At 39.8% G+C, this 288,358-nt stretch overlaps 4 protein-coding genes across 9 annotated transcripts; 2 read left to right on the forward strand and 2 right to left on the reverse strand.

Annotated features, from left to right (window-relative positions):
• The first annotated feature begins 63,217 nt into the window (after positions 1-63,217).
• ZNF366 (zinc finger protein 366) lies at positions 63,218-99,093 on the forward strand. Its single transcript, XM_069001113.1, is given in 6 exon segments — positions 63,218-63,426; positions 63,428-63,476; positions 81,859-83,187; positions 85,235-85,426; positions 91,086-91,260; positions 93,194-99,093. Coding segments are annotated over 6 exon segments (2,490 nt in total). The 3' UTR covers positions 93,730-99,093.
• A 14,927-nt stretch (positions 99,094-114,020) lies between these two features.
• PTCD2 (pentatricopeptide repeat domain 2) lies at positions 114,021-142,622 on the reverse strand. Of its 5 annotated transcripts, none has more exons than XM_069000928.1 (11): positions 142,439-142,622; positions 139,944-140,036; positions 137,570-137,699; positions 136,669-136,786; positions 135,205-135,283; positions 133,987-134,078; positions 131,206-131,319; positions 129,713-129,787; positions 128,835-128,948; positions 118,118-118,237; positions 114,021-117,735 (listed from the first exon to the last, which is right to left on the reverse strand). In XM_069000928.1, the coding sequence occupies exons 1-10, from the start codon at positions 142,620-142,622 to the stop codon at positions 118,163-118,165; spliced, it is 1,074 nt and encodes a 357-aa protein (XP_068857029.1). In that variant the 3' UTR covers positions 114,021-117,735; positions 118,118-118,162. The 5 variants fall into 5 exon arrangements, with proteins under 5 accessions (XP_068857029.1, XP_068857028.1, XP_068857030.1 ...); XM_069000929.1 differs by having other exon boundaries at positions 114,025-114,512; XM_069000927.1 differs by having other exon boundaries at positions 114,021-118,237.
• MRPS27 (mitochondrial ribosomal protein S27) lies at positions 142,603-187,661 on the forward strand. 2 transcript variants are annotated; one of them, XM_069000923.1, is made up of 11 exons: positions 142,603-142,684; positions 144,538-144,618; positions 151,563-151,633; positions 153,541-153,599; positions 175,636-175,750; positions 176,257-176,335; positions 177,601-177,716; positions 179,157-179,259; positions 181,422-181,564; positions 183,067-183,222; positions 187,257-187,661. In XM_069000923.1, exons 1-11 carry the CDS (start codon positions 142,621-142,623, stop codon positions 187,494-187,496), a joined length of 1,227 nt encoding a protein of 408 aa, XP_068857024.1. In that variant the 5' UTR covers positions 142,603-142,620; the 3' UTR covers positions 187,497-187,661. The 2 variants fall into 2 exon arrangements, with proteins under 2 accessions (XP_068857024.1, XP_068857025.1); XM_069000924.1 differs by having other exon boundaries at positions 142,605-142,684; positions 144,541-144,618.
• Positions 187,662-194,222: 6,561 nt separating this feature from the next.
• On the reverse strand, positions 194,223-268,791 carry MAP1B (microtubule associated protein 1B). The gene is made up of 7 exons (XM_069001475.1): positions 268,571-268,791; positions 263,853-263,954; positions 221,002-221,084; positions 217,245-217,385; positions 203,842-210,397; positions 201,478-201,716; positions 194,223-200,781 (listed from the first exon to the last, which is right to left on the reverse strand). Exons 1-7 carry the CDS (start codon positions 268,746-268,748, stop codon positions 200,626-200,628), a joined length of 7,455 nt encoding a protein of 2,484 aa, XP_068857576.1. The 5' UTR covers positions 268,749-268,791; the 3' UTR covers positions 194,223-200,625.
• Between the last annotated feature and the right edge of the window lie 19,567 nt (positions 268,792-288,358).

The following is a 288,358-nucleotide window of genomic DNA, read 5'->3' on the forward strand; positions in this document are numbered from 1 at the left end:
ACAGAGAAGCCAGTGTGACCACACTGCTATTGTACATCACCATCTCCAACTGCAGAAATGCTTTTTTGGTGGCATAATTAAAATGACCCAGGCCTAGTGTGTCCGTCTGCTGGCTAGAGATCAGTAGATGGAAGAATGAAAGATAAGACCTACCTTTGCCTGACTTGAACCAGATTTAAGGTAAATGCAGATTACTAACTTTCTGCCAAGTTTCTGAAGATTTCTTTGTTTCCATAAAATGAAAGATTAGAAGCAAGTAATGCATTTTCGTTGAAGTGCACTTTCAGACCTGATGCACCAGTCTGCTGTACTTAAACAAGGCAAATAAAACGGTATTCTATGTATCCATTTTACTCTAGTGATAGGTTGCAGCAGAGTATGTGTGCATGCTTTCCATGCACACTTGACATCATCTGTGAAAGACATCTTCCATACAACGGAAGGTCCTTCCCTGGTGGTCCTTTTCAGGTGCTGATTATATTCTTTCAACAAAACATGAAAGAAACAGGTTATTGAAAAATGAGCATTGTCTCCATGTTCACATACAGGCATTGAAGTCTTTAGAGATGGTGAGGTATCTGGGTATTAGATGCAGCCTAGTCATGATAGCACATAGCAAGGCAGAGCTAATTTATCTGTTTTCTCAATGCAATAATTTTGACTGAAAAAGCCAAAGGGCTGTGCTAAACAATTCCTAAATTTATTTGAAACCAGCCTAATCATGTCTACCTTGTGCTGATGATGCATTATACAGATATACATTTAAATTTTTTTTAATTTGATGCTGCAGTTCTGTCTGTGTGACTGCAGGTTATTTTTTAGGAGCAGACAGTTATTTTCACTATCATTTGTTATCATTTGTTGGATTTTAAGCACCTGATTTTTCTTGACAGGATCAAGCATGGAGATTCATCATCTGAAAGCATAGAGATTCATCATCTGAAAACTGCAAGGGGAGTTTTGTTAGTAATAAATGAAGCTGTGCAGTTCCCGTGAAAATTTGCCCTCCAGCTTACAAAGAATGACTTAAATGAATATTTGGATTGTTGTACAGAGGAATCGGAAACAACCTGAGGTGCTGTACAGATGCTGATAGTGTGTCCTGCAATTTTTCCAGGTTTTGTCTTCCATTTATACATAAGCATAAGTTAAGACTGAATAAAACCTAGAAATTAATGTAAAGATGTTTCGGTATTTGCATGAGTTTGCAATTTGGAAAGTGGCAGGCAAAAGAGGTGTTACTGTCCAATGCGTATCAGTACCAATTTATATAGCCATGGACCATGTTTAAATGCTAATATTACTGTTTTGTTGATCATCACAACTAGGAAAACAACCAAAAATTGTGGGTCTCCCAAATTTATTCTTACTTAATGTTGGAAAATTTGTCATAGTAGCAGTCACTGTGTTCCCTAGACAAGAAATAACAAAGATTAAGAAACCTAACAAAACAAAAAAAAAAAAAAAAAAAAAAAAAGAGAGAGAAATCTGACAGATAACCACTGCCATAAATAAGATTAACAAGGTGCAAATGTGAGTATTTGCATTGTTACACTGTTTTTAAGGCAATAAGAAGAAAAAAGGTGGAAGGAAGGAAGGAAGGAATTCGGAAGGAAGGAATTCGGAAGGAAGGAATTCGGAAGGAAGGAAGGAAGGAAGGAATTCGGAAGGAAGGAAGGAATTCGGAAGGAATTCGGAAGGAATTCGGAAGGAAGGAAGGAAGGAATTCGGAAGGAAGGAATTCGGAAGGAAGGAAGGAAGGAAGGAAGGAAGGAAGGAAGGAAGGAAGGAAGGAAGGAAGGAAGGAAGGAAGGAATTCGGAAGGAAGGAAGGAATTCGGAAGGAATTCGGAAGGAAGGAAGGAAGGAAGGAAGGAAGGAAGGAAGGAAGGAAGGAAGGAAGGAAGGAAGGAAGGAAGGAAGGAAGGAAGGAAGGAAGGAAGGAAGGAAGGAAGGAAGATTTAAGTAGTAAATGAAAAATATATATTCATGTACAGTTAATTATTATAGTAAAATAAAGCATGATTTGTTCAACAATATGCAGTTTACATGTTTTGGAAGCATTATATATGAAAACAAAGTAAGATGGTAACCTCAGCAAAGACCTGGTCAGCACCTGTGAGAAATACATGATTAACCAGTGTTCCTGGTCAGACAGAAATAACACAGATTGCTTAATTTCATAGGCATGATTAATTAATTTAATGGACAAAATTTTTAATAGATTTTCAGTGTGCAAAGTTGCACACTTAACTATTCCCTGGTTTGCGAGAGTCTGAAAATATCACTACTGTTTTGCCTATCCAAAGAGTATTTCATTTTGTGAAATTCATGAACTATCTGTATATGGGGACTCACTGTTAAGAGAAATTTCATAGCAATTTTTTGTGTTTGTGTAATTGTTTGTAAGAATTTGATCCACATTTTTTTTTTAGCTAAAAATATTTTTTCAACTACATTCTGGCAAGATGGTGTTTAGTGTTAGCTGTTGAGATCTATTTCAACTTAGTTTCTATTTTGTATCACTACAAAGGAATAAGCTGCTTTCCTAAAAGTTAATTTGTTACTCCTTGATTTACATTTTTGTGAATTTTTAGAATCTAATCCCGAAAGGAGTTTGATTTCAACAGACTTCAACAACAAGACTATTAATCTTCAGTGGTTTTATTTGTTTGTTAGGGTAGGATCAAATTTTAGGGTAGGATTTTCTCATGTTTTCAGTTCATGCTTGTGATGATTCAAGTGTTACATTCAGAATTAAGTTGCATGATAACTACTAATTCAAAAATATTTAAATTACCGATTTTTGCAATTCCATGTCAACTTAATGTAAAACTGTATAGGAAATGGAGATCTTCCACGAGATTTTGAGACGTTGGTTATTTCAATGTTCATTTCTGTAATTATTCAAGATAATGTCTGTGCTAACAACAGGAAATAAAAATTATTATGCCTTACTTAAGCTTAGTTGAGGATGCCCCTGCTCATTGCAGGAGGGTTGGACAAGATGACTTTTAAACATCCCTTCCAATGCAAACCATTCCACGATTCTGTGATTCTATGAAAGCACCACTTTCCAAATGATGAGGTATGGAGTGTACCTGGTGAAACTATTTTGGCCTGGAGAAGCAGCCTGGGTGTTGTTGCATTGTGCTCCTGCGACAAGTGTGCTGGGGAGCCAGGGCAGATCTGTCTGTATTGTTGATGCAGGATCCTGCCTGCTTGCCTGGCTGGTGAGCCTGGTGGGGTGAGAGTTCTCTTAGCACCAGCAGTACAGCTGACAGGGAAAAGGAGAGGTGGTGACAGGAATGGGATGCTGAATGAGCACTCTGTGGAATACCACTAATTTTTTGAAGAGAGTCTTTGGCTAAAAAGATTTTGGGAAAGAGTGGCCTAGAAATTGCAGAGATTATTGGTTTGTGTGATTACTGGAAGTCCCCCACACAGAGAGTGTGCTGTCTTTGGGGTATTTTCAAGGTTCTGGATGCAAGAGATACCCCAGGACACACATATATTTGCCCCTAAATGTTCTGATAAAAATACATGCTTGCAGTATTTTTCTCAAGTAACAGAATAATTTTATTTCTTTCTCAGAATTCTGCTCAATGAATCTGCAAGAAAAATAGCCTAACTATTAAATTCCATCTCTAGACAGGTCAGCTATATTTGTGCCAGGTTTGACATAGCTGTCATTTGTGTATCCTCTTATGCATTATGCTGTATTAAGAAGAAATACAGTTACTGAACCATTATGATACATGATCCCAAGTACTCAGCCATGATGACGCATTCCAGCATGTCATATTTGTAACTAACTTAGTACTGAAAGCCAAAATGATGACATTGTGAATATGACTTTCAAGAAGTATAAGAACTATATTATCAAACATCTGAGTATTACAAACTTAGGTTGCTTTTTTTCTTCTGTTTAAATTTTTAAGGTTTTTTTGTTATGCTTACAAATATAAAAAAGAAATTACATGTGTTTCAAAATTGCAACTTAAAATATATTGCAGCATTCAAGTCATGGTTGGGTCTCGATAGTCAGGAAAGTTGTATAGTAAATATAAAATTATGACATAGTTCCTAATTAATTCTGGTTTCATCAAAGGCATTGGCAGCATTGCCACATTTTATGTGGTACTAGGATTTCACTCAGTGCCCAATGTAGACCAATGGGGCAAAGAATTGAATTTCTCAAGGGCATCAAGTTTTTAAACATGGGAATATCCACCAAGATATAATCATGAGGTCAAATATTTAATAAAATGCTTATGTTTAACTCAGAAAAATAATTCCAAAAGAACTCTTTGTTATCATAGTATTGCTGTGGCAACCACCTTCAATAAGTCTAATAGCATCTCTTTAGCAAGACACAATCACTGCAATTTAAAAAGCATCACTTTCTTTTCTCCCCAGTAAAAAAAAAGGAATTCAAATCTGATTTTAAAAAAAGGCAGAATTGTGAACATATTAGGCATGAGAGAAAAAATTCTTCCCTCTCCCTAAGCTCCCAAAAGAAAGAATAAGTAACTTAATGACTTGACTTTACTTTGAATATTGGAAATTTGTCAAAGAACAAGCGTCCCTGGAAAGCACTCCTGTAAAAGCTATAAAAATTCTCGCTAAGAAACATGTTTGGAGATAGATTTACTGACATTTTCCTTGCAAAATAGCCTTTTATAAAATATCAAAGATGAGCCTGAAAAAAAAAAATCATAGTTCCTAACAGACCCTAACAGAAGTAAGTTAATTTACAGTACATGAGGCATTAAGTCTGGTTGAATGGCAGCAGAGCTCTTGATTTGGCATGTATTTTATCATGATCTCCAGAGGCATTTTGACTGCTGTCCAGAATCATTCCAGAGATTACTGAAGGCATTTATTGTGCAATCTTCCTTGAATTCACTTGTGAAGTTTGAAAGCAATGATAATTTCACTATTTGTGAGCAAATTGTGCCTGGTCGTATTGCAGATATAAAAGGAGGGGTGGAGGTTACACGATGGCCTTTTACTCCCTTTGCATACCTTTGGGCATGTAATATGGCTGGTTTTCGCCTTCTTGTCCCAGATAAAGGAGTGAGGAGGACACAGCAGCTGTGGTCCTCTCCCACATACCCTTCTAGTGCCTCTGAGAGCCTGGACTTTGGAAAGGATACTTCCAGAAAGACACATAAAGGCTCTCAAAGTGGCATTTCATTCTGCACCAGGCTCACTTCCCTTGGAGATGTGGGAGCTGAGGAAAGGAATGTGCCCCATCAGGGATGAAAGTCATCTGTCTGTATCTTTCAATCTTCTTAGCACTGTTATTAGATAATGTTTTCATTTACAAAAAGAAAGCCTATATGCCTAATCTATTTGTATGCAATGTCTGTGGCTCTCTTTCACTGGCCTACAGTAAAAGGCTCTCATGATCTTCATCCAGTGCTATTTTCTAATTTTGGCTGTTGAAAGGAAGAACAACCATAATGGGCAACATTTTACAATTGTGGAATTTTTGTTTCTGTTAAAAAATCAATATAAACATAAAAATTTTAGACATTACATTTCTAGTTTGAAATCTTTCTAGGCTGTTAAAAGCTATTTTTGTTCTCCAAGTTACTAACAAGGTAGTTTTCAGTCCCAAGCAGCTCTCCATTCTTTAAGAAAATTCTTTAAGTGTCTTAAGAAATTCTTTAAGTGTCTCATTCTTTGTCATATTCAGATTGTGAATTTAGTTTATACGTAGATCCTCTTGTCATAAGGGGAGCTTTTAATAATTTTGCAGACCTTAGACTCTGTCAGCTTCCTGGCATTACTGCAAACTCTTTCCTACAGACTTTAACTGACTTCTGTCAGCCCTCTAATTTTCTTGTGGCCTTTCTTCCTTTTTTTGCACAGTTTAACATTACATTTTTAAATGCCACATCTTTGTTTTTGCTGGCTTATATTGTTCCATATATGTCTGTGACCACTTATCATGACCACATGGATCATCAGTAGTTTCAGGTTGGAAATCATTTCCCTAGACAGCAGCTTGCAGCAGAGCTCAACAGCCAGTGTGCTTACTCCATAGAAAATACTGCAAATTAGTGAACCTATTTGCTCCTCTGCACAGGGAGGGTAAGCATCCTTTCTGCCTGTCATCTTTAAATAGAATTTATGTTAATCAAATATAAATATATTCTCTTCCCTAGCAATTAAAAATGAAATCATTACTGACGTTTCTTCTCACAAGACTTGTACTACTGCCCAGTTGGAGAACAGTTTCTTATTTTTCTCTTTAAAACCTATGCTAATTATTTTCTTCATATATATAATTCTTCAACACTGATTTCCCATGTTTGTAACTTTGTGTTGCATCCTTCTTGAGAAATAATGAAAAACCCCCTCAAAATACCAATTAGAAAAAAAAAATGTTATGAACCAGAAAATGTGTTTAGTTACAATAAGTCAATTTAACATGTTTCTTTCATTCTTTTGGTATGCTTAATTTTGGAATGGTGAGGTAAATAATTTGCTGTTAAGAGAAGAAGCATATGGCTATGGCAGTTCTAGGTGAGAAAAACCACATTTCTGAATACATAACAGCATGTGATTCCATATAAACTTCAGAAATGGCTTTATTTTCCTTTGGAGGTATTTTTCAAATTCTAATGTATTTCATACATAGAATAGTTGATGTTGGAAGGCAGTTTTGGAAGTCATCTGGTCCAGCTTCTGTTCTCAAGCTGGGTCATCTAGACCTGCTTCCCTGGGACCATGTCCAGATGGCTTTTGACGATCTCCAAGGATGGAGATTCTGCTAATTCTCTGGGCAACCTGTGGCAGTGCTCAGTCATTCTCACAGTAAAAAGAGTTCCTTATATTCACAAGGAATCTTCTCTGGTTCTGCCTCTGGTCCTGTCACTGGGCACCACTGGAAGGAGCCTGGACACCTGTTCTGTGTACCCTTCCTTCATGATCACACTGATGATACTTCCCTTGAACAATCTCTTCTCCCCTCATCATTTTCACATTCCTTCTCTGGCTCTCTGCAGTATGATCACATCCCCCCTGCAATGCACTATTCAGAACTGGAAACAGCACTCCAGATGCAGCCTCACCAGTGCTGAGGGAAGCAGAAAGATCACCTCCCCTGACCTGCTGGTAATACTTATAATACCGCCCAGGATATCATTAGCCTTCCTTATTGCAAGGTCTTTACATAAGAAATAATGTTCTTGTATTGCTTTGTTTGTTTGTTTGTTTTTAAGAGACTTGGAGAAAACTACCTTCTTTTTTTTTTTTGGCATTTAAGACATTCCTTTTGTTATTCCTGTGCTTTTCTCAGGGACAATGTAGTGATAGTAATTTTTCTAAAATCAACCATAACCTGCATTTACTTCACTGTTTAACCTGTAGTACATAATTAGATGTAGTTTCCAAGTAATACCCCACGTCTAGTGCATCAGTTTTATAGTTCAACAGTTATAACAGTTAATAATTTCAGCACAGTTAATAATTTCCCAGAACAAAATCCATAAATGAATTATTATTGACATGCAGAATTTAGTGTTGCTTTGAAGTTCATACAGTGCTTTGGAAACTTGTGCCATGGTAAAACTGACTTTATCAGATCTCAGACTTGCACTTTATAACCACAAAACTGAGAATGCTTCATTCATATTTGTCATCAGGTTTCAGCCACTGTCTTTTCTTGTTCCAGTGTTTTCCATTATTTAACAATTACAATACAACATCTGGCAGATGCTATTTGTGTTTATGTTTTTTGTTCTTTGCCTCTACCACTGAGAGCAGTAAGAGTCTTAGCACTTGTATGCCATTTGTCCTTCAATGAAGGCAGCTGATATACATTCTTCCCCCACTTAGATAAAGAGCAGTTTAATGAGATTTATGTGCTGTTTCTGGTAAGAGGCCAGTGGCTGATTAGTGAACTAGCAGTATACTGACCCCTTCCTTTAACCTGCTTTATATTCACTGCATGTTGACGTACCAGTGTAAAGTTTAGAGCCAAATATTTAATGATGTGCCAATGAGTCCACGCCCAAATTTTCACTCACAAGTACTTTTATGCATGCATCAGGCTTCCTGAATGTTATTGGATATCCTCAGTTCATCATTGAAACAGAATATGTAAACAAAAATGCTAGCTGTTTGGAGATTTCTTAAACCATTTCTTTAAGTACTTAAGCATGACTTGAAAAAAAATATAGTGCATTTTGATTATTCTTCACATGAGTAATCATACATGTGCTGCTATTTTTTCATATTTGCAAGATAAAATTTCAGAGGAATACCAGAATCTTTTTAATGTCATTAAACTGATATTTTGACTTGGCTTGCATTAAGTAATGGGTAAAAAAGGGTTACAGTGGAATACATCTAAAAAAATTCTGCTCTAAATCAAGCTATGCTGGAATGTAACAGTAGCTGCCTTCGTGTCAATGCTATTTGCTGATGCAGCTCAGTGCAGTTGAATCACCACAAGGGAGACATTTCAAGAGCTTGGAATTCAAGCATCTCTTGGATGAAATCCATATAAGAGCAGACATGAGCTGAGTAATAAATCCTGTAGTCATGTATGCTGGTGCCATGAAATGGTATCAGTAATCCTACCCACAGTAGCAATTAAAATGTCATAGCAGTAGTCTACCAATAGTTTTCCTTTTAATAAAAATTCTAATCATGAAAATAATGAAGTAAGAGAAGATAGAAATTGTTATATAACAATGGTGTTCTATTTCCACTTATTAATATATCACAATGGTGAAATATATGACTGCCTTTCTCCCTGTAAAAACTGAAATATAAATATATGGCAGTGAAGTCCAGGCCATTAAGCTTTTTATGCACAGAGGCAAGCATGAAAGATTCTGCATGTATCCACTGATGTGCTGGGATTCTCAAATTCCATAGTAGTGTCTAACAGCTGGTAGGATACACTGCAGATTGAAGTCTCTTAACTTACTAAAATCTAAATAAGACTTTCAAGCTTAAACAGCTAGAAAATTGCAGCCTGATTTTTACAAGGCTATAAGCCAAAAAACTTCGGTTTTCAGGCCTGGTCATAATGGACAAATAATTCAGAATTTCATGACTGCTGTTAACAGGCTATTACAGGAGCAAATCCTGAATCACCTGTGACCGCCTTGGTCTCTCCCAGGACTTCTGAGGTTGCTCTGACAGCTGTTGACAAAGTACTTCCTTAAGATAACATCTGAGGATGTCAAAATTATTTTGCCAAAAACATCGGTAGCATGCAAATTAAAACAAATAATAAAGACAATCTTCAGTGGTAGATATGCAAATAGTAATTAAGACTGCATTACAAATAATGAAATCCAAAATCACACATAGGTATATTACAACTAGAAAGTAGTTTTTAAACATGTCCAGAAGAGCTTTTTAACGATCTGTGTATGTGTTTCTCTATTAACCTTGCTAACCCACAGACTTTGGGCCTAATTATTTGGGCAGGAGAAATACAATTCCTTTCACATGGACTATTTAATGATTAAGAACAGAAAGATATTATTTTCATATATTTTCATGTCATTCAGCTGTCTCTTATGAGTGGTTTCATTGATTTCATATTTGCTTTATTGTAAATTTGAGTGAACTAAATTTGACCTTCATATCTAAGTCAGTATTTTCATGTACTTCCCTTATTGGGCTGAGGTCCCACAGTGCACAGGCAGAAGAGCACTAACCGTCTCTGTGCTTACATTTTCCGGTACATATCCTATTTAAAGAAGTGATGTAGCAATACCTTCGTAACATGGATTGTTTCCTAGTGAAGAGTGCAAGAAAGCTTTATACTTAATTTTGAAGGTATGTTTTGATTTATTTTCCAATCCCTTATTTAAAAGGTAACTTTTGTTACACGATAGGTGCAGAACGGGTTTCAATGTCTCTGTATATATGTTAAGATATGTGCACAATGCAGAACTCTGTCTTCACCACAATTTCATCAAGTAATTTCTTCCCAAGAAATGCAGAGGGATCAGTGAGTTTTGCCCTCAGCTGCTGGTGAGAAGGGTTATTTTATGCGCCAGTCTTCTTGGATAATCCCTGGAATGGTCTTGCTTCCTCTGGTGAGAGCATGAGATCTTATGGAACGGGCATTTTGGTTCACAAGAAGAATTCCAAAGGAGTTCTTTCCCTTCACATTTTTGATCCATTACACTGAATTTCACATAGCTAGGGAAATGCCTGAGCCTTTTTCTGCACTGTATTCCAAGGAGAATCAGATCTCCAACCTGCCAAGAAAAAATGAAGTTGGCTTTGTTAAAAGTGTTGGCAGAATGTTGTAGGAGGGAAAAATGGTCAAGGTAAAGACATATTTGAAATTCACTTGGGAATGGGAAGGGTAGCAACAGCAAAACCCCTGTACTGAGACTACTCAGTAAAGACAGTGCAGGACTTTTAAAAATTTGAACTTTCTTTTTGTGCTTCACTGAATTATTGATCAAATCCACCCTAAAATACATCATGACTTAAATACATCTAGGCCAACCATTGTTATCTTGACTTAATAATAGTTTTTGTAAAATCTGATTAATTTTCAATTTGTAACACACCTACATTTCACAAGGGTAATCATGTAATCCAGATAATCTGGAGATAATCTGTTGATGACCCTAACCCAGACTGCACTGTGTTATACTCTGTGCTCCTGTCCATTCATGAAGCTATATTTAACAATGTAATTAAGAGAACAGTCTTTACTATAAATAAAAAGGCACAGCTCCAGATCAAATTTAAAAAATACATTTATACTGATAATAAATTAATGAAATAAAGGCTGAAAGTAGCCTATCAGGAAATCCAGATGACAGGAACATAATGGCACTGATGCCTTTTATTTATAGCAGACCACCTTGTCACATTTTATCAGTTAAAAATTTAATTATTTATGTATCTTTTTCTTACTGACTGGTTCTTCTAATTTTTGAGTCAGTAAAGAGAATGTTTGGCCATGGGATAAGAAATAGCTTCATTTTCTGAAGACTGACTTGTTTTAGCACATACAAACACATTGACCTAATTGCTTGGGTACCTTTTAGCCCCTAATAATAGAACAAATGACATTTATGTTCTAAAAGTAACTTTTAGACTGTACTCAGAGACATTGTCATGGATATGAAAATGTAAAGAAAGAGAAGAACCACCATTTCTTTAATGTAAGAATTTTGCATTACTTTATGACTAAAGAAATTACAGTTAAATAGATAATAAATAATTTATCTTTCTAAGTACTCTGCTGTTTCCTTGCAAGTTAATATCTGGGTTGTCTTATGAAATCTGACAAATTTATTCTGTGGTTTGTTTCTTGGGTCAATAGTTCTACTATTTTTTCAATAAATCTGAGATACTAAAAATGATGTTTGGATTTGCAAATGCCTAAATATATTTTGGAAATCAATATAACAAAAATACCATAAAAATCCAGGACACAGTTCACCTGAATATTGGCATAATTTTGTGACACAGAATAGCATATAATTCCAGTTATTAATTTGAGGGTATAAAATTGCTGCTGATAACATCATGAAGCGTTTGCTGAAATGCTAAATGCTTTTATGAGCAATTTTTTCCTAATTTATAGCTATCTGGTAATTAATGTGGCAACCAAAGCAAGCTTGTATAATAAAATGACCCAGTAATTATTAAAATTATAATATAGTATCTTCTGCAGGAATTTCTCTGGAGCATAAGAATGAAAAAGCAGTTTTAGACAAATCGACAAATTGATTTTTTTTTTCCAGTTACTTTGCTTAAAAGTTTACATTGCCTCTGTGCTAAAGGATTATTTGAGGCTTTGGAGAAATCAAAAATGGACTGATGAGGTTTTGAATGATACCAGAGAGAAATTTTTAAAGTTATGGACCATTCAGCTGTGGAAAGGTCCATCTGAAAGGAAATGGTTGGGAATAAGTTAGACAGACTGGGAAGCAGACATACATAATTACATTGAGTCAATAGAACAGAAAGATATATATTTGTGTTACTGGGAGAATGAGACACCAAGGACTGACTAAGGCTACAGGTAATCTCCTAGATAATTATTTCAGGTTCTTTTCCTTTTCCTCATACACATCTATTCCCTATCTACCTCCTACGTTTTATACCCTATTTTCTCTCTCTCCTTCAGAACTTCAAGAGGTGAGTTCTGAGGCAGCCTGTATGCAGCATAATGCTGGGGAAACCATCTTCCAAAAGGGTTTCCAAAATATCCCAAAAAATCACAAATAAGAGTACTGAAGAACACAAAAAGGTCTGGTTTGTGAAAGAAAAGGAGGTGCTGATTCAAATGGTGGGTATTTAGGAGGCTGGCTTCCAACAGTAAAGATCTCTGTTTGCAACAACCAGAATAGCAAATCCAAATTTTATTTCCTTGCATCTGACACACCCTTGCTGGCAAAATTATTTCTCTGGGAATGTCAACAATGACACATCAGTGGTGTATCAGGTTGCCAGTAGTGTGAATTCTTACTTCCTCTTCATGTACACAGTTGCATTACATAAAATGCCTAGAAGAGGAGGACTTTTTCTTTTCAGCATTCACTCCATTCTCAGCACTAAATTGCTTTAGTTAGACTCTATTAATAAGTCATAGGACTTCTTTGGGTTTATTAGTCTTCTGTTTGACAGAGCAACTTGACTATTTACAAGACACATAACTTTTATCTATTCCAATTAAGAAAGAAGGAATCAACCTAACCCTGGCTCTAAGCTGTTTAAATAATTAGTCAGGCAAGTCTGCCTCATGCTGGGTGAATGTGATTTTGATCCCTGAAATTGTTCTGACACAGACTTGCACTGCGCTTTTAAAGGGAGATTGGTGTACTCAGTGAAGACAAAATTCATAAGGCTCTGGTCTCTTAAACCCACTGTAACAAAATGCTACAAGAAGTATATTCATTGTAGTTCACTGTATTTCACTGTATTTGCAGCTTTAAGAATTCACTGCTTAATGGACAAGGATTTGTACAATTAAGTAAGGCAGAACAGAAAGCAGGCAAAATGAAAGGATCTATCATTTAACATGCAAGGTTGCCTTCAAAAACTTCTTGGAAGCTAATTTTGTTCTAGAGACCCTGCAAAAACTGCACTCATAGCCAAGTGAAAGCCTGCTTGCTCACTTGGTGCCAGAATTACCACCCTTATCTACCTTCCTTTCTTGCTCTGTTAGTCTCTTTCCCACCAAAAACGTGTTAAAGAGTTGAAAAGCCAGTGAAGGGTAGTAGCTGCTGCAGCAACAAGGGATCTCTTTCTACTGTCATTTTAGGATTTTGATCTTTGATGGTGATGAAAGGCATCTCAACTTCCACTGTATCTTGGTGAGTATGGAGGTATATTATAAAACATATTTGTTCAGACAATTCCACAGCCTGTCAAAAATCACATTTAATTTCTCATTGTGTCTGATGCCCCAGCAGTCGACTCCTTTGGCTACAGTGAGCTGGAAGTTTATGTAAGTAAAAGGAACAAATTAAAGCACTCACTACAGACAGCATTTTCAGCATTTAATTTTCAACATGGAAAACACAACACTATTACCTTCTTGCTATTGCAGGGAAATATTTATTTTTATATGGGCAGACATGGCCAGTGACAAGTGACCTGCTCAGTAGGATAAGAGATCTCCAGAAACTAATAGCTAAAGAAGTGGAGAAATTTGTACCTTTCCACGAATTTGTTCAGGAGCTGTGGTCAGAGGTAAGGCTGAAGGTCAGGCTACAAAGCTGGGGGGCAAAACAGGCTCCAGGATGAAAGAAAAGACAGCAGCGAAGTCAGGAAGACATAAGGAGATACTAAGGCTAGTGAAATAGAAGGGTGATGAAAAGATCAGCAATACCCAAATAACACACACTATGTGGGAGAAGAACATGCACCTCATAGCCAGCATTTTCTTCCTCTTCAGCCAGGTCTGGGTTTTCAGATCTTGTTCATCACAGATAGCAGGGGCAGCTACCCTGTCAGTTGTCCAGTCAGATGTATTAATATGCAATTAAATTTAAAAAAAAAAATGCAGAGCTAGTACTCAAGATTGTTACGGAAAAGTGAAGCTTTGTCTAAAACATAAAAAGTATGTGAGAATTTTTGGGATTGGGACACTGAAGAATCTTTCCTACCATAAAACCCCAAATCAAACCTGAAACACACAGAAGCAAACAAAACCCCACCAAACCCTAAGCCACAGGAAAGAAAAAAGAGCTTAGAAAGTTTATTTTATACTGGCTTGCCTTTGGTGAGCAGAGAGGCTTCTCTTGAGTAAACACGCTCTCTTCTCCTCTGAAATTACCAGCTGGGAGGTGGGAAACTCCATGATGCCACAGAAACTGACCCTACACAGGTATTTCCTCTGCTGAGATAGAAAAGCTTACTTGTACTTTACTGTGAGAATGAGTCCTGACATAGCCATGTTTGTCTTAGCTCTTTTTTTTCTAAGAAGGAACGGGCTATGTGTACCTTAGAGTTAGGCCTGCCACTACAGTTGTCATTGATTATGTATGTTGGAATGTATAGACTGCAAGATGTTTGTACTGTACTCTTTTATGTTGTTTTCTTAAAGAAAGTTACTTTTTAGTAACTTATTTCCTCTTAAGTCCTTGAAAAATATGCGTGCTTTGGGAATAACAAAGCCCCACTAATTTAAGCATCTCATTAAAAATTATTAAACATCAAATACCAGCCTGAAGGAAGTCTATACTTAGTTTTTAGGGTAAGTGTGTAACTCCTGAATGCGCTTCAGTTTTGTTTGTTTGTTTAAGCCATTGCTTAAGTTGGCCATACTCTGCAGAATTTCTATGAATGTATCACGTATTTTGCTCAATAGAGTTCCCAGATTTCCCAAAGAAATAAAGTGTAGTCATCTGTAAACCTCATCGTCAGATGTGGTGATGCGATACCTTTATTGTATTTTTATACAAGTTTTCTGTACCCCAGTGGTTCATCCCTACCTTCCCCACTACTATTCCCAGTTGGTTTTCCCCAGACCCAAGCCACTCCCCCGGTGCTCCCTACATGGTTGTTCTCCTCCCCTTGTTCTGGCTCTCTCCCTATCAATCACCCAAACCACTCCTGTTGTTCCCGAAGGTTCAGTGTCCATCCCCTGAAACCTCCCGGTTTATCCTTATATGGTCCTCGTCAATCCCCCGAGACCCTACCCCTCTAGATACCTCTCCCTTTGGAAATCCCCTAAACCTCGATGCCCCATTGGGGCATGTGATCCCTTTCCCTCCTCCCCTTGAGGCTATTGGCCCAAGGAAATGTCTATCCTCGTCCATATCCCTCCCTTAGAGATTTCTATTGGTCCCCAGTTAAGACATCCCCATTGTAACACCGCCCTTTATAAGAGGTTCCCTGGAGCTTCTCGAGGTTTGTCCCCTGTGAGTTGCTTCCAGTAAGCTTGGATTATCCTGTGTGGCAAGCCTCCTTGCTACTTTTTATCCTCTCCCTCGTCTGGACTGCTGACAGCCACTGTGCCTGGAGCTTCAGCTCCCCTGGGCAGGGCTGAACTCCTGAGGAGCAGCTTTAAAGCCAAGAGCCTCCAGCTGCTCCCCACTCCTGTCGCACACCACAGGGGCTGGCCTGGGCAGTGGCCAGTGGCGGTCATTGCGACAGTCCATGAGTTTAGCACTTTCTGAAGTACAAATACATAATATTACATGAATATTCACAGCTACAATCAAGCCATGGTACATCACTTGTGGCATTAGCACCAAACAGAAGGGACTTCCCACTGGAAAGCTGGTGCAAGTAGGCTTAGGCAGACTGTTCATCTATCCATTCATTTGCTGTCATGTGTGTCATGCAAAACTGACACAACAACTTGTTAACAGGCATAATATCACTGCAACATGTCACTACAACCGTAACTACAGAAGCACATATGTACACCAGATTGAAGGAAATACAGAAGGTAGACATTTTAGGAACAAAACACTTGGCCAACACAGTTTATCCTAAACTCTCGTGTTTAAATATCAAATAATATTTATAAAGTATCAAATAATAATTTATCATCAACTCACTTATGTCTTTAAATATCAAACATTTTTACAAAAGTTTCTTTTAATGCTACTGAAGGGAAACTGACAGAGAGATAGATTTAGGTAGCACTCTTCAAAGTAGCACAAATCTGTGTCACCAGAGACAGAAACAGAAGGTTTGTACTACCTGAATGTGGAAAAGTGAGGGGACAAAAGCCTTGCCAGTCTCACTCCCAGCAAAGCTAAATAATGTTGGAGAAGAGATTTAATTTGTATTTTCAAATATTTCTTCCCACACTTTCAATCTCTAGCTATGAATTAATTAAGAAAAACAGAATAGTAAAATGCTGTTAAGATAGCATTACAAAAAGAAAAGCATTTAATATCTATGCATCTGGTTTCTGTGACAGCGGGACTGGTACCAAATTTATGTTTCTGTGAAATGTGAAAAAAATACTTCACATGTTAAAACCATCAGTTCCAAATGTCACAGTGCTGTGAGATATTGTCTTGGTTTTGGCCAGGCCAGAGTTAATTTTTTCCATATTAGCTTGATGGGGTGGAGCCTGGAGCTGTCTGGGCATGTCTAGGTTGTTATTCTATACCATGGACGCACCGTGGAGGATGGAACTGGGGTACTCTCACTTCCAAGAAGGAGGGGTGTGTCAACTGCAGTTGGAAAGAAAAGTGGGGGGGGGAGGGTTCATCCACCGCTTTGCGCATTGTCTTGGGGTTGTGCCACACTGGATCAGGGTGAACATAGTTTGAATGTAAATCACCCTCTCTTTGTACACTTTTTTTGGTTAGTATTGTTGCTGTTCCAGTTCATTTTCTTATCTCATTGTTTTTTCCAGTAAAATGTTCTTATCTCAACCCTTAATCTCTGCCTTTTATCCATTTCGATGAGGGATGGAAGGGTGGGGAAGGGCAGCTGTAGTGCTGTTTCTAAACCAGGATAGATGTATTGAACTTCTGTATTGAACAACATGAAGGGGTGTAACAATGAATACTTGAGAACCTGTTCTGCAGCCCATTGCCTGGCTTTGATCATCTCTGATAGCCACAGGTCAATGGGACTCAATGGGATGCATCGGGGTCCTGGGGAAACTGGCTGATATTGTTGCCAAGCCACTCTCCATTGTATTTGAAAAGTCCTAGTGGTCAGATGAAGTCTCTGATGACTAGAAAAAGAGAAACAGCTTTCCCATATTTAAAAAGGTAGGAAAGGAAGATCCAGGGAACTACAGACTGGTGAGCCTCTCCCTCCGTGCCTGGGAAGATCATGGAGCAGATCCTTCTAGAAAATATAAGGCACATAAAAGGAGGACATGATCTGAGGCAGCCAGCATGATTTCACTTGGCCAGTCTGGTGGTCTTCTATGAGGGGATGGCTGCAACATTTGATGAGGGAAGACTGACCAATGTGATCTACCTACACTTCTGAAAGGCCTCCAACGCAGTCCCACCAGACATCCTTATCTCCAAATTGGAGAGACATGGATTTGGTGGATGTACTATTCAGTGAATAAGGAATCTGCTGGATGGACACAGAGAGTTGTGGTCAATGGCTCTATGTCCGGGTGGAGGCCAGTGAGGGGTGGTGTTTCTCAGGGCTCTGTCTGGGGACTGATGCTCTTCAGTATCTTCATCAACGACATCAACAGTGACATCAAGTGCACCCTCAGCAGTTTTGCAGATGACAAGAAGCTGAGACAATGAAAAGACAGGAACCTATCCAGAGGGACCTGGACAAGCTTGAGAAGTGCGCCCATGGGAATCTCATGAAGTTCAGTAAGTCCAAGCACAAAGTGCAGCCCCTGGGTCAGGGCAGTCCCAGATACGAATACAGACCGGGAGAAGAACTCATTGGGAGCAGAGCAGCCCTTAGGAGAAAGACTTGGGGGTTCTTGGGGATGAAAAGCTGGACATGACCCAGCAGTGTGTGCTCATGGCCTAGAGAGCCAGTCGTGTCCTGGGCTGCATCCAAAGCAGCGTGGGCAGCCAGGCAAAAGAGGGGATTCTGCCCCTCTGCTCTGCCCTCATGATACCATACCTGGAGTGCTGCATCTGGGTGTGGGGTCCTCAGCAGAAGAAAGACATGGACCTGTTGGAGTAGGTCCAGAAGATGGTGAGAAAGATGATCCAAAGGATGGAACACATCTCTTATGAAGACAGACTGAGAAACTCAGGGTTGTTCAGCCTAGAGAAGAGAGGTCTTTGGGGAGACCTCATTGTAGTCTTTCAGTACCTTCAGGGGGCTTATAAAAACAAGGGAGAGGGACTTTTTATATGAGCGGATAGTGGCAGGACAAGGGGTAGTGGTTTGAAACTGAAATACGGCATATGGCATGTTTAGATTAGATGTTCGGAAGAAATTATTTACTCAGAAGGTGATGAAACACTGAAAAAGGTTGCCCAGAGAAGGCATGGATGCCCCCTCCTGGAAGTGTTCAAGGCCAGGTTGGACAGGGCTTTGAGCAGCCTGATCTAGTTAATGGCATCCCTGCCCATGGTGGGGAGGTGGAACTAGATGACCTTTTATGTCCCTTCCAACTCAAACAATTCTATGGTGCTATTCTGCTTGATCCTGGCCTTCTTCTGCCTGCCTTTTATGCCCTGTTGTTTACACAAAGAGTAGTTTCAAAAGTTGAATTTCAATACCCTAAACTGTCAGAACTCTGTTTTCCTCCTTAATTTCTTTTTTTTTCCCTTCCCTTTCTGCAGGTAAAAATGTGTTGTAACAAACTTTTCTTTCTGTAGAATTTACTGTATTCCTTTTTACCAAAATTAACTTTTGGTTATTCTCTTGGTTCTGGCTTTTAAGCAAATAAAATGCATTGTTCTGTGTTTAGATGACTAAAATAATGTTTCAGTTATTTATTGGTAATAGACACAGCAAGTCAGCCCAACAAACTTCCTTTTAACAAGAAAAGCTTTCTCCTTCTGAATGAATAATGCATATTGGAGGAATAACACCACTCTTGCATTTTATGCGTAGGCTGATAATGTCCTATCTTTCAGCAAATGCATTAGGCAAACAAGAACACTTTGGGGAAACAGCCATCTCCCAGAATAGAACATTGTGTTCTTGCTGTAGCAGAAAGGAAGTTACATCGTTATCAACTTTATGGTTTAAAAACTTTGGGTGACTTGTCTTTGCAGTCATAACTGGAGTTGTGCAGCAGGAGGATTTACATATTAATGGTCCTCCTTACTGTCAGCAGCAGCAACTGGCTCCAAAGGGCTCACACCATCCATCCCCAGCAGGTGGGAAAGCAGGGTGATGCTTGATACTGATGAAACAATGAAATAAAATTGCAGGGAGGTGCAGAATGTGTCGCAAATACATAATCATGCCAGCATTTGGTTTATTTTACTGATAGTAATCTTCCCAGCATGTCCTTAGAAACTGTGATAACATTCTCTGGAAAGAGACAAGTTATGCCCCCTTTCACTGAAGAGATTTTCTATGATTTGCAGTCTTTGAATGCACAGAGGTCCTCAGACTCTTTAAAGGCTTAGATGAGGGAGTCGGCACTACCGCAACCAGCTCAGCATAACCTATTTCCCAGAAAAACCTTCTTAGACTGGCATTAAAACAATGGATTTTATGTGTATTGATAAAGAAGTAACAGAAAAAACCCATCCATTAGCCTAACCCTATAAACTCTCTAGGGCAGGGAGTTTCATGACAAGAATTCCTTTATATATTCATAGGATATAAAAGTCTGTGGTTTTATGCAACATATATAAATGCAACATGCATGCTGCATTGAACACATAAATTTTTAGACTTTACTGTTCTGAAATACATATTCATTCTATTATTATTATTATTATTATTATTATTATTATTATTATTATTATGCTTTTAAAATTACTTCTGTATTAAACTCCCCCCTACAAACAACACAAAAACAAACAACAAACCAAACCCCAGTGTGTCTGTCTGAACTATTTAGGAAATAAATGCAGACAAGTTAGAATGTTCTGACACTCCCTTAGAAAATGTCACCATTTTTCTTTTCACTTTCTTCATCTTAACCATGTGGGTGGGGAAGACAGCTGATTACTGTGTCTGTGAGATCATAAATAAACTGGGTCTCTGAAAAAGATCTAAATAGAAAGAAGGCAAGAAGGCAGTATGAACAGAGACAGAAAATCAGAAAACTGGAGAAGGAAATAAGCTGATGCTCCATGGCCATATTTGACAGCTCTGTATTGAGTGTGGGGAAAATCGAATGCAACACAAGAAGGGGCTGAATAGAAGGTTAAATGTTCAAATGTAGTTTGGAAAATACCTCAATGCATTAGAAAGTTAATCCAAAGCTGTTTTATCTGTGGGATGGTATGTTCTATATGTGATGTATGTGGTATAAACAGAACAGGAATAATTTGGTCATTTAGAACAATTTTCCCACAGGAATATAATGAGAAGTATACCTATGCAGAAAACACCAGGTGTTATTAGTGCCCCCTAGAAATCTGCATCATGGGTTGTGGTTCAGTCATGTCCTGTGAATTTTGCTTACACCTTTGCAAAGGTACAGTGTCCCTTCCTCCCCTGGGACAGAGACTTCTGTCTGCAACCATTTGCTCAGTGCCCTGGTCTGGACCACCATAGTCTAGTGACCTACTGGAGTTGTGCTGGGGTCTTGAACTGAACTGCAGCATTGTCTAGTGATGTTTTCTTGGCTCACTGCCCAGACTGAGGGTTTGTTAAATATTTTATGAGTATTTAAAGGAGACTCTTTAAAAGGAAAACACCCTAGGCACTCTGACTATGATTTATGGCTTTTGAAACTCAGAAATCAGAATGAGGAAGAGATTGAGAACATTCCAAAGCTACTTCTTCCTTCTCATTTCTCACTTCATCTATCAGGAAAGTAAACTGACCCTCTGTTGCCATGACTTGATTATTTTCTCTGTGTCACCGATGAACATGATTTTCATCCTGACTCTGGACACAGTAAGGCATCTGACCAGCACATAAAAGCTTCCTGAATACCATGCTTACTCCTGAAACACACAGAGAGAAAAGATAGTGCAGCTGCTAGTCTTGTCGATTTGTACTGCTGCAATGCCTAGAGTCTCAACCAAAGCATCTCTGCATATGCGCAGCTGCAAACTGGACATGAAAACCTCTGTGCACTGGTCTTGGTGCCCCAATCCCATAGTTTTACAGAATTTCTTCAGCTGAAGTCATTTTGTTATGATTTATTTCATGGAAGTACCCATGAGGATCAAAACAGAAATACAGAATTCTCCATATATAAGCTATTAATGTGTACAAGAAGAACCACTGCAGGCCCCCAGTATTTTGAATGGATTAGAATTTTTTAGTATTGTACATGTCTTCTGCAAAAAGAAGAATCATACAAGAATGTATGAGTGTGCCTTCATGCCAGGTCTCACCAGAAATGTTGCATTTTTGTATCTCAAGCCTTCCTGACAAAACTACAAACTGAGTCTGTCAGTGTAAATGCTGAGGTTTTCTAACTGCAATTTTGCTTATTAACTGTTTCGTTAATGTCACTTTCAAAATCTGATTTCCTGCAGTTAAGTCAACAGCAGGTCAATTTATAGCATATTAATGCGGAATTATTTAATCTAAAATATGTAACACAGGTTTATTTTATGCAGAGAAATTAAGTTTTGTGCACCAAATCCTCTGCTAAAGGGCTATTTGGAAGGGCTAAGAAAGTCCTGACACTCTACTTACGGTTAAGCAACAAAACAGCTGCCCTCTCTATCACAGCTCATATATTTTCGTTTTGTGGCTGCTCTTACAAACCATGAAATTTATGGTGGTAGTGCTTTATGTGGAGATATAGGGAATTGTTTAGGAGACAATTTTTGAGAGCAGAGAAACATATGAAACACCTTGTAATAGTAGAATACATGTTCAATTTCTGTTGAAGCAGACCAACTATATAATTACAAAATGAAACCTTGATTTGAAACCTTCCATATGATAGATGGCAGATACACATGAAAGTTATGTATAGTACTATAACAGGAATCATTGAGAGAAAAATCTTTAAGGATTGAGAGAAAGCCAGTCTGAGAACTGGGACTTATTTTGCATTCTGGGCAGAAGGACAAATTTCACTGTATGTCTGTCAAAACTGGTACAAGAAGCAGCTGAATAAAGTGACTCAAGAAACATACATGGTAACACTCTCTTAAGATGAAATTTTCAAACACTCTTTGGCAATATTCTTCTACAAAATTCTTGTCTTGTAATGAACAGAGTTCTTAGATAGTCAAGGTGTTAATGGATAATTTTCTGTATCACTGCATTAATGAATTCTTTAATATCCACACAGTCAAGGCATATTGAAACTGGCTACAAAATGTCCACTTAATAGAAGAAATCCCTAAAGCTGCAAAATACCACTGAGAGCAAAGCCCCGAACTGTACTCCTATTAGTCATCCTCAGTAGTTACTCCTTGGCTACTTAGTCTGAGTAATATGTGAGTAAGAGGAATGAACACTTTGTCTTGTTGATCCCAAACCTTTTAACAAGTGCACAGCAGTGCAATGGTTGTAGAGACATGGCTTTTTTGGCAACTGTTCAACAGCTCCAGCACTGTAATCAGGTTGCAGCCTTGGCATTTACAGGGGCCTATGCTGCACTGATCACCAAGCCTTGCCAACAGTAGCAAATCATGAGAACATGCAACCTAGTAGAGCTTTGACGTTGGAAATGTCCCACATTTCATTCAGAGGTGAAAGGTATAGCTATGACCAATTCTTCATTTTAATCTTTGCCTCAGTAGGTAGTTTGTGCTCTGAAAGACTCCTGTATCAAAGTGCTGTAGAGGAGGAACCTACTCTTAGTTGTATATTAAAAATTTAATGGAAGGCTATCTGTGATCAGGACTAACTTGAAATAGATTGTGCTCATCATATTTCAGCTATAGGCTCGTAGCTTGGTATGCTGATCCAGGAGTCAGAGACTACAGCATTCCTATTGAAGCAGCTGGCTTTCTGCCCACTTGAAAGTGTGGCTTCAATAGCCAGTTGCTTGTAGTGTAAGTGATGAGTCGTTTGTCTGGTAGCACTGGCAGTGAAGAATCATTACAACTAGCAGTAAATTAATTAAAACAGCAATTTTTCTCAGTTAATTCTATCACTAGCATAGACAACAGCCATGTTCACTTTTTGTAAGTATAGGGAATTTTGGCCTGTGTAAATTTGCCTTAATATCTTGCTCAGCCAGCCTACTTTTAATTCCCTGTGCCAGGTGTTTCCCATATTCCTAGCTGTACATTTAGGATCTCTGAATTTTTGAGGCCAATAGAATTTTCACTGCATCTCTCAGACCTGGAAATTTATGTATCAATTATATTAACTTTTGGTCTGAGCTTATGGGGCAGTGAGTGACATCTGCTCAGGGTACTTGCAACTCATGGAGTTCAATGGATCATCTAGGTGAGCTTCTCAAAGAAAGCTTGTGGTGTTGTAGTCCAGAAGTATAGAAATAGTACCTTTTTTTATACTTGAACTGTGTGTGCTCATAGCCACCCATGTAAGGCACACCTTGCAGTGCAATTTTCATGCAGGATAACCCCTGCAGAATGAAACCAACTGGAGCAGTATTTTGGTGGGAAGCAATGCTCTATAACGTTGTGTAGAAGTGTAGAAATATAGAAAAATGCCTCTCATTTGGGTAGTGTTCTGGTTGTAGGCCAGAATCCTGGCTAGATATCAGTTTACACAATTTCCCAGGGGCTCTGCAGACAGAAGCACCTGTCAACATGGCCATGGTGTTAAGAAGCAGGCAGACTTGTGCCCTGAATTACTTGAAATTGTGACTGAAGCAAATGTACCTTGGTAGGTAGCACAGAGATTGGTATGTGCAGTGGATCATGTGTAGCAAGAAAGATCTTTCTGTCCTGATGTCTGCAGCCAGGTAAGGTATTACTGACAGCGAAGGAGTATTGTGTCAAGCTGTTAGGTGCAGTGATGATAACTCTTGGTTTTGCCTAGTAATATTAGAGAGGGATGTGAGAGAGGTCTCATGTCACAGACAACATATGGGACAATTTCTTCAATTATTCCTTCCTCTTCTTTCTGAAAATGTAGTCTGGCTTTGTCTGTGAAAATGCATTTCTTTTTGAGGAAGTCTGGCATTCTTAGCTTTCTAAGCTCTCACCCAAATCACAAAACCAAAAACTGAAGTTGTCTTCAACATTTTGTGAAACATGCTTTTTTTCAAAGAGAAAACCCATGCAAAGAAGTAATCCAAACACAAACTGCTTGAATCCTGATTTGCAGATAACATGTTAAACCTGATTAATGTAATGACTACACATATGTGGATGCCTTCACTTAAGCTTATTTTTCAAACTATCATGGCTGCTAACTGTTGTGAAAGATTATGGTACATTTTCAGTGCCTCTGAAAAACAGGACAAATAGTTTGTCAGGTTACTAAATTACACATCTCGATTTTGTTTTTAAACAGCCTGCTATTTAAAGTGTTGAACATCTCTTTTACAGTACTTTTCACCAACTACTCAAGACCTTGAAGATGTTACCTGAGGATGACTGAGAGTTTGCTATCATTATCTCAAGTTAGAGATCCAGGAAGAGCAGGAAGACCCAGGCACAGAAGAATTATGACTGTCTTATTTTTTCCTCATTCCATCAGTTAAACTTATTTGGTTCCTTTTTATTGAGTCTGCTACTTAATCTCATTACCTCGTTTAGCCTTCCAAATGTCCTGTTAAGAGGCAACAAGCACTGTAAAACACAATTCCTCTTCATTATTAATTCAGAAAATGAAATTCAGAAGGTCCAGAAATCTGTTCAGGTTTTCAATTTTATCTTTATCACTACATTTACTAAGATCAATAGGAGAAATAACATTGATATAGAAGCTGCATTTCATAAAAATTTTAACCTGGTATAATGACCTCCCTTCCATTTGCCATTGTTGCTCTAAGTGATATGTTACTTTGTGAAATCCTCTAGTTCCTCCTACTGAACATTTTGTAAAACAAAATAGGTAAAGTTATATCCACAGACATTAGATGAAATAACTTGCTTATAGTCCCATTGAAATCCATCACCTGAGGAATGAACTTGGCCAGCTTGTTCACTTTTTCCTGTCACTTGCCATATAGAGGTCCAAATTTCATTTGATAAATCATGGCATCATAAGTCAACCTGTTTTGGAAAGGACCTTAGAGGTTCATTTGGCTGAACCTTTCACAGTACCTGAGCAGTCTTGCAAGGATCCAAAATTTGACATAAGGTTAAATTCAAGTGGTATACTTCAGCTCATCTGCAAAACATGCCGGAGAGAGTGACATTCAGTTCTTGAAAATGCACTTGCATTTACGAAAATAGTAAAATGGGTTTGTCTGTTAGTGTTATTACATCAAAGCCAAGAGATTTCAACTAGTTTGGGATTCCACAGAGTACAGCATCCTGCAGCTATGCAGCAAGCTCTGTCAAGGGCTTGAAACTTATATTACTATCTAAACAGAAAAGAAATAGGACAAGGAAAACACAATGACTTTCAAAACACCTTGTTGCAGGTCTGTGAGTGAGAAACCCATTACTCCAATTTGTTTTCTATGACTTCATCTCCCACATGATCTGTCTTGGGGTGACTTCGTGATGTGTATCCCATATCTGCCCTATGCCCAGAAATTAATTCTTGTGCCTTTCTGTGCTTTTAAACTGAGCCTGAGAGGAGGAAGGAAAAACTGAGCAAAACTTTTTCAAAGCAGTTTGCAGCTTGTTGAAGGTCACACAGAGATAGAGACTCTTTTTTTTCCCAGCCAGCTTTCAGCCAGTTTTTCAGTTTCTTTTTTTCTCCGGAGAGAGACTGAGAGTTGAACTTTTTTCCTCCCCTGGAATTTCGGATTTTTTTTCCTTTTTCTGCTGGACTGCTTCAACATCAGAGCACATTGGGAGGACTTTCCACTGGGCACAGAGGGCCTGGCCCTGGGCCAAGCCCCAGCTCTGAGGAGACCAAAGGGAGAACTCTAACACTTTTTCCCAGGTTTTTTTTCTCCACAGCGAGAGATTTTATTATTTAGCATTATTTTCCTTTTCCCATGTGTTTGTTAAATAAATAGTTTTTATCTCCTTCACTTTCCTTCAAGAAAAATTTATTTTTCCTGAACCTGGTGGGGGAGGGGTGGTTGTGCCTTCTCAGAGGATATTTCTAAATTTGATCAAACCAGAACAGTTCTCATCAATATAAGCAGATGAAGCTAACATCTTGTCACATAAAACTTCTTCTATGTGTACATTACATGTGGGTGTGTCTGTTCGTGCATGTGAAGGTACGCAGACACATACCTACGTATTTCCATAGAGATGTTTTTTTAAGTTTTTTTGTTTAGGTGAGTTGTTTTGCCCATAAGCTTTGACTTTCATGAGAAACACAAATATATTGACTATCTCCTTTCACAATAAACTGTGAGGTCTTTTTTCCTTTCTATTTCTTGTTCATTTACTGCTTCAGTAACTTCGCTTGTCTTTTTGTTGTCTGTAAAATAGTAAAGGTAAAAACAATCTAAACAGCAGAACTTTAAGGACAAGCTTGGTGCCACCTCACAGCTGCATGATTTTTGTCTTAGTGTGATCTCTGTTTTTTCCAACCATGTTACACAGGCTCAAACCACTATACTGCAATTATTTGCACAAACAGAGATTACATCACTGTCCTTGCCAAGATACACAGGCATGTGAATACATAAACTATCTCAGTACTTCTGAGAATTGTAAGGAAATCAGGTATCTGTTTGTATGTTTGGACAATATATACCTTAAAACTCCAATTATGAGATATCAATACATAATTTCTGTAATACATAAAATACAATACATAATTTGACAATTTGTTTATGCAGTTACTTACTATAGGGGAACAATGCTAAGTGTTTTAAAAGCTGTAACTGGGACAGTCAGTATAGAAACTTCACATCTGTCCTGATGCAAGAACTTATGTAATCGTCAATTCTTGGTGTTTGAACCATCATTGGAGATCTGTTTGATGTGTGATAACAGGAAAACTATTTTCAGTTTTTGTAAGGATAATGACATTCTTGATCCCCTTCCATCTTCTCTCTCTCATCTCAGCTTGTTACCCTGCCCCTTATCATTCACCTGAGCTTGAGCAAAGGTGGATTTGTACATACAGGTTTTGAAGGGCCCACATAGATATTAATGAGCTGAAAGTGCACAGACTCCTTCAGCTACAGACCATGTTTGTTCAACCATTCAATACAATGCTCTATTAAGTGTTTAAGTATTTACTTAATTTCCAATTACTGTATCATGAGGGACTCTTTAAGGTTGTCTTTTCTATTAGCACATCCCCAAGGTGAGACCAAGGGCCTGTGTTTTTAGAGGTCTTACTCTGCTCCAAATAACTTTGACAACTTCTTTCCTTTTCCAAAGAGATGTTTGGAAGCAGGATTCCTGCAGATGTGGTCCACCACAACAATCTCGAGAAAAATCTCAGATTTTTCTGCTCTGAGCTGTGTAACCCTGTCCCTGCACCAGAGACTTGCCACCTGCAGTACCATCAGCAGGGATGTGAGTTTGTGTGGCTCACTGGCACTGATGACAACCAGCAATCTACCGGGCTGTGAGAGACTCATTGCAGGAGGACTCACAGCTACTGTGGTCCTCCTGCAGAACAAGTCCAGGTCTGCCAAAACCTGTGGGAGGAGATGCCAAGCCACCTCTCAGCAAACTCATGCTCGGGAAACCCTGATTGTTTGCACATGCACATACTCAGGTATGCATTTGGAGCATTTTTCTTGCGAATTCTTTCTGTTGCTGTGGCTCTCCACCAAATGAAGCTCCGCAGCTTTGAGGTATGAGTGTTCAGATGGAAGTGCTGGCAGTAAAGTAGCCAACATCTGCCAGAATTGCTTGTAGAATTTTGTATGTAATTGGTAAATTGAAGTCATGTACAAAGCAAGCTTCTCTTTTGTTTCAACATGACTTTAAATTTTGAGAAATTTTTATGTAATCAATTACCATAAAGTACAGCTCCCAGCACAAAACATAGGAATGACCACGAAACTCTGCAGTACCCTGTGCTGCTGAGCTACACTGTTTTGCATTTCTTTTCCATCTATTTGAAGACAAGAATGCCCACAGCAATTTTTTTTCATTTTGGTGATGGAAATAACATAGTAATGCAGTCCAGTATCTCTTCTGATGGCAAACTACTGGCATGCAGGAGCTGTGAGAAAAATTGGGTTTGACACTTCACCATATCCACCTGTACCCCAATGGTGATGATGTTTATTTCAGCTTGGGATGACTGTGGCACAGAAGCAGGTGCACAGCTTAGTGCCCAACCACTCTTGTCTCAGAGCCTTACCAGCACGACAGGTTACACAGCAGATCCTAGTATGAATGAAACAATGCCGTGGCCCTGTGCACAACAAAAGTAGGCAGAATGGGAACATAACTATGCCACCTAATTCAAGGCCAGAGCATTTTCAAATCCCCGTAGGTGGCTGGGATTCGAAGTTCCCCACCTCACTTGGTGGATCATCCACTGGCAATGCTTTCAGATCAACAGAACACCATTGTGCAGAACCCTGCCCATCTCCTCTTGGTCATCCTCACCGTGGAAAGGTGCAGCGTAGCTCCTGTGTTGGCTTGCACAGCTGTAAGGCTCAGTCTGGTGCCTGGCTAGGGAAAACAGTCCAGCTGGAGTGTAGTTGAGCAGCTTCTGTGCTCCATCTCCTCCTGTGGTCACGTTTATACTTCACCAAGAAGCTTCACCTTCATGTGGATTAACTTGTTCTGCCAAAAGGGACTAGAAATCACAGTGTCTTCTCAAGACTAGCAAGCTTTCTGGACAAGTTCTCTGTATGAAGCACACAAGGTGGACAGTGGAGATCTAGCTAACCTCAATGGATAGAAACTAGCGTGAGTAACCAGAGGAAGTATTTTCTCTGAAGATTAGTATTTAGTGGATTGGCCAGACAGTGCAATTTGTTAAGGGACTTCACAGTCTAAAAATTCATTAATAAAATGATTTATTGGAAATTTAGGTTTGGATGCACTTTATAGCATTCTTATGACAAGACAATTTATATTTAAGCCAAAACTCTGAAAAAAAATTCAAAAAAATACCTTCTAGGACTCAAAACTGTCCTAAATTTTGCTGTGTGATAGACTATTGAGGGCCATTCTCTTAGCCAGTTTTTCTGGAATATCACTGCTTACTGACAATGACTTTGCTCTTGTAAACCACTTCTGAACTTGAATAGTGTAACTATCTTTTAAAGAAATTAATCACTACTTTCTAGGAAATTGCTTTGTTATTTTTGCAACCATTATTTTTCACTAAATGATCAGATTACTTCAAAATATTGCAGTGTTCTACTGCCCATATAAATACAAAACCAAATTTTCCCTCCTCTAGTCGAAATGCTTTTTTTAAATTCCCAACGGAATAATAATTTATCAGTTTTTAAATCCTCAGTTTTAATAAAATGCCTTTCTAATGGGATCTAATGGATCTAGTGTAATATCAGAAATATTCCTCTGTGTGTGATATCCAGATGAAATAGTTGTTGATCTGACACATATTTGCATGAATTCGGGATTTTTGAAAATATCTGTATGATTAAACAGCCTTCCATTAGATCAGATTAGATTATGAAGATTCGTTCCTCAGAGGTAGTCACGTTTTGTGAAATGCAGAGGACATGACCATTCAGTGCCTCCAGGAGGTGGAATGAATAAAGAAGCTGATGCTACTCTTTCTATGTCAAAAACTATGCTAAACAATGACATTCATTCACTTACCATGTAGCCAATAATGTGATATTACTTTAAATGCTGACAAAATATGCTTTCATATAATAATAATTAACAACTATTTTTTAAAAATTGAATACAAATAGCTTATTCTACATTTCTACAAATTCTACAAACACAATTAGAGATTCACAGGGACTAAAATAAAAAAAGTCCTAGAATTATCAAAATAACACAAAATCCATTTCAAAGAAACACTCTAAGAACACATAGTTGTTATAATATTATTTTTATATATAATTATAGACTATAAAAGACATACTAATTATTCCATGCTCATAAAAATGAGGCTTTCGGGAAGGGGCATATAACTTAACATTTCTCTGTGTCAGAATTGGGTATTGGGGATTTCTTTTTCTCTTTCAAGATGAAAAAAGAATGCAACAGAGTATAACAAGAAAATATTTGAAAAATAATATCCATGAAGTTGTATCACCAGTGCATAAGCTGTACACAGATCCTTCTGTGCATGACAGAATGCTCTTTTTCCGCACAAAAAATGATGACTCTAAAAACATCACATTTTCTAGCAACTGACCCCATCCCTTGACGCTGGGAAAACCCCCTGTGTTTTGGAAAACTGCTTAAGATGTAATAATGATTTATTCTTAGAAATCTGATTGTGTGCTTCAAGAAGCTTAGAAAAAAAATCTAGCAGTGATGCATTGTCAGCAGGAATGTGGAAGGGCTTTTTTGTTCCTCGGGAGGTTAAAGCCATTCTTCCCTCCCTATTAAAAAAAAAAAAAAAAAAAAAAGTGGAAAGTAAACCAGAAATTGAGCCAACCCTCCAAACTTTCTAGTCACTGCTGCACAGTCACGCACGTGCTGAGCAAGCATGAGCACAGCTGTTAACAGCTCTGCTGTGTAAGAGAGAGAAAAAATTATCTGTACATTAGTTTACACAGTTACTGACATTTGGCCAGGCCACGCAGCTCTCAGCTGAAGAGAAGCACAAAACCCGTATGCTGCTGGCACGCTCAGTCCGAGAGGCTGAGACGCCCCGATTGGCGTCCCGGTGCCTCAGGAGCGAGCGGGCGGGGAGCTGAGACCCGAGTGAGCCGCGGGCGTCTCAGCGCCGCCCCTCCCAGCGCCCAGCAGCACCCTGAGCTTTCTCTCTCCAGCGCGGTGCTGACGAGGGAGGGACGTCGGAGGTCGGGGAAGCCGCAGCAGAGCTGCCTACAGAAGGGACCTGGGGCCCTGAGAAAGGAGCCGGGGACCCAGGAGACGCCCTCAGCTGCATCCCAGGGGCTGGCACGGGTCCCGGCAGGATCCACATGGGAATCACTTACCTCACTGCCTGCAAGCAGGGGTGCTGCTCACACAGAGTCCATGGGGACTTGGGTGTGTTTTAATGCTGCCCAAACCTGATCAGTGTTGCCCCTTAAAGAAAGGGGCCTCCAGCAACTCGAACTTCGAATGATTTTACTATTTATTTCTGATGCCTTGTCTGAGATACCCTAATTTTGAAGTAGCATAAAATGGAGATTTATAATTTCACTGGGTGCAGTTTCAGGATCCCTCAAAATTTTCCAGAGACTACTGAGAGAGTATATTGAGAGAGTATATTGGCTGCAGAGTTGACATCCTTAACTCTTTTTTTTTTTTTTGGGAACTGTAGAATTAGCCCACAGGTCCCCAGGGTCCAGAACCATAGATTCTAAGTGTTGCTAGAAAACAGCAGCAAATCTATTTCTGCAAATTATTACATCTTCTCAGTCATTTTAATTCGTGTCTGTATGTTAGAAAAAGTGTGAAAAAAAACTTGATTATATCTAGATCTAAGAAGTTTCAGCTACTTGCTATAACATCATGGCTCAGTTATTTAATTCCTGGACACTGTTCAGAGAGAGGTAAAATCAACATCCACTTGGTGGAATTTATTTGCTTTTCTGTTCATCCCTTCATTGTTTTTCCAGTCCATCTAGATTTCTACAGGAAAACAGTATTTGTTTTCTTTTGGAAGTTGACAGAAAGTACAACATGTTACCCATAAAATAAGTGGAGGCCTTATGTGTTGCTGTTTTCCTGAGCTTCATGATAGTTAGCTCTGAGTAAGTTGGACCTATATGCTGTTTGCATGTGCATACCACCCACCTCTCCCTCCCTCTTCAAATAAACTAAACATAGAAATAGTAATGAAAAATATCTTAACAAAAATGGTCCACTTTTAATTTTTCTTTCCCCTCAGATTTGTTTCTGATCCTGTAGGCTTTGATCTAACTTGCAGGAAAAGGAATGTATAGATCAAAGCAAAATCTGCAATGACATTCTAATAATGTGTCAACGGGTCACATTGGACATACAAGCAAGAGAATTGAATTTTAATATGATTTTAAAACTTGTTGATCTGAATATGCAAAAAAAATACGCTTACATAAACATGTTTTTGCTCAATTCCAAGCCACTTTGAGCTAATTTATAGTTACTCTGGAGACCGTGGTGCAGTAGATCAGATTCAGTTTAAATGACATCATGGTGATCAAGTGATGACAGTGATTAATATCTAAATTAACGTAGACAAAAACTGTAGCTGAGACGCCAAGTATGTTAAACCCTTGAAAAGAAACAATCTAAAAACCTGTCTGGAATGTGGTGATTTCACCCACCCCTGGGTCAAAGCCTACAAGCAGTTACAGATGTAGAAATCTGTTCATAGCTCCATGACAAAGCACTCCTCCGACCACAGACAAGTTCAGACTTGTCATGAGGGAGTGCAGAACTAATTTAACCAAATGGAGGTGCACCAAGGGTGCAAAAAGGTCCTTGGTGGAGTATATTCCAGCTAGCAAAGCTGTGTTCACTCACAGACAGGTTTTGCTGATCTCACTCTCGCTCTTTAAGACCCTGTCTAAAATGGACCCTCACTATATTTGATGGATAAAGTAGAAGTGTCACACTGAAATCAGTCCTATGGACTAACTAGTTTTCCAGTGGTTGGGTCTGGGAGAAGGCACACTGCAGAGCACAGCCTGGGAGAGAAATCAGATGAAGTGATGCAGTCTGTTTAAAACTCTCTGATAAAAACATTTGACAAAGAAATACGAAGGTAGATCTCAGGGCAATTAACTTACGTTCTTTGTAATTGACATAAATTCACAAAATCCTTGTTAATGGTGTTTTAAATTTCATTTAGTGTATTTTGCAGCATTAAGTAATAAACATCCTACTTCAGTGCTCAATAAAGAAATCAATAAGAATATTGGATGTGAAAATGACAGAAGAATCTGAAATAGTTTGATGATTGTGCTTGTCATTCCTGATGTCTGTCTTACTGTATGTCTGTTGAAGAAAAAAATGATATCAGTATTCTGAGATTATTGAAAATATGAGAAATGGCTGAGAATATACAGTATATGCAAGCATTACATTTGTCATTCTAGTTCAGAACTCAGAGGTAAAAACCTCCATCATCTGGACACAGATTACCAGGGCAGGAGCTTTGTGGCTTTGATTCCACTGTTATTCTGTGAGACTTATTCTAAGTGCGCTAAGAATGAAAAAGTGAGATTTATATAGTTCTTGTTTCCTCTGTTCAGAGAAAGAGCTAGAGGCTACCCGTGGTAGTGACTCACTCCGACACTGTATCTTGCCATATCCTCAGTGCAGGGTGGACTGTGTGTTAGAGCTGTCTTACACTCTGCAAAGAAATAAAAAGCAAAATGTGGGAAATTGTTCTGCAAAATATAATCTGTACTGACTTCCAGGGACTCCTCAACAGCATCATGTTGAGGTAGGGCTGAACAGAGATGAGCACTGTGCTTTCTACCAGGGCCCTGACTGTGTCCCCCCAGCAGTGGCCAAAAACCACTCCACCAAAATGAGGCAGATGTTGACGGGTCTCCTTCGACACCTCATAGTTTCAGAGTTCGGCTTAGATGTCCTTTTACATCAGTGCTCAAAAGGTCAGTACAAGATCTGGTAAAGAAAAACAAAGAAAATAAGTTTTACTGTCAAAAAAAGACAATAATCACTAAGCAAGCCAAGGACCTTAACTGTCCAAAAGTGTCAAACAGTGAAGATTTGATCTGGAAGATATATAGCGTACATTCTACTATTTCCCTCATGGAGACAGCAATCCTGAGACTTATGGTTTTGTATCTCCACTGCAAGTATGAAATACCTATCTGTTATTTGCCTGTGGTATGCATACTGAGAAGAGATTAATTCCCACAACTGTCAACACATTTCAAAGTTTAGTGCTTATACTTGCAGTACTAAGAGTGTAATGATAATTGATGGAATATAAGGAATGTGAAGCCTTTTTGCTTCTTTGAGATTAATGGCACAAAGATAAGCTGAATGACAGGTCAAGATGGTTGAAGCTGTTCAAGAGGAATGAAAGGTCCAGCTCCTCACAAAGAGTGCTCTGGCTCACATATGTTCTGGTTTGGCCAAATTTGGAAATATATCCTCTGAGAGAAGGCACAACCACCCCTCCCCCACCAGGTTTGGGAAAAATAAATTTTCCTTGAAGGAAAGTGAAGGAGATAAAAGTATTTATTTACCAAACACACAGGAAAAAGAAAATAATGCTAAATAATAAAATCTCTCGCTGTGGGAAAAAAAAACCTGGGAAAGTGTTAGAGTCCTCCCTTTGGTCTCCTCGGAGCTGGGGCTTGGGCCAGGGCCAGGCCCTCTGTGCCCGGTGGAAAGTCCTCCCATTGTGCTCTGATGTTGAAGCAGTCCAGTAGAAAAGGGAGAAAATCCGAAATTCCAGGGAAGGAAAAGCAAAGTTCAACTCTCAGTCTCTCTCTGGAGAAAAAAAGAAACTGAAACAACTGGCCAAAAGCTGACTGGAAAGCAGCAAGCCCGGGTGCTTCCTCACTCCCCTGCTGCAGCTGGGGAAAAAAGTCCCTATCTCTGTGTGACCTTGAATGAGCTGCAAACTGCTTTGAGAAAGTTTTGCTCAGTTTGAAGGCATAGAAAGGCACAAGAATTAATTTCTGGGCATAGGGCAGCGATATGGGATACACATCACAAAATCACCCCAAGACAATGTTTGCACTTGGAACTGTAGAGTGCTGCTTTAGCTTAATTTTCTTATATCTTTTAAATCTGTAGCCCTTGCTTTTCCACTTAAAAAAAGCAAGAACAATGTAAACATTCTGCTTTTTAAGTTATATGCCCCTGATGAAGCAAGTATATAATTGTTTAGCTTTTAAAATTGTTATTTCAAATCTTAGTTATGGAATTTCACTGAAATAAACAAGGACCGTTCAACAGATAAGCAGTCTTTTCTTCTTGCTGTAAAATCATTTAATCAAATTCCCTACATCAAAAGTATTTCAGTAGCAGCCCTTGATTTTAGGAACACAAGATTAAGCTTTTGCTGTTAGAATGTGCAAGTGCAACTCAGCTAAACAAGGTGGAGCTGTGCGGTCTGTGTCAGAAGTGGGTTTGACCCCAAGGCTTCATTATTTAAATTGTGAACTCCTGATGTGAGGAACTATCTTTCTGTTTGTTTGAGAGATCCTTCATCTTCTTTATAAATAATAAATAAAATCACAACTTGAAGCCTCAGGGATGAGGAATACTGACTGTGCTAGAGGGGGGCTTTGTACAAATACAGAAAACCCTCACTTCAGCTGCCTTACAGGGACTTAGAAATTAAAAAATAGTTGAAGTATTTATTATGTATATTGGTCTTTAAATAAAGCTTTGAACAGTGTGTATTTAGATCTCTGGAGGTACTTCATCAAGGGTGCCCCAGACAATTCATTGATGGGTGGTCCTGGAGATCTGAATGTATTTCTCATGTTTCAGGTAAATACAACAAAGGAAATAAAGTATGGGAAGAATCTTTATGGCCCCTTTTTCAGATGTGCTTGGGAGAGGATTTACTGTGAAGGGTGTGGGACGATGGGTGTCTCACTGCTACCTTCTGGCAATGTGTCTCACCATGATGTGATGGCAATGAAACCATCACCTCTCGAAGTACTGTGACCATCCTGGTACTTTCCCACCAGAGACAGCTGACCCACACAAAAACCCACCTCACAAAGACAAATCAAACAGCCCAAAATTTGCTTTGACTCATCAATACCAAACAGCTAAGCAGTGCAGCTCTTAAGAACTGAGTACCATTGGTCACATTTGCAAGTAATTGGTGGGATTTTTACTCTAAACTTAAATAAAATAGAATGAGGAAAATAATAGTCTTAATCAGGAAATGATGTTTTAGATTCTTGAACCAGAACAGACACATTTGGTGAATAACCTAGCCAAAAAGTCTTTGTACCATTTGTAGTTCCAATTCCAAGACATTAGCAGTCTAGGCAAACATCACTCTCTTGGAGCAACCTGAGAATATGGCTAAACATGAGCTTCACCGTGATGAATACAAGCAGATCACACAGCAATGACTTTACAGAACTGAACTTGTTTGAATACCCATTAAATAAATGTATAAATGTTGTTACACAATCAAATTATTGTTGGGAATTTGCAAGAGCCCCCCTGCTGCAGAAATTATCAGAAGATGATAATCAGAGTATCTCTTTTTCAGCACAGACCAACAAAATGCTAAGAATTACATACAGGGAGGGCAAATCCCTCAGGGCCAGATGTAATTCTAACTTATTCCCAAAGAAAATATTAAGAAGAAATGTGTTTCCTATAAGGACCTCTGGAATAATGTATAGAGTTAATTGCTTTGAGACAGATAGAAAAGTAGATGAATTTGCAACTGAGAAGACAAGGACTACTAGGGGATTTCAGGTCTTTCCATGAGTTTTTTTAACCTTTGAAATTACATGTTAATTTAGAAAATATGTTAATTATCCTATTTCAGTTTATCTAACCTCAGGAAAGTTGTGAAAGCCACCGAGATTTTGTGTCAGTATACTTCTACTGCCAGAAGTGTTACTTTGGGCTCTCTGTACATTAATGTATTGCAGAGCTGTGTTAAGAGAGACACAGGACTTCCTTTCGGGTTATCTAATCTGATACTGTTTTTCTGCATGAGTGTTCTATAGATTCAACTTTGAAGGCCCAGGGAAAAAAAGAGTTCTGTCTTTTAGGGATATAAATGTCAGTAAAGACTGGATAAATCAGAAAAATAAATATGTACTCGAATGTATGATGATGAATGAAATATATTCTTCATTACTATTGGAAAGAAATTGTCAGTGAGTGATCAGTAATGATGATGATGGTGATTTTTACCACAGAACTGACTCAATTGTGTATTGTCATGCAGATGATAACTCTAACTGCTTCTTTTCTAATAATGCAAAAATAGTTATTGTAGGTCCAAGTGAAGAAAGCGACAGCTGACAAAAATCCCCTAACTTGCTCATAAAATGTACTTCATTACTCATCATCTGATCAAATCATCTGCCTTCTAAGTGCTTGTAATATTTGTTGAGAAAAAGTAGCATTTTCCACCACCCTGTAGGACAGAAAAGGTTTTAAAAAAACCCTTCTATTAAAAAAAGATGCTTCAATAGAACAAACATTTTTTTCTTCATAGAGATCATTTCAGAGAAGAATGGAATGTACATTACTGTGAGTGGAATAAGAATTGTATGCTTCCCAAAAAATTAAGGACCATCCAGAATACATTATTAGTAAAAGATCAACAAGACCAAGCAATTTAATCACAGAATTTAGTTCTTTTGCTGAAATGTCCAAGAACAGATTTTTCTCAAACTTGTTTAGCCAATTTCAGTTTGTGCTGTTTACTTCAAGGATTACACAGAACTAAGTTCAATCTTATCCATTTTACTCAGTTGCTGTGAAACAGTGAAATTATAGCAGTAACATTGTTTCTGTTCCCAGATGTGAGAGCATTCCTAATACCAATTATAAAATTCAATTTTTGGTTAAGCATGCAAAAAAAAGCAATCTTACTTATGAACTATAATGGGAATAGCTCATATAAAGAGAACTCCCTACATGTAAAAACCGGTAGGCTTTATTTTTGAGTTGAAATCAACAGATAACAGATTTTTTTGTTTCAGAGAGGAGGAAGCATGTGTGTGAATTATTTGGTTTTTTGTCTAGAGGGGTGGAAGCAAATTAATTCTGTAGAAGTCACAACAGCATTTTGGAACACCATCTGGCCAAAAAAAGAATTTATGTTATTTGCTTGACAAGTATGTACTTCCACAGGTATTGGTATTTCAAATAATCACCTACAAAAATGAGCTCTATATTTAAGTATTTTTAAGCTGAACTAGTAGCTTTTACTCTCCCATGCTATTTGTTGAAAATTCTCTCCACTTCCATTTGGTCAAAGAATATAAAAATTTAAAAAAAAAACCCAAGCCACCAACCCAAGCCTTTCATGTCTTCAAGACTGTGCTGTTCCTTCAAAAAGGCAGAGTGAAACAACACAGTTTATTCAATTCCCCAGGGTGTAGTACTTGTAGTTGATTTGGTACTTGAATTGCCAGGCAATAGGGAGTTCACGGAGTGTTTCCTGACTTATGAATATCACTGCACTCCAAGCTCAAAGGAAGTTGTTTAAAACCAAAATATGTAGGCACTGAAGTCTTTGTGTCCATGATACTCAGAAGGAGAAATCTGGGAGTGAGAAGCTGACACAGAAAGTTGGTTACAGTAATAATAAGAGATCATACTGTGGTTTTGTGGTCTGATGCAGGCAGAATGTTTTCTGTGAACTCCACAACTTCCCTCAATTTTCCCTGTATGTGAAATGGGAACAATGTCTCACTGCTTCAAAAGAGAATGGAAGAACTAGCAGGGTGTTTATAAAGCACTGTGTAGAAGAAACACAGACAGCCAATAGAAAGCCGAGTTAAATATCTGTACTGAATATGAAATAGAAATCTTTAGGAAGAAGTCCAGGAAAAAACATCTGGCAAAGGAGAAATGGAAGGCCTGACAGAAGGAACAGAAAAGCAGGGTTATTGGTTTGTTTTTCCCGTTGTAGATCAAACCAACATGTCAGATGCAATGCAATCTGTTGTTCATACAGGAAAAACTGGGGGAAGAAAGACTGGGGACATCCAACCTAAAGAAGTGTTGTAAAAATTAGCTGTGCTGTGCCAAGAAGTAGATAGGGTGTGGGGATGGAAGCACGGGGGTACATGGGAGGATCTGGCGTTGAGCTCCACTGGTGTCCCAGGGCAGGGATACTGTGAGAGAGGATCCAGGCTGGGCTGCTATGCTCGTGGGTGGTTGGAAATAGCTTTTTGAGTCTCTACAGGGAAGTGAAAAAACATGGCAAAATGTCTAACATCCCTCAGCTCAACTTCATAATATAGTGGTGCATCAGTGAAATGAGCTTACAGAGATTGTAGAGACTTGATTTTTTCATATTGTCTTCTCCCTGGGCTCCCTGCTGTTCTTACTTCAATTTCAGCTTCCTTCTTTCCCTTGTCTTACATTTCTTAATTTCTCCTGTACTGTCTTAATCTTCTTCTGTCCTATTCCTCTTTTTCTCTTTTCTCCAGTCACTTGTTTATTTCTTCTTTGCATTCCACAGTGTAACTATGCACTGATTTTCCCAAAGCCTAGCTGTGTGTTGTTTCTTCAGTAAATAGTAGCAGTGACAGCTGTTCAGTCTTGGTGCTCTTCTCCAGTTCTCTTGTCTAGAGGTAATGTTGCTGTTTAGAGAGCCAAAACCAAACTGATGACCCAAAACTTACAGCTACATACAAACAGATACTTCATTAAGAAAAAATTGACAATTAATGTAAGGCAAAATAAACAAATTAATATTGTCAGACAGTGAATTACAAGGCAGAAGATCCTGCCTGATGAGCCAAAGACTTAGTAACTTAGCTGTAAGAAAGATGTAGTCTTTTGTAGATGTCATAGTCAAGAGGACAGGTGATGAGACTGATCTGAGGCAGAGCAGGAGAACCCCTAGGAGATGTAAAGAGCAACAAAACATAAAGCAGTGTCCAAGTCCTGGCCATAAAGTTAATTTTCATCATGGTGGCTAGTATGGGGTCATGTTTTGGACTTGAGCTGAAACAGTGTTGAAAACACAGGGATATTTTGGTTGAGCAGCACTTGCACATCATCAGTGCTTTTCCTGCTCCTCACACCACCCTGTCAGTGAGAAGGCTGGAGGTGTACAAGGAGTTGGGAGGTAACACAGCCCAGACAGCTGAGCCCAACTCACCACAGGGATTTCCCATATCATATAACATCATATTCAGCAAATTAAGCTGGGGGAAGAGGGATGAAGGATGGCACATTTGGAGTAATGTTGTTTCCCAAATCACCATTGTGTATGCTTAAGCCCTGCTTTCCTGGTAATGGGTGAACAATTGCCTGCCCAGTGAAAGTGGTGATTGAGTTCCTTGTTTTGTTTTGCTTGTGTGTGTGGCTTTTGGTTACCTATTAAAGTGTCTTGACTTCTACCCATGAGTTTTCTCAATTCTGTTCTTCTGATTCTCTCCCTAGTCCCACTGGTGAGAGAGTGATTGGGCAGATGAGTGGGTTTTAATTGCCAGCTGGGTTTAAATGGTGATAACCAGAACAAGCAGAAAAGGGCTTGTGTGGAAGATCCATCATGGAGTTCTCTAGGATCATTGTGAGTGATAAGATCTGAGAGTTGATCTTGTCATACTGAATGGGAGACAGAGAGGCCTAAAGAAGGCCTGTGAGAAGGAAGATGGGTAACTGTGTTAGAGAGGGAGGAGCCAGCAGTGACATGGCTGAAATGATTTAGCTAGGCGGGTAACCCATTTCAAGCTTTTTTCTTCTTATTGTAGTTTAAGCAACTTTAAAAAACAAGCTTGGATTCGCATCACAATGTTATTTCAAAAGCAATGGCTAAAGTTAGCACTAAGACTTGTGCAACTCAGAATCACAGAATCAAAAAATCACAGAATATCCTGAACTGGATCATCATATATCCTTAGAGGGATCATCAAGTCCAGCTCCTGGCCCTGCATAGCAACATCCCCAAGAGTCCCACCATGTGCCTTAGAGTGTTGTCTAGATGCATCTTGAACTCTGTCAGGCTAGTGCTGTGACCACTTCCCTGGGAAGTCTGTTCCAGTGACCAACCACCCTCTGGTGGAAAAAGAGCCTTTTTCTAACATCTGACCTAAACATCCCCTGACACAACTTCAGGCCACTCCCTCGGGTCCTGCTACAGAGCAGAGATCAGTGTTTGCCCCTCCTCTTTCCCTCACAAGGAAGTTGTAACTGCGATGAGGTCTCCCCTCAGTCTCCTCTGCTTCAGGCTGAACAGACCAAGTGCCCTCAGCTGTTCCTCACACGGCTTCCCCTCAAGGCCCTTCACCATCCTCATGGCCCTCCTTTGGACACTCTCCAACAGGTTTATATCCTTGTATTGTGGCACCCAAAGCTGCCCCCAGCACTGGAGGTGAGGCAGCCGCAGTGCAGAGCAGAGCAGGACAATCCCCTCCCTTGCCCGGCTGGCGACACTGGGCCTGATGCCCCCCAGGGCACAGGTGGCCCTCCTGGCTGCCAGGGCACTGCCAAGTCACAGCTTGTCATCAACCAAGACCACCCTAGGTCCCTTTCTGTGGCACTGCGTTTGAGCATCTCATTTCCCAGTCTGTCTGTACATCCAGGGCTGCCCCAACCCCGGTGCAGAATCTCGTTCACCTTCATACCGTTGGTGATTGCCCAGCCCTTCAATTTGTCTAGTTCTTTCTGCAGGGCCTCTCTGCCTTTGAGAGAGTCACCAGCTCCTCCCTGTTTTTATTGTCTGCAAACTTGCCTAGTATCTCTTCCAGTCCTGCCTCCAAGTCATTAATGAAGATGTTGAAGAGCACTGGCCTTAAGGAGGAGCCCTGTGGAACCCCACCAGTGACAGGTCACCAGCCTGATGCCACCCCATTCACTGTAACCCTTTGTGCTCAGCCCATCAGCCAGTTGCTCACCCATCACATGATGTGTTTATCCAGCTGTGTGCTGGACATTTTGTCCAGAAGGATCCTGTGAGAGACAGTATTGAAACCTTTACTGAAATCCAAAAGGATTACATCAACTGGCTTCACTTGATTAGCTAGGTGGGTTGCCTTGATGTAAAAGGAAATCAGGTTTGTTAAGCAGGGCTTTCATTTCATGAACCTGTTCTGGCTATGACCAATGACTGCACTGTCCTTTAGGTGTTTTTCTATACCTCCCAGAATAACCTTGTCCATAACTTTATCAGGCGCTGAAGTGAGACTGTAACAGGCCTGTAATTTCTTTCTCCTTCTTTCCCTTCTTGAAAACTGGGACAATGTTTGCCAGCTTCCAGTCAGCTGGGACTTCTCTGAATTCCCAAGAATGTTTAAAAATCACTGAGAGAGGAACTGACATCAGCAGTTCTTTGAGGATCCTTGGATGAATCCCATCATGCCCCGTACATTTATACAGCTGGATACAGCTGGAGCAGCAGATCCTGCACAATTTCAGAGAGTTGATCATTCTTGCAGTCATGGTCCTCCAGCTCAGGGCACTGAGAACCCCTTGATTCATCCTCTGTTGAAGAGGCAAAGAATGCATAAACACCTCTGCTGTGTCCCTGTCCCTGTCCCTGTTTGTCATGTGACTGTCTTCATCCTGCTTTTGTATTTGCACTGCCTATTGTCATAAATGTATTTTAAAAAACTCTTTTTGCTGTCCCCCTCAATTGTGGCCAGTTTCAACTCCACTTGACCTTTGGCCGCACAATTTTTCTCCCCACAGTGGTGAGCAGCATCTCTGTATTCCTCCCACATCACCTGACCTTGCTTCCACTGGGCATACACCTTCCATTTTTGCTTTATTTCCAAGAGAAGATCCCTGTCCAGCCAAGCTGGCCTGCCTTGCCTGCTTGACTTCCAACATTTAGGGATTGCATGCTCCTTTGCTCTTAGGAGGTTTAAAAGGTGACCAGCACTGATGGACCCAGCACCTGCAAAAGCATTTTCCCAGGGTACCTTATTCAGTAATTCCCTGAGCAGCCTGAAGTCTGCTCTCCTCATGTCCAGAGCTGAGGTTTTGCTGGCACTTTTTGTCCTGTCAACAGAGATTTTAAACTCAATCCCTTTGTGCTCTCTTTGGCCAACACGGCCGCCAATCTCCAATTTGCTCACAAGACTCTTTATGTTGGCAAGCGGTAGATCAAGAAGGACAGCTTTCCAAGTCTGGTCTCTTAGGACCTGTTCCATAGAGTTGTCAACCATGTTTTTTGGGAACCTTCTGGCCCAGGTTTTACCAGCTGTGTGATGCTCCCAATTAATTTCTGACAAGTTGAATTCCCCCGTAAGGACAAGGGCAGTTGACTTGGAACCATCCCTGAGTTCCTCAAAGAATAAATCATCAGCAACCTCGTCCTGACTGGGTGGTCTATAGCAGACTCCCATGATGACATTTGCATTGTTTGTTTGCCCCTTGATTCTTTCCCAGAGGCTCTCAACTGTGCCATTGCTGACTGTGAGCTCCATACAACCTAACCCTTCTGTATACTGCCATCCCTCTGCCCCTCTGCCTCTCCTGCCCTGCCTACCCTTCCTGAGGAGCCTAGAGTCATCCATCAGAGCACTCCAGACACTCATCCCACCAGGTTTCATTTATGGCAATGATGTCAAATCTCTGGGACTGGGCCAAAGTTTTGAGCTTTGAGCTCCTCTTGCTTGTTCCCGATTCTCTGTGCATTAGGGTAGAAACATTTCAAGTACGGTACATTGTAGCCAATGCCTGGTGAAATATATTAAGACCAAGTTTTGGCACACCATCCCATCACTCATCAGTGGTTTTGCCACTTTCCCTCTTACAAGCTAGTTTAAAGCTCTGTCAAAAAGCCCAACTAGCTCCTGTGCTACAGCTATTTTTCCTGTCTGAGAGAGGTGTGTCCCATCTGGGACCAGGTGTTGAGTAAATCACCCCATGGTCAACAAACGCAAACTTTCCCCTGACACCAACCTTGGAGCCATACATTGACTTCATGGATTCGCCTATTCCTAGCAATATTATTTGTTGTTACTGGAAAAATTGAAGAAATCACTTGTGCTCCTGATAGCTCTACCAATTGTCCCAGGGCCCAGAAGTCTCTTTTCTTTGCCTGCAGACTTCTCTTTATAATTTTGTCACTTCCAGTTTGAAGAATCAATAGCAGATGGTAATAAGAGGGCCTTACTAGGCTGGAGAGGTCTCCAGGATGTCCCTTACCTGAGCCCCTGGGAGACAGCAGACTTCCCTGTGAGTTGAGAGTCTGCATGTTGGGCCCTCCGTTCCCTGTAGAAGGGAGCCCCTTACTAAAACTACCTTTCTTTTCTTGTTAACAGAGGAGATCGTGACGTGTGATAACAGTTGGTGTTATTTTAGAAGGCTCCACTATTCCAGATGGACCTTCACTCATCTCATCAGCTGTCTGGCCTTCAAGTTCCAGAGCCTCATACCTGTTGTGGGAGGTACAAATCCTCTTTGTCAAATTCTGGGAAGGAGGAGGAACCTTCTTCCTGGTATTTACCATGACCTGCCTCCATCCTTCATCTTTAACTGACCCGTGGCTAACAGTGCTTTGACTAATTCCCCTGCAGGGTTCTGAGTCCACCTGCTTCTCCACTACAATGGAGGGTCAAGACTCCTGAGAATCCTGAGACTGTAGCCTCTCTGAAAATAACTGGTCAATCTCTTGCTCCTTCACTTGAATACTATGTAGCCTGTTCACTTCTTCCTGTAGCTCCTTAACCTGGTGACACAGTTCCTCAACCAAAGCACACTTTCTGCCCCAGCCTCACAGAGGGGCATCAGGCACTCCCAGAAGCCTGTGACCTGGAGAGCTGTGTCTACCTTCAGCAGGTCTGGCTGGCTGGAGGCCTCTGACATGGCTGGTTCAGTGACCCTCACAGCTACATGGGATTGAGCTCCCGAACATGTCAATACCATATTTGAGGAAGCTTAATCTAGCATGCTAAAAAGACTGGAGTAGAAAGGATCTCTTTGCGCTTCCATACCAACTACTGGGTCTGTTTCCTGACTCTACTGGCTGCTCTCACATTGTCAGAGAGCTGTCCTTCCTGCTTGCCCTGCTGCAGGAACTGCTGTACAAACTGCCCTGCCGTGCCCTCACTACCCTGCCATGCCCCCACTGCTGTGCCATGCCCCTGTTTGTTGCCCAAGGGCTTCAGAGTTGTGATGAGGCTTGGGGGCTGCTGGATGGGTTCCTGAACTTGGGATCCCCTCTATGCAGCACAGTCTCACTCTCTGGTCTTTCTTTCAGTCACTGCTGCTTCAAAATGAAGACATAATTGTAAAAGTTTCAATGTAGACTTGCAGTTGGACACAAATTTTCCCTATGTACAAAGAGGACAAAGAAGACATGCAAAGTCTCCAACTTCATCTGAAGCTAATAATCCAGATAATACAGAGGGAAAATAGTTTTAGGCAACTTCTCTAGAAAAGGTCCTCACAAGATAATGTATCTGTTTCTGGACCACTTGTCTCCAAAACTTTTTCCAAGAATGTGGCAAGCCCTTTTCCAGTGTTCTCAGGGACAAAGAATCTAAAGTATCTGATTCCAAATGCCATCTCAGTGTAAAGTTCCTGCTAAGAACCCAGTCTAAGTGTACTCACCTATTCCATTCAGTTCAAGGTCATGTCCCCATCATATCAATCAATCAATCTTGTTACATTTTTCAGTAGTTGGTATCATTAAACTGATAGATTAAAAGGCATCAGGTCAGCCTGAGCACACACGCACAGTGAGCTTCAGAATTCCTGTCATCTCATCTTCTAAATTATAATAGCTTTAGTGAAGTTGTTATTCCAATTCTGTCAAATCTGGATAACTTTTCAAAGTGGTGATGTTATTTAATCTAAATGGGATCATTTCCATTCTTGATATTTCCATCATATAATTTAATGTCAAGCATGCAGGAGTTTAGCAGTACCTCCTCATCAAACACCCAAAACAAGAACGGTTGGCAATCAGTGAAATATATGAAAATCGGTTAAGATGTTCTTATACGAAGAGCCTACTTGGACTGAAGATACGGAGTGCTGCTTTTTAAGTGGAAATCATACTGATATGAAACACTGGACTCAAAGTTAAAGCCTGTAGTAGCTTTGTGGTGTGAGATTTTAAGTCTCATTAACATTAATTGTATGTATGGTTCAAAGAGATGATATACACCGGAATATTTAAATTAATGTAGCTGAAATACGGACCTCACTGCAGGCAGGTGAAAATATTAAGGATCTTATTTAGCAACTACTTTCTCATCTAGTTAACTACCCCATCACAGTGCATTTACCTACATGCAGGAGGGTTGACTGAGAAACAAAATGAGACAAAAACACAGAAGCAAAAGGAGCATGGAAAATTTCCCCTCTCTTGGTTACAAAGCAGTAAATTCAGGAAAAGTGATGACTTACATGGACTTATGCTAAATATGCTCCAGTTAACAGAAGGATGCGTGATCTGAGGTGCTCTCAGCAAAATAACGTTTTTTTGGTCCTTTTGATCACTCATATTTTGATCTGAGAGGGAAAGCATTCATTTTCCTCTACACTCATCTTGTTTTTGTAGTTCTGTGCAAAGATTTCTTTGACCAAAGCATTCTTTAATATCCAGGTGAGAAAGGGGAACTTTATGGTGTCCTGCCTGATAACAATTATGGCTAGTACAACCACTGCTGGGACCTGGAACAGGAACAGCAGTAGCCTCTGATTCCTCAGAGGTTTTCTTCTGCCACTGCTTATCTCATGTTGTGACCTCATGGGAAACATGGCTGCCTTGGAGTTTAACGAGTGCCTGAGCAACTTTCCCTCTTTTTTCATTTTTTGAGTCCCTCCATGGAGTTATGTCTCCATCACTTTTATATCCAGGTACCTGCTGGGCTCAGAGCCAGGTCTGACACCATCTCAGAAGCTTTACCACAATGCCCTCAGACCCCTAAGGTCTGCGTATGTCCTGTTTTCAGGCTGTACACTATACACAGGCATAGGTAATGCATGCCAATGAAGTTCTACATTGTGAAATGTACAGGCTCAGGACTATATAACTTCTGATCTTGTTTAATGGAAAGCATTACACTGAACTTGACCTTCTGACTGAATGCAATGCTGCTCTAATAACATGTCTATCTCATTTGTATTGCTCAAGGAAATCCTGTTCTCTGTGAGATTACGTTTTATCTGTGCCATCCATCTCTAGCAGAAAGACATACAGAAGCTCTGCTTAGGCTGCAAATTCTTTTTTATTATTATTAATGCTGTACATAACCACTTCATCTTTGCAGTCATTATTTTCAGAATTCATCTGTTCATTTTTCTGGAACTTGAGAAAAATGCAGTTTTTATGTCTTATTTAATGAACTGTGGTTCACACCATAATGGAATAGCAAATGACTGTCAGATCACAGATAATATGCCATCTGTGATGTTATACTGAGTTGCTGGGCCAAATATTCTGGTGTAAGTCAGCGCAGCTTAATTTATATGAGCAGAGCCTTTCAATCAAACTTAAAATAAAAAATTTCATGCTCTCAAATTATCTTTTCCTTCTTCTAATTGCAGGATCAAAGTGCAGATTTCAGGAGTTGTATTGCAACTTCTGGGAGTGTGAAAGCACTGCAGCAGGAAAGCAAGCAAGCAAACAAATCAAACCAAACTTTATTTTTTTGTGTTTTGTCTGCCTCTAAACATTAAACCATTCAATCTGTAGTGGAATTTTTATCTTCAGTCCTCAAACTTTAGTGCATGAACAGAGTCCTTTCATTTTTCAGTGTGCTGAAGATTCTCAGGGACAGGGAGATTGCTGTTGGCAGCAGATTGTTGAGACAACTCACAGACCTCACATCACCTCCAGTGATGGAGATATAACTTACCCAGATTCTCACTAGACATGTGATGACAGAAACAAAATTTTGGTAAATGTTACAGGCACATCCAGTCATTGGACAAGAGAGAACATGGCTTTGCAGTGCCAGCATGTGATGTTATATGACTTGTTTCTGTTATAACATTTTCACCCTGCACTGGAACTGCGAAGTCACAACTATTGCCCTTATCAGGCCCTGACCAGGGTAAGCGTAATGTGAATGCTGGGTCTGGGCTGCCTGTGACTTGGTGAGGCAACAAACTCACAGCAACTCATCACGTGGGCAAGGGCACAGGCAAGTAAGAGAGCAGCACAGGTGTGTTCAAAACCTTCCCAAATTCTACACTTTATAGCAAACTGATAAAGATTAAAAACCCCCAGTAATTCTATGGGCGGGGGGGGGGGGGGGGGGAAGCTGATTTAGGACCTTTTGGAAAGACACAGCAATAATTTCAGTAGTTACAGATACACCCACAGTCTGTTTAACACTCGGCAGCAATAGAAGCTCTGGACTGAGAAGGTGAGAACTGAAAGCCTGCCATTTTTATCCTCTGGGAAAAAAAACTATCTCTTTTACCTTGCAGTGCATCAGCACAAACAGGTCTGCCCACATCCAAGCACTCAGAAACATATTGCCAGGACTCAATCATTGTTTGAAAAACAGGCAGCTTTGGGAAAGAAAGGATGGGAAAATTTTTCCACAATGTTTGGGAATGCTTGGCATGCAGAAAACCCCTGCTGGCTTCCTGCCATTCTGCCTGGGAGCCAGAGCTCAGAGCTGCAGATTCCAAACGTATTAATTTTGCTGCTGCTTTGAGTGTTTTGCATCATCCTTGCCCAAACCAAGAGAAAGACAGGATGGACCTTTTACTGCTCCCTTTGAAGCCCACAGCAGGTTTTCTTTCAATGGCAAAGTGTCAGAACCTGTGCTTGACCAAACAATTTTTTGTTTCTGCAGCAGACTGTGTTTCCCTAAAAGTTCTTATCTGAGCCAGAGGTCCCAGCCATAACCCCATGACTCTGTAGGAGTTGGCCTTGGAGCTGGCACTCTTTGTAGATGATGCTCCTTCATTTACCATCACCTAGCACAGTGAGCCCTGGATGTCCTACTGGGGGCAATGCCCCCCCAAGGTCTGTGGGGCTGTACCTACTCCTAAGGTCATATTTCGGCCCTTCTTGATTTTCACTTTCACACTTGCACTCACACTGGGGCACCAGCACTATCTGTACTAGAATCTTGTCAGGTCAGGGCAGGAGGGATCATCAGGGTAGGTTGGTTATCTTCCTTTATGACCCCTTGCTTCTGGTCCTGCAGCAAAGTTTTTCCTTGCGGGGAAAGTCATAAATGATGTCCGTGGTGACAATTCCCCGCTCTGACTCTGATGCCACAGGGTGTTTGAGGGATGTGACCCTTGAGCTGAATGCTGTAAGGAAGCAAAAGATTCTCACACTGCATGCACCCAGAATGAATTTTGTCCTCAGACAGAAAGGACACTGGTTATGTTAACTGGAAAAATAAACTCCACCCTTGAACACCATGCGCACCCTGGCTGTAACCACAAACTGGTTCACATCTGTGTGCAAGGCACGTGCATGCTCCTGTGGTCCCTCCCCATTTGTGCCAGGAGGGATCAAGGAAAAAGCTGTAAAGAAGAAAGCCTTTACAACGTTCCCCACCAACTTTTCAAAGTAACAGTTTGGACCTGATTCCTGTCTCACCGCCATAAGCAAGTAAGATGGGAACACTGGGAAATGGTAACACTCCATTTTTAAGCTCAAAAGCATTAAGAGGAGTACGGCACTGAAATTAAAAATAATATGTGATTTCTGCCCCCAGGAGATGCATACTTTCCTACCAGAGAGATCAGATTTGAACAGGCTCAAAGAAACATTTACATTACAGCAAAGTGTGCTGCTTCTTACAAGACTGTAAGAAACAGCATACTGTGAAAGGGATCTGTAGGTCAGAGCTGAAGTGGCATCGATTATTCTGGTGATAACAATACTCAAGCAAATAAACCACAGGGCTTTGAGAGTACATCTGAGTTACAAGATAGGCATTACTGCTTAAAGCATTTAGATGAGATGAGAAATGAGCATGCTGGAGCTATTCCACATCTGAACAAGATGCAAAGTAGTGGAGTTTGCAAGACGCTTGTGTGCACAGTGCTAACAAACACAATCAGGAAGCAGGAGGCTCAATTACGTGTTTTCACAATACATGTCATACATATTGCTCTCTATCATGATGTGATAACTGTTTATATCCATAGATTCACACACTGTAAAACAAACAGCAAAGGACTGCATTGCAAAGCGGTTTGTCACTGCTGATTCTCTAAGTTTTCAGTGACCTCTGTTTTGACCATATTGTTGGTGTTTGTCCTTCTAAAAAGCATGTGGCAATAATGCAAGCATCAGAACAGGAAGAAAGAAACATCGCTAAAGCAGAAGTTTAGCTGTGTCAATCCTTGCTCAAAGCAGAGCATCTGCATTAGGCATCTGCAGCCTGGACATTGAAGCACTGCACCTTTCCCCTTCCTCCCTTAACATCATGCAACTCGCAGTGTTACTGAGTGGCCTTGCACTCTTCTGCAGCCTAAGGTCCCTTGTTGTGTCTCTGATTGTTTAAAGCAAATAGAATATATGTAGAGTTTCTCTGAGCCTATTCCTATAATTAAAAAATACCAGGTCACAAGTCAATTTTATTTTGCCTTTTATCCAAATTTCACTCAACTTCACAGACAATTGTTAAACCTCACAAACCTCATACAAGAAAATGTGTCTGTGCATTTTGTCAAGATGAAAACACAAGAACACAGAGGTTAAATGACCAAATGAAAAACATACCCGACAATTAGTGGCAGCACCAAGAGTTAAACAAAAATAAAGTCCTTTCTCAGCAGCCATCTGGTACCAGCCATGGTACTATAGAGTCTTCATTGTCCTTAAATGCAGTGCATAGAAGCGTGTAACTGCTTCCAGTGGTGCTCTACCATTAATATTTTTCCATGCAGATGGAAATACAATTTTTCAATGTTGATTATTCCCTGTCTGTAACAACTGTCTCTAAAATCCTTAAGTGATTGTCCAGTGTTTTGTGCTTTGAAAGCACATCTTCGACAAATTTTTCCTTTTGATCAGGAATAATTTAGGTTTTTTTTTTTCAAGTAAGATATTGGGATAACCAGAAAAGATCTTCTCTTCTTTAGGGAAGTCTAGTAAGGGCAATAATTTTCTTAAATTACTGCCATGCAAGTTGAACACTAGGGGTCATATTTAGATAACCACTGACATACTGCAGAGCACATCCAGGAGAAAGACAACCACTCACTCACCAATGACCCATGAATGTTAAACAGTTTGCAGAGGAACAGCAATTATTTTCGTGGTATACATTGCTGGTTTGCTATGAAGTGCTAGGTTGACTCCTATATTTCTGTGTTTTTGACAGGAGCTGGGAAACAAAATAGGAAGGCTTACAACATGCTCACAGCAACAGACAAGCTCTATCTTTTTCTTGATGGGGACTGCCCCCATCCAGTTATTTCAGTCTTGTCATTTTGTATTTTCAGAACCACAATAGTTACAGTTTAGGAAAAGGGGGGAACAAAATTTCTATTGTTGAAACAAAGTGCTCTGGAGAAACCTGAAAAGTTCATTTAGGAGTCAGAATCAGAGGCAGTAGTTTTCATCAGTTCTACTAAGCTTTTGTACACTTACACATTTCCTGTTAACTTTCACCACCTATAATCCCCACAGAGAATAGAACTGCCTCCAAGCAAAGTACCTTGACCTTAGGTTTCCACCATTCCTACAGTAGTAGGTAGAGACAGCAAGGAGATACACGCATTCATGGAAGTGAAGCTCTACCAGTGTTGAGACACAGAGGTGTTCCTCTCCATCAAGCAAGAAACGTGAGGAGTGGCCTGGTGGGTGTCTTTGCATTCCCACTGTCCCCAGCTGTGCTATGGGTCCCTGATGGCTTCAGAAGGCTTGTGTGCTCACGCTGTTACGGGTTGTCATAATGCTGGGTAGACTTCAGCTTGCAGCATGGCCCTGCTGCAGTTCCATGCAATGAAATGCAGATGTAGAGTTCAAGAGTTAGCTCAGGCATGACACCTTTCTGCCCACATAGCTTGCTTGCTTCCTGTGTTATAATTTCCACTACATAGTTGTCCAGTCACCTTAAAAGTCCTAAATACTGGACTTTCCAGCTTTTCCTTTAGAAGACTATTCCATAACTTGAAATGTCTTGCTGTCACAGAGATTTTCCTTACATCCATCCTAAAATTTCCTTCTCTTAATTTCATCTCACTATTTCTAATTAAACACCCAGGTAAAAAATTCCTTCCCTCAACTAGAGCTAGATTATGGCTGATTTTTCAAGCACATGCAAGCTGAAGAAGAACCAGAGAAACTGGATTTCCCTTTGCCTATGAGGTAAATGCAAAAATAGCATCAAGATAGTCTCTAAAGGATATTCTTCCAAATTTGAAGATGAGGGTGTTAATATATACAGTTAGTTTGAACTCAGATGCTGAGGAAAGTGTCAAACAGAACTGAAAATAAATAAGCAGTTCAAGACAAATAGAAGGTCTAAAGGTTCTTTAAAAGCCTTTACCACTCTTTCATATTAAACACATTGTGTCACAAATATATCTTTCAATCTCATCTTCAAAAATGTATTGCCACACTTAAAAATCCCCACTGTTTTGTGGATCTTCTTGTTAAACTCCCTGACCAGTGCAACAACTTTCTGAAGTGGTTAGCAACTTATTCCAAACTCTTACTGCTGATAACTTAGTAGTAACAGATTATTGGTTGAAGCAAGGATTTGTGCTCAGGCAAGGTGGTAAGAAATCCTGGATTCATAACTTTGACTAAAGCTCATCAGCACTTGGCGCAATAAGAGAATGCTCCGTGTTGGCTTTGTTAAATTGATTTACCTCTATTGTGTTAACATTCAATTTTCCTGTAGTTTCAAATTGAAAGGGCTGTTTTTTAATACCCTTTGGTTTGTTTGTATGTATCACAGACACTGAGCCTTGCCACTGAACCTCAACACTGTGTGAAAAAACTGATGAGATACTTCAACCTCTAAATAGGAAATCAAAAAATTCTGTTCATATAGAAATTTAGCAGTATAGACACTTCTTGTTAAAATATGAAGTTCACAAAATTTGCTCATTAGAAACCCATATTATTCCATTTATCTCAGGTTTGATTGCAGAAAAATCAGAACAGTGTCAGCTGAGACTCAAAAGGACTAAACTAACATTTCACAATCAAAACCCTACCGAATTAAAAAGAACCTTTAAAAAATGCTCCAATTGCAAACATTCCAAACAGCCTTGTTTTCTTTAAGATCTCTGGGGAGAGATCATCCTTAAAAAACTGATTGATTTTTAAAAGCACACCAAATACCAACTGTTGAGTCTTAGGTCTATTAACCAGGATACCAAAAAATTACGTTATTTTTGTTATTTTTTTGCTGCTTGGGACAGAGAAGCTCCACAAATCTAATTGCTGAAACATGATTTTTCCTATGTCATGCATGGCTGGATTTGTGGATTTGTTTCCAACCCTAAAGCATGCCAAAGAGTGTTGGGTAACTGTCCCCCCCCAGTTCATCTTGACAGGGTAGATTTTATCTGGGGACAGTCAGTAACATGATGCTGACCCTGATTTCAGGGTGGATGAGGAGAACACACGTCTGGATCATGGCCACTAGGGATGGGCACTCCTGTGGATTTCAGGTGGAAAGCCTGCTCTCTGCTCTGCCAATTGGAAAGGGCCTTGTCTGGAGAAAAGCCAAGCAGGCAGTCAAATGGAAAAAAATCTGTTTTCTTAGATGCCCACAGACAGTTTGTGTGCAAAACAGGTGTAGTAATAGCATAATTATATATTAGTATAATTTTTCTTCCTTGGGTATGATGTGACAAGGGAAGCATGTAAAGCTGAGGCTGGTAGCTGAAACAGTCTTCTTGTGAGTTATCACAAAGCTTAACTGGTAGTATTTTCATGCTGGTAGGTTTTAAACAATTTCTTGCAATCTATCATTGTGACCTATTTCAAATCACAAGGAGTTCCCTATTAATTCTGGAAAATGTCATTTCAAAAAGGGGAAAGTTTTACAGACTGTTGGAAGCTCTGTGTTTAGCTACATCTCACAACTTTAAACAGTAGGATCCTCACCCCATATATACATACATATGTATACATACATAGAAAATTATTTTATTGAGCATTTATGTTTACTTTATCATAATCTATTCCTATAATCAGGTAAAAACTATAAGAGGATAAATATTAAAGTAGAGAGTTTCTATTCAACAGCAATAGAGCACTATTTTTATCAAATGACTTTTGGACAAAATAAACACCTGATGTACAAAAGTAAGGCAGACAGGGCAATTCATCTAAGGCAGGTCAGAGGCTGGAAGAATTAGCACAGGACTCTAATATAGATCACCTCTACTTGATATGCTTTTGAATTCCAATAGGAAACCACATAAACAAAACCTGTACACTTAAATATTGAAGTTAGCATTTCAAATCACAAGTTGGACACCTTTTAAAAGCTAGTGAGAAGACTTATCTTGGGAACAGATTATGCAAAACACTGAAGCATGGACATTTGCTGTGACAATGAAGAGAGTGACTCATCTTTGGAGTACTAGCTTCGCTATTTGACTCCTCAAATCACAGTTTCCCTGCTTGGGAATAGAAGAGGCCCATGCAAGGCACGAGGCTGAACATCCTCACTTCTTCTTTTTAATGAGGATCGGTGAATTCAGCACCTTGCAAGAACTGGATTATGTTTGAGGAACTAAGTGCTGTGTCTTGTAATTTGCTGCAAAGCTGAGAAAATGTTCCCTCAGTAAATTTGTGGTTGGAGAATTATTTTCACCCTGAAAGTCAAATTTTCGATACTGTAAGAACCAGGATTATATGCTGCAACCTACTTATCTGGGGTTTTATCCAAAACACATAAACAAAATCAACTGATTCATTAGGGAATACCCCACAAGTACATCTGCTGTAGCAAAAAAGGATTTAAAACTAGGAAGTCTATTTCTATGGGCTGTCCCAAGACACACAGCAGCAAACCAGCAAGACAGCTCAAGAACGGGAGAACTAAAGACCACTTGACTCTAGCCTTCCCTAAGGGAAACAGAGGGTGGGAGTCCCTGGCTGTCCCAGGAGCTGTCTTTGCTGCAGATGCGGAGTTGTTGATCCAAGAGCTCTGTGGAACTCCCAGGTGGCCTTGGGATGAGGGGCTAAAACATCACCCCTGCACTTTCTTCCTCATAAACCTTTCAGAAGGTGGTTGATTCATGAATCTGTGGGTTCATGACATGACATTTTGGTGGCAGAACCTGCTCAAGATGTTGGAGCCCCGATTTCGCCACCCTATATGCATCCTGTGTGGCAGTGCTGCAGTTTCTAAGAGACCTGGCAAACAGAGACTATTCCTTTACTTTGGGATGGATGAATCATTGTTCCAGGTGTGACTTTTAACCACGAAGTCTCTGCACCTCAGCACTTTCTGCCCAAAGCATTGCAGGTCTGTCTTAACTTTTCATTTCCTCTGTCACCAGTAGCTCATTCCTGCCCCACTGCAGCCCATATGGAAGAAAAATGACTGCTAGCACTGGGGAGCCTGCTAGGGAAGTCACAGCCATACAGCAGGTTCTCTCATGCTCTTCCTTGTATTCCAAGGGGTCCCAGGGCATAGAGACATTTTAGGCCCAGATGGAGAGGGAAGTGAGACAGCCATGAGAAAAGTGAGGGTTTTTGTAGATTCATTTTCTCCTTTGAGCTGTGATCATCTCCTAGGATGCTTCATAGGACAAGTAGAGCTTATCTAAGGCAACATAAGCTCCCTAGAGATGTGTTCACGCTGTCAAATTTTAGACATCTAATGTACGTGCTCTGACTAGTTTTCTGAACAGCCCTGTCTCTCTCTCCGTTAACTCTGGGAGCTCAGACATCCAGGGTCTCCCCAAGTTCTTCTGCACTGTCTCCTGCAGTTACAAGTCCAAAGTGGTCCAAAATATTGAGACCATACATTTGCAGAAGCTCCACTCTCTTGAACTCCAGAAGCAGGAGCTGCTAGCTGGTGCAGGAAGAAAAACTCTCCCAGCATTTCTTCTCCTGATGGACCACCCCTGCTGGAGGTGGCATCTGGGGCATGAGGTGGTCTCCCTGTCAGCAAGAACTGCTGTGTGTTTGCACCCACAAGTTCCTTGTGGTACTCATCTGAAGAGACCCCTTTGACATGAACAACCATGCTTGAGCATCCTCTGTCTTCCAAGGGAATGGCAAAGGGACCCATGAGGCTAGGATTGTTATATCAAAGATACATAGGATGCAATAAAAAGCCTACAAAATGAACATTTTTTGTCTTTTCCAAGAACAGCTGATACTTTTATGAAGTGTGTATCTCCCACTTTATTCCTGAATAGGTTGTGATCTGTCTTTTAATTGCAAAGTGCTTCAAATCTTACATTCAGTGACATTGTGTTGATGTGAGAATGCGATGCACCAGAGACTGAAGACTGTTTTCTTAGTAGGTTATAGAAGCAAATTGTTATTGATAACACACAGCTGATCTCTGTGTGATTATCTCTCCACGTATCTGGTTCAGTAACAGCTGTTGCCAAGGAAGATAAAAAGGGGATCTATATTTCAAGCAGACATGGGAGAATTAGAAGAAAAGGAAGGAAAAAATCTTCATAATCTATGAGTTGTTTTTTTTTTTTATCATTGCATTAAAGAAGTTTTAGGACAAAGACAGCTTCTTCAGAAATATTCGGGAACCCTGCAACACTGTTGCGTGAGTGGTAACTTCCCAGAAGGGTTATTCTGTCAGTATACTTACACAGAATGATCACCAGCAGAGTTGTATCAGAGTATGCTTATGGTGTATGAGTCAAAGTGAGCAGCTCTGAATAACCAAAAGTGAGTGTAGAGCTGAAGAAATTCTAGTGACAAGAATTCTAGTGTAGTCAGAGTTTTTTACTGTGTTTTTTTCCCCTGTGCTTTAAACCATAACTAAATGCTTTTCTGCAAAACAATAGCAGGCTCAGCAAAAGTGTTTTGTTAAAATAAAGAGTAAGGTCTGAAAACAAAACCCATTTTAACTTTTGGAAGAAGAGAGGAAATCTAACAAACCTAAGAGGTCTGCTTTTCTTTTCTCCTAATTATTCTTGTTTACATATCTTAACACTCACTTTTTATTTATTGATAACAGCTTTGCAGTACTGTAAGCTCATGTGTCAATCCATATGCCCTGTCACTTACAGTCAATCAGTTTACATTGTGACTACTGGCTGTAGTTTTTAATATATGTATGGGGCCTAACACAATTATCTCCAGTTATGGGGAAGTCTTACAGCAGTCAATAGGAGCATCAAATGAATGAGGACTTCAGGAGTGTTTGCTCTGCCTAATATTCTGAGGAAAAAAACAAACCTCAAGAGAGTCCAACCCCAAACCCAAAATAAGGAAATACAAGAAAATCCAACCCCAAACCCAAAATAAGGAAACAAACAACCCCAAACTCTAACTAGAAGTTCCTTCCTTCTGTCCTTCCTTCCTTATTCCTTTCTTCCTCTTGAATTCCTTCCGATGCCTACCTTCCTTCCAAATTCCTTCCTTCTGAATTTCTTTCAAATTCCTACCTTCTTTTGGCTCTCTCATTCTCTCTCTCCTTCTCTCACCCTCCCACACTCATGCTTACAAAAAAGCTGTAGGGACACAATCTATCAGCATTCACACTGGTATGGCGTACATTATTTCCCAAGAGTTTTTTTGTCTCTACAGTCTAGCAGCTATAAATCAGTGGTGCACCACTAGGTAGCACTTCATTCTTTTCCTCTCAGAAAGGACCTTTGTACAGTGCCCACAGGATGTCAGCTGTAGCACAATCACTGGATACTTTGAAAAAGTATCAGAAACTAAAGCTCAAAAAGCAGTACTGCCATTCATTTCATATAAGACAGAGTCTACATTAGCTTAGTGACTAAAATATTTAAAATTAAAATGACAGCAGCTGGAGACCGATTGAAAAAAGAGATAAATTCATACTCTTTTCAAATTGATTTTGAGATAGAATATCAGGCTTCCAGAACAAGTAGTTATATTATCGGACGTAACAAGGTAAGAAGCATCACTATACAGGGAAGAATATGCAGACAAGCCTTTTCTTCATATTTTGTGAAACCTTACACATTTTACAACATTAGATGCCCAGCCTTCACCCATAAACATATTTCAGGTGCTACAGTATGTTAATTGGACATCAGAGTCCATGAGCGTACTTAATTGAGCAACATAACCAAGAAAGACAGGAACAAATGCTGGATTTATTTTCCGGTCTAAGTAGAGGTAAAACTGCAGGTAAAACTGCTGTCAAATGGCCGGTTTGAGAAACCACCAGAAGACTTGGTGGATACTTTGTCAACTTTCCACATGTTACAGATCTTCAAAGTGACACCAAATTCAAACATACTGACCAAAGCCAAGTTCATGTCCACCTCTGACCTGAATAAGGCTCACAATCCTGCTCTCATAACTTCATGCATGTTAAAAGATGAAAACACATCCTCTTAATCAGACCATCATATTTTAAAATAGCTTTTGATCATATTGTTTTAGTAAAGGTAGTTGTGATGATTGCATACAGAGTACAGGAAAAGCATGTCTTTAAAAGACTGCAGCCAATGTCATTTACCAGAAATGAGCTTGGCCCAGGATAAGTTGTAAAGGCCACTTGAAATTATAATAAGGTGTTTATTGTCAGGAACACTACTCTCTTTGATACAAATTGCCACATTTCTCTCCCCAAAACAATTGACGTATGTGGTTGGTCCAAAAGTTTTAGTCTGCAAATGTTAATTGTTCTTTAAAGTGGTGATTAGGCATTACCGGTCTCAAAAGTAAGAAATACATTGATAAAACAGTAGTAAATTTGGCTGTACAAACATGTACTCATGAGAATACTCTGGTCATACTATAATCATTAAAGACAGGCAGTAGAGTAAAACCTTTGGAATATCTCCTATCATTTTAATATTTTATAAGCTGAGAAACTAAATGAAACACATATCAGAGTATGCAGGCTTATTGTGTCACAATATAATAAATTGCAAAACATAACCTCATATTGGTAACTAGAGCTATGTCCTCCACATGCTGCAGCACAGGAGTTCTCTAGACTCAGCCTGTACCTGTCTCTGGTCCCATTAGCCTTCTGCCAGCTTGTTCCTGAGCAATCTATGTTAAATATGCAACGCAGAAAAAAGATCAGGAAAGCACAGAAGAGAGCGATTTATGCAAAACTGTTAGGTCTTTCAGGTTTTTTGTCTCTGAATGTGAACTGTATCATTTTTACTCAGCTAAAATGCCACAGGTATGCTGTAGACCAGGAGGAAGTTATTAATCTTTTTTTTTTACAGGCAGTTTTCACATATATATGATTACTGTCCTAAAGCAATGAAGAAAACCAGTAAATGTTTCTGGATTTTGCCTCTGGTTTCATTTTGTCAGGATGAAATGGGATACTATTGCTGGTGCAATTACCTCTGTGTTGTCTCCTATTGTGCTGGATAGAGGTTGAGCCTGTTTATTCCATTCTTATTTTGAACATATAGGAAAGTATGCCTGCTTTCATTGGAAGGAGACTGTGAAACACAATTTATTCCTCAATGAAGCAAAAAAGAAAAAAAAAAGTAAGGGCCTTAATTTAATATATCCTAATCTAATTAAAGCTCTAGTCTAAGCATGTATTAGAGGAATTTTCTTGGTCTTCAGAACTTACCTTGACTATGAACACAATAATGGCTTTTTCATGACCTCTCCATACAGAACATTATGTACTGAACCCAGGAACTACTTACGCTTAATGTTGTTCCTCTAACTGCATTGAGGCAGACACTGAATCTCTCTGAATTTGTATCAGTGCTTTCATTTTGGTAATAGTAGGGTGAGAAAAGGTAAAAAAAGAAACAACAGAAAACCAGGCAAACACTTCTTCCAGAAATGTTCTGAAAAACACATCAACTTGTCCCTTCAAACTTGGGTAAATGTCATAGTATCATGCCTTGTTACTTGGTTTGCACGACTCTAGATACCAAAGAGTTTGTACGTGCTTTTTTTTTTTTCCTCCATGATCATTAATTGCACATTGACCTGACATGCAAGACATGCATTGCAAAAGACAAGGTATTTTTCTGGCATGAAAATCACAGTTTTAGTGCCTCTTTCTCATTGGGTTGTGATTTTCTGGCAGCATTTGGGGAGAAATCAGCAAAAGTAAGAACAGGTCAAGTACTTCAGTGGCTGCATCCTGGGAAGCAAGATTACTCTACCTGGGCTTGGCTGGGGCAACTAAGTCCTGACCTCTTGGGTGGTAGAAAGGCTGCTGACAATGGAACCTGAGGTAGGATTAAGTGAAGGAAGACCTCTCATCTCCTGCTGTCCTTGCTGAAGTAGGGCCTCTCACAGTCCCCTTTAATCAGGATAGCAAAGTCTTATAACCTATTGAAGGCATTTCATAGATATTTGTGTCCAGCTCCTTAGCTTTGCAGTCCTCAAGGAAAGGGAAGAAGAAGTATAAGACTGTGACAATTAAGTCCTTCACAGAGGACTACGCAGACTATCACATACCCTCAGAGACTTACTTAAGAATGATCCTAACTTAATCAGCATAGGTTTTCAAATATGCTTCTGTATTGGGTTCCCAGTGGAGAGAAACAAAACCCTGCATAATGGCAGCCTACAGGGTCTCATTAGCCTGTTGTGCCTGGCAAATAAATAAATTAAACTGTCTGGAATGGCCTGGAAGTTGCTACTATCTTCAAGATCATGAAAAAGAATTTTGAAACAAAATTAATGGTTTTGTGCTATTAGGCTGGCCCTGCAGGACAACACATTACTTCGGTGGCCTTCCATACCTCTTTCCTTCCCTTGTGCTCAGTATGCACAGGAGATGTATTTGATTAGGACCTCCATTCCCAAGGGAGAATTAAGGACTTCATTTGCAGTATATAATCTAAGTGCATTCTATTCTTTTGCTTTTAAAATTCACCCTCCTGTTATGGTTTTGCCCATTGCATAAAATCCTGGAGATGTTGTAAGGCCAGAGATCACTCACAGCACCTGCACCACTCTGTCAAATACTGATGTCCCTTATCAAAGATTTCAGTTTCTAAATATTAAGATAGAAGCCTTTCCAACAAAATAATTGCTAGATATCTTCAGGAAATAGCACCAGGAATTGCACAAAGAAACACAGGTGCTGAAGAGCTACTTTCTATGTTGGTTTAAAGCCTATCTATTCTTATTATTGTACAATAAATGAAATAGTAATCTTTATGGGATAACATACCAACTTGTCCTTCCATTAAAACTGGATTTACAGCAGTAATACAGTTATTTCAGCAGCATTGATCTAGATATTGCTTCCAGAGCAACGTCTGGATGCAGAGGGTGTAGGAGAAGGCCTCTTGAAAAGGCTTTTTAAAAAGTCTTTCACAGAAATCAACCTGAATTGCTTGTTGAGAAGCAGCTCCAAATTCACTCCTGCATTACCAGACAAACTAAAAACATAGCTCCCGTGACAGTGTGAAGGTGTTTACTGGCAAGTATGTTAGAATGAAAAAAATTAATGGGGAAAGAAAGGGAGCATCTAATCACTATAAATGACCTTCAGATGATAGATAAAGTTAGGGGAAAAGATACAAGCAAACAAAAACACAGTGGAGCACAATGGGCTAAACTTATCCCAAGTAAAACTCCGCCAGCTGGCCAGTATCTGGTTGTCAAAATACGTTTGATGGGGAAAGAAAGAAAGAAACGAATAAAGTATAAAATCTGTTCTAGAACATAGTACATTGGTTTTGTTTGGATAAATCAGTATGCCTTCTATGCTGCCATTCTTTGAAATTAATTATTCGTTATTGCACTGCTAGTATCAAGCTAGGATCCTTGCCACTTTTCTGACCCCTTTCATCCCCCTTTTTTTCCCCCACAGTGTTCTATAAATAGCCAATGTGCTATTTTCCTGTGATCAGAGTAAAGAGGGGTTTTAGGCATTTTTTTTACCTATATCACCATGGAAACAAGATCTGTGTATACATCTATGATTAGTCTTTCTCTAGAGTAAAAGCCTTCATTATCTATGCAAGCTTACAGCTAATTGTTCTGCGTAAGATATGGGTGTCTTATTCCTACCCACTACTTAGGAAATTCATTTCATGTAGTTGCACATAACAAGCTGTAAAGAAGGTTTTATGAAGCCATTAATGCAAATATAATACTTGAGGAATTCCTTTTGGATTGGATATATTTATTTTTCCAAACATTTTGTTTGAGAGAAAACGAGATTGCTATCTGCTGTTTCCTTATTTTTTTTGCAGGAAAGCAAAGGGTTGTTGACTTCCTCTCCCCTCCCTTCCTTCCTTCTTTCTGAAGGTACTGTACTCATCTGAAAAAAAAAAGAGAACGAAATGACTGTTCCTGTTCTCCTTCTTAAGTAATTTGAAACATTGTCCCTGCTAGTTTTCTAAGTTTACTGCAATCTCTGCACGGGGGGGAGGGAGACAGCGGGAGAGAGAGACAGATATTACAAACATGAGAGCAGGTAGAGTTTAGGGCAAGACTCCTTCCAGCTTCAACAACTGGTAAGTTAAGTAAAATGCTTTTATGGTTAACTCTTTAGAACTGCAATATATATATATATCTGCTTTTGTATTAAGAAAAGGTGTTAATCAGATACACATTTAACAGATACAAGAATAATAACTGTATGCATTAACAATAAGTCTATTTACGCTAGAGATACCTACAGTCTGGTTTTTAAATACTGGTGCTATTACCATATGGTTTAACCTATGCAGATAGGAAAGTATTTTCCAACAAGGATGATAATAGTCATAACCTGCTGTGAATTTTGCATTTGTAAGTTCTGCTACCAGAATCTTCTTACAGGCTTCACTAACTTTATCCCAACAGTTTCAGCAAGATTCAGTGGGCCATTTGTAAAATATAGAGAGGAGCTGTCATAGAGAAATCAATGTAATTCATTTATCATCTGCCAGTACTGAAGTCTGCTCCAACATGCCAACCTGTGCTATACTGGGAGAAGAATTACTGGGGCTGTTTTTGTTCCCTTCAAACTGCATTGTGTTTAGGATTACACGTTTATCTCTGCTCATCTGTGTATATGATTAGTCTAGGAACAGTGACATTTAAGAGGTGGTAAGATGGTTCCTGGCTCTCGCTTGAAATAAAACAAAACAAAAGAAAAAGTTCATGTTGCGTAGTACATAACAACACTGAGGCTGATCATCCACACCAGTAGTAGGATGGACTCAATTTTGTATCTCTTGTTTGCATTTTTGTAGACATCAATAATGTTTTTCACATGGTTCATAAATGCATCAGAATGATCAGAATTGCCATGTAAAATGAGTGATTGAATGCAAGCGTGTGTTTCAAATATTGCATGAGAAAAATCCCCCCTGCACACTTTTATAGAAGCAGAATGCAGAAGTGGGGCACATATAGGACAGGTGTTCATTTCTTTGCAGAAGGAGAATTTGTTCATCTTATGATTCAGTATTTCTTCAAGCTGCTGCTCTCTGAAGTGCAGGGTCCTCTGCAGGATGCCCAGAGCCCAGAGAGAGAGGCTACAAGTGGTGAGCAGATATTGCAGAGGGCTGGCAGACAGGTCCAGCTGCCCTGCTCCAGCTCCTGTTCCCGCCAGGGTACCTGGGCTGCGCTTCCGCCCTGGGACAGCCTTCTGCTCCCACCCCTCACTGAAACAACTAGTGGAAAGGACTTTTTGCCTCCCTCTATCCGTGTCTTTCTGCAAGTTTTCCCCTAAGAAGGCATGATCTACCACAAATTCAGCCCAGTTTCTGGGTAAGTTGTAAATTCCTTTTGCTTTGGGAGCAGCCAGAGGGGGTTCTGCCAAAGGAGATGGAATAACTTGTTTCTTGAACTCCTTAGCTTAATGTTGCCACTCAGTCTAGTTTGCTACCAGTCAATAGTTTATTTGGTTATACTCAACCCACAAACAATTTGTTATCTGCTAATAACAAATGTATGCCACTTCTTGCCATGAAAACCATTTGCCACATTTTCCACTCGGGATATCTGGGTTTATTTTTATGTGACTAAATACTGATTCAAATTAAAGAGATGATTTGGACAGCTATTTTGACAGTTACATGTCAAACACCTGGAATACCAGTTTTTACATCAAGTGAGATGTATAGGAGTCTTCCAAACACACACAAAAAATTACACAAGCTCTGTGTTTGTAGTGGTATTTTGTTCAAACTGCAGGGTATTAGTCTGGATTGCACTCACTTGTAAGTTTTGGTCTAGTTAGCTCAGAAGTTTAGTTTATCATGTAGGTAAGAGCAAGCTGCAGCCTTTAGGTACAGATTTTGTTTCTGAACATGATGAACATTTGTGTATTCTTGATTTAGATCATGTAAACAATAAATTCTTTCTCTGAGACACTGTCTGAAATAAATAAATAAGAACAAGTTTGTTCAAATCCTGGTAGGTGAAAAAAAGCAGTATATACTGTTTTCAAACCCAGTTCCCAATAATGAGCACAGAGAAAAAGGTTTTTTAAAGGAACGCTTAGTAATTTGACAGTTAAAAACAGACCTTTAAGTTTGAACTTCATTCGTAGATTTTACCTATTAGGTTTACTTTCCTTCAAAAAATACATCTTTGCAATCTTTTGGAGTTTATTTGTTTTCGCCTCTATAATTTATTGTCAGAACTATTGTAAGATGATTTAGTACAACAGGGGCCTGTAACAGAACTAATATCTTTCTTGAGGTGTCAGGATGATGATTTTTGTTTTGCTGACATGTTATTCCTACATCACTGAGATATTTACAAGCAGAGAAAGCTATAGTCTGATTTTTGATTGGGTACAGATTTACTACTGCAGTTCACAGCACAAATTAAATGTTTGTGAAATGAATTTTCAGTTATTCATCCCAATATTTGTGAGAGACTGGACTGTTAATAGTTAATAACTCAAATCTTAAAATGATAAAAATTGTTCACACAACAAACCAAGAATAAAAAGAGACAGGTTGTGTTTATTTTGCTTGAAGTCTTACTGCTTCTACTGCTTATAGCCATAGTTATGTATATAACATAAATAAGTAAATGGTCAGTCAGTGTATATATTTCCTCAGAGAATTATTTAAAGCCATTATTTCCATTTGATTTGTTCTCAATTATAATGAAATAAAATATAGAAGAATATTGCCTTTGTTTGGAAATAGAAAAACAAAGCTATACCAGTAATGGCAGAGAAGTTACAGAAAGAATTTGTAGCCCATGGAAATCCCAAGTTAACAGATCTGGTTCAAAAAGCATACAAATTAAGAGAAGTTATTCTGTAAATGTCAATTACCTTTTTATATTTAGGACCAGCCTCTTTAATGGTGTAAACTATTGACACTTTTCAGATACAGAATAGTAGCACTGAGTTACACTCCTACTAACATTTTGGAATGTCTAAAGTATATTTTTGACCAGGAGGGAATTTGAATATTTGAATCTCAAGGAGGTTTTTTTCACTTGTTTTTCAGTCTTACAAACAAGCTTATCAACCAGAGCCTGTTTTAGGACTATCTGGGTGCAGAGCAGTGGTAGTCTGAAAGACATGATGTGCATTTCATGGATAAATGTAGTGTCATGTCTTTAAGTGCTGTTCCTAGTAGTGCCAGAGAGATATACATGATTTAGAGTAGGATACACATGAGGGGATGCGAATCATGGAAGCAACCCAAGACAAGCCCCATATACCGAGACAGAAGAGTATGGATCTCAGACAGCACTTATGTTGTTTCCAGTCTTTGAAACTGCAGAATGGTGCAGAAAGATTTCTGAGTGGACTGCTCCACTCTTCTGTATGTGTCAGCAGAATGGCACCATAGTAATCAAAAGCAGTAAAGGCTGCAGAAGGTAATAGGGTTTTCCTGTGGCTGTGGTTAAAAGACACAAATCAACAGTGTGTAAGGCAACATCTTACTTACTAGATGATAAAAAATGATCCATAGTTTCTGAGCATCAATGCATGTTCTTCAGTAGCAACTGATCCAATCAAACTACTCCTTCAAACAGACCCTGTAAGTGCTGTGAGACTGCTACAGATTGTTGTCAAATTATTCATTTGATGGTCTACTTTTATAACCCAACCAATTTTTTAAAATAAACCACCTATTAAAACCAAATAGTTACTTTCTTCTTAAGTGCAGTAGTTTTCCATGACCTAGTTTACGATCTCAGAAGACCACAGAAAAGGAAGGAATGTCATCTTGGAGGTGAAAGAATTACAGAGACACAAATAATGCAATGCCTTTAAAAAGAAAGAAACAAATCTGGTATTGGGGGTGGGGAAAGAGACAAAAGTTTAGTTGGGATTATTCTTTTTTTCTGAAAATCTGATAGTCTGAAATTGGGACTGCAGCTTTCCATTGCTGTAAAAATGCAGTGGCACTTTATAAATGATATTGAGATTTTTATCCAATGAAGAGGCCTAAGTTAATCCTCAGCAGTTACTTAAAACACACATAGAGTTGCATGCTGGATGTGTATTTTTTGTTTATATCTATCTGGCAGGGACTACTCCTTCTTGCTTGACTTCTAAAATACTAATGATCCAGTGAAAAATATTACTTAATGTTTGGTTAATTCCTTCCAAACTTTAAAACTTTTTGACTTGCTTCTGTAAAGCAAATGATTTTATACATGTTACTCTGCTCTTGATAAGCAAAACACAGCATTTTCTTTCTCAACCAACAATTCTTAATGTACTGTAGAAACTTGTAATGTCACTGGTAGTAATTAAGCTAAGTAATGGTGTAGTAAAAGAAAATATTTTTGTGCTCTGGGGGTTATGGGAAGAAATTATGTGAATAATTGCCTTTTTTAAACTTTCATTTCTTATTTCCTGCTTTTTATGTTGGAAAAAACCCATTATTAATTATTTAAATGTAGGGTGAAAAATACCACCCTGTTTTTAATTTCTCTTCCCTTCCTCCCTCTTCTACCATGACAGCTAAGACACTAACACATTTTCCTTCTACTTTGCGGATATGCAGGAATTAATTTGATTTAAAGGAAAAATCTTAGGGTAAAAATCATGTTTCCTGAAAACCTATTTTTCCCTTGTGAATCTTCAAAAAAGCAAACCTGGAAACATGCAATTTTTCATCTGCATATGCTCATTAGAAGTACTAGAATTCAGAGAACACTGAAAAATACAAAGTTGAAGATTGGTTAGTTGCTAAAAGCTACAAGGTAAAGTGAGTTTCCTACACTGATAACATCTTTTGCTAAGAGCTAGAGCAGGTACAACCAATTTGAAATTGAAACCAAGGCTATGAGAAACAGCACACATTTTCAGCTGTTTTTCTTGGATGATGCTGTAGTAGAAGGGATACTAGTGCACAACGAGTAGGCATCACCCACACAGTCCTCTGATGAAGGCCTGACGAAGAATAGACACCACCTAATTTCCCTACATGGAAGAATCTTAAAGCTTGGTCTTCCCACAATGGAGGACCAGATGTGGTGGGTCTGGGAGAGAAGCATGTGGCTTCGCCCCTTCTTGTTCTGACAGCAGCCACTCTGATAAGCTGCAAGTGTGTTGCCTGGGAAGGACAAGATCTCTTCAAGTCTTCTTTTCATTAAATTGCTGCTATTCCTGGCTCCGAAAGAGCCACTTCAGTCTTCCCTGTTCAGGGTTGCAATGTAACTATTAGACTCTTTTTGCAGTGATGAAAGACTTTCTGTTTCATGGTGGGCTCTAAGCTGGACCTGCCACTAAAGACTTTGGAAAGAGTATGTGCTCTTACCAGCATGCAGTACACTGGATTTAAACCAAACTTGTACTTTAAAGTTGTCCAGGATGGATGTATCAGAAAGTAGCGACTATTTCAGGTTTAGTTGTTTCTCTGAGTTGCTTTTTAAGCCATGTAGTATTTCAGCTTGGTGCTTCAGCTCCAGGTAAAAATTATTAGAGAGCATTATTTGAAAATGGAGTGTCTATCATACAATACTTCCAGTTAGCATAATATTTTTCTACTAGTCTGCTTTTTCTTAAATTTATTTAGAGTATGTGTGTAATGAAAACAATATCAGGAGGTGGAAAGGGAATGATGACCTGTTTTTAGAGCATCTGTCAGCTTCTAAGGAACAGCAGAAGTTGTTTGAACCATCTGGTAGGCACCGGCCCACACTGGGTCAGTTCCTTAGTGCAGATTTCTGAAGCTCTGAAGATCACCCTGTATTTGTCCAAAACCATTGTCCTGTGATAGGAATTCCAGAAAACTGTAGAGGACTTCCTGGAAGAACAAGCTGACAACAATTTGTTCATAGATTCACCAGAAATTAAACCCATCCATTTGTAAATGTGCAGGAAAATATTTTTTCTATAGAACCACAGCAAGGAATCGCACCAGCATGAATGCTATATCCAACAGTTTTCCTGCATAATGCTGCTCTCACAATATGAAGTCATCAAGATTTCCAGAAGAATTTTGTATGTCTGTAGGCAGCATTTTGTTGGGATGTCACAGAAAGAGTCACATACATCAGAGAAATGGTGCTCAGCAACTCCTCTTTCTTCTGCCAGAAAAATGGAAATACCAATCTTTCATTCCAAACACATTAACTGATTTTTTCACATCCCACAGAAAGTGAATCCCACCTAAACTCCAGCCACAGGTAAAGAAAGCAGTTGAATGGCTATCACTGGATTCTGCAGGAAAATGATCAGGACTCAGGAGTTACCCTAATTACTTGCTGTAAGGATTTTGATTTAGTTTGTTTCCTGCTAAAAAACAATGATCAGGCTCCCACTGGAAGGCACTGAATGTGGTTAGGACAGTAAGTCATGACAGAATTCACTGGGTAATGTTCCCATGCTCAGACCAGACCCTTACCTGCTATTCTTTATAAAAGACAGCAATAATTCCTCTTAAATTTTCCAGGTTTTTGTATGTGATACTTGTTTTTTTCCCAGGGAAAAGTCCTGGATAGAATGATCGGGGGTAGGGTTATGGAGGTGTGGGCAGGGATTGATAAGATAGTTATATTAATATATATGGTGATTTCTCACAAAACTTCTTTTTATAATGCTGGTTGGCCATTCATACAGTCATGCTGTAGAGTCACAGTGGTTTGATGGTTTTTTTTGGTTTCCTTTTCTTTGTGATGAAAATCTGAACTGAGTTAGTATCCAGAACAAGCCTTTGTCATCACTTATGGTGAAGGATTAGTACTAGAGTGGTTTGGGAAATGTTCAGAACTTCAGGTTTTGAGCTATGTTGATTTTCTTCTCACTATTTTTCTTTTTTCTTTCTTTTATTTTCTTCCCCCCCCCAAAAAAAAAAAAAATTGCTTACTTATTTGTGATTCTAGTCTCTGTTCTGGTATCTCCTGGTGATACTCAGCTAAGTTTGAGCTGTCTTTCCCACTCCATATGTTAGTTTATTGAATTCAGTAAAACTAGCATGTTAAATCTGTTTCAGTTTAAAATGATTAACCTCAAGTATTTTCCCCCATATTTACCGTAGGAATTTCTTTTCCAATTGATGAAAATTACAGAAGCAAGATAAAATTTGTTTCGAATTTCAGATTTTCTGTAGTTTTGGCAAGAAACTTGTGCTTATTTTTAAGACTTTCTAGAAGTTAACAAAATAATTAAGAGCAATACGCAGAATGTGTTTTGGGCATGAGACAGGGAAAGTATTTTGTTCAGCCAAGGACAAGATTCAAGTCTGGCACCACAAGTGAAGGGAAAAGGCAGTGAGCAAAGTGTCTTAAATTATTTCTTGCAGGTACTTCATATGATCAGATGAAAATACCATTCTGTGCTGGAACTGAGGAAGTAAACACATTTCTCTTCAAACTAAATAAACTGATTTTTAAAAAATGAACTGTCATTGAGTGAAATTGTGAGATGTATGTGCAAGTGATAATTTTTCTGGACAATAAATGCATATTCAGCACAGTTTCAATGCTTTAACAGAGGTTTTATGCTCAGGCAGTTTGGAAGGCAGAACTCCCTAATCAAATTGCAGATAAATCAAATGAAGTTCCTTCCAACGCCTCAGCAATTTGCCTTAAGAGCCTTTTAAAACTCTGTCTTATTGATATGATTCTTAATTTTCTTTCTTGTTGGGTCTCAACAAAATAAACACAGTGGTGTCCTAAGAATAGCATTGATAGGTCTAATTCCTTTACTGTTTTCTCTTGTACTTAGGTTCAGAGGGAAATATCTAAGTCACTACTAAGCCAGCTTAATTACAAGTGAGTAATGGAAGCTAATAAGGATTAATCAGTCTTTACAGCCAAGCAGCTTTTCCAGCAAGAAATCTTCAACTGAAATAAATTTTATTCATCTTTCCTAAACAAATAGGAAAGAATTATCTGGTAATTACTTTTAATAACTGGACACCAAGAGAAGTGTTTGGTAGCAGATATATTTTTATAAACACACACACACATATTTATATATACACTTCTGTCACTCTGTGGGTGAAATCCTCTTCTTTCAGTTCTTATAGGATATAATATGTCTTACTGAAACACACTTTATGAAATACCTACCACTTTAGCAACCTTCAGTTTCACTATGAGTTTTGAATGTGTGAAACAAGGAAATGAGCACAAAAGAAATACAAAAAGCAATGGTCCTTCTGAGGACTAATAATCCTCTTCCATGTTTAAGAAAAACTAGCCTTTCATTAAAACTTAATCTGTTTTGGAAACTTTTTATGAAATTTCTTCCATACAAACCTCTTCTCACTTGGCCCTTCTCCAATCATGTGTACACATTTTATCTGGTCCTCTTTTTTGAGGTACATGTGATGCCCAGAAGGTGCTGGTGGAGGGAGCCAGTGGACTGGCTTGAAGAACCAAGTTGAAGGTGGCCCTTAGCTACCCTTTAAGATAACAAAGACATGGGAGGAGAACAAACCATCTCTCTGGCCTCCGTATAGGTGATAAGGACACTGGGATTACAGTAGGAAGGAAAGCTCAGTGTATTTCCTTTTTAAAGGTCATGAATGCCAGTGAAAGGCTTGCTTTCAAAATAACAGCTCAAGCCGGACAGCATGAGGGTTATGGAAGGGCATGCTTTTTTGATCATTCTAATTTTGGATGTTCTGCATACTCTTTTTTTTCCTTAAAATAACAGCTCAAACACTCTCCATTCTGCTTATAGTGTTTAATGATTGTGCATTGTAGGTGGAAAGATTATACCCAATCTCCTCAAGGACTCCACACTCTATCAAACATCGGTATTTTACTACAAAATCCTTCCTAATATTTATATTATTCATTTGTTCTTCTGTTCACCCTGTCTTTTATAATATCTGTATGGAGAGAAAAAAAAAATTCCTAAAGCTTCATGCACGCTATATAATTTTCCAGAGGAAAAACTATTTAACACATAGGATTCCTACAGTGCCAAAAATATATTATTTTAATTTGCTGTGGCAGATATGGGATAGACAGGAAACAGGGATGGAGTGATAGGACTTCTATAAACAGTGTTTAAAGTGACTCCACATGCTTTATAAAGGCAGGGACATATCCATGGTTCCAGTCTATGACATGAGATCTCCTTATCTGCTTAAGAAAAGGAAGAAATTTGTCTAATTGTCATCACCTCACTGCAGTCTAATCCCAAATCTTGTTCTCAGCTACACCCCAGATATTCCATAATTATTGCAGTACAAAAAAGGTGATGTCAGGGAGAGAATTAAGTCGTCTGCTTAGGATGAGAGTTGTTTAATTGAGTAACTGATAGAGCTGGCCAATCCATCATTAATTCCAATGCCTAGTGAGGGCAGGATCAAATTGCATTTCTACCCTGTCTGCTGGCACCAATTTCACTTTGCATATTTGAAAGTCTTCTACTACATGTGCTGCAAATTCCACTGTTATGGCCAACCTGATCTTGTCAGCCCTGAGCTTTGGGCAGGGTCTGAAAACTCAGGATACCTATACCCAAATGCTCTTGGGAACCCAGTCCTGTAAGTTCTCATGTAGCTGAATATACACTGACAACATCAAATTTGGGGCAAAATACAACAGGCACAAGATGGTAGGCTGATTCATTTCCCTCTCAAGGAGTTTGGACTCACACCTCTAACCTCTTAGGGGAGTGCCCTAGCTGAAGCCTGTGCTGGTGACTCTGGTCTCCTTTGTCTGGAGCTGGACCTTTAGACAAACAGAAGTGCAAGTGCCAAGGGGCAGGGAGCAGAGAGAAGTCAGATGTGATTGTTAGGGGCTGCAGACTCCAACCCTCTAGAATCTGGATTCCTCCCAGGTGTAACTTCAGGTTACTATCTGTTTGGAGGAAGTTTTTTAAGATGCCTGAAGATCAGGCTGGAAAGTTGATATAATATGCCTTCCTGTTTCTTGTACTCTTCACAAGACCAGTGTCTTGGGTTAGCTACACTGCTAGCCTGAGCTGACATGCCTGGTTTTACATCCTCCTGTGCCTCACCAGAGGCTCTGTTTCCTCTAAGCTATGTTTAACAGGTTTTTGTGGAGGAACAGAGAAAGGCAAGAGGTTGGGCCAGAGCCACCCTGCTGTGGGCAGAGATGGGGCAGGGCTGCACTCTGGACCCAGAGGTCTGCTAGCAAACAGCTGTTCCCCTCTCCCCTTCCTTCCCACTCCAAAGCAGCCTTGAGTTCCATGTTTGTACCAGCAATTCAGGCAGATGGAGATACTCAGCTGAGAACATAGTGTCTTGGCCCCCTTACACACTTTTAGACCAGGTAATTTGCTGTGCCTTGTAGGCTCCCGTTATATGTAGCTGCGGTTTGGGGTGACTGTGTAAACAGCTAACTCTGAATTTAGAGTCTGTGGATGTAACATTTGTTTCATTATGCAGGTTTTCTCTGTGTTGCTGATCATTTTAGCAAACAGAATAGAGAAGTAGAGAGGGAGTGAACAACAGATGGAGCACAGAAGTGAAGAGGGAAGAACATATAAGAGAAGAACTAACAAAACTCATAAAGAGGAAGAAAAAACAGAAAAAAAGGAGAAAGGAGGATAAGAAAAAGAAAAATAAAGAGCCAAACCAGCAGCCTAAACTATACTCAAAAACTACTTTGTACATACCCTGAAATGACTAGAGGTCCACAGGGCTCAAGTACTGCTAGGGGCATTGCCAGTAAGGCCCTAGGGTAGGTGATCTGTGGGCAACCCAGCCATACTGCTCCGTCACCCTCACCAGAGAGGAGAGTGGAGAGAATGACAGCAAAGGTGTCCCTAGAGCAAGGACAGAGTACACATGAAAGTAACAAAGGGATAGCAAACCATTTTCCTAAGCTGACAACATAGCACTCATACTGGAGAGAAGAAATATATCTGCAACTGCCTCCCTACAGTACCCGCCAACTTCTTTAACTTTGGTTTAAGTCTAATCAATGCAAACATAGAAAAGCAAATTATGCCATAAACCACCATTTAAACACTTCTGATGCCACAAACAGTGCACAGCTTTGGCGGTCTGCATGGTGGGACTGCTCCAGACATTCAGCAGAGGAAATCTGAAAACCTAGTTTAATACTTTCAGTAATTATCAAAATAAAAATGTCTGTAAGTTATGGAAACATGAATGTGCATCATTTTGATACTATTTTAAGGCATTTTCTCTATTATAATGAATACCAAAGCAACTATACTCTTTGAAAGTGCTCATAGTGTCTTGCTTTCTAAAAATGAATACAAACAATGAAACAAATACAAGCTACACACAAATACAAGATTATTTCAAAAGACTAGTCTATAGTCAGTGCAGGCAAATGGGTATGTTAAAATTTTGTATTTCCCAGCTAACATACAACAAAATTATGCAAGTTAAAATGTTAAAATTTGTGAAAAGCAAAGACAATGCAGGGACACTATTTCTACTGCAGAGTTTTCTGTGAGAAGTCCCATTTCTTTGTATTGGTGCCACCTCCCAGACAATACTAATGCAGCTATGCTGGATAGGAAGCCCTTAGACCAGAAGGAATATCTAAAGTAACCGAACGTCAAACATGAAGCTGGGATGATGCCAAAATAGCAAATGAAGGGGGAAGAAAAATTTAATAAATAAGATATCCTTGAAAGTTCATTGCTTGTTGCATCTATTTACTCTGTCATGTCAAGCTGTCAGATTTTTTTAATCAACTAACTTTCTTTGATTTTCATTAAGCTTGTCTGCAAAGGTTGCCGCCTGCTGACATACTTTCTGAAGATGTAAGTATTTTTTTCAGTTGGTTGTGGAATAGATGGGTTCCTATCTCATTGGAAAACAGAATGTATAACAAATAATAAGGCAAACTGTACTTTCAGACTTCATTGGAAGTCTTCCCACAAGCCTTAGTGAGCTCTGATTATGTCCTATGAAAAATTATCGAGGTTATCACTTTTCTTTTACCACGCATTTACTGTGAAAAAACCCCCACATTTCTTGATGGAAAGAAGAAGTTTTTTCCTGAAGCCTACTACCAGCAGATGATGGTAATTTCCCAGGGAGAAGTGAAAAGACAGTGAGCTTCTTAGTACTATCATACTAATGTAGGAAGAAAAAACCTGATCTGGCTCACTTCTCATTTTCAGTCATTCCAGGTCATGTTCATGAACAATTGTTTATTTATTACCAGTTCCGGTTCTATTAGTGATGGTAATCCAAAATGGGAAGAGAAATATTTAGGGCAATATCTTTATCTTGATAGTGTTCTCCATTTAAGCAGACATATGCCTCAACAAAAGCATGGGGCAAGAAGCCTTATCTCCATAGACAGTAAGTTGATGGTTGAATCATGGACTTCATTTGTACACTGGGTCTACATGCATGTGAGAGTGAGGAAACAAGTGTTTGTAGAAGTGGTATTGAAAAAGGTTTTGCTAAACTCAATGACTATTATTCCCAGATCAGGCCTGTTTTTCTAAAAGCTTCCATTATATTTGTGTTGCCTCATCAGCATCTGCACTCACTGATTTTGGATACTTTCTGTAAATCCATATTTAGTTTTACAAGGTAGTCCAAATTTCACTAGGTAGTCCAAATTTTTCTCTTTTCCCAGCTCCAAACTGTGACAAAAGTTGTCTCTTCATTTAAAATGCAAATAATCTTTTAGGTTAGCTTTGGATATTGTAGCCTAGAGACATGACGGCTGATTTGGGTGTCTTAACATATACTTAGTTTATATTTAATATGCACACAGTGTATATACTCAGATTGAATTTATTAACATACACTCCGTATGTGTTAATGGACCCCCTTTTTCAAAACGTTCTGCTTGAAATGTGGATGTTTATTCCTGGAGAACATGGATGGAAAACACATCTTGCCCAGACTTCTCTAAAGAATAGGATAGTAGGTTTGACACTGATTTTAGAGGAAGTCTGATGTGAGCTTGGATGTGATTTTTTACCTTCTGCCTAGAAAGATTCATGCTGCCACTGAAGGAAAACAGCAGGGAAAATTGTAAGGAGGGATCAGATATGTACTACCTGAAAATACTTGGTTACCAGTAGCGGATATATTCACCTTTGTACAGGTGTTCTTGTCATTTTCAAAGTTTGACAAATAGCTTAAAATAGTGTAGATTCAGTTTGGTGCGCTTCACTATATAAATGAAATGAATTCATTATAATAAAATCCCTTGGTCAGATCCTGAGACAGATGCAAGTTTTGCATAAATAGCAAATGAGAGAAAACTGTGTAAATAATTTGCTGCTTAGTTCAACAGCTGTATAACCGAATACATTTAAAACCAAAACATATTTGGAAGAGCAGACCGAGAGTTCATTAAACCTATTAAGAAAATGATAATTATCCCCATAATAACTGTTGACAAGAATCAGTGATTGAAAAAACCCAGCTGCTTGTTCAATAAAGCTGAAGCTCACCAACTGCTCAAGTTTAGCTCAAGAAATGTAATAGTGTTAAATTCATCACTAATCCTTACCACATCCAACAGAAACAGCTGTTAGTTTTCATTCTTTGTTTGTAGATGGCCATATTTCAGGGCCTCAAAAGGAAAACAGAATTGCACTCTTACAGGGCATGGTTTCTACAGTCCTATGTGTTCAATTAAACATGGAATTTCTCTTCCAGAGAAGAGAAGCTGTTTGGCCAATTTGGCCCCCTTTAGACTTCCTCCACTTTTATCTGTTTAATCTTCTTCTGAAAGAGCAAACATTAGTGCAAACCTCCTAATAAAGTAACCCATTTCCCTTTGTCATATCACTTTCACTCATCTTAGCCTTATTTCTGGCTTTGTGATTGTGTTGCCCAGGAGAAAAATCAGAACCGTAGTAGTCAGTGTTTAAATTTGAGAAACTTCATAACCTCATGTTTTTATGGCTGGACATATTATTAATCTGTAGACAGAAAGATTAATCCAGGAAGCAGAATCTTGATTCTACTGAATTCTTAAGAAAATTTGCTTTGACTCCAGTACCAGGTATTAACTGGAGACTGTAACAACGTATTTGCTTGTAGAGCAAATAGCATCATTTACATACTTTCTTGAATTGTTTGTCTTAGAAATGAGTGGACATGAGAAGGTAAATGGAAATTCATATTCTGCATTAAGCTCTCTTCCTCTTTCATGGAAGTTAGCAAGATTATTAGCCGCAGCATAGATATTCTATTTTGGAAATTCCTCAACAACTGTCTCAAATCACTGTAAAATTTCTTTTCTTGTTTTGAAAGGGCAATAAGAGCTAATTTTTGGTTTTATTTTTCAAAATATTGTATTTCCATGTGCATAAAGAAATAAAATTTGGGGATGCTTGTCCCTTCTACAGATACTGACTTTTTAATAAGTTCTGGAGTGCTCAGTTTAGGAGGGGGTGCTATGTTTAAGGGCCAATACAGCATGGAAATCTCCATCTCAGTGAGTTTCCAGACCAATTTTTCAAAACGAAGTAGCTGATATATTACTGATAAAAGCTAGAATTTGCAATGACCATCCAATGTTTAGAATCACACTACATAGCACTACATTTTAAATAATAAATTCTGCAGAAAGAGAAAACTTTTAAAGTACTTATACAAGAAACACAAAGGGTTCTTAAGTGATAATTTGAATACAAAAATATTTAAATAAAAAAATATATTAAAATAATGCAAAAAAATTTAACTTCAAACTTCCTTCCCGCCTTATTTGTTGCTGAGTATTAAAATGACATCTGCTATTCCAAAGCCAGGTAGAAAGAGTGTACTATGGACCTGTACTAAAACTTTAAAGTTCTCTGCTGAAGTTATTTAAGGAACAAGGGACTGTTCCCTAACTATATTTTGTATTTTCAACAAGAGACAAATCTGTTTTCTCTTCTATGGTTTCCTCAGAACTCATGTTTTTGTGGAATTGGGTTCTGGACATAGTTAAGATCATGCCTCCATTCAATTTAGCAAGGCTTTGCTACCAGAATGGAAGAAGAAATAATTAATGTATATATTATAGGAATTTAAGGGGGAGAAAAACCAACAAGGTGATCCGTATTTAGACTTCCCCTTTTCTTTTAAGTCCTCTATGTGTTGGATTATACAGCACATCTCTGATTGTGCTGGTCACTGACTATAAACACTTTTAAACACTTTCCCTTGTAGGATTGGTCCTGTGATGCCTGTAGCTGTGGCCAGTGGAATAAGCCCATATGCTCACTGAAAGCAGTCAAAGGTTAGTAGCACAAGGAAATAGTTTCTTTCTTATTTCAAGGAGTTCTTAATCTCTGTGTTCCATAAAGAGTGAAACTTTGCACAAAACTCTGTGTGAAAGAAGGGAGTAACTGGAAGCCAAGAAAAGAGAGAGCAGTTAGACACAACTCGTAATTTCTACGTATTTTTGGCATCATTTCAATAATCCAACAAGAGCAGTAAATAACATAGCTGGGTCCTCAATTGCTATGGGCTTTCTAAAGAATTTTATACACTTATTGTTGGGAAAAAATGAGATACAAAGTTGAAAGATGTTTGAGGCACATACTTTATAGGGAAAATTTTGATCTAAAGGCATTATGTTCAAATTGTGTGAGTTCACTCTGCTAAAAAGGATTTTTTAAAGCAGATTTTTTTCTTTGGGAAAGAAGTTGAGAAGTTTTCAGTATTCTTGGGATTCTCTTCCCCTTCTCCCTTTTTAATAAGTCAAACCTTTCTACCCGAAGAGTTTTCAAGATCTAACTGTTGTTATTTTCACCAGAGAGCTAGGGTGACAAGGAAACAGTAGGATGAATACCATATATATATATATATATATATATATATATATATATGTATGTGTATATATGCATACCTACAGACATAGTGTGCAATTTAGGGCACCACATTATATAAATGATATAAATCTCTTACAGGGTATCCAAGGGAGGGCAATGGAGGGCCGTGAGGGGAAGCCGTATGAGGAGCAGCTGAGTTAATTTGTCCTATTCAGCTTGCAGAAGAGGAGACTGAGGGGAAATCTCATTGCAGTCTACAACTCCCTCATGAGGGGAACAGGCAGGGCAGGTACCAATCTCTTCACTCTGGTGACCAGTGGCAGGAATTGATGAAACAGCCTGAAGCAGAGTGAGGGGAGGTTTGGTTTGAATATCAAGAAAAGGTGTTTCACTCAGATGGTGGTTGGGCACTGGAACAGGCTCCCCAGGGAAGTGGTCACAGCACTAGCCTTACAGTGTTCAAGGAGCATTTGGACAATGCTCTCAGGCACATGGTGTGATGCTTGAGGGTGTCCTGTGCAAGGCCAGGAGTTGGACTTAGATGATCCTTGTGGATCCCTCCCGTCCAAATCAGGATGTTCCATAATTACATGAATTAATATTGTGTATATATATGTACACTACTTCCAGTCAGTGCACCATCAACTGAAAGTAATATTGTGGCGTAATTTTTAGATACTTGTCCAAGTTGTAAGCAATTATTTTATCTTTTACCTCTATCCAATGTGATTTTTGAGTAATAAGTTTAGATAGCATTCAGTTTTTCCTTCAGTTAGTCCTTCTTCGTGCATTGTTTGATCCCATTGTCTAAGCTTTCTGTCTTAGAGTTTAGTCACTGAGCCTTTAGCTTCACATTTTTATCTCAAAGATAATTATTCGGTCTACACTATTAGAAAGAAGCAATCTCTTTGCAGGAAGTTTTTAAAGATGTGTTCTCTTGTCCATGGCCTAACTAGGTCACAGAGATGTGCTTTTATCTATCTTTAGAAGAAGGTTTATCCAGCATGTAGCTTCCTGAAATAGAAATAGGAGTGTATTTAGTGCTCCACTCACCTTCATGCTCTCCACCCAGCATTTCCAAGAATGATGGTATAAATAGCATCAACATGTCACAGGTGATAGAGGGAAAATGTGTCTAGTTTTCCAACCTAAACTTTGCCTGGTTGGCTAGATACATGCACACAAACACACACATTTATATAAGTGCGTCCCTCAGGAGGGCCACAAGGATGTCACAAGCTTATGCAGAGAGAAAACTGGAATGGCCAAAGCCCAACTGGAGCTTAATCCAGCTACTGCCACAAAAAATAACACAAGAAGCATCTATATGTACACTCACATCAAAAAGCAGGCCAAGGAGAATCTTCATTCTTTGTTGGATGTGGGGTGAAACTTAGCATTGAACAGTGAAGAAAAGGCTGGGGTACTTTGAGCCTTCTTTGCTTCAGTCTGACATAGTCAGACCAGTTGTTCTCAGACTGCCCAGGCCTCTGAGCTGGGAGACAGGGAACAAAATGAAGCCCCCATAATCCAAGGGGAAATGGTCATCAACATGGTACAATGCTTAGACATGCACAAGTCTGTGGGACTTATGGGATCTGCCCAAGGGTACCAAGGGAGCTGGTGAAAGTGCTTGCCAAGCTACTTTCCATCATTTACCATCACCCCAGGTTGTTTGAGGAGGTCCCAGCTGACTGGAGGTTGGCAAATATGATTCCCACCTACAAGAAGGCTTGGAAGGAGGGTTGTAGAGCAGCTCATCCTGAGTGCTATCACACAGCACATACAGAACAACCAAGGGATCAGGCTTAGCCAACATGGGTTCATGAAAGGCAAGTCCTACTTCACCAACAGGAACTCCTTCTATGACTTGCTCAGTGGAAGAGGGAAAAGCTGTGTATTCTGTGTTCTTGGACTTCAGCAAAGCTTCTGACGCCATTTCTCACAGCATTCTCCTGGAGAAACAGACAGCTCATGGCTTCATGGGTGCACTGTTTAGCATGTAAAAAATGTCAGGATGCCCTGGCCCAGAGGCTGGTCGTGGATGGAGTTATATCCAGCTGGCAGACAGTCACCAGTGCTGTTCCCCTGGGCTAAGTACTGGGACCAGTTCTGTTTAATATCTTCACTGATCTGAATGTGGGGATCAAGAGTAGCCCTGCTAAGTTTGTGGACGACTCCAAGTGGGGTGGGGGTGTTGATCTGCTGGAGGGATGGAAGGCTCTGCAGAGGGATCTGAACTGGCTGGATCCTGGGCTGAGGGCAGTGGTGTGAGGTTCAACAAGGCCCAGTGCCAGGTCCTGCCCTTGGGTCACAACAACCCCAGGCAGCGCCACAGGCTGGGGCAGAGTGGCTGCAAAGCTGCCCACAGGAAAAGGACCTGGGGGTGCTGGTGACAGCAGCTGAACATGAGCCAGGGTGTGCCCAGGTGGCCAAGAAGGCCAATGGCATCCTGGCCTGTACCAGGCAGCAACAGTGTGGCCAGCAGGACCACGGCAGGGATTGTCCCCCTGTACTTGGCACTGGTGAGGCCACACCTCAAATCCTGTGTTCAGTTTTGGGCCCCTCACTCCAAGAAGGACATTGAGGTTCTGGAGCATGTCCAGAGAAGGGCAGTGGAGCTGGGGAAGGGTCTTTACTCTGTAAAGAGTGGTTGAGGGAGTTGGAAATTTTTAGCCTGGAGAAAAGGAGACTAAGGGGAATATTATCCCTCTCTACAACTGCCTGAAAGAAGGTTGTAGCCAGGTGGGTATTTGCCTCTTCTCCCAGGTAACCAGTGGCAGGGCAAGAGAAAATGGCTTCAAGCTGTTCCAGGGAAAAAACCTCTTACAGAAAAGGTGGTCAAGGACTGAACCAGGCTGCTCACAGAAGTGACTGAGTTACCATCCTTGGAGGTATTTAAAAGATGTGTAGATGTGGTGCTTACAGACATGTTTTTGTGGTGGACTTGACAGTTAATGGCTGGACTTGATGATCTTAAAAGTCTTTTCTGACATGAATGTTTTCTGATTCCATGACTCTAGAAGGACAAGGGAAAAGATAGCAGCCTTATTTAAGATGAACCAAAATTTAAAATCAATATTTTAGATGAACTACAAATTCAGATGAAGCTCCCCATATGATCAGTGGAACACAAAATTTTGTTAGGCGAAAATTATTAATCTGCTTTATCACATAGTATCATCAGATATGCTCAGAGCATTTTTAGGTGTCAGTTACTCTGGAGTCCCAAGGGTTCTGTTGACATCAGCTCTATATTTAGTTTTATAGTGGTGATTTTGCCTACCTGTTTAGAAACAAACAAACAAACAAATCGTAGATAAAGCCTACTAAACTGAATTTAATTTGGAGAGTTGTCAAATGTCTTTCCTCCCCCAGATCTGCCAGGCAAATATCTCTGGGATTAAAACAAAGAAAATAAATTTATCTCCGCCTTCTTATTACAATACAAAGTGAGAGTAGCCAGGAAACATGGCGCAAAACCTGATGGTACACAGTGTCCTTAGATCACTTGGCCATTGTTTTCTCTCACAGCAGCACATGTTAATGATACAAAGAAGTTTAACATTTTTTGGCTTTGGCTTTTCATGTCACAACCATAATAAATGTGCATATTATTGTTTGTATTGCCATATCCTTTAGATGCACCGCCAATTTCCAGAGCCTGTGCATGTGCAGCCAAGGACAGAATTTTGCCCACAAACAGACTGACTGAATTAAATTAAGCAGAAACATTGCCATACAGATTCAGCTGTGAAGTAATGTGTCACAGTACAGAATGTTTATGTTGTAAAAATGTTGTGTGGGCCAAATCTGCTGCATGAAGACCAAGGCTTTTTTGCCTCTCACTTAACAATTTAATTCTCCTTTAAAAGGCCTTTGTCTTATATAGACTTAAGATGTCCTTAATTGTATTTAGTTAAAAAACCCAACAACCTTCAAAACAATAAAATAGTCAATAGAATGTTAAATCCAGAAGAACAGGAAGAAATAAAGACATTTGGGGTTTCTTTTGCTTATTTTAAGGAATTTGGGTCACGGAGAAAAAAATCGAATATGATGAAGAACGAAGAAACAAGTTTTAATGTGGACAATACCCGAGCCTCTCCCTTCTCCCGCTGCCTGCAGCCACTCAGCCCTGTTACAAAGCCACACAGAGCAACTCCATTTGATGAAGAATTCAGAACACACCTCTCACATTTCTGCTATGGTCCTCCTCCTCTTGAAAACATGGAAACATTCCAGGGGTCCTTGGAAGGAGGGTCTCGTAAACGCAAGAGCATGCCAACAAAAATGCCTCCTCCCATCACGCTTGAGGATTCCTCATCACCACCAGACAGACCTGAAGATCACAGTGACATAGGCTCTTCCAGTCTCCCTTTGGTGTTCCAACAGCCAGCTCAGCCCAAGTACAGTTCCCAGATGATTGACCTCTGCAACTTTGGTTTTCAATTCTACAGAACTCTGGAGCATTTTGGAGCCAAGCCCATTAAGAAAGAACCAGTGAAGCCTAACATGGCATGGCCCAATAGCCCAGCATTCATGCAGGCTCCTTACCCTTATTATCCTAAAGTCCACCCTGGCTTAATGTTTCCTTTCATTGTGCCACCAAACTTTCATTTCAGGAACCCTTTTCAAATGAAAAGACCTCCAGAACCACCCTTCAGGAGGGCTGAAGTAAGAGAAAATGGTGAAAACAAACAGAAAGTGGAAAGAGTAGATGTCAATCTTCAGATAGATGACAGCTACTATGTTGATGTGGGGGGTGAACAGAAACGCTGGCAGTGTCCCATGTGTGAGAAGTCCTATACATCCAAGTACAATTTGGTGACCCATATCTTGGGGCACAGTGGCATTAAGCCACATGCTTGCACCCGGTGTGGCAAGCTTTTCAAGCAGCTGAGCCACTTGCACACACATATGTTGACACATCAGGGCACTCGGCCACATAAGTGTCAGGTATGCCACAAGGCTTTCACCCAAACTAGTCACCTTAAGAGACACATGATGCAACACAGTGACATCAAACCTTACAACTGCAGGATCTGTGGCAGAGGTTTTGCCTACCCCAGTGAGCTGAAAGCACATGAGTCTAAGCACGAGAGTGGACGAGAGAACATTTGTGTGGAATGTGGTCTGGACTTTCCAACTCTGGCCCAACTGAAGAGACACCTAACCACCCACCGTGGCCCTATACAGTACAATTGCACCGAATGTGATAAGACCTTCCAGTACCCAAGTCAGCTGCAAAACCACATGATGAAGCACAAAGACATCCGCCCTTACATCTGCACTGAATGCGGCATGGAGTTTGTGCAGCCCCACCACCTGAAGCAACACTCCCTGACTCACAAGGTAAGCTTTGCATCTGAAGGTAGCACGAGGATTACAAGCTACTAAACACAAATATACCCACCTCGTCAGAAACATGGCCTCTTGCCACCTGCAGAGGCTTACGCAGAAACCTCAGCATTGCTGGCAGTAGTATAAGCCAGATGTCTTTGTCAGTCTTAAAAATGAACACACACAGCCCAACTTTGTTACAAGCAGGAGTTCAATTAAACCACCTGTATTACTTCTCCAAACTGGATTCACATCTCTCTGTTTCTTGGGGATTTTTTCAGAATGACCTTCTGTAAAATAACATAATTTTGCAGAGCTGTATAACCACCCCTCAACCCCAAAATTTAAATTTTTTTTTTTACTGAAAATCAGTTCTCCTACTTTGTTTCCTTAATTAGGTAGTAGATGAGTTTTTAGTGGACCACAGGAAAAAAAAAAGTTATTACTCATCAGGTTTTGAAGAATCATTATAATGAGACATTTAAAAACCGAAAAACCCTAAGAAAAATTCCCCTTTGTGTGTATGTTGTCCAGAATGCCAATTAATAGAAATGGACAAGCAGGATCATAATCACAGCCAATTCATATCAAGTGGAAGTCTTGCCACTGCTGAGAGCAGTAACAGCAGAGTCAGCTCAGGCTAGAAGCAAGCTCTGGAACATTTCCAAAAAAGATTGCTTTCAAAAATAGGAAAAATATAATTGTTCTATTCAAGAATCTCTGAAATTGACTGTCCACTTCTACAAAAACAATAAGACAATAATAACACCTTCCACTTTAATAAAAATTTTCTTCCAGGTTTGCATATTTTTCCTTTAACATTTGAATTTTGGCTTTTACATGAAAAGCATTAAAAATACAGAAAGCTAGAGCACTTGAGTCTTATAGGCACATATTCTTTGAAAACCCGACAACCTCTACTTCCACATTTACTTTTTCTTTTCTGCTTCAAGATTATAATTTCTCTTCTTCCTGGAGATTCCCTGGTCTTTGAATTTACCATGCAAGATTCCACTAATTGAAGACTTGGTAGTTTTTTTTGTCACAGGAAACAAAATGCCCCTGAGCCCTTAGAGAGCTTCTGCTTGTTTGTCCACAGCTGCAGGTGGATTCAGCTGTGAATATAGTTCACAGTACTTAGCTGACTAAAGGCATCGTCATATCAGATGAGCAGACACTTGAAGCTGCTGTTGACATTCAGTTTTAGCTTTGTAATTAACTGTGAAAACTTCCACTGACAGTCATTTCACATGTTTTTAAAGAAGGCCTGTGAAGGAGTAATTGCTCTCACCTAGTAAACCCTTATTACCTTCTGCAAGTTAAACTCTTAGGCTGTTTAGTAGCAAATTCTTTGGTTTTCATAGTATCTAAATCACTCTTTGAGAAGCTGGTGGACCACACAGGTGTGAGTAAGAATATTGAATTATGCAGTAGTAAATTGAGTGGTTAACAAAAAAGGTGATAAAAATGTTCTATAAATCTCATATAAAATGAGATCATTCCATTGGGGTTACTAAAAATCCACTAAGAATAAACAGATTTTTATCTCTTCAATAAATGCAAGATGTATAATCTTATTTGGTGGTATTGTTTGACTACTCTCCATTACTTCAGATTATTTTCTCTAGCTTTCTTCAAAATAGGGCTGTGTCTTTTTCATAATCCAGTAATATTCAATTATTAAAGGCAAGCACTACTTTAGTCTTTAACTGGTGGGCTTTTATTTTGGTCAATACGTGTATATGTTTGATCAATACTTTACTTAAGCAGCAGAGCAGGACAGGGAAGCTCTGACATTGTGTCACGTTGATTTGTAAACAAACTTCATTATTTCATTAAGCTTACATTTTGTTTTACTTCTCTGCTTCTCAGAAGCTTGTAAGAGTTTGTCAGGAAAAAATACACAGGTATCTATTACTTGAAAATATATTAAAAGTGAAATAATTTATTATCAGCTTTGCCAATACAGAATGAATAATTCATACATTGCTGTACTGAAGATTAAATTATCTAGAAAATTTTCCATTTACAGGAAATTTCCATTTACATTTTCTTTCAGGGTGTGAAAGAGCACAAATGTGGAATTTGTGGTCGGGAATTTACCCTGCTGGCCAACATGAAGCGACATGTCTTGATCCACACCAATATCAGAGCCTATCAATGCCATTTGTGCTTCAAGAGCTTTGTGCAAAAGCAGACTCTCAAGGCCCACATGATTGTTCACTCTGATGTCAAACCCTTCAAATGCAAGGTAAGTGCACTTGGTGGCAAAGGCATTAACCTACAGTATATTTCTCCAATATTAGCATTTTATTATATGGTAGAATTAGAAAAACAAAACATGCTAACACATACTGCAGTTGCACTTAAACTAGCATAAACCAGTCTGGTTTTCTTTTTTTTTATCCAGGTTCTGCTTATGTAGCACAAAATAATGGAGGTAAATACCTGTGGTTTACTCCCTTTCCCTTCAATATCAGTAACTTTCATCCTCACATAGTTTTGGGGTTTTTTTGCCTTGTGAGAATTTAACTGCCACAGATGTTTGAGGACAACAAACATATCTGACATTGGCTTTGTACAACCACCCAAAAGAAGTCTAAGTGCTTAATAGCTTGAAACACTTACAAAAAGCATTAATCAAGTCATGCACCCTGCAGAGGATCATGGAAAAGCAGCAGCCACAACTTCCCACAGTGATGCTATGCAACAGTTCAAGAAAGCAGTCAGCAAAATACAACTACAGGAGGGATTTGAAAGGGCCAAGTGTAATTACCAGACTGAAATTCAGGGCAGGACAGCAGTATGCTAACAAAACAGCCTCTGAGACCATCTGGCCTTTCTACAATCCTGTGCAAATTCCAGTTTGCTCCTTCCCCCCAGCACTGGAGGCTGACATACCCTTTCCAGCCTCTCTTCTCCTCCCTCCCCGTAAAACATTAATGCTTTCTTGACCCTGTTCAACTCTAATATATTCCTTATGAATTATTCATGTCTATATTCTTACTCAGTACTGGATGCTACATAAGTTCTTTTGCTGCTGATCTGGTTCATTACTGTAGTCATACCTTGTGAAGTCAAAGGTCATAGATTTTTTCCCCACTTTAATTTGCTCTAAGAGGGCTCTAAATACAGAGTGGAGCATAACCCAGCTTGTGCATAAGTAACTGAAGACTGATTTGGAAGCAATTTCTAGAACTCCTTCATCCTACATCTTTATGGTATTGAATATTTTCTTTAAAGGAATATTTCATGAAGAAGCAGAGATGGATGAAAAATTTTAAAGGAATTATTGTCTCTTGAAAAAATGTAGAACTTCAAAATGTCATAGGAATATATGATATTCAGTGCTAGTTTTAGTAAGAAAATGTCAAAATGAATCTTTCTGACTTCATAATTTTTCTGTTAAGTTCAAAAAATTTTCCTTTGTAAAACTAGCAGCAAATTATACCGACTTCAGTATTTTTATTTTAATTTATGTCCTATTAAAATATTATTTTGTATAGTAGGGCTTCCATTATTCTATGTTGATAAAAGAATTTCTTTTACTGAAATTCTTAGGCTGTAACATGTCAGGTCTGCTGGAGATTTTCATTCTTTGAGAACATCTGCAAACCTCCTTCTTGCTTCTATTTGGTTGAAGTCCTCATCTGACTCCTCAAAGTTCAGAAAAGAAACTCAGTTTTTGGATCAGATTTTGTGGGTGCAGTATGTGGATACACATGACTTTTTAGGTACGTGCAGATAAACTGGAAGGTTGTGTTCAGCTCAGTGTTTGATGATGACAGATTATTGAAACTTGGAGAGGGCAGTAGTTGGAACTGGGAAATGGAGTATCACCAGTATGTTTTTTCCAGCCAGTAACAAAAGCTCTACAGGAACACCTGTTTTTCTTATTTTTTTACTTTTCTGTCCCCACCCAGTGTCCCTAGGAGGAAAGAAACAAGTAAGCACAGCGAATCTGTTTCTCGTATGGCTGAAGCAGTGTGAACCAACATCAGGGCCCCTGACAGAGAAGATTGCAACAATAAGCAAAGGCAGAATCAGGAATTTCTCTTTTGTATTAGGAATATCTTAACATTACCTCTCTGACAGAGCCCTCAAAAGACTTTTGAAAGCAAATATTTCTGGCAGGTACTCGGAGGGTTAAGGCAATGACCAGATAGCAGCCTTTTGGCACCAAGCTCCTCCTCAGCAGAAGGAAGGATATAGCTTTATGAACAGCCTGCTTAACAATGGCTCACATGTCCCCGGGGAACTGCCTGCAAATAGATTTCATCTTGCTTTCTCTTGTACTTTTCAAAGCTTCCTGTTTTCTCACGGTCCTTTTGGACAGTTTACAGTCATTCTCCCTCTCCTTCTTTCTTTGAGGAAAGGAACACCCTTCTTATGAAGAAAAAAAAAAAAAGAAGAAGAATGCAAGGGAAAGAGAGCACAGCAGTAGCCTTTATACTTCACCACATGCAATGGTTTTCTTTACCTTTTTCTCACAGCAAAGGAAAACATGAGTTTTCCTATGTGTCTAATCACAACTAAGCACAGACTCTCAGAAGTGAGGGAGTAGCAAATAGTTGTCCCTTCTGTTTCCTCATCCAGCTGCAGCCTGGATCTCTGTTTAACTTTCCTCTGAAGAGTGAACTTGTCTGTAGAATTTAAAGGCCTGAGCCCATGTTGCCTTGTTTATTTCTGTTTAAGAAAAAAAAGACTAAAGAGTTATGAAGGTTTTACACCAATTGGTGCAACAGTACTAATTCTGATCTGTAGAGAAAGTTCCCATGGAATTTACTGTTGTTTTTAGTGCTGAAGTAATCAATGTTTCAGACCTCCAATAAAGGATTCAACAGATTTTTCTTCAGCCCAGACAAACACACATTGCAGCAGATGTTTTGAACTCCACCTTTTTCCCCATCTAAAAATGTGTGTCTTAAACAGGAGCCCAAAACAAAGAAAATGTGAGAGAGAAGTACTTTGAGAAGAAACAAAACAGGCTGACAAATCTAGAAGGATGATACTTCACGTGCTGGCTTAGGAGGAGAAAATCTAGGGTTGAACTAACAGACTTTTCTAGCAAACTATACTGAAGTCCGTTTCATCAGCCAGTGCAACAAAGTCTCCTCAGCAGACTTGCAGCTGACGTATTTCTCTTCAAGATGTTATTTTTGTTTTGTCTCAAGTAGACAGCCTAACAGAAAGTCCACAAGTAAACCATGTTGTTCCCGATATCCCAAGTTCATCTCCCTGAGTACTATGGTGCACTGTAGAGAGTTCTGCTGGAGCTCCCCCCCATGCAGCTGCCTCAGGGTCATCTTTCATACTCTGCTTAATCAGTGCTCACAAGCCTGTCATGTCGCAGAGAAAGAAAATCTTGTACCATCTTCTAGTTTGATCTGCAGACTCAGGCTCTTCAATGAGCATTACCTGTGTACTCCAGCTATATTTGAGTTGCAGTCTTCCAGCATATGAGTGAGAAACCTACTTCCTTTTACCTCTGGATCATAGATGTTCATCTGGAAGCTGTCTTCTGCCTTTTTAAAAGGACCAGTAAACCAGAAATTATGCCACAGAGACCCATCATTCCAAAAAACAATTTTCCTATCTGCATTACTTTAATTTTCCTGCCCCACCTCTGCACTCTAGCACCATTTCCTCATATCCCCAGAGAAGATTTCAGGACATGAACACATTACACATCTCTAAGATGTGCCTGACTTTGGGACATGGAAAACCTGTCAACTTCATTGAGAAACACAGAACTCTGATGCTAAAAAACTATCCTTTACCACGTCCCTGTCTTTTTAGTATGAAGAAAGAGAAACAAATATTGTCTTGATAGAAAGAAACCACATGCTCCTCCTAGGTCAGTTTCAATACTCAAGACCTTATGCAGATACGGTTTTGCATGCAGTACTCTAGCCACTCATCTATTCAACGTGATTTTCCTTGGTTACCAGTTCAGACAGAGAAGACCTGCTATAGGAAAGCAAGTCCTGGTGACAGCATAAGTCAGCCACAATACAAGCAGATAACCAGAAGCCTTCAGCAAAGAGGTGTTAGAGAGATATTGTTGTTGACATTTTTGTAGGAAGAGTAATACTGATATATTTACAGGTTGTTCCAGCAGCTGTCAAGGTACAATCAGCTGCTGTTATTCCTTGCAAATTTTCTGTGCCCATCAGTACTCTTCTCCTCTGTTTCCTTCCAGCATTTTCTGAGTTGTTTTTTGGTTCCAGCATTTCTCTGAGTATAAACAATCCTGCATGTTATCTTTGTTTGAATGTGAAGAAGCCAGTATTCTTTCCTCAGTGGATGGATGACCCTTGGAAACAGATACCTTACTTTTGAAAATTAATTTTCAGTGGCTATTCTTTTTTTTCCCACCAATTGTCTTGTCTAACACTTTGCTGATAAATTTATTTGCTAGAATTTTTATTTTAGCAAAATCACAAACAGAAAATCACAAAAGGGTACATAACCAGCTGAAGCAAATAATTTTTTTAAAAGCAAGTGAATGTTTTCAGAGTCTTTCTTTTTGCTTTTTGATTCAGCTCTAGCTTTTATTTTAAAACAGTATACCTGCTAATTTTTGTATTAATGAACTGATTCATTAATTAACATTCATTGATTAACTCAAGAGAGGGTTTAAACCACAACACATACAGTACTGTTTCTCCAAGGATCCTTTTATTATCTACATTTCATCCAGATATTCCAGGTGATGACTTTCTGAATTTTAATCTACAAGTTCTGAATCAGATCTTCTGTAATACCCAATAAATAAAACCAGAATTCAGATTATACAAAAATTCTGGTGGATTCTTAGTAATTTCTATTTAGTAATTGTCTGACCGATGGTTGCTCTGCTAGATAGAGGTTTCAGTTACTCAGTAATGGTGATTCTGGCTCATATAGTAATAAAGAAAACCTTAAGAAATTAAAATCTTATGGTAAAACAAGTCAGGGGAAAAAAAAAAAAGAAGTAGAGAGCAAAGAGAGAAGTTTGCAGAGGATGGAAATAGCCACTTGAATGTGAATAAAATTATAAATCCTGATAAGGAAAGCCCAGAAGACAAGTAAGACTAGATGCCTGTAATAGTGATGTCAAACTCTCATGTCTTAAGAATGCATAAGAGTCCAGACTACAAAAGGGCCCATCTAAATAAACAACAACAATGAATAAAACCCACCCTTATTGTTCCATCAAAGGGAAAATTGAATGATCAATGGCTTGAGCTGGCAGAAACATGCTTCAGGGAAAGCTGAGTCATTCTTGCAGGCTCAGTAGTGTTTAAATTGCAGCTTACTCACCAGAGACACCAAAACACACCAGTTGATAAACAGAAGATAAAGCAATCAGGGAAAAAAAGGGTGAGCAAGAAACACAGAAAAACAAGGAACTGCTTTTTCTAACTTTTAGCAAAATGTGCAGCCATTTAATTTCCATTTAAAGAGAAGTAATATTCTGCTTGACTGTTTCACAGAAACCCTTAATTGGTTTTATTTTGTAATTCCATCTCTGCCTGACATTGCCCTTGATTAAAGGCTAGATGTATAAACAAATGGAATGGTTCACCAGGGCAGAAATTTGTGCTTTGAATCTCATTCAGATTAAGAGCCTTGCAGATTACTCCCTTAAGTCTTTCCCCTCCTGACAACAACATGGACTGCTTTTGGGGAATCCTTGACTATGTGTCCTGGTCACCAATATTAAAAAATGTCAGCAGTTCAGAACACCTTAGATAGTCAACCATATGTTTTTGTCTGGAGGACTTTTGCATGGAACTTTGAAAAATATATTGCAGCCAAAACTGTCAGGGTTTAAGTTGAGAATTGTAGGTTCTATTTCCTTTAAAAATGTTGTCCTTGAAAACACTGCTTCAAACTAATAATTTTCATTTTTACCATTTTTACAGCTGTGTGGAAAGGAGTTTAACAGAATGCACAATTTAATGGGACACATGCACTTGCACTCAGATAGTAAGCCATTTAAGTGCCTCTACTGTCCCAGCAAATTCACCTTGAAGGGGAACCTAACCAGGCACATGAAAGTCAAACATGGGGTCATGGAAAGAGGATTTCACTCTCAAGGTAATAATTTTCAGCAAGATTATTCTCTGTGGGATCTGAATATGCATATCAGTAAACACAAATGGGCTTTGTACTACAGATCCACCAACTCGTGCCATAGATCCAATGTTATTGCAAGAGGTAAAATCCCATAAGCCTAGGAAGTTGCTATTAGCTATATTACTATAATGTTACAGAGATCCCCAATAAATCCTAAATTAATCCTAAATTCACAGAAACAGAGAATCTAAAACACTTATGGTTCTTTCTTGCTGCTTATTGGATTCCAGTCTGGAATGGGAATGGAATCCTCAGACCCCTCAGAGGGTCTACATCTAGGAGCCTTGGTCATTCTGTGCTGTATTGACATAGCTGGGGTCAGATAAAGGCCATAGGCTCAAGATCTCATTTACAAAGAAGCACGTGTACAGGAGGAGATATTCCTCCCCCATCTCAAAGTAAAAGGATTTTTGACTACCGGGGGTATCCTGCAAAACGTTTCCTGTCTGCCACCTACCACATATACTTCCTGAAGTCATCTTCATGTGTGTAAACATGTCAATGCTATCTAAAGAAGTGGGGCAATTAAGGATAATCTTTTTGAGGGTTTGGGTATCCAAGATATGTTTTTCAAGATTTTGCAGATAAATAATTCTTTAATGGGAAAGATTTCTTGTTGTCCCTCATATTCAAGCTTTAGGGCAGCCTAGCAGATGTGTAAAACGCTTACTCTAATGACATTCGGTGTAAAATTTATGAAGATCTTAATGGCTAATGAAATAAGTGTTTTTTCTGTAAATCTCCTACAGCACCATGCTAGTTAGACAATTATTTGTAACTGGAGATTGCCTAAGAGCTTTTCATTGCGCAGAGATTCTGCAGCCTTTGAGGCTTATCAGATACAAGAAAATTTGTGAGGCCTGACACCTGTTTATGAACTCTTTTAACAAATACAGCTTGTTGCAAAGTTACATCTGCTGTCTAGTGAGACTGCATAGATCCTTCAGAAACTGGATTCAATTACTGAGGAGAAAATAGAAACCAAAGAAAGCAAAAGCGAGTAAAATATTGACTTTCATAGCTGTTTGCTATTGGGTGAAATCCTCACCCTGTATTTTCACTAGTCTTTACTGAAGCTGGACTCTGCCTGCAGTATCTGAATTCTTTTCAATATATCCTGATGATGTTTGGAGCATATCTGAGTCCACAGATGCCTCTTGGATAGTCTGTATTTCCAGCAAAAGGGAAGACATTGACAAATACTAAGACAAACCAGATCCAGGACTAGATGCAGATTTATACTACACTGTTCAAAATCATCATTTGTTTGTAATGATTTCCTCAAGCTGAAGCACTGTCCAGTGCACAGAGCTTTTCAGTTGATTGGTTTCTCAGTGCATGAAAAAGGAAAAATTAAGGAGAGTCATAGACTGCTGAGACTGTTGTCTTTTCATTTTTAAAGTATTAACTTTGAACCACAGTGTCCATAGAACAAACACATTAACATGTTTTTAGTGTCTTCCACTCTGAAAAATAAGATACAAAACCTGGGACTTATATTATGGACTGTGATGCTTTAGATCCGAGTTTTCTTTTAAAAAAAGAATAGGAAGGAGGAAGTGAGTAGGTTGATTGGCAAAATTCACTTTACAAAAGGCCAGACCACTTCACTTTATTCCCAGCTGCATCATCCAGAGTCTGTCATGAAAAAAACAATGCTTTGTGTGTCCTAACCTGGCTGTGAAGTGTATACAATAGCACTTCTTTTTGCAGCATCTCAAAGGAGATGCCATGAGACATAAACAGTGAAGTACTTGGAGATAGCTGGTTGGAAGACAAAGGTAAAGTATGAAATTCAAAGCCACCTCAGATTTTGTTTTTTAGCCATGTATCAAGTAGCAAAATTTCCTATATATAAATTTTTCCTTTTCTCCTCCCCTCAAACCACTACAAGGTTTTGGAAGAGGAAGGATTGCTCTGTCCCAGACAAATGTCTTGAGAAGCTTGGAACAAGAAGAGCCATTTGATCTTTCCCAGAAAAGCCAAGGGAAGGGAATCTCATTTCATTCTGATGGTGAGAGTGCCAAGGGAAGCTCATGCCAGGAAGAAGAGGAAGACAACTGCTATGAGGCAGAGCGGTACAGCCCTGCTACATACCATCATGATGACAACAAGCTGTACATGGCTCAAGATCTCTCTGGCAAACCTGAGTGCATGATGAAGGACTTCAGAGAGTCCTACTGCAATGAGAAGGAAGAAGTCTTAAGTGAGGGAGGACTGGGGAAGAGAATAGGAAATTCAGACAAAGAGGAGAGATGTGGAGAGGGAGAGCTTGCAAACAACAAAGAACACCTCAGCTTTAGATCCTTTGAAAAGGCCAGACTTGGTCACTCTCTCTCTGATTACTTGTATTTCAAGCACAGGAACAAGAGTTTGAAAGAATTGCTGGAAAGAAAAATGGAAAAACAAACAATGCTTATAGGCATTTAAAACGGACATTTTAAAAAAGCTGGAAAATGGTAACCAGATAGATTTTAACATGAACTGTAAGCTACCAAAGCCTGGAAATCTGTAGTAGTATTTAGAAATAAATAAGCCAAATTATTAAAAATAATTTAGGGTAAAACATATACATTACAAGAATAAAGCAGCTCGAGGTCACCAAGAAATGCAATAGATATTGAATAATAACACTTTTATATTTATCCATTTGATGTATAACAGCCAATGGGTTGGGTACAGAAGTTTACTTCCTATTATATGGGGATAGATACATGCAATTTTCTACTTAGCAGAAAGCAACATACTTTAGCATCTGATTTATTATCTGACTAAATATATATGAACACTTCTAACCATATGCCTCAAAAATATCTGAAAATACTAAGTATTTCACATTATAAGCCAGAGTACTATTAAACACAGCATGCATGAAAATGCCGTCAATATTCAGAACTAACACAGTCCAAATCCTTTGGTTTACTGAAGTGACTCTTACTTCAACTGCTTACAAAGAGAAACGGGAAACAAATTAATAAGAAATACTATTTCTTGGGAGGCAGTAAAGGACAGCTCAGTAATGCTTTGAAAGGACTGGAATTTTTTACAAAATCTAGTCCTCTGGCACAAGAAACATTTGTGCTTTGCTGTGTGTCAGCCAGTATGGGAGTATTCAGAAATTTTTGAAGTGAAATAGCATAGATTGTGTAGACATTTTGCTCTAGTGCCTGCTTAGACCAACACATTTAATGGGCAGCATCAGCATGCAGCATTCGCAATCTTGCCGTAGTTACACGTAGCACAGTATGAGTCATTTCACTGAAAAAATTATGCAGTTTTGCCATTTATCTCTTCAGTTTATCATGACCAGTAAGAATAATTTTGAACTGCACAGATCTGATCAATTTTTGTTTCAGAAGGTAAAAATAACCCTTCTAAAACAAGCAGTACCTCAGAGAGGAAAACTTTCCTCTTATTGGAGTCAGAAATTTTCTCGTATTACACACATCTTGAGCAGTAAGCTGCAGGCCTTTCAGATGAATTTCACTCATGATGTTTTTACGGAGTCAAACCCAGCTTTTCATCTTCTGATTCCGATACAATTATAGGTTTATAACAAACATGGAAAAAGCATTTTCCACTAAACTTTTCATTAATTGCATGAATAGTTTGAACAGCATATTAGGTCCTGTATCTTCAAGAAAGGCAAAAAAGCAGCCCTTCACCTATTTCTTACATGGAAATAAAAATTTACTTAGTCATAAAATTTGTCCTAAGTCCTTCGGACATCCCAGTTCAAAAGGTTGAAATCCATATATATGGTACATCTCTTCCAAATATTACTCCCTTCTTCACTTACCTGCCAAGTTCTTGATTTGAAATACATTCCAGTTATGCTCTCTCTATATAGCAAGTTAAAATTAAATATATCTTATGGTTTGCTAAGACAAGTCATGTAGCTGCAGCTCTCTGCACCTATAAGAAAACACGTCTTTCAAACTAATGATCCTCATGGCTACAAGTTAATCAGGGCAAAGTCCTTATTCCTCATATAAAACTGGATTTGTGCAGTTCGGCTGCAGATGGTGCTTTCCTTTCTCAAGGCTGAAACATGTCAGAACACATGCAGAAATTCATGCAGAGAAATCTGTTGATAAAAGAAACAGTAACATCCAGGTGATTCTTCTAAATTAACTCTATGCCAGATGTGCATATTTTTTAAAATAGAAAGGTTATGGCAGATTGAACAGAAAGGCAGGTCACTTTAAACCTAGAATTTAAAATTCTTTGAAAGTGACGTGTATTTTAGAGGTACATAGTCATGTTTCTTCAGGGATGAAGAGATGTATCATAAACATTCCTCTTCCTTGCTTTAGCTGTAAGACGATGCCTATTGGAAAAGGAGCCATCTTTCTTTCAAGGAAGATGTTGTGGTCATGTAGGAAAATTAGAAAATTTTTAGAATAATGAGTGTCACTGTAGTCTTTCTTAGACTATAGGGGAAATGATCAGGTAGAAATTCAGCATGGTCTAGTAGATAGTCCCTCAGAAATGGGAGCAACTCCTTCAGTTAACTTGGCTCTAGCTTGTCTCTGCCAGACAAAAGCTCCCATTTGAGTATGTATACAGCCAAGAGCTGGGAGTCCCCAACTCTTAGAATTGTCTCCCTCTTGGTGGTGTAGTTTCCAGATGTGCATGGTTCCAGATCAGTCCACTCCACCTTTCCAGCCATATTAGTTCTCACGATAAGAAGAACAGCCAAGAAATCAGGAATCTATTCACAATTTCTGGAAAGGTGATCATGCAGATGGGTTGAATTTAGCAAGCCCTTCACTCCTGTGGTGAGCAAAGCAGGAAGGTACACAGCCCTTCCATTGCCTGTTCATTGGAGAGTGCTATGGGACAGCTAGACAGCCCTTATCAAGAAAGAAACAAAGTATTACATATCAATTGCTGTCCAGACAAATGGAGCAAAGGAGACACTTTCAGCAGAGTTCAGCTCCCGGCCACTAATATCAAAGAATGTATTCTACCTGGGCTTCAGCAAAGCCTTTGATACTGTCTCCCATGGCATTCTCCTGGAAAAGCCGGCAGCTCCTGGCTTGGGCAGATGAACTCTTCACTTGGGTAAAAACCTGGCCATATGGCTGAGCCCAGAGTGGTGGTTAAAGGAGTTAACTGCAGTTGGCAGATGTTCACCAGTGGTGTCCCCCAGAGGTCAGTAATGGGCCCAGCCCTGATTAATATCTTTATTAATCCTCTAGATGAGGGGATGGAGAGCTGCTTCAGTCACTTTGCCACTGACACAATGCTGGGAGTGAGTGTTGATCTGCTGGGGGGAAGGAAGGCTTTGCGGAGGGGTCTGGATTGACCGCCTGAGGGCAGTGGTCAGGTTCAGCAAGGTCCAGTGCTGGGCAACAACTATCCCAGGCAGCGCCACAGGCTGGGGCAGAGTGGCTGCAAAGCTGCCCACAGGAAAAGGACCTGGGGGTGCTGGTGGCAGTGGCTGAACATGAGCCAGGGTGTACCCAGGTGGCCAAGAAGGCCAATGGCATCCTGGCCTGTACCAGGCAGCAACAGTGTGGCCAGCAGGACCAGGGCAGGGATTGTCCCCTGTACTTGGCACTGGTGAGGCCACACCTCAAATCCTGTGTTCAGTTCTGGGCCCCTCACTGCAAGAAAGACATTGAGGTTCTGGAGCATGTCCAGCAAAGGGCAACAAGCCAGACACCATCCCTGGAGGTGTTCAAGAAATGACTGGATGTGGCACTTTAGTGCCATGGTCTATTTGACCAGATGGTGATTGGTCAAAGGTTGGACTTGATGATTTTAGAGGTCTTTTCTTACCTAAATGCTTCTGTGATGACATCATTCTGCAACTGCAAAAATTATGTCTACTGGAACCATGCAGTCCAGAGTTTCCTTACAGACCTTGTAAGAGAATGTGTCAGATGTGTCCCTAGGAAAGGAAATAACTGCAGATAGTTCTGGGTTGTCTAAATGGTTAATCCAAACTCCTTCAACCACATTCACTGCATTCAGTTTACTCACTTCTACAGTTGCAGTTCTCACTGGAGCAGAAGCACCTGACAACCACATACAGACAGATGGAAAGAAATCTCAGAATGGCAATACTATTTGCAAATAATTCATAATGTGAACTGCATTTTTCTAGAAAGCAGAATATTTCTTCACAATGAGACTTTGAGATTCTGCCCAGTCACAAAGTCACACTAAGCTAATTCACAAACACCCAAGTCTAATTCATGATAGAATTCTAAAAAACTCATCTAAAACTGTAAATTATCAATAAGAGAAATTGTGAACAAAATTATTACTGAGGTAAGGAGACAGTGCCAAGTGACTCAAGCAAAGTGGTTAGGAGATGATAGTCCTCCCTACCGTTGAACATAATGCAAATGGGTCTAAGACACTTGTTGCAAAATGGCTTCAAGGGACAACTTAAAAGTGAAATAACAGCCTTCATTGTGAAGCACCTTGCTTTTCAAACATAAGTTATTTTCACACTATTTACATTGGCACCGCTTTGGGAACAGACAGTAACAGCTTTTGCTTTTTAATAGCTTTGAAAATGCTTTATAGAAATTTGCTCTCATAATGAAGCTATTTCCCATTTGTAATTTTCAAGAGATTAGCTTCCTTATTTTGCCTTGTGTAGAGGCTCAGAAGTCCAGTGGAGACATTGCCTGTGTCCTGGACATTGGGGGATATATTTTCTTCTTTTTCTCATTCCTAATGTGAGTTTGTCTACCTTCTTCTAGCTATGTTGTGGAAAAAAAGTATTTATCTTACTCTTACTCTCTGTTATTTGGGTTTTCAGTTTATGGGGACACATGAAACTAAAGCCCAGTCTCCACCACCTCTATATAAAATCACATCTATACCAATTTCCTGCATTGTTATATGCAGTCTTGTTTCATTGTTTTGGAGAGCATTACAGCAAGTAAGAGTGGCTACAAACTTGTACAGCTGAGACGGCTGAGATGCTTCCAGAAGTCCTGCTGAGAAAAGGTAAATTTGCCCTACTATAATGTATCTGGGCAACTGAAGGCGTGTTGTTAAGTTAGAGGCTTTTCTGATGTTAAGGATAGCAGGGAGAGTTCTGCAAGACACTTTGGAGTACAGAGTAGGTGGAGGAAAAGCCAAAAGCTGGGCTAATAAAGTTTAAGAGGTGAAGATAGACAACGTATTTACAGGGAAAGCGAAGTCGTATGTGACCTTGGAACAAGGTGTTTTCAGTCTGGCCACAAGGACTCGGCCATCTCCTTGTGAAACTGAGCTTTCCTGGCTGCCAGACAGCCTTCAGTTTGTGAGGGCAAAGATAGGTGCTCTGTATTCAGAAGCTCAAATGGTAAAATACTTCATGATAATATCATAATTAAAGTCTATCCTGTGCTGTTTCCTGTAAAACAAGTTACTGCACCCACCTTTTCACAACTCTGTGTTTGTCTACTACCTATTCTTTGACTTCTCTCTTTATATGGTGCTGCTGGACTCTGCTGTTTTGAGTGTACAGTTAAGAAGTAATATAAGTACTGTATTTATTATTCCTAGAAATTTTAATAATTATTAACACTTTTGAAAATGTCATGTCTGCTTAGCTGAACAAGATGTAATAGAGCTAACATTTTGTACTCCTAACAGATTTTGCAAATAATATGTTGCATATTTATTTCATGTAGAACATCGAGTTCCTATTTAAAGCCACAGCTCGTGAAGTGAACCAACTATATGTGAATCTTTAGTTTCTGGCTTTCTGTCTCAATAGTAAAAGCATGTATGATGTATTGTATTAATTTAAGCAAATAAATATGTACTGGAGAAGCTGCCGTACTTTGTATTGAAATGGATCTGGAGTTCTTGCTGTTCTAGGTATTTTATATGGCAAGTGAATGGGTCTGGTCTGACAATGTCATTCATCACTGAGCACCACTGAAGAGTGGTTTCTTGTAAAGGGAAGGCTAAATCACTGATGAAGGACTAGTTAGAGGACAAGAGCAGAAGAGCTGCCAGGTCCTCTAAGGCAGAGAGATCACTTTATTATTACAGACTACACAGAGGACGTAAAAATGCTCTGGAGTGATTATGGTATTTGTCAGCGTGGCTTCAGACAAGCTAAAAGAGAAAGATCCTTTTCTTAGAGATTTTTCAAAGAACTGCATCATGTAAAAACAGAGGAAAAAGCAACCAGATGTATTGTAAGATTGAAGTTAAGAAAATAGAAATACCATTATTGCTTAAGGAATAAGCAGAAGACTGAAATCAGACCTAATGTTACCTTTTCTAGAGGAAAGAATCACTTTTAAGTACTAATTAACCTCTTGAATTTGTTTGCTTTAATGAGATCCTGATTGAATTGGCATCATCAGACTTCAGAGAGAACATTTCAAAGTGGTTTTGAGCATACAGAAAGCAACTGGAATATTTGCTATAACGTAACTCAAGTAATAACAAAATAGATGTTCTGTTTCTAATTCTCAGAGGTATATGCCTTAAAAAGTGGAAGAAGGCTTATGCAAACACTAGAAATACATGCTGGAGGCTAAAAATACCCCAGAACTAAATCTTTATTTTCCTCCCTATTTTCTTTTGTCGTCCCTCATGCTTTGATTGTAGGATTATAAGCTACCTTTACAGAAGGAGGATGAGGATGTGTTGGAGATTGACCTAGCTCATTCCCGTGTGACTCAGTATCAGTGAATGTTGAAGTTTCTCCTTTGTCAGTCACAAAAATCTGATTTAGAAAAATATGTTTGGTATTTTTCACAAACTTCCTCTTCAACTTAGCTCAGTTCAAAACTGAGCTATGTTTGCTTATGCTTTCATTTACATTTTCAAACTAGCTGAAATTAAGTACAAGATAAAGAGAGCCTCTCAGATGTTCCTGGGGGGCATTTCTGTGACTATAGTGACATGTTGAAAGGCCCAGAGTATCTAAAGGTATGGAGACAGACAAATTAATACACAGCCTCTTACCAAAGTTATCCCATTAATACACTCTTAGGCTCATGTAGTGTCATACAGCTAAATATATTTGCCCACTGGTTCATAAAGTGAAAATCTGATCTAAAAACGCACGCAGGATGCCAGTAATTTCAGCATTTACAGATTATGAAACACACTGCTAATGCTGCTTCTATATATGATAATGTGTGATATGATGGGGTATGCTCTATGATGGATCATATAGCATAAATTTCCCTAATTATCACCTGTAATGAAAGTACAGCTGAACAGAGGACAGACACATTATGAATAAGTCTTCTGATGTCCTATCATTCTGATTACACTCTCTGAAAAAATACTTTACATCTATCCCATCACAGAAATTATTTAATCTGGAGGAAGCCAGACTTTCCCTTTACTGAATTATTTCCTGTACTGAATTATTTCTTGTAGTGGGAACATTTTATTCAAAAGACCTCTGTCAATTTACATCAGTAGACAATGTTAGCCTGTGGTTTCGGAGTTGGGATTTTCTGATTGTACTGTGTTTTTTCAGTACTTCAATACCCTTACACTGCTGAATGGAAAATCGTTGAAGAATAAATGATGTTCAAGACACTAATTAGCCAACTATAAAATGGGTTGCAGTAAAATGAAAATGATGGAGTTGTGTGAAAACTCGAAAGGCATTTCTACCTTGTGGGGAGCTATTGTGAAATTAGTGGAGATAGGAACTGTCTAAAAATATCACATAAATGTCTCTAAAGGAAACACAGTTATGTACGTGGCAGATATAAACTCAGAATAATATTTATTGATACAGAGTGATATGTTGCAAAGGAATTCTGCAAATTGCTTTATTCTTTACAGAATTTCTACTTCAAATTATAGGACCTTTCAAGAAACACTAAATCATGATATTTTCTATTTGTTTCAAAGGCCAAGATGAGTTTTTAAAATCAGTTTATAAAGCCAGCCAGCAACATAAATATGATGATAACTGACAAGAGTGGTGAAGTCTTACTGTGAAATTGAAACAGTATTGTGCTTAGTACAATCTATCCTGAAAGCATGTGAGAGAAGCATCAAGATCAGACAGGTCCAAAATTATATAGGTCTGATAAACATACTTACAGACACTGCCTGGAAGCTTAGAAAGAAATACAATCTTAGGTGGAAAAAATTAGAAGTCATTCCCTAACAAGAGTTTTTATTAAAGCTACTACATAGCAAGTTCTAAAAGGATTGCATGAGGCAGACCTCACATGAACAGTCAAGGCTAGACACCAGCAAAACTAATTCCATGGAAATATTTCCTACAGAAATGTCTGGGGTTGCTCACGACCACAGTGGCTCATACATGTATGTTACCAGCTCTCTGTGGGAGAAACCACCCCCAGCCAGCTGGCAGAATGGATCATGAGGGAGAGTTGCACAAATGTCACCCATTACACAGCAGCTAGTTCATTTTAAATATATTATCCCCTGGTTAAGCAAACCTGCCTAATTTCACTCTGAAGGGTATGAGGCATGCTTCTGCAGTCTGTCCAACCCACTCTTTCGTAACATGCAGCTGTGAGACAGAAATGTTTTAAATAGTTGCACCCATTTCACTAATGAACATCTGATGAGGACACGCACTAGCATTCCTGATTTCAGCAGTGACATCAGCAGTCTTCCTACCTGACTTGTACTAGCAGATCCAATACCTGTACAGCATGAAACCACCCCACTACTTGTACCTGTTGGATAACGTAGGGCCTTTGAATTTCCGTTGTGCTAGTAGTCTCATTGTTAGGAGTCTAACCACATCACAGATATCTTAACCTATTTCCTCAGTTTCTTGCAACCCCATACTAACAGATTTATTTTATTCTAGGGCTTTAATTGTGTATTTTTAGGCTTTCATGTAGAGCCAATATTTGTGTAGATCCTATTATGCGTATAGAGGAGAGTGAGTGATTAATTGCATGTGTTTTTGACAGACATTGGCCAAATAGCAAAATATATTTTCTTATTCTTCTGCTCTTCTTTTTTTTATTTTGTATTTAAAAATAAAAAGTTTCTTCTCTTTTCATTTTACTTGTTCTTATTAACTCCTAAGCCCTAGTGCTTAGACCACCAATAACCTTTCTACAGGGGATTCTAAGTGGTCAGGATGATCTCTGAGAGCACTGCTGCAGAGCCATTTCTGCCCTTTTCTTATAAAAAGCTTGAAAGAAAAAAGAACAACCTAGTGTGACAGATGAACAGACAGAATGACAGACATAGGTGCACTTACCATTGTCAAGAGACTGTACTGTGAGTGCACTTACAACAGTCCTTGTTCTAAGTAAAGTGAAGAATTAATAAATTTTAAATTAATTTTAAAAAAACTGTTTCAGAGTTTACACTTTTCAGATTACAGAGTGAGTAATAGCACACAGTCAGAACACACAGATTTGCACAGAGTGGTCAAAATTTTTAATCTCACTTTTATTTTTAGATCTCATGAATTAACAGTCTAGTAAAACAGAGGATACTTCTAATGAGTCAATTTCCATATATGAGATTTTTCAAAGACAAATGGAAAAAAAATCGCTTTGGGTTGACAGCAACCATAAAATCCTGCAATCAGATTATGAAGAGTGGTTCCATCCTGCTCCTATCATCCCAAAGCAACAGCTTTATAAAGCAACACAGCCAGCAAACCTACACTTGCTCTTGGGTCTGTGTGGGTTTGTTGTAAAGTTAAAGATCTGTTTGCCAAGAATTATCTGCCACCTTCTGTTTTCAGCTCAAGCACCTCAATTACAGTGTTGTCTAAAGGAACGGAGCAATTGCTTGCACATCAGAAAATTTCCCCTTTTCAATTTTTTGTTTTCAAGTGTCTTCAACTTTTCACCTTAAAATCTCATCCCAAACAGCCATGAGTCATGCAAAAAGAGTTAGGGAAGCAGGGAAAGACAGCATAATCCTTTTGGAGGTCTATTTGATTAATAAAATAGATAATCTTACTAATATTAAATGCCTTCCAAATTTTATAGTAAACATCCCTAAAATTCCTTTTGTTTTAGAGCTGCTTTATGTTGTTAACACACAGACAAGGCCTAGTTACCCAGTAAGTAGAAAGCTGTCCTACACTGTTCAGACCTGAAAGCCCTCCAAAACCATTTAATTAAACATGTAGCTTTTCAAGATTTACACTGCATTTTTTCTTTGCTGTGTTGTACTTTCCCAGTAGTGTACTGACCCTCCCACCACTTTCTGATGCAGTTACACAGGAGGATGCCTGGAGGCAAGGCCACCAGAAGAACCATATCTCCCTCGCCCTGAGCTCTATCCTCTCCAGCCAAGGAGTCTCCTGCATTTTACAAGCTGGTTAGGGAGAAAAACCTTTTCACCTTGGGATTATGGGGTATAAACCATTGCAGTCAGGTTTGTGGGAGAGACTTGAGGCTTTTCCCCACTACAACAGAGGGTCACAATCTTTCTCCCTGTGGCTCCCAGAGAGAAAGTGGTCAGGGTTTCCCTGTGGCACACAGCGAAATTGGGGTCAGCCTCGCACTAGGGAACAAAAGGATTAAAAACGTGTACAAAAGAGAACTACATCCATATGCCACGACTACCATGAGTCAGCACTTACGATTTCTCCCATAAAGCACAGTCTCAGTGGATGCAAGAGATAGGGTCTTGATTAGACCTGCTCTGTACATTGGCTGGAATTATTTTAGGAAACAGTTTTGAAATCTGCCTTTCAGGAGAGCATGAATACACTGAGGAGCAGTCAATTGTGTTGAAAACCAGCCCAATAGCTCAATCAGGGGAGAAAAATGCAGTCATAACTGAAATGCAGCTGTGTATTTCACTGCTTGTAGCTCCTCACTTAGCTCTACCTCCATTTTCTCAGGTCCTTCACCACTGCAGGCTACAAGCCATTCTCATAGCCAATCTCCAGCAAACATCTGACAAAGGATATCCAGTCCTTGTGCTCTTTTTTCCATTTTACTGTTTCCAACCTCTGTAAAACAAACATACCAAACCCTCAGCGTTAGCTCCAAGCTCTGGGGAAACAGTGCTCCTTCCCTTCAGCCCTCCTGAATGCCTCTCTCCATCTTGCTGCTCCCTCAGCAAGGTGACTGACCAATCTCCCTCACTGTGTGAGCTCTCTTGGTTTCCATGCTGGTGGACACATTTGAACCAATTTCATGTCCATTTCCTCCCACCTTCTTTATTTCTGCTAACCTTTGGGTGTTTGACTTTACAACCTGAATAATGTCCTTTCTGGGTATACATTTAGTTGTTATGGAGCTCTCCTTTGTGAGAGGAGGAATAGCGTCACTCGCCTCAAGTGCCATCAGCTGTCTTTTCTAGCAATCTTTTTTCCCCTTCTGCTCTATCTTCCTTTTGCTTATTCTTTCCTCTAGGCAGCTGCTACTGGCACATCCTCTTGACAAGTGGGAAGCTGTAGGCAGTTATGTTAGTCAGAGAGTAAGACCAAATATAGAGCAAAACTGCATGCTGTTTCAAAGTGTGTTAAGGTTCACTGTGAGAGAAAGTAAGAGTAGCTCCATATTTGTGGAAGATTGGATAGCACTCTCCATGTCTAAATGCAATTTTTAATTCTCTTGTCCTCAGCCGTCCTATTAATGTTGCCTTTTAAAGGGTAAATTTTAAAACCATGATCTATGGGAAAGTCGAATTGACTTTCAGAACAGATTTTTTTTTTACCACAAGCCAGGTGTAACACATGTGAGAGTAAAGAGGGCTTCATGGAGACAGTTCAGCATGCTTGAACAGAATCTCAGGTTTGTCTCCTGTCTTTAATGGGCAGCAGCAGATTGGTCACTTCATCAAATGGCAATGATGATATCAACCTGAGCTGTTTGTCCTTAGGTGAGGCATGCAGGCAGAACTTACAGGACAGCATAATCCACCCCACAGTTCAGATGGAAAACAGCTTTAGCTCTCAGTTGAGGCTGCTGTCTGCAGTTTATGCTTTCAGCCCATTACTGAGGAAGGGTACATTACTGTACCTAAAACAGGTGCCAGTAGACCTTTCAACTTTGAATGCCTGACCAGCTGCCAGTTTTGTATTTACAATAGAAGATAAAATAAGGTTTCTGACAGCCAAACTTCCTTTTCTCTCTCTTCCTCCTCCCATGGCTGAGCAGACTCTGATCTGCAAATGCTCCTGTGCTGGTGTCTGACTAGACAGCATTACCCTGGCAAAGTGTAAACCTGACCCAGTTTGACTTGGCTGTTCAATTTTTCGTGGCACACAGCCAACTTGCTACCAGTTGGGCTATTCATGCTGCAATAGGAAGCAATCTTCCTGACATGCAAACTTCCTTCTTCTTCTGCCTGAGCAGCATGCAGTCAAAGATGCTGAGCTAGATAAAGAACAATTTGACCCTATAAAATATGGGTCTTGACCCAAGACTTTACTTCAGCTTTATTGTGCTAGCCAGCAGAAAAAACTATCATTACCCATGGCAAACCGGAAAAGGCAAAAATGAGTTCTTGCAATAGAGAATCACAGTTACAGCTCCTAGAGAAGCACTTACCCCATATTCAGCTGCAAATTTGTAACCTGCAAATCTCTGGGAAAAGTTGGACCATGAAAGGTGGTAATCAAAACAGGAATTCAAGGTGCCACTGCGGAGTTTGATTAGCTTTATCTTGCTGGATGGGAATACTAATGCAGTAGGAAGGGCTTCATCACTTGTTGGTTAAATTGGTTATACAAGATCACTTTATTCCTCTTCTTTTCTGTCCTCATGGAAACTCCTAATCCTATTAAAGAAAAGCCTGAAATGGGTTTCACAAACGGGTTTCACTAGTCTGGTCACTTAAACTGATACATAATATTCTTCCTGGAGGACAGAAAGTTAGAAGAAACTTCTGTCTATGAACATCAAGACATCAATATAAGCCACATATTTGAATAAGGCTCTCCTTAGCTCCTTAGCTCAAGGGGAAAGAGAAGCAGGAAAGAAATGGGGAACCTTTATTTTTGTCTCCAACTGAAACAAAAAGCCTTGTTACAGCCTATACCCTAACACCCTTATAGTTCTGCTGTTTAATTGAGCAACTGAAAATTAAAGTCACTGATAAAGTCTTTAAGGAAACTAGAATAATTTGAAGTTAGTAATATCCAGCCATATGGTCTGTATTGTACAGTCTATTTGACTGAGTCAGAGAGATAAAAAATCCACAACGGGAATAAAGTAAGGTATTCATAGAAGAATATCATACTTCTGGCAGAATAACTTTCCCTCCAAGCTGCTTCATCATTGTGACCATGGCAAGTTTTTGAGTCAATACTTCATGAGAATCTTTTACCTCTTGCTGATCATTTCCACTAGTTTCCACTAGTTTTGCAGAAGACTGAGAGGTGTATTAAGGCAAGGGACATTCTCACGAAGTTGCAGAGTAGGATGTGGGTCCACATTGGCTTAGAACAGCCCAGGCCAGCACGCAGGAAGCTTCCCCAGGAATGAGGACTGTTAACCATCCCCTCAGTTGGTTTACAGATGATACTAAGTCGGGTGTGAGTTGATCTGCTGGAGGGCAGGAAGGCTCTGCAGAGGGATCTGGACTGGCTGGATCATGGGCTGAGGCCAGTGGTGTGAGGTTCAACAAGGCCCAGTGCCAGGTCCTGCCCTTGGGTCACAACAACCCCAGGCAGTGCCACAGGCTGGGGCAGAGTGGCTGGAAAGGGCCCACAGGAAAAGGACCTGGGGGTGCTGGTGACAGCAGCTGAACATGAGCCAGGGTGTGCCCAGGTGGCCAAGAAGGCCAATGGCATCCTGGCCTGTAGCAGCAACAGTGTGGCCAGCAGGACCAGGGCAGGGATTGTCCCCCTGTACTCAGCACTCAAATCCTGTGTTCAATTCTGGGCCCCTCATGACGAGAAAGACATTGAGGTGCTGGAGCGTGTCCAGAGAAGGACAACAAAGCTGTTGAAAGGTCTGGAGCACAAGTCCTGTAAAGAGTGGTTGAGGCAGCTGTGGCTGCTTTGCCTGGAGAAAAGGAGGCTCTGGAGAACATTATTACTCTCTGCAACTGCCTGAAAGGAGGTTGTAGCCAGGTAGGGATTGGCTTCTTCTTCCAAATAACAAGCAATAGAACAAGAGAAGAGGTACTCAGGTTGCTCCAGGGAAGGTTTAGATTGGATATTAGGAAAAATTTCTTCACAGAAAGGGTTGTCAAGTTTGGACTAGTCTGCACAGGAAGTGGTTAAGTCACTACTCCTGGAGGAGTTTAAAAGATATGTAGACATAGTACCGAGGGACATTTTTTAGTGGTGGACTTGGCAGTGTTATGACTCGATGATCTTAAAGGCCTTTTCAAATATAGATTCTATGATTCTATGCCTTTCTGGAGGCGTGCTTGACATCACTGGGCAGCAGTGCAGGAAGAGAAAGATACAGTGACTTGCTCTGCTATTTATGTCAATGCACAATATGCATGGAGAAAAAACCAGTTTTGTTTAGATCTTTGAATTGCCTACTTTTTTCTGCATAAGATAAATACTCACTTGTAAAAAAGTTGAGGAGTAGAACTTGAAAAGGCAGTGGATTTGAATCAAGTATCAAGTACCCTGAGGTGTATATTTCTGCTCTCAGCCAAGAGCCTTTACACAAAACATGTTAAATCTGGAAAGTTTGCAATTTGGGGTGTGTGTTGCTCTCTGTTTACAAAGAAAGTACACAAAATTCTCTCTCTTTGAATACAGTAGGGACAAGCAACAGGAGGCAGTTTCTTTGTTCAGAAAACCAAATCTGTTTTAAGCCAGCATTCTGTCCAAAATTAGAACTTTCTCTCCCACTCTGGATCTTTTCCAGGACCATCCATGCTGCTGGTACTTCCTTGGCTGGTTCTGGCTCTTTTTTGACTGCATTTCTGTTAGATTCATGTCACACTCACACATATGCACCCTTATGATCTAGTTCCATAATCATCTGTGTTTGCAGAATACCTTAAAGAAAGCTTTTTTGACCGGTACAGACCAGGCTTTCCTTAGAACCTTGCTGGTCTGTGACTCGGATAGCAGTTTCTACTGTTTCATCTCTTGCTAAATAAAAAGGTATCTAATAATTTTCTTAGTGAGATCTATATGAGAGTCTTCTAGCCAGCCATACTGAAGTTTGAGAACCACCAATATGTCAAATTATGAACTCTGACAGCTACCAGCATCTTTTAGTCTAGAAGTGTTCTATTTGTTAAAAGAAAACAAATTTACGTATGCAGGAGTTCAACTGGCAGGTTCGGAATTAAGAAGATGAATATGAACTATATAAAAGTATGCATGTAAAGAGGAGCATTCTTACAGATTTAGATTATTTAGTGCTACAGTACTGTGAATAGGACTTGATTAAATTCCCTTTGAATATGAATTAAACTAGATAAAAATTTGATTCTTAAAAACAGTACTCAAAAAGGTTAAATGCAGCTTACCTTAGGTACTTCAAAATTAATTTTATTTCACATCTTTGAGTGTCATCTTTTACATCTAAACCTCTGACTCCTTCTGTGAAATGAAATATGTCTGTTCAGTGTAATATTAATATGTACTGACATGCTTGAAGCAGTATGTAATAAGCATCCAGCATTGTTCTGAAAAATTACTCCAGCTGATGATGTACAAACCAGAAGGTATAACAATGCGACCCCAAAATTGCTCTTAGCAGCAGTGGCTATTAGCTGTGAGACAAAACCACTTCGATTTAGTAAATGCTTGGCTGCTTGGAAATGTGGCATATCCCTAGCTAGTCCAGCTTAGGAATCAAATAGGAGAGTTAGTTAATTCATCAGTGGGAAATGGGCATGAGCAAGCTGGTGGGTTGGTCCTAAAGCCCACTGAATCCATACTAATTAGACAGCAATTTGATACTTGTTTTATTGTTAGTGTAGCTGAAGAGTAATTTGAAACATTGCCGTAGAAAACTGCTTTCCGAGCTCAAGCTTTTCCAGGATTCCCTTTCAGCAAATGGAGGGCAGTAACTGTCAGCCTCCAAATCTACTCTCCCTGTTCTTGTGATTCATCCTCAGAGAAAACAGATACACACAGCACTTTCTCTGCTGGTTGTGTAAGGAGACTGTTTTCCTAGTGAACACCCAGCTTGCCTGGATAAAAGTTTGTAGCATATATACTAACTTCTTGTCCACAAAAAGTTACAGTATAATGGAAATCTAACTTACATGTTACACTACAAAATAAAGAGCTAGTGATGTTTCTATTAGGTGCCCAGAAACATTTATAAGCACAACTCATGTTACTTAAGTAATATCATTTAACGACATCAAGTAATAATTTTTTTTCAGAATAGATTCCAAAATGCAGTCTGAAGCTTTTCTGAATTAAAACCCTTTCTGACTGCAGAAATTTTCACTGAAGCCAGTACAGCTTTGCAGGAGAGAAAAAGGTTGATTTGAAACAACTTTTTCAGACAGAAGTTACTCAGAAAGCAATTTTCAGTTGTAACCACTCCTGATCTTATAAAAACTTCAACTGTTCTCTAAAAGTTGAAAGCTGTGATGGTTACATGTACAGTACTGTGTTCCTTTGACTTTTCCCCTTCCTTTAAAATGTAAACCCATGACAGATCCTTCTATTTGTTTATCTTTCACAGCACAGAGCCATGCACATTTCTTGTCCTATACAAATGATTAATAATGTCATGACTTTTTAGCCACTGACTATGAAGAAAGACTTTGCTTTTTACCCTCTGCTTCATAATTTGGAGTCTCCCACCCCCATCCATGACACACAGGCCTGTCATTCTCTTTCACTGTCATTTCCTTCTATTTTATCTAAGTGTTTCAGAGTTTTCCCCAGGAAATTCTTTTCTATTCATTTTTAGTGCTTTTAAGGCAGCAAACAAGATGAAAGCTTAAGGAAAAAAAAATGTTGTCTTTCTTGACATTGTAAATATAGCTGATGTTTCCCTTTTTATAACTATGTGGGATGCAATCTGAGAACTATTAAGGTAAATAGCAATTAGCAAAGACTTCATGTTACAGGACCACAGACACTGCTGAAATGTTTCTAAATCACTTTAAAAGCAACACAAAATTAGAGAAACAGAATAAGGGATTTCTGTGTATATATAAAGCCTAATTGTTCCTTTCCAAAGCAAGTCAAGTAAAACATTTAACTGTTTGTTGGTTCTTAATAATACCTTTAAATCCAGGAATATAACTTCATTGACTTTTTTATGGTATAAACCAGGAATAATAATTTAACGTTGAATTGTTCTTACATGAGAGGCTGTTAATGAAACTCTGGTAGAAGAGATAAGAGCAGTTTCCCTTTCTCTAGCTACTTCTGTGCAATAAGCAGATGGTAAAATGTCTCTCCACATGTTTTACTGTTACCAACAGTCTCATGCAGACAATTTACTGAACACTGTCTTCCATAATCCCCATCTGATAAAGAAACAGCATCGTGAAAAAAAAGATAATCCTGTGGTAATCAGGAATTCCTTCACCTTCACTGAGATCTTCCTAAAGTATGGTAATTAATCTAACAAGCAGGAAAAACTGAGATATAGGAATTCCCCTTGTTGCCATGAAAACTACCAGTCACCTGACTGACAAAGGAAAATAGATTTGTTGTCTTAATAACTTCAGCAGCTGAAGAGAACACAGTGTTTATAGAATTGAAGAATCACAGGATAAGTGAGGTTGGAAGGGACCTCTGGAGGTCATCTAGTCCAGCATCTTGTTCAAAATGGATCCAACTAGATCAGGTGGTTGAAGATGTCAGCTGAGTTTTGAATATATCACAGGGATGGAAACTCGACCATCTTTCAGGGAAATCTGTTCCAGTGCAATGGAAATTCTCCAATGAAAATAGTTTCTTATTCCTGTGTTCTATTTGTTCCTGTTCCCTCCAGTCCTGTCACTGGGCACTTCCATGAAGGGTTTGGCTTTGTCTCTATCTGCAACTGTCTCATGTCTTCCCATGAGGCAGTTGCAGATAGCACTAAAATACTCCTTGCAAAGTTAGCTTCCCATTCTCTGTAGTGTTGTACCAGGACTCTGGACTTGTCCTTGTTAAACTCCCTGAGGTTTCTGACACTTCATTTCTACAGGTTCGAAAGAATTTCATCTTCCTCTCAGCATGCCCTCCAGCATACCTGCCATCCCCTGACTTGATATCACTGGCAGGCTTGCTGTGGGTGAAGTTCCCATCATCCAGGTCATTAACAGAGACATTAAGCAGAATGGGCCTTGTACTGGTTGCCTGGGGAGACACAGTGAGTAACCAGTGAGCACTCTCTGTACTCATGGTCACACAAACCCTTGAATCCTGCAGTCACACCAGTTTTCCACATATTTGACCGTCTGCATATCCAATCTCTAGCTCACCAGCCTGGGTACTAGAACACTACGTTAGATCAAAAAGCTTTGCAAAGTGTGGTACAGCCATCTCATAATAGGAGTCAGTAGGTTTAGGAGCATGGACTTTTGAGCTGCTAAGGATTATTTTTGATTTATTGAATTTTGCCTGCTTCTTTTAATTTCTTTTCTAGTTTTTACTCTGCTACTTATACACAGTTAAAACTTCAGGTTTCTGTTGTCCACTTGACACAGTACTGTCTGAAACCTCAAAAATCATGTGAAAAAGGTAAACAGAGGAACAGGAGCCCATGAAAGGAGACCTGCAATGTCTTATGGCCCCTGCTAGTTGGCACAACATGCATATGAAACATTTTTTCCAGTCAGAATGCTACTTTTCTTTACTGACCATGTTTCCTGGCTGCCTGAAGCCTCTGGGAAGGCACTACGTGTTCTCCTGTTCTCTAAAGAAAGAATTTCTTTTTGTGTGTGTGTGCTTGCAAAGCTAAGACCTGACAGAAAATGTTGTTTAATCATTGCTGATAGACGACACTTTGCAAAGACACCATTCAGAGAAGAGGTCTTTAATTTCAGCTGAAATGTAATAAACTTCAACCACAAAGAAAACCTTTACTGAATTCTAGGAATTCCATTATTTGGCCAAAACAAGGGTTGATTTTTCTTCATTGAAGACAGAATATACTTGGGGAAAACGTTCATTAAAAAATTTCGTTTTCTGTCAAAGAACAGTTCCACCAGAAAATATTTTCAGTCTGTTGGCTGAGGTTAGGTGTGGTGAGTCCCTAGAACCTAGACAATAATTAAGTCATGTCCTTTAAAAGTAAAGATAGAACTAACAACACTCATGTAACCTGTGTGTAATGCCCCAAGTCACTACTAATAAATTGTCTGCTTGCAAACCACTATTGAAACTTTTGTTGCAGTTATTCAAATAAATATTTCAAGTATTTGTTTGAATATCCAATATTAATAATAATAACAACTAGTATCATTATTATTATTATTATTATTATTATCATTGTTGTTGTGGTTGTAAAACAATCAAACAGTGTGGCTGGTCCATTTATTTTCTTACAAATTCCTATAAAGAAGGAGAGCAAAACAGATTTACGAAAGTTAACATTGTTGTGGGATGTGTCCAACATCCACGTGACCTCTTGAATGACTGATGTGCTCTAACAAATCTCCATTGCATTCTTTCTCAGGATGTTGTACTTACTTCCTTGAACTTTGCAGCAAAAGTATTAGAATTGTGGCTCCTGTGTCATCCTTTCATGACATTAGCTCTTGCAAATCCCTTATTAACATATATATAAAAGTAGTTCCCATTTGAATTTGTGTAAACATTTTGTGCTATTCTACTAAAAATCACTTAATTTTGCACCTGTCCCTTCCTCAGTTTAAATAATGTGCACATATTTCTCCTTCCTGCTATTGTTCTCCCATATAGGAAAAGTAAGAAGATCTACAGTGGGAAACTTGTAAAGGAAATTGCATTAATGTATACTGGAAAACTGCATTAATAATAAATGACGTAGCATGGAGAAATAGTCAGTCAACCTGTCTTGGTGTCAGTTCGCCTCTTAATTGGAAAAGGATGACTATTTCGCACAGCTGCTTCTTCTCAGGGAAACCAACTTTCCTCCAATCACATACAACACAGAAATTTAAGAGAACAAGTTCCAGAAACTTCATTTTAAAAGTATTAGTAAAAAGTGATTGGAATGGTTAACCTTTTTTGTTGTGGAGTCTAAAGCATCTCTAGTCACCCCCATAGCAAATATGCAGGAGGACATCCGTACCTGTCTGGACAAGCTGCAGATTCACATGACACCAGCCTTCATAGCTGAGCATCCTAAATCTGTTGGAAAAATACCATTTTCATACAATGACATAAAATCTTGGAGAGACCATTAAGAACATAATTCCTTCAGTGATGAAACTTTTGTAACTATGGTGATGCATGAAGGTCTATTTTTAGTCCTGCTGCAGAGACAAGGTGCAAGAACAGGGAAATCTGAGTTTCTGATTTTGCATTTAGTGAAGGTAAGTTTCAGTTTTGTTCGGTGGAATATGTTTGTCCAGCATGTGAGCATTTTTCAGACATTTCAGGAGTTTTTCTAGGTACAGTATCGGTCAGGCAATATTTGACTTCTTGCTGCTGAGAACCAGGGACACCAAACTTGGGGCACCAATACAAAACAGTATAACATGTATTCAGAGTAGAATATTCTGAAAGTCCATTATGTTTAGTATATATGATGGGATTTTTTTTTAATTTAGAATTTTGGTAATGCGCATATTGTGAGTCAAGAGAAGTAAATATCTTTAACCACAAAATTCTTCTAATTGTTCTTTTATGTGTAGAAGTGGATGGATGAAGGTCACTGTAACCTCTGGGGCATCTTTAAAATACATACATAAATAACTTCCAGCATTATTCTGTATTTCCATTACTGCCTGAATCTATTCCAAAAATGCAATCACTTTGATAGAATAACAGTTTATGAAGTTCTTAAGAGTTAACACCTCATGCTCTAAATGATAGAGGGCATATTTTTATTTTATCAGTCTCACAGTAAGACAAATTTTAATTTTGTGAACAAAAGCTTTTATGCAAGAATGTGTTTCCTCAATGTTCTGTCTTCTGATAGCTGAAACTAAGGTCATAGCCACATGAAGTTGCAAAAGCAGTAGGGGTGTTTAAGCAGAGCATCTTCTAGGTACTTACAAGTTTATTGTTGCCAGTAGATGCTTATTCTATCAGCAAGTGCAGTACAGAATTCAGCAAGTATGCAATACAAATCAAAGGTTGCATTTACTTGCAAAGAATCCATAACAGCAATATTTTTGTAAAGGTGTTGAACAGAGCGAAGAATCGTGTTGAAAATACCTGTTGTGGGTTGATGCTGGTGCCAGGCACCCACCAAAGCCACTCACTCACTCCCCCCTGCAAACTGCACGGAAGAGAGAAAATTTAACCAAGGGTTAATGGGTTGAGATAAGGACTGGGAAAGATCCCCCACCAAATACCATTAGGGGCAAAACAGGCTCAACTTAGAGATATGAAGTGAATTTATCATTAACAAAATCAGAGCAGGATAATGAGAAGTAAAGTAAACCCTTAAAAACACTTCCCTCCTTCCCAGCTCTGCCTCCTACCCCAGTGGCACAGGGACACAGGGAATGGGGGTTATGGTCAGTTCATGACCTATGGCTTCTCCCACTGCTCAGGGAGAGGAGTCCTTCCCCTGCTGCACCGTGGGCTCCCTCCCATGGGAGACAGTCCTCCATGAACTTCTCCAGCATGAGTCCATCCCATGGTCAACAGCCCTCCCCAAACTGCTGCAGCGTGGGTCACTCTTGCACGGGGTGCACTCCTTCAAGGACAGGCTGCTCCAGCCTTGGAGCAGGGCCCCTCTCTCCACGCATCTCCCACTGGATCACAGCCTCCTCTCAGACATCCACCTGCTCCACTGTGAGTCTCCTCCATGGGCTGCGGGTGGATCTCTGCATTCCCCATTGATCTCCTTGGGCTGCAGGGGCACAGCTGCTTCACCATGGTCTGCACCATAGGCTCCAGGGGAATTGCTGCACCTGGAACATCTCCTGCCCCTTTCTCTTCAATGACCTCAGTGTCCACAGGGTTGTTCTTCTCACATGTTCTCACTCTGCTCTTCTCTGGCTGCAATTACAACTGCCCCACAACTTTTGTTTTGGTTTCTTTTTAAATATGTTATCACAGAGGAGTTACCAACATCTCTAATTGACCCAGCCTTGGCCAGCAGCATGTCCATCTTCAGAGCCATCAGGGATTGGCTCTGCTGGACATGGTGGAAGCTTCCAGCAGCTTCTCACAGAAGCCATCTCTATGGCCCCCCTGCTACCAAAAACAGGCTGTGCAAACCCAATACATTACCCAAAATACGGGTCCAAGTAATTGGACTTAGGTAAACCGTGCTTTCTGGGTCAATGACAAACTTGCAGTTATCCTGCTAACACATCCGAAATGTTATCTGCATTCCTCTTTACATCCACAGTATGTAAAGAATGAATATTATTTATATGTCACTCAACAGACACAGTAAATTTTAAGTAACTATTGCCTAGATGGAACATTATTTCCTAGTTTTTTGGGCTTTGGTTGGTTGTTATTTAGTTGTTGTTTTTTTCATTTTTGTTTTTGGTTTTTTTTTTGGGGGGGGTGTTTAGTCTGTGTTTTGGTTTGGCTTTTTTTTTGGGGGGGGTGGGTTGTTTTGTTTTGTTTTTTCACTGTATGAATAGATTTTGTTCTGTGGAATATCCAGCATAACTAGCACTTTCTGCCTGGGTCCCCAGCTAGATCCCCCTAGATATGTAAAGGAACAAGAAACAATTAAGAATGGGTGCAGCTACAAGCAGCAGCAGGTGCAGTTGTGAAATGCACAAAGAAAGATCTCTCTGTAGCAAAGGCCTCTGCCTCCTCTCTTACCTGGCAGAGCATGAGGCATGTGCTGAGCAGTAATTACTGCTCCCACAGAGACAAAACTATGTGCACAGATAAAGATCAATACAGGGAGACTGCTTCCTTGAAGGTCAGGGCATACCAAAATAACCTTGCCAGTGATGAGGCATAAATCTTAAAAAAAAATGTGGCATTTATTGACTCATACAATGACGAAAATAAGTTAGATTAGACCAGGCCAAAATTAGCTTTGTGCAATAAATTGCAAATCTGCTGTGGATTTTTCTGTGCTTCTGAACTGAATTTTTCCCTATTACTCAAAAAGGCAGTTTTAAGAAATGTCTGATATTCTCAGTTTTATACTTTCATTTTTCTCCTTAAGGTCATGTAGAGAAACAGGAAGTATTTTCATGTATTAAGTTTCTGCTTATTGTTTAAACAATAGCATTTGCTGAGCTGGGCTTTTGAATGCAATTTACAAGGTCTACAGACTAGGTGCTTGGTGTTGGAACCCAGTGAAAAACTCTCTTACAGGAGAAGTAATCAGAGCTGAGATGAAGCTAAGTGACATATCAAAACTTGTACTAATGGGCCTGGCTTCTATATTTTCTTGATTTCTAGAGAAGTCCAGGTGGTTCATGTATCTGAATGAAGTTGTCTGAGATATTGTAATACAAAATTAGTTCTATTTCAAGATAAGGTATGTTTTATGGAAGTTTTCAGATTAATTTTCAATATTTCAGAATCTTTGGATTTACAAGGCATGTAGGAAAAATACAAGATCACATTGCTTCCCATCATCCTTCTACACATCTATTTCTGGCACAAGGAAGGGCCTGTGAAGTAAACCACCCTGCTTAAGAACACTTACAGTGACTTGACTGTGACTTGACTGACGAGCTATTAACTAATTTCACAGCAGGAAGTCACCAAGATACCACATAGCTGCCAGCCAAAACTGCCAACAACACTTTTAAGGAAGGCATCCAGTCTGAGGTGCCTCATTTCTGTGACACCTAATATTGTTCAATTTTCTGAGCTGCTATGTGAAACAGTACCTGAAATTCTGTCCCTAAATTTCCAGAGACAGTCTCTTTAAAACGGAGGGAAATATCAACATTTTGGCTGTAAGTACATATTTGTCTATAAAATACATGGAATAATCCCATCACATGGATATTACTTCTTAGACCCTTGGTGTTTCTGGCTAGAAGCAGAGGAATCATGACAGCTAAATTATCTCACATGTTTCTAAGGAACAGATTTCAGTTCTCACATGAGTTTTTGGTTATGGGCACCACAGCATATTGAGATTATACCTCTACTTCACACAGAATCAGAGAGAGATGGCAGTCTCTCATGCTATTCACAGGAATTTTTCTAAGGTATTGCATAGTGGACCTGATTGAATTATTCAGCATTACAAGAATTTTTTATGTGTTTCCTTTTAAATGTGTACATTTATTGGAAGCCTACTATTGGGCTATTTAATAGGGTATCATGGGTGTTGAAGGAAATGGGAAACATTCTTGGCATAAATATCAACCAGATGATTTATTAACTACCCTTCCTCATTTCTTCTTATTTGCCCTGATTCACACCAGGAATTGTGACTGCAGCCAGGATAGGAAATCAGCTCTGATGAAGTAAACACACAGTGATGTATTTTTCTTCTGCCATGGAGAAGCAGGTCTTGTTTCCTCTTCCCCAACACCCTGTTTTCATGGGTCTCCTTTCTGAGTGTGCAAGTTTAAGAATAGAAATACTAAGAAACCAAACAGAAGAACAGAACAGTATGACTCTAACTTGCATCTCCCAGGCTGTCTGCATGAATGTCTAGACTAATTCCAGGAGCAGTCTTGCTCAAAACACACACTAATGATTGGCCTGAGTCACTGTTTATAGAAATTACCTTGAATATTTGAAAGACAAAACCCACATGTGTAAATTAGTCCCTGTAGCTAACAGGAAGACTTTCAGCATGTAAACATTTAGGCAAACAAAATGTTATAACAACATGTGGGATAATTGGCAAATTTAACACAGTTTTAGACCTCTTGCTAAATTATAGGGAAGGAATAGGACCAAGCACAACACAATGGAGGAACAAAATCACACCTGGCTTCATATGTGAGCACAAGAGAAAAGAAACATGCTGACATGTCACCTTGGGACCAGAGCAAACATCTGACTGCTCAGATTTGGAGAGAAAGCAGCTTGTTGTTTGGGCATCCAAACCTGAGCGAAGGAGAAGAGACAGCACAGTAAGTCCAATATTACTTATAAGCCTTAGACACAACATAGTCTCACACAGGAATAATCAGAGCTGTACTGGGATATTACTTCTTATTGCTGCTATTTTGGCAGTGTGAAAAGTCTTTTCTTGATCTGGACATTTCTAGATATGTCATCAGGATCTGGAAAAACCTCATTAGACAAATATCCTTGGGAAAAACATCACAAATGCTCCAATCCCTAGGATTTAAAGGGAAAAAAATGACTAACTATATAAGTACTCCATTAGATAAGTGGCATGGGAGGTATTGACCTGGTTCAGGAAGTTGTACATATACTCTGACCTTAAGGAAAAGATATTTAAAAGAATAGTGCAAAACCAAAAAGAACATTAATGAAGTATATGGGACTTCAAATTGTGTACTATTTATTGTAGAGATTCATCTGTAGCAGAAGGTGACTGATTATATTTACCCAGCAGGTAAGAAATAGTCTGTGGGCAGAATAGAATGGAGCAGCAGTGAGTTACTTAAAATCACCTCTCAGTGCAAGAACAGCTCTTCACTCTGCTCTCTGGAGATCACAAGATACTTTTAGGCAACTTAGGGACAAAACAATAAAATCTAGTTACTACTGCAAGCCCTGATTTGGAGTGGTTCTCAGCCCATGTTTAAAACACTCAAAGTCATTTTAGGAGTAGGCAAGAACAGGAGCTACCTGTAACCATGTGCAAAGCAAGAGAGTTAACTGAAAATACATGTTTCCTAAAAGGAATAAAAAGTGAAAGAACAAGGTTGATTTCACTGGTAGAAAAGCAAGCTACACCCACATGCTACAATTGCACAGGCAAGGCTTTTAATCTCCTTTATCTGATGATGTTTCATGCTATTCTCTGCTGATACATAATAGGGGGTGGGACAAGATGAGCTCCAGAAATCTCTTCCATTGTAAGTTACTCTATAGTTCAGTGCTCAGTTTGTAGGAAATAAAAAAAATCAACCCAAAATAGAGGTGTCACTAAGATGGTTACAAACACATGTGAAAAAAAAGAAAAATCTAACACTGTCTTTGGTAATGTAAATATTACATGGCACCACACTTTTCCCATCACATTTTTCAGGGTAGGAATCTGCTTTGTCTGGAAATGCAGAGAAGATAAAGATACGTGACAACTCAAGGGAGAAATGCCTTGCAGTCCGACCAGTTGAGCCCATGCAAAGATGCATGTGGTGTAAACTCTCAGGCCGGAAATTTGACATGCTGAGGTTTTCATCTGTGTGACTGTCCATAAAGAGCTGCATTAGGGTAACAGACACTGCAGGTTCTTTCCTAAATTCAAGCATACACTTTTCTTTGCACTTTGTGAGAAATTTTTCAAAGCTTTAACTTGCCAATGCTTACAAATCTTAAACCCTTCCAAAGGGTAGTAAAAGTGGAGCAGAACAAATTTTGTGGTCTGAATTTCCCCTGAAAGTACTTAACCACTACGGCAATTCTGTAGATGTATCATCCTTTCTCCATCACAGTTCTCTTTTTCTGTCGTTCTGATGTGAGAACTGATAAAGCTTCAAACATAAAGAAGAAGTTCTCAACAATGTCTCTGCCTTTTATTTCTCCTTTTTATTCCTCCCTTCCCTTTACCCTTCCCCAAGTAATGGTATTATAGAGAAGGAAGATGAGAAGTTTCCCAAACTATTTTGCTCATGTTTAAGTATACACTTACCACTTTTAAAATTATGTAAAATGAATTTGTGAACTGATTCTCTTTCCTGTTCTAACACATTATGCTGGACTCTCTGTCTCCAGTTATGCAGCACATGGTGGCTGAAAGGAGTGCAGGACTACTCTTTCTAACAGTTAAGTCAGAAACAAAAAAAACGTCATTAAAATTTTGCCATCAAGAGCAAGGTTCATTTACTGTCATAATGCTGAAAGAAGTGATAGAGCACTTTTAAGTACTTACAGATGGAATAATTGAAAGGGAGTTGTTATTTGGTGTGCTGGTTTGGGCTGAGGGAGAATTAATTCTCATCTCAGCAGCTGGCATGGGGCTGTGTTTTGGATTTGTGCTGAACTCAGGGTTGATAATACAGAGATGTTTTTGCTGTTGCTGAGCAGGGCTTGCACAGAGGCAAGGCTGTTTCTGCTTTTGGTACTGCCACACTGGGGAGGGGACTGGGGGTGCTTAGGAGATTGGGAGGAGACAGAGCCAGCACAGGTGACCCCAACTGACCAAACGGACATTCCAGACCCTGTGGCACCATGCTCAGTGTATAAAGGGGGGGATGAAGGAGGAGTAGGGGCACACCTGGAGTGATGGCATTTGTCTTCCACAGTGACCATTTTACGTGATGGGGCCCTGCTCTCCTGGAGAACTGCCATGGCATTGCATGCTCATGGGAAGCAGTGAAGGGATTCCTTGTTTTGATTTGCTTGTATATGCAGCTTTTGCTTTCCCTATTAAACTGTATTTATCTCAGCCCATGTGTTCTCCAGCTCTCACCCTTCCGATTCTCTCCTTAATCCCTCTGGTGAGGGAGTGAGTGAGCAGCTGCACGGGGCTTGGCTTGGCTGCTGGCTGGGGTTAAATCACAACACTTGGGGATTCTCACTCAGCTGTTTCAAATGTTACTATTAAGTTATCTTTTCCAATACTCTTTTCTAAAATTTTCCATCAAGATTGGTGCTGCCAAGTCTCTGGCTACAAGACATGTTCAATTCCTAAAGTAAATGTGATAATTTGCTAGCCTGAATTGCCTAGGAGACACAAGACTGGTAATTTTCTATTTTATTTTGATGTTGTGGTTCCTGCTGATATGGGTGAGGCCCTAATCTCTCTTTAAGCACCTCACACAGGTCAGTGGGAGCGAGAGTCCACAAACTTCCCTTAAGTGCATAGAAACTGAAAACAAGGACTAGCATACCACTTAGGAAACTGGACATAAAAAGTTCATCTTATATCTATCTAGAATACAAAACCTTGAAAAAAACACCTTCATGTAATTTAAGATAGCAATTTCTTTTCTGGACCAGGTGCTGGAGGGGATGCAGGGGCTGGCTGCTGCAAGCATACATTCTCTTGTGATGGAATTAGCCAGACTAGCTATCATCATACTGTTTGTAGAGCACATGGTTCTCATATGATTTGGGAATTTGCACTGCTATATTCTGGGTAGAAAAGGGGCAATAGAGAGGCCAGGTTTGAGTCAAGAACTTTCATTGTAACTCATAATGCTGACACCTCAAGTGAGAATAAGGGCCAGGATGGATAAGCACCAGCCTCAGTATTGAAGAGACTAAAAAGAGAGCATTTTCTATATAATTGTGTAGAAGACAGCTACATCATGGTGTTCTCAGAATATGAAATTTTCATTTGTTTCTCACAAGACAGGATAGTCAGTAGGTCATCCAGATGTATAACAGAACAATTTAGTTTGAAATGGACCTCCAAACCCGAGCTCAATGCAGGTCTAATCAGGTCAAGTTTCTTAGGGTGATGTCCAAGTTCCAGGTGAGTCTTGAAGGCCTTCAGGAACAGATATTTTACATCCTTTTTGGGTAAACTCTTTCAGTATTTGATCTACCTCATGACAACTTCTTTTATCCCAGTACCTAATCAGGACATCCCATGTTTCCATTTGTGGCCATTGTGCCCAATCCTATCATCACGCATTTCTGAGAATAGTCTGGCTCCACCATCTGTTTGTCATCTGATCAGGATGCAGAATAGACAGGAATCTAGGTTTTTTTAAATTCCTAAACAGGAATAAGGTTTTCTCTAAGCCTTCTCTTCTTAAGGCTGAGCAAACCCATTTCTCTCAGCCTCTTTTTCTCTGACCAGCTTGGTAGCAAAAAGGCAGAGTGCCTCAGTCTTCTCCCTGTCATTTGTCACTAGTTCCCCTGTCCCACTGACCAGTAGGGCCATATTCTCCCTAACCTTTCTTTTGTTGCCGATATCCACAGAAAAGACCTTTCTTGCCATCCTTCACATTCTTTGCTAGTTTCACTTGCAGCTAAGCTTTGGTTTTCCTGACGTCATTTCTGCATGCAGGAGCAATGTCTTTGCATTCCTCCTGGGTAGCCTACCCTCCTTGCACCTTCCGTGTGCATCTCTTTTGTGTCTGAGTTCAGTCAGGAGCTCTGTATTTATTTTGGCTCTTTGCCAGCTTGCTTTACACGCATTGAGACAGATCATTCCAGTGCTCTGAGAATGTTGCCTCTGAAGATCAACTAGATGACCCCATACTTTTTCCTTCTGGGGTAGCTTCCTCCAGGATCCTGGAGGCAGGTCCCTGAACATGCCAAAAACTACTTTTCTGGAGTTCTGATCTAGATTAGTCCTCTCAGGATCTGATCTTAAACTTCACACTCTTGACTCCACAAGAATCATTGTTGCTGCAGCAAATGTTGCCCTTGCCCTTTAAACTATCCAGCAATTGCTTTGCATTTGTGAGCCACAGGTCCAAGAGAGCATCTTCCCTTACCAGTTCCTCTGTCACATGCACCAAGAGATTGTCCTCAGAACACTCCAGAAATCTCCTAGACTGATTGTGTCCAGCTATGCTGTCCTTCCAGCTGGCTAAGGCCCAGATAGGAACTCGGGTCTGTGACTGAGACTTTCTCCAGCTGCCGAAAGAATGCTTCACCTGTGTCTGTGTGTGCGTCTCTGTGTGTGTGTGCACCTTTTTTATCAGGTAGGATGTAGCAGACACCCATTGAAGCATCCCTGTGTTGATCTGTCCTCTGATCCTTACCCACAAGTTCACATCTCACTCATCATCATCTGTCCCAAGGCAAAGTCTATGCACCTACTCTATACAGAGCTCAATCTCTCCTTCTCTGACATCCTTGCTTAAATTTATCGTTCAGATGAAAATGAAATTACTTTAAAAGTAGTCTGCAAGTAGGCAATCAGACATTTGATGAGTTCAAAATGCTGTTCGTAAGAAGCAGGTTAAAAGAAACAGAAGATGAAGGTGGTGAATGACATCTTCTTTTAAAAACTTATTCTAAAGAGAATGTGACAGTGGAAGGGCTGTCAAGCAGCCACAACAGATGTACTTTAAAAACAAACAAGTCTCTTATTTAGCAATAAAAAATTTTTAGAAGAATGCAAACCTGAAGCAACCCTGAAAAAAAGCCTGAAAGGAAAACAAAGTTGAGTATCTTTAGAGCTATGCATGGTAGGTGTCTCTCCTTTCTACTGTGCTGCAAACTTCTAACAAATCTTTGTTTCATGTTATTTAAACTTGTTTAGAAAGTACATTAAATATGTGAAAGCTCTTCTTGAGGCCTGGAAGCATTCCTGAACTCTCCTGCAACAACTAAGCCTTTCACACTCATTTTTATTGTGTTGGAGCAGAGAATTAACTTGGGAGAAGCACAAAAAATGTGCACCTTCCACACCAAGACTCAGGATGTTTGTGGAAAGAAATATTAAAAACAACAAAGTATTAACTCATGGAGAAAAGCAGAACCATCTATGGCAGAAGAATGACAGTCCTTTGAAGACTGCACATAATCCAGATCCACTCTGAACGTTAAGAATGAATGCTTCTAAAATTCAAGTCAGAAAAGGGGTCCAACATTCTCCTAAAGGTATAGCAATGTAAACATTTATAATTGTCATTGGTGCACAAGCCTGGCATCTAGTTAATTGACTAGGATTTGCACAGAATACTGTAAACACTGTACTGTGATCATTGACAAAGATGAGTTGTTTCAATAAATGCTGTAAGTTTCAAAGTAAGTGCTGTAAATCTCTAGCTTTGCAGTCATCGCCAACCATTACCAATAATGCAAGGCAGCTTTCCATTGCCTGGTTTTCCATTTTAAGATGGCACATGGGCAAAACATTAATGCCCTGCCCTTACATAAGTGACACTGCAGGCCATCCCTGGAAATAATGTTTGCAGGAGAGTATGGTCAAGAAACGCCACCTGCTGTCTCCTGGATCACTGTTCCAAAAAGCTGCTGCAGTGCAAGGAACATGCACAAAACTCACGTTTCATTTTACTGGAGGACGAACATTTGAATATGATAAAGAGTAATTCTTTTCCACACAAGAATACCCCAAAGAGCCCTCGGATCCTCATCTAAGCTACTTACTACACATAACCTTTTAAGCAATACTTCCTACACAATCTCTTGCTGTGAAACCGAGAGAAAAATATGCAGCAATTCACTTTGAAATGTAAATGCCTTCAGTTTCTTTCAGATTGTTAAAAAAAAGTAATTGATTTTAAGAATGTTGACTTCTCTTTAAGTTCAAGGTTCGTCATTGATAAAAACTTAGTATCGGCTGCAGTAACAGTGCACATCCTGTTCTCTGAGGCTGTCTCCATGAGAGCTGCCTAGTAACTCAGCCCTTGACAATCCAGCCACTCTAATCCAGCAAAACCCCTAAGTCTGGGTTCCTGGTCTTGGGTGCTGGGATACCAGGAGTCAACACCACCTAAGTACACTCAACTAAGCACAAGAGTGAAGACTCTTCAACACAAAAGCCAGTGCGCTTACAATCTTGATGCACCAGAAGATGAATCCATAAATTACCACCCAAATCCAAGATTACCCAAATAACAGCCTCTGGGACTTGCATGACACACGTTAGACTTAATTGGAAATCAGCTTCATAAATATTAGAACTTGCTTATTTCTCCCAGCTTTTTTCCTAGGAGTAAATGTTACCAGTCTTCTACAACACTTCTAGAGCAACACCCAATATTCTAATTTTAATTGTCTAAATTTTGTGTGTGCTTCTTTGAACCTCTTAATCTTGAGTCCCTGCTTTCCTCTTCTACTGAAGTACCGTTAGATATTTAAGTGCATCTCCTTTCCCTCTCAAGACAAAGATGTTATTTCTTTTAAATAAATCAACCTAGTATTGTTACCTTGAGTAAATAAACCCCAAGAAAACAAGCAATCAAGAGAACAAAGAATGGAAAACATCAGGTATATTGACAATTTTAATATAAGTTATGATTACTTCAGTTGCAAGTAGGATACAGCCTTAGGCAGGAACCTAAACAATTCTGATTAGAATGAACAAGAGAACATGCACAGTGCTAGGATGCAACAGCTTCTTGCAATTAACACAAATTTTAAAGTGCCAAGTAAGGAAACAGAACTGACTTCATGTATTTGCTATGTAAGGCTAAATCAGTCAAACTGTCCCTGATGGCCTTTAAAAATGTGGCATTTATACACTTTTAACACCAAACAGCTGTCCTGATTCTACCGGATGATATCAGACAGTTCTCTTGTCCATACAAACAGAGTGAACTGAATTCTTTAAAATTTTTTGCCACTAATCCTTGCCACACTGCAAACAGCCTTTACAAATCTCATATCAAATTTATTTGTGGAGAAAAGATTGGGAACTTCTCAAGGGTCCACATACTACTGGAAATGTTGAAAGAATTTTCAACTAAGGGAAAATTATGTATGGAATTACATACTACATAATATTACAGAAAAAGTAATAGCTGTGTTCTCAGATCAATGTATGTAATACTTTATGCCACCAATCATAAAAAGGGTACATACGATGCACAAAAGTGTGATACACACTTCAAATTATTCTTCACTTACACTTGCATGAAATTCCATCTACTTTGTAACAGTGTTTGTACCTTTTACATATTAACAGAATACATTGTGACAGAAATAAGTTATAGAGTTAGAGCTTCAAAGGAAACATCCCACAGGCTGTAACCACATTTGTTTTGAAGCTGTGCTTCCCCATGGATGGGTTCTTGTTTCTTCAGTGTCTCACTGGCTTCAGTGATATAGATGCAGAGATTTATTCACAGAAAATATACTCTGAGTTCTGAAATTTGCTTGAGTGGGGCAGAGACAAAATAAAAGAAACAGAAGGCAGAAGAGAAATAATGCAGCCCAACTTACAGAGTACCAAGCTGAGATCCACCTAGTCTTGCGCTCACAAGACCACCAAGTTCTCTTATCAACATGTTCATCACTTCACCTGGAAAGGCACTAAAGGCACATGAATGCTAGTTAAGGTATACCTGTTTCCAATTCCTTCTATTCTGGATGCTGAATGAGTTCAGATTCTTGGGTATACAGGACTCACAGATACAAACAGCTTTTTATTGTTAGAACTAAGCACATTTGATCTAGAGTCATTAAAGTTGGGACAAAATGAAGCTTCTTTGTATTTTTTTTTCAATCAAAAAATACGGTCAACTATGCAGATGATGTAATTATAGCTAAAAACATGATCATACTTGCTCTAAGAAACTTTATAAGACTTAGTTGCAAATTTGCATCAAGATTTGCTTAGCCTAGGAATCTTAATATTAGAAAATTAGAAGGAAGCAATTTGTGAAGTCACTCACTCTGAGACTGACTTTCGATCAGGAATCTCCTTCAACTGGGAAAGCAACCACTTGGTTACCATGCTAATTCCCACGGCATTTCCATGATCCCAGTTGATATGAAAAAAAACCCACTAATATATTTCTTTAGAAGAAAAAGATGTTACAGTGAACACAAGATGCTTAATTCCCTCTGATTCTCTTTAGATCTACAGACTTTGAACTAACAGTTCAAGCACTTCCATACTCTTTTATTTGGACTCTTGCCTGCCTCTATCCTTTCAGTCAGAACATTACATCTGATGAAGACCAAATTTTCTTCTCATGAACCACGGAAGTCAGGTCAGATACTCATACCACTTTGTTCACTTCCATCCATTCACTTCCAGAACATTTTGCACAGTAAAATCCTGATACAAGAGCCTAAGGAAAAAGTCAAACCTTCTATCACTCCAATTTCTGAACAACACACAAATACCCACTGTCACAGTTTGTTTTTAGCATCAAAATTGAAACAAGGAAGCTTCATGATCAGTATTTAAAATGAAATTTTATACAAATAACTTAAAATTGCTCACTGTGGAAAAGGGGAAAAGACATTTCATTTGAACCTGAATTATAAGAGATGCTATCAGCAGTTCAGTTTGGCATCAAATACTGACTATTCTAACAATAGATTTGACCGAAGTGGATTAGCAGCCTGATAGCCCAATTGTTTATGTTTTAAAAGCTTTGCAGTGGTCTTCTTTGAACTAGGAATTTGGAAAAGCATGTCTTCCAGTGTGCACATGGTTATCTGTCCTGAAGCTTGTAGTTTCGTATAAATATTTCCTAATTTGACAGAAAGGTCAGGGTTCTCTTCCATCTTTTCCCTGACTGTAGCCAGCTAAGGAAGAGAAAATGACAGATTGTTACAGTTCAGCAAGTGGAGATCTCATTCTACCACCACACTGAAGAAAAACAATAACTCATAGTAAAAAAAAAAAGTACACAGTGTAAGATAGGTGGCTAAGGCAATGACTCATAAGATGAGGATTTTGTGCAGAGTACATTATGCATCACCACAAAATGGTGGAAATGCACTGGTTATCTATTAGAGAGAGTTTATTGTATTTAAAACTTCCTCAAAGTTGTACTATCCTATTTTAAGTCCTAGTACAGACAAACACATTTATTTTCTATTTAAATCCAGGAAATGTGATTGCTTCCTGGAATCCACTTTCCAGATCAGCAAAATTTGTACTATCATTATTACATATCTTTGTAAATGTACAGTACAAATCAATAAAATTCGGGCTATAGAAGACTGAGAAGTTCTGTACGCCAAACATAAGAGTATGAGCTGAAGTGTTAAGTAAATCCCTTAAAAAATATTATTATCAATAGAATTCTGTGGAAGCGGACTGTTAGGACTAATGCTTAATCATCTTTTGGTAGCTAAAAATTTCCCAAAGTCAAAATACAACACTAACACATGCAACATTTATTGCAATGACTTTACAAAACTAAAGGCTGCTTAAACAGTTTCTTTTCAACATAGCAGCTAATAAATATGGGCTATGTTTTGAAAAGTTGGCTCTCCCCTTCTCCTAATATTTATTATTTTGCGTATCAGTTATTAATTTTGTTTACAAAAATTAAAAGCAGCAGGGAAAGACGAAGTCTTTATTTAATAACACAGTCTTAAATGTCTTGTTCTACAGGCACATCCAAAATGAATATGCTAAATAAGCTTCAGGAAAAGCAGCAGCAATGCTGACAAACTGAGAGGGGCTATATATGTGCTCTGAAGGAAGCCTTCTTATTGACCAAGACTGTAAAAGCTAGTTTTCACAGTAAAATATAGTTAAATAGCAAAAGCTACAATTTCCTATATCACTCTTCCCCATATAGCATCATAGGTCTTTCATATATTACCAACTTAACAATATCACTGTTACCATAAACTTTATTCTCATTTCATATGAAATGAAAATAGCATAGGAAGCAAGGGATTAAATTATTTAATGCCACTAGGGAAAGTGTCATCTACATTCAGATGAAATATGAGCTTCTAGAAGCAAGATCCACAATAAAAAATGAAGTGAACAGCTAAGTGTTTCGTCCAACAGCAGAGGAAGCCAGCCAGCTGCTTTGGCACTGGAATGCATCAGAACCCAAAAAACTACAGCACAGTGAAGTTAGGCACCTGAAGTTCTGTAGGTTAACCATCATTTTCAGGGCTCAGCCCAGTACCATGAACATTCTCATCACTGTATACTTACCACTTGCTCAGAAAACTCAGTTTTTTTCACAAAGGGAGGAGTATCTACTTCCACTGCTGCCTCTAACGTATTTATTACTTCTTTTAGCAAACCAGATCTGAGCTGGACAAGAACCTTAAAAATAAAATAAAAACACACCACACAAATAGTACATATCATAAGAATGCAAATTCTTTTTAAAATGGCTGAGGAAGACAGGGAGCAAAGCAGGACAAAATACATATCCAGACGCTGCACTGAGAAAAATCCATTCATTGCAAAGAAAGTGACAGAATGATCAATTTCCTCAAATATTTCAGGTTTTTTAACAGCTGGGATCTGGAAACGAAGGGTGAGGCTTGAGGCAGAGCTCCTCTGATGAAGCTGCACTACCTGCTCTTGAATAAAGTGCATTTTACCATAGTTTAGAGAGGTCACTTACATGGCACATGCAGACTTTCTCTCAGATTGTAGACTGTGCAAGTAAACAAAAAAATTGTTGTATGTACACATATGGATAACATTTGTAGGGCTGAAGGAGGTCTGAAGTGGGCAGAGCATTTACTTGGAGCTGGTTTTTTTAAATCTTTTGGAGCTAGAAAGAGCAAATCATAACTAGAAATTGTTTACGGGTCTATGCTCACAGATGTAGGACTGGTCTACTTTACATTCCCATCTATGGTAGGAAGTGATTTTTAAAAACGGGTGGAGGTTGTTAACTGTTCAGAATGTAAGTCATCCAACTGACAGAAATTGTCTGTTGGATCAAAAAAAAAAGCTCAGCAACACCACCAACACAGGCCTGTGCTAGTAACAGGCTGGTCTGTTAATTTGCACTTGGAGTTTTTGGCCAGTATAGCATACTCTGCAAGATTTTAATACAAGGCAAGCATACTTACTTTAAGATTATTGTATAGTTTGTTCTCTGTTCTCATTATCTGGGAACAATAAAATTTGGCTTGTGCTACATCATTCTGGGAAGGAATAATAAATAATAAAAAAAAAGTCATACACATGCCAAAAACTTGCACAATAAAAGTTCAAGAAAAACAAAAGTCCTTCACAATTTTTCAATAAATCACAAAGCATCATCTAGAACCCCTTTACCAAGACCCATAGACACCAAACAGCACCCAGCCTGCAAAAGGAATACCCCATGCCGGAGTTCCCATGTCATCTGGCTTTTTAGTACAGTGCGTCTGTCACATGTAACCAACATTGAGCGCAAGATCACCTAAAAGATGGAAGGTCTATACACATGCTGAGTTCAACACATGTCAGAGTAATGAACTGCAGCATATGTTACTGCAGATATTTATCCTGCCTGGCCCCTCTAACCTTTTGGACATACACATTTACAGTATTGTATCTATGTCATCAATTGATTTGTATAGACAGTAAATGTTACACTGACATTTACTAGACCAAGCAATATTACTTGCGATTAAGAAACACCTTACAGCAAGAAGTACTGTCAAAAAGTATTCTGCTTAAGGAACAATTAAATGTAATGTGGAGCATTATTCCATTTGCAAAAAAAGAATTTCACCATGCCATTGTGCACACGAATAAATTTTTTTCAATGATGCTATTGTTCAGTGTCTCCATTCACAGAGACAGAGCAAAAAAGACCACACAGTGCATAAGAAACTTTTAACAATTCTACTCCATTCATTCCAATTTGTGAATAAGATCAAATCTACAGCCTTTCCAGTGTCTCTGACCTCTGTTTTAACATGAAACAGAGAAGGTTCAGGACATACTCAACCTTTACACACAAATTAATGGCAGAGGAAATGCAAACTTTATTCCAAACTTTAGAATTTCCTAATTATTATTCTCCTGCTCCATTTTTCACCCTGTGCTGCCTCAGAGCCGCTTCATATCAGTACTTAGGCATATGAGGTATAGGAAAACCTCCACAGGCAGAAGGAGACAGTCCACCTCCCAGGCAGTAGGGAAATACACATCAAAGCCTTTGAGACTGCCTCCCAAGACAAACATTTTAAAGAGATGATTGTGCAAATACTTTAGATTATAATTTTAATTCTATTTAAAGGAAATCACCACTAAATAGCAGTATCTGCAGGATAACAGATGGTGACATCTACCCTGTTAACCTAACTGTAATTTTTTAATATTCTAGATGGTATTGTCACTAGCACAAACTATGTGTGCATTAGACTCAAGAACTTCCATATTCAATTTGTGTGAGCATTGTCTATAATGCTATTGTTTCAGGACCCTAAAAGTTGCAATACTTGAAGTTATTACATAGTTGTGCCTCTTCCATGTTAGCTTCCTTTCACTATCTGTCTATAAAAAAAGTAAAGAGTATCTATCTCTCTTCCTATAGAGACCCAGGCACAACCAAAAACAAAAGAGACTGCACCTGCTTGAGAGCAATTGCCATTGCAAAGCAGTATGCTCTCAGTGGTAACGTGTCACCTTTTAGCTGTGCTTCTTCAAGCAGTCTCACAGAGATTTTAGAAGACTCCAGGTTGTCCTGCACAGAAATATCAGAGGAAGTTGTGCTTGTTATTCTGGTTACCTGAAAGGACTGTAAGCACCTGCAATCACATTCAGAAGGTATTCAGAAGTCAACACACTGTGCTATCACAAAGGCAATATGTATCTGAACCCAGATATAAGCAGATTCTGAGCAGCACTTTTTGAGAAACACAACATCAAAATATGGTATTTAAAGTGACAGAGGTCACAGGAGGGTAAAAATAACTTCTATTACTTTAACAACTACACCTCGCCCTAACTACCTGGGCTACTGCAACAGATGAAACAGCCCAAGCAGTATCCTAAACAAACAGACATTTTCATTTTCACTTTCAAATAATTTCCAAATCAGGAAGGAAGATTAATTTTTGTCATTACTTTATTCTGAAAGCTACATTAGACAGTTACTGAAAATCAACATTTTCTAAGCACTTAACTATTCAGTACCACTAACTAAAGAAATCTGGGTATGTGTGAATTTGAACATTTAGCCATTTTTAGCCTCTCTTAAGGATTAATTTTTGAAAAATGCTGAAAAAAGTATATATTCTAATATGACAGCTTAGACATTTGCCTTTTTCCAACACAGAAAGCTTCCATTATTGTTGTGAATTTTCAACAGTTGATAGTAAAAGGCAATGAATTTATCGGTGTGCTACCTCTCAAACCATCAACTCTCAAAACCAGTGCTGCTCATACTGGAAATTATGAGTGGAACTGACTGGACCCCAAACAAAATAGTATCTGCCAAACTTAAAAGCTGAGAGCAGGAAGGTTTTGTAACAACTGGTACCACCAATGTGTATAAGAGTCCTTAGACCTGGTGTTGATTTCTGTTCCTATTCAAAGTATCAGTCCTGCAAAATATTGTTTAAAATATGTTCCTTAAAAATTTAGAAATATTTTGACCACCAGAATATTGATTATTATTACATAAATACTTTTTTATCATCAAAAGGCCTATAGCTCTTTCCTGCACTAAAAGAAAGACAATCTGTTACCTCTGAGTATGGCAGTGCCTCAGTGATTTAAACCACCCCAGAAGTGTTTTACAGTTGACCTTAAAAATACCTCTGTACAAAGATTAAACATTAATTCCTTTGTTTATCTACTGGAAATAATCTGAGCTTTAAGCCTTGTACTTTTTTTTTACTGATCTCTGGCAAGGTTATTCTAAAGACCCAAGAATGGTAAAAATCCAGCAAAGCTTTTAATGATACTAGTACCATTATTTCTATTACCTGAGTAGTGCATCTTGAAGATACTTCAAGATTTTTTGCTGACATTTCTTATCTTGCATCATGAGAAAAAGAAAATTTTAGCTTCATGTTTTCTCCTCCTCCTCCTAACAGATGAATCAACAGATTAAGCTTTTAAAAGAGCTCCACCTAATCCTCTTTAGTGCATAAAGGGTTCCTACAGCTTATTCGCCCATTGACAGTATTTTATCCACAAATTTGTTGTGACTATACAACCAACCAGGTGACAGTGCAGAACCATTTCCCCTCTCTTTTTATCAAAGTAATAATGGGCTGGACTGTCTATTGAAAATATATGTAGGGCCAGAAGTAACAGATGCCTCAGGAAACTATTCCTGTTACACGTGCCTTGGATCCCAGCCTTCTAACTGCAGGCCATGTTAAAAAAGCTTGAAAAAATTTTCGAAAAGAAACTACAGCAGACCTAAAGGCAGCTTAATTCATTAGAACTGAGAATTTTAGAAAAACCACGCAAACTACTGCTGAGGTACTGTTTTAGGCTAGCTCCTTTTTATCACATAAACACTCAGTTTCGTTGTATGTTAACTGAGAAACCTGAGGAAGTTTAGTCTAGTGGTACAATTTTTTCCTCAGCTAGTAGAAAAGATGATGACACGGAAGAAGACTTTCCAAATGAATTTGGGAAGGCTTCACGTTCAAACTTCACATTGCAGAACTGACTCAAATCTGGAGAGGAAGATCAAAATAAAAGTTTTGGGATCTCACTTTGCTATGGAAGGGAAACAGCTCTAAGGAAACACTCATAGAACTGATGTATTTTCGTTTCTTACCATGCTCGTGCTCCTTTTCTTTCAGCTAAAAATACAGCTCGAGGGGCTGCCTATCTATCTGAAGGCATTAATTTATGTTTCTTTTCTCCCCCCAGCTGTCTATTTTCATCAGACATGTAGGGAACAATTATCATTGACAACTCTATTCCTTGTCAAATTTGTGTACGATTACAGAAACAGTTCAAGACTGCTTGTTGGGAGAGGGGAGAAATGGAGGGGATGTCTGGCAAACAGAAAATATCATGTATATGCCTTAAGGAAATGAGACTATAAAACCAGTACTGAGGCTGAAGCACAGAGTATTGTCTGAAGAGATGCAAAAATCACACAGAAAGAATACTCTAAGGTAATCAAAGGCTGTACTAAAAGAATTTGTTCCTTAATGCTTATGTCCATGCAACATTTTGGAGATTGGCTTTGTGACCTTAGTTTATATGGGAAACTATATATGTGCACCATATCATGTACCATGAAGCACCTCAGGACTCAAATACGTTTAAAATACTTGCACGAGATACGAAAGCATGATAGGGAACATACAGAAATTTTAAAATAAGAAAAAGCAAGAGATAGAAAAGGCATTTCAAAAACTTTTTCATTCATAATACTTACCAGTTTATAGCATATTGCAAATGCAAGAAGATAGGTTTCTTTGTTGAAAGGTATACCTTGTTTTTTCATTTCTACCAGAACTTCCAAAGCACCTATCAAAAATGTATTAGTGTTACTCACTTCATAAATTTAAGACTCATAATTGAAAAGAAGAAACAATTCAATGAGGTATGAGTTTGATAAGTTTATTTGAAAATACGAATGTAAACTGAAATCTGTTATTCGAAAAATTCAAAAAGCGTAACTCAGGGTCAGTTGGATCTCTTTCAATTTAGCAAGGAGGTTTTCAGTTTACACTAGCACATGGCCTTACTCTTCTATTATTCTTATATGAAAATCTAAAACTAAATTCCATATACTTGACAAAGACACCCTCATTCTTCCTAACTGCCCAGAAAGCTTCCACCACTGTAAGTAAACTACGTAGCATCTCCTCATTAACTCACATGGTCCATTTCACAATGCTGCATTTAGGTGCTGATATAGGTTTTTCTTACAGTGGCTCGGTCTCAACTTTTAGGACAACTGCTGGACTTAAATTTGCCAAATGTCAAGAGACCAACCACTATGAGTTCAACAAATATCAAAAAGGATTTGCTTGAAAAGCTTTAAGGTTTTCTCATGGAAAGTCTTTTAAGTTAGATCAGATTATTTCTCCTTTAAGTTAGGTCAGATTATCTTCACAAAGGGCCAAACTGATTTGAAGCATTGGACTTCTACATTGCAGTAGCCACTCTGCATGAGGACACAAGTAAACCAAACCAAGAGAAGAATATGGTCTGGTTTTGGACAAAAGGTACACTTCCTTGCTCTGACACAAATGCAGAATGGTGAAAAAATTGTTCAGAAACTTACCATTCCAAAACAAAATGCTATGGGAAATTACAAAGCAAAGAGAAGTAACACTTCAGCGAAGCGGGTTTGGGGAACAAGCAGGTTTGGGGAACAAGCTCCCTGAGATAACAACAGTTCTGTGCAACTTGAATGACAAAAAGTCTGTGGGAAGTATGAAAAATAGACCCTTCCATTTTAATTACACACTACAGTGCAACTCCTTCACACCTACAGCTACTTACATGATGTTTAGCTATCTAAAACCATAGCCATACAGCAAATATATACATATACACATACACCCCCCCCCAACCACACACCCACCACTTACAGTGAGAAGCATCCTCCCCAAAATTTATTTGCCTTAGCAAATGTAGTACTTACTTTCAAAATGGCACTTTTTAAACAACATAGTCATCAAAATATGGAATGATGTACTGTCTGAGAAAAAACCATGCAAATTCTGGAGAGGAAATAGAACAAGCATTAAAAAAGTCAGGAAAGTGAGCAATCTTACTGTGCACAGTATTTAGCAGGTCTTCCTACTGGAATAAGTCTCATCTTTACAAGTTCAACATTCAACTCTCTGGGTTCCCTGACTGACTGTCCCTCTGTCAAATGATGTCTAAAATACCAGTGGCTCATTATGGTTGAAAGCTCACTAAAATGAAACACAAATTTCCCAAAGAGTCCCGCTACCCTTTTTTTTTTTTAGTGACCTCTAAGTCAATGCAAGTAGAAGTCACTGACAGCTTGCAGCTGATGAACAACATCTTTGGCGTAAAGTACCACCGCCATGAAATTGAACACGTTTTTTGCTATTCACTATATCAAATGATCAGCACAAGAGCTTGAGTGATGATGGCAAGAGCAGCAGGAGAGAGAGGAACTAAATTTTATGTTTCACTTCAACTACACTGTGTGTTGGGAATAGACCAATAAAATGTCAGAGGTATTGTGTTTCTGCAGCAGAATCTGGAGAAGTGTTACTGTACCTTACTATCCACCATTTACTGTGGCCTATAAGTACAGCAGTTCCTGTCTTAATGACACAGATCTCAATTAAAAAAACCCAAACCAAAATAGAAACTACATATGCTCTTTCTTACACACGCCTAACTTAAGAATAGTAGCAAGACTAGTTGCTGGTTTCTCCCGTTTCTGGCTAGACATATCTCATGCCTTACTGAATTAATATCAGCAAGATTTTCACTGGCTGCCAGAGATTTTTGAAGTCACAACATTATTGCACACACTAGATCTGATTATTATCTTTCCATAATAGCAGACACAGAATTTTAGAGATGTTCAGAAACAAGTCCTTCAGTTTCTTCAGCGCTAAAACGGTCAAGTTCCTGAGCTGATGAGTATCATACCACCAACCCCATACAGGGTTCAGAGAGAGACTGAAGTACAGAGCAACACAGTGAATCCGTGGGTGCAAGTAACCCAAGGGATTTCAGAGGACTACTACAGAAAAACTCACAAGTGATCATTTCCAAGAATGATTTAATGCAACATAAGATGCAGGAAAGCATGCACTAGCTGTTTTCATTTAAGCAATTATTTGTTCATCAATACTTTTTATTCAACTTTTATTTAAATTATGAAATCATACAGGAATAAAATAAAGTTACCAGTCAAACTAACATCTAATTTCCTTTTAATTACTGTTTTAAAATAAAAGCCACGTAATCTGCAGACCTACATTAATGTCATAGACATCCTTGTTACTACAACACACCTTCAAGTCTATGAGCGCATGCAAGGCTCATGTGTAGCATACCATTACTCATACTTGACTAATAATAGTAACAACAATATTTTCAGTATATATAGGAGAATTACCTGATCTTTGATAAGTTCTACTGCAGGTCTTTCAAGGTCTAGCTCATAACACATCCTCATAAAGAGTGGCCCAAATTTAAAATTATGAAAGGTAGTGATTCCATTCTGTTCATGGTACCTATGGGAAAGATTAAAAAGTTAATCACACAGGGCATGGAATTTGCCAAGGGAGAACACCTTTAAATAGAGAGCAAGATCTGTAGGTGCAATGACAGAAGCACACTTTCCTATCTGCACCAGCCAAAGATATATAGATAACAGGAAATTAATTTTAAGGAAAATTATTGTTTTGATCAAACTAATAAATTAACTAGTAATAAATAATCTCTTCTATTACCAATAAAGTAATTGGATAAATAATAGAATGGGTCTCTGCCTTGAAAATTCCAAGCTACTTTACCTTCTATTCATGGAACAATAGCAAAGGAAGTTGCAGCAGTTTATTTTAGCAGCAGCAGCTGCTAAAACACCTCAACAAAAAGATAAAGCATTTCACTTTTTTCTTTATAGGCCTTATATGGTACTTGCTGGGAAAGTTTTCACTCACAAAACCTCCTGCTATTGAGTACTGGCTGCAGGACAGTTTATGACCAGGTGTGTCTTGGCTGGAAATGCCTCTGAACACCTCTGCCTTGCAGCTGTGGGATAATTTTTCTCTGTGGTTCACCACACAGTAGGACACCACTTTGCTCCCATAGCTCAACTCTCCTTTGACTTAAGAGTCTAGAGGGTTGGAAGATCCAAAGTATTTAAATAAAAATACAGCCTTAAATTAAGGGATTAACTATGCATATAGCAACTGAATTAGGGCAAGTCCTCAACTGCAGATATAACCTGGGATGATCTAATAAAAGCAAAAAATAAAGACAGAAAAGAGTGTTACCTGGATTGTTAAAAATACCTGTAAATAACTTTTCTGGCTAGTTCCACATCAGATGAAGTCTGACATAAATGCAGCAAATTTTTTAATTCATTTTTGAGAATTATTCCATTTTTGTTTAGTTTTTCTTTAATATTTTTAAAATATTGATCTGAAAATAAAACGCATTACAGCATCAGTCTATAGACAATTCCATTACCTGAGTTACATACTTGATACCTGAAACATGGGAGACTCAATGAAGCAGAACTCTTGTTTTTTCACCAAGAAAACTGCATAAACCTTCTTACAGACCAGCATGCCATTCTGTCCCCATAAAGACATGTCAGACTTAGAAAACCAAGAAGATGCTTACTGTGAATTTAATTTCACTATGTTATGGAGCATATCAGGGTAATGCAAAAGTTTTAATAAGTAACAAAGTTTTGTGACATCTTATGTTCTTTTTCTAAAAAGCAAGCAAATAAACAAAACCATTTCCACTCAGCATTCAAATGACTGTAAGAACTTCTGCTCAATACTGTTCATACAGAAGACTTAAATTCCTTTACAGGCGATGAACGCATAAAGACTTTCATACATAATCTACGTATTTCTTTAAATAGCTATAAACTTAGAGTTGCTACCCTTCTGCCCCAAAAAAGAGGGTTCTGTATCCAGCACATCTTCCTGTGACAAAGCAAGCACAAAGACCATCCTTCAGTTGGTAATTTCAAGCCTTTGACTCAGACATACACAAGATTAAAATCACATATACTACCTGGCAGCTCCATTCCTCTCATGGTGCTGCCCCCATCTTGGGCAGGGAAGTGAACTTTTTTGTAGCAATTGCTGGGTCACTGCTGTTCCCAAGCTAGTAACCTACACAAGAGGTGCAAAGTAGGCATCCCAGAGAACAATGTGTGCAGTTACTTAATACAAATCTGTCACTACATGCAAATGCAAGTCCTTACTCAAGACTGAGGTGCAGAGTTGACAGAAAAATGCATACAAGTATGCATATATAATGGCTGGGATGTGTTCAAAGGTGCGCAGAAATTTCAAAAATATTTGGGATCTGAACTGTATTTACATTATTCTAGCTAAATGTGTAAGTGCTGTAGCTAATAGTATAACTATTGTAGTTAATATTTGCCTTATAACAATAATAAATAATAGCTATTATATATTCTGTGTAACAGTTATTGCTGCTTTTCCCACTTCTAAATCAAGTTTATTACTAGCCCTAATTATTTCTTTTCATTTTTAAGGTATAACATTAAACACTCAATACAGAAACCACACACACATATGCACAAATAGGTGGTTGGAACAGTGTTTTCATTAGTTTTCAGAGGATACAGTTTGCACGAAACCAGAAGGTCAACTGTAAACTACAAAGCAAAATATTTGGCTTCTACTAACCTGCTTTAGCAAGAATGATTGACCCACAGCAGTAAATTCAACGTTTCTCACGTACAGGATGAATAAAATACAATGTATCATAATCACAGCAAAATATAACGATATTATGACTTACAACCACACAATTTAAATTCTACTTAATATAGAAAAACCATTAGGATGACTTTACTTCCTTCTCTGTCCCAGAAGAGTAGTTGATATAAAACTAGGTTTGATTATTTGTCTCTTCTTGCCTTAAAATTAACTACAACCTTTGCAACCGTTGTCAATTTGTATCACCAGCACATCCACACATGATAAACCAGGAGTTTTACCTAGCTTTTCTGAAATAATAAGGGCAGCTTTATGTTTATGATTCTTAAAGAAAGAAATTTGTATACCTTTAAAGTAGCTTGACAAAATCAGAAAAAAATCCACTGATCCTGCACCTACATGAATTTGTAAAACCTGAATTTGTTTTTCATATTCTGAGTATCATATATCATCTGGAATCGGGTGTACAACTGAGAACTCCCATTAGGCAAAAGAAAAAAAATCTAAAAAAAATGCTAACAAAATGTATGGAGCAAATTAAAAAAAAAAATTACTGTGATAGCCCTTTTCTGAATAGTTAAGCAACTATTTAGCTTTGTCTTAACAGTTTTCTGTGATGATATTATAATTGAAGCAAGATTTGTAGACTGAGACAGTTCTTATATTTATAAGACTATCTAAAAAAGTTGGGAAAGAGAGGGCACAAACATTTCAGACCTTATGTAAACACCTTGCATACATGAAAGCATGTCCACATGTATTCTCAACAGAGCATAACTAATACTGTTTCATTCTACAAAGCCTCAGATCTTCCAAAAATGTTAAGTACAAAAAATTTGCAAGAGGAAGACATAAATTGTTTCTTTGAATGGGGTCAGTTGTGTCATATTTTTATGACTTTGACTGTTTGTTTCCTAAGACTCATGCTAAAATGGTGACTAAGAATTAAATGCTATACCTTTATTGCCATGAAGTTCATTTCTAATTGCCACTTTCATCTGCTGAAATTCTTGTAACTTCATATCTTCTTCCATTAGCAGATACCGTTTCCCTGCCATAAGAAAAAAAGAGGAAGGCTCAGTTTTATGTTGCACTGTGATTCAATAATACTGAACCTTGCATTTATGAATTACAATTGTGTGATGACAGACCACTGAGATATGACACTAAAAAGCAGACTGCAAAAACTGCAGTTGCTCACATCATTGACAAAAGAACCCAAATAATATGTCACAGCTTTCCAGAGCTTATGTGTACAGGAATGAAGAAGTATCTAGTTATTGGATGTGCAAAAGAAAAACTAGAGGCTACATTCCTCTCCACTGAGCCAAGGTACAAGAGGATTCTGCACAAGATTCCTGCCCCCACCTCTCCCCAGACCCCTTTATCCTTTTATAAGGATTTGCCTTGTTTTCCTCTGTCTTCCACACTTCACTACCGGCACAACTTGCTCACCACACACGTGCTGTCCTTGCTACTATAAAATGAATCATTCTGGAAGCTCCAAATGCAGTAGGAAGACACAAACAGCCTATTTTTAAAAAACAACAAGCCTATTACTTGGATTGTAGTAGCATTTGGGAGACCTAGTGAAGTTCTGCTGCAGTACAGACATCAGAGGTAAGACAGTCACTGAGTCTAGAGTGTCAAAATTAACTCTGGGTGCTGACCTTAACTGTGTTGCAAGCTGCTTTAAAACAAGAATCATGCAAAAGCTATTTGACAAGTTTTTGCTGTCACAAAATCAGGTGTCCAGTAGATTTTTATTTGCAGCCACAGACTTTGTAACAGAGAGCCACAGTAACAGCTGACACTATTACAATCTAATATTTTAAGGTTTGGCTTATAAAGACTATTCTAACCACGAAAGGACAAGAGCAAGTATTGACCTGAGTTACGTTGTTTATTCTCATTCTGCATATGCCTAGGAAAACGTAACTGGCCATTTAAATAAAAACACTTGTTTGCTATGCAAGTGAAGCATGATAATGACACACTTCTTAAAACCAGAAGAAAAAAATCCATTAAACGGCACATTTATCCATTAAATTTAATTGAAGCCGTTCCAATGGGTAAACAAATACATTTTATTCAGCATGAAATTGACCTGTATTGCACTGCCATTTCCTTTCCACCGACCTCTGCTGGTCTAGCAGTGAAAGACCATCCCTGTCTTGGGCCTCTCCAAAGCTGGTGCAGGAATCATGCTGGCCTGGGGTGGGGATAGCGCACCACACATCATGGACACTCAGTGGTCACACAGTGTCAACAGAGAGAGTGAGGCAGCAGAATGTTATCCTTCTAGAATTCACACTTTACAGGGTTACAGAAACAGTTCAAAACCAAAGGCACCACCAAGGAAAAAGGAGGGAGATGGATATGAGGGCTGGCATGTGCAGTTGGTGCAGGCTATCCCAGAGAATTCAACCAACCAACCTGCTTAGCCTCAAGCATACTGCAACCCTCTATATGGCCAGCCAGTGAAGAGGATCACAGAGCACCACTCCGAGAGAGGGGGTTCCATGTCTCTGAGGAGTATAACAGAGGTGTAACCTGAGCAAAACTTTCACCACTGCTGGTACAGTGGGCCAGGAGCCCAGTCAGGACCTAGGCTGGAGAGCCCTCTGCCATACGCCTCTTTTCCATGTGCCCCCATTTCTTTATCTCTGAATCCCAGGGTCTGGATAACGCTGCCATCCTCCCAGAACAAAAACACATTTACGAAGCTGCATGTTTATTTGTTTGGATGTCTCCTTTTAAATGTCATATCCTGACAGCAGCAAGCAGGGGATACACTAACACTGACCTCTGGGGTGACCTTATTGCGGCCTTTCAGTGGGGCCTACAAGAGAGCTGGAGTGGAACATGCACGAGGGCAGGTAGTGCTAGGACACATGGGAATGGCCTTCGGCTAGACTCAAAGGCTTTGATTATAGAATAGGTTTAGGTAAGATATGAGGCAGAAATTCTTTACTGGGAGGGTGGTGAGACAGTGGAGCAGGTTGCTCAGAGAAGCTGTGGATCTAGCATCCCTGGACATGCTCAGGGCCAGGCTGGATGGGGCTCTGAGCAATGTGGTCTAGTGGAAGGTGTCCCCATGGCACGGGGTTCGCACTGGATGATACTTAAAGTCTCCTCCAACCCAGGCCATTATGTGATTGCTTTTCCGATTCTGTGACGACGCCGACTCTCCCCATGGGGTACCTCTGCCGCGTCAGCTCGGCCTGCGCACCGCAGCGCAAACCGCGGCTCTCCGGGCACCCCGCAGCGCTCCCCGCCACAACACCCCGCGCCGAGAGACGCATCCGCGCTGGAACTACAGCTCCCGTCAGGCCCATAGCGGCTGGCGGGCCTGCCGGGAGCTACAGTACTCCGGTAGCTCCCCAGCCGGCGGGCTGCCCCGCGCCCCGCCGGGCATCCCGGCGCCCACCCCCGCCGCGTAGCCCGCGATACCTCCGGGCGCGCAGCCCCAGCCGCCTGGGGCGGGCGGGCGGACCGCCGAACGCCGCGCCGCCTCCCGCACCACCCGCCCGGAGCCGCCCGCCAGCACCACCGCCATCTCACGGCCGGGCCCGCGGGGCGGGGCGCTCGCAGCCTCCCCCGCGCTCCCGCCCGCCTCCTCCGGCCTCGGCGCCATGGCCGCCCCCGTGCTCCGGCGTGCCGTCCTCTGCAGCGGGAGCGCACTCGGTGCGGCCCCAGGTCGGTGCGCTGCTGGCGGGGCGGGGGGCGCGGCGCTGGTCGTCGTGGTTGCCGCAGGCTGCGGTGAGGGAGCGTGAGCAGGGACGGGGTGCTGCGCAGCGACTTCATTCACCTTTCCCCCTTTCTCTGTGTGCATGTGTGGAATTGGAGACAGCTCAGAAAACGTTTTATGGCTAGTATGTAGTGCAGGAAAGTGTTCGCAATTTGTTTTTTAATAGATAATCCCCCGTGCCTGTGCCGATTTCATAACTCGACATGGTAGGACCTGCCTTTTTGGGTGAGGGGAAGCCACGCGGAATTGTACGGGAGGCCGCCAAACCCGCGGCAGTGCGCGTTCAGCAGAACTGCTACCGGCGGTGACAGAGGCGCCAGCAAGGCGGATGTTTTGGAAAAGCTAAAGATCTGACCTTTGGGAAGAACTGAGCCCAGTAACGTTTGGGTACTGGTGGTGATGGGTGGCTGTTGCCGCCCTCGCCGAGCACGCGTTTCTCTGTGCTGCTTGCTGGTAGCTGCAGACGCGCGGCCCGACCGCGCCGCCCCGGCCCTGGGCTGGGGCCGCTGCACCCGCGCGAGCAGCGCCGGCCTGGCCTCGGCGCTCACACACGCGGGGGCCGTGCTGCGGAAAATAGGCCCTGAAAGCCTCGTGCTTGCTAGTGGCCTCCTTAGCTGTGAATGAATGAACGACTTTTTCTTTATGCTAAAGAAAAAAAAACAACAAAAAAAAGACCCAAAAGCCGCCACACAAACCCCCCCGATCTTTTGTGTGCCTCTTTTATCAACATAACGAAAAAGAGTGCTAAAGGAAATGCCGCCAACCAACCAGAAGTATCTTATTTTATTATTTTCTAACTGTTTGGTGAAGTGTTGTACATATTTTTGAAGTCTGCCTGTGGAATTCTGTGTTCCGGGTCTTTTTGCCAGTAGTTTTCTGAGGTGTTCAGTGCTGGATGTGTGTGTATAATTGCGTGTCAGAAGGATGATAAAAAGGGAAAATAGTTTCACAACCAAAACAAAACTTTAAGTGGTAGCAGACAGATATTTAGATAAAGACTTGGAAGTAATTGCTAAGACTGCTGTGTAGCATTGTAGTGTCTATTTTTAAAATATTCTTATTTCATAGCATTACTTCCTGCAACCTTCTACATGTATTTCTGTATCTTCCTTCAACGAATTTTATCTAGGTGTTCCTCATGCATTTTCAAGACCTCATCATCTGTGATATACCAATTCTTCCAGCTGAAGCATTTTGTTTTGTTTCAAAAGCTAGCACAACATGTTGAGCAGTTTTGGTGGTACAAAGAGTATTTGGAAAAAGCTTTCAAGAATATTTTAGCGAGTCTGCAGTTCACAGGAGGTGGAAGAATGGAGATTATAAAAATGAAAGTATTTTCAGTGAGACACACCTTTATGGGGGAAAAAAAAACATTCAGCAACAACAGAAAAGTGTGTTTGTGTATAGGCATTTTTTTCGCTTATGCTTTGAATCTACATTCAGCTAATTGCTAACATTTGATGAAAAAGGTATTTGTGCACAAAGAAGTTGCTTTTGTTGTTGTTTGAGGGTTTTTTCTACCTTTACAAATTTGTCATTTTCTTAATACAGAGTTAGGGTTTGGAAGTACTTGTTTCATGCTGAAAAAAAACTTTCGGGGAAAGCTTTTCAGTTTTAAATATTACATTGTAATGGCTCATCCACATATAAAGAATCTGAATTGTTACATTAATGGCTACTGACATAAAGACAGTTTAATGCATCCCACTTGGTAAATGTGACAGAAAAAGGTGGTACCTAATAAAATGTTTGTTCAGAGTTGTGTAAGAAACCCAGCTTACATAGTGATTTCTCTCTTCAGTAGGTCGAAGATCTCTTCTTTCTTCAGCCTATGTGGATAGCTCAAAATGGGAAAAGAGAAAGAAAGAGGAGCATAACCTAGGTGAGAAAAGTTTGTTTCGTGTCTCCACTTTGTCCTGAGCTCATTTTTTGCTATTTTGTCATCTGTAAGTCCTTCAAAATAAAAAAGTGTGTGAAACAATATTCTTCTGAGCTTCTATGTCAAAAAGTGCTCAACATGTTAAAAATTTGACATATGTATTCAAAGCTATAGCGCTTTAGTTAGAATTTGCCTGTTTACTTAATGTTCAGTTTCTACAACCTGATTTTTTTCTTTTACAACTTCTAAAGTGTATGACTCTCTTTGGCTGATGTCTTCATTGACATTGTTTTAACAGTACTTCAGTGTGAAAAAAAGCTATTCTGTAAGTATTACAGGATAATCATATTTAAAGACATTTTTAAAAGGGGAAATTTTCATCAGGGTTTTGCAGTTTCTTCTTGAATTATGGATTTTTTTAGGAGGGGGTGGGGAATGGAACTAAACTTTGTATTTTCAAGAAGTTATATGTTAAACTGTATCTGCACATGGTACTGAGATCTGTGGAAATTTTATAGCTAAGTTATTTGTCTAGATTACATTTGAAATGACATTCCCCTATGTTTTTGGTGACTATGTTAAATAGAAGGCATCTTCCAAAGGATTTTTCCATGCTAAAGATAGATTTTCATTATTTTGTACCAAAGTGTTTTGGAGACTCCTTAATTCATAGTCTGTTTTCATTCCTGGGCCCCTGAGTTGTGGTTGTTATTTGCCTCAGAGATTGTGAGGCCGAAAGAAGAATCAGCAGGTGAAATTCAGGGACTTTTGTCAGGCAGGAGGACAGACAAAATGATCACACTGATGTTTTTTATGTACTAAGTTGTTTCTTTTATGAATGAGCAACTAGGTGGGTATCGTCAACATGTTGTACTGTGCATGAGCCAGAAACAGCCAGTGGGTCCTCATAACTGCAGCTTGGATCCTGCAGAGACTGTTAATACCTTCTTACACTTTGCTGTCAGTAGGACTGCTCATGCAGTGTATTTTGGGCTGGAGCCACAGATTTGTGCCCTGGGATACATTTGAAGTCACCTCCAGGTGGAAAAGGGTTCTTATTTTGACAAATGTCATAGCCAGTAGAAGTCCACTGTAGAAGAAAACGTTGTGCTGGTGCTCGTACAGTCCATGTTTGGCTTTCTTCAGGCCTGGCGAGACCTTCTGTGGCTGTTTGGCAGGCACAGTTCTTTCCACTCCTCCGCTGATGATCTTGAGCCAAAGCAGATGTCTATTCCATGATTTTCAAAGAACTGCTTTGCATTTTCATTTTGTGTTCACAGAAAAGAGAAAACAAGTTAACACGGTGTCAGCTGTATTAGCATTTTCAGAAAGGAGACAGCCATGCAGACGTCTGCTCTGTAGCTGTCAGGTGTATGGTTGCACATACAGTCTTGTCTGTACTAACTGGTGATTACAGCCAGAGTGAGTTCCTTGTGTTGAGGACATGCTCTTTTATTTGTGTCTTTCAAACGTTGTTTCAGAACTATTGTTATGCAAAACTGTGTTGTGAGGATACTTTTAAAGGAAAAAGAAGTATTTTTTGATTTAAAGTCAGTTCCATTTCTCTGCTGCAATGATGTGCTATCCCAGACACAAACTCATTTACTTGTGTCTATGTAAGACATGCTTTATTGTCTTCTCTGCAACCTCAGTTTAGAATCCAGGCATGAATGAGTTTAGCGAACTTCAGTACTGAAAAATGTATGGGAAAGAGCAAAACTGTATTTTGTGTACCAAAGCACTTTTGTTCAAGAAGTTAGGAATTGAAAATGTATTAATTTGGAATTTGCAAACTGCTTGCTGGTTGGAAGATACCTCCTTAGAAGTAATTTGAATTCCACTTATTAAAAATGAAGTACCAAGGAAACCAGAATCCCAGGAGATAGCAGAATCCAAGTGAGATAGGAAATTTGGTTTTTTTGTTAGAAAGATTCACAGTACCTAAATTGGTTCATCTGCAACACCAGATGGCGGTGCTGCCCTTACAGACATGAATGATTTCCATTCAAAGCCTTGTTCAGTACCAAGCTGTTGTTCTTTCCAGTTATGTGGAAATAGAGATAAATGTGGAACATACAAATTTTTAGGGCAAAATATTTGCCTTGGCCTTTATATTTTAATTGGTTCTTTAAAATAAAACAAGGCTTTCTTTATAGCGCTGGTTAGCCTGTGAATTAAGGTGTTAGCTCTGCCCATCACTGCCAGGACAGCTAAGCTTTCCATCTCAGTTATATCGTCATTCCCCACCACTGGATCAGAACTCTGTCTTGAGTGAACCACTTCTAAGAATACAAGGGTATAAATATTGTGAAATTGACTTTACATGGTGGCCAAATGTGCCACTTACTGATAATGTGCTACTTGCTGATGTGGCTACATTCTGTGGATAGGTACACCCTGTAAATCAAACTGAAACTATGATAATTTCCGAGGCCACCAAACTAGTATTAGAAGTTATAACCACTGACTTGGAAGTTGAGGGTGAGTATTTCCCCAGTCATTGTCCTGAGCCACCCTGTTGCAGGCAAAAAGACGTTGAATTTCTATGAACAAATGAAAAAAGAGTGAGCGTGGTATCTCATATACCAGTGTTCTAGAGACCACTCTGAAGTCATGGCCTGAAATTAAATTACCTGAGCTTCTATTTATGGTTTGTTTTGTTAATTTAAATCCATTGGCTTCTTGAATATGCAGTAATACATTTTTAGAGAGGTTAAATTTATGGAGTTAATCTTGTAGAAGTGTGTTTTTAGGCAGCATATATGAGAGATTGTAGAGACTAGTGTTTTTTTTGATGAGTCAGATAAAAGCATTTGCAACATGTATCTGTTAAAATGTACTTAGAATTTTGATTTGGCCATTAAAACACTAGTTTGGTTTATACACCAATGTAAGCACTCAGGTTTTACCACCAACAATGCCAGGAGGCTTGGGCATTCACATGCTTGCGTTCTAGTACTGTTGTCAGGATCTTTTAATTAAGAAAAAGCTTTAATCTTGATTGTTGAATAGCAACTTATGGAGCAGACTTGATTTAAAGAAGATTGCTGAATTATTTCAAATTATGAATATGAGAAAAAAAAGTCTGGTTTTACGTGCTCTTCACAGAAAACAAGCTAGGAAATAATTACTCATTGCTAATAATTCCTGTAATGCTACTAGTGCAGAAGCAGCAGTTTGTCTGAAAACAAAACTAAATTTCCCATTATCTTCATTTGTCTGCTTATTCTTTTAAAATTTAATCAGCCCTCATTCTATTGTTACTCTTACACTGGGGATGATAGATGTTTCACATTTATATGGAGTTCATAGATATGTGCTTTCCATACTATAGATCTGATGGAGAGTTTCAGCTTTGTAGATAGCATTAAAGGTCAGTCATTAAAATTCTATGTGTGAACTCTCCTAGAGGATGCTGTTGTATAATGGCTAACAGTCTTGTGATCTTGTATTCATGGCATTGTATTAATTCGGCTTATATTTTCCTAAAGTAGTCAGTGTTTTCTAAAGTGGGCTCCCATCTTCATGAGCACCTAGACAAAAGAAATGCCAAGCTCAGGGCTTGAGTGTGGCCCAAAAAAATGTTCATAGGGATCACCTTGTATTTTTGTGAGGGTGGTGCATGAGAAAAACAGTTCGGGATTAGATAAATGAACTCTGAGTCTCAGGTCCACGTTGCTGTGTCATCAACCATACCAGATTTTGGAGCAAACACTTACTTTCCAGTGGTCTCAAAATGGAGATTAAGAATGGTGGATGACAGTTGACTTCATTCAGTTAGGCAAGGACCTACCCAGTGCTTTGATCTAGATAAGCTGAATTGGTTGCAGCATCCCTTCTTTTTAAGTTCTAGCGGTATTGGGAATGCTCCCTATGTCTCTACCCATGGGCTTCGTCATGTCTTTTGTGAGTTCTGGAGAGATGGGTGATAAAGAGTCAAATACAGACACTTCTTGTAAGGATATTCCCATATAAATTTCTTTACCGTTAAAAAATTCCATCTGTTTTTTTAGTGGTTATCTTGTATAGCATGGCTTTGATAACCCACGTCACCTCAGCATCTTGCACTGTCTTTTGTGTGAGCAGGTACTGGCCTTACTAACTTTGCCACAAATTTCCCTTTGCTTTCATAGTCATGAAAAGTTTGCCTTCGCTCAGCCAGAAGATAAATGCCCATTTTGTGTTTTGAAGAACTCCTCAGGAAGAAAGTTGTTATGTAAACAAGGAATACTGCTATGTGGCAGACAGCAGCATTGTACAGACTAGGAGTCAACTCTTCTATTGCAAGTCAGGGCTCTGTCATTTTACTGAAGAGAAAACTTCATCCATGTGCTGTAATTTGACAGATTACCTGTAAAGTCAGAGTAGCAATGAATGTCATTTGTACTGTTAAAACTGTGCCCTCCAGTGTTCCCTGTGGTACAGGTGTGTTTTTAAAGTAAAAAGTAGTGAATACCACTTCTTTCATGGACAGCATCCCTCAGAGACACAGCATGTTACTGGCGCGGTGCTGTTTCCTGCCCCTGACAACTTTGCAAGAGTAGAAGGCTTAGTCAGTTCTGATGTGGTGCTGCAATTTCTGCTTACCTCACATTTCATTGACAGGTGTGGAGGCAGGATGGCCTTTTTGGAAAACTATTGTAAAAAGAGCCAACCCATCAACTCATCAAGGATGGCCAGTGGTCATCTGAGCCATCATCATTACTGAGAGGTGTCAAAGGAGTGACTCACTTAGTAACAGTTGCAAAGGGTGAAGCAAGTTCCAAATATTGCAGGGGGAATATGTTAGGTTCCTGGTCCTCAAGGTGGAGGAGAATAGCAAAAAGGAGTATGATTGAAGTCTCTAAAGCTTATGGATTTGATATCATCAATTCATGTTCAAACAGATGACATTAAGCATATGTTGAACAGTTTACTCTTTATGAGTCACGTTTATTTTCCAGGAGCAGTACAAAACTAAACCTTCAAATTAAATTAATTTAACTTCCAATTAAATTCATTAAATGCAATGGCTGGCTACCTGTTCAACAGTCAGAAGTTTAAGTTCCTGCATGGTCAGATTAATATTGTTATATGACTGCTGAAGCAGAATGCTATAAAGTTACTTAGCTACTGGCACAGTGCCCCATTTGATTAACAGGATTTCTTTGGATTGCTGTTCATGACTGTAAGGTTTATCAGTATGGTATTACATGTTTCTGTGTGTCATAGGTTAGCAAGCATAGTCCCGGAAGGGATGTCCTTGCTAAGGGGTGCTTACAGCTTCCTCTGGGACCTGATAGAACCTATCAGCTGGCCAGTTTGAATATGGACAATTCTTTAAGCCACTTAAAGTTGTGACTGCCTCTGTGATACACACTTAAGAATAGACAAACTCCCACCCCAGCTCTCTCTCGTTTCCGGCGCTGGCACAGGTGGCTGCAGGCCCCGTGCAGGGGCCAGCGGGCCCAGCCAGGCCCTGGTCGGGCCAGGCCGGGCCGGGCCACGGCCAGCCTGGAGCCATGGGCCTGTTCCAGCCGTGGAACCCCCCCCACTGCCTTGCCGTGGGCAGCCGGAGTGGCTCGGAACCCCCCCCCCCTCTCCACTGCGGCCGAGATTCAGCAAAGCGGCACCTCTGCCCGACAGAGGTCGGGTGACCAACTGCGATAAGCCACATTCCAGCTGTAAGGCCGAGGTGAGATTAACCCTTTTATTGCTGTGAAGAGCTGAAAACCTGAGGGAAGAGAGAGAGGAGATGCTTAAAGCTGAAAGTCTGTTGTGAAGCTATGATATATCAGAGTATCCTGTTGTAATTTCATGAAGATATGGGGGGTGGAGTGTTCAACTCATAAGCAGAAGCACCTGCGCTGAGATAGGCAGATGCTGACGCAGCTGTAATTTCATGAGAAGTTTGGACAGAGAGAGATGAACCAGATGAACCAGATGAGGACTTTTGCTCCAAAGAGGAAAGGAGAAAAACCTCAATTCCTAGAGATGCTTCCAGAGATAGTCTTAAAGATGAAGATGACCCTTTGCTCCCAGGGAAGGAGAAGGGCCTCTGTTTTTTTTGTTTCTGAACAGCTCAACCTTAAAATTATACCCCAGAAAACTTTCAAGAGTGGACCCTCGAAAGCAGTTGCGGGAAAAGCTGCAAGTCGGGGGAAGGGACTCACATCGTAAGCAGAGAGACTCCTCTTCCTAAATGGACTGAACAATATTTGGAAGTGGGTGGCTGTCTCGGTGTGATACTGTTTTCATAGCATGAGCAAAAAGAGACTTCTCTTCCTAAATGGACTGAACAAGGTTATTATGGAAGTGGTAAACAGACTGAACATCTTAAGGGTTGTCTTTACATTGTCAGTGGGAGAAGGGAGGAAGGTGGGGGGAGGAGGAGAGTTCTAAAGGTGGTATAATTTTTTTTTCTTTTCTTTTCTTCTTTTAGGTCTGTTAATAAACTTCTTTATATTCATTCAAGTTGGTGCCTGCTTTGCATTTCTCCTAATTCTTATCTCACAGAAGATAAACAGTAATGAGTATTTTAGACCAAACCACTACACTGTGTCTCATTGTTTTACCATAAAATAAAGGTCCATGCATAAAGCACTGTCCAGCATATGCTAGGCTTGAAAGCAAGTGGGAATTTTAAGGACATCTGCTAATTTTTTGTTTTAGATTACTTACATTCGTTGTTACTAATTTCATCCAGCACATTATAGAGTAGTGTGCTTTTTTCCCCTTTTTTTCTAATAAGTTGGGATCATCACGTTGAGAACTTTTTAATGTATTATTTTCTGTTAAAGTGTTTCACAATAATGGAAAGTACTGTTTTCATAAAATTTCAAAATTAGACGTTAAGAACCCAGAATTTGATTTCATGGACACAGGTTCTATTCTAGGTTATATAATGGCTCTGCAGATTTTCCTGTTGTCCCAGTTGATTAAACACACTCTTTTTCTACTTTCTCCAGCTGACTTAGCCCACTTAATGGACAGAACCTATGAAAGAAAACTGCCTGTCAGCTCTTTGACAGTAGCCCGGGTAAGGAAATAAATCCCAATCATAAAGTGGTAGAAGGGACTGTGGAATGCTTGTGTAATCAAGTGAGCTGAGAGGTGATAAATGATATCACCTCTTTTGAGAGTTCTGGGATCATAAATGTCTTGTTATACTGTTAAATTGCTGTATAAAGCTGTTTTATCGATACTTTGTACTCGCTACTTAGTACCCAGACCACAGGGTCTTCAAAACAGAATTTTTTTTTTTTTGGTAAAATCAGGCCTCACTGTTACTGGGCTATGTGTTTCCTGCCTTCCTGCCTTCGTGAGAGCTTTAAAGCCTCCTGAGGCACTGATATAAGAACCCAGGCAGCTAAGGGAATGCGCTGAGTTAGTACGCTGCACTGTCTGTCTTCCTCCACTCCAGGCTTCTTTCAGAGTGAGGCGGAGGTGGACATATTTTGCTTTTATAGTTTTCTTCCATTGCAGCAGATTGAGGCAGAACAGATGCTGACATGGGTTAAGCAAAGCCACTACTTTTACTGGAATTAGTAACCAGTTCCATCCTCTGGATGGGTTAATCTGGAAAGGGGGGAGGCAAAGCAGAGATACAGGATCTCTTTTTAAATTCCCTGTGTAAATGAGTGTTTGTAATGAACAGGAAAATAAATATGTCACTTGTTTAAAAAACAAAACAACAAACTAATTTCAGTCTTCAAAATTACCCAGAGAAGCTTGAGTTACCTCAGTAATATCCCTAATTAGTAATATCACCGATTTGGATAATTTGCACCACTAACTGAAGTGTCACAGAGGGCTTTGTTCAGTTACAAGAGCGAGCATTTATACAGATCAAGCATTCTTGATGATTGCTTCTGAGACAGTGTCAATGAGGGAGATGGGTGTTCCTTTCCTTTTTATGAAGATTTATTCCTTTCTTGCTTTGGGCTGACCTCCCTGGAGAAATGGCATTTTCAGATTGTCAAACAGCACCACTTTCCAATATCTGGAGCTAACATCATATTCTTATTTTCTGAAATGTAGGGAAAGCACACAGGCATGGTAATGCCACACTCAGAAGATGAGATCTCTGTATACTGCATGGAAAGAGAATTAAGAAATGGGAGACCAAATACCAGGAAGCTGAAGTTACTGTTTTTAGCTTAGTCTTAGGGTAAAGAGAAGTACTGGCCTTGAGAACATGTTTGTATATTCTGAACTGAAGGTATTATATTATGAAGATGCTGTAGAGTTCCAGCGTCTTTATGCTTATGTTAGTAAAACTTACAGGAAAACAGGATTCACTGTTAACATAAGACAAAATCTGGTTGAAAACTTGGCTTGTATTTAAGTAATTGATAGAACTGGGAGTTTTGTAAGAAGACAGGATTGTAAATGGGAGGACAATTGTGCTTTACAGCATGGGGGTTGATTTTTTTCTTACCATTATTTATAAGTATAGTGAAATAAAAAATGTTGCTGTCCCTATGCTTCAGAATATGTAGTATGAATAGGCACAACTGGCAAACTATAGGGAAAAGAATATTTTTTGGAAAAAGAAATGAGGCATGTCAAGACTCACTCAAAATTGTGGCAAAAATGTCAGGATCTGAATGTACGCTTAAAATAAAGGGTGTGATTAAAGAGCAACAGATTTGGAGGAACAGCAAAAATACAGGGTACTGAGCTGTAGGTATTTAATCATCAGATGGCCTTCAAGGTGCATAAAGTTTCTCAGAATTAAGGAAGGGAGTTGTCTCAGTTTAAAAAGGTTTGAGTTTTAGCAGTCTAGAAGAAACCAGAGTTAGGAGCAAGCAAAGATGTGAAGAATTCCAGTACTGTCAGACAGCTAAATAAGCCAAACAAACATGTTTTGTTATTGGATTTTGTTCTAATATGCTTTGTGTGAGTGCTCCCCTTTTAAGCTTGTATTTCTTATTTTTTAATCAGTTTGTTGACAACATTTCTTCACGAGAAGAAGTGGATCAAGCCGAATACTACCTTTACAAGTAAGCATCTTTTCCCCCAGCATGAACTTTAGAGTTGTACAAGTAAATACCATGAAGTTTTGTCCTTTGAAGACTGACCGTTTCCAGCTTCTTGGCTTTGATTTCTGTCTTGCAAAATATGCACATCTACTTGTCTTGCACCTCACAGCCAAGGGCTTTCTTGGCAACCTCTCCATGGCTATGGCTGCCCTTCTCTGGACCTCTGGCATGTCTCCTGTCATGCACATTAATCTGCGATAGTGAGCTAGCAGCTAATGCAACCTCCAGCTGTGGTTTACATTAGAGATGCTGAAATTACAAGGAATCATGTTTTTCACAGTTTTTCCTTCTGAAACTCTTTTTTGTTCTCTGAGTCTATATTTATCTATATTGGCTATATGATATTTACATGTCTTAAGTGGAGGACTCAAGGAAGCTTGTTGCCTTAGAACACCAAAAAATGAAAATGGTCATCCTGTGGTAATGATCAAGTTGTGCCGGTTTGGCCAAATTTAGAAACATATCCTCTGAGAGAAGGCACAACCACCCCTCCCCCACCAGGTTCGGGAAAAATAAATTTTCCTCGAAGGAAAGTGAAGGAGATAAAAACTATTTATTTAACAAACACACAGGAAAAAGAAAATAATGCTAAATAATAAAATTTTGCTGTGGAGAAAAAAATCTGGGAAAGTATTAGAGTCCTCCCTTTGGTCTCCTCAGAGCTGGGGCTTGGCCCAGGGCCAGGCCCTCTGTGCCCGATGGAAAGTCCTCCCGAAGTGCTCTGATATTGAAGCAGTCCAGCAGAAAAGGGAGAAAATCCAGAATTCCAGGGAGGGAAAAAAAAACTTCAACTCTCAGTCTCTCTCTGGAGAAAAAGAAACTGAACAACTGGCCAAAAACTGACCTGGGAGCAGCAAGCCCGGGTGCTTCCTCGCTCCGCTGCCGCAGCCGGGAAAAAAAAAGTTGCTATCTCTGTGTGACCCTGAACAAGCTGCAAACTGCTTTGAAGAAGTTTTGCTCAGTTTTTCCTTCTCCCTCTCAGGCTCAGCTTAGAGGCATGGAAAGGCACAAGAATTAATTTCTGGGCATAGGGCAGCAATATGGGATACACATCATAAGGTCACCCCAAGACCCAAGTCAAGGCTGAATGAAATATATTATCCCCTTAGTACTTCTGTGTTTCCCAGATAAGCTGTAATAGTTCACTTTATGCATGGGTTGTTAGGGTTTTCAGTGACTATTTTTGTGTTGATTGAAGTGTACAGGGTACCTTTTCTGGTAGTGCCAGGTTGAATGCTTGCTTGCTTCATGTCAATACCTCTTAATATTGACTTTAAGAGGGCAGCAATTCTTGCTGATCACTAGAATAAATTAGTTCTTTTATGGTGGTTGCAGACATGTTTTGAGAACTAAGTTTTGTGAAGGAGAAAGTAACACATTCTGTCAAAGCACATGAGAGAGCATCCTTATAAATAATGTCAGGTTGTTATTTGTAAATAATAATGATGGGGTTTTTTTAGTTATGGCGTTTTCTGGATAGCTGGTTTATGTATATGCACAGTTTTAAGTACGTGACTGCGTTAGACTTCTGATGTCCCTGATTCTGTGGTACTGTTGGGACAGTATCTGAACCTCAGAACTTCAAGATGGAAATAGTAGAAACCCAGCTGGTTAATACTAGCAATATACTAGTAGTTTAAGAATAAAAGTAGGAAGAAGAATCTTTTACAGAGGGGAGGTTAGTGGAGTTTTCATTCCTTTTGACCAAGATTTCATTAGTCATATCAGAATCTGTGATCAGAAACCAGTTCTCCATCCTGCAACAGCAGAGATGGAAACAGGAGGAGGTAAAGCCAGTTTAATGCAAGCCGTCTAGTACCTTTTAATGACATTCTTGAATGCATTATATTATGCCACATGTACTTAGATCCTCTCTGATGGAGTCAGGCACTCTAGGGTCAGGGATTCCAAGACACCTTTGACTTCCCTGACATGCAAAGGAAAGTGTGGTAGTTTTAATTGCTAAGTCTCAAAATGGTACAGATAAAATCCAGATAGTGAGGTGTCTGTAATGTATCTTACAGATTCTTTCTTCTTGAAAAAAGAAGTTCAGAAAGACTGACAAAAAATTAGAAGCATAAAAAATGGTCCATAGTAAGAGAGAGAGAATATTATGGGAAGCTCTTAACTTGTGAAAATATCCTTCTTAGTCTTAATCTGTGCCTGGTTAGTACATCAGGTAAAAATACAGGATTTCTATCTTTAAGTACACATTCTAATGGAGAGAGTTACAATTCAAAAACAATTATGGTTATTTACTATTTTCCTAAGATAAAATTTTCCTGTGTCTGGTGAGAGTATAGTTAGGTGCATATTAAATACAATCATTTGCCATTGATACAGATTTTAGTAGTCTGTATGGAGAAAACAGAAAAGTATTGACTTGTTACATAGCTCGTCAGACATGCTCTGGCTGGAATTTTTGTTCTGTGTGTCCCTGTAATGCTGCTTTGTTTTGGTGTTGCAAAATGGTTAGTCTTTTGGTGATGTTAGCATCAATTTTCAAGGAGACTTCATTCCAGCATTGATCCATGAAACTATTCTCAAAGTGGATGTGTATGCAGGTAGTGAAACAGTGTAGAGAGGTCTGTAATTACTGTAAAAGTCCTAATAATAATAGCATTTTCTCTGTCAAGTGAAAATAAATGTTCTGGCTTCAGGATATAGGAGATCTGGTGGGTATTTGCAAGACCCTTTAGTTGGTCTTTACATTTTTCACTTAGGCTGGAGGTTAAATGAAAGACGTTTTTATAAAGATAGGTCTTTGCAGCTGGGAGGATGTTTGACACTGAAAAGTGTCGTGTGTAAATGGCTACACCATGAAACATAGATGAGGGGGGTAGAGAGGGGAAGTTAAGAAGCAGCGAAGCTTTGACAAGAAATCTTTTTCTGCCTTAATGAGAAGGTTCCACGCACAATTTTTCTTTTTATTTAAGAATAAACTTCTGAACAGGAGAAAGGCAGTATCAAAGTAAAACCGGTTTCATGTCTGTTTTTTATGTTTTACATCTTCTGAGGTATACAAATGCATTGCAAACAAATGTCATGTATGGCGCCTGGTAAGTTGACTGTATGTGCATTTGCTTGAACATAAATAATCAGAATGCTCCCAGAGTCCTGTGGTTTTTCCCATAGCTGCTTGTAGAGTAATAGAGAAAGGAACTTGATATCTCTCCCCAGTGTTTGGTGCCTCTGGCAATCTGAGGTGAAGGGTAAACAGGCCCCTACACGATGGGAAGATGTTCCTGATACAAAAGGCAAACTACCTGTGGGAAGAATCAGAGGGAAGTAATGGCATTTCCATGCTTGCAGTGTGGGGTTTTCTTGAAGACGGGAGTGACAGAACTTGTAATTGTTAGCTTTGTAGACTGGAGACTTTCCTTCTATTATGTGAGGCGCAGAACATATTTTCAAAAAGTCTATTCTGGAGCATTAGCATAATGCATTTACAAGGCCAAAATAAGACATATGTATTATATTTAGACCTGTTTCAATTTTCTATCCATTTAAAGCAGTGGATTTCCAGCCATACTGCCTCCACAGAGGATCTTGAGCTCTCAAGAATAGCTGTATGGAAACTGCTATGCTACATTGTGGAACATGTCAGTAAGATGGTAAAGGCCAGTTTGAGGCATGATGTCATCTGCTTTCAGTGCTCCTCTTTTTGTTCTCCTCTGAATAACTCCCCCCCTCTGTTAACTGTCAGACTTTAAAAAAATCCTTTCATCTCCTAGGATCCCAACAAAAATTCTCATCAGAATGCAGAGCACTTTCAGCCAGATCAAAGATCTGCAGTTCGCCTTACTTTGTCCTGTCTCACTGAGATGTCACTATTTCACACATCAGGGTGTTTTTCATTTGATTGAAACATTAGCATAATGAAGAGAGGTTTTGTGATGAGGTAACTGCTGATTTTGTATGTAGGTTTTATGCCAACAAAGATTTTTCAATGTGAAAAGAATTGGTGAAGTTTTTATGTTGAGATTCCTCAAGAGAATTTTTAATTGCATTAAACCCATGACCCACCATGTAGAAAAAAGTGTGCACGCTGTCTGCAGAATGTGTTTATATGTGCATGTGCTCTGCAAATTCTTGCACAATCTGCCTAGATCTTTTTATTACCTTCCTGTGATTGGTAATTGGTTTTTTTGAAAACAGACCTGTTTCTGCAGACTTCAGGATTTATTACCTGGCGTCCATGCTTGATTGTAATCACAAAATGGGACAATAGCAAGTGATTAGAAATTATTCTTAAATGTAATGTCTTTTATAGAATCATAGAATTGTTTAGATTGGATGGTAGTAAGTTACAGTTTTGAGGCCTGATTTCAGCCTTTAAATTATTTTGGGACTGTGATCTCTGTCCATATGAAATTGTGCTTTTTCCTAATAATACCTGTGTATCACTGCTTAAGTCAACATTACATGCAAAATAAGTTTCACCTGCACTCTTCTATGCATGTCTGTTCTGTGGGTGCAGAGGTTGCACTTTTACTTTCATACCAGTCAAGCAGTTCAGTGTCTGAAAATGTTGTTACTCTAAAGTATTGTTTATAATAAATTATCACAATGGACCAAAAAAAGTGTAATCCTGAATGATATTTACATGGCATTCATTCTCTTTGTTTCTGTGTATAAATCTACAGTACATAATGACTACCATTAACCTGTTCCAGCACAAGTAGAAGAGATGTAGACACAGTCCTGTAACGTATTTAATTCTTCCTTTGAGATGTTCTCATTCTCTTAAGGCTGTAGGTGAAATAGACTTCATTAACTGATCAGGTCTTGGTTTTCAATGCCTCTAGAGAAATATTTGGGTTAATAAAAAGGTATAAAAGTAAATGAGTCAGAAATATCTGCCTGCTATTCAAGTTATGCTGCAGTTATATTTTGAAATGATACTGAGAAGTGGTGGAAGCATCTGTAGGGAAAAATACACCTTGTAGGCAGAATGGTATGTTTTACCAGTTTGGACGCCCCTCTAGGTGGAGTGTTCTAAAATAAGTTCATTTGCAAAAGATTTGGGCAGTTCTTCAGCAGGTAGGCAGGCACAAGGAAGGGAAACACCAGAGAGATTTACCTCATTAGAATATTTACTTATTTTCATGTGAATGACAGAAATACTAGTGTTTAGTGCTGTTACAGTATGGTTGCCAGTGTGCGATGCTGCTTTATGTGAAGAAATATTGGTAACTATCCAAGCCAGGGCTGTCAGATGTAACTGTTCGGGCTGTACAGACTCCACTGTGCTCCTGGCTCCAGCATTCACTCATTTCTGCACTGAGGGGCACATGTTCTTACTCTCCCTGTCATCTTTCACAGTTTCTTTGTTGTCGTCGTCTGTCTGTGGTTTGTCACAGTCTGAACTGTCGGAATCTTTGGAAAAAACAATTAGTAACTATGTTTCAGAACTCAGAGCCGAATTTCAGCAAACCTTTTCCTGTAACCACATCAGATTTCAGTGTGCTCAGTGTAACATGCTGTGAAGTGCAGGAGAACGATCAATAAAGATAGAACACTGAAGAGCATTCGGAAAGATCTTTTCCTGTAATACATGCCTTTTCAGTCATCTGCTTTTCATAGTTCATCTGTCCTTTTGAATGCACTTTTCTGTAAACTTGGCAGAAACTGGACAAGAACTTTCTAGGCACTGCATATAAAAGCACAGAAAGTTGGAAGGCTTTCCATCAACACTAATTTTTTTTTTTTTTGTGTTGCTGACACTAGAAGAGTAAGCATTTTGATTTTAAAACTTCATATTTAAAACAAGAGGAAAAGAAGGATTCTTCTACAAACAGAATGCAATATCAGTGTTGGGGGTAATCTCTCCTCCTCCTCCACAATATTTCAATGTCAATAGAAAGACAAAGCCAGTCAGATTCAGAAATTGACAGAAGTGACTTGGTCCACCATGTGGATACATTTTTCATTTAGTATTGGAAGACAGGCTTTCATTACAATTCTTGGAGGAAAAGAATATTAGCAGAACTTCCCTATTTTTCACCCAGCATCTTTCTTGCCAGCAGCTCAAAGCTTTCTGTCTAGTAGCTGCTACTGGAAATAGTCTGTAGTACAATGTGACCAGAGCTCAACTGTTGAACTCATATATTGAAGGAGAAAGGGCAATTTTATCTGAGTTTGATCCATACTCATCCTTAAAGGTCAATTTTGCTATATCCAGTGGCATTCTAGAAGTTGTACAGTAAACCCCTGCATCAGCAAACAACCTGTCTGGAGGCAGATCTTACATTATGTTTTAGAAATACTGAAAGTCCAGACAGAGGTTAAATGCAGCCAAAAATGTAGAGAGTGAGCTGTTTGTATGAATACAAATGACCTGGACAGACTAAAACCTTTTATAAGTTTTGGAATTTAAAACAAGTACAAGCAAAGATCTGCTGCTTTGCTAGCTTTATTTAATGACTAATACAACTAATAATTGTAAAGATATACTGGAGAATTAACTCCATCTGGCTTCCCCTGCAAGAAATTTCAGGTTCCACTACAGCCCCTGAGCAGCAACAGCAGTCAAAGCCAGTCTCCAATCCCATAATAGAAGAAAAGTATATGAAGTTAATGTTTCTATTGAGCTTCCTGTCTTTTAGCTTTCCCGAATAGTGTTAAACAGTACAGCCATCTTTCCTCTTTCAGTTATGTTGATAGTGGCAGCTACCAGCTGCCCATTTATTAGGCCTACAGCCATAATGAGGGCTACCATGGACCTTTCCGTAGGAACTGTTAACTTTGTGATCATTGTATCCATCCACCTAAATCATTCTTTTGTGTGGTGCAAGTATGTATTTCCTTTTTGAATCAAAATAAATACAGTAGAAAAAATAACTATGAACTACTTGTTACTATCATCTTTTTATGGAATAATCTTGACATGCTGTAGACCAGAGCTGTCTTTTTGCAGGTAGGCTGATCAGAATTAGAATTATTTGAATTGTTGATCTCAGTTTAAATCAGCAAGCACGAAACTTTAACTCAAATAAAGTATTTTAATAATGTTTCATGTTTATAATTTAGATTACTTTCTAAAGAAAGCCTTGTTGCTGTTTTCTGGCAGCAGAAAACAAGTTCTTCAAAGCAGTTGCATTTCTTTGGAAGGATTGTACTCAATTTGGAACCATTTTCTTACTGAGCAAAGAGACACTCTTGTGTAGATAGTTTCAAGGTTAACAGGTATTTCTTTACAGGTTTATTTTATATATCTGATTTTCTTCTAAAAAAAAAAAAATGTTTACCAGAGTGGTATTTTTCCTGATGTGGACAGCCGTCTTTGAGAAAGAACCTTAAATTAAAGTATTACTTTTCTGCAAATGTTCACATTTTAATGAGTATGTAAACATTCACGATATTAAATACAACATGGAAAGTGTTTAGAACATATTTTGTATTAAAAACTTAACAATACAAGGAAATCTTGTTTTTATTTGACGAAATAGGAGATTCTCTATATGTCAGGATTTTTGTAGTTGTAGGTGCTAGTTTTTATTCCTGTTTTATTTTAGATGTGGTAAGCATGCATTACTGCTGTTTTGAGTCACATATTACTCATTATTGAGCTAAACTAAACATAACAAAGAAGAGGGAAGAGTATATTATGTTCGCAGCTGTAAAAGGGGCAACAGTTATTAAAAATTCTGTTTTCAGTTGCTTAACTAGTAGCCTTCTCTAATTTGTGTTATCCTGCTTGTAAAGCTAGTTGCGCATATATGTTTCTTGGGGAAACGAATACATGTAATAGAGATTTTTATTTGTGGGGCTTGTGAGCTGGTTTATTTTTTTCAAATAGGAATTCTGCTGATTTTTTTTTAGCTTTAATTTACAGAATTGTAGTGCTGAGTAGCACTGGGTTGTGGGGTAGGCATTCACATGAAAATACTAGGCCATTTTAACTTCATCTATTACACAGCACATACAAAATAATAAAATAGGCTAAAAATGGGAGAGCATTTATCCTATACTTTGGGAGATTCAAATTTTTGTCCTACTGCAACCAGCATACTCAAAATGCTGAACACTTTAAATGTCACAAACAGAGGGCTAAGTACTAAGTCAAAAGGCTTCCAGACCAGGCTTTAGGAATGTCAGTGATCAAGATTCTTTTACTGTAATCAGTAGTAAAAGAAAGAATAAATGTAGTTTTTGAGGTAAGTTGAGATGTTATTTTGTTGCCAATAAAGGTGGTTTTCCAAGGGATGAATCAGAGTGTTTCTGGCTTAAATGGACTCTGCAAGTAGCTGTGGATGAGAACAAGAGTTTTATTGAAAATGGATTTTAAGAACAGGATGAGTATTTAGAGCCTGTATTGTGTTAAGTTTATTATGGAAAAAATGAAGTTAGGAGCTGGAGAGTAAAGATATGCAGTAAATAGTGTCAGCTTTCACGTGTCCTCAATCTGGGAAATAGGAGTTGCATAGCTTGCCACAGCTGTTATGTTGAAAATACATCTTGGGATAAATGTACATGCTGTGGAGTTGATCCACTTACCAGGATTTACTTTGTATTTTTTCTTATAATTGTTTTCTCTTACTTGTAACTAAAGGAAGGCTTATAAAGAAGTGGGACTGGACATCCACTAAGAATGTGAAATGTTTTGAAACAGTCTGGGACATATCACATGGTAGTTTAACATGGAAAGGGATGTCTATCTGTTTTTCTTTTTTTTTTTTTTTCTTTACAATGTTTGAAGAAAAATTTTGCTGGGAGACTAATGTGAGTGCTAGTAAGACTTATACAAGCAGTTTCATGATATTTTTGGTTTTCTTCAATGCAAATAGTGTATGCTCTTGCAGGTTGCATGGAACCAGGGCTGGGATCAAAGCATCTCTAACATTCCACTGCCTGAGAATTCCTATTCTACACCACACTTACTAAGAAAACTGCCAGTAGTATGGTTGAATGATGGCAAGTCATGTGCTAGTTTGTAGGGTAGACTGATGGAGAGAAGGACAAAGGCATTAAAATATGTTTTCCTGTTGTACCTCAGCCTTATGCACTATTTAGAGCACTATCTCCAGCCTTATGTACCTTATGCACTATTTCAGTGAGGACATTGCTTAGTTTTACTATATGTAATGAAAAGTCCATATGATTTTAGATCATTGTTACCTTAAATCTTGGTTTATTTCACAGGCTTTTAAGATGAACATGGTCTGATCAAGCACATAGAAAATGGACTACACCATCTTACTGTACTTCGTAGTAATGAAGAAAAGTGTTCCATGTTTTGTTGGTAACAGTGAAGATGTTCAGCCTAGTAACATGATCCAGTAGAGTGGATCCAGTCTAATCTATTGCACTCTGAGAATATCTTTGGTTTTGATACATGTTGCTGCACCGTATGTAGTAACAGTTAGCAGGTGTGATAAAAATTCCAGAAGGTGAAAGCCTTTGGAAATGGAAAGAACATTTAAGATAACCATGTTAAGAGATGGAGTAATGCACCACAGTTACAGATCTGATCTTACTTTGTTCTGTTATACTCCATTTTAGACAAAATGGTTTTATAACCAAAGCAAAATTATTTTGACAGGGAGGAGGTAGATTTACATTAGCATGCATCTTTCTTTAGTTTGTAAAGGATTTGGCATGTTAATTTTCAAGTAGCTGCCTTTTTATTTAAAAAAAATGATGTTTATACTTCTGTATGACTGAAAATGTTACGTCAACATTCAGTTATCAAGAAATTTAGAAAATTACCTGATTATATCCAACAGACTGTACATTCCTTTTTGCCCCAGTAATAAAGAAATTTGAAAAGTCAATAGTAAAAGCTCTATTCCAATGGTTCCATTTTTTTCCTAAATAATTCCATCTTAAGAAATGTCCAAAAATATTAGAGTGCAGAAGAAAAGTGAAAATAAGTAGGTACATTTATTCAGCTTGTATATCTGCTTATTTCTGTATATACATTCGTGCCTGTGGAAAAGTGTTCTCCCTAAGGGCAGAAACTTGATTGCAGACGGACCCACAAAACAATGCTTTGCTGTAATTGAATAGAGGAGTATTGAATCAGTAGATAAGCAAAGATCATGGTGTAGCATTTTCCTGAGGTGATTTCTGTGGTTATTACTCTTTCCAGAAAAGGGAAATTAAGGCACAAATTTCTGAATATAAGGTGCTACATAGCAAAATGAAAAAAGAAAAAAAACTGAACCAAACCAGTCATTCGGGGTGCTTACTTTTTTTTTTGGTTGGTTGCTATGTTGTTTGCTTGGTCGGTTGTTTGCTTCGTTGGTTGGGGGGTTTTTTTGTTGTTTAAATGCTGCTTTAATAGTGAGCTATTTTTAAAGCTGCATTCTCCAGATAAAATATCTGTATTGTCTGCTGGAATGAGTCCAGTTGGATTTTCTGTGCTTCTGTGTACCAAGCACTCTGCTCAGCTACCTGCAACTGTTCCTTCTGCCATAGTCCCTGTTATGTCTGTTTCTGACATTTACTTGGTAAATCCTTGGTTCCTAATTAGGTTGACTAATCCCTGAATAATCCCTTCCGTACCTTTCTTTGGGGTTTTTTGTGGAGGCCATTGTGGGGTGGAAGAATAGTATGGGTTTGGGAAAAGCTTAGATAGAAGTCCAGGCCACTCTTGTCAGCTGATTATATCCACTTACCTATTTCCTAAAATCCTGACGTGCCTCTGTCCCTGAAGGAGAATGCCTCCAGGCTTTTGGCTGCCTCTCTGTCTTCCCTTTGCTACATCAGTTTTAAAGCCTGAGGGACTCAATTAAATGTGGAGTTGGTCATTTCAGAAATAACACTGTGGTTGCTTTCAGCAGTTGGTTTCCGCCTTCACTGCTGATGTGTCTCTGTGGGATGTGGGACTGCACATCCTAGAAAGGTGCTGGGGTTGTCCTTGCCTCCCAACTTTCATCTAATTAATGATCATGTGCATGTGTGTTGTGCCAGGTCCTCAACTGATTGAGGCAGGTCCCTGGAAGCTTGTGTGTTTTGGACCAGGTGAGGATTGGACCCAGGATCTAGTTTAGGGAGCATTTAAGCAGCAACAAAGAATGCTTTCTTGGGTTTGTTTTTAAAATTGAAAAGGGATATACAAGAGAGCAGCTGATAGAAATGCCTGTTTGCTCAGCTATAAATGTAGACACAATGAACGTTCCTTTCTCTTGCTGAAAAGTGAACAGGGATTTTGGTTATTTTCCCCATAACCCCCCTCCCTTCAGTCTAGAACTTGCCAGGCTGAAAGCGTACAGATCTTGGCAACTGGATTTGCAAGCAGATTTCCCCCTTTATGACTAATATATTTTTTTCAAGAATTGGTGTGGATATAAAGCTGCCTTTAGTCTCTAAAGTCAACTTTATGATAATCCTCTTTACGTTGTCATTTATTTAATTCTGATCTCTCCTCTGTAACTCATGTTTTCATTTTTAAAAGGGGAAAAATACTCCTTTCTTCAGAGTTCCACTAGGGATTGAGCAGAGCTGAACTAAATCAAGCTACAAGCTAAATAGATGGCCTCTGGCAGCAGACAGCTGGGTGTAAAATGGACACCATCTCCCTCCCCCTTGTCTACACTGCCTGTGCCAAAGTTGACAAACCAGACTGGCTGTGTCTCTGACTGGGGGTGGACATAGTACAGGAGCTACTGTAAGAGCATGAAAACAGAGCATGTGCAGCAGGAGCAGTACAGTCCACTTTACCTGCAAAAGGATTTCTTTTTTTGTCTTCGTTGAAGTTACTGTCCTGCAGTGATCACTTACTTTTGCAGTTTTCCTTGCCCAGATTAAGTCATGAAGCAGCAGGTTCATTTTACATAAGATACTGTTGTGTTGTTTTGAAAGTCGTGATTCACTGGAGAAATAAAGCCAGACTGAAATGGATGCAGTACATAAATGCACACAGTTGTAGTGTTTCTCCTGCTCTTCTGTCTGCTCTGTTCTCCTGTGCAGTGGGTAAAACGACATGTCTAAGGGCTCTATACCATGCCTTGGAGAACTGGTGCTTGTAAATGTCAGTTTGGAGCCTGAATACAAGGTCTGAGTAGGCCACTGTAACAGGGCAAAGTAGCAGGTCATCCTGGCCTTGCATTGTGGACCAGTCATTAGCAGAACCAAAAGCATTCGTGAGTTATCATGGAATATGCTGAGTTGGAAGGGATCAATCAGACCCTTTGAGCCCTACTCCTGGCTCTGCACAGGACACCCCAAGAATCACACCATGTGCCTGAGAGCATTGTCTGAATGCTTATTGGACTCTGGCAGGCTTGGTGCTGTGACCACTAAATTTATAAATAGCAGTCTTGGATGTGTTCCTGTCTCAAAAGGGGAGAAACTACAAAAAAACCTTTTTGCATTATGAAATCCTCTGCCTGTTTTGGGTAGCACGACCTCATTTTACTATGCAGCTTGTAGCTACCTACACAAGGGAACATTTGTCCTACAGTACATGCAGTACTTAAAGAGAGGTACCTGCTGTCTCTCTTTAAATAACAGATCTGATGGCACAGTCTTTTTCCAAAAAGAATTAAGAATAAAACAATCATATAGCTGGTAAGAGCCCACAAATTTCAAACTGCCTTACAAAATGCTTGAGTCAGGTTTGCCATGTTTATCCTTGATTTACTGTGCTGTTTCTTGGGATTGACATATGCAGTGCAGTAAAGGATGTTTCTTGTCTCACTAGTCTCAGATACACTAAGAGATATGCTAACTAGATGCCTCAGAAGTACTGTGGTTAGGGAACAGTTAAAAATCTCTAAAGGACTTGAGCATTTTTTGTTACTTATTGCTAAAAGTATTTTTATTAGGGAAATGCAAGGCTGGAAGAAAAAAGAAATACCAGTAAGCATTGCTCATTGAGACATGACATGAAAAGTAAACTGCCTGGTAGCCAAGATCTGCCTGTGCACCAATGGTCAGCCTTTTTGAAATGCTTGCCTTTTTGACAGTGGCTGTGGCTGAAACTACAGGTATCAGGGGTTTTGTCCTCTTTGTAGGTGTTTACATTTAATATGAAAACCTTGTTTAACTTGACAGCTTAAGGTAGCTTTGCCTCCCCTTCACTCATGGGGTGCAGAAGGAGAGCAATACGCAAGGACATTGGACTGTAGCAGTGAAGAATGGAAAGAGCCCAGGTATTAGGTCAAAATAAGACTAACTTGAACTGTGTGCCTGTGGCAGCAAATCTGAAGAGGTGAAACCTGAACTATGCAAATCCAGTTTGTGAAGTGTTTGGCAGCAAATGCATAGTTTGGCTCTTCTTTTGCTTAAGTTGGTTACTAAGATCCATTCAATATTTGTATTCCTGAAGCACTGTCTTCCCAGCATCTCTTTTTTGCTCTGGTCGCATGTGGTATGAGACTGAGTAACTCTGCAGAATAAACAGTTTGGCTTGTACACTTCTGTATTGCAGCCTTTGAGATACTCAAGATAGAAGTACATTGTTTATGATCTGTGAAAGTTCAACTGTGATCAAACTGAAAAGTGTCAAGGGTTATGTCAGTGGGTGTAATGTTACAGTAGTTTGAAGCTAATGTGTGATGTATTTCCGGGAGCTATTTTGTGAACCATAAAGAATTTGAGTCAAATAAATGGAAAATGCAGCATGTTTACAATGTAGACTGCAGCTGTCACTGAATTAGGTCTCTAACAAAATTACATTAATTTTGGCTCAGGTTAAATTTACGCTGAATATTGGGCATTATTAAAAAGTTGCTGTTTGCAAATACACTAATAGCAATGTCAAAGGCTGAGGGTTTTTCCTGCCATAAAAAAAAGAAGTCCTTATTTGCTCTTCTTGATAGAGCAGTTTTTATGCATATGCCTGAAGTATGCCTTTTTAATATAATGTGAAAGGGGTGTTCTATCATAGTTAAAGCTTAGTGCTAAAAGGCAGAAACACCTTAATGTGTGATGCAGTTCCCTCTGACACTCTTAGAACTATCACAGAACTTAGAGCCACTGTTTTGTATGGAAAGCCCTTGGTGCTACATCTCTGTCCAGCTTGGTTAATGGCTGCTGGAAAGCAAGCCTTCACTGTGACATCTCTGCAGTAGTTCATAGCTAAGAGATGAGGTTTTCTAAGACATCTGTTGTAATTTATTTTTAAAAAATTAAACACATAATGAGCTTTGAAGCAATTTAGTCCCTCATATGACATAAAATTATAGTTATCTGTGGTTGTAGAAAGTCCATGATGTACGTACTTTTTGGTACACAAAAGATTTTAAACTTACTTCCGAAATACAGCTAGCGGGAACTGCTTTTCTGCTGGAAACTGACTTTCTGGCAGTCTTTAGTGGGCAATCACTTGGCAAAGTGAACAGAGTACAAAGGTGATAACAGCAACTAGAAATTGCAAGTTGGCTTTCACAAGCATTTCTTTTTCATTTTGAGAAATAAGTTGATAACTTGTGTACTAGCTTTCAGATGAGGTTGAGTTTGTTGAAGTAATGACAGGCATAGCTGAGTTAGTAAAATGGTAACAATCAAATTGGTGCTTTACTCATATGTACCTTTTTTTACAGCCTTGTATTAATCAGTTTTCAGAGATCCAAGTAAAAGAATCCAGCAGAACTGTCCTTTTGTTGAGCTTTGAAACAGCAAGTTTTATCCTGATGCACTTAGAAATTGCTTAGATTAAAAAGATTTCCCTGAAGCAATAAATGTAGTATCTTGTATGGTTCTTAATGTGTCTGTTTTTGTATGCCAGCATACCAGAAAAATATATAATTAATGGAAGAGTTGGTTTTAAATTAGGCTTTATTATGGTTGCATGGGGACAAGCAGAGGCACTTGAGAATATCGTATCAGAATCACTATAGCAACAGCTCACTTCATCATTCCCCGTGTGTTTTCTCAGCCTGTGATGCTTTCTATAGAGTATTACTTACATTTATATTCAAACCAAATCATTTTAACCTTAAGTCCAGAAGTATTTGTCACAGAGAGCTGTGTCCTTTACAGTCAATAGTTTGGGAAGATGTTGGGCTTTTTATTATTGTTACTGTTATGACATGAGCTTTTCTTCTTACTGTTGCTCTTTGAGTGAATTCCAGCTTTATGGTGAAAATAGTATAGATTCTTCATGTATGTGAGAAGAAAATTGGATTCTCCCTGACTGTCTTTTTTTAAAAGGAGTGGGAGAGGTGAAGGGTGGTGGGTGACTATTACCCTGGGAAGAGCAGAAAAATACAAGTATTGTATTCAAAAATCTGTTTATCTGGTTTCCGTCTTTGCAGTTTACCTCATCATTCTGTTAAGTCAAAAAAGGGGTTGCTTTATTCATAGTTTGCATTTGAAATAAAACTGAATGTGATATATTTACTTTCTTCATGAAACTAAAGCAGGCATCACCACCTTTTCTTGGTAGCAATGTTCTTTCACCTACAGGTCATGCTGAGGATCCCCAAGTGTCCATTTCTAGTGAGCTAGCTGGTGACCTTCCCTTTAATGTAGAACAAGGAATCATGTTGATACTGTATTTTTAAATGTTAAGATCTTTAGTTTGCAGCTAGATAAGGCCTGCGACTGATGTCATCTTATTTCAGGTTAGGCACACAGAGCATGTTCAACCAAGCTGACACACAGTAATCCTGATTTGTGTTCTTCTGAGAAGTGAACTTCCATTGGAGTTCTGCCAGAGAGTGCATAGTTCTGAAGTACTTTGAATCTACATGACTAGAGAAGCTTTTTAAGAAACACATTTAACAACCTCGAAGAGTTTTCCCAGGGACAAAGAGTGTACTGAGTGTATGTTGTTCGAGCCTTGGCTTTGGTTTTTCAGTTTGGTTACAAACTAATTAGAGTAAGGGTTTGAGACATTTAAGGTGAGCCTGTGAGATACTAAATTAATCCAGTTGTCTGAAGGATTCCTGCTTTGTGCTTTGCAAATGTTTCCGGAGAGGTTCAAGGCTGCCTGGTGGCAAAAGGTTGGAAGAGCAGCTCCACTGCAGTTCTGTTATGCTTACTGCCTCTGGATGGAAGGACTGATAAATAGTTCAGGTATTTTTCAGGAGTGCCAATAGTTGTTTAAATTGCTAATAGTTGTTTAAATTCGTAGTATAGCAATACTACGAATACCAATTGCTTCAAACTTTGCCATAGGCTTTCTTTTGTGATGGCTCTTACATCTATTTGTGTATAAGCAAAGCATTTCTTTCATGCTGTGATAAACTGCTTGTCTATTCATACATTATTTTGAAATTTATAAAATTTATCTAGGATTTTGCAACTCTTTGATAGAACTGTTTTTGCTTTCAATGTAGTAAGGCTTGTTCCTTATGTATTGCTCTCAAAGGTGCCTTAAATTCATCAAAAGGAGGAAGAGCATTTAGTGATTAAAGACAACAATGGGCAGAAATGCTTGTTGTGTCAGAAATTCAGCTTGTCATTTGTTACTCAACACTAAAAACTGTCAAAATAAATAGGTCTGTAAAGGATAAACTACATCCTAGCTGCTATACGGTGAATGCTGTGTGATGTTGTTAGAAAGAGACTTTGTGAAGCTGAGTGAATGTTGTTTTAAGCAATGCAGTAGCTACCCTGAAACTACTGAATAGTGAATTTTCTCCCTTCAGTGATTGGAAGAGGGAAGTTACCCAGGTGATGTCCTCAGTCTTCCTAAATAACTGTAGTATATAATTCTATCCAAAATTTCTCCTCTTCCAGATCTAGTCTTATTACTAAGCTTAAGGGTTAAAAAAAAGGTGAACTTGTAACATTGGAGTGAACAGAAATAAAAGCTGAATATGGTATAACGTGAAACAAGACCTGATACTAAAAATATCCTTTAAGTCTCCTGTTCAGCCTTAATGTTTGACTGTGGTACTGCACTGCCGTTTCTCCATATCTGATCATTTAGGTCTGTTTTGGAGCCATCATCAGACATGCACCAGTGGTGTAAGAGCTCTGTGCAAATCTTGGACAAAAAATGGTGGCATGAAATACGAATTTATGTGGAGGTGGAGAGACCTTAATTTAGAAGAATTAATTTTAGCATCAAAGCAATTAAGTTAAATTAGTTCAAAATAAAAGATGGGGGAAAGTCAATAAAAATTAAAATAGAAGAGGGGCTGAATGTGGGGCTTTTTTCAGGGAGTCTGCAAACCAGTTTTCTGCTTGTGTAAGATTCTGCCTCAACCTTAGACTGTGCTCTGTTACAGCTGTCATGTCTAATTTTTTAACCTGTCCTATTACTGCTTTTGTTAATTGATTTCTTATAGTACACATACTTATTTGAGATTTTTATTTCAACGCAAAAGCAATGTGTTCCCTCTGTTTTTGAGTGTAGGCCATTAATGTGTGAGGTATTTCCTATAGGACTGGTAGGTTTACACATGACATTTTTAAAGGATTTTTATACAAAAAAAAGGTGAAGGCTAAAATGGCAGCAAAGAAGAGATGGAAAAATACAGTTCTGTTAATGTTTAAAAGGAAATTTCTGTCAATAATGATTGCTTTTCCAGGACTGTTTTCTTTGACACTGTCGTATGAGCAATGCCTCTGGGTCCATTTAAAATGTAGATGATTTTCCCCAAGGCCTGTGGCTTGAAATGACAAACAAAGGGAGAGTTTTGGGTGACAGCCTTCCAGTTTCTAAGCTAAGCCTGCCTGGAATCCATTTGATCATTATGCACTGTAGCTGAAAAAATATGCCTGGGAAGAAAAAAACATGGCAATGATAAGATGCTTCTCAGCCCTGTATGACTTGTGTAGAATGTGGAGTTGCTCTGGATTCATTCCGTTGAGAGAGCTTCTTCCTGGTTTACAGAGATAATTCATACTATATTTAGAATTTTAAGTGGATGAGTAGAAATCTGGCACTCTCGCTTCCTGATGAAAGCATATGAACATGCAGACCCATATTTCTCTCTAGTTCTAAAAGAAGAGAGATGGAAGTGTTGGATGTATGATGATTACAAGATACTTTCTCATTAGGTCAGGTAAAGGTGGAAAAAGGAAGGGTCTTTTCTTTCTGTTTCACGGGGAGGAGAAAAAATAGTGTCTTGCATAAGGATAGCTTCTGGGAGTACCAGGAATTGGGCTGGCCCTTAAGAAAGCCATAGAGTACAAAATGGAACTTGTGATCAGCAAAGAATTGGAACTGATCTGCTGAGCTGGCTTTCCCTCTATACTACTAGGAAGAGCAGAGCAGAGTTCTTCCTCATGGTACATTATTTCTACAGCACTTTCTCGTCTGTAATCCAGCAGATTTTCCTTCACCATCTTCCTCATTTGTGACTGTCCCCAAAGCAATGAACTCCCCTCTACCAAATCTAGGGGAAAAAATGCAAACCAGCAAGGGGTTCTGTTTGCTCTCAGGTCTGCTGTATTACTTCCCTTGAGAAGACAGGGTGTGTGAAAGCAGCTCTGGAGTGCATCACCACTTGATGGCACCAAAGAAAGTTGGAAGACTGAAATAAATGAATAGGGCAGGAATTCAGCTTTTCTGCAGTGTGTGGGGGCACCAATATAAATAAGTTATGCTTGCTATAGTAGTACAGCACACCATGAAACACTCTTAGCATCTGTTAAACTTTTTTATTGTTTGGTTTCTTTCACACAGCATGAGCACCCCAGCACTGTTGTAAATAATGAGCAGTAGGGCTTTATGCAGTAACTTAGTAAACTGACAATGTATTCTTAACCCAATGTGCTGGCCTATTTGTGAGCAAGAGAGTGTACTTGCTTGGCTAAAAATGTTCTGGTTGCCTTGTACTGAGGCCGTACACTCCTTGTATCTGTTCCAAGTTATAATCATTTTACAAGTACAAAGCAACTGTTAGTGAAAATCAAGTTTCTGGACTGCATCATTCGACTGCATCATTTATTTTTCAAAATAAAGAGAATTCTAGAGTAATGCAGTGTGTGCTGTTAGATTCACAATGACCTTGATATTTCAGGATCTCCTTGTATTACAGATATTTCTCTTTTTATTCCCCACGGAGGCAGATGTTCTCAGTTCAGTGACTGGAAGGATGACCATATTGATTCTTTAGCCATTAACATTAAAATGTACCAACAGAGAGCTTCCCTAATACTGTTGCAGTTGCTTCTTGTCTTTGCTGAACACATTATAAGAATCTTGGGCTTCTCAGGTTTTTATTAGTTCTCAGAAAAATGAGTTTCAGCACCAGGCATCTGCAAGATAACCTTCTGGTCTTTCCATTAAACACACAGCAGTTGCTAGAGGTTTCCTTTATTTAAATCATTCTCAATCCTCTTTTTTCTTTAGTTTTAACTTCCTTCTGTCTTTTCATCTGTCCCTGAACATATTGCCTTGCTTAATTATATCCTGTTTGGTGAACAAAGAGAAGGAGGAAGATGTTAATGCTTGTCAAAATGATGAGCAACCTCCTCTTTTTCCCCATTCCGTTTCAAATACAAGTGCCTGCCACAATGGTTGGTTGGTTTGTCTAGTTTAACTAAAAAACAGATACTCTGTTGGTTTCTCGGCTAGTACCATAGAGACAGAGCTTATTCCAGCATTATATGGATCAGAAACAATTAAAGATTGCAGTGTAGTTGTTTCCTTCTCGCTTCCAATTCTCCCACCACATCATGCATTAATGGAAGTGTCTAATGCTGAGGGATCTTGTACATACATATATATTGCATTTGTGCACCAGTCCCCTCTCTTCGTTCCTGTGCAACTGATTTGTAATTAATTGTTAGAATTAACTAGAAAATTACTTGGTTGAGAAGCTGTTCTGCTTTTCATTTGCATAGCACGTAGGGCAGGTGAGACCTCAGCATAAAGATCAGCATAAAGATCTTAATAGTAACATACATACAGTAATTAGATCTGAAAGATCCTGTGGTTGTCATACACACACACACACACAAAAGCCCTATAAAAGCTGATGTGCAGATCTTTATAACATGCCTCTGGATTTTGTGCATATTGGTTCCAGCAATGAGTATTGTTTGAGGATCAGCTTCATTCTGTTTCTAGACCATATTGCATCCCTGCTAGGCCTTTTGCTGTCCAAGTCCAACTTTACTTTGAAACCTAGAAGCTTTCATTACAGTAAGCTGTAGCAATCCAAGGTGCAGGAAGTATTGGAGTGCTCTCTCTCTCTCACTATGATGTACTCAAGAGAATAAATAGAGCTCTGGAAAAAGCTGAATATTCAAATGCATTAAAAACAGCTGGTTGGGGGTTTTTTTAACTGTTTTTTGAATAGTTGCTTTTCATTTGAAAAGATTGTGTCAATAGAAAGCCTAAGTATTTGAGAGCATCAGTGTCATGTTTTTTGAAAGACAAGTCTCTTGTTTTCCACCTGTGAAACAATATTCACCATTTATTGAAACTTTAAAAAATGTTGGCAGCTTTATTGCTGAGTACTGGTGTTCCAGCTTGACCTTTCTTAAATGGCTGGTGAAAGAATCTGTAGCAATTAGATAATTTTTTAATCAAAATATGATTAAATCCAAATTCCTGTAATTGATACTTCCTGAAAGCATTTGTCCATGATATGGGACTTTAATGGAAGCAAACTTGTACTCCAGTATCTGAGTTCAAAAACTCCCCAGTATTTGAACTCCAGAGGGAAGAAAATGGAATGCGATTACAGCAACAGAATGGATGCTTGTAATTTACTATTCAAAGCATGCTTTTCATTTTCTATTAAATCCTAATTTAATGGCGTGATTTCATATGCCACTTACGAACACATGTATTTAGACTCTGTAGTTGTTTAGCTTCACTTTTGGCATGGCTGTCTTCTTCATTCTGAAGGCTCTTTAGGCTGTAGTACTTCTCCAGGCTTGGTCATCTGTGTAGCCCTCGGTGATAGACAAGAGATTTACTGAGGGGGAAAGAGGGTTGGTGGCCACGTTAATCTGATAAACGTTCTGGAAAGCATGCTCGCTCAGACGGAAGAGTCAGCCGTGCCTCTAAATGGTGCTGCAGCTTGGCTTAGGGCTGCAAGCATCTGCACATGAGCCCAGCTCAGTCATCGGTGTTCTTTACAGAAAGTGGCAGTCACTTCTGTGCTGGGGACTGAGATCAGTTTTCATTTGAATTGAGAAAGATTGCATGCATCTCTTCAGAAGGGGGTGTGAAAATCAGCTCAGGACCAAGGCAGCAGGTCCCACCACTGAACTTGTAACTGATGTTTGAGTGTTTGCCAAAACTAAAGCTCCATGTGCTCTTTGCCACCATTTCTTCCAATACAGTGCAAAGCCCATATATCTGAATAATGACGTAATGGAGGCAAAAGTATTCAGTTTTACAAATTGTTTGAGCACTGGAGTGCGTTGCCTTGGAAGACTGTTGAAGCCATGGCATGAGGTGTCTCAGAATATGTTAAACCAGTGCAGAGGGTCAGGGAAGGGCTCTCCAGCAGAGATTCCCTGTGCATGAGGTATGCCTCACTGATGAAGCATTTCTAAGGCAAATGGAGCATGCAGCAGCCCAGGGATGACCTGTGCTGAGGCATAATGAATTCTTAAGTGGTGAAGTGAGGCATGATTTAGAGAGGGTGGGAGACACCAGATTATATAAGCTCCGAAGTTTCAGGTGCAGTTATATTTTTATGTAATTCTGATACTTGCTGATGTCATCAGTCATATCTTTTTGACAAGACCAGCAATATTATGCATCAAAATGTTATACTATACAATCTTACACAATCACAAGGACAAAGTTAAAAAATACTGCAGCATTCATACCAGTCTCAGTTGGCCTTCATAAATATACCGAACTGTTATTTTTTGGTATTCATTTCTTCAGGAGAAAAGCAGTAGGCTTTTCTTCTAAAGTGAGAAGTTTAAATATTATGCATCTGTGAAAAGGTCAGATTCCCCTTTGTACATACTATTGATGTATCAAAATTTTCTTTCTCTTACTTGAAAGGGCTATCTGGAGCTTTTAGAGAGCAATGATTGACTGCAAAGTCAAACATGGAGAAATTTATGTCTGAGTTTATGATTGGTGTGGTTTTGAAATTCAAAGTTTGTTGATTACAGAATTTGTTTATGTGATAGCAGAGTCATATTGTCACCCAAACCATTTTACCATCTTTAGGTTTCGGCATAGCCCAAATTCCTGGTACTTGAGAGACTGGACCATTCACAGCTGGATCAGACAGTGCTTAAAATATGGCGCTCAAGATAAAGCGTTATACACAATAAAAAATAAGGTAAGTTTTACCAAGGAAAAGACACGAATATATTTGATTGGCCTTTTGATTCAAATGTGGCTTGACAGGAATTCCTGTTGCTGCCAGGTCCTGTAGACTGTGGTTTTAAGTTCAGATTTCTTTGTCAAAATAAAAATTACTGTTGCACTTGAATTTTAGCTACAGCCTTTTCACAGCGTTTAAATACTCTTTTTTCTCAGAAAGCTTTTTGTTTTTAAATAGCGTTGGTGTCCAAAACATGCTAGGTGTGGGGGAGGCATAATAACGTGATATGCAGTCCCATTCCTGGTCCCAAAGGCTCAGGTAAAATGCCAGAACAAATGCAGTGCATCAGAAGTTGGAGGGCCTACATCACAGGAGCCATGCTGATCTCTTGTGTTGCTTGACTGTACGTTGCATCAGTGTGCAGTGCCCTGGTTCTGCTCTTTCTGGTGTCTACAATGCTGTGCTTGGGAAGATTTGGACAGCATGTTTGCACACTGAACTTTTTTCCTTCTTTCCTTCAGGTTCAGTATGGAATTTTTCCAGATAATTTTACATTTAATATTTTGTTGGATTGCTTTATAAAGCAGAAGAAATATGAAGGTAAGAAAATACATACCAATACTTCATCCTTAATTGTATGCTCTTATATTTACAGAGCTTTTCTTTGAACTAAAAACTTGTAGCCATATTTTTTCTGAATTCATCATGAAACACGACTTCACCTTCCTTTGAAGTATTTTTCTGCATGTTTATTTCTCATTTTTGTTGGGATTTTATTCATTTTGTAGTTTTGAAACTTGTGTGATTCACAGTTTCTACTGTTACTAATCCTATTCCAAGTGTAAACCATCTTCTTCAGTTACAAGTCTGATGTATGTGCTAATGATATCATAGGAGTTATTAGTGACAATTAAAGTGTTACCAGGATCTAAATATGTGTTGGTATTCATCTTCCATACATTTAGCTGTTCAAAAAGCTATGTATCTAAACTGTGTAGGCTTTCTGTCTGTCACTGGAGCAAGCCAGCTATGCTGAATTGCCGTATTGGGGCTACCTTTCATTATTGACTGTTTAAGTGTTTGGATGAGTAATCCTCACATGTTTGATGGCAGATATTTAAGATTTTAATTTCACTTCAAGTTTTCTAGTACTGTAGACTTGCAGTAAGCTTTCCTTTGCATAAAGCTCATATAAAACAGATAATTGAGAGGAACTGAAAGATTTTGCTAAATGACAAATTAATACATGTATTTATTTTATTTTGAGACACACCCCCATCTTTTAATTCCTCCTTATTTTATCCATATTTCTTTTGTATGTGAAGCTGAAGGCCTTTTTAACAAACTGTCCTTTCTGACAGGGAGTGTCACTGGAGCTTCCTGTAGAGCTCCTCCAGAGCATTGTTTGCTGAATATAGAGATCACTGTGGGTGATCTGTGACAACATTTCTGCTCCTTTGTACTCTCCTGTCGCCCTAAGGCTAGTGAAATTAAGCTGGTCTTCTCTTGTTTGTAATCAAAACGCAAGAACAAAGAAATAATTTTAATTTTTTTTAATCTTAATGACTGAAGAGCTGAGGAAAGAAGAGCCAAGTGAAGTGTGTAGAGAGAGCTAAGATGATTTTGAGAGCTCCTTGGCTGTATGCTTCATGCTGCTCAACCCATTCTTCCTTCTTGCAGTGTTTGAACAAGCCAAATGAATAAGGCTAATTCTATAGGTGTATTCTAGTTTTAAGAAGTGTTTAACTTTCTCCCTAACTATTTCAAAGCATACTACAGCAATAAAGTGTCAGTGAACATGAGTGGGTGCAAAAGGGAGGTATGTATTGGGAGCTATGCTGATTATGTATTGTTTTCCTCCATAGATGCTATGTCAATAGTAACAGAGATCATGCTCCAAGAAAGTTTTGATGAATTATCAACACAGCTTCTTTCTCTCTATGTTTTATACCAGTACCTGGCAACCAAGTCTGGACATACGGTAAGCTGACCACACTCAAAATGTGCCTCTGCTTCCAAGTGTTGTGGTGCAGTCAGTTGGACATTCAATCATGAATGTATTTTATTTCCCCTAAGTTTACCTGGGGGAAAAAGTACTCCATTTTCTCATTATTTTAGCAACTGCAGAAGAAAGAAAGGAAAGAAGGAACAACAAAGTATGAAACACCCCTTTTACTCCTTTCTTTGAAAAGGAGGGTGTGTTGGGATTTTTAGATACAATGTATGCCCATTTGAAGGATGTGAATTGATACTTCAGTTCAAAGCAAACTCTATCAATTACCACCAAAACAACTGTGTCACCTATTGTGTAGGACCCTGTTACACTGAATATTGCTCACCCTTAGAGCTTGATAATGGTGATGCTGCAGAATTATAAAGCATTTGTACTATGTTTTTTAGTATCCCGTTTGGCTTTGGGTCTATTGCTTCTTATACATATTTGTTTTAAAATTAAATTTGTTACATTTCTCCTGTCTCCAAGGATTATGGGGTTGTTATTTACAGCTTGCTTGCTTGAGGCCAAAATGACAGTTCAGGGTCTTGGAAGTGGCATTATTCTACCTTTTCAGAAGGGGCTCAGTCAGTAAAGGGCTCTGCCATGATTTCTGTAGGAAGCTATTTTTTATGTAGTTTAGCACAAGCCTTCAATAGCATGTGGTCATCTATAAGGGAAATGCTTAAAGCCTCTGTGTTACGTGAAGCATCTTCCAAAATGCATTTTACAGATCCCTTCAGGTTTTATCCAGCTGGGTTGTAATTTCAGTTTTCACCATAGAAGAGAAAAGCGCATTTACCCTATTGGAGTCTCTTCATTCCCTAGAAATCAAGTATGCTTAGTCACTTGTATGTGAAAAGCAAAGGGATGAAAATCTCATTTTTCCATTGTGTTTGTCCATGTTTGCATATCCTTACTGCAGAGATAAACATTTGTCAGTATGTGTAGTGTTTTGTGAAAGCTGAATGTGCAAGCAAGGGTGGTGTGAACATAGGACATGTTTAAGGCAAGCTTATTTATATAGCTGTGACTTACTTAATATGCATTTTGAAGTAATCCCTTCCAAATACAGCAATGAAATAATATTTTTGTTTGTAGACACCATTGAAAGTACCATTCAGTGCCTTATAATGCTCAGCACTAGTTTTCTGTGTTTGATTTAAGAGGTAGGGGTAGACATAGTAAGGAAAACTTTCATGCAACATTTCAACCACTCACATTTTACAGTCTTCTGGAAAGAGAGTTGTTCCTCAGTACAATTTGTACTGTTCCTCAGGACAGAGATACTGTAACTGAACACTGGACATGTTTAATGATTCTTTCTTTATTGCTAAGATGTGATGAAAATCATGTATGCTGTCTTTGCTGCCATTTTATGTTTGTGTTTGTTAAGGAGCACATACTTAGTTTATACATTATTTGCAGTGGGAAGAAGAGAGAAATCTTGGAGCATCGCTGCTGCTTACAGGTCTAAAGCAAAGTAACACTGTGGGTTTTAGTTCCCAGCTCTATGGCTATGCATTCCTTGGTAAGTTTTACCTCCCTCATTGTCAGCTGTTCCCTCTTGTCTTCAGTGGCTGAATTAGATTGGCATCTTTGCTTTATTAAAATGTAATCAAGGAGAAGGCAAAGGGAAAAAAAAGAGATAGTGGAAGGACAGTTTCAGAGTTTCAAGTGAACCTGTTTCGTAAGCGTGGAGGGTAGAACTGATTTTAATTTGATTCATCAGACAGTTTTAGAACCAACTTTAGGGCTCCCTGAAGGTTTGGGTTAGATTCTGAAAGAGAGACAATATTCTTAAATAACAGTGGGATTGGTTTGTTGGTTGACCAACAGATTTTTAAAAAATACCCTAAAGTACAGATTTCCATGACACAAATTTAAGGTTATGGACAATAGACTCTTTTTTTCTGGTTAGTGAGTGTCTTAAAATAATCTTTAAACTTTAGGAAGAAGGAAGAGCACAGCTTGGAAAACACTATGTTTAGAACTTTTACTAGTCACTGTAAAGTGAATGTTTGGGTTGTGAACAGCAGATAGCAGTGCCTTTATCCTGTATCTGTTAGGAAGTCTTCACTGTAAATAATTTGCTATATAGTATTAAAGAGAAGTTAGAACAGAGTATATTCAGAATTGAAGGGAAGGGAAATGGGCAAGCAATTACTGAATTTCCTCTGAATATTTATTGGAATATAGTACAGATCAGTTTTGTTCTTCTTTACAAAATGATTATTTACTAGAAAGTAAGTAGTCAACAATATATTGGTAATTTTTGTTTCATTACTGCATTATTGAGGGTAATAAAAAGTGAATTTGTTCTTAAAATGTCCCCTCAAAATATGATGTGTGGTGGCAGAATTAGGATGCTGATTTGCATTTATCATGACTGTAAACCAAAAAACTCATTTTCAGTCAAAAAGGGGGATGAATGTGAAAACTAATTTGAAAGCAGGATTTTTCATAGCACTGTAATTTGTAATCCAGTGGAGATACTGATACGAATGGGGACTTTGCCATCCAGTTGGCATTCAGTTTGGAGAGTTTTAAATGTCATATAGATTGGTGGAGTAGTGGCTGTACTTCAAAAATGCACTTCACTCTTGTCTGAAAGCAATAGTGCTTGTTCCATGACATTGACATTCAGTGGATCAAAAGCTATTTACTGTTATGTCATGTATTCCAAAGCCTTGCCAACACTAATGGAACTGACCTCTGAGAGAGTAAAAGATGTCTATGGGTACAGAGTGGCCTCAAGCACCTCAGCTGTTTTAATTTAGCCATGGTCCATAGGCTTTGTCTGTGCACTTATTACCTTGCTTTTCCTAAACTGTTCTCTTCCATATAAAGAAGGTGTCTTTCATAGTTTTGTGTCATTATAGCCAGAGTGCAAATTGGATTGAGAGCTTGGACACAACTCCTGTAACCTACACTTGAAGAAGTATTATCTGTTATGCTGACAATAGCAAAATCAAAGCCTAAGAGTGACAGTCATTGTAAATTGCACCAACTACAATGTTATGTGCATTTCCTCTATTATGTCATGGAGTTGCATGTTCTCAAGTAATTACTATCAGAAGAAAAGCCACATTGTAAGTGGTGCAGTACATCACAGGTCCTGCTAAAATCAATGAACACCTTGTTCACAGATTGTCTTAAATCAAGAATCCTTTTTGGCAGGTGTCCCCTATTTTCTCTTAGGAAGCCTCAGCAGAAACAGAGGTACTAAGCGTAGCCATAACATGTGCTATTATGGGTGAGTAAACCCTAGAGGCCACGGAGGTAAATCCAGGGAATCAGATTTAGTGCACACATGCTCCACAGTTAGCTGAAAGCTCAGGAGACATTTGTCTGAGATCTTCAGACATCCTTTTACAGGCTGCTGTTACAAAGCCAGACAACCAGAAAACCTGGCCACTTACTCTCATTTCCATCTGGGCAAAATTTATGGGTGAGGGGGAATGGGGAGGTACCAGAAACATGCACATAATTATGTGAAGTTGAGCAAAAAGAAGGCACCTTAATAAAATAAGGCAGTGGAAATTCTACCAGAGCAGCTCTGTAGAGTTGTGTTGTTTTTACAACAGAAGCCAAGACACTCACTGTCACTTCTAGAAACCAGAGCCAGCCGATACTGGTTCCTTTAAGACTCAGATGTTGAAGCACTAACAGTAAAGTGTGTTTTTATCACAGGGAAGGTGGAGTTGACTAAAGGATTAAGAGCTGTATACAATCTAATGCCACTGATGTGGACACCTGGATATTTGAATAGAGCCTTGCAAGTGATGGAGAATGTGGCTTCGTTGTCAGGGGACATCAAAGTCTGTAAAGAGGCTGTAAGTATAAAGGCTATAACCCACTGAACAAGGGGAATTTCATATAAAACAAACTTCAGTAAAACCTGTGAATTCTGTGCCTTGTTAATGAAAAGATGCCCTGCAAACTTCAGAGGCCTTTGCAAGACAGGAGACGTAATGTTCAGAACAGAACCACTGCTTCAGGTGATGAGCCAGTGATAATGTCTGCTGGCATGTCCTTGGTGATGAGTGTGTGTTATTGCCACAGACCATTTAAGTACGTTTTCTAAGCCTTGCCCTCTCTTTAGAGACACTTGGGTCTGTGTCACAAGAAGCACGTGCCTGTGGGTGTGGGAAGACACCTTTGTTTCTCAAGTTTTTGAAACCACTCAGAGACATATTTCTTACAGTAAGGATGAACTATCACGTCATCTTACTCTCATGGCTGATTGTGTGTGTTCTGTGCCCTCAGATGATGTCCTGAGTGGTCCTGGTCCAAAAAGCCAACAGAGTGATTTCTAGAAGGTTTGTACTGCCCTCAGTCAGGGACGATGGATAGATTCAGTCCATTTATAAGGTCTGCACTAACTAATGGACTTGGGGCTTAGGAGTGCTGTGGGGAATCAGGCTGATCCTGGAGTCAGACAGCTTAGGAGTGACTTAGGATGTCACTACGACATGGGCTGGAGCATAGAAACATCACTGAAGCCTCTCCTTTTCTTGGTACTTTTTCCTGAAGGTGTCTCTGGTGATGGGAGCCTCCCTTTTGCTCATATCACTACTAAGCTTGCAGTCTCCCCTAACAGACAAAAGTCCAGGGCACTGCTCAGCAGGTACTCCTACCTATTGCTCTGTTTTCTGAAGCTTCTCGGTGTAATATTGGACAGTCCAAGACAGGTCACATCTGCAACTTCCACCATTTTAAGTTACCACTTCGGATGTGTGGTTTTCGAGATATCTTTCTTACTCTTAAGTCTGAAGAACTCAGCTTAATACACTGGTGATTTTTTCTGCTTACAAACCCTAGAAAACTTAAGGAACTCGTCATCTTGCTCTGGGTTGTAGATGAACATCCCAGTGTTGAAACAAGGCTGTATCTGTCTCTGATGCAACAGGTCCATAGAAGATCCGATCTGTCTGCATACTGATACTCTAAAAATAGTAAATGCTAGTAATACCTAGAAATGCTATCTATATAGGGGTATGTTTTACTTTGTTCCGGGAACAGCTAAGAACTTGTAAAAGAAGGTTCTTGCTGATTGTTTACTAATGCTGCGTCTCGATACATATCTAGTAGTAGAGCCCAAAAAGCAATGGAATGACTGTGAGTGAGAGCCACACACTTCAAGATCAAAAGCACAGTACAAAATTCTTCCAAGATTGTCTCATTTCCTTTTAGAATTTGGTTTTCTGTTTCGCATATACAGAAGTAATCTCAAAATACAAGGTAATTCATGAAGTTTTTGAATACATGACAGTTGTGTTACTTAAATTGTATTTCCAAACTCTTTATTCTAACCATGACAAATGTGATTATTCAGCTTGATGCCCTGGAGACCATTTTACAGTCTGTCCTTGAAGCCAAATCTGATCCAGAATCTGCTGAACAACCCAAGAAATTAGAGCAGAAGTCACAATGTGCAGAGTCAGAAGAAACAGAGCAGTCTAAAGTACATGAGTACTACAGCCGATTCAAGGTAAGACAGTTTAATTTATCTAAATATTCTAAGCTGTGGTGGATCTCTGTGATACATACTAGAAAATATAAATGCTGATTTACTATGGCTAGTAGACTGGCACCCCTTCAGTGCATCAGGAGTTCTGTTTGGCATTTTTGAAACTGATGTCACCTTGCATTTTCACTTCTCCAAACAGGAAGCAGTAGCCTACAAAGACATAAAAGCTCAAGGCCACTTGTGTTTAGTCTGTCTGCTGGAATTTTATCTTCACTTTTCATACATCAAAATGATAATTCCAGTCTTATTTGCAAAAGTGGTATGTCATTAGAGACCCATTATTTGACCTTGTGTGGGGTCTTTTGCTCATTAAAGTAAATTGTAATAGATGTGAGACTACCCTGAATTTATTGTCCATTTGTGTACATTATTATTATGTATGATAACAGTAAGAAACACAAAAAGCTGTTCATTAGAGTGCATCTATATAATGAGTGCATTTTATTTGATCATGTCGTAGCTATAAATTAGCTAAATGAGCTAATTTTTTTTTATCATCTCTGATTTGTGCTGTGGTAAAAATCGAGTACTTCAGGTTGAAACTCATCTGGCTTATAGTTCCAGGAGCAGTACTCTTTCCATAGCCCATCAGTTTCCATTGTTGCTATCACCTGGATGGCTGAGACCTTGAACAGTTGTGCTGGATGCAGACTGTTCTAAAGAAATTTCAAAAGTTTAAAGACTAGTAGCCTGTGGTTTCAACTCACACACACACACCTCTCCTTGCTTTAATTTTTACTTACATAACTTTGCTACTAATCTTTAGATATTAAGATTTTGTTGTAGGCAGTTAAAACTTTTTAATTGAGGTGTTTGGGAATCAGTGGGTGCTCAGCATATGGTAATTAATGCCTGGATGAATTACAGTGAATTAGGTAAACACAAGTGTCCTTTGAAGGAGGGAGTGAGACATTTTATGTGTCTCTCATTGTCTATGCATTATCTAGCCTTGGGGAAAATAATGCGGAGTGTTCAAAATGAGGTCTGAATATCAAATTGGGGACTAGTGCCAAGAGTGTGGTTTTCTTCTCAGCTCAACCTTTCCACAAATTCCATAATTAGCCCAATTCAGACATTCCCTGGTGTGGCAGTGAGTGACTTTTGGCCAAAAAACTAGTCCCAGTGTTTAAGATCTGATCAGGAAAGTCTGAATATGAGAAAGACATAGCCCCTATGTGGCATCTAGGTATCCAACAGTAATTGTATGTCATTAAGCCAAAATTCCTGGTTGTCTGAATGAGAAAAGGAGCTCTTGAGTCAGGATGCCATTTCATCTAAGCCTGAAGGAGTTCCTAGATTCTTCTCTCAAATCCATTAGGCCAGCAATAGCCACTTTTCCCAGCTGAGCCCTGGGACACCTACAGGTGTAGTTCACAGGGCAGAGTAGCACACTAGAAATCCGTACAAGTGTGAGGGAAGGTGGCAGCTCTGGATCAACCTGGTTATGTGTGCCTTCCCAGCTGCTGTCCCAGCACAGATGATCTCCCTCTTCTGTGTAACCCCAGCACAGGATTTGCACTTCTGCTGCTGAAAACAATTCAGTTGCACTTTGTCCAGCCCTGCATTGATTAGCCAGTACATCCAAGTCTTTCTGCTTGAGCTCAAAACCAATTGCTTCTTCCTCCTGCACTCCCAGTTTTGTTTCACAAATCATACGCTACAATACAAGGAAGAGCATATGGATTTGTTCCAGACATACACGTGCTCCTCCATGGTACTCCATGGAATGGCTTCTGTGTCTCATACCAACCTTCAGAGCAACTGTTTGTGGAAGTACCTGAAAAAGGCATGGAAGTCTAACAGATATGGATACTTGTCCTTTACTTCCACTAAAACAAACAGGACTTGATGGCATTTGGCTCTTTCCAGAAAAAGCCGTTAGAGCTGTAATCTAGACTCTGACACTCATTTGTATTGTAATTACCTGTTTTCAGATCCCGTATGCTGGGGCTTACTGCTCAGTATAGCGTTCCTCAGACAATTCTTTCCATCTGTGTCAATGATCAGTAGGCAGCAAACATTTTATCACATAAATGCTGGGAACACCATCTCTAAAAGCAGTGCACCTTCCCTAACTTGTCTGCATGCAGAGCCCTGGAGACTGCTTATGAAAATCATGATTTAGCCATTTAAGAATGTGCCCTTTTGGTACCTGCGGGACATACAACCTGCTGCTTTCCTAAATCGGTATTACTAATGTATAAGAGAAGAGCAGGAAGTATTCCAGGATACCACTGATACCAGTAAATGGCTTGGGAGACAAGACCTGCTAGTTTACAGTTTACTGCCTTTCTGTAGTTCAATTTCCTATGTTTATGTTCAGCCCCTTTTCAGCACATTCTTGGTAGAGTTTAATGCGAAGAGTGTGAATGATCTAAACTAGTTACATTAAAACTATGTATCTAATCTGTAAAATGAGCATAGCTGTCAAGTTTCTTCCCCAAACCTGAGCTGTACAGTCTCTTCAGTTTTCTCACTGATGCCTTATGTACTTAGTGATCTCAAATACAATGGAGACTAATACACCTAAGTAAGTTTGAGTTTGGTTTTAGTCCATTAGCCTTGAAGACATTGACTTTGTTTTCATTCTTTATCATAAAATCAAAAAGCAGACAGAACCAAACACCCAAGCCCCTCAGACCTGCATGTCTAGCATTTTAAAGAGTCTTTAATCTGCTGTCTGTCCAGTTCAGACCTCCAAGGTAAAACACAACAAAGCCTGCAGTTGTGTTGGCTAAGGGAGGGAGAAGAGTAGAGGCCTCAGAGGGGACATAATAGCTTCCTGCCTAAGAACAAATCAGAGCCTCCAGACGGGAGCTGAGGGGAAGTGCCCATGCAGATTATTGCTGGCATAAGCTGGTAGGAAGAACACTGTGGACCAGCTGCACAGTGCATAAACTTTCAGTGGTAACTGGAAGTCTGGATATCTGCATGGCTCTAGAACTGCATTTTGTTTGGAGGAAAACAATCCACATATCTTCTTTCCATTATCCTGCAATGCAAAACAAGAAGTTCAATCATTCAAATGAAAAAGGTATGGATGTACCTTTCATTAGAACACATACTTATTTTAAATATTTTTGCAAATGCTGGGCTGAGTAAAATGTTTTATTTAAAAGAAGTCGGGAAAATGTGTTTTTATCTAGTGAGTGAACAAGGGATAAAGAATTTTCCAGTGCTGTATCATCTCCTTGGTTGTGTATCTGCACTTTCAAGGCAATTAATCAGAATGTTAGGGAGCCATCAGGCTAAAGATTACAGAAAGCCAGAAATAGTATCTCTGGGTGATTCATCATCTCAAGTGAATTAACATTTTTATGCTGCAGGAAATCCATATAAGTAAAGCTCAAGAAAGAAAACTGGAGTTTCTAACTGAAGCTTTGCTCTTAGTTTTAGTGTAGAATATCCCTGAAAAAAAATCCCTTGCTGTAACAGTGTTGCATAATCTATGCAAGTGTAGTCACACCTCAGACACAGTAAATTGGAAGAAAATATGGGAGCTACTTACTTTGCTGTTAGAAAGAGAACATTTGAATTGAGTGAACCTGTTGGGAGGGATGCTGATGCAGGCAGTGTGGATGAAATCATGCAACTGGTTTTGAGGCAAGACACAAAACCAAAGTTTTGTGTTTCTATTTATTGTGGTTAACTAGTCAGCTGATCTTTGTTAATACCAGATAACTGAACTTGGAAAAAGAAGAGAACTTGAGTAGTTAATGAAAATGAAATTTCATTGGTTCAGTTTTATTGCTAAGAAGAAGAATGGCCTAGAGGTTAGCATTTCAAGAAATGGTAGCAACTACCACAGCTGAAACACTTTCCTGTGAGTTACCTGGCCTGTGCAGCAGCAATAATAATAATAATAATAACAATAATAATAATAATAATTCAATCAGTGATATGTTGGTTATAGAGAAGTACTTTTTGTGTCTGATTGTTTTGTGATTGACTGGCTTTCTCCTTGACACTCCCTACCAAATCTCTTTTTCTGACAGGAGCTGTACTCCAAGCTGCATTCACTTGGCAAGGTTGAATCTGAAAGCCTGTTAACCCTGACCACCCAACTTGTCAAGGAAAAACTGCCAGAATGTGAAGCAGAAGACATTGCAAAACATGAGCAGAACCTGAAGAAGTGGGAAGAACTACAAGTACTTCTCATTGAGAGAGAAAGAGAGATGAGAGAACAGGCTAAGCAGGAAATGGAAGCTAGAAAGCTAGCTAAAGCATCTGCTTAGTACTGGAACTAGGAATGCAGTGGTATGCATTCCTCTGTCAGTGAACTGCTCACCATTATTAATATTTCACTTCAATCATGCTGCAGGTGTGACTGCCGTATGCAAATTAAGCATACCACTTTGCCTGTTTCCTGAAGTAAAGCACATGTGGTTTAGAAATCTTCATCCTGTATATGATGTATTTTTCTTCTACCATCAGCCAGGCAAGAGATGGGATAGAGACAATACAAAGAAACAAAGCCATAAGGGGTAGTTTGCCTGTTATGAAAGGTCTAGAGGGTGGAAGGAACAAAAGAAAAGGGAAGAATTTCAAACACAAGTTGTTTCAGTAGGAGTTTCTCACAGGAAAGAATGTCTTTGCTACTCTGAACTTCAGACACTTAAGAGGATTAACATATGTTGATTGGGTTTTTTTCTTTTTCCTAACCCATTTGGAAAATTCAGGCTACTATGCATGGAGTTGAAAGCCTAACTTTAGGTCATTTTTAAAACTACTGGAGAGTTTCAGCCTAGTGCGTTAGCACTTGTACATTCAGTCAGATGTGTCTTTACTGTAAGGATGTTAGAAATTTCTGAATTTACTGGTGCTGTTTCGCTCCTTTTCTAAAGTCACTAGAGAAACGTGCAATCACCTCGGCACACATCAAGGAGCCTCACACTGCAGTGCACTTTCCTTTTATATTCTAGGCACTGTTTCATGGGGTTTTTGACCTAATTCCTTTCACGGTCCCATGCCCCGTTCTTCAGATCACTAAAACAATGTAGCTATTCACAGGAGCTATTCACAGGAAATGGCAAGGGAGGAAAGAATCATAGTGCATTGATTATGGTTGTGAGCATCATCATCCTTCCCTTCATACATTCCCACCGAATCTTGTCAGCTGCAGCTAGCAGCTTTTTGCAGTGTTTAGTGGGACAACGTCCTTTAAAACAGGGAGACCTGAGCAACAGCCCTGCTGTAATTGCAGTTTGTTAGGGCACCAGCACTATTGTCTCTGTGCTTTACCACAGGGTCTAAATAAGCATTTTGAGTTTTATTGTGCATCTGTCTAGTTTTGCAGTGATAAAACTCACATCACAAACCAACTGTAAATCCAGTGAGAACATGCTGCAGACCTGTGAACTTGTTTTAAGTGTAGGAAAGCATACATGAAATACACCAGATGCCTTTCTTAGAATTCCCAGCAAACACAATCAGAGCCTGACTGCTCTTTCATGTCCAAGAAACTTTACCCTGTCTTGTCACCAAGTCCCATAGTTTCTCCCATAGAGCAATAAGAGAGTGCTGTTTCCAGCCCGGTAAGTGGATGATTTTGTGGCTTGTCTAGTAGTGGACTTTCCTGGACAACTTCTGAGGAAAGTCTCCTGAATTTTTTTTTCTCTTTCTTGGTCTAAATGCTTTCTGATTACTAGGAGAAGTTAGGGAGCCTTGAGGAAGAGTAGAAGGCCAAATACACTCTTAAGAACAATTTCCTTAAAACTGGTGGTTTTAAAGAGGTCACAGTCACTCCTGATTGAGACACAGGAGAATGTAGTGTCCCTTCCCTGTGCACATGTTTCAGTTCTTTAGTTTCAGAACATGGGTTGTAGCTACAGAGGTTCATGATCACTCCTGCATCCAAAGTCCTGAATGATCTTCTCTCTACAGGCATCAGGTGTTGGGATCTTCACTATAATTTTACACATTTCTCCTTGGTTTTTGTTGGCCTCTTGGCAGCACAAGGAGCCTGTTTCTGGCTGTACCTCCACCCTCCCTCCCTCAGCCTGCTGGTAGATACACTAGGCTGCTAATGTTAATTGAGCTCCAGCAAGCTGCCAGCTGCTATGTCCCCGCTGTCTCGCAGGCTTGGCTTCACTTCCCCCACAACTACCCCCCTTTCCATTTATTTAGACTTAACTATTACAGCAACAGGAGAAAAAAAAAATCTTCCTGTGAGCTCTGAGTAGCCTGCTAGTGAATATTGTAGGTTCCCTCTTTGTTTTACTCCAGGCATGCGGATTGGAATCCTCTGACCGCAGTTCAAGGTGTAAACTTAAACCAGTAGCTACAACCTTTCTCTGCCTTTTCCCCAGTCTCCTCCCATATTGCCCTCTGCCCTTGGCAGAAGGGGGTTTCTTTGCCAAAGGCTTTGCAGGCAAATCAGATGCTTGGGGCCAGATGAAGGACACCAAACCCAAGACCTGCAGCAGAGGATCCAGATTATTTGTGACATAAGCCAAATTTTTTGACAAGCCCTCTCATTTATCTGTCCCTTTGGTATCACTCTGAGTGAGGAGGCACTTTTGACACTTGCACCAGCTGGACCAGCTGCACACGAGGGACCTTCTTCCCCTTAGGCCCCAGCTAAGTATTTCTCCATGGTTCAGTAGCTACTGTCTTGCTCCGCCCCACCCCAGGTTTCACCGTGGTCTCAACAGCAACCAGTTTCTAAAGTTTTGTCTAGCCAAACTGTTTTCACACCTAGCAAATCCTCACGTTTCCAATACACGTACCTGCACCCTCCTGAATTCTCCAGAAATCCTCTCTGCTGCTTCCTTTTTGATCTCACCTGTGATCCCCTTCAAGTTCCTCTGATATATCAACTCACATTTATTTGTTCCCCTTCTCCAAGGAAGCTAGCCATGTCTCTGCCCTACATCCAGATCTCAGTGGTGCAAGCAGCTTGGGCTGCTCAGGCACCCTGAGGTTTGAGGACCTTGGATAGAGCTGAATCTCAAGAGGTTCAAATCATGTATTAGCAAATGAAGCTTGAGCAGAGAGAGGGAGGTACTCTCCTCCTTGTGCTCTCTCCTACCTGCTGGCTTTGAGCAAGGTCAACAGTAAGGTGGACAAATTGTCAGACACGATAATTCAGAGACCTGTTCAGGCATGTGCTCATCTTCCTCAGGAGGACACATGCAGTAGCTGTGTACCAAATGCAACAGCATGAAAAATCAACAGAATGTCAACTAACCTGGCTTAATTTACCTGCTTTTCTCCTTCCCACTCCAGGAAAACTCACACTTGATTATTTGCCCCCTTGCATAAATCATGTTGCACACAGCACCTGTTTTTTACCTGCTTGCTGGTAACTCTTAAAAAAGAAGTTTGAAAAACCCTTGTAGCAGCACCTAGGAGGGAAACTGGGCCCCAAGTAGTGAAAAGCCCAGCTGCCTGAGGCCGTGTGTGCTCTGCTGTGTTTGCTATCGCCTGCTGTGATGCAGCTGTCCACATTTAGAAGGAGGAGGGGCGGGGAAGTCGTACAGCCGCTTTTGATCTGTTGCTGCTTAAATGTGAGCTCTGATGCTAAGGGAAGAATGTGGATGTGTATATATATGCATATAAAAAAATAACTTTGTGCTCTACAAACACAAAAAGCTCTGAGTTCATCCAGCCTTGCTCCCTGGTACTTGATTTGGCATTTGATGCAAGCTCACAACCCAATGAGCACTTTCTCACTAGGAAGCTCTCAAGCTTTTTGAAGCATTTATGGTTCTTGCTGTTCTGTTTCAGACAGCTGTCTAGACCTTTCTGTGTGTGAATAGGGCTGGCTAAATATTTCCTGGAGGGGACAGACCAAAGTCTTTCTTAGTAGTAACACTAGCTCATATTTTTGAACACTCTCCTAGAAATGTTCCTTCACATCCTGTTTTCATTTGACTACAGCTGTGATTAGGATTAAAGCTTTTGCAGTTTCTCCCTTGTCAGTATATTTCTAAATCACAGGAGTGCATCTTTCTTCATGCAAGTTTTTGAATAATTTCCCTACTCATTTTCCTGGTGTTTTTATAGCTCGGGGAAAATCTCCCGTTGCTATAAGCAGTATATTGGCATGCATAGTCACTGAGCTGTGACAAGCAGCCCAAATAATACCTGACTGTGGTAGTGTGTATGGTACAGCACTGCCAGACTTACACATGCCAGACACAGTTAACAGCTCTCCCGTGTTTTCCTAAGTGTGGGAGAGACCTTTCAACAATACTAGCCAAAAGAAACAGAAGCCAATACAAATGCAAAGCCCTGCTTGGTATGTTGGTAAGAATTTGGCTGCTCTTAAGAGAAAAAAAGTGGCATCCCAATTCAAACCTATGGCAGACACCAAATTTACTGCTGCTGAGGCAAGCAGATATGTAACTCTTCCTCCCATGAGCGTTACTGGCGGAACAGTTCCAGCAAAGCACTGAAGGTCATTATCCATTATTCACTAGAAGAAAATTACATATTTATACCCTTGCAGCTCAAATGAATTTGCCAGAAGCCTTGCACAGATGGGCCCTATTTATGGTAAGACCTGACCTTGCCAAGATAAGGTTACAAGATGATTTCAGACCTGGTCATATGCTGTGTCCTACGCACAGCGCTGGTGTCAAGCACTTGCTCCCTCCCTAAGTGGCCTGTCCGAGCTGCTTTCCTGCCCATCCCAGGGTTCTCTGGTCACCCTAAAACTCTAGGACTAAGGTGATGATGCTTGCCAGCTTTAGGTGAAGGTTGGCTGGTACTAGGGGGTTTCTGACCTGAGCAGTCATCACTGTGCTGTTGAGACAGACAGAAGACAGCCTGGGGCGCAGTTTAGCAAGCATTCTCTCTTCCCTTGCCTCCAAAGGAAGCTGGAGTTAACAGTTACAGAAGGGAATTGCACCACTGATTTACAGGGATGCAAGGTGTGGTCTGCTGAGCAGCATCCACTTTTGCTGAGTTTCCTGTTAATGTACAAACTACAGTTTGGCCCTACAAAGTGTATTTGAATATTTTGAGCTCATCTGTGGAGAGTAAAGCTAAATTTACCTTTCCAGAAATTTAATGATAGGAAATGTTGAGATGAGATGAGGAAGAGGCTTTTCAACTGTAGAAACTACTGCTGTACTGCTGACAACCTGAATTTGGGACAGTGACTCTTCCAAAATGAAACTGGGGAACGAAGTATAGGTCAAAAATTAGTGACAAAACATTAAATCAGAAGTAACTTTAGATGCTAAACATGGTAGAAAACTGTGCCACCTACTCTAGATAGCCTCCCCACAGAAATAAAAGTTGTCACTGAACTCAGCTATTGCACAGTACTGAGTCTTTCTACTCTTAAACCTTTTTGATGAACTCAAGTCCACTCTACCCATTCCAAATTGCAAATGCCCCAGGCACAGAAATAACATTAGAATTAGAGCCCCATTGACAAGCACAGGACAAAATTCAGCTTTCAGTATATCTTGCTGATTGTGAGTCTTGACAATTTCTCCCTTAAGTGATTTGGGCAAAGAAATTCTCAAGCCTGCTCTGATCCTTACACAGGGTAACTGCTGCTATTATTTCATGTTTGGAAACTGGAAACTCTTTCTGGGTATACTGACTTGCACTCTGGAGGAGGGTTCATATTAAGTATTTAGGTGGCTCAGTGGTTCAGTTTACCTTCGGCTGTTAAGAAAGTAACACAGGTGAGCTGAGGTAAAGTAACATTAGGTTTGTAAAAGCTCAACCAAAATTAATTTCTGGACCTTAACAGTTAACTTTAACTTGTAACTTTAGTGCATGTGGGGATTTAGCTTTGTATATTTAGCTTTCTTTGTATTAGGGCGTAAGTTCCAGATATTTCAGTTGTCTTTTCTATGGGATTCACAAGCACAGGTGATGGACCAGTCTGCAGTATGATGTGTAAATCATGGCATGCAATTGTTTTGGTAGTGAAGCTGGCATCAGATGCACAGTCAGCCTCCACCTTGCCAGCAATTCATACTGGGGCTGGTAATGCTGGAGTTGTTGAAGAGCAGAGAAGCTATCTTGGGTGGTAAGGATCTGTGAGGACCAGCAAAAAGCGCTCCTGCAGACTACAGTGCCGGCTGATTTAGTTCTGTAGTTTGCCTCTGGATTTCATTTCTGGTGGAAATGGTGCTGAACATAACAGTTAAAAACCAGAAAATCTCTTGGTATCATAAGGGCACTCAGCATTATGCAGCCTCTGGTAGTTTTGGGCTGAATTTGAATGAGAGAATCACAGAATTAACTAGGCTGGAAATGACCTTTAATATTATCAAGTCCAACTATGACTGAACATGACCTTGTCCACTAGAGAATGTCACTAAGTGCCACATCCAGTCTTTTTTTAAACACATCCAGGGTAGTTACTGTACCCCCTCCCTAGGTGTTCCAATGCCCAATCACCCTTTCTGTGAAGAAATGCCTCCTAATGTCCCACCTGAACCTCCTCTGGCACAGCTTAAGACTGTCCTCTTGTCCTGTCACTGGTTGCCTGGGTAAAGAGCCCAACCCCCATCTGGATACACCCTCCTTTCAGGGAGCTATAGAGGGTGATAAGGTCGCACCTGAGCCTCCTCTTCTCCAGGCTGAACAACCTCAACTCCCTCACTGCTCCTCACAGGACTGGTGTTCCAGACCCTTAACCAGCCTTGTTGCCCTTCTCTGGACACACTTCAGCAGCTCAATGTCCTTCCTAAACTGAGGGGCCCAGAATGGGCATAGTACTCAAGGTGTGGCCTTGCCAGTGCTGAGTACAGGGGGACAATCCCTGCCCTGGTCCTGCTGGCCACACTATTGCTGGTACAGGCCAGGATGCCATTGGCCTTCTTGGCCACCTGGGCACACCCTGGCTCATGTTCAGCTGCTGTCACCAGCACCCCCAGGTCCTTTTCTGCCTGGCCACTGTCCAGCCACTCTGTCCCCAGCCTGGAGCACTGCCTGGGGTTGTTGTGGCCAAAGTGCAGGCACTTGGTCTTGTTAAACCTCATACTGCTGGATTCCGCCCATGGATCCAGCATGTCCAGGTCCTTCTGCAGAGCCCTCCTATCCTCCAACAGATTGACACTTGCTCCCAGCTTGGTGTCATCTGCCACTTTGCTCATGGTAGACTCAATCCCCTCATCAAGATCATCAGTAAAAATACTAAGCAGAACGGGGCCCAACACTGATCCGTGTGGGACACCACTTGTGCACAGCTGGACGAAGCACCGTTCACCACCACTCTCTGGGCCCAGTCATCCAGCCAGTTCTTAACCCAGTGAAGAGTGCACCTGTCCAAGCTGTGGGCTGCCAGCTTTTCCAGGAGTATGCTGTGGGAGATGGTGCCAAAGAAGGCACACACACCACCACAGAGGATGGTACATGCTAGTGCAGACTAGTCACATCAGTGGAAGATGAGGAGTGACTGCAGCAGCGGGTAGTGGTCAAAAACTGCTTGCTGATTGAAGGACATGGGCAATGCTCATGGGCCCAGGGATGCTTTAGAAAGCCAAGGAGTTTTGTTGCAATGCTGGGCACAAGCTGGATCTGTGGCATGTCACTGTAGCTGTTAATCAAAAGACCCCACAACAGCTCTTTTTTGCCCCATCCTGGGAACAATGAAAAGCTAAAATTTCCTCCCATCCACAGAACACTAGAAATCAGGAATAAACAGTCTACTGCTCCAGGATGCCACAAGACAGATCCCTCATTTTAGATAGAATGAAAAGATCTGATGAACCATCATGTTCCCATGGGATCTGAAATACCACATAAGCTGATTGAATTTGTTCATTAGCAACTCCAATGGAAATAAACCTCAGCAGCTGTGTTGAAGAAAGGAGCTTTCATGTGGCATCTAGAAGCAGCAAGCCAAAAAACACAGATGGGGCTGGCCTGGCCTCTGTCCACAGGTACTGTGGGTGGTCACACCTATGCAAATCCAGAACTTTGCTATGCAATTGCACATAAATGACTGGGATTGAAGCTTGACCTGGTCTGCTTTGCCACAATCATTTTAATATATTTTAAGTAGTATCAGCTACTCTCCCACAACATCTTAGAAAATCTTGATGTACATATATGCAGAATTATACTTAGGATATAAGATTTGCAGCATTTGACTTCCCTCATCTAGTCATAATTTTTCTCTACTTCACCATGTTCAGCCCAATTCAAGCCAAGTACAGCATTTCTTATTGTCGTAAGTTACACATAAACCCTTGGACTTTGGAGATGAGTAAGGGCCTGCAAAAAAAGATCACTGTCTGAGGATGAAGGAAATCCCACAGGACCTCTGCTTCTCCTGGGAGTGAGCACCTCTTGCATTTTGCTGCCCCAGCCTTTACCTGCTTTCATGCCATCACCATTGACAGGTGCATCTCAGCACAGCAGGCATTGCAGCAGCAAGCAACTACAAAGGCAGAAAGCCTGATCTTGCAGCATCCCTCAATAGCTGAAGAGGAATTCTGATGTTTATAAAGTAAAAAACTGAACTGAGGGCTCAGTTTCCCCAAATGCTCTGTCCCTCTAAGCCAGATGAATGGGCAGTGATGATCAGGAGGGGTCCATGTCTACTGGAGACAAGCTGCACACTCTTGTTGAACTGCTACGCTTTGGAAAAGACCTCAGAGTGGGCTCAGTTTGATGTAACTTTATTGTGTATCATCTCTGAATGTGTACTTAACTGAAAATGAGGTGTTTTCTCATTCTGCTGAGGAATACAGAAATGAGAACAACAAAGAGAAGCCATGTTATGGTACATCATGGTAATGTTTTACACCACTAGATAAAAATATTCTTCCACATCTATTTTTCCAGTTTCTAAAGAGAGATTGGGGTTTGTCTGGCACTTAAATCCTGCCTGATCTTCAGAAACAAACCTATATACTAGGTAATCATGACCAAGAGAAAGGGAAAACTTAAAAATACATACATACACAAAGACAAGAAACATGTCAACACCACTTTACCACTTTTGTATTTTATTGTGGAACTGAGTTTGATTCCTTTACATCAAATATCCTCAATGGAAGAGGGGATATTGCACACAAATATCATAAAAGCACTACATATTACTTTCACTGGAAACTAATTTTCTACATTAGATATGACTGGATAGAATAGAAGTGATGCAGGATTATAAGACATAATACCATACACAGCTGCAGACTGACACAAACACCATTCAGAACAAGAGAGAGGAGGTGTGTGAGGTGCTTCTCAGCCAGCCACAAGACTTTCTTTCCATAGTTTGGAAGATAATGGCTGCATGCAAATGCGTGAAAGCATATTTCAGATTTTGTCTTTTACAGTTGAGATTACAGCCCAGTCTTGAAGAGGTAGCTCCTGCCATCTGGAGCTCTTAGTTAGCCTAGTAGAGAGAAGCTGCTTCTTAATTTTTTTTTTTCTTTCTATATTTTATGCCATTGTTTTATTTAGTTACTTAATTTCTTTTTAAAGATTTTTTTTGTAAAGTCAAAACAAACAAGATTTTTTCTTTTTTTTTTTTTTAATTTTAAATAGCAAACATTTTTTAACCAGTTGAATAATATAATTGCATTCTAAGAAATGCTTATCCCTAGTTGCTTTTAGTGTTTTATTCAGTTAATTGAAAAGATGAAAGCTTACGGTTTCTTTCAAGTGTAAACAGTGTATATTTTTTCATCTTCTAGTAAATCCAGACCAATAAAATTACTATTTCTCTCAAAAGCATCATTACTGAGCAAGAACCTCTGGCGACAGATGAACAAAGAGAAGCGCATGACATAAATGTTCCAAATGCACAGCAAGTGCTCTTTGGAGCTCATTTACTTGTGTTGGGAGGGATTGAAAATTCAATTAACAAATTTATTAAATCTTAGTAAAAGAGTACCAGAACTCTCCTAAAATGCATAAGCTATCATAGACAATTAAAAAAACCCCAACATTCATATACACAGTTATCTCCATTCACCACAGTATGTAAAATAAGTAAAAAAAAAATCTAAAGTGATTTCTATGAAAGATGGGGTGAAAATAGAGGTCAATGAGTCAGGCCCACCACAGGACTTTGAAAAGGCATGCATGAGAGGCCCTGTCCAAGTTCAAGAGTGGGATGGGATCCCCAAAGTTAATTCTTCATTGAATTATATGAAGCAGTATATTAATAGCATAAAGATCATGACCGGGAATGCTGTTATGGGTAATACCATCATTGAAATGGAGTGTTCTTTGCACTCAGATATTGAATCTTTACAATTAAGAGTAATCAATAACAAACCATGCTCCTAGAAATCTATGCTGATCAACAGCACTCATCGTTAATGTACACAGTACATTTGGATGACTGTTACACTAAACTAGTTGTGTAGTACTAGGATTAGCACAGGTAGATTAGTTCCACAGGCAGGAAAGTCATTAAGGGCAAGAGGAGCTCATCGCTGTGTTGAATCTAGGTGCCATTGCCATTTGGAAGGAATGGATGGAGCAGGCATTGCAATACCTCCGAATAGCCAGACCAGGGTTTTAATATTCTTGTAGCAGCAAAAAAAGCAAATGTACATGTTAAGGTTAACTGTAACTGTCTAGTTATCATTATTATTTCAGAAGCAAAACAAATGCTTCAGCCATCATAAACTTGCTTGGGCATATTTAAGGCTTGATTCCAATTTAATTTACAGTAGGATCAGATGACTGTAACTTCCCTGACAGTAGTGAAATCGCTCGTGATTCACAGGCGTAAGTGGCATAAGTGAGATTAGTCACAAGACCACTGCTGTACTTAAAACAATTTTCTACCAAAGCAGAGATACAAACCATTTCAGGTATTGTCAGAAAATCAGAAAATCTGTTCCCACCCACTCAAAAGGTTTGAATTCTGACCTATATAATAAAGTAGACAAATCAGAAAGAATTGTAGAAAGAGTACAACTCTTCTGCCAAAAATTTTGCCCATATCTTTGTAGACTATGTATTACAAGAACATTTTTAAGTGAATGACATGAGCCCAGCAAACATGCTTGTTTTCACAATACATTTCCATCTGCCTTTTGTGCCATAGTCACTCTGAGTTATTCTTAACTACTTAAAAGGTATAGCAATAAATAAAACAGCATTGCTAGAGAGACCTAAAAAAAAAGAGAAGACATTAAAAATAAATCAAAATCCCAACCACTGAAAAACAGTAATTCACAGCATTAAATGGGCGTGAGAAGCCCACATTTACAAGACCCTAAACCAGTATTAAAAAACCCTCATAAAAATTAGGAGTGCAAACATACACCTATTAAACAAAAATATCCTAACAATGTAAAATTGAAATAAATTATAAGTAAGGAAAATAAAATGAGGTCATAGTTCACTACATCATAAAACTTAATACCAGCCATAACGGTGATTCATACAACCAGCACATAACTCCATGCTGGAGGCCTTTACACCTTCTTAAATTCAGATTTGCAGACCTTCTGCAATGCAACAAGATTTTTTAAATTGGGGTAAAACTTCTGAGACTGAAAATCCAAACTGTCTTAAATCACAGAGAAGTGGTGCTGTTCCTCTGTAAGCAGTCTAGAGAAGGAAAAGAAGGGAGACATGAAGAAGGAAAAGAAAGGAAGCAAAAAGAACAGTAAAGGAAGAGGCAAGGAAAGGAAGAGGAAAAGGAGTGAGAGAGTAAAAAAAGGAAATGAGAGGAGGAGAGAGGAGTAAAGGAAAGAGAAGGAAAGAAAGAATAGAGGAAAGAGAAAAGGAAAGGAGAAGAGAAGAGAAAAGAAGGGACGGAAAAGGGAAGAGAAGGGACTTATTTTAGCTTATTGCTTATTCTATCCTATTTCAAGATCTTGTGAGGGTTGAGAATGTAGGTTATAACCTTCTACGTAATGGGCAATCAACTTCTCAAATCCCATTTTCTGTCATCACCAATAGAATAATTTTATAACCAGGGTATCCTTCCATACCCCTCTCCCCAAAAAGGTATTGACAGTTGACTGTTTTCAATAAATTTTACCTCAATATCCATTCTCACTAGAATCTTAAACAACACTATTCATTTATCTTACAAAACTACTAAAAAAATGCCTTTGCCTGCAAAATTTTTCTTTGCATTTACCTGTAAATGAAAATGTTTGTTACAAATCATGTATTAAAAGTTCACATAGCACTAAAAAGAAAGGCTTCTGTACATTTGTTCCCATGTTCACTCTTAAATTAAACAAATAAAATAGGGTAAGACAAAAGAAGGTTGAATACTGTACAGGCTCACAGGTAACCTTTTCCATCATTCTGAATGTTACACTAAGTTTTGTAACTCTGATACTGGACACCACTTCAATCTTGCTTCCACAGTACAAAAGGAGCCTTCAAAAAAAAGCTCATCTTGCCTTGTTGAGCTGTCCAGGTGCATCAGTGAAGTGTTCACATAACTAACATATGTAATTCATAGCACCAAACCATTTGACCAGTCATAAAGTTCCTAATACAACACATGCACACTCACGCTTCTTTACTGGTGTAACTATGATCCTACACAGATGTTTTATAAATTTGCTGTCTCAGCATTAAAAAATAAGTGCATCAAGTTTCTTTGTACATTCAAGTCACTTTCTAAGGCAAATTGTCTACTGTATGTACTCCCGACCGCTTTGGTATTTTGCTTCAGTTAATCGACAGTGGACATGGGTGTTCAAGCATGTGGACTGGTCAGTTCTGGCTGGAGTGAGTGGGCTTTCGCTGGAAGCATGCCTTAGACCAACAATTCTGCATGTTGTAAGAAAGGTTTTAGACTTCTGGATGGGGTGCAGACTACATGCATATTTGGCCTATGATTGTTACGGTATGTCAGTATGCAGAGTTCAAATTAAAGTGGAAAGCTGCTGATGAGTGATTAGGTCATACATCCCTTCCTAGCCATGTTCTCATTCTTTTTATTTTTGAGCTAACTTAATTCTTTAAAAAAAGGATCCCCATAGTGATAGCTCATATTGATAAAAATTTAAAACTTTCTTCTTGTGTGAGAACATAAGCAGACTGTAGTAAGCGATACATCTATTGCCATGAGACTAATGCAGACCTAGTAATTTACTACTTTCTCCTCTTACCCCTCTCTCTCTTTCTCTCTTTGCGTTTCATTAGAGGTCAAATGCCTCTACCTGGCAAAAGTCAGTTGGGGTTGCTAGTGCATGGTTTCAAAATGTTCAGCAGAGATGCAACTGAACCTGTATTTTCGCAGTAATTTGTACTCTACTATGGGAAGACTGTTATTTCCCTTAGCAACCAACAAAGACTGAAAAATATTAGTGACTTGCATCACTGTGACACAGTATAGCATTTGGCAGGTATATAGTTCAGCAGTTGGAATAGATGAGTTGAATTTTCAGAAAAGGTGTTTTCAAACTGAAGAATTTCTGGAAACGAAGTTTAATCTTGTGATGCACGGTCTTGTTCTTACAGTTCAATCTTGCATGCAGGAAAAGATTCATCTTGCATAACAACAGTGCTGCTGCTTGCCAAAACCATGATGTTGAGATCCTGCTGTTTCTCATGGGTCTCTTGATACCATTCCCTCATCACTTCTGAGTCATGGGTTGGGATTAAGGTCACCTGCAACACAGAATGAAAGTCTTGTTGAATGGACCACAGAAACAGTTAATATGCAAAATGTCTTTGCAAGAAGCCCCAGCCAACAAGTATGTTTCCCTTTTGGAAAGAGTGGTTTTTTTATGCAATAAATACTTGAATAAATTGATGGATAAAAGGAAATCAACATGCTGGTGAGGTAGAATGACTTCAAATAAATAGTTTATCAAAATAAAAAGTTGGTTTTGTAAGGTGCTGAGATGCAGGTTTCCAGAGAAGTATCAGGCTGTAATCTGCATTGATAACTCTTCAGATTATAGACAAATATTTTGTTTACTTATTCACCATAATGGAAGGGCATAATTATTTTCCAAATGCATGTAATTACTCTGTAAAGTGTGGAACATTGCTTCCCTACTTAAAACTGCAACACTGCCAAACTCAGATCATATATATGGTGTAGTAAAAATACGAAACAGCCAGCTGGCCCTGTAAGCCAGTTCTCAACTGTTTTAAAAACCAGGAAGAAGTCTGAAGGGCCAGAGATGTGGGATCAGCTGAGTGCAGAGCAGCTCTGTGCTTCACATGTCATCAGTGAAACAAGGGGTCCAGCCTGGGGGCCCCATTCTCTGGCAGCCGCCATCCACTCCAGAGGTGCTCTAGTTTCTCATAGCTAAGAAGGGTTAAATTTCCAGGTTGAGATAGGAGTGAAGAGCCTACCTGCATGTTACTCTCCCACTGCGCCTTGCCCTCCAGCAGGGAGTCCAGAACAGCCCTGCTTGGCTCCTCGGCTGCAGCATCATTCCCGCTCACCACATAGTAGGATGACCGCACCCTCTTGAAAAACTCAACATCAACATTCTTGCTGTTGCTGTGGTTGGGAATGTACACCAGATCCAAATACACTGGAGGTCCCGGAGGCACTGCTGTAGATTTTGCCACCTTGGTATTCCCAGGTCCTTTGGAAACCAAACAAAATTAATATATCACAGACTGGTTAAAAGCATGCATTTATTAATTACTGTTATAACCACTGAGGTGAAATGTGTCCAATTATGGCATTACCCTCCTACATACAATGACATGTTACAGCTTTGCTGTACCCCAATTATGATTGTAATGGGATGAAAAACCTGAAAAACTGCAACTATATAATACAATTAAAAATCACTACCATGTAGCAAAAATTTGGCTGAACCTTTTCCAGTAATATTCTATTATAATCCAACAATTACTATGCAGAGCTGTGATTACTGAATTACTATTCAATAAATGGTGGTATTATTTTCCAGGTGAAGAACTGCAGGTTTTTGAAAGTCTAGGGTATGAATGATTATAAAATCTAGTGTCACACAGGGAAGATTTGAAGATTTGAAGCAGTCCTGAAATCTGAGGTACATAGCAAAACGTGATAGCTCTTGATATGAGCAGGCTCCTGTACAGATGCATCCGGAAGCTACTACATGTGAGCAGAAAGAAGTTCAAGGAGGAACTTGGAAGGAGAAAGTTGTAAAGCAATTCAGGGAACAGAGTCAAGTATTTGTTTGCCTGCTGTATCCTTGTTTGCATACACAAATTAGCCATTTATTGCAAAAAGTGGGGGGAAGCATTTCTTTGCTGCTGTACATAGCATATATAGTACTTATTCTAAGAAGAGCTTCAGTCAAAATGAAGTACAACATGTAAACACATTAAAAATATTACAAAAAATTGCATCTTTTGCTACAAACTGGATCACAGTATGAACTAAAAATCGGGATTCAACCTGTAATTTTACCCAGAAAAGCCACGTTTTTGGTTTATCGGCCTTCTCACGTTGATTAAGCTTGGTAAACAATTATCTGAGCAATACGCTCAATTTAGGGTCAAACAGTGTAAGGCCAGCAAACTCCTTTACAGTTGCCTAGCACGTCCTGACACTCACCATACGGCAATGTGCCAAATGAAGTGATAAGATTTCCTGATTTAGAGAGTTTTTACTACTGGTTTTGTTACAGAATATTTTATCATCTTTGATGATAAAAAAAAGTCTCAGATATATCTTTTTTAATTATGCACACCAACACTGAATAAGATGCTTGTTGTTATATTTTTACACTTTTATGTCATTACTAATTATTCCAGCACATAACTGAGAAGTATGACTAATGACTTTAATGAAGAAGTGAAGTGCTGGAGAAATGTACAGCATGAGAAACTATATTGCTGCTTTGAAATGTATCTTCTAACAGAAATATGCAAACAATGGTGTGAGAAAGGAACAATGGACTACCAAAAACAGGGAAGCTAGGGACAGGTGAATGCTGGTTTTTATGTATGGAATCGTAGAACTCCTCCTTGTAAAAGAGCTTTCAACAGAACATCAGTCCTCACAGCAGAAAAATCAAATTATCCCCCAAACAATCCCTAACAAGGTCTGCCAGAAACAACAGATTAGCGCAATGCCTCCTTCAGTAATCACATTCATATTTTATTGCTACTCAGAATATACAACAGACATTCAAAATTATATTAACTTTCTGTATGTTTAGTCATTGCTGATGGCATAAAACTGGATTATGTGATGTCCATGCTTAGTTCACTCAAAATGCTTTTACTAATGTCAAATTTTTTAAAATGCTCCTTTTAAAATCAATCCAGCAAAGTAATAAGAGCATCAAAGGCAGATTGTAACTTCGCCTCCCACAATATTAAATTGCATTAATTTATCTTAAAGAGAATTGTGTCTACTTATTTCTCACAATGAATAAAGGGGTTCACTTTGCTACTGATTCAACTTCACCTACAAAAGTGATACTGTTAATTCTATTAGGTGATTAACTGTTTAGACAGCTTGTATTAAACTCTTTCTATTTTATGAATTCTCTGGGCAAACTGACACATCAATTTTCTCAGATTATAAAAGTAAAACTAGTCAATTTAATGCATTTAAATGTGGCATTTACATGCTGGATTTATGCTTAAAACCTGATCTTTCTTCAAGGATATGCCACAAACCACATTCTCAGCTGATATAAAGGTAAACTAACTACACTGCCAACAACTAAAAAATCGTAACACTAGGGAATTGCTATTTGTCTTTACCTGTGGTTGCAGTCTTTGCCGACTTGGATGTTGTTGTATTTGCTGCATTCTTGGTGTCCTTATCTTTCTCTTCCACCCGAGACTTTACCTCTGGATTAGAGATATTTTTGGTTGCTTTCTCCACAGACTCCTTCTTTTTTGGAGAAGCTGTTCTGGAAATTTTGTCTAAAGATTCTTTTGTAGCTGGCTTTGGTGAAGCCACTTGTTTTGATTTACCATCACTTTTTTTAACAGGAGAAGATGACTTGGTCTTTGTACCCTGCTTTTTTGTCTTTGTCTTGTCTTTGAGGTCCTTCTTCAAAGGCTTACCTAAGTTCTGTTCAACTGGCAGAGCCTCTGGATCAACCATGGTAACATCAGGGTGCCTGGGGGAAGGGCTGCGATCCTGCATTGGGACAGGTGGTGGGTCAATGTGTTTGTATGTAATTGTCTTGTCTGTTGGAATGGTTTCTGACTCATCTTCAGAGTCAATGTTAGCATCTGCAGTGATGGAAGGGCATTCCTCAGTTTCTGGGGGAACATCGGAATCGGTCTGGGATGGGGCAGACTCGCTCACAGATGTGGGAGGGGTTTCATCACACTGCCGCCCTTGCTGCTTTCCCCCAGAAGGAGGCTGAGCTCCCCCAGACTGAGTTAGTGGCTTCTCTTGATCTAGAGACTGTTCTTCACTTGCAAACCACTCAAGGGGATTTGGGTTGATAAAGGAGGGTGAAAGTTCAGTTTTGGGATGTTTATATTCACAAGAGGACACAAGGCATAAGTCAACATCTTGACGAGATTCTGCTAACGATTTGCTTGGAGTGAAATGTGCACTTGCTTCATAGGAATAGCTGGTAGCTTCAGGTGACCTCCCAGTGGTGGCTCCCCCAGTTGTCTCAAATGAGTAATCTGTGGCTTCAGGTGAACTGGAGTCTTTCCCACTTGTCTCATAGGAGTAAGTCATGCCCTCTGATGACCTGGTGGTTCTCCCAATTGTCTCATAGCAGTAGCCAACGGCTTCTGGTGACTTAGAGGTTTTCCTTGTCTCATAGGAGTAATCCATAGCATCAGGTGATCTGGTAGCTTTCCCAGTTATCTCATAGGAATAATCTGCAGCTTCAGGTGATTTGGTGGTTTTACCAGCTGTCTCATAGGAATAATCTGTGGCCCCTGGTGACCTGGTGGTTTTCCCTGTTACCTGATAAGAATAATCTGTGACCTCAGATGACCTCATATTTTTTGCAATTATCTCATATGAGTAGTCTGTACCCTCGGGTGACCTAGTAGTGTTCCTGGTTATCTCATAGGAATAATCTGTAGCCTCAGGAGACCTAGTAGTTTTTCTGCTTGTCTCATAGGAATAATCCGTGGCTTGAGGTGATCTAGTAGATTTTCCAATTGCTTCATAGGAATAGCTAATATTCTCTGGTGACCTAGTAGTTTTCTCTCGGGCCTCATATGAATAACTAAGTTCTTCTGGTGACCTGCTGCTTTTCTCTGAATCTTCTTTATCTGGGCTGAGTAAAGGTTCTGGACTGTGCTTTGATAGGGCTTCCTGATAACCAAAGGCTTTGACAGAAGACACTCGCTGTGACAACAAAGGTGTGTGACTAGCTGACACCGCTTCTGTGATTGCAGGAGGCGAATCTGGAAAAGTAGGAGAATACAGAGGAGAAGATTCCCTCGGAGTTAATGGAGATAGATCAGATTTTGGTGACATCTTTTCTCCTAGGCTCTGCACCTTTTCTGAGGTAAAAGAATGCAGTGACATCTCTCTGGGTGGAACACTGCCTGAAAAGGTTTCCTCTGGCAGTGGTGAAGCTACCTGGGAAGGTGTATGAGCTGATGAAGTTGAGGATGAAGCTTCAATTTGAGAAACGGAAATAATTTCTGAAATATCTTTCTCTTGAGAGTAAGATGACTGCTCCACAGGTGAAATCTTCCGTGCAAAAGGAGGCTCCTGTATATCTGAAGGGCTGTAATCTACTTCCGTTGGTCCATTTTCAGATATATGGTGTATACCAGTGCCTACAGCAGGATATTCTGGAGACTGCCTACTAAAATCCATTGCTAAAGACTGCTCAGGCGACTCCCGACCATATTCTACTGACATAGCTGACTGCTCAGGAGATCTTTGATCATGCACCGGTGTTCTTGATTTTGCAGTTTTAGGTGAGTAATCTGGTGGAGAAATTGACATAGGCCTTGGGCACTCTTCTTTAGATGGAGACATTTCTGTTTCCTGAAAAGTTGTTGGTGTTTGTACAACTGACACTGAAAGGGAATCATCAACTTCAGTAGAGTGGGGAGAACCAACCTCAGCATGCAAAGAAGGAGATACATCATCAGTAGTTGGTTCTGGAAATGAGCTAGTAGCAACAGATGCTGTAGAGACAGAAGCTACTCCTTCAATATGAGAATAGGTGTCTTCTGCAACAACCTCATCAACGGGAGTTGCAGACTTGTCAGAGACAGTTCCTTCAGAAATTGACATTTTGGTATCTTCTTTTAAGGAACCAAACTGACTGATATCTATTTGAGTTGGTGAGAGATCACCTGTTAATTTCCGCTCATCCAAGACCAGTGATGACTGGGAGCTGCTGGGTTCTGTATCCTCCATTTTCCTTTCCAGGCTGAAACCTTCCTTAATTACCATAAATTCCATGCTTTTTTCATCTTGTTTTTCTTGGAAGAGGCCTACAGAGCTTGCTTCAGAAGCTGGGCTCATCTGAACAGGTGATTTTTCTTTTTCAGGTTTCCCCTCAGAAGGACTTCCATAATCTCTGGTGGGAGATTTTAAATCAGCACTCAAAAATGTATCATAAGTGGTCTCTGAACCTATCAGTGGTGGACTCCGCAGAGGCGAGAGAACCTTTTCAATAGGAGATTCTGAATCTGGCACGGGCTCATCCATAGGGCTTATTCTGCATTTTGCAGACTCATCTTTGTCTTCACTGAACTCAAAGCTAACAGGAGCTTCTGTTGACTTTTCACTGGTTTCAGAGGGAAGCTGACTGGACTTTTCATCAGTGGGAGACTGATAATAAGGTGTGTGGCCAGCACTACCAGCAGCAGACTGTGAGGGAGATGCTACTTCTAATGTTTTATCTTCAGGGCTCGCACAGTGCTCTTCAGCAACTTCTTGGTGTACATCAGGCAATTTTGCAGTGGGGACAGACTCAGAAGACACCTTGATCTCATTGGGAGTGAGTGAAAAGTTCACACTACGTTCACCCAGAGGTGTTTTGGCGACAGGTGATGGAGGGGACAAACTGTCAGCTGGACTTTCGGCTGAACTATGTTTTCCACCATCTTCTTGATAGGGTTCTTTGATTTCTAATTTGGCAGTGCCTTGGATTTCACTTTCTCTTTGCCGGTATACATCTTGGAATGCAGATTTACAGAATTTGTCTTCCTCTAATGAAGAGGGTGGTGAGATGGTGGAAGCTGAGGCATTATAATCCTTACCTTCTGTGGCCTCTGTTTTAGATCCTTCAGATAACCCATTAAAAGCATCTGGAAGTGGAGAAAGTTTAGCTCTACTGAACTCCTGAGAGTACAGTGATGTCTCATACTTGGTAATGTTCACATACTCCTGAGAAGGTGACTCGCTTTCTTCATTGTTAGTTTCATCACTCATGACATCTCGGGGTGTTGACATTTCATCCATTGGAGTTGGTTCACTGGATATTTCAATGGTGGACTGTGTATAACCTGAAGTAGCAGTGAATTCCTCTGGTTGATCTTCTCTATTTTCTTCATCAGAAACAGTGGCTTCACTTTCTGAACCACCAGGTAGCGTCTCATCATGGATAGAAGAAGCTGGTTCAATCACTGGAGACTGAGACTCTGAGCGTTTAGTTGGTGTAATAATGAGTAAGCCATACTTATCCTCAGCTTCACCTGATTCTGCAGCTTTGTCTACCACAGCCATCACATAATCTTCTTCAGCTTCTGTTTTTTCAGTTTCCTCTTCATCTCTGATGTCTTCTGCTTTGTCTTCCTCATCTTCTTCAGTCTCTTCAGTTTCTGCCTTTTCTATTGCTTCTTCCCTGTCTTCTTCAGCCCGTTCATCAGATGCCTCATAATCTGCCTTTTCAATATACTTTTCATCTTTAATGTTAGCATCTACTTGAGTCATTACTTTTTCTGAGCCACCTACAATTTTTCTTGATTCTTCTATATATGGTTTTGTGGCATCCAGTTGTGTTTTTTCTACTTCATTTTCATCTCGTTCTTCAGCTTCTTCTGTCTCTGCCTTTTCTTCATAATCTCCTGCTTCAGATGATTCTTCCAAGCCAGTTCCCTCATCTTCAAACTTTTCATTGTCATCAACCTTGTGCTTTTCCACAGGTTCCAATTCTTCAGGTGTCTGTTCGCACTCACCCTCAGCCTCTGTGGTAGTTATGCCTTCATCAGATGACTCGGCAGGTCCTTCATTATCCAATTTTTCTTTTTGTACTTCAAAGGTGTCCTTTTGTACTGTGTCAGTGAGTTTCAGATCATCCTTTATAAGTGCAACTTGAGATTTAGTTTCTTTTATTGTTTCTACTTCTTCAGCTTTTAATTCCTCAAAATCCTTTGTTAAATCCTCTGGTGAAGACATAAGGGATCTCTCTGCTTCAAGATCCTTTCCACCACCTGTAATTTCTGCAGCTGCTACAGTTGTGGCTCCAACTGCTGCAAGGGCAGCTTGTGCTCCACTGACTTTGAGGTCCTTCTTCACACTTTTAACTTTACCTTTTTCCTTTGGCTTTCCAGCAGGTATTGGTTCTTTTTTAACAGGTTCCTCCTTCTTTTGTGGTTTCGGCTTTGCTGCTGGCTTTTTGGCTTCATTTGAAGGAGTAGCTGTCTTCTTTGTTTCTTTAGGAACCTTTTTGATGTCCTTTTTGGCTTCTTTGTCTTCCTTCTTGATTTCCTTCTTCTCTTCTTTTTTAGCTTCTTTTTTAGCTTCTTTTGTTGAAGCTTCTTTCTTTATTTCCTTCTTAGTTTCCTTCTTCTCTTCCTTTTTCACCTCTTTTTTAACTTCTTTCTTGATCTCTTCTTTTTTTGGTTTTTCCTCTTTTTTGATGGGTGTTTTCTCCTCTCTTTTAGAAACCTCTTTCTTTGGCTTTTCTTTTTCCTCTTTCTTTTCTTCAGATTTTGCTTTGACTTCCTTTTTCACTGTCTTCTCCTTTGACATTTTCGGTTTTACATCTGTAGTTTGTTTTTCAGGAATTTTTTCAGGAATTTCAGATTTCACTAGTTGTTCTTCCTTACTTGCTATGTCTTTTTCCACCACTATTGGTTTGGTCTCTACTTTTGCTGGTTTTTCTTTTTTAACTGGAACTTTTTCTTTGCCTTCCAGCTTCTGAGGCTTTTCTGGTACTGGACTAGGCTTCACTGTCTCTGGTGTTTCTTCTTTAGATTCCTTTCTGACAGGCTTATTTGGTGGTGTCTTTGCAGCAGGCTTGAGACTCTCCTTGCTGTCTGTTCGCTGTTTCAATTTTGCTTGTTTCACAGCTGGACTAGCAATGTTCCCAGTTAGGTCTTTTTGTGTAACCATTGGTTGTTTAAGGAAGTCTAAGTGTTTGAGTTTTTCTAGACCCTCTAGAATATTATACTGGGTGCTGTTTCCAGGAAACAGAACTCGGATAATTTTTTCTGCAGGGTTAGCTGGATGCCACACAATCAGGGATGAGACAGAGGTGAAGTAGGATAATGGAATGTCTAGTTCTTGGCCATTTGGCAGCAGGAATTCAGCTTTATCTTTGTTAGTACCACTCCACTGCTGCATAAAATATTGCATCTCTTTGCTATTTTTGACAGGATTAAGCACATACATCTCAAGTTTGCCAACTCCCATTTTCTGAAATAAAATGATAGGGTCAATAGTATTTCCTGTATTTCTGAAAAGAGGTTCTGGTTTCATAGACAATTTATTTAAATACTGGAGAGTAAAGCAAGCTTCTTCTACACTCCTCTTTACTCTAAAATTAGGATCCAAGTTCTTCAGGTTCTCAGGTACATTAAGGAACACAACGCCTAAATCAGGTGAGATCAGATTTTTCATCCAGTCACTGTTGGTAGTAGACCCTTGGGACTGTTCCTCTTCTAGTTCAGCTATCTTTCGCTGAAGCATGCTATTGATTCCTGGCAGATTGTCATCTCCAATGTGAGTGAGCAGAATGGAATCTACCCTGTCCAAATGCCGGATAAGTTTCCAAAAACAAGATTTTCTTTCAGATCCTCCATTGATAAGCATATTGAATCCATTCACTGCAAACAATGCAGAATCCCCTCTTCCCCCTGGGAAAATGTAACAGCAGGGTTTGGAGAGCTTCAAGAAACCTCCTGAGGTTGGAGGTTCCAAAATGTCAAAAGGTGATGGCACTTCTACTGATTCTGACAGATACTCAGTGAATTCAGAGAGTCCTTCCATCTCAGGCAATATGGAAGCTGAGTTGAGTTTAATGTTGATAAAGTCTTGAAGGTTGTGTCTGTCCAGGTTGGAATTTTTCCAGTCCCCTTCCTCAGGGCAGAAAAGAGTTAGGCTGGCTTTGTTGGCAGGGTGTGTGGTGCTCAATAATTCACCAATCTAGGGTTATAAAACAAAAACACAAGAAGATGCACACAAATTCATTTTTTAGTGAGAATTAATGTCAACACATAATATTTCCTGACCAGAGAGATAAAACCTTTTTCATTTAGTTCTGCACTGGTGAGTCCCCTTCCTAGAAGCTAAAGTAACATATTGCCACAATTAATTTACTGCCGTATTTTTTTAAATACAAAGGAGGACCTTATTTCTGGTCAGTACTGCCCAAAGGACAGTACCCAAGGTTTCGTCTTCCCTCCTCCATATTTTATAGAAGGATGGTACTAACTATCATACTGAGAGGGTATGAGGACTGAGAGGGTAATGCAGCCTGAGCTACCACTGTATCTCTCCTGTGGACTCATGGGTCTCCCTGCTGGTCCAGTCCACCCAGAAGAGACAGCCAAATATCTAAAGGACTAAGTACAACCTCTTAACAAGCAGAGAGTAACTGCAACACAGAGGAGGCCAGCATCCTCCCAAGGGCAGCTGCTGTCCTTCCTCCTTCTCTCATGGGATATATTCCACCACACCATTGTTACTGTGGATCTTTCTGCAGGCTAGCTCCTGAAAAGCCAGTATTGCTCCCAGATTTATCAAGATTGGCTGCAGGGGAGTTTTTCAGAACAGTAACCATAAGATGGTGGAACTTGGAATCCTGCAGGGAAGAAGCAAAGCAGTAAGCAGCACTAGAATCCTGAACTTAGACCTCTTCAAGGACCTCTCTTCCTCTACTTGGAGGAATCCCATCGTTTAGGGTTCTAGAAAATACAGGGCTCCAACACACTCGGTCAATATTCAAGCACCTTTCCTTCAATCTCAAGACCAGTGTATTCCTGTGAGCAACAAATCAGTCAAAGGGGTCAGGAGACCTGCATGGATAAGCAGGGAGCTTCTAGGAAAAAAGAAATTTATGGGATATGGAAAAAGGCACAGACCACATGGACGGACTACAGGAATATTGTCAGAGTATGCAGGGATATAACAATGAAGATCAAGGCCCACCCAGAATTGAGTCTGGTAAGGGCTATCAAGGACAATAAGAAGGACTTCTACAAGAACATCAGCAGCAAAAGGAAGATTAAGGAAAATATGGGGTCACTGATAAATCAGACTGGTGTCCTGATTATGGAAGACTTACTGAATGCTGTCTTTGCCTCAGTCTCTACTGCTGAGGCCAGTCCTCAGACCTTGGAGATAAGGAAGGCTGGAGAAAGGAAGAGTCTTCTTGGTTGTAGGGGGTTGTGTTAGAGATCAGCTGGGCAGACTTACGATCCATAAATCCATGGATCCTGATGACATGCACCCACATATGCTGAGGGAGCTGGCAGATGTTGCTAAGGCACTCTTTGAAAAATCACGGAGAACAGGAGAGGTGGATGATGGCTGATGACTGGAGGAAAGTCAGTGTTACTCCTATCTACAAAAACGGCAAGAAGATGGACCCAGGAAACTACTGGCCAGTCAGCCTCACTTCCATCACTGGAAAGGTGATGGAATAGATCATTCTGGAGGTCATCACCACACAAATAAAAGAAAAGAAGATCATCAGGAGTAGTCAGCGTGGATTCCCCTAGGGGAAATCATGCTGACCAATCTAGCAGCCTTCTATGATGGCATGGCAGGATGGGTCAACGAGGGGAGAGCAGTGGATGTTGTCTACCTCGACAAAAGCAAGGCTTTTGACACGGTCTCCCATAACATCCTCATAGCTAAGCTCAGGATATATGGGTTAGATGAATGGACAATGAGGTGGATCAAGGACTAGCTGAACGGCAGAGCTCACAGAGTTGTCATCAGCCAAGGAGAATCCAGTTGTACTCAAAGTGTTTATCAACAACCTGAATGAAGGGATAGAATGGACCCTGAACAAGTCTGCTGATGACACTGGGAGGAGTGGCTGATACACCTGAAGGCTGGGCTGCCATTCAGCATGACCTCAAAAGCCTGGAGAAATGGGTGTAGAGAATGAAGTTCAACAAAGGCAAGTACAGGATTCTGCACCTGGGGAGGTGTAACCCCAAGTACCAGTAACCGGCTGGGGGCTGACCTGCTTGGAAGCAGCTCTGCAGAGAAGGACCTGGGAATCTTGGTGGATGACAAGTTGTCTAAAAGCCAGCAATGTGTCCCCTTGGCCAAGAGGGTCAATGGTATCCCTAGGGGATACCATTCCTGAAAAGTCAGTACCATTCCTTCCACCAGGAAGAGTGTAGCCAGCAGGTTGAAGGAGATGATCTCTACTCAGCTAAGTGAGACTACATCTGGAGTGCTGTGTACAGTTCTGGTCTCCACAGTTCACAAAAGACAAAGAGCTAGAGAGGGTCCAGCAGTGCCCACAAAGATGATGAGGGGACTGGAGTATCTCTCTTATGAGGAGAGACTGTGGGAGCTGGGCCTGTTTAGTCCAGAGAAGTCTGAGACGGGATCTTGTCAATACATATAGATATCTCAAAGGTAGGTGTCAAGAGGATGGTGACAGACTCTTTCCAGTCGCATGCAGTGACAGGACAAGGAGTAATGGCCTTAACCTAAAACACAACAAGTTCCACCTCAACATGAGGAAGAGCTTTATACTGAGGATGGCAAAGCACTGGAACAGGCTGCCCAGGGAGGCTGTGAAGTCTCCCTCTCTGGAGACATTCAAAATCCACTTGCTTGGACGTGTTCCTGTGCCACTTGGATGTTCTCCTGTGTCACCTGCTCTGGGTGCCCTGGCAGAGGGTTTGGACTGAATAATCTCCAGACATCCCTTCTAACCCTAATGATTCTGTGAATCTGTGATTAAGAAATGAGTTAGTCTTCAGAAATAGAAACAGTTTTAGGTTTTTGGGCCCCTCTCTCCAAGGGAGATACCAAGGTGCTTGAGCATGTCGAGACAAAGGCAATAGAGCTGGTGAAGGGTCTGGAGCACAAGCCTGACAAGGAATAGCTGAGGGAGCTGATTTTGTTTATCCTGGAGAAAAGGAGGCTTGGGGGGATCTTATTGCTCTCTGCAGCTGCCTGAAAGGAGGGTGCAGCCAGGTGGGTGTTGGGCTCTTCTCCCAAGTAACAAATGACAGGATGACAGGAAATGGTCTCAAATTGCACCAGAGGAAGTTCAGATTGGGTATGAGGGAAAATTTCTTCCCCAAATGGGTTGTCAAACACTGCCCAGAGAAGTGGTGAGTCACCATCCCTGCAGGTATTTAAGATGTGTAGATGTGGTGGTGCTTGGGGGTATAGTTTAGTGTTGAATTTGGCAGCGCTGGGTAAGAGTTGGACTTGATGATCTTTGAGATCTTCTTCAACCCAAACAATTCTGTGAATTTACCTTTTCCAACCTTAACAATTCTATGAATCTATGATTCTAAGTTTTGTATTTCTGAGATTACAAGGTCCAGAGCCAAAGAAAGATCAAGGAAAAAAAAAATTAAGAATGCTCTTGTCACTAGTTTGATTTAAAACTCATGGACCACAAAATTTGAAATCTAGAGTAATTCCATTAATTTTGACATTATTAGTTAACATACCAGAAACAACTGCTGCAATAAAGACACAGAAAATACGAATTTCCATGCCACAGTATGAAGACTTGTTTTCTATTCCACTCTAAACTAAAAAAATCCTGTATTTGACAGTCCCAGATAAGTAGACAAACATGAAAAAGTATGACATATTTTACCTTATCTCATTTCCACAGATACTTTCATTTTATTTTTTTAACTGACAATTCAGTTAAATGTAGCTCATTTCTGTTCTATTTGCCCTTAACAAAGAGGCCACCAAACTTCTATAAAGTATTCAGATATAAAATGTCAGCGGAAAACGTGCCAGCACATCATCATACAAAATACCACAACCTTCTTTGCAGAGACTCAGTTGTCAGTTCAAGCTTTAAGAACAGTTTTCGTAAGGATGATATAGGTAACACTACAGCTGAATAATTGGAAATTCTTGGACCACAAGCTGTATCTACAGAGGAAATGAATATCTAAAAGATTAATGATGTTTGATTGTGTTAGATCTCTTTGGGCCTCTCTCTGTGTAGGTCTCACTTTTTTCTTTGTGTTACATAACTTATTTTTAGCATTTGCCAAATATAGAACTCAACAAAGATGCACTGGCTGTTATAAAAAAAGTCCATCCAAGAGATAAATAAAGCCCAAAATAAATATTTTCTACCTTCCTGTATCATCATTACTGAGTATCCAAACCATCTGACAGGAGTATAAATAAATTTCATAAATATGTCAGACATGGCCCTGTCCGAATGACAGCAAATGAAAAAACAAAGCAGAAAGAATAAATGGAGAAGAGGCTGAAAAGGCTGAAAGATAAGGTCAATAGGGGAACCATTGCTGTTTTTTATTGCAGAATTAAGAAAAGAGAGGCAGCACAGATAACAGCTTTGAAATGGATTTGCAATTTCAACAGTACTCCTTATGATATGTCTCTGATCAGGATTGAAAACACATTAATAGGGAGAGTCAAATATAATAAAAGATCACTGCCTCTGAATAAATAAATCCAAGTCTGTTGTACACATAAGGAAATAAAACTTGAGTACACACTGCTTCTCATAAAGGGCCAATTTTCTGTCTAGATTTTAAAAAATCATATGGTAACATACTGGGCTAATGGATATACCATAGCAAGGTTTGGGGTGAGTCCTCTCCAGTTTATATTATACCATATTTGGATTTCTGCTTCATACTTCTAAATTCTGACTTTTTTGCTCCTAAAAGTTGGCAGGCATAATGCAGACAGTGTTAAGCCACTGGAAGCCCAGGCTAATCAAAAATTCGAGAAAGTTTATTCCAGGCATAGATCATAACTGTTGGGAATAGCAAGTTCAGTCATGCCTCAGAAAAAGTATCAATGGATTTGAATTTCAAATGGTGACATTAGGGATAGACAGTAACACAGAGAGGTAGCCATTCTTTCTCTTCTCCAAATTCAAAACCATTCTGTGAGCGAAGAAATATACCTGTAAACCTGAATGTCTTCTCAAACATTTGAGAGACATCTGTTGAAGAATCCTTAAGTTTTAGAGGTGTCACAGCTAGTGAAGACAAACAGTAAGTTGGCTTCTCAGAGAAAACACAGCATTACTTCTTACTGTGAGCTACAAAGGTACAAAGAAAGGTCTTCCTGTTCTAGCTGTTATTACAGAAGCAGGGGAATGAGACATTTTACACCTTCCCACACAGAAGAAATTGAAATCCTGCTTTTAGACATTGCCTCAAGGGAGTTCTGCATGCTAGAGATGGCTTTCTGAATTAGACTTTAGACTTTATACAAGTATCTCCCAAAATGATACTTATTTGCAAGCACATTCCTTGACCTTAGTTCAAGTTCAGCCCAGCGACCTAAAAATGGGCAGAGGCCAGAAACACTTACTCCACCATACATGGTTATAGAATCATAGAATTGTTTGGGTTGCAGAAGACCCTTAAGATCATTGAGTCCAACTGTAAATCTGGCACTGCCAAGTCCACTAGGATCAGTACAGCACAGTAATTCTTCCATCTCATCACCACATAGAAAACGAGTAACCACTTTTTCTAGACCTTTCTTTCTAATTTTTTGTTTCAATTTTTAAAAAATGTTGCACACATGAACTGCAGTATGGCAACATGATCTTTCTTCAGTTTCATGAAAGCTTGCAGACACACTGAGACCCCGAGGCTTCAGAAACAATAGGTTGGAAGCCAACACTTGCTGAGAGCCATGCCAGCTGGCTGGTGAGCACGCTGCCAGCCACAGAAATGAGCCAAATGAGCGTTACTCATAGCCCATGCAAGTGTGCCCTGCACACCCACTACTGCACCAATCCCACAGCATCTGCAACTCACGGCCAACCTCCATCCTTCCACTTTCCAAGCAACAATTTTGTTTCCTAATGGTAATGGTAGCATTCACCCCTAGTTCTGCATGTAGTCATAAAATAATTATGTGTCATTAATTAGACAGAGACATAAGGAACTTGGGTTTGTAATTTCATAGAAAAGTAATTCTGAGAAATGCCAGGGAATTTTAGGTGTCAGACATGTCTCAGAGAGCAGGAATCCAGCTCTTTCCCCAACCATTTGCTGAAAAAAGAGGCTTTGAGAATAGATCACGTCTATACAATAAGGTCACTCTAGAGCTCACACAAACTACACTGTTTCAGTGCTGAACTTTCAAATCTCAGTCTACTGACATGCTCCTAATCAATACTGGAAACTAAATTCCTATGGATGCAGCCATACAGTTTATTTAAACATATACTTTACATGGCAGCCAGATTAAGTATGACAGCTTGTTTACTATGGATTCCTGCCCTATGGGAGCTTTCAGACACAGTACATTAAAGAAGAGAGCAAAGTAACAAGTTATGAAACAAATGGCATTAAATACTGGTATACTTCATGCTTATCTTTTTGGTATGTAAAAATCACACGTTTTACAGATTCACTGGCCATATTTTAAAAACTACTATAAAAAAGCTCATAGATGGTGCAAAAAATACAGCTATTCTGATGGCCACTCTCTGTCTTATTAATGCCACTTACTAGTTAGCCACATGCAAGAACCTCAGGTCAAGTACAATTTGACTGCTTTGTATGTGCACCTTAGATAAACAACCTTAGATAAACAACCTGTAATTTAATTTCCCAAATTAATATTTAATTATTTTGTTAGGCAATTTACATGAAAACTAAAGTAAAATAAATAAATATTTTGCAAAAAAGCCTATTAATGAAGAATAAAGAGCAGCAGCATCAGGTTGCTTATGCTAACTTTAACAAGACAGAGACCCATTTTGGGTCTTCTAGAAATCTCTGCCAGCACATTACAATTCATGGGACACACTTTCTAAACATACCTCTTGATCTGTGAAGATCTCAATGAAGTTCTGGAAGGAGAAGGATCCTGACTGAAGAATGAGTTCTCCTGTGTTTTCAAAGCACTGGCCAGTTAGAACAAGGAGCTTGTGCCTTGCAGCATCTGTGATCATTAAGCGCACCTAAAGTGAAGAAGAGAAATACATCAATAATGGGAGCAACCACGTGTTTCAATATTCCACTGAGAACACACAGTTCATCTCTCCTAATTTAAAACCAGTGTCTGGAACAGGACTCTCAAAACATTATGGAGTTATAGTACTGTTTACAAAAGACAATAAGAAAGGGGAAAATGTGAAAAAAGGAAGGGCAAGATGCAATCAGAAAGAAGGTCTGAAGAATAAATCAAATTAATGATACAGAAAAAACAGCAAGGAGCAGAACAGAACACAACTTGAATGAAGAAATAATTTTTTTAACAACAAACTTATTCATAGTGTAGCTCTTGGTTTACTTTTACAGAATTGTATCAGGACAACCTTGGTAAACTATTTAAGAGCAGATGCTTGTTACTTTATGTGACCCTCACTACAGCTACTAATTATTCTTGTTTACCACTCCCAAGGGGGAGACTTATGTGCATGCTAAGAGAAAGCCATATATTCTAAATGTAGGAACAAAACTAAACAAAACCTCTGTAAGATTCTGTACTGTTAAGTAAATGCTTTGCAAATACTTTGAAAGTCTTACTGAACACTGAAAAACCAATTCAGCCTATGGTAAGCTATGAATTTCAAGTGCACTAATTACTCTATTAAGGAAGAATTAAATCAAACCAGAATAGTGATTCCAGAATAAGGCTATTGACATATTAAACTAAATGAGCAAATAAGCAGAATCCATCTGGGACAGCTCCACATGATATTGCATCCAAGCTCCATCTCCATGGAGATGACACAACCAACTCAGCTCTCCTAGCAAGATATTCTTCCCAAGGTTTATATTGATTGTTAAGCAATCAGTTGTTCTAAATAACTCTTGAGAATGCCGGGAGGCTGAGCCAGGAAGGTTTAACCTGAATCTCTGCTGAACAACTCATGTTTTCAGTACAACTAGAAAACAGACACTGGAGTGTATGTATCTAAAAGAAGGTTCCAACTCTACCATGTCTTCACTGTTATTTTATTAAAGAAGTGACCCTGATGCTGGGCACCAGAAAGTTTCTTTAACTAAATGTAGGACTAATGCTGGTCTGCCACTAATTGCACTAAATAATTATAAATTCAGAAATATCATGTATGGATTGAGTGTATCTATTTCTATTTCAGACAAAAATATAGATGAGTGCAAACATTTTTCTGATGTGCATTGCTCTAATCTTCTGTTTTCACTCTATTAAAACTGTATCAGAAGTGCCTTCCTCTTCTAAGTTTTCTTTTGTTGCTGCCAACAAAATGATGAGCAGTGCACACCAGTCTGATAACTTTTGTGTAACCTCAATACATTTTCCAACAGTAAAACTACTTCCTGACTTGTGAACCATTGATAATGTGACTGTCTCATAATTCCCCTTCAACCTACTTTAATAATTGACAATAAAGTACGTTCTGCAGAGCTAGCAAACTGTGCCAAGAAAAAAAGTAAGTAAGTATTTTCAGATTGCAGAGCATAATGTGTTCACATGGAAGACCTTAAGAGACACATAAATTCTGTGTCTGGGTACAAATAAGGTTTTTTGAAGGACTACCAGGAATTTGTCTCCTGATTTCAAGACCACTCAGTTTCAGAAGAAATACTGCAAGCTGTTAATTCCATTCTGTTTAACTATTGGTTGAAGTTCAAAATTGGTCGAAGTAAGTGCACAGCAAGATGTAGCCTCAGACAAAACAGAGGTTAAGATGGAGTATGAACAGAGACGGGCACATCAGCAGGTCAGTGGTTTCCCAGACTCACAGTACAGTCACAGGAACATTAAAGCAGTGGAGTGGGGACTTCCTAAAAAGGAAGCAAATGTTCATGGGGGTTTTCTTCGGGAAACAACGATCTCTCTCCCTTTGGGCCTCTTTCTTAGGGGAGGTATTTGGCATTTGACAGAACATGACGGGAGCTCCGGGCACAACCATGCTTGGACTACCACCAGGTAAGGCTATTAGCAGCCAGATTAGCAGGTATATTTTATTTCTTTCTGGGTCTTTTTTTTGTTTTGTTTTAGTTTTCTTTTTATGCTTTTGTTTTACTTTGGTTTGTGTTTTACTTTGCATGATTTGCTTTTTTTTGAGTGAATAGATTTCAGTTCCTCTTCTGGTGAAGTGAGAACTTCATGGTATATCTCTGTCTCCCCCAGATTTTCAGACCCTGGAAATCTCTGATATATGAAATTAAGATTTATGTTTGCCATAGTGAACAGACAATGTCTACTCCAACCTCTGATTTAATTCTGCCACCTCTTTTTCATCGTCTCTTTCTGAATTGTGTCTATTCAGAGCCTTGCTTAACCAGCCAAGTTAAATCTCATCTTATAACATCTGACTGTGACCAGTTTGGCAGGATGAAAGCAAAGTAAAAATTGCCTCCCACAGTCTAGTGAGATAAAATTTACAGTAACATAGCCAAACATCTTCCAGAACCAAAGGAGTAAGCCCAGGGTTCAGAAATCATTAATGGGGGTCAGATCATGTTCTTCCATGTAGTCATCCATCAAAGGAATGACAAGCAACAGTAACAGAAATAGCATTTCCCTGCTTTTGGCAGTTTTTTGTCCCTTCTACCCCTCCACACACGCACACACTTGATAGCTTTTTACTCTGAATGAATGCATAGAGAGCTGCTATCCTGGTGACCCCCTTGTCCTTACCAAGCACCTCTAATGGCTTGTAAGAGATCTCCATGCATTGTATGTAAATATGTTGCCATTAACTAAGGTGACTTTTCAACTTCTACAGCTTCAGAAATTTCATTTGTTTTGGAGTCCTTTCTTCTGTTTGTGTTCAACATCATTCAGCAGCTGACAGCAAAATAGTTTTTTCACCAGTTACCACTAGCAGAATCACTTCATCTCCCAATAGAATGAGACTGTGGCAGTGCTTCCCAGCACAGACCAGCAATGCAATTATCCCTATTATTTCAACCTTCAGTCTCACTAGCTATGATCAATTTTGTCTTTGAGCTATACAATCAGTTCTTTGACCCTACTGAGCTCATAAGGAATTGGCAGTCCTCTTGTGGGCACTCTCCAGGGTTCACTAATCATGTCACATGCTTCTTGAACAACAGATAGATCAACCTAGAGTCACCACCACATAGTTGGTAATTCTTCTCAGAGACCCAAATTTGTCCCTGGGCATCTTCAGGCACTTTCTTCATACATAAAATAGGCATCCAGAGCTAGCAAACAATAGCAAAGCAGAAGAATAGCAGAGGCAGGTTCACCACAGCTGCCTCCACTCCATGAAGAAGATAATTTGACGCATTATGAGAAAAGGAATTCTGGGATCAGAGGTGTGTTTCTGTCCTATGCCTCTGACAATATGTCATGAGTCTGGGAAACCAGGGAAAAGATCAAGGGATGGGTGACATTTTTCATGGTATTTATTCCAAATACACCCTTTCACTGACAGTCAGGATCTGCTCTCAGAGTCTGCTAAGACTTTGAAAAATAGTATTTGAGTTTGTCAGTCTCTAAGCTGGCAGGCAGTGACTGTGCTCCATAATCACCTCAACCACATCTGCTTCAATGCTCTCAACATGTCCACTTAATGGAGCTTTTATGATATGTCCAACAAAGTATTTCTGACTTACCTCGGTACTAACTGCTTCATCTGAGGGATTGATGAGGACTACAGTTTCTAAGACATCACTTCTGTGGTGAAGAATCTTCTGACCTGCAAGTGCAGAAAGGAAAAAAGAAAAATTAAATTCAACTGTTATAAACCAGGATTTTCCATGAGTTTGCTGTATGTCCCATTGTGTCACAGCCCTCTGGTTGCCCTGGCTGGAGGAGTATCTGTAACTTACCTTGTTCTCACAGAGCTGGTGCAGGTAAGGGAGTAACCATCATCAGCTGAGCATCTGACCCTGACAAACCAAGTGAAAACTAGAACCCACACTGCCAAAATGCTCCCTTCTGTCTTCCACTGGTATGGATTAACGTTGGGACCCTGCAACAAGTTCCCTATGGGGATTGTTAGACACGTGCCATGCTGCCCTGCTTCATCTTCCTCCTGCTTACAAAAGCTGTAGCAAGCAATGTCAAGCAACAAGAGTGACAGGGTGTACAAATAACATCTAGATCCTGAATTAGTAAATTCTGGGCAAGTTTGGAGCAGCCTTGCAGCCTACTGGCTTTCATACTTAAGTCTGTCTCTGTATTTAATAGTGATATTCATCTGACTGGGAGTGAATGCCAGAAAAACAAAACAGGACTGTTGATTTATTTTCCCCTTATGTTAATTGGCAAGTTCTTATCAGGGTCTCTTTCTGTGAGAACTGCAGTGAGATTAATTAGCATTGGATTGTCATTCAGAAACCCAGACTGGTAATTAGTCTAAAAAACCAGAAGAGCTCTCCCTTCTGAGCAAACTGCTTGGCGCAATATTAATCAATTAAAATAATTAATTAGGCTTAAAAGGGAGTATGGGACACAGACCTATCTGCCAACTTAGAAAAACTCCCCTGTAAAGAGACGTAAATTAACAAGGCTGAGGATGGTCAGGCTGAAAAGAGCTCCACATGCCTGAGAGCATTGTGTGAGAGGAAGGGCAGCCAGCCATTCCCACAGTGTCCCTGACTGGGGCAGGCTCGGTGCTGCCCTGTCTGCCCCAGCAATGCCCTCTTCCTTGCTGACCTGCCTGCACCACTCCTGCCTTCTTCCTCCTCCTTGCCTTGAGCTCCCACTCTGCTGTGTCTGCTGCCGTTGCTCTGGGGAATCTCTACATTTATAAGCATGTGAGCTCGCAATCAAATGATAGAAAGTGATGGAGAAAGAAAACAAAAATAGTGCTCTCAAGTAAAATGTGAGATACAGTTGTAGTCTATTCTCTTGTGCATGACAGTGCCTAGAAACTTAGGGATAATATCTATTTAGTTGGAAGAAACTTAGTTTTCTTAACATGTATTTTTTTTCTGCTATACTTCCTTGAAAGAAGGAGACAGATTATATATTACAAAAGGGGAAGAGGGCAGGTCTCTCCTCCTCTGTAACATCCATTTCTGGTATTACCCTTTGCAATTAAATTTATTTTTATAGTTTTGCTTCCTTGCATATCAGAAATGCACATATAAAGCTCCAGTCAATAAAACATCCAGATAGCTCTGTTACTGCAGACTCCTTCAGAAGATGATCTGTGCTCTGATATTTTAGTTGTTTGCCAGATTTCACTTAAATTAGGAGATTAGGCAGAGTTTATTGAATCTAATCGTCAAGGAAATGAAAGAAATCATCACCTTTAGCAGACACTGAAATTTCTTGCTTAATAGTTGGTGACACTGAGCACATACTTTGCTTCAGGCCAGACTAAGCCTCATATCTCATTAGACATGACCACATTAAACACAGGTAGAAAAGAAATGCAATTAGCCACATGCAAAGTTACACAAAGATGCATAGCTTTCACTAGGCTCAAAGCACATACTTAGGACTTAACTGAAGCTGCTCCAAGTCGTGTGTCTGTGTAGCTGGGAAGGATCTGACCTGAGGAGTCACAGCTCCTGGTGACCAACACTAATGGTGGTTACTTACATCCTAGCAGACTCCCTGCTCTAGCAGTTGTGTGGGTTCATGGGCCCTGAGATTGATTTCCAGAGGCAGGCAGGTGTTGTCTGCACCATGTACATGGTGCCCACTCAGAGATGCATGTGTGACTGTCTCCCTCTTCAACTCCTTGGCATAAACATGTTACTGATTATCATACAGGGTGGGGACCCAGCACTGGCAGGGTGTGAGTCACTACAAGGGTTCCCATCCCATGGAACACCTGGGAAGTTTGCAGCTACTTGCTGATGTCAATAACATGGTCCCATGTCACCGCTTGAGAAATAAAAGAGACTTTGAAAAACTATTTGCAACTCTGTAGGAGCAACACAGGCTTGCTGCCCAGGTTGATATCCTCAGCTGGAATGAAGGAAAGTCTCACATAGGAACAGTTTTATCAGACAAATTAACTATCACAGGGTGGGAACAGAAAGCAGCAACAGCATTTCATAAACTGGCAAGAGACTGAGACTTACTAAATTGCAGATGGAGTGGGAGAATCTGAGACTTGTGTAGATCTGGGGTTGCTTCAACTCTACTGGATTTTTGCAGCCTCTCTCTACACATGCGACAGATTATTTCTGTGATTTGACAGAGGAAGAAAGGAAGAAACTTCCATGTTGAGCAGGAGTGGTTGGGTGGATAGATTTTACCTGTTTATAGTTTCTGGAAAGCAGAAACAAAGCCGCTTCTAAAGACTTCCATATGTAAATACTATTTTGTTTGAAAGAAATCTAAATATCTGCTCATATTTTGATTTTATTAATTAAAGCTGCAAATGAAAAACTGATATGAGCAAAGAGTCTTGGCAGCTGTTTGATTCAGAACAAGAACAGAGAGGAGTAATAAGCATGTAAAAATTGCTTAAAGAGTGGTTTTTGCATTCATCAACCTCATTTCTATGGCCATAGCATCCTAATGTCCCCCGGCTCATCCAAATATCAATGACATCTATTGTCTGATTATTGAGATGGGGATAGTGTTAGTCACATTTCCTAGAAAAGTGACTGAACAGATTTCTTATCTTACACAGTCAATTTTTTCAGGCCAATCAAGCAGCACGATCATGAGGGCCACTTTTAACAGTGACTATGTTAAATTCTTGCAAACACAAAGTGCAAATGAATGGCAAGGGAAAGAAATCAGTCCTCATTCAAGTTTTTTTTAACCAAGCATGACTACTGACACACAGTTTTTCCTGGGCATGCCTGTGTGACCCAGCCCATGGGTGTGCAGGCTGTAACAGGCTACTCAACACAGGGGCTCCCACCAGCTTCTCCTGCCGCTCCAGGTAGATATCAACATTCACTTGTTCCCTATCAATGCCATTTCCACACAAAGTAAACACAGAGGAAGAAGGCAAATCCTTCCTGTGGTGATTCTTGGCAGAAAGGGTGAAAGGAGTATTCTCCCTGAAAGTATTCCTTCTCCCAGAAGGTGGTAACTGTTTGACACCTGATCTGGCATTCAAACACATTTCTCTGGCAACTTTAAACATCTCTTGTTTTTCATTGTAAAGAACTTCAAAGTATCGTTTCACCACCAGAAGACATGACTGCTGTGTTACGTCAGCCACCGTGCTGGGTGGTGTTAACAGATGGCACAGCTTGCAAGGCTGGCACAGCTTGCAAGGCTGGCTAATGAAATTTCCCACAAGCCATGAATATGCAATGACCTCTCTGCAGCTAGAAACGTTCAGTGCTCTGCACTTATAAGTAGCTCCAATGCCCAGGTCCCTCCAGCTGCCCCTTGTCTTGTGGAGGAATTTCTGGACATTCAGGGAGAAATCCTCTAAAATGAACCATAAAACATCCATCCCTAGAGTTCTAAGGATGCTGAGACTCTTGAAAGACAGTATTGGAGCTTGCCAGTCACTGTGCTGGGAAGAAATAACTGATGTTTAAGAATCATCTCAACTACAATCTCTTTCAGATTTACCATGTCTGATGAAGGTTATTGGAGGGTTATCATACCCCTTGCACATGACACATTTAAAGCAATACATTCCTTTGGAAAAAAAAAGAGTTTTTTGTGTAGCCAACAGTAATCTAATAACTCACACCTTTTAAGTAACTTCAAACTGCTCACTGTTTCATCTGCTATTTCTTGTGTGGACTCCAAATTTGTCCTCCAAAACCAGATGTGTTAACTTTGTGTTCTTCGTGGTTGTTCTATGTTATCAGCAGAGTGCTCAGAGTCTGGATGACTGGTCATCTGATGGTTGCTAAGTCTTGTACTAACTGAATAAATCTATTTTTCCTTGTTTTCAATACAAAGATCAATGGGTATAAATTGTCAAATAATACAGTAATCGTGACCAGCCCCAAATATCCCCATTGTCTGCCTGGAGGCACTACGTTGCAACAACATTTCCAGGCCACAGAGAAAGGAACAAGATCCCCTTTTACAGCAGATTATTAATTATCTGAAGAAATCTTGCATAAATGATATGGAGCACTCCATCCTCTTTACCTTCTTTGTTGAGCATGCTAAGCTTCCTGCTGAACTAAGCTGCAAGCTGGAGAAACAGGTAAGTGTACAGCACTTACCTGTGTAAGGTAGTGATTTTACAGAGTCGCTGAAGCAAATTCTGATGTTGTAAAAATCTAGAGTTCTGTAACTGCAAGTAAGGAGAAAATGATTTGCAGACCTGATGAAGAAATGGCTATCTAATATCCAGGCACTGGATTACAAGAACAGGACTTCAGAAAGCTTATTCCAGGAAAGGTCTGAAAGCCCTGCAGGTGATGCCAGGGAATGCGGAGTGGAATCATTCAGTCTTGTAACTAGCTGACACAATGGGGAGAGCATAACACAGGCATAACTTCATTTATGCAGAGATGATAGATCCACTGCCTCCAGGGCTCAATTCAGCCCAATGGCTTCTTAAATTCAGGCTGTCTGCAAGGAAGGTGTAGTAATTTTTTTCCAGCAATAACTCCTATATATGTACAAATATCAGAATACTTTACACATTTCTAGGTGAAAATAAAATCCTGTTAGGATGCCAAGCTAGTGTGACACCTGTGAACAAATCTAACAATGAGCTAACATTGCTGAGCCCTCTGATGGAGACCAAGATTTGGGAGAATGACACTAACTGCACAGCGTGACTGTTTTCCTTGCCATCATTTAAACCTGCTTGCTCTGGACCTGATGGTTAGTTAGGATTCATATCTAATATTACATGATTCTTATAGAGAATTATGTGCTATCTCTGCAAAGTTAGGTTAATCTTTTTTGCATCTGATCAGCTGGAATACTAAACCGTGTTGTGACTCTCCAGAAAGCATAAATGTCTTGTTTATTTTCTCTCTCTCCCTGCATGAATAGAATTAATATTTGAGTTTCATTTGGTTCAGCTGCAGCCTGGTGATAGTTAAATATTTTTCCTATCCACATTTGACTGTCAACAATTTATTAACTACAAGTCCCGAGAGGCGATGTCCTGCAGCGTGTTGTATTTTTTCATGTTTAAGCTCACATTTACTTAATGAAATAAAGCCAGTTGCATACAATTTCATTTTTGTTCTTGGTTAAGTCCTTATCTGTCAGATCTCATTTTGGTTTATACCTCCAGATAATAACAGAGCCCTGAAAGTGGGAGGTTAGACAGAAGATGATTATGCAGTCTGAATAGTGACTGCAAGATTCAGCCTCCAGTTACTGTACATGAACCAAGTTCACCAATCCTTGCTCAGGACTCTTAGACAGGAGTGAGAGAATGCAAGTTGACCTGTTTGCACTAATTTTCATAGGTGGATTCGTACTTTCTGCCTCAAACATTAATACTTGCAGACTTATGAACTGAGCTGTGCTAGGAGCTGCTGCAAGAACTACAAGTGATTGCAGGGACCTCACTGATCGGCGACCATTCCCCCTGAAATATCCTGAACTTAATTCAAGACATTACATCACCCTTTTCACACCCTGTTGATCAACAGACTAATTGTATCATCTTTTCACACTAAATATTGATTTCTTGCATGTTTGCCAACTTTGTGTGACATCTAATTTGCTGTCAAAATACAGCCATTTATCAAGTAGAAGCAAACTGCCGGCCTTTCACTCCCATCTGTTACTGTCGGGAAAATTAGTACTCTCAACTCTTGTTTCTCACCTTCAGAAAATGGTATTTCTCAGACAATTTCTCGATACTTTACAATTTCAGGACTCTATGAAGAACTGCTAAAGCATTAAAAATCAAAGACTACCCTGAAAAGAAAAGTCAAAGCAAATCAGGCTAAAGTACTATAACAAGAAAAGTTTACATATTATAATTTTAATGTCTACTGAAATAGATTTATCTCCCAAAAAAGGGAATATGCTACAAAAACTGAACCAAGTAGCCTAGAGTTTTCATTACTGATTTCACTGAGTGTCTGGACAGGAGTGAAATTTAAAACCAATACTTCTGGAGACCTCAATAAAATGACAGTCAAAAAAAAATATACACTTGCTGTTTATATACTGAACTTGCAACAGTAGTGGAATCCAATGCTTCCAGTAAATGGATTCACCCTTGATTTTGTTTAAGAAAAAAATATACCCAATAGTCAGTCACAACAGCATCAATTTGTTCAATGAGTTCAGCTACAAGTTATTGCTGTGGAGCTCTAAAATTCATTACCAGTAGGAAAAAAGACCAGCCTCTTTGTGAAGTGTGAATGACTTTGATTGCTGGAGTACTTCTTGGATTAGGAAATCAAACATTCCTGATCTATCCTATGACAACCAATTGTTCCCAATACATATGATTTCATCTTTCTGGGGAAACTACACAATATCCTAGCCAGCTGTAGAGACAACAGATCCCTGGCAACAGTCTTGCACGGCTGTCTCTGAATTCTGCCATTTCTGTTCCTCCATTGACCTGTGTCACTTACAATTCACATGACAGGTAAAGCTTAAACCCCAGAAGCCTTGTACACCGCTATTTAGCAGCACTGTGATTTCAGAGGATGGCAAGCACAGGACATAAATATGAACAGGAATAGCTGGAATTATGCTTTCCAGAAGGAGAGTGCAGCTTTATGATCCTACTCCAAGAAATTATCTCCTGTGATTATAGGAAGGGGAAAACAAGGAGTGTTTAGAGAATGGAGCAGTTTAGCATCAGGGCAGAAAGAGAGGGAAGAGTGATGGGTGTTTATTAGAGGGCTATGCAATGTTCCTAGTCATGAGAACTGCCTTAACCAACATCATGGCTGTAGTCAGTGTAGCTTGAGAAGACAACACCTCTTTCCAACCCAAGTGTCTGACATGGGCTTTCACCAACAATTATTTCCCTGAAGCTACCATCTCCCTCATGAGTCACTCTTCCAACCTTGAAACAAGCAGTTTCAGAGATGCTAGGGGACTGCTGTATTCATTAATTGGCTTGCCTTTTGATCCTTTTTATATGAATTATATAGCATTTTCCATTGTTTTCAAGGCAATATATTGCATTTATTAATGCTCCAGATAATTAAAATTTACGATTTTCCTCCAATATATTCAGTTTCAGAGTGGCTTCCTGAAATGTATATTTTAATCTTGTTGTAGAGTATTTCCACATATTGCTTTTGTATATTAAAATGCTATAGACACTGTGATCTCTAAACAACTACTCTCACAATTTATTTTATCTTTAGAACAGATCTGATAAGTGTGACAGAATTTTAATCTCATAAAATACATACAGAGAAACAATTTCCAAGGTCATAGGGGAACAGAAACATGAACCTTTAGAAGCCAACTAGAGTGCTGTAGATAGCTTTTGGTTCTGCAAGTACATCACTATGTTGTGTTTTAGTAAATACTGAATACTTAAAAAGCTAAGCTATGAATAATGGATTTTTTTTTTAATGAAACCTGTTAGCTATTCCCAGAGCTGAAATTCTTCTATAAACTACTTTCCTGGGTGTTATTTAACACTAACAATGTTATCACTGCAGTCCTAGAAACTCCAGCTTCAAATGGCAACAGAAAACAGAAACCAACATCCAGTGAAATTGAGGAGAAATTTGTCTGGGACTATCTGGGAAAAAGCCAAGCAATTTCATCTCTTCCTCTCACAGATTCTGCATGTCACAAAATTGAGGCAGGAAGGTAAGTGAATGTGAGATTCTCTGCAAGCATTTTTCTTGAGTTACACATCTCAAGATTACAGAAGTAATAATCTGAAGAAGCTCTTAAAAGCAAGATAGTAAATCAACGGCAGTATACCATGGTCAGCCCTGTATTTTTAGGCTTTTTCATTGTCTCTCATTAATTTCTCTCCCATCCTTAAATCTTAATTACATAGAAAATGGCAACGATTGCTCTCGGATGCGCTGCAGAACTGATCCGTAGACCTGGAGATTTATTTTTCAGCAGCACAGCACAGTGCCCTGGTACTGCATAGAAACTGGAAGCCAGCACACACCGCAATGGGAGACTGCAGTAATGCAGAGCTGACTCATGAGCCCTGAAGGTCAGTGAAAGCCCTCAACTGAAACTGCATTTGGGAGTGCAGTTACTGCATTACAGTACTGCAGGGAGAGAGCTGCGCAACATCAGACCTCTTCCACAACTTTCTCCGTCTAGAAAGAAGGAAAATGTCTCCTTTTACCACTGGAAAACATCTCAGACCCAGGAATTAAAATAATCCTGAGTAGAGCAGACCACTTCCCAGGATAATTTATTTGAAATAGTCCCTGGAATGTGATATTTTAACTTTGGTCAGTTATTCAGAAAAGGAACCTCTCACATCCCAATGGTCAAAACCCAAATAAAATCTTATTTGGGAAAAATGCTACTTCTTTCTCAATACCTCTATCTCATACTTCACTGTTTAGCAAACATCATATTTCATCATTCACAGGGCTGGTTAGAAGCTTAAGTGTTCTTTTGTTATACTAAGTGACCGGTATATTCACATTACAGACAAAACTGTTTACTGGGCTATTGAAGATGCTAAGCAGATTTGTGCACTAAACGTCCTTGGCAGTTTTTCCAAGGGCTGCTTTTTATGGGAAAAAGACAAGCCCAACCAACCAACCAATGTGGTTTATTTAATTACATCTTAAAGTACAATTGTGCTAATCTCCATTAATTAGCTTAGCATCTACCTCAAATCCAAGTGTACTCCACAGGAATATTGTCACTGAGGTCAATGAGAAATGGAAAAGGTTCTTTGATTATAAAGACCTGCTGTTGAAAACAAGATAGGAAACATCAGCAATTATGGTTCTCCTTAGTGATATTTAACCTGGTAGCCAAGAGCCTTCCTGTATGTCAAAAGAATACCCAACAACCTCAGTTAAATTTATTTTATTTCCTTTCAGATGTTGCCAATGCTAAAACCTCTTTTTTACATCCTTTCACTTCACCTCCCTGTGCTGCAGTGCTTGGCTGTGCTGTTCAGCCCACACCATCCTGACTGCCAGGGAGGGGAAGTTTTTTCCTTTTCTCTGCAGCACACTCTGCAGATGCTTCCCTGCACCTCACCGCAACTCCCACCTTCATAAGGAAAATGGAGCACAGCAGCATCAGGGAAAAGATTATGTAAAATTAAAACATGTAGCAAAGGGATAAATACTGACATATATATTTAAAAAAAAAGTAATTTCAGATGTTAGCCTTTCCTCTTCCCAGACATCTCTACCTGAATACATTTTTAGTCTTTTATTTCTCCTTAGGGCGAAGTATCTGCATTTTGATCACTTCAGAAGGTTTCTGCTAATGTTTCTAAATTGCTGCAGGCTTCTTACTAATGGGGTTTCATGACTATGGCAGCTGAAGCCAAACCCAAAGCTCCAATTAAAATCCTGTGGAGGACACTTTTGGTCTTGGTGTCATTACCTTACATGCAATTAAGTTTTAAGTTCACCTGCCATTCCTGTTGAAAATCTGACAAGTCAATACAACCTATAATGGCTTCACACACAGGGAATCTATTCTTTCCCTAGAGCACATTTTCTTTGCCATGTATTTATTAAAATTTCTCAGTTTAGGTATAATTTTTGTTCTTCCTCCTAGTTCAAATCAGAGAGGATTTCCTCACCTTGGCAGGCCATGCATAATGAATGACAGATCTGTTTGCAAGCACTAAGGCTGTTGCAGGAGCCTTGCACTGCAGATTAGACACTTTACTTTGCAGTATTTTAAAATTACTTATGGTTGAATCTTCCTACAGTCTGGCAATCAGTAAATTTTCTTGGGGAAAAAACCCACAGTTAATAACCCACCCCTGATACCTGTACTGTAATGTTTATTATGTACCAGATAACCCCTATGCTGTTTGTCAAAATATCTCCTTAATTCATAATTTACCTAGTGATGCTCTTTGAAGAGCTGTGACGTTCTTTCTCAAGTAACATCACAGCTTTATTGCTATTCCCTGAACAAATCACACAATCATCATAACTGTATTACAGTGGAGAAGTTGTATTTTTTAATACTTGGGTATGCATTTGTGCATTTTAGAAAACTGGCATTCTGTTGAATGTAGTATTACTTTCAACTAATTCACCACCTGTGGAATATCCCTGAGCCTCTGCAACCACTACGAAATATAACAAGATGCTCTGTTTGTAAGCCTTTAATGAGAACCAGGTAGAAGATGTTCCCCTGGCAACCACCTGGCTTCCCAGCTCCATAGCAAAAATTGCCCAAAGCTTTTATTCTGGTTTACATATAAACAGTGTTGCTAATCAATTTCTGGATTAAATTCACTTTCCCTTTCTAGCAGCAACCACTCTCCTGGTCTGAAAGAGCAGAGCAACTGTTCCACCCCAAGGCAGAGCACAAGAGAGACTCTCTTAAAAGCCTCAAAACACCTTCCTTCTCTGATTCTTTACTGGATGTGTGCAGCTCTCCACTGTGATGGTTTTATACAAATTGAAAATGTAATATGAAATCGATTGCCTCTGTGTACAATACAGGCAAGTACTATTAATTAAGTCTAGGTTTTACAGAGAAGAAAATGAGAAGGCACACCTGTTTCAGCACAAAGGGAACATTCTTTTGGGTTTCATTTCTGGAATTAAAACAAGCCATAAAGTAGTCCCTCCAGTCTTTGGCCTTTAATTTTTGGATGATGTGCTTAAGTACAACTAACTGAACTATATTATAAGGCAGAAAAAGACAATACTATCCTCTAATTAGATTATAAAAACACTGAGAGAGGGGAAAGCCAGCACATATCTTCAGGAAACACAAACTCATATTCAAACATTATCTTGCACAGGGAATGTCTTTTAATACCTAAATAATAGGTATTACCTTTTAATACCTCTAAAATTGCACAAAGCAATTATCCCTATCAGTGGTTGAAACTGTCATAACAAAAAGCAATGCATGAACAACAAATAGTGATAGCTCATATCCACTCATACAAGAAAAAAAATACCCAGCAACAGAAGTCAGAGGACCTGGAAACCAGAAATCAGTGAACCAGCAAGTGTGACAGCAAAAAACCAGCCCTCTAAATGCCAAAGTGGACAGACTCCAGAGGCCAGTCAAGCATTAGCTTGGATGATTTTACTTCTTTACTGGCCCTGTATCCTCTCCCTACACCAACTTCTGTACAGAAGGATGAGTGAGGAACAGATCTAGTTCTGGAAGCATCTATTTTAATCTTCAAGTGCTTAACTTGTTAAATCTTCTTCTTAGTAAAAAGCAGGTGCCTCCAGAAATAATTCAGGCAGCCTCTGAGCTGAGAAGGACTACTCTTGCAGACTTGTAATGGGAGGATCCTTTTTGCTTAAGCTGTCACAGCATTTACAGGAGGAAACAGAACTCATACCTGGTCCAACAGTTTTACTCCTGTATATGCAAGAACTACTGTGGACAACTGTGTCCTCTCTAACTGGATAAAGATGCACCAAACTCCCAGAAAGCCCACCACAGTGCTCAGCACATAACAAAACTAGTTACATTAAAATGAAAGACAGCAAAATCTCGCCCTGTCACAGAAACCAAAACATTTAATTAAATATGAGCTCTTCCTTAGGTCCTGTCTCTTGCAGCTAAGATTTCTTACCTTTTACTAAATCTTCATTGTTATTTTGGAGCCCCTAATCACCTTTTATGTCTCAAAAATACAAATCTCTGAAAATACCTAACATCACCCCGTATGAATAGTCATACAATTTTGGCCTGGTCCTTAGTGAAACTCTTGGAAACCTCTAGCATACTATGATTGCTTAAACTTCCAAGCTTTATTCTTCCTTTTTTGTGCATGCTTAACTCCTATTAATGCTGATGAGAGTTATTTGCATACAACAATGAAAGATTAAACTCTTCCATTGTCTAAGGGGTGCTATCAGCCCTGTGCTGCTTCAGTGAAAAAACCTCAAGGATATTGCAAATACTATGGGGAGTTAATCTCATTACACACTACTAAGAGCATTTGTGGCAGTGTTTGCTTCTCAGATCAACTATAGGTGACCACCTGGTGTCCTGTAACTAGAAAGCTCCTGCTACAACACAGGCACAGAGCAGGCTCTGCTTGAGACACTAATCTGTAAGCTGCTATGGATCTATTCTCCTGACACTTTCTCTCCCACTGAGAAGAACATGTGTTTCTGTTTTCAGTTTTAATATTTTTAAGTGAACGATAGAGCTTTGTGAAAAACGTTCAAATACAAAGATGTTTAGCTAGGAATTAATATATCATGATGCTTTCCAGGGCAAACTTCACATAGGCTTGTCTTCCTGAGTTACCAAATGATTATATGATCAGCTTCATCTAGTCCTTTCCAAAAGTAAAATTGCTGCAGGGCTGATTTTAAGTACTCTTCAGGAGAGCCATCAGTGAAAACAAAGACATCGGTAAAAGAGAAACTAGTATACTGAAAAACACATGAGAAGTTTCTTTGATTGGTCAGCATTGTCTTGTCTCTAAGTATTATAGAAGTATTAAATTTACAAAGGTATTTTTAACTAGGTTTTCTTAGTGTATGCCAATTAAATCAGCAGGGTCATGCTGACTTAAAACAGCTAGTGACCTAGCACACAAATGAGTTTTACTGCAGATTTGAACAGAAAGGACACAATCACTAAGCAACTGTTTGCAGGCATCAACTGAATAATTAAAGCTGGTTTCATCATAAAGATGACACATCATGCTGTGAAAAAAAATTACCCCTGTTTCTGTTTCTGAAACCTAGAAAACTTAAAAAAGAAACTTGTTCATACTAGGTCCTGTATTAAAATTAATTCCTCTGGCTTGGATCCTGTTGGGATGCTTTAGGGTAAAAGCACAAAGAATGGTGACCACCAACCTTCTAAATAAATTTCATCTTTCTAATTACACCTGGCAATTGATACCAAGTAGCCTCCAGCAAAGGATTGCCAAGATGACACATTTCTAAGTGTCAAAACTGAAATCCATAAATGTGTTGGGAGAGCATTTTTAATAGAGCTGATGTGCTGATACAGGCATACAGCAATGAGGACTGCAATTAAAATACAGTTCATTTAACGTGTTTTAAAAGATGTCTCATATCCGTATCCCATCTAGGGATTTCATAATGACACTGACAATTTATTTAAGCAGTAGCTCTTGAGCAATACAGAGTGGATACTAGAGATCCAAAGGTTCTATTTAAATCAGAGTATTTAGAACAGTTTTTGGCCCCTCTCCCCAGCAAGCTTCAGGCTTTGCCTCTGCCTCTGTGTACAGACTGCACCTGGAAATGTGTTCCTGGAGTCCTGAACTCTGGAGGCTCTTACCTGTATCCCCTAGGATCATACTGCTGAAGTTATCTTAATGTTGTGTTTCCCCTGATAAAAAAATTGGAGAACACAAGAGCCAGAAAAAAGAACGTCTTGCGAGTCTCTTAAAGAAGAAAATCCAGATAACATGGAAAAAACCCTCAGCTCTCACATAGTTGAGAGTGAGGGAATGTGGTAAACTCAGTAAATAAATGGTAGTTTTGTAGAAAAATTTTAACTATAAATTATCTATCAATAAACAACGTCTGCATTTTGATTTATCTAAGTCCCAAAAATTCCTGCGGAGTTTTCCCTCAAAAATTCTGCAGAGTCTAAAGTGGGAATTTTATAGCATTTGGCAAGACTCCATGAGGATATTTAGAAGCTGTAATAGGCACGCACAAAAGGAGGTCCATTTCAACATACTTTGAAGGAGACCTCTAGAAAAAGCAAGAGAAAAACATCTTCCTGATTCAGATATGATAGTGCAGCATTGTATGCTGTCCAAGAACAGATGTGTACACAGTAAATGAAGGAAGTCAAGTCTAAAAGTAGCATTAGGGCAGTCAAGCACTGTACAGATTCAGAATGAATGCGCCTCAAGCCATATCTGTCTTACAGTGAAGAGCATGCACTAGATCTGCAGAGGTGGCAGGGAGTGAGAAAACATGGCTTTGCTCAAAGGGTGAGATTTCACTGTGTTCTCTGATTATTCTGTATCGCCTGCATTTCTCAACCTAAGGGTCATTTCTGGACACCTCTTCTTCAAAGTACAGTCAGTGCACAGGTTTTTATTCAGGTTTTGGGTTTTTTTTCCAGCTAGTACATAAAATTACTGTCATTCAACTTCTAGCTCACAGTGTGCCATATCCCACTCCATATCCCACTACCCTCATTACTATGCAGTCCTACCTAGGCTGATGAAAACCTCACCCAACCCAGATAACCTGTACCTTCCTCATTTGTAAAAGAACTGGCACTGAAATAGCTGATTTTAAAGCACCTGGGAAAAAAAAAATCCCTGGTGATTATAAAAAGAGCCATTGATTACAGTGGCTTTCCCCACACAAGCCGTGTGGCTAAATCCCATATGCTGCTACTCAATTTTTAATACGTTATTGGGCAAATTTTCATTCATTTTTTATGAAAGCTAAAGTTAAAACTTAATATGACTGCTGGTAGGCATGGGGTAAGAGATTGTATATTTCCATAAAGAGGTTTATATATTCTCTGCATATATCTAAGAAAGATAGAATGAAAATATATGTATGTTTATCCTCCCACTAGGACTGCAGTGCTGGAAACATTCAGTGCTTATCCTAAAGCTGCTTGTAAATAGCAATTGAGGGAGAGAACCAGAAGAAGACCTATTTACTCACCTGCAAGGCATGTGGAGTTTAGAAACATATTAAGATCACCCTCGACAGGAGCAGGTACCACCCAGACAAGAGAGGGTCTTGGTACTGTCTCAGGATAGTTCACATTGCGAATCCATGGGGAGGTCACATCCCAGTTTTGGGACCCATCCTCTGTGACAATCGGCAGATTTGCTGAGGTGAATTTACTGCCCCATCACTTCCAGGAAAAACCTGGTGGGTCAGACCCATGCTTTCCAGTGCTTTAGGAAATCACTAACAGGGTAGGAATAAATCAGATTTAGATTTCAAAACAATGTCTCTGACCCCCTCCCTAGCATCTCTTAATTCAGACTTTGAGGGTCTCAGCAAGATTGCTGGATATCCAACAGGTCTTCTTTGGCCTGCTTTCTCCAAATAATGTGAGTGCCCGTGCTTTTGTTTTTAATTTGGATGACAAAGAAGCATGGGGTAGAGTCCAATCAAATTCTAAGCAAAGATACTGTCTGGTATGAGTATTAGACCCTGACATATTGATAATATTTGATATGTTCACCAATAAAACACTCATAATGATATTTACAGTTGAGGGAAATGTTCCTCTTTTATGTGCCAAAGAATGAAAAAATAATATGAAAGAATCTCCAGAAAACTGGCACACTTACTTACAAACTGTCCTCAGACTGGTTGTTATAAAACAAACCACATGTTCTTCAGCATAGCTCTCATTGTTTATAGATTTAATCAATTAGCAGTTCATGGGTATTAGATCCTGATCTGCAACTGTAAACAAATCCCTGCTGTTCACTGAGGTGAAAGCATGGGGACTTACATTTTATATCATCAAGACACAGTATGCTTGCTCTTATTTCAAATTATTTACAAAACATCCCATGTAACTCTCATTTGAATTCTATTAATTGCTTTCATTTACTTAGGGAGACTGAGAATTCAACTGGCATTGCAATATTTCATTTAATGCAAGAAACTCTCAGAAACACCTTACAATATTCAACTGAGTCAGATGAGCTCTTAAAATATCAAGAGCTCATTTATATCTTCAGAGCATATGTCAGTTTTCAAGCCACATGAATTGCATATGCACACTTAAGTGTGTCAGAAGGATATATTCATGGGCATAAAATCAATTAGTAGGTCTGACCTTAAGTTCTAATTACACTGATACAATTCTCTTCTCCCTTGTTTGACTTCCATGTTCCTATGAGATAGTGCTTTGCTCTCATTTCTCTAAATGGTGATGTATGCCAACACTAATATGCCCACATTTTTCCTATCCATTCCAAATATCTGGGTACTTACCACCCCACTATCATCAGACTTACTGTATATGCCATCCTTCATCCATACGCAGACTTACAATTTCTATAGCGCCTTTCCTTCTGTTATTTTAATCTCCAAGATAACATTAATTTCTTACCTCACCATCAGATAATGTATTAAACAATAGGTTTATTTAAATTTAAATTATGGATTGCAGTACATCTCCACAGTTTGTATGGCAGTAAATTTAAACCCTTCTGAATCACAAAAGATCTTAATTCTGGCTCTGAACAATTTAATTCCAGTGTTTGCAACTTTCCTGTTTGTAAACCCAAGATGTGAACACCAGTCAGACAAATTGCACTACTGAGGTACAGTCTGAGGGCTTGCAAGGATCTGTCTTGGCCAAATCCACTGCTGGATACACACAGCTCCTGGTGACTTGGAAGGAAATAGGAAAGCAGTAAGAAACCTTCCCCCTGGGAAGGTTTGGCTCTCTGACCTTACAATGAGGATGAGGTGTCCTGCCCCACTTTACATCATGGAATTTTATTTCCTTTGCACCACCAGCATCACAAAATATTGAATATGTTCATGCTGGTTAATTACAAAACTGCCTTCATTTCTTTGCTCATTCCTTTCTCTTCTTGACCCTTGTCTCCTTTCTGTCCAAACTGTAATTTTCAGGGGCAAGAGCTCACACGAGAAGTAAGTGAACTGACACAAACACGCAATATAAACAAGTAACACAAAAGCAGCTTGTGCTGCCCATGATCCTAGCATGTATTAGGTGTGTTGATGCAGAGGACACGTCTGGGACGTTCCCTGTCTGCAAGGCCCCCAGAGGAATGGTCATGGGCAGTATCAGCACATGAGGCCACAGCTGTCGCTACTACTTATGGTCAGGATAAGTGCTCATGCCTCAGCTGTGGAGACCTTCCTCCTTTTACCCCGCTCTGGAATACACTAAGGGAAAAGAGACCTTTGTGAAAATGTCCCTGATAAAGCCAGTCTTACATTAGATGGAAAACAATGCTTTTCTGGTAAAACCTTTTATATGGAATTAATTTTTTACACCATTTCAATTTGGAAATTATGGGGGCAGCAAAATGGAGGTAAGATTTTACATGTTTGCTTGTATCGGAAAATCCTGCACAAAAAGAAAAATAAGAAATTTTGGCAAAATGTGAATTCTATTGAAAGGGCATTTTCAATTAAAATATGTGTAGCTAAAACCTTTGAGCAGCTTTGCAATCTTTATTTTTAGTAAAAAACGTCAAAATTATACTTTTGGTTTCCTTCAAGTGTGCCTTCCAGCTCACTTCCTGAACTCCTGGGAGCTTCAGGCCACAAGGACAGGGGGCTAGTCCCAGTGTGTGCCACATTTACATTTGGAGTGAGAGTCTCACAGCTGCAGCTGCTGGCCTATGTTTCTGTCATTATTTGCATTTCAAACAGAATCAATGGAAGCAATGAACTACAAAACAAACCGAAGTTCTACAGAGAAAATGAATGCCTCTTTTTAATCTGAATCAGCTGCTGGAATACTGAAAGACTAAAAACTTGGTAAGACTGTACAGTCCCTAATGCTGAACACCATATCAGGTGAGACCAACAGTACTTATCTGTCAAAAACTGTAATTTAAAAACTTCTACAGCTGCTGGTAACCTAGTTTTCAATAGGTAATCACCTACGTGATTAAAGCCTAGCTTAAATACTTCAAAATACAATTCCAAAAATAGTGTAATAGAAAAGAAATTGAGTAAGTAACTCCATTTTCTTCGTCCAGTATCTTATGCTGGTCTGTGTTTCACATGCTATAGAAGTCGGCATTTCCTGCCTGGAAGTTTGATTTGTGGTTCCCAGACTGATACTTATCTCAGCCCTATTGCCATATCCTTTAGGTCATTTCTCACTTGCATTGATCCACAATTTGAAAACTTGCTTAGGAGGCTAGTGTCAGGTGTAACAGAGAAACTGCAGGCAGTTATAAGTCTAGGTTCTGGCAGGAAATAGAAAAGGCAGGAAAGTCTAACATTTAATCCTGTTCATTCTCCCCTACTTCCAGGCAGCACTGTCATCCATGCCCTGCTGTACCTCCAAATGACACATACTGTGTCTGAATACTAAAGAACATTTCTGACAAAATAATTCCCTGGTGAGCAGGGCAGTGAGGGAGCACTAGGATTTGAATTGGCTGCACTGATCCTGTGGCTGTGACATCAGATCTCTTAAGCTGATGGTTAGGACACTAATAGCAAGAGTACTTTGCTTCTTAATGGACCTCTGGGATCTTCAGCGTACCCTTAGTACAAATAGTTCGGCATTAGTCCTTCCCTTGACTCCTTCCCTTTTTTTTCCTCTTCAGAGCTGACATAATGCTAGATAAATGATCTTTGCAGAAAGTGACAGAACCAAGGTTACTATTTTACCTTCCAGTCCTTGATGGGAAAAGTTCAAAGGATGGCTCGATCCTGCAGGGACTCATCTCATCTCTTTATAGGTGTCTTACAAAGATGTCTGGATGCACTTGAAACTGTGGTGACTCAGCTAGACACAAAATAAAGGTCCTGTCCACAGAGCGTCTCTTGACATCTTGCAGAATAGTTTGTGTGTCACAAATTAATTCCTACCCAGAAGCAGTTTGTTTTTTGCCCACTTAGAATCTCCCTGGCTAATATATTTTCTAGTTTTTGTTATAATTTTCTGGGTGCTGTGAAAAAAGTTGTCAAACAGCTTCACTTCAAATAAGGCAATGTTTGTTTACTGTTTACAGTTCTGTTTGTAAAATTGTTCAACAAATGTTTAGGAAATACTTGCATTTTATAACTTGCTATGTGACTGCATCTTTGTTCCAGTTATAGCTATTGTACATGATTTGCAATAAAAACAACAGAAGTACTACAGAAGGTAAGATTATAGAATCACAGAATATAAGATTATAGAATCATAGAAGAATGTAAGATTATAGAATCACAGAATGGTTTGGGTAGGAAAGGACCTTAGGGATCACTTCTTCCCAATCCCTCTGCCATGGGTAGGGACACCTCTCGCTAGACCAGGTGCTCAGGGATCCATCCAGCCTGGCCTCGAACACCTGCAAGGATGGGGCATCCACAACTTCTCTGGGCAACCTGTTCCATTCTCACAGCAAAGAACTTCCTGCCAATATTTAATCTAAACCCACTCTCTTTCAGTCTGAATCCATTCCCCATTGTCTTGTGCTCCTGCATTCCCCATGCTCTTGTGAAAAGTCCCTCTCCATCTGTCTTGCAGGTACTGGGAGGCCTCAATTAGGTCATCCTGAAGCCTTCTCTTTTCCAGGCTGAACAAACCTAATTCTCTCAACTCTTCCTTGCAGAAGAGGTGTTCCATCTCTCTGGTCATCTTGCTGTCCTCCTCTGGACTTGCTTCCAACAGGCTGTTCCAATAAAAATTGCCAAGAAATGCCTTTCTTGTACCGAGGACCTCAGATCTGGATGCAGTACTCCACTCTGGTGTGATGTCACCAGAGCAGAGGGGCAGAATCTCCTCCTTCAATATTTGTACAGAAATAACGTGACTGTGTACATTTCTCAGGCACCATCTATCACATGCTGGAAATGAAAGAAACATCCCAAGTTGCAGAATAAATGCAGCTCCCACTGGCCTTTAGACAACAGACCTTTTCTTCACTGACTTTAGTGAAGTGGACAAACTCAGTGGATTAATTAGAAACAACAGTCTAGAATATGTGTCTTACAAGATAAAAATACAGAATTTTTAACACTGCCAAAAGTATTTTAACTTGCTCATTAGCAATCCCAAAGAAACTTAGTGTTGACAGATTTTAAATGAATTAATATATTCACTGTGCACCACAATGTGAATTTTCCTGTGACTTCAAGAATAAGTTAACTGTGAATTGGTTCTTGGTCTAACATTGTGAATTCAGATATAAATTATTCATCCTCTCTCATATACCTCTATATGCCATTGCAAGTTATATGGAAATTACTCTCATGGCACAGATTCCATCTAATGTAAATTGGAACAGCAACAGTGGGTTTACATCCTATGTTTAGCATGGACTTAGCAAGAGGCCTAAGAAATTCTGCTTGAGAATGTCTTTAGTAACTAAACAGCCCCTGTGGACTGAGTTCTGCAATATGTGTACAGCAGTGGCCTCAGCATAAACCCTCTGGTAATGCTACCAGATGGACTAAGAGCTGCTGCAAACAGTTTAAAGAAGAAACAGTATTTCAGAAGAATGCTTAAAGCCAAGTTAAATTAAAGGCCTTGGTCTAATTCTACTCATTTAGGTCCAAGCACCTGCTGATGTGGTGCTTTTGACCATTTCATTCAAGCTCTTCTCAACAAAATCTCAGAAGACAAGAAGACTAAGAAGACAAACTGGAAGACAGCCAGAAAGTTTAAAAACCTGCACACTTTAAAGAGCTATTTTTTACATCTCTGTAAAAAAAAAAAAAAACCAAACATGAAAATACAAGAAAGTGTTTAAACCTTTGAAGGACAGGATCCAGCAAAATCTCTATGACCATGGAATGAGTCACCTGAGTAAGAAATTCAGAAGTAGACCCAACCATGTAGTAGTAGAAATTTAGTGATACTAGAGTTATTACAAAAATTTCAGAAGACAATCTCTTGATTTGATACCTATTTGTCCCATGTATTGGCTTTTAATTGTGCCTTAGGTTAATGCTGAAAAATGCATTTTTAGGAAAAATGTTTCTGAAGGTGCTAATTATTTTTAAACATTACCTTTTAACTCTCACAGGTGCTTATTCCTCTAAGAGTATGTGCAAATCAGCACCCATATCCGCACCCTTCTTTGGTCCACAAACACTACCTTCTAGTTTGTGTTCTCTTCTGCTGCTGAAGACAAATCAAATCATATCAGATATTTATCCAGCGACAACTTAAGGACAAGTGAAAGATGAAAAGCAAAGTTATTTCACTTCCCTCTCTTACCTCCTAGCATGTCTGATTTTATTCATGCCTGTCTTTTTTGATCTCCTTTTGTACCACACAGAGCTTACCAACTGACACAAAAATAAAGGCATAACAGATTTTCTACAAGACCAGACAAGGGATTTGCTAAATATAAAGAAGCTGCCTAGTCAGACTTCTACCCTCATCCGTAAGGGTGAATACTGTTGTTTCTGACATCTCTCAAGTTCTTGCAATACCACCTCAAGTGCTTCTAGCAACCAGTAATTAGTCTAGTTCTCAGATGCCTTGAAGGTGAATAGAGAAAAAAAGGCCATGAGTCCTACAGATTACCTTAAAATCAACTTGCACAACTGGAATGCTGCAATGGATGGCTATAAACACTTCTGAAGGGATAGGCAAGGAAGGAGAGGCTTTTGGGTGGCCCTGCAAGTTAGGAAGTGTTTTGATTATCTTGAGCTTAATGATGGTCACAATAGGGTTCAGTGTTTATGGGTAACACAGCAGATATTCTGGTGAGAGTCTATTATACACCACCCAGCCAGGATTAAGAAGCAGATTAAATATTCTGCAAGCAGCTGGGAGTAGTCTCCCAATCACTGACCCTTGTTCTTATGGGGAACTTCAAATTAATGGATGTCTGCTGGAAATGCAACACAACAGAGACAAAACAGCTTAGGAGGTTCCTGGAGTGTATGTAAGATAATGTCCTGGCACAGCTGCTGAGGCAGCAAACCAAGGAATGTGCTGCACTGGACCTGTTGATTGTGAACAGTTACAAATTGGTGGGTGATGCTATCTTGGACACAGCACTCACTAAATGAATTTTTGACTCTGCGAAGGAGGGTATGGTAGGGTAGGATAGGGTATGGTATCAGGAGAACTGATACGGTACCTTTGACTTGAAGACGACAGACAGACTGATTGACAGATTCCCTTGGGAGATAGTACTAAAGGTCAAAGATGTCCAGGAAGGGTGGACATTCTTCAAGAAGGAAATCCTAAAGGCAAAGGAGCAGGCTGTCCCTATGTGCCAAAAGACAAGATGCTGGAGAAAAAGACCATCCTGGCTGAACAGCATCTTGGCTGCAACTCAGGAAAAAAAGGCAGTTTACGATCTTTGGAAGAAGGGGCAGGCAGTTCAGAAGGACCACAAGAATGTCATGAGGTTAGCCAGGAAGAAAATTAGAAGGGCAAATTCCAACTAGAACTTAACCTGGCTACTGACACGAAGGACAATAAAAACATTTGTATAAATACAGAAGCAATAAAACGAGGGCTAAGAAGGATCTCCTTCCCTTAATGGGTGTGGGGGGAAACACATCAGCCGAGGGTGAGGAAAAGACTGAGGTACTTCTTGTTAGTAACAAGATCAGCTGTTCTCCAAGTAACCAGACTCCAGGGCTGGAAGACAGAGATAAGGCGCAGAATGAAACCCTAATAATAATCCAAGGGGAAATGGTCAACAATCTGCTATACCACTTAGACCTGCACAAGCCTTATGGGGATGGATTGGAGCCACTCATGGGGAGCTGATGGAAGTGCTTAGCGAGTCATTTTCCATCAATTTTTGGCAGTTGTGCATAACCGTGAAGATCCCAGTAGACTGGAGGCTGACAAATGTGACACTGGCCCACCTATAAGAAGGGCCATAAGGTATTCAGGGAACTACGGCCCTGTAAGCCTGACCTTGGTGCCAAGGAAGGTCATGCAGCAGATTATCTCGAGTGTCATCATAAGGCATGTACAGGATCAGGCTCAGCCAGCATGGGTTTGTTACAGGCAGGGCCTGCTTGTCTAACTTGATCTCCTTCTGTGACAAAGTGTCCCTCTTAGTGGATACAGGAAAGGCCGTGGATGTTGTGTACCTGGACTTCAGCAAAGCTTCTGACACCGTTTCCCGCATTGTTCTGGAGAAGCTGTCTGCTCGAGGCTTGGATGGGTGCACTGTTCGCTGGGTAAAAAACCAGTTGTATGGCCAGGCCCCAAGGCTGGTGGTGGATGGAGTTACGTGCAGCTGGTGGGTGGTCACCAGTGGTGTTCCCGGGCTCAGTACTGGGGCCAGTTCTGTTTAATGTCTTTATAATTGATCTGGATGAGGGGATCAAATACGCCCTCAGTCAGTTTGTGGATGACAGCAGGCTGGATGGTGCCCCACTGGAGGGTATGAAGGCTCTGCAAAGGTATCTGGACAGTCTGGATTGCTGCGCTGAGGCCAATAGTGTGAACTTCAACAAGACCAATTCCCAGGTAACTCTTCTTCAGTCACAACAACTCCAGGAAGCACTACAAGCAGAGTGACAGGAAAAGGACCTGGGGGTGCTGGTGACAGCAGCTGAACACAAGCCAGGGTGTGCCCAGGTGGCCAAGAGGGCAATGGCATCCTGGCCTGTACCAGCAACAGTGTGGCCAGCAGGACCAGGGCAGGAATTGTCCCCCTGTACTCAGCACTGGTGAGGCCACACCTCAAATCCTGTGTTCAGTTCTGGACCCTTAACTGTAAGAAAGACACTGAGGTGCTGGAGCGTGTCCAGAGACGGGCAGCAAGCTGGTTAAGGGTTTGGAGCTCAAGTCTGATGACAAGTAGCTGAGTTTCTTGCATTGTTATCTCATGCTCACTCAGTATCATATTTCTGCATGATTGATCTAAAAAATTCTGGCTACCTTCTATTAACAATACATTAAACAGTTTAAGTAAGGCTTGCACGTAGGCCTACCATGACCTGCCATCTTTGCTTTCTGTGTGGAGCAGGAAGAAGTATAAGACAACATCTGGGTCCACGGCAATGTATGTGAAGTGGTCTAGCAAAGGAAATCAACAGAATGGATACAAACATAATACAATTTCCTGACCAAAAAAACCCTGTTTTCTTTTATTTCCTTCTGGGATCTGGCTATATTTCTACTCAGAATTCATCTGACAGCATAAGATCATTTGTAGTATACCTGTCAAAGCTGAGTCATAACCATATCACGGGAATGGCCCAGGAGTATAGACATAAATAAGACATTTTCAGGGTTTTTATTCACAAGCTTGTTCTGAGTGTTTTATCACTTAACTATAGTAATTTGCTTCCCTTAGGAAAAAAGTATGGGAAGTTAAAAGTCTATTGTGCCATTCTGAAATGAATAATTAAAGTTCACAAAAACACTGGGTTTCAGTTACATTTCTAGTGCTCAAATTGCTTTTTTTCTTCTATATATATGGTAAAACATGAAATCTCATTTAAAATTACATCTCTCAGCTCAAAGTTTTCCTGTGAATCATCTAATTCTGGACTTTATAGTAATCCAGATGTCTTTTATGACAATTGCATATTTCCTATGCTGATGGCTTAGAGTCTAACTAGACAGAAACCCTCAAAGGATGTGGAGCAACATAAGAAACATATGAGCAAGTTCAAGCAAGTGTAACAATGGGAACAAGGGTTTCCAAGAGGTCAAACATACATCATGGGCTCTTTGACTCCCTGACCTGCGCATCCGGAACAAGGGCACACCTGGATGCTCCATGGGGGAAGTCAGCTCTTGTGTATGCCTTCATTTCTGTTAGTGTGCACTACACGGTGGTCCACATAATCATATGGGCCATATAACCAATGTGACAGCGGCAGAATTACCTGTAGATATAACAGCTTGCAGCAGCACTGACTAGTCATATTTGATAATATATGCTCTATATGAGTTCCTCTGATACTAATGAAAGTTTTCTCAGACTTCTTTCTACATAAATTCAGGATGGAAATCTGTTTAAATAAGGCACAAAAGAAAGGTTTGGCTTCCCATCTCTAATGTTTCATTAAAGAGGAAGAAAATTTAATACTAAAATAATTTCTCACAAGGGTCTTGTGCCAACTTTGGCCTCTATATAATTTATGCAAATTATATATACACATATAAACTGTAACTGTTCATATAGACTAAGCATTCCTGGGCATATATGGTCTCCCACTTGGGGACTGATTCTGTATTCGGGCATTTTATTACTCTGTTAACAAATGCAGATTTCTTTGTAATTAAACAGACTATTTAATATTCTGAAGTATGTGACCATATCAAGATTAGCTGCAATTTATCCCCAGTTATCAGGTACATACAATAGAAGGGAGCTGTTAGCATAGGAATGAGATAACAAAAAAGTCCCAAATCCAACTATAAAGAAACACAAAAACGGTGAACCTCTCTCCATCCACAAATATTTTTATGCTGATGACAGATCTGAACAGGTTGACTAGTGAAGAGCCACTCACCTGGTAAAATTTTAAAGGTTTAAGCTTTGCAAGAATTCTCCTTTAGTACTTATTAACCTGAAAATAATGTTTGAAGAGCGCATGTAACATGAAGTATATAATGCACTTTTTTTTTTTCATGGGAACACAAAAGCTATTTCCAGGTCTGAATTTCAGCATAGGTTATTACTAAGTATTGCCTCCAGGGGAAAAAATGTATTACTCTTGAGATAGCAAGATTTCCTTTGGGCTAATATAAGAAAATAATGGGCTTTCTAAAAGTCTAGATTGCATTTTTTTACTAGCTTAAAAAAAAAAAAAAGCAGAATTAAGGCAATACCAGTTACACTGCACTTTGATATAACCAATAAAACATTTTTGCTTATAATGAATAAGGCCCACTCAATGAGCTTTTGAGTAACACCAAGGAAAAGAAAGTTTCCTCTAGTCTCCCTCATCACCTGCTTCTCCTCCTCTCAGTCAGCATTAGACCAATTCTCTTCTGGGCTGGCTGCAGGCTGGATGGATGTACCAAGTCTAGCACTTTGGCGTGGTCTTGTTTTAAAAGCTATCTCAAAACAAAGTTGCACAGGAAACAAATCCAAGCCCTTTTTGCAACATCCAGAGTGATTCTGGAGCTCTTTTCATGCAGCCTTACCTAGATGATTTTCAACCAGACAATGCAGAAAAGTAGTGGGCAAACTTGGTTCTCACTTTGATGCTTATGTCTACTTTGGCTTCTGTGTTCTGTACTTATAACTGAGAGAGCAAGAAAGCAGCTGGTAGCTGTGAAAACTGAGGGGGTCTCTGGCCATCCCCATCTTAGGAGGCTGGCCATTCTCATTCAGTGCTTGAGCCTGTCAGAAAGTATGAGCAGGCACCACAAGAGGTCTGAGCAGACCACAGCTCCAGCTCCCTGGATTGGTGCCAGAGGGCATTTTGGTGGAAAGAGCACAACAAAGGGAAGAAAATGAAGGCCAAAAAAAAGGGAAAAAAAAACCTCTCTCCCTCTTCAGGGCTTCTTCCAGTGGCAGACACAAAAACTGGACATAATTAAATCTTGCGGAACCGAAGGACATTCTTTCAGCCCATGTAGATGTGAATGATACGACAGTAAATTTCTGCCATTTGATTTTTTTATAGCCAAGGGGGACACGCAGAGATTGCATAGAAGATGGGTGAAAGCCATCTAGTCTGTCTGTTTACCACTGATCTCCTTCTTGATATATTCCTCAGTCTCTATCGTTCCTCCTCTGAGAGCTCCTGTCACGTACAGGTCACTCCTACTCTGCCTTAGAGGATGGCGTCTGCAGCCCAAGAGGCTGTGCTAAAGCTGATCTATTCATTATCTGGTGGACAACGCTCTCACGGCAATTCCACCAGCAATATCCATCTTAATGACAAAGTACATCTTTTACACGTCTGGTTTCCAACCACATAGATAAGTGTTATGCTGGGTGCCTTTTTTTTGACATTGGAAATCACTGACATAGTGCAAGTTGTGTTTCAAACTGCTGGATTGACAGATGTTTTCCTTTAAAAAGCATCCTATATGCTTTGGTGATAAGGACACTGCTCTGGCTGGACTAAGAAAATTAATAACAATCAGCTTTCCACATAAGGCCAACAAAAAATAAAATTAAATCGATCTTTGAAATGCGAAGCTGCATTTCTAAAAGATTAATATTTCAAAATTAGATTAAGGATATTGGGAAAGGACCCTTGTAAGCTATTTGAGCTCTGCACTTAACTTCACATTATTATTGTTGTTTAAATGAAAAAAGTAATCCAGTGAAAATTAAATGAGCAATTTTCATGTGAAGGCCTCTGGGCATTATTAAGATTCACAGTACAAAGTGTCATGCTGCCTCATAATAAATTGATCTGAGTAAGGTGGTAAATATCTACTGCCTTTATAACTGAGAAAACATTTTGCATTACCAGTGTTTCTGAAACACTGACAACCATTTTTTTTCCTTAAATACCCAGTCACAGGTTAAATACTCCAGCATTTTCCAGTGGCAGCATCCATCCTCCTATACTTTGGCAGGCAAAATAACCCTGATTAAATTAATTAGTGTCTTCAACTACTGTTGAGCTCATTAGTAACCCTCTAACATTGTATGTTCTGAAGATATATGCTTAAGTGCAGTAATTGTAGGCATTGGTTCATTAGCAAGTACGGTCAACATGGGTTATCAAAAATATTTTTCATGCATAACAAATAGAGCAAATTGCTAAAACAATAAAAGAAATATCTAAGATCTACAGCAGGTCATGATGTAATATTTCATTAACATAATTAGAAGCAGATTTATAATAACTTAATTTTCCACCTTCTTTTGTCTAAAGGAGACCAGGCATACTGTCCTGTTTCCTGCAGAAAGTTTCTGCCCCAGCTGGCAAAACGTCAGGTGAAATTAAGGCTGTGCAATGAAGAAAGTGCTACTTTAGATGTGATAGACTCCCTTTAGAAACTGTGTGATTGTACATAGGCTGTGTAATTACAGGCACTCGTGAAGTGTACTTCATTTTAATGACAAAGTGTTGGCACTGGTGAGATGTTTAACCCTCCCAATATTAAATGAACACAATTCAAGTACACTGTTAGAATCATCATCATCATCATTTGAAAAAAAACAACACAGGGGGATGCTTAAGAAACATGGTAACAACATAGTTGCACTTTTCCCCCCAAAGATTAAAGCAATGAAGTAATAATTTTCTCCTTTGTGGGGAATAGAAATCTCATGACTTTTAATATTTCTCTTGACAAAAGAAATAGAAATGTTGCTATTAGATTTCCACTTGAAGCTTCTGTTGTCGTGTATGATAAGATAAGCAGAGTTGCAGTATTTTAGTTTTTTCCATATTAACCACAATACATTTGAAGTTTGGCACACTTAATTTTCAAAGGAAATTACACTAAAAGAAGAACTCTTACTGGATGCCAATGAATGGACCTGTGATTGATTGTAGTTCTAAGCAGTACAAGTGCACAAGTGCTCTTTCTTAGCTTAAGAAAAATGTACTTACCGATGGAGAAAAGAAATAAACAGTGGAGGGGTTGACCCTGCCTTCATTGGGATTGAGTGCAAATTTCTGATGCATTTCCAAAAGGAACAATTTTACACACAAGACTTGCTGCAAATTCAGTTTATACTTGAAGGCTCCAGCAAAGAAAAGTACTAGGCAAAGTACTAGTGCTGTACTAGTCAAATCAGATGTATCTGCCAGTTTGAGCATACTAAAACTTTATGATTATGATCTTTACTGTATTTTTTGGAGACAGCTACACTTCCACAAAGTTACATTACTGTGTAATTCATAAAACATATTAATCTGAGAAATGCAAATTTAAAACTAGAAATATTTATCATATACTGTATTACAAGCATACATTAAATAAACCCTTACATAAAAAAAATGCACTAAATGTTGAGTCTTTCACTCTCTTTCTGTTAAAAACTTTTGATTTATGGCTTCTGTTTCAAGACCTTTGCGACTGTTTATAATTGAGCAGAATTTGCATATTGTTCCAACATGCTCCCAAAAGGGAAAACTACTTCGCTTGCAGAAAACATTAAAATTAATTTGAAAAGAAAAACCACAAAAAGAAAATCGACAATGACATGGTCATGCAAGCTCTCCTCATTTGGCATCTATTGGATGGCCTCTGTAAACCTGGCCACTTACATAAGTGTTTAGAATACTAGACTATATCACACTCACCTTCCACATCAAATCTAGATAATCAGAATAAGTTTAATGGAATCGAGCTATAGAAACTTCTTCCCAGCACAGTGCTTGCAAATTACTCTACAGCTACATATTCACGTTTGGGTTTGATAGTTTTTAGCCAGTGCCTTGACCCATTTGACACCCTTCCACTAGGCTCTGCACTGCTGCAAGGAAGGGGCAGCGGTCCCACAACCTAACTCCCTCTGTCAAACCTACGTATCAGATGAGAACAGCAAAGCATAGGAATGCAGATGAAACTAGAGAGAATACACAGTCAGTCAGTGTTAATCATTCTTAAAATTCCACTTCACACCAGAGAGGATTTAATTGTTTCTTAAATGGCTCTAGGGCCTCTGAATGAGAAAAACCTGTCCAACAGAGAAGACATTTATTTGAAAAAAAATCTCTGTAATAAATATTGATCTATCATAACCATAGGTAATTTTGGAGTCACAGCAATTGCTCTTTGCCTAATTAAACTGTGCTAATATGAAAATGCAGGCCAGGCCCATAAGGCACAACAGATCTGAGGGAGTGTGGAAATGCCTGGAAGTTGCAAGCTCTGGGAACAGAGGCAGAAAGGCACAGGAACTGTGCCTGCATGCTAATGAACTCCACCAGATCATAATCCATACAGATGCAATTTAAATTCCCTTCCACATCCTCAGCCTCAAATTCTTCTAATTAACCCACAGCCATGAGATAAGCAGCCGTGCAGAGGCAGGGATGGCACAACAGATGTGACAAAAGGCGAAAGACTACTCCTTGCCACTTCTCTTTCCTCAAGATTTGAAGGTTGTGTCAATCACTAAGCCAAACTTGGAGGGGCAATCAAAATGTCATTTACTTAATTTCTCCATGACATTTTAACTTTTACCTTATAAGCATTCCTGGATTTAGGACAGGCAAAAATGTTTTAGCAATCACAAAACACACGATTCCTCAGCCACACGGCAGCACTTAAAAGCATTTCACTCCCACTTGACACGGAGCTTTGTTAAAGATGGCAGGCAGTATTTCACCAGCTTGGCTTACGCTTTGTAAAGACACTCAGCTTCCTACAGAGGTTTAGGTCTAAAAGAAGTCAATTTATTGCCAGCTCCAGCACCATGCAGACTTGCAAAGAGACCACAGAAGTGAATTGCCATGCTTTATCTCAAGTGGTGTCACAGCAACCCAGCAGTGTTGCATGTTACTATATGTAGAAACCAGTTACAAACCATAGTTCCCACAGCCATTTCCCTCAAACCCTCTATAGATGGGATCTACAAATTGCAGTTCTTCAACAGCACTCCAATGCTGCCTTAACATATAACAGGGTAGATCTGGAGAGACCTGTTTGCAGTGAAATTCCCCGTAATTTACACTCATTCAAAGCAGAATTTGTCAAAGCGTTTTTTTGTAATCCCAGTAAGAAATACTGCTGGCTATGGTTTTGGGCATTTTCTGATTTTTTTGTTTGTTGTTTGGGTTGTGTGTTTTTTAAATGAGTGGTAACAAACAGCTGCTTTCAGTAAGCATCCAGAGCCCTGCTACTCCACCACAATTAAATGAGATTAAAAGTATTTGATTGTCCATTTACCAGTATTTGCATATATGAAAAGATTTTGCCTGTGCAGTTGTAGGCAGGTGTTGCTTAATAAGAAGGTCCTCACATGTTCTTTCTAATACAGCTCAGAAATCTGAAGGAGTTACACAATGTCACGAATGGCTAATCTCAGCTTTTCATCTCTGTTACTGTTATTTTCAAATCAATTTGAGAGATCCCTTTAGTGTTTACATTAACATCTGGCTAGTAGCTTACTAGCTTACTTGAAGAGAGTTGGTAGCCTCATTTTGAATTTTAATGAAGACCACGCTGCATAAATCACTGACATTAGATTCCCTACTGGCACACTTGGCCATGATGGAAAGCTGAAGTAAGACAAAAAGAATTAAATGCCATTACATTACTGCAATTGAATAATGAAGATCATGGGTTGTCCACAACGCCTGAGCATGACTGCTACAGTCAGTCTTTACACAGTTCAGGGGAAAAATTAAGAAATAAACTTCAGGTCTCTTGATTTATGACATACCATGTGTTCTGCAGTCACCTAGAAAGCTGTGATTTTTTTTTTTGCATCTCTGAGAAAGGAAAAATGCCACACTGGGACTTGTACAAACACTTACCTTTTTAGACAGACAATACTGATTTGCTTTGTCAAACTACCTGCTACTGTACTCCTATATTCCTAACAGACTGTCATAGCACAGACTGAGACAGGGGAAAAAAACCTGAGATATACTAAACTTGACAAGTGAGTCAGACTCCACTTGCTTAGGTCTCAAGTCTTTTATTCCATGCTGTGTTTTAAGAGAGAGAGAGAGAGGCACTAGGTCTTGATGGGGTTTATATTGCAGCTTCTAAACAGGAGAAGCTCAGGCCTCTTGGAAATATCCAGAAAATACAGAGAATACATGATCTGTCAAGCTAATTTTCTTACCTGTATCTAGAGATGTGTTAATTTATGCACAAATCTAGCTGTGTGTAATGACCTTGCTTTTCTCCCTACTAGCTCTGCAGAGCTAATGTTAAGCATTTTCATAAAATGATCACTATCTGTGGTCTTCAACCTGAATAAGTTCTTGACCTGAATGAGCTATACTCTGCTTTTCCTCCATCCACACAGAGAGATCTGAAGTTGCTGAGCTCATTTCACATTGAGGGATTCATATTTCACAGTCAACAGAGCTGAAGTCCCTGAAATTTAAATTTCAAGTAAGATGTCAGAGCAAAATAGAAACACATGTCTCACATTAAGAACTAAGACCTAAAAACATTACGGAAGTATTCATACTGACTTTAGAATGTGGTCATTTACTGCACAGCAGTGAGCATGGGCACTGAGAATGCCATCTGCTGGCAAAAGCGGCATAAGGAAGCGTGATTCCTTGGCAGGCAACTTTCAAAAAAGGGAAAGATTAAGAAACATGATGTGGATTGTCAGTTTTTCGGTTTGGGTTGGTTTGGGTTTTTTAACTCTTAATTTGAAGGTTTTTTTAATAAAGTAGCTTTGCCTACATGATATAATGAATTTTATGTAGAAACTTTGGTGGGAAATGGATTTTGAACAAGAAGAAGAGTATTACAGCTTTATTTTGCACTGGAAAAGACTATCATTTGAAAATAGTAACAATTTAAAAGGCATAATGAATAATGAGGTAATACAAATAGAGCTGATAGACTGATACTGCTTGTACTTTCCTGTTCTTCTGAAGGGGAAGCCGTATGAAGAGCAGCTGAGGACACTTTGGCTGTTCAGCCTGGAGGAGACTGAGGGGAGACCTCATTGTGGTCTTCAATATCCTCGTGAGGGGAAGCGGAGGAGCGGGTCCCAATCTCCACTCTCATGACCAGTGACAGGACTCAAGGAAGTGTCATGAAGCTGAGACAGGAGAGGTTTAGGTTGGCTATCAGGAAAAGGTTTTTCACATAGAGGGTGGTTGGGCACTGGAACAGGCTTCCCAGGGAAGTGGTCACAGCACCAGCCTGACAGAGTTCAAGAAGTGTTCGGACAATGCTCTCAGGCACATGGTGTGATTCTTGGCATGCCCGGTGCAGGGCCAGGAGTTGGACTTGATGATCCTTGTAGTTCCCTTCCAACTCATCAAGTTCTATGATTCTCCTATTTCACAGGATCTCAAAAATAACTCAAGATTTTATTAACTATTTGGTGAGAATATTGAGAGGCTCTACACTAGAAATTGGAAAAAAAAAAAGAAATCAAACCCAGCAGTGAATCTGTTTGTTATTGTGCCATCACCTATAGCAACTGTGATTCCAAGCTTTATGTGGCCATTTTGTGATTTGACCAAAAATAGTGGACAGTACCTGTCTGGTAACTCCACTTACAAAACAGTGACTGTTGTCATAGGACTACAGCAAGGCAGATCCACAGAAGCCACATCTCTACTGGTTTCAGAACTGTCTCTGCTGGGTTGAAAACATCTTCTCGTTCTCTTTTTTCCCCCTCAATGATTATTGATGAAATGTTTTATTGTGCCCAGTTCCACAGCCAACAACCAACCAAGTTACCTAACTATCTAACAAAAAACAACTTGTCTAATACTGCTCAAGTGTTTTCTGAGTGTGTCCCATCTTTGCAAGCCAGTCAGAAACCTGGGACAGTACAGAGTAAGATTTGGTGGGGTTCAGCAAGGACTTTGGTCTAAATATAATTTGATTATTGCTTAGATTAGGTTTACAATCACTGACAAAGAGACATCCATCTGCCCAAAAGTAAGACCAACAAAAAAGCTGGAAGTAACAGATGTCAACTCCAACATATTCAATAGCAGAGGGAAGATAGAAACAAAAGAAAAAACTACAAAACATAATTTGTGAGAGAGTCATCCCTGACCACAGCTTTTCCTACACTCATCTCTTAGAAAGTACACATTTATTTATTGTCAGCTGTGGTGTACTTCCAAGAAAGGCGGCAAACCTAGAAGATCCAATACTGAAAAGATGCCATTCACATTTTACCACTAAGTTACCATGACTTATTCTGACATATAGGAAGACCCCAGGATGAAGAGCATGGGACAAGGAAGAAAAGTGTCATCTAGGATGAATACAAGCTTCTCTGAAGTCTTGAAAACATCTGTTAATTTGAAAATTCAGCATTTCACCCATTTCAGGAAAGAAGGGAACAGGATACAAGGTTTAAAATATGCTCAAGAAATGAAAAAAATCAGGAAAACAGGAAAAATAGTTTTAAATGTTAGTATCACAGCATAAAGTCTTTGATCTATGTTTTGTCCATGCAAAAACTATCCTTGCAGGGATACCAAAGCTGTCTCTGAAACAAGGCAGCAGAGCCCAGGTAACTCAGAGCTGTGGAGAAGGTAAATGCTGGTGTGGTGAGACCCTCCTGATGGGTCTTCAGAGAGGCTCATCACTGATGAGATCATTCTCCTCCGAGGGATGGAAGTCTGGGGCTGCACTCTCCCAGGTGGAGGTACCAGCTCATCTCTGCCTGTAAGGGTAGCTCTACCCAGGACTGCCCTGCACCACCACTCTTTCACTTCCAATTGCAAAAGAAAGATCATAGGGTGGCCCCCTCTTTGGACATTGTCCCTGGGGTTTTTTTTGTGATTAAAAGTCAAGGCAAGAAGGGAGAAAATGCTAAATCTGCCAAGATTGGAATATTGCCCTGAAAATACCACACTTAGTACACCACACTACTGCTACCCTGGAGAGCAGCAGGCACTGTGTTACTGTGTTAAAAACTCATTCGATTCTCAGAGCACTCTAGGAATGCCTGAAAGGTACATGAGGACACAGGTAATTTCATAGATGCCCAGCTGTCTCCAACACCACACATACTCCAGTTAGGAATGAAAGTCAGAGGAGTATCAAATCTGCAAGCGTGTAACATGCTGTGTGAAACTCCAAAAAGTAGACATGCATAAAATAAAGTAAATTTCTAAGTGTTTTCTAGATTCTCTGCAAGAAGCTCATTCCTTGGCCCAGAATTTGCTTTCAATTAAAAGCAATTTAATTACAAAGGGAGCACAAAGGCCATGAAACAGTCCAGAAATCAAAACAATACCTTTTTAGGTAAGCAGAGGTCTAACGCATGGTTGTATTACATTGTTCAAGAGACTGAAGAGTAATTCCATACTGCTTAAGGAAATTTGATGGCTTGGTATTCTTGGTCTCCTTCCTGTGATTACTATCTATAAATAGTTGTGGAGAATCCACAACCCACACCCATTAGCACAACCCAGTAAATGGGTTTCCCCCACTCAACAGCTCCTAACGGATTAATACTATCAGATCCTGCTATTCATCACAAAATGAGAATGTTGGCAAAGTCTCTTTTCACATGATAATCCCCTGCTTGACATACAATAACACTATTCCACCAAAGCTGAAGACAAAATGTGATTCTTGTTATAATGACAGGATTTAATAGGTACAGAGGGTTGTTAGGTGCAGAGCAACTGTTCTCACTAGAGTCTTCAAGAATACAATGGCTGCAGCCAGATGATTAGGCCATTGAGATGGTGTTATGATCAAAGATGCCCATCCTTACTTTTTAAGGGGTCACTTCAGTAACACACCATCTCCATTTGGATTTCTTTTGGGTAACTCTGATGTCTTTCATGTGTTATTTTGAAAGGTGACATGTTTTTGATCTGATTCTGCAATACACATTGTAGGACACAATGAAAAAACCATCTCATACAAGTTCAGGCAGGTTTTGGATAGATAACTAGCTAGCTAGGTAGTGGATTGAAACATAAAAAGAATGGAATTGTTGAAACAGTGGACAGGAAGATTAAAATTTGTAAAGTTGCTTGGAAATGGTATATGTACAAAAGCCTAGTTAGTATTGAAAAATATTTAAATCTTCCATGTCTAATGACCTTTAGAAATTGAGCTTTGCAGCTAGTAACGATAGGTTTGAAAAAAATCAATAGCACCATACAAATTATTATGAGCAATACCATTAAATTATTAGTTTGCAACCAGTATTAAATCCTATCCTGAGATACTCTTGAAGGCTTGCTTTCTGTATCTATTTAAAGTACTGGCCACATACAAAATATTTTTTTTTAAGTTTGTCTAAGTGCTGTGCAAGTTCTAGAGGACCAGGAAAACTATGGGACACAGTCTGAGGTTAAGAAAGCAAGCTGGAGGGCCATAATACCCATGACAGGATGTGTGCTTCTGTCTCCAAGCCTTAAGATCAGAAGGACTCCTGTAGCAGGACTCTCTTAGGGCTCTGTCAAACTTCATCCCCTTTATTTCAAGAAGTTCAACAATGGTGTCAGCAAAAAAAACCAGTGACCTGAACACAAATACCACCATGCAATATCATGCTCAGCAACAAAAGCTAGAGTAGAGGAAGAAGGTGGGATTATTAGTTACTAAGGTGGGGGCTGTTCAGAGACTGGCTGGGCACTATTCTGCCTGTGTGAGGTGCTGAGCAATCTCCTTCACTGTGCTTGTTGGTTTGGTTTTGGTTGTTTCTTTGTTTTTGCCATTTTTCACTGCACCTAATAACTCACCTTTATCTGGGCCCATGAGTTTTCTTACTTTTGCTCTTTCCAGTCTCTCAGATGTGGGGGAGATACTCCATCCGCCATAAAGAGCTTACAAGACCTAAGACAGCTTATTTTTGACTCAGGACATGGGAGCCAAATCTGGGATGAGTCTTTTGTCCAGAAGAGCTACAACTGCCATAATACTGGTCCAGCTTCCAAAGGCAGCCTTTGACAGTGGGGAGTTGACTTCCAGATGAAAGTCTGCATAGCTCCTTAGAATCACTCAGATATTATACAGTCTAAGAATATGGCTAATCTTGTTGCAAGAGGTTTTTTTGTTTTGCTTTGGGGGGTTCTTTTGTGGGGTTGATTGCTTATATCAAATAAAATCCCAAGCTTTCCAGAGGTACTGATGGGTATAATGTCCCCCACACAGCCATGCAGGAGACAGGGACACAGGATGGTGACTCATCTCACCATTACAGACAAGCTTTCAAGTACTGAAATATATAAAATTGCAATTTGTTTGTTTATGAATTGGTTATTACTTGAATACAGTTTTTTTACACTTAGTTTTTTATTCTATCAGCGACTGGTTTTGACTCCTAAACAGATTTAAATCTGCAAATCCAGGTCACCAGGAGCACTGCTTTTCTTCTCAGCTCTAGGAACAGATTACCACCAGCAACTACAGCCCCAAACTAACCATTTTGTCTTTTTGGTGGGACCATCTGGAGGGTTGATGCAAAACCACAAACCTTTGTTACAAAACTATCCAGCTTTCTATTTGTGACTATTACTGACTCCAGTACTTAACTCCCCTACTCATAGGGACTGTGAGGTACTGTGGGATACTCCTGCCAGTCTACAGTCACGATCACATGGATTTGCAGCCAGTATGGATGTGCCTCTTGTATCTGTCTCTACAAGGCAGATGACAACTGGAGCTCTTCATGCTGTTGCAAGGTTGATAGCAGTGGCCACAGTGACAACTCTCATTCTACAGACAGCAATGGGAATAAACACGAGCTCCCCACTCCACCCAGTCTGAAAATGGAGTGTCTCAACTCTTCTTACTTGGGTCTGGTTAGATTTCTGAATACAGTGGTAGGCAGTTCACTTCAAACAAAGTAACGTTTTTGTCATTCAAGAAGGAAGGTAAAACGTTCACTTTTTCGCTAATTATGTGGTATTTTGGTCTTTGTTCTACCTTCAAAATACTAGATTGTATTTTCTCTAATCCAAAATCCAATCCAATTATTTCAGTGGCCTTTGGATCAAGTCTCTTCTCATTATAAAGTCCAATTAAAACATTTAATGTTTCTCTCAAGTAACTGATAAATTAGATGAGAAAGTAACAAATTCCAGACAAGTAAAGTACATCAGTCTTAACAAAATTAAGAAAAACAGCCATCTAACAAAAATGTTGCACATGGAAAACAGAAATTAGATTTAAAAAGTGGCAATTATATTCTGGTTACACATTTATAATAAATCCATGATGGAAGAGACAAGAGGTAGGTCATCTGTAAAGAGTACTGGGCAGACGTCAAAAAAAAAAAATATTGTTGAAATTTTCAGTTTCAGAAATCCCATACAGACAGAATATTACAAAAAAGATTGAGAAATCTCACAAGTGACATACTAAGAATTATAATTCTATCAGATAACCCTTAACAAAATAACCTTTGTGAATATACCATTAGGTATGCTTATTTTTCATTCCAATAAAGAGGAATGAGGATTCAAATTTCATAATGCAGTTAAAATTCCATCATTATTCATAACTAACTTAATCCCGTGCCTCTGGTAGCTGCCTCACACAAGCCAAGACCTGTTCCCATAAAACATGGGCTATTCTAAGATGATTGAACTTTCTGTCTTTAATTGTGGTACAAGGCATTTAAAAATAACGTCTCACTAATTTTGCTGATTCATGCTAACACCTTAGCATCAGCAGGTACCGTTGAATGCAAATTCATGCTAATGTTCTTTGAGATCTTTCCTAAAAAAAGCAAAAATGGAAGTCAATGCCAGAATGACTGGCACATAAGTGCAACACCTTACTTACTATAAAAAAGATGATAAAGTGACTTCTTAGCCCATCTCTGGAATTTTACTAAGAAAAGAAGGCTTTGACAATTCTTGTATCCAAACACATAGGCTATTACACTGTAATCCTCTCCCAAGCCACCAAAATGGTAACATCCCCCCACAAAAAGCTCAGGAGCAGTCCAGTGCATGTGCTCCCATCAATATCCTCCACCAGGACCCAGGGGCTCCTGGCTTTGTGCTGCTGGGCAGCTCCACGGCCGCAGCCCTGGACCACGGACACCTACAGGTCACCCCGCAGGGACACCATTTGCAGCTACTGCAGCGTGAGTCAGCTCAATTACCTTCTCGAGTCCTAGTCTGCCTCCATTTTCTTTCTTTCAATGCACAACTACTTTGAGACACAAAGGAAGTCTAGCAGCCAACTAAAATTAACCTCTCCAAACATATAACAAGCTAAAATGACTCCACTCAATAGATACTCCAGCTATCATCACAGCCTCTAAATATCTGAAGAATCATATTTGTAGCATGTCCCTAAATGTGTATATTAGGCTACCTGAGATCTTAAGCAAAATTAATTTCTCGACAGTTATGGCACTCTGATAGCACCTGAGAAATCTGGTCTTGACCTCTTGTCTCTCTTTCCTTTCTTTCATTTTAAATCATAGGTTTAGCTCGAGTACCTATGTCCTGACTTAAGGAACTTTGGTGAACTGCCGTTTTCAAGTAAATCAGCACAAAATCCATGCTGTTCAGGATTTTATCAGTGACTCCACAAGCTCACATGGCAAGCTACTAGGTGTGACATTAACTGGTTTGCGATCTGCTCTGACAAAGGAAATGGCGCTATAGACCACTTTGTTGCAGTACACAGCTGAGTGCATTGATGACCAGAAACCCCAGATCCAAAAATTCTCCACAGGTTTCCAGCTGCCCCAAACAGTAACTTATGAAGTGGTAGCCTTCAGAAGGGAAATCGTTAAGGTTTTTTGGAATAATGACAATGTCATAGAGAAAGGCTTTTTAGGAAGCCTGAAGGAGGCAAGCCCACTGCTGCTGCTGATGCAGGTAGCTGCCAAGAGGAAATAAAATGTCTTGCACTTTGCCAAGGTCCCCTCTGGCTGCAGGCAGGCTGGCAATAAAAAAGTCTTAGGAACAGGTAAAGAAGGACTCACGTCAGCAGTTGGTGTCTGCAGCGGCTAATAGGCAACAGGAGGCCTCCTGGTACTCTTCAGATACAAAACACGTATATATGTTCTTCATAACCACAGGAAAAAGTACAAAGTAGCCACAGTGTATAGCTCGAGCAGTATTTATTAGAAGGTTGGGGGTGAGCAGCTATTTAAATAAAATGGATTTTATCTAGACAAGGGCTTGAACATGCACCAATGCAACAGTTAAGTGTCTCCAGGTGGAAACTGAGGGATAAAACAGCAGTGCAAAAGCCTTACAGAAGGGCCCTCAACGGCTTCACCCTCCCCCACCCAAAAACATGGTCTTTTGTGAAGCTGCTTTATGCAGCTGAAACTTTCTTGTTAATTAAGCAAAGATTGGTAGGTACAGCTGCAATTTCAAATGAGCTGTTTCCAAGACGCTCCACTTGTTCTGCCTCACTACCAGATGCACAGATCCTTTTCCAGCTTGTACATTGTTTGCATTTTTTTGTCCTTTTGATATTACCATAATATGGAAGTTATCAGTACACGACAAAGAAAACAGAGGCACCACTGGAGTACCCCTTGTCATGTTGCCTGTTGTTGTGGCAACCACTTAATTAGTTGTGTTACTCATTTTTCACCAGCGCCTGCCAACATCACCTCTCCAAGATCTGTTATTACTAAGGAGTCAGCTAACTCAGCTGCTTTACAAGGTAGCAAAAAAGATCTGCTGGCATTTCCATTCTGAATCTTATTTTTCAGGAATCATAAATCACTCATAAATTGCCCAACAGCTGAATACAACGTGCACAAATACTACAGTGGCAACCCATCCCTTTGAAAAGAATACAAAAAATGTTGGGATCTAATCACGCTCTCTGCAGTACCAGTATGTATTCACTACACAGGGAGAAGGATCAGACCTTAAATTCTTTAAGTGAAAACACCCAAATGCTTTGACAGACAATCTCTTGCACGTCTCTCCTTTGAAATCACAGGCGTATGGTATGGGGACAGGATTGGCCCCATTTCCTCCAAGCTTCCTTTTAGAGAAAGATTCCTACCCTTCACATTGCTGCTGTACGTATCCTCAAGCTGTTCTGAGAAGTACACAAACATTACTGAGCCAGCACTGCAATTACCATAATTAAACATGATAATCAAAGAGGCTGCAGTCAGTCAGAAGTCTGACCAGACTACATCAGGAGCCTTGCTCAAGAGTAAACTGTCCCTGTATGTGAGTTGCACAGAGACTTCAGACTCAAAGGGCTGAAAAAAAAAAGTTGTTTAATTACATTCCACAGACAACCCCATCACCTTGGATGAATACTTCCCTTGGACAAAAGGTCACCTAGTTACCTAAATTCCAGATCTGAGTCTGGGACCATAAAGCAATACATACTTACAATCATCTCTTTAGTATCAAAGCTGACCATTTCAACAGCTGAACACCCACAGTTTAATATTTGGGTGCTGTAAAAGAAATTAAACATTCTGAAATCTTATTAAAATGTGGCAACAAAAAAGCCTCTCTGCCGAACAGCAGAGAAGATACAAAGGAGCCTCATGCAGAATTCAACATCAGAGAACAGAAGAAAGAAACTAAAATAATTCTCTGATCTGTACAGAGGGATTCTGGAGGTAAAAATGCGCTTCTTCTCCACAAAATTTTAGACAAGAAGTTGGTCAAAAGGGATAGCTTTATCCCTTGATATTGCATCTATTCAAGTTTCAGTCTCCCTTAATGCTCTTTAAACACAGATTTTGGCAGTTTATTGTTTAAAGATTGAGCAGTGGTGAAAAACACATTCATTTCTGCTTGTCAGAGATGTTGATGAATTCCAGTCACATGCAATTAAGCTGGAATTCAACACAATGAAAGACTAAACAGGGAAGTCTAGACAAACAAAGAAAAAAAAATCAATCAAAAATACAACTCCCAGAGAAAAATTCCTAAATAATTCTACATTCTTTCTTCTGCAAAAGGAATCTTATCTTATTTATTATATGAAAGTAGAGTATTTGCTTTATTTTAATGCATGCAGCACTATTAGAATGTATCATCTAAAAGAGACAGTAAAAATACTAGTCACGCTGTAATATTTTTGCTACAGGAGAAACATAGAATCTTGAAGTTTTATAGTAAAACACAGATTTGGTAAAAATGGGATACATTGCATTTTCCATTTCTTAAAGATAAATTTCCTCTCTGTAAAGCAAAGCAACAAATGCCACTGAGAAGTTGAATTGTCTTCATGACATTTAAAATGAAATGAAAGACAAGTATTCTAGGCCCAAGTTTACATCCACGTAAATAAGGAGCTACATGTCTTTACTCAAAAGTCTTCATGCTGTGTATTGTTTTATTAGTTATATATTAGTTGCTTTTCAAACCAGAGGAAGAATCATAGAAGTATATAATTTTTTCTTAACTCTGGCAGTGCTTTACTGTCTCTAGATATGGGGAGATACAGCAAAAACTGCTTTAACATATGCTGCAAGAAAAAGGATTAGTTACACAAGACATTTTTGTACATTATTCAAAACCATCAGGTCAACGCTGTCATGCTAGCAAGGCATCAGGGTCTCTTTGTCAACAGTGTATAGCAACTGACCACAGGAACATGATGTAGTAGCATGATACAAAATTTCATAGCCCTTTTTCACCACAGGAGAGATATCCCAGAAGCTGGAATTTTTAACACTCGTTAGCACGAGGTTGTACTGTACGACAGGACTCAACATGCACATGGCCACAATGATTTCACCAATGATAGAAACCTTTACTACTCTGAGAAAGTCAGAGATTTTCACATGAGAAACCTGATTAAATTCATTCACACTCATTCAGCATTTGTATTAAGAGTAATGAGATCTTAGAAACTTACCAAACACTTCATTCTCATGAAACCAGAACAAACCCAAATTTTACACTTCACAAAACTGGTACACAAATGTTTCACTTTATTGAATGAATCCTCTTAAGGAAAAATGGGCTTGGAAAAAAGGCAGCAAGAGAGATTTAGTCTTATTAGCCCTATAAATTTTTGATTTCCTCATACAAGCCAAAGAAAGTTCCTATGAGTACAGGCAGACTCACCATAACTCAGCTTCTCATGCCAAGAAAAAGTCCAAGTCCTTTGGGAAGAAACACAGGGCTTGAGCTGCATTTGTGCAACAGCTGCAACATCAGTTCTGGCTCTGTCAAACTACAGAGCTAACCTTTCCAGTTAATCGTTTTGTATGTACTCTACCTACTACAATAAGCTTCAGACTCTGGACTACTAGATAGGTGGTACATGAAGAAACTGTTCAGTCAAAAAGTGAGTTGTCTTAACTTTGAAAAGGCCCTAAAACTAACGGGCTAGGAAATTTCAGAGTGTAACTTACTAGTTCTGCTCTTAAACTCACCTCGAACTTCAGGAGAGAATCGAGCTGAATGGCGAGACACAAAAAGTTTCAGTTCTTGATCCAAGTTGCATTCGACCAAGTTTGTGTCCCATGATCGGATCCCTAAAATTCAAAATACAAAACACATCCAGCTTGTCACACGAGCACTGGAAGCTTTAACCAAGTATTTTTCTCCTTGTATTCATGCTATTTGCGTATTTCTAAATTCCAAGCCCAGCCTCACTTCCTTTCAAGGCACACATCTTTTTTTTAAAATACACTTGGAAGGATTCTGGCAGGAATCAGAAAAAGACAACCTGCCTTTCCAAAGGGTAACCAGTCTTTAAGGCCCCAGCTTTAGAACTGCAGTAGCAGCCACTTCACAAGAAGCTACCAATGTCCCTGATTTGACTTTAAAATAGCAATACACAGGTTTACAAAACCAGAGGACACTTCAGTCATGTTGCCCTTTCAAGAAGAAAAAGACAGTACCACCTAGCATGTTGCTAATTAATATTTAAATACAAAGTATTAAATTGCTGACTTCTCCATTGAATATCTTTGAAGCATACCATATTTTAAATTAAAATTTAAGTGATCTTTTATTTATGAAGTGTCAGAACTCTAGTTTTGAGATTTGAAAATGCTGTGCTTGATCTTTTTTCTTTTAAAAACTAAACAGCACATTTCTGTTCCCTACTGTTTTTCCCCCAGCTACCTAAAAAGTGAGACACTTGGCACTTATATGACCAAAAAAGGTATTATTCCAAAGTAGATTTTTAAGGATTGAAATTTGATCAGGAAAAAAAAAAGTCATTGCAGCCAAAAGACAAGTTTCTAGTTCCCTTCCATAAGATTTTGATGAATAATTTGAAAAAAAAAAAAAGAAAAATAAAATAATATACTTTGGATTTTTCTCTAATTTTGTTTTCAAATTGTTCTGAAAAATATTCTAGTTTTGAAATAATGAGCAGGCAGTAGCACTACAAGTAAGTCCAGGCACTGCTGCAGTTTTGAAAACCAAAACTGCACTCATTTTTGTCCTAGAAGAACATCATTACATCTACACAAATGAACTGGCAAACATAAAAGGGATTTCTTGTGAGGAAAGGTCTGGTGGCCCCTCCCCACATGAGCATCCTTTGTATGGAATCTCTGTGTTAGACCACTTTAGGGTTTGACCAGGAGATGCCTGAAGAGGTGTGTGTTCAACCCCTCATCCAGAACTAACACTCCTAGTAACTCTGTCAGGGTTTCAGGCTGTGGATGCTACTGTCAATACCACTTCCCATGCTCTATATTCTGTTTCAAGGCAGCAGAAATGTCAGGACTTAGACTGGCAGAAGCCCTGTTGCAGGGATGAAGCATGAGGAGAAAAGAGGGAATAGCAGAGAAACCAGATCTGCAGTGCCAGTCTCCCACTGCAGCTCTGAGTAGGTTCTCCATGCAAATATGAACATCTGCATTTCAACAGCCTGAAGCCTCTGGAAGAAGAATGCATCCAGGGCTTTTCCTTGTCAGCATCCAAGTAAAGGTAGTAGCAAGCTTACTGTAACATGCTACCAACAATTAAGTAGCTGCCATTTGAATCTCCAGAAAAATTTGAAAATACAGTATTGCCTGTGTGTTCCATAACCACTTGAGAAAAATAACTGAGCTATAAACAGCCACCTCCACTTCCTGTCTGATGCATCATTGTTCAGAGGCATAAGCAGCAAGACTCTTCTGCAACTCTCCTTACTTTGTTTTCTCAGAAAGCTCTTGGCCATATGGTGCATTTTTGGGATGAGTTTTGGCAGACAAATACGTCTAAACAGGCTTTAATATATCCCAGGTGTTGGAATATTTGAGAGCAAGACCGCCAAGATGATATAATATCATACACATAGAGCACATATGAAAGCAATAACTGTGAAACTGACATTGATCACAAAGCTGAAGAACGCTGAATGAATGAGTGTTGAACTTCAAGAAGCTTTAAGATAAACAGCTCCTTGGCCTATGACACCAAGATTGGGTGGAGGAACTACAAAGCTTTCTGGAGGTCAGTTAAACAACATGGACTATGATTCATCAATGCTGCTAATGATAGGAGTCATCCAACATCTCTAGCTGCTTTAGATGCGATCCTAATTTGCTGCAGAGGTAAGATTTTGATCAGATGTAGTCAAGAACATTGAGTCAGGCAATGTCCAAAATACAGGACTCAACACAAAATAAATAGGGGAAAAAAACCCCCAAACAACAAAGCCAAGGGGAAAAAAGCCTATATGCCCTATGCACACAGCAGTCCTAGAATTTGAAGCTGGAATTTGGGTAGACTATCCAAAATTTGCAACTGCATGATTCAGCAGTCTGGATGCAAAAATTACGCATGTGTACCATGGAGTAGCAGAACGCATTAAATGCATGATATCACAAAATCATGTTTTGGGCAGAAAAAAGGTAAACGTGGAACTAAAATCCAAGGTCAATCCAATGACTGATTAGCAGTGTGGACGTAACCGCTGTAAACATGACTGAACTGGAGCTATTTGTTTCTTCCTGCAGTCTTAGGAATGCAATGCCACTAGATACAGGACTAATGAGACAGCAGGCAGGGCACACCCAGTAGCATCTGCTAAACCAGTAGAAAAACCTTGAAGCTTTCTCTTGAGTCCCCTCTTCTCTTTTGGCGGATGGTGGGTTGGAGGATTGCCCCCTTAGCAAAGTCACATCCCAAATGTAATTACTGAAAATACATCTTGCCATGCCATTCCCTCCCCACGATATCTTAAGAAATGACTCTGCATTCCACCAGGTTGCGTAGCATCACGCCACTGATGTGTTATCAGCAGACGTTTTCTTTGACACGTTGCTCTGCAGTTTGGCGCATGAACCCACAGTTTTCAGTGATGGTACTCAGGAGATGTACCAGAGAAGACAGTGAGGCAGAGTTATCAAGAACCAAAATGCATTTAAAGCTCTACTGAGATGAAGGTAGCGAGAAGTGGTTTTTTCCAGACTACAGCAGACTTTCCAAAGAGAAAGATATTAGCTGAGCCCATAATTGCCTCACGCAGAAAGAGCTTCAGACTCCCATTGTATTCATCCAAAACAATGTACCTCAAAATTTCACCACAGAGTTTTCTTAGCAGGCAAAAATCTCAATCAGATGGTCTGGTACTAGAAGCAGCACAGTGACTTCTAATCCAAAATGATGAATTAAAAGGCCAAAACATTCCCTCTGAACATCTAAACCCATAAGTGGGTGTTATGCTTAGTGGCAGAGGTAGCAGCAACTGAGCTATGCAGCAGCAACTGTACAATAGAAGATTCAGGAAGAGACTGAAGAGCATTTCTTCAGAGGAAGGGTATTAGCTGTCTCGACGGAAGAAATTTTGCCAATTTGCTCTATAATCTTTAACAATTTAATTAAAATGCAGCCAGTTCACTTCTAACACAACTGAAAATTAGATAGAGTTAAGGAAGTGCAATGCTGAAGAAGCTCTGAATGACAAAGCACCTGCCTCAGTAGTTCTTCCCAGGAGACAATGGTCACAATAAAGATGAACAGGTTATGATGAAACTGGTTAGCGGAGAGAGGATGCCTTTTACCTCAGACATGTACGAAAAAGAATTCAGAGAAATAGCCAACTAAAGCAACAATGGTTGAGAAAGCAACAATAGAGACAGACGAAGTCCTAGCTGGACTGCCGAACCACACCTACATGACAAGGCTGCTACCAATTCCCCGTTCCGGGATCTCTTCTCCAGTCTAACAATGGCAGTTTCTGAAATCTTTGTTTTCACTAGCCGAGAACAAAAAATACATGTTATAAAATCATGTATCAAGTGAGTTTGACAAACTGTAAGGTCTGGCAATAATTTTCTTTGTGCTTTATTCCATTAATACCGCAACGGGTTGGTTTTTTTTTTTTTTTTTTCTCCTATCCGCATATACACTGCAATCTATTGTATCAAAAAACACAACAAAAACTCAAAAAACTGTCATTTGACTTGCAATACCATCCTGCATCGCCGTCTTAATGAAAGGACAAATAAACGCCGAGTCAGAGCAGTCCGCAGTCGGACAATAACGAGGTTGAGCACTCAAGTAACAGCCTTGTTACTCAAATCGGTTTTCTTTATTAGAATACATATACGCATGTATAGAACTTGGGTCCTGAAAAATTCTCCAGACGACAGAAAAGTCCCAGCGCCCAAAGTTAGACACAAAGGCGCGGCTGCGCTCCCGCCCGCGCAGCCTCTGCCGCCGAGAGGGAAAACGCCCCGAACCTCGCCGGCTTGGCGTGGCGGTGGGGGACGACGGACTGCGGGCGGCAGCCGCCCCCCAGCCCAGCCCATCCACCCCATCCCCAGCCGCCCTTTGTCCGCCCCGGGCTGCCACCGGGACCGCAGTGCGGACCGTGCCACGCCCACCCGCCGGTGTCTCCGGGCAGACGGGCTCGGCGGCGGGCGCTGCGCTCCCGGCCCGGCCCCTCCGCCCAGCCATGGCGGGGAGGGGGCTCGCTGCGGCTCTCCGCAGCCCCGCTCCGCAGCGCCCGCACCCCGCGGGGGAAGGTGAGTGGGTGGGCGATTGCGGCGGGACCCCCCGGGGAATAAAGAGCTGGAGACCGCGGCTCGGAGGGATGGGTGTCGGGGGCAATCCCGGCTCCCGACCGCGCCCAGGGAGGGGCAGGGCGCCGGCGGGGGATGTCGCGGCGCTGCTTGCGGCGCCCCGGCTCCCGCCGCCTCACCTCGCTCGATATTGACGATCGCCCGCCGCAGGTGCTCCTCGGTCACCAGCTCGCCGATGACGACCAGCAGGTAAAACTTGCTGTCTAGGAAGCGGTGGGAGAGACTGGGCGAGGTGGAGGTCGGGTTGGGGATGCTGCAGGAGGGCTCCGAGTCCACTTCCACCACTACGGTGGCCATCGCCTCCGCCCCGCGGCTCCGGGGCGCTGAGAGCAGAGGGGCCGCTCGGCGCCGGCTCCGCAGGCGGCAAGGAGGGAGTGAGGGCGGGCGGGGAGGCGGCGGCTCTTTTATACGGAGACGGTGCAGGGCAGGGACCTGGTGAGGAGGAGGAGGAGGAAGGGGGGGAGCCGGCGCATCCTCCGCGCCGCCGCCGCCTTTCCAGCATCCACAGCTGATGTCATCTGCGGCAAATCCTCCCCGCGGCGGCCCCCGGAAGCAGGAAAGACGCGGGGGGCGAACAACGCCCCGAGGGGACGCCAAGGGGTGCGCCCCGTGCCCAGCTCCCGCCCCGGCCGTGAGACCCCTGAGCCCGCGCCCCGCGCCTCCCTTGCTCCCCGTGCCCGTCCGGGGCGTCACCCCGCCGGCCGGTCACCCCGAGGCCCATCCCGGGTCCCAGCCTTGAAACAGGCGGTGAGGAGCCGCAGATGATGGCTTGGCAGACCTGGGGAGCTCATCTGGGAAAGCCGGCATCGGGACTCCAGCAGCACTCCGGACGCCAAGGGATGAAAAAGCAGTGCCGCTGCCCAAGGCCAGTTGTCCTCTCCTACATCTTGCTGTAGCACTGCAGCAAAATTTGAGTCATACTTAAATACACACACTTACCCAGCAATCTAATAATTCTTGCTAACTTTTTAAATTTAAAAAGCAGTTCATTTAATAAGATACTTCGCACGTGGCCTTTCTGCACATATTCACTGCCCATGGATATATGCTATCAGAAAAACACTGGTTTTGGACAAGATGCCAAAACCCATATTCTTGGCTTATTCAAAGCTGCAGAAGTTCAGAGGGGTTTGGGTAAGTAATGTTGACCAGGCTCAAGCAGCTCTAGGGAGCAATGATAGAAAACTTCTACAATGACAGAACCAAAGGTTTCATTTCTCTTCTCATGGATGTCAGATATATACACCACAATACTTAGTGATAACCACCTCTGAAAAGTGTGTTACTCTCTCCTAACCTGGGATAGAGACAAATCTGTCTGAGATGTTCCTCTCACTTTACTGACATAAGCAAGCCACTTGTTTACACTAAGCCTCTTGTTTATATGGCTCAAGTGATGTGGGATAAATTTCACTGTGACACAGGAAAGGATATAAACTTTTATAGCCTGCTTTTTAAGATAACCTCTTGTCCCTGGCTGAGAAGACACTTCCTCTGTCTGCATCTTCTTACAGTGCTGGGTGTGCGAATTCTCTGCCTACTGCTCGGAAACAGAGTGCTTGCCTGGATGAACCAGTACAGCAGCCCTCTCTTCTTTGTATTTTGTTCCAGGGCACAGTGGACTAATCCACATGCATTTCAGGTTGTCACTACTAAGTTTTTTTATCTTACTAGTCTGGAGGCTACAGTTTCAATCCACAAAGGCTAAAGGGCCATCATTATAAGTGCTAGTCCATAATGTTATCTATCTATAGCGCCTAGTGGTTTTGATATGAATAGTTCCTCTGCATAGATACAGTACTGAGAACCCTGGCTTACATGGCATGGTGTTTGGGTGTTGCATCTAAAGTAGGCTTTTTCTGAACTGCCTGAAGGTTGTAGAGTGCAGACAAGCATTTTCACAGCTATGTCAGGTGGCTGAGATGACACAGTGGTAAAGAGCAGCAGTGCTTATTCTTTGCTAGAGCTGACACTGCTGATAGAACAAATACAATGGCATAGATGCACAAGAACTAGCAGCAGTTTTAAGGTTTGCAAGGTATTCAAAGGTGCAGGGTGCCTTTGGATGCCCCTGTTCACCTGAGCCTCACTGTGACTTTGCTGTTTCCTTGCTAATCCTGTCAGTTTCCATGGGATGGTGTAGATACCTACTTAGAAATAATGTCCATTCCCTGTGGCCTTGTCCCCCTTCCTAATAATCTATTTTCATTATAGATACCTCCAAGACTTGCCACATGGTGCCCACTGGAGAAAGCCATCTTCCGGCTTCCCCCACTGCAATCTGTACTTTTGGGATATGCCTTTATTTCAATCACTGGCAAGAGCAGCTAGTCTCTCAAGCGTGGAAGGGGCTTGCCATGGGGACTTGCAAACTGGTTACAAAATAGACAGATACTGGTTCCTGGACATAAAGGTAAAACAATTACTTGCCTCACAAGCACAAAAGGTTAAATATGATACTCAGAGAAATGCACACCAGTACTCAAAAGGCGCTGTATGGGCTTTTAAGTGCTTTCTTATTTTAAGGAAAAAATGGAAATGTCCATAACTCGAAAGATGTCTGTGAATTTGAAAAGTAAGAGCTGAAAAGAATTCATTTTATCAGAGAATAAGATGCTTACATACAAGTAGGTAATACAGTCATGTTTGAAGTAGCCTGCTCAGGTAGTCCTCTGTTTTATACTGCACTGTAAAATAATATGCAGCTAGAACATGGTATGATAAAAGCTGAACTGTTACAGTCAAGCTGTCTTGTGATTGGTGATGTATGACACATTAAAACCCTAAGGAAAAGAGGTTGTCTTTGGAAGAAAATGGTCTTCAAAGGATGCAGACTTCTGGCCTTGTCCACTCACAAGCATATGCTGCATCATCTGAGATTGAAGGTAGACAAGAAAAGGTGCTTTATCCTCCTGAACACATCTCTGAGGAAGCTGCAGGGTCGCAGCTCCATAGCCACTGTTCACACTGTGACTTGCCCTGTCAGTATCTCAGTCAGGTAGATTTGTTTGTCATCATCTTTCCCTATCTGGAAACTAATTTATATTCTGCAATATGGAGCATCAGGTCCACTGCTGAGTGAAATGTGGAGATGTGCTGCATAAAGCTGACTTAGTGTCCTGTGACCCTCATTGTTTGAAAGTGATACTACCTGCCTAGCTGCAGCTAAATCACATAGATATGCCCTTTCAGTAGAAGAAACAGCAACATTCGTGGACTAGAGAATATATCTTGCTGTGTCAGAGACAGTGATTGAGACCCGCACCTGTCTGGCCTTTGTTTTGGTTTGATTTTGTTGTTTTATTATGTCCAATACCAAATTGGAGTTCCACAGTTGAATATGGACAAATATTATATTTGAGAGCTGTATTTTTTAGATGTTGTATTTTTTAAAGAGGCAGTTTAAATAAAGTGCTTGAAGTTTAAAACATGTTTCTTGGTGGTATGTGCCATTTGTTACCACTAATATTCAAGCTTCATTCAAGTCCAAATTTTAAATGAAGTTTCAGTGATGTACAAGTTGGTCCTTTGTCTCAGGTCAAGTGTCATCCCTAGCATAAAAGAAATACGTATCCATGTGGATTGCTTTAGACCAATTGAAATACAGACTGGGGAACAAGAGAGCGGGGAGCAGCACTGTGGAGAGAGACCTGGGGTTGAACACGAGTCAGCAGCCAGGAGGGCCACCTGTGCCCTGGGGGCATCAGGCACAGCATCGCCAGCCGGGCAAGGGAGGGGATTGTCCTGCTCTGCTCTGCACTGGGGCAGCCTCACCTCCAGTGCTGGGGGCAGTTCTGGGTGCCACAGGATAAGAGAGATACAAAGCTATTGGAGAGTGTCCAAAGGAGAGCCACGAGGATGGTGAAGGGCCTTGAGGAGAAGCCGTATGAGGAGCAGCTGAGGGCACTTGGTCTGTTCAGCCTGGAGCAGCCTGAGGACAGACCTCACTGCAGTCTAAAACTTCCTTGTGAGGGGAAGAGCAAGGGCAGACTGATCTCTCTGGTGACCAGTGACAGAACCTGGGGGAATGGCCTGAAGTTGTGTCAAGGGAGGTTTAGGTTCAATATAAGGAAAAGGTTTTTCACCCGGATCGTGGTTGGGCACTGGAACAGGCTCCCCAGGTAAGTGGTCACAGCACCAGCCTGACAGAGTTCAAGAAACATTTGGACAATGTTCTCAGGCATTGTGTGATTCTTGGGATGTCCTGTGCAGGGCCAGGATTTGGACTTCAATGATCCTCATGGATCGCTTCCAACTCAGGATATTCTGTGATTCTTTGAATTTAAGAACTTAACTGAAAGTGAAGTGTTTCAGAAGGCTGTCCTCACTGAGAGAAACGCCAGTCTGAGGATTGCACAATGTGTCATGAAGGGGGTTCCTCAGGTGAGTAGGATTTCTTAAGGACGGGCAGGAAGGTCTAACTTCTAGAGATGCAGATTTGCCAGCCTATGCCTGAGGTGACAGATTGACAGAATGGCTGGCTGGAAGGGACCTCTGAAAGTAATTTTGTCTTATTCCCCTGCTCAAGCAGAGCCACCTAGAGTAGGTTTGTGAGAGCTGTGTTCAGTGGGGTTTGAATGTCTCCATGGATAGAGACCACCAACAGTGATGGTCTGGGCAACCATCACTCTCACTGTGAAAGTGTTTCTGATACATGATGAAGTCAAGAATATGCAACCAATACTATAGGAGATACCTGTAACATTTTGTACCTTGCCTGATGCCTTCTCAATATGACCATCATTCTCAATATCCCCACTCCACCTCATCCCCCATTTCCTGCAATCAGAAGCTCTACCATGCCCATGTGATCCAGCCTTTACCTCCCAGAGTCTCCTCTGTGCATTGCTCCTCTGAGGCAATTTAGCAGAGCATGCAGCAGCAGTGCAGGTGCAGAGGGACAGTCAGCATGTCACCCTGACCCCAGCAGAGCAGAAGCTGCTGGCCATGGTGTGATTAGTCATGAGCCCTTCCCTGCAAACACCTAGATGTGTGGTTCATGAAGAAAACTCCTCATGCCTTCCCCCACATTTTAGGCAGGGAAGCATCTTCATCTCTGGCATCCTCAAGCTGGCACTGCCAGGGGAGCTCCTCCTCCAGCAGTGATATGGCAATAGCCAGGGTCACCAGAGAGATCTGTGCCTGGATGAGCAGACAGAGACTTGGACTCCATGAGAGACTCTTTAAGATGGGAAATACTTCACGTTTTAGGATGGCAGGCTTTATTTTTAACTACATGCAAAATAAAAATTACTTGACCAACATTAATTTCAGGTATTTAAAATATATTACTTCAATTTTAATGATTACTTTTTAAATTGCAAAGGAAAGAAAGCTTTTATTTGCTTATGGTGAAATATCCATTTCAGCTGGTATTTCATCTGTTTCTCACTCCTTACACTTTCTCCACAGAACAGGGGAAGTTAAATATATTTAAAAAAAAAAAAGTGAAGAAAGCAACACTATTGCTTTTAAAAATAACATTTTCTCTCACTTTTAGCTTTCTGTCTTGAAGTGAGAGAAAAATAACACTAAGTAACATTTTGCCTTAGTTCCCAGTGGAAAAATAAATTATTTTTTATCAAGAGTAATTTCCCTCTTTTTCTTCAGTGGAAAAAAAATAGAAGTAAAAAAGAAAAAAAGTACTTTATTTAACTGCAATGAGAATTAAATTAAAAGAAAAAGATTTTCCACTGGACTATTAAAAAAAGACAAATTAAAAATAATTATTTTGCATAATTTTATCCTGACATTTGCTATGAGAAGAACATGTAGCTTTTCATGAACATAAAATGATTGGTTCTCCACTGTTGGAGGGAAAATAAAGCAGTTTTAAGTAATTAGATCATGTTTACTAATTAGGATGATGCTTAAAATTCAGCAATAAATGATAATGAAAGCATTGAAGGCAGTGGTACCCATTGTACCACAAAGCTGGATGGATAATTAAAACATCATCAGCTGCAAAAACAATGGTAAGACAAAGTGGTTGGCATCAGGCAGTAGTTTTGAGCTTCCTTTGAGCTCTGGATTCAGTTCTTCTGAACAAGAGAGAGAATGGTCTGTTGATGTGGGATATAGTTAGGGTTTCAGGAGGTGAGTTTGTTAGATTTTTACTTCTTATTGAAGAACTGCAAGTTACAGAATTTTATTTGGGTTCTAGGGGTAAAATACAATTTATGTCCTATCACACCGACCTGAAGAACCTGCATGTGCTTCCTTTCAAGCCAGATTCAGAGCTCAATCTTAACTTAGGAGGGGAGGCAAATCAAGCCATGGGTTTAGAATGACTGTGCGTACACTATCATCTGTCTAGTTTGGGGTCAGCTGGAAGCTGCGAGTTCCTGCACTGGGCTGTTGGCTGCTGTGACACCCATGTTCAGCCTGGCCACAGGCTGCCCCAAACCTGCCTGCCCTGGCAGCACACCCTGTCCATGGCCATGCTGGAGGACCATCAGCCAAGGTTAGTCCCTTAACTCACTACAAGCACAGCGGAGAAAAATATCAATGGGCTGTTGACCACGTCCTGCTCCATCCTAGATACTCAGGTGGGAAAAGCACATGGAGGTGCTCTAAAGAAAAGAGTGGGTTGGAGTTTTTTTTGTTTTCTCTCCAAGCTGAATTGTCTAAAGCTGCCTCTGGGAACCAAACAGCAAGTAGATATTCTATAAAATATTTTCATGTAGTTTTAAGATGTGCCTTACAATACTTTTCAGAAGCTGCCTGCTAGCTGTGCTAGTTCTGTACGATTTAAAATTGGCTTATTATTATTATTATTTTACAGGGGTCCTGTTCTTTTGAGCACACTATGATAGAAATGACATTGCTACTACACAGGGAATAGGAAGCAAGAAATCTAGGCAAGCATCATTTCATACAGTGCACTGACCGGCTTCCATACACAGAATCTGGGGAACTGCTCCTTCTTCCTACTAGAAAGGTCCAACAGACTCTGGTCCTACACTGGAGTCATCACAACTCTTCAAGGCTACAGCAATTTCATGTATTGCATAGCTGCAACCAGAGTAGTGCATTATTTTGCACCCTTGCCCAGGACTTCACGTGCATGCAAGGATCTTGATGCAGCCTTTCATTCTAGCTCTCTTAGTATGTAGAAAGCTACAATGACTCCGATTCCTAGAAGAATAGCTTGTGACTCTGATGCCTAAACAGGGTTTAGCCATCCTATTGATGTAGCCTTTAGTCTTGCTGTTACAATCATCCAGTCTTTTAACTGTTTCAGCTCCCACAAAATCTCATACTTTGTCAATACAATTTGGTACTCAAACAGCATAAATGGTAGAAATGGTTAACTTAATTTTATATGTATCTCAAAACAAATTCCAGAGTTGCTCATTCAGACCACCTACATGACGGACCATCTGGTTCCTTTCCCCTTTTGTGCACTTTATTATTTCAGCTTAATAGTAACATTACTATTTGTACAATTTTGCAGCATCATTTTGGCTTTTTTAAAAATTTTGTTTGGTTTTTCCCTTTGTTTTCTGTTTTTATTTATTTGTCTGCCCCATGCACTCCAATAGGCTGACACAAAGTAAAGATGATTTAAGGGTGCTCTTTAAATTAATAAGTCATTCCTAGTCATTGGTATTTTGCAGTAGGTTGGGATGTGCTGACTAAGAGTTGCACTGCAGAATTTACTGAAAGGCCTGGGCAGAGTGTGTACAGCCGGGGTGCCCAGAGACGCCAGTAAGCTGAGCATTTTGCTGAAGTGCCCCTGTTTTGGGAGTGGGCAGAGACACCAGCAGTGTGCATTCTGATACAAGGGTTCACCATCAGTGTTTGCCTTGTGCCCAAGGGTGTGCCTTCTAGTCCTGCCATGGCAGTGCCCCAGGAGTCCTTGTGGAGCTGGAACCATGCCATGGGACAGACAGGATCTGACATGATTTCCTCCTAGAAGTTGTCCTGATTTTTTGTCAGGTAGCCTGCTTGCCAGAAGTTGCATTATAACCTCTTTCGGTAATTCTAGAGTGGTGTTACATTTCTGAAATACAGAGAAATTTTGTTCTTCCTCATTATTTGCAAAGCCAGTAGAGCAACAATGGTGGAGCCATTGCTGAAAAGTATGATTAAGTATGATTTCCAGCATAAGAATATAGATCCATTACCAAGTACATTACAAAATGCAGAAAAGGAGCATTTTTTTAATGTTCTTCTCCAAATATTCATAGTCTGATTTTTGGGGTTGTCCTGTGCAGAGTCAGGAGTTGGATTCAACGATTCTTGTGGGTCCTTTCCAAGTTAGGTTATCCTATGAGTCTATTAAATATTCCGTTCAGGTTTCCCCAAGATAGCTTGAACTTCTTTGATTGTAGCTTTTTTCCCAACTTCTCCTTATGCTGATTTCATAAACATTTTGAATTCCAAATTTGGAAGGGTACAGTCATTCTTCAAAGCTCAAGGAAGGCAAGATTTTTTAGCCTGACTTGCTTCACTGCAGTCACCCTGCAGGCATACTTTTGATATAGCAGCTATTATATTGTCATTATGTGGAACAATAGTATATATTTATGTATATCACATAAATAATACAGGAAAAACCTCTTTCTCCTCCCAGTAATACTGGAAATACTACTTTTTGCATGCAGGAATATCTTTTTCCACAACAGCACAGAAATGTTGCTATTTCTGGGATAACACAAAGTGCCATTGCACTCAGTTTTGTGAAAAGTCATGAATGAATATATCCTTTCCAAGCAAAGTCATGGAAATACATTGCATAGATAGAATGTAATATCCATTTTTGAGTGATACAAAGGCACTGGATTTTAGCAACATATGATCAGAGCTGTGTTTTCGTATTTCCCTGAGAAAATCCCAGTTCCACAAACCACAGTGTGCCTACTCTGTAATAGGAAATAGGTCCACTAATAAAATGAGGGAACAGTTTTATTTATCTGGATATCCTTACCACAAGCTCTGTATGTTTTCTTTGGAGGATTTGTTTTGAGTAGGCTCAGTCACAGAAGATTTTGTCATCACTGAGAGAAAGCACTCAAACAAATCCCTATGACCCATGGGTCATAAAATTGTTCATTGCTATATTGCTGCATTTACACATTGTATTTTTAACAGCATTAAAGTCATTATAGATGATTCCTTTGATGAAAACTTTTGCTTATTTCCAGAGGAGTCTCTGATTACCTCTTGCTTTTTTGACATCTCAAGCTAAAGGCTCAGTCTTCCAGTTTGGCCACATCATTTTCCTTGGGTTCAGTTAGTGTGTCAATCTGAACTGATAGTAAAAAACTCAGTAGGGAGCATAAAACAGCTGTCCATGGCCACTTTCATAGAAAATAAATTAAAGATGTGGTAGAAGGACCAGTAAATCTCTATCTAGAAGAAAACTGCTAAAGCCACCTTATGGTGCAAAGTACTGAGAAGAGGGGTGAATGGAAGAAAAGATTGGGAGACTGTGCTGGTTTTGGCAGGGATAGAGTTAATTTTTTTCACAGTAGCTGCCATGGGGCTGTGTTTTGGATTTGTGCTGAAAACGGTGTTGAAAATGTAGAGATATTTTTATTATTGCTGAGCAGTGCTTTCTGCCAAAGCCTTTTCTGCTTCTCGCACCACCCCACCAGTGAGGGGGCTGGGGTGTACAAGGACTTGGGAGGGGACACAGCTGGGATAGCTGACCTCAACTGACCACAGGGATATCCCAGACCATATGGCAGCATACTCAGCATAGAAAGCTAGGGGAAGATGAAGGAATGGGTGTATGTTCAAAATCACGGCATTTGTCTTCCCAAGTTGCCATTACACATGGTGGAGCACTGCTTTTCTTGAAGACAGCTTGCCCATGGAAAGCAGTGAATTAATTCCTTGTTTTTCTTTGCTGGTTCATGAGGCTTTTGCTTTACCTATTAAATTGTCTTCATCTCAATGCATGAGTTTTCTTGCTTTTATCCTTCCAATTCTTTCCCCTATCCTGCTGGTGAAGGAGTGAATGAGCAGGTGTGTGGGGCTTTGTTTCCAGCTGGGGTGAAACCTGACAGAGATCAAGTGCAAAGGACACTGATGAAGTTATAATAAAATGGACAGGGAGTTGTTTTCTCTCTCAGAAATATTTTCTGAAGTCTAGGTTTTGGTTTTAAGCCCCAAGGATGATCAAGGTTGATGGGAAGATTTTTATGCCATTGGCTTTGCAGAAAGCCCAGTTGGGAGCCTAGCATGGCAGTCTGGCTCCAAAGGGAATTGCTGGCAGGCAAAGCCCATGTTCTGCTAGCATCCAGCACATAAAAGGGGTAAATATCAAGGCTGTGAAATATTTTTAGGAGAAAAAGTTTCTGAATAAGAACAACATGAGATCAAGAAAAAGTCATGTTTATTTTGGCTGAAAAAGGTACCCCAGATACTATGCAAATTAATGTTAAAACACACATTAGTACCTCCTTTCAGGCTGTCGGCACAGGAGGAAAAGTAGAGTCAGAGCAAAGAGGTGACTAGCAAGAGGGCTATGATATTGTCAATTGAAATTGGACAGTAATTACAAAAATAAAGTATGAGTTGATGTAGGAAGAGACATGGACAGATACAGTAGAAACAAACATTAAATATGATTACTTCTCTTCCCATGCATTCTTCTTGAGAGTAACAGAGTGGAAATTCATCATTTGGAGAAGAAGAGGAAGAGGAATGGTTCTGGCACAATTCTCCTTCAGCCCTGCAAAACCCAGGGCATTGCACAAAGGGTAAGTCAAGGTGTGCACTGGCATCCCCTCCAGCAATGATTTCTTGCAGCAATGGTTGTCTGTGTTCCCCATGGAGCAGAGCACTGGCCATTCAGTCAGCACTGAGAGGGCACCCGAAGATTCTCATGCACCTACAAAGGACACTGAAGCCCCTGCTGTAACCAACAGAACTGTTTGTCCCAGCCAAGGGCAGGGCATCACATCACAGGGTTGCTATACAGCAAGCTGCTCATCAGCTTCTCCTCAAGCAGTACCGACGTGCTCTGGGTCCAAGGCCAAAAGCTAATGGGATGCTCTTGTGAGTAAGCACTTCTGTACTGAGTGCACTGTGATCTTCATGAACTGCACATCTTTGGGGAGAAATTTCTCAGAATTGCTTGCAGACCCCTGCCTCCCTCTATTTCTGCATTGTGCCACTGGTGGCTTAGCTGGAACATCCACTACTGCAGCAGCAGTAAGTGCAGAAGGACTAATGACAGGTGTCCATAATATCCCCAAATTGGTGTTGCCTTGCTTTCTGACCAGGGTAGCCACTCACATTTTCATTCCATATGAATTGTATTTCAGTGTCTTCAGCATAAATTCCCATTTAAAAGTTTTTCCTCGGGTTTTTGTTCTGTTTTGCTCGGGGCTTTCTGTTGTTGGTTGGTTTGTTGGTTGTGTTTTTGGGGATTTGTTTATTTGTTTTGAAAACATACACCAAAATCTAATAAATACTGAACCCAATCTGGGTTATTTTGGGTTGATGCATCTATAGTGATATTTTGCACTGAGTATTTAATTAACAGTTCTCTTCATGATAATAAACCAGAATAAAACCAGATGATCTTCCAAGAACTGAATTTGTCCTCTACTGTTATTGGCAGTAAAAATTAATAAAATATTATTTAATCTGCAGTGTAAGTTTAGATAATTCTGAAAGAATGAAAGGAGACCACCTGTCAAGGAAAACCATATATTTTAGCTTTGCCACATAGATGTATTTATATTAAATCATATAGTTGGCCTTCATTGTTCTCCTGTTTTCTCATTTATAAACCACAGATTTTCTTGGTTTTGGAAGGCTGTTTGAAAAAGTGGATAGAAATTGTTCAAGAACAGCAAAATAAGAAGAGTTTCTTCTCTGGATTTTTGTTTACATTAATTTTCTTCTGCTTAATTTCCTACATGTATATTTTGATTTTAAGTAATTTTCTGCTAATGTTACTCAGTTGAGGGTTTTTACCTTAAGCATTTATAGCCTTGATGTCATTAATTGAAAAAGCAGGGAGATGTCCATATGCAAGGCAGTGAAGTTGAGATTATGTAGCATGAGAGGATGATAATTCTCCTTTTGCAGACACCTAACCTGAGGGGTTGTCTTATCTACTCTCCAGATAAATTCTAAGCATGCTGTGATAATATTACCAAAGGAGTTTATTGTACTGACTGTTTATCATTCTCACAGACTCTAAGATCCAGGCATGCTGAAGAAAAGTCTACCTTAAACTCACTTTTTTATGTTTTCCCGAGAGAGTAAAAAGTTTACTCTGTTGGTGTAATAGTATCTCCGGTACAATATAGCAGCATAGCTCTCTTTTTACACGTGATACAATGCCTCTGGCTTAGTATAAACTCATTATGCAGTACGCCCAGTTTACTGAAACTCTGGAAGCTGATAACAATAATTAAAATACTACATGACAAGTAGTATTTTATTATGCAATCCTGCAATGCCTCAGTGAGCTGTTAGGCACACAGCCAACTGCTTTGAACCACCTGGAAGAATTATTTTTACACCTATCATGGATAGTGTTAGGGAATGATCTGATGGGCTTGCTGATCTGCAGTTATCACACGCTAATCACGCTGGTAAGATTTCATTTCCTGAGTAACTAGACTGATATTGAGTTAAGTGATAATGACCAGGAGTGAACATTGCTCCTGCCCTAATGACTGGTGCAGATAAACACATGGCCCAAGGCTTAACAACAGGCCCTTAGTCAGCAGGCAGAGCCCCAAATGCAGCTGTGGGTGTTGTTATAAGCTAAGACTGGCTGCAGGTGTTTCAGGAGGAAGGGGAAGCAAAAAGCAGAATATTTGGATAGGCATAGGATATGCCTAAGGAATAAGGTGTCCATGAGCCACATGTTGTAAATGTTAAGCACATTTACTATAAATATGTGTAAATTTATCTGAGTAGCTTCTATTTTTTTTTTTTATATACTTAAATTTTTTGCTGTCAAATTACTTAACCTGTCTTTAAAGGTTACATTTCCAGAAAATGGGATATCCTCAGTCATGACACTTCATCCTCTGATGTCCAGTTTAATCAATTATTGGCTTGATTTTCAAATTTGTTTGTGTACCTTTCCAAGCCTTTGCTCAGACTGGGACTAACCTGGGGCATGATGAAGTCACAGCAAAAATCACAGTTGTTTTACTGAGGTGGTGATTCTTGTATGGTGATTTTACAGCTTCAGGATACTGCCAGGTTAAAGTTGGTAGTATTTCTCTAGTCCAGACCACCATAACTGCATCTCTTGTCTTCACTGCAACCTTAAGAACACAATGGTCTGTCCTTTTGTATTGCTACTTAAGATTGCATACATGTACATTAGGTAACAAACACACCAGATTTTTCAACAATAGCCATGACAAGTTATGTTTGAAAAGGCACCATGAGTATTGGGAATAGTCACGTTCTCTAAGAAAGACACTAACCTGGGTTTCTAGGTTAGGATGGAAATTTTTTTATATATTCCTAATAATTCCTTCCTGGTGTCTGTTCCCTGTATTGTCAGGAGAGAATGAGATGGTGTTCAGAGCAAAAGCCTAACTGGGGTGCTGTGAGAAGCACTCTGTGCAGGAGCATCCCTTTTCCTCTGCTTGTTATACTGGGAACTGAGGATGCTGAACCATTCAGGACACTAAATTAGATGCCCAAAAAAAAAAGTTACTTGGAAATAATAATTTAAGCTTATCGTGTTAAAATTTTGTATTGTATATGGAAAGTAATTGAGTTAGTAGTTTTGCATGAAGGCTGAAGTAGTTTTGGTTGCTCAGCTGATGACAACTCATTGTTTCTCAGAAGATACTGACTATTGTTGGTGTGTGTCATGATTTGTGAGTGGTGCTCCCCAATTTGTGAGTGGTGCTCCCCAGTGCTTCCACTGAGACTCCCTAAACCATGTTGTTGCTTGCTTGCTCCCCTTCCTCCTCCCCCTCTCCCGCACTGGATGGAGAGGAGAATGGGAGGCACAAAAGGTAAAGGTCATTTACTGGAATTTACTGGAAACAGCAATGACATAAGAAAACTGACAGCAAGAATATTAATAACAAAAGTGTACAGAAGAGAGTGTGATTCACTTGCAAAATGCTCACTGCAGAGTTTGACCTGACCACAGCCATGCCATCCCAACTGCTCCATCCAGCTTGTAACTGGTGCCACCCAACCGCTCCTTCTGGCTTGGAGCCAGTATTATTACCCCCTCACTCCTCTGCCATGTTCCTCAACAGGAAAGAACCCCTTCTCCTCAGAAGAGAGTCCCTTTCCCCTGCCCGTGGCAATGACAGCAATAGTGAGGTGATATAGAATAACCCCCAGGTCCTAGATGTACCCCCTCCTGGCTACTGCAAAAATTAACCCTGTCCTGGTTGGAACGAGAACTGTAATTGAACTGAGGAGCATGAACACTTTGGCACTTGTTCAGTGGTTTTATTGCTGAGTTTCATCTAAGCTTACTGTCCAATGAGGAATTTGAAGGAAAATTGATTTTCTGTTCTTAATAAGGGCCTTTAAGCAGTTTTGTCTTGAGTGATGCCTCTGGAACATCATTTTGTACTACTTTCTCAACATTTCAGAATGACAATTCAGAAAATGTATTAACACAAAGTTCAGACAGACAGTGTGGTCATGACAGTCCCACACTCTTTGAAACCCAGCTAGAAGCACAATTCCTCAAGTCTTTGCCATTTGCTGTAACACAAAAGGGAATTTCTAACATGTAGTGATCATTTCAGTTGCCTGTCTGAGTGGTAGGCTGGTTTAGAGGCTGTCTGACACTGGCTTGCTCTTGCACAAGCCTTGGTCTGGTGGATTACAGCAGAGGGACCACGTCATGACAGAAGATGCCATTTGATTATGTCACACCCGTGACCATAGGGTCTGTCATAACAAAAAAAAAAAAAAAAAAAAATTGGCATAACTGATCAATATCTGGGCTGTAAGAAAAATAGGTAAGTGCTGCAGGCATAGGGTTTGTGAGCTCGTACACAGGTTGGAGGTGTACAGTATTAGCCTGTCATTTAAATCAATCATGTAAGAGAAAAAATTATAGAAGATGTTTGGGGAATCATAAACCTGGAAAACTTCCAGGTAATGATTAGGAGACAGGAGAGGTCTGAATATATATTTAATTGCCTTATAAATTCTCTGTCTTACAGAAAACTCTTGGCAGAAATCTTTGGGCAAGCTTCATTCATGGAAGTTGCTGACAGCAGTGAAAGGGCAAATGGCAAAGGGCATCATCTCTGTAGTAACACTGTCACCAGAGGCTTGTAAACCCTGTTTCCAAGAGCAGAGCTGAACAAGATAAGTGAAGCTATCACAACTCTCCTTTTCCCAGCTTTGGACCTGGCATGAATATGTTGCTTCTTGCTTCCCTGACAGCTTAAAAGAAATGCAGCCTGTAACTATACTGTTGCCAGCCCAATGTGACTTCTCTTTGTTATCAAAATGTTTGCCACAATGTGTAACACTGGAGAGCACAGACAAAACACCCTGCTTTAAGTTTTAATTTGCTATTGTAACCCCAAGGGAAAATGCTATGCATGAAACATAATATGAGAATGGGTTGGAAAAAAAAGACAAATGAAGATTTTCCTGCTGTGCTACTCTCCTTGGTGATAGGCTTAAAAGCTGGTTTAAAACCAGAGCTCTGCAGGTGGTTGCAGAAGACAGGCACCGTCTGCACCACCTGGGCCTGAAGAAATTTCCAGTTTGATTGCATATAAGCAGGTGGCCTTGAAAGGTGCTTTACCATCAGCAACTGCTGCCAAATATGCTCCTTCTCTGGAAGTTTCAGGCTTTTAGCATTAGGACCCCATCCAGCTGAAGGCTCAGCAGTGATGATAAAGCAAAGATAACAATCAGCTCAGCTAGACAGCGAGTAGTCTCATTGATGTAGGTATGGAAAGTTGCTTTTCTCAAACAGCAGAATTCTAGATTTCCTTTGCATTGTTTGTTTTTCTTGCATTTTATCTGGACCAGAGAAATGGGGGGCCTTGAGACTTCTGGCACATACCTTGTTACAAAAGTAGGTTAGTTTTGCATTCCAGCATCAGTCTTGTACAAAACAGGATACTATCTATTACAAAACTCCTTTTCTTCGCCTCCTAAAAACTCATCAATATTTTCACTTTTTTCTGCTGTAGTGCTTTGAGTCCTCAGACTTGATTAGTCCTATCTAATATCTGAAGGCAATGCTGGAGATGGCTGAACTCCCTCACACAGCACAGGGAGTTGTGCCAGAACAGATTGCAAGGAGGGTGATGCAGCACAACCCGGCTCCCTCCTTCTCTCAAGATAGAAACTGGGCTTTGAAAAAAATAAGCCTCTCCACTAGGCATGCTCAGAAGCTCCCTACTGTCTGCTGATTACTGTTGGCATCCACTTGCTGCCTGCAAGGTGTAACAAGCCAAGCCCCAGCTCTTTTCTGATGTTCAATAGGGTGAATCACTGGTTTTATAGTCTTTAAAAATATAAATATTTGATGAGCTACAAACTATCATTGTCTCCCAACTCCTTTTCCTGCACTGTATTTATCAACAGGAACCAACTTAAAGTCTCTGTCCATACAAAGATCACATAGCCGCCCCCCCTGTGAAATGAACTGTTAAGGTGAATGCATCTAGGTGTACCCTAGATGATAATTTAAATCCTATCACCCTGTACTTTGGATGACAAAAAGACTTTGCCATGAGTTACAGATTTTCACCTGCAAGAGCCAATTTCTTTAGCCATTTGCCTTGGATTTTTCAAATGTCATGAATTTTCAGTGCTGTTAGTTGAACTCAACATGGTTAAAAAACTCCTAGTAGTGCTACAACAGTGGTAAATTTTATCACCTCCACCAGAGTATTGATCAGAGATTGGACAACTAGCCTCCAGTTTCTTCTGAACATAGCAGAGCGTCAAGCTGGCAAAATAGAAATCAGGCTAAGGGCAAGGTCACCAATAAGCTGAGAACAGAAATACTACATTCAGAGTGATGCAGAAATAATAAAAGCCAAATAATTAGCATAATTTTTTAGAAAAAAAATAGCATAAAAGAGTAAAGATTACCAAATGAAAATAAACAGTAAGTTTTAAATTACTTTTTTAAATTCAGTGTCATCTTTCTATGGCAGAACTTGGACAAAGGGATTTTTGAGAAGCCTGATACCAGGAGCTCAGAGTTTCCCTGTAGTTACTAGCAGAAAGGAATATTATCTGTTTATTTCAACACATGAGAAAAATCAAAGCAATTCTGATATTAAGGTCACCATAAAAAGAGGCTTACCTGGTAATTCAAACCATGAGTTTTGACAAAGAACATTCACAGAGACAAAGAACATTCACAGAACCTGATAGTAAAGTTTGTTCCTTGTTTTCTCTATAGCTAGAACAATTCTCATAATTTACTGCACACTGAAAATAGTTTACTCCCTAATTTTCAACAGTCCTCAGTTACATTAGAAACTGTAGCCTAACACTGTTGTATTACTCCCTGAAACCCAGTATCATGCATCGTCACAGCTCAGAAACACTTTTGGACTGAATGGTTTTATTTGGATTACTGCAGCTAGAATAGAAAGAATCATTATAACATCTTTTTGATGAAGCACACAGCCTGTACAATGCACGCAACAATATCATTGATCTTGGACTACTTCCCATGGAACAGCCCCCACAACAGGATGTGACCCTCACTCTATACCTAAGGAGGCACAGTTTTGACATGGCACGACTCATTGATACTAAGCAGCAATAAAGATCCATGTTCATGAAGTGTTCAAGGCCAGGCTGGATGGGGCTTTGAGCAACCTGGTCTAGTGAAAGGTGTCTCTGCCCAAAGTAGGAGGGTTGGAACTAAGTTTGATCGTTAAGATCCTTTCCAAACCGAACCATTCTGTAATGATTAATATTCCGGACAAAGCCTTGGGTTGCATGCAAAGCCCCCAACATGCTAAAAAAATGTCAAATCTGCACACTCCCATCCAAAAAATAAGTGCCTAAGACGCTTCACTCTGGAATATTCTGTTTGGGGCCATGTATCTCTTTTTGATAATGTTTTTACAGCATCTTGAACTTAAAGGACAGCCACGTGCCAAATTTCACCAAAATGAACAGGAAAGGACATTAAGAAAGTAAGAGCCATACAGCCTCCTCTTTTGTATTGTGAAGGACTTTTTCATCCCCCAAAGAGAAGGAATAATATCTCTAACTCTGATCTCTTATCCTGGATTATTTCAGTTACTGGATATTATTTTTTCTATTCAAAGCATAGCAATCTCTTTCATGAATTAACTTTTGAGTAAGAATCAGCTTTGGTGAAATAACAGATTTGAGCTTCTGAAACAGTTACTGCAGGCCTGGGTAAGCACATCTGTAGATGAGAACCAGAGCTATTTCCAGGTCCATTAGTGAGAATAAGAGTGATGCCATGGTGATCAATGCAATTATTTTGCTTCAGATGGAAATGGTTTGGCAGGAACATTGCAAAGGGACATTAACTGAAATGGTTTTTTACTAGATAAATGATAGAGATGGTTTCTATATTGTTTTAAATGCATGTTTGCTCACTTGTATTTTCCAGTCTGAGACACAATGTATAAATTTATAATCCAAGCATATGTCCAAGCATGGTATTTGGTAATCAGGACACATGATATCCAGAATATCAATTTAGTAGTGTACATCTAATTGCTGAAAAATACACCTGAAACTGGAAAATACATAGAATGTTCATAGAATCACAGAATTGGTTAGGTTGAAAAAGACCTTTAGGATGACTAAGTCCAATGCTTCGAAGTCCTCAGCTAAACCGCATCCCTCTCTAAGTGCCACATCTACACATCTCAAGTATCTCCAGGCATGGTGACTCATCCACTACCCTGGGGACCCTGTTCCAGTCTTGACTGCCCTTTCAGTGAAGAAATTTTTCCTAGTTTACAATCTAAACCTCCCCTGGTAAAACTTGAGGCCATTTCCTCTCATCCTATCCCTTGTTACTTAGGAGAAGAGACTGACCCTCACCTCCCTGCAACGTCCCTTTAGGTAGTTGTAGTTGGGTAAGCCACATCTCACACCCGACCCCAAACCAGACCTACCTCTTCTCCAGGCTAACCACCCCCAGCTCCCTCAGCTGCTCCTCACAGGACTTGTGCTCCAGACTTTTTTCCAGCTTCATTGCCCTTCTCTGGATGTGCTCCAGCACCTCCATGTCTTTTCTTCCAGTGAGTGACCCAAAACTGAATACAAGATTCGAGCTGTAACTCTTTCCCCCCACATCCAAAAGAGGATGGAGATTCCCCTTAGCCCTCTTTCTGTTGTTAATGCATTTACAGAACAGAATATAGAATTTATGTTACTGTAGCAATATAAATATGGAAGAAATATTCTATTCCTTCTATTGCTAAGACTGCATTTACTGAAAAAAGGGGCATATGCCATGGACATCATTTTGCTTAACTTAAATCCTTCAAAATTATTATTCCTTCTTTTCAACCGAACCAAAATAAAGCCCCCAAAAATGGATATGCTAGTGATGGATGAGCTAGCTAAAGTGTGGTTTAAGGCTGTCTACATGCTTGATATCAACATTTGAAAAAAACCTTACTATGTATAGGTATAGACTTTTAACACAAAACAATGGTTTAAGATTCCATAAGATATTTGACAGCTCCCCTTTAATTTGCATCCTGGGTAATGCTGGAGCTGTTGGATGGATGCCATGAGTACAGCTCCAAAAAAAGCTATCCAGACCATTTTGATCTTGTCCTCAATTAGAGTAATGATATCCCAGGAGGCTGATGATGGAATTTCCTATGTTTGTGCCATGTCACTCTATGCAATTTTGATTTTTATACCCAGCAGTCATGCTTTTATGAACTGAGATCCTGGAAAGGAACATTTTCATACTCCTGCCTTTATGGGCAGGAGTATTTTTTTCC

This window comes from Aphelocoma coerulescens (genome assembly GCF_041296385.1).
Source record: "Aphelocoma coerulescens isolate FSJ_1873_10779 chromosome Z unlocalized genomic scaffold, UR_Acoe_1.0 ChrZ, whole genome shotgun sequence".
NCBI lineage: Eukaryota > Metazoa > Chordata > Aves > Passeriformes > Corvidae > Aphelocoma > Aphelocoma coerulescens.

Bases quoted from the DNA above. Each gene is read 5' to 3' on its own strand.
- MAP1B (XM_069001475.1), bottom strand. From the start codon at position 268,748: ATGGCCACCGTAGTGGTGGAAGTGGACTCGGAGCCCTCCTGCAGCATC. The intron at 221,085-263,852 runs GTGAGTTTAAGA...CTGCACTTGCAG, and splicing joins ATTCTCTCCTGAAGTTCGAG to GTCAGAAGATTCTTCACCAC. The intron at 201,717-203,841 runs GTAAAGACAAAT...TGGTTTCCAAAG, and splicing joins GGCAAAGACTGCAACCACAG to GACCTGGGAATACCAAGGTG.
- MRPS27 (XM_069000923.1), top strand. From the start codon at position 142,621: ATGGCCGCCCCCGTGCTCCGGCGTGCCGTCCTCTGCAGCGGGAGCGCA. The intron at 177,717-179,156 runs GTAAGCTGACCA...CATTATTTGCAG, and splicing joins CAACCAAGTCTGGACATACG to TGGGAAGAAGAGAGAAATCT. The intron at 183,223-187,256 runs GTAAGACAGTTT...TTTTTCTGACAG, and splicing joins AGTACTACAGCCGATTCAAG to GAGCTGTACTCCAAGCTGCA.
- PTCD2 (XM_069000926.1), bottom strand. From the start codon at position 142,622: ATGGCGCCGAGGCCGGAGGAGGCGGGCGGGAGCGCGGGGGAGGCTGCG. The intron at 129,788-131,205 runs GTGCAGTCTCTT...ATTCCTTCCCAG, and splicing joins TGGCAATTGCTCTCAAGCAG to AATGATGTAGCACAAGCCAA. The intron at 127,457-128,834 runs GTAAGTATACAG...TCTCTTCCTTAG, and splicing joins CTGAGTTTTCTGAGCAAGTG to CTGGCTACAGTCAGGGAAAA.